The following is a 238440-nucleotide window of genomic DNA, read 5'->3' on the forward strand; positions in this document are numbered from 1 at the left end:
CTGATATTAGGTTTTGTAAATGCCACAGATTTCAATAGATCTTGTTACTGTCAAATTACTCCTCTTTATATCACACGCTAACTCAGGATTGTCTTTTATGAAGTTTCATATGTTGAAAAGAAGCTGGCATGTAAATGTTTACTGTAGGCCAGTACAAAGCGATGCAGAATGAATGTAACTGTGTACCGTTAGACTCGTTTAAACAATCCCAGATTATACAGTAATTATTTGTAATAATGATGGTGCAGTTTGGAGATATGTCATGAAGGGCAAAATTCAAAATCCATAGGCACCTTAAATGTCGTTGCACCTGAAACTCCAATGTAGTTGTTCATCGGTTCAATGTTCATCTTTGGAACACAAATGAAGATACTTATTACGAAATCTGAGAGCTTTCTGTCACTCCATAGACAGCTACGCAACTGACACTTGGATGCTTCAAAAAGTTAATAAAGAGATCGTAAAACTTAGGCTATCTATGTGAAATGAGCAGTTCAGTCCAAATTTTCTGAAGAGACTCGATCGCTTTATAGGATGAACAGATTTATTTCAGAATTTTATTTTCATACACATCAATCAACCCATGCTTGCTTGATGTTCGAGAACCAATGAGGCTCATTCGCTTGTGTTAGGCTACACAGCAGATGTACACAGGTTTGTCTCCATGTCTCGCATCGCATATCAAGCAGGTTTTGTTTAGCTTCTAATTATGTTTGCTGATATATGTTCATCATATAAAAGTAATAGTCTCTCTTTCGGAAATTTGGACTAAACTGCTCAATTCATATGGGTTTACAATTCATGAATCTCTTTATGGACTAAAGCGTCAAAATGGTAATTGTGTAGATGGTCAATAAATGGACAGAAATCTCTCAGTATATTCATTTGTGTTCTAAAGATGAAAGAAAGTCTTTGGGTAAATGAACTGTTTAAGCAGAATGCACCGGCAGCCTGTTATTTTCATTGCATCTTTTTATTTTCCATATTAAAGTGAATGGTGACCTCTCATTCTGCCTATCTCTTTTTGAGAAGAAAGTAAGTTATGCAGATGTGAAACACGAGGATTAGTAAACAGAATTGTCTTTTTATTGTTTACTATCCTTCTATCACCTCGCAGTTGTTGGATCAATTGGTTTTCATTGTCAATGTATAATAAAATAATATATATATATATATATATATATATATATATATATATATATATATATATATATATATATATATATATATATATTTAAGCCTAATCTTTGGCGTTTTGCAGCAACAGTAAACGGGCATCCCGTTCTCTCTCTCTCTGAAGTTGTGGTTATGCATAATGGAGTTTCATTAGCATATATTATGCTAATGAGGGCGATCGCGCAACGGGTGTTATCTTCAGCACCTGAGATGAGCGCGCGGACACAGGAGAGAGAGAGAGAGAGAGAGAGAGCGCGAGCAGCTGCTGCAGTCAGACGGGAATATGCGTCGATAGTGCCCATCGGTGTAAGACTGTGAGGGGAGAATCTCATTCCATTTCAAGTGATTCGCATGAGTCACGAATGGATCCTATTTTAACTCCCGGAAAGAAACTTTTTTTACTCTATTTATTATTCTTTATCTTAATATATCAAGGTAAGTAGCATGACGATGAACTGGTGTGGTCACTTATGCTCTGATATATTGATTAGCCTATTCTTTTAAAGAAAATTTTGATTTAAATTTGGAAAAAAGAAATGTAGAGCCTATTATTATTATCAAATGAACCAGCTTTTGACTTTTGATGAAAACGCTTCCTCTGGCAGTGAAGGTAGAACTATTATTGAATGGTCAATAGCTTATGCCTAATGCCTAAATTCCTTGTGTCAATGAGTAGGCTAAGAATCTAACAATCTGAATCATTTTTTAAAAAAATAAAAATATATACAATTAATATTTTTAGTATGATGCATAGTTTCCAAACGTTTAATTAAATTGTTTAATACAGACAAGTGTTACACTGACTGAAAAAAAAAGTTAAAAATCCAACTATAAACTTTGGAAAGTGCTGCACTAATGTGATCATTTGTTTCTTTTTAGCAAATCTCACGTGGGGCACTGAAAATCTGAATTTAACACAACAGCATGATTTTGAAAAGTAAGTATTACAATTTAAATGTGCCTATCCGAAAGACCTATGCATGCTGTAGGCTATTTTTAGTTTTCATTTATTATTTAGGCCTATTATTTATTGATTGATTTATTATAACGGGTAAAAACTTTTCTATTACAACCTACATCTATTTACTTGGTATTATAATAAACATTCTGCAAGTTTTGAGCATCTTGAAAATTTGATATCTCGACTCGTGACTTAACTCGCGCTAATTTTACGCATGTTTGATGAAATCAATTGAAAGGTCTTCAGGTCTGTTCTAGTTGTGAAACAGGCCGTCAAAGCTCAGTCGAAACGCCTGTGAGTCTCTGGCTTTTCTGTCGAACACAAGTGCTGATTAGCTGTGTGTAAGGGAACAAACCGCTCCTTGTTCTCTGTGTGTCCCAGCAGCAGCGAAAGCAGCAGGATAATGCTGGAGAAATGGGATCCCGCTTCCCAAACGGAGCAGGTAGGAGAGCTGAAGCGATGCATTGAGAGAGCGCACAGGAAACCTGCGCTAAATGCAGTGCCATGAGGTTAAATGCATAACATTACAGAAAACAAGGTGTTTGCAAAAGATGTGCTTTCTTGATCTATGATAAAAGCGAGGTTGTTGAACAAGCTATGAGATTAGCCTACCTGATTCAATAGGATTTATTTTCTAAACTTCAATGAGGTTTAAATGATCAAATATAAAGAAATTTAAAACGTTTTCTACACAAATTCAGCAAAAGCAATTATCCCCTGGCTCATTTTATTTTTCATTAGCTATGGCTACTGTTTTTCATACGCCTCCCATTCAATAGCAGAGGATGCGAATTATGCACGAATGATGTCTGGGTGCATAAAAAATAACTAAAGAATTAACAACAGCACGATCGAGAATTTTGAGTAGGCTATTAAAAAACATTTTCTAAACACTGCGTCATTATATTTTTTTATTATAAATGTACATGTAGCCTAACATAACATGTGTGTTTTTGTTTTTTTTTGTTTGTTTTAAAATCAAAAATCAAAAATTGCGCACAAAAATCAAATTGTGAACGAGATGGATTGCGCATCGAAAATACATTCTTTGCAGCTTTTCTTTGAAAAGAATTTGACCCCTCTTAAATTCATTGTTTAATTCGCACACAGAAAACACAACCCCTAGTGCTGGCTTTTGGAGATCTTTGGGACAAAAAGTCGTCATTTCGGAGGCAGTAAAGCGGTTTCAGGTGTCCGCTGGGCGCTCAGGATTGGTAAAGCTGGCGCGGCTGTTCCCCAGAGCCGCTATTCACTGAGACACACTGGCCCCGTTCATTATGTCAGAATACATCTCCCTTTACTCCCTCGTAAGCTACATGAAATTATTGAACTCTCAGATATCAAGTGTGATGGGGAGAAGCGGGCAGAATAGAGCTGGTTTCGGTCAGATAAGAAAATGATTTAGTTCTGAAGTGAATCGTTGATCGCTCTCATGCAGCCTACCCCTTCATGCGGTGATAATAAACTCGTATCCATGTTATGCGCAGCACATTCTTGCAGCTTCTGTACAGTCAAGCGAACAATGATTTATTATTAGGAAATTGATTGAAATTTCACATTTGCCTTGTGGCGCCCTGCGTCTTTTTTTCCTGATAAATCTAATCTTGGAGGTCTTCATAATCCGATATGAAAACAAATGAATATAGCCTAGCCTATTGCAGATCGTAGGTTTAATTAGTCAACACTGCTAGAGTTACGTAAGCTCAATATTTATTTGCTTGTAGCCTAAAAAACGGCCTTTGTAACCTCAAGCTTTAAGAGTTCCAATTCTTTCAGTCCAATAGGAGTCTTTCCAAGCCAGTGACCCACGTTTGGGGACCTGCAAAATTGTAAATAAATAATAACAAAATGTTTAAAGCATTATAGTTCACCCAAAAATTAAATTATGTTTTTTACGACTCACCCCCATGTCTCCAAGTCCCTAAGACCTTCAGAACACAGTTTAACATATTTTAGATTTCGTCCGAAAGTTGTCCCTCGTTGAAATGGTATACTATCCTTGTTCAGAAAGGAAATAAAGACATCATCAAAGTGGTCCATGTGACATCAGTGGGTTAGTTAGAATGTTTTGAAGCATCGAAAATACATTTCGATCCAAAAATAACAAAAACTACGACTTTATTCAGCATTGTATTCTCTTCCGGTTTTGTTGTCAATCCGCATCCGCACATTCCGCAGTGACGCTGCTGACGTGTTATCTGGTGCACTGGTTACAATGGAGAATAAAGTTACAATGCTGAATAAAGTTGTATTTTTTTGTCATTTTTGAACCAAAATGTATTTTCGATGCTTCAAAACATTCTAACCCACTGAAGTCACATGGACTACTTTGATGTCTTTATTTCCTTTCTGGACGAGGAGAGTATACCGTACATTTTCAAATATCTTAAACTGTGTTCTGAAGATGAACGGAGGTTCAATGCTTGGAACGACATGAGGGTGAGTCATTAATGACATCATTTTTATTTTTGGCTGAACTAACCCTTTAAAGTAAATTTTAAATATGAAATGCATTTGCAACGAAATAAATTTTACATTTTAATTTTACATTTTAATCAATTTTCAAATCAAACTTCAGCTGGTTAATATCAGCTAAATATTGAATATTTTCAATAGCTTGAAATCAAACAGTAATTGGCAAACTCTGACTATATGTAGAACTACTAGGGGTCACAGTACCCCAGTTACACAAACTGTGTGTTAATTCAATCCTTTTATTCTCCAAAGAGATCCTTAGAGAGCAACTCATCGTCAGCAGAGCAAACAGAAGCACAGAAGCCATCACCCCGCAGAGCCACCGGTAAGACCTGAACTGAATATGACTTTAGGAGAAGCACCAGTGCTCTCTTTTGTGTGTGTCATCATGGGTCTTTATGCATGTTTTCCCCCTATGAACATTGCTCTGTGTTTCATTTGTGTATGAATGAATCTGTAAGGAACTGTTTGTTGTGTGTCAATGTGGATGCACTGAAATTTGCTTGTCACAAACTTTATTTGTTTATTGCATTTAGGAATAATTTTAAACTATTATAACACAATAATTGCAGTTTGATAATTACAGTTTATGCAAGTTTGTAATCCGTAAACCAAACTGCAAACAATAAGAGTTATGCTCATCTGAAATGTGAGAAAGGGAATGCCCCCTCTTTCAGTGGACATCTGTTCAACAGGCTGTGAGTGTCATCATTACACATAAGAGCTGGATTCATCGCAATGCTTCACTGACCACTTCAGTTACCAGATCTCAAACACATGCTTAAACGCACTGGAACACACGCTATTTTAATGTGCTTTATTTGTGACGTGCAGGTGAGTGTTCATCTCCTTGTCTGAATGGGGGTTGGTGTGTCTATCCAGACTCATGTAACTGCACTTTATACCAAGCCACTGGAACACACTGCCAGACAGGTACTGCGCAAACATACAACACTTAATTTCACATCCCTTTCTTAGTTTTGACATGACAAATAATAGATAAAATGTTTCAGTCCCCAACCTAGGCTTTGAGCGAGAGATGACATGCCGCTCGTGGGGACAATACAACTATGAAACCTTTGATGGACTTTATTACTACTTCCCTGGAAAATGCAGCTACACGTTACTGAAAGACTGTGAAGACAGCACTCGGTCAAGTGTACACATACAGGTGATCTCTTATAATGTTTATAAATACTAATTTACTACAAGCGTATGTTTGTAGTTCCACTGATGTTCATAGTGGTAGAAAATATGTCCTTTACCAGATGGTGATTTGTTGCCTTTTTTCCCCCCATTTGTCAGATATTATAGCTTCAGATGTGGCTTGTTTTGGCGGACTACTGTTCTCTGCTTTGTGTCAGAGATGTGTGTGTGTGTGTGTGTGTGTATGGCTCTTGCCTGAGGAAGATATTTATTGGCATTCATAGAGAAAGTGATCTCATTATTATGGTCATTTATGCCCATTACAGTTTAATACAGTAATTATAGCCAGGGCCAACACAGAATTGGCTTTGTTCTCCCAGACTCACTGATGGGAATCCAGAGAAGGTGAGTTAACTCAGCCAGGAGTTTCTTTAGGCCATTAGCTTAAGTGCCAATATCATTTATCAATGAATTGAAAGGATGGCTGACAGTAATGCAGAACTTAAGCAGGATTGGCCCGGCTGCTCTGGATAAGTAGACTCCGCTCTTTGATGATGTAGAGGAAGCTTCTTAAGAGCTGCACACTGAACGTATTTGCAGATTCGTTATTTTAGTGGTAATGTGGCTTACTTCCGCCTAATTTTAGTGTTGGAATTCTTTTTTAATCTAAATTTAAGGTTTATTTTAGTTCATTTTTTTTAAGTCGCCATGAAATATACAGTAAGTTGAAATAGCCTTCTTTTTTTCTGTTGTGACGTATGTCCAAGGAAAACACCTTCTCGAACAAGAAAATATGAGCCCGATCTCATTAAAGTTCGTATCTATAGCACGAATGTCATTTCTCGTGCCATTTATACGGCAAAACTAGTTTTTGCGTGTATGTGGTACGCGTTTTTCGCGTGCATATGATACGCACTTTTTGGCGTATAATAAGTACAAACTCCCCACCCCCCTTCCCCCTAAACCTACCCAGGGGGTTTTCAGTGCGTAGCATATGCACGCAAAAAACATTTTTGGCATATAAATGCCACGAGAAATGACAATCGTGGTATAGATACGCACTTTCATGAGACTGTGTTGGAAAATATGTATGGTGGGACTTGATTTTGTCCATCGGGAATTGAATCGTTGGATTGTTGTGGTTTGCTATTGATGTGGTCTCATGTGAGTGACAGGATGTCCCACCCTCAGAGAAGAGTTGTTGTTGCAAGGGGTCAGGAAGTTATTTTGAATAAACATTATGGAGTATAATGTCTATTTTGAATAAACATTATTATTATTATTATTATTCATGAGGTACATGAATAATAATAATAAAGATGTGCATGGAAAATGTATTTATTATAAATGCTGCCATATTTTATAAAACATGAGATTAGTCCATTTTGATTTCATGGTGACTTTAATACGGCGAGATTCTTATATCGTGCTTCATTATTAATTATTTATTTGCAGGTGCATAATGACCCAGAATGCAGTTCTTTGCCATACTCTTGTACACGTTCAATCAGCCTCTTCCTGCCCTGGGAGGGGGAGATTAGGTTACAGAACTTCAGTGTTACTTTCAAGGGTCAAAGGTAATGAACATTCACACTCAACCACTTACTAGCCACTTAATCTCAACCTGACCTACACAATATTTCAGGGATTGAAATAATGGTTTAAATGTGTGTGTAGTATTAACTGTAGTTGAATATTCTCTATTCTAATATTCTGTAGTGTGCAGCTACCCCATCACATCCACGATGTTGAGCTGGAGCGAATCTCTGACTACATTGTAGTGACACAGTCACGGGGATTCACACTAGCCTGGCAGGGGTTCACTGGCTCCGTGTACATCAAGATGAGTCCTGAGTTTGTTGGACACACCTGTGGACTTTGTGGCAATTTCAATGCTGACACTCAGGATGACTTAATAACCAGCTATGGCAAGTTTCACTCAATTTGTTACAGACTGTGGCATTTGAATTTTAACTGTGTAATGGAAAGGGAAAACATCAACAATAGTAGATCAAGATTAGAAAGTATAGATTTTATTTGACCATAAAAAATAGTGAATTATTGGAATAGTATGCATCATGCACCATGACAGAGATTATACTGACAGTACATGTTCTTTAATACAAAAGTCCAATGAATACAGGAGAATAACAGGGAAATACAACCAAAGAACTATGAACTCAGGGAACTCAGGGTTTAAATAACAAGGAGAACTAATGAGATGATATCATTAATCAGACACACTGGGAAACAGAACCAAAACACATAGAACAGAACAGAACCCTGAAAGTACACATAAGTGCACAAAGACAACAATTCAAACAAAATAGTCTTTAATCCAAAAGTCCAACGAATACATGAGAACAGCAGGAAAATACAAACACATAACTTTTACAACAGTGCGACACCAAACAATGAACTCAGGGAATACAGGACTTATAACAAGGAGAACTAATGAGATAATAAACAGAACAGCTGAATGTAATAATTAATCGGACACGATGGGAAATGACCGGCACAGGGAAAACAGAACCAAAACACATGGAACCGAACATAACCCTGACGTTCACATTAAGCCTGTCAATACCGGTGACATACAATAATATAGTAATTAAAATTCAATCATAAACTGCTTTGCTTATGATAGTCAGATAAGTAATATTTAATGACTATTATGGTCATAAAATATGGTCATTAACATGCTATATTCCACATAAAACTATTTTAAAGTGCCTTTTTATTTGCATAACAATTTCATCACTATTATTTAGTTTTAGAGAATATTTTTACTTTTAAAAATAATTTGTCACACCACAGGATCATTTAAAATTAGTGGGTGGAAAACTACACACTTTCCCCTTACACAAACTTTAAAATCTTGATGTTGATTTTAAAAGTGCATGAACACACAATACATCACCTACTCATATGCATTTATCATTGCAGGTGTTTTCACACAGGATTTATCCATGTTTGGAAACAGCTGGGCAGAGGAGGAGCCACAGCTGGCCAGATGTCCTGTCGTTCCCTCTCTCTACTCCTCAGCGTGTGCCACGCAGGATCCTCATGTCTTATTGGTACCACACACACACACACACACACACACATTTATATACAGGTTTAAATGCATGTTACATCTTATATATTCTTGTCCCACACCAACAAAAGTCTCATAATCACATCTAGCTACACCCAAAATACACATGGTTAATAAAGAATCTGGTTCTTCACTGCAGAAAGTGGAGGAAGTTTGTGCCACCCTACTGAAGGAACCGTTCCAGTCTTGCCATGAGTTTGTCAGTCCATACTCATACATGGCCAGTTGCTCCAATGACCTCTGTCTGTAAGTACTGACATTGCCATACCTATTGGAAAGCTTTAAAGCGGCATTGCAAAGCTACTGACATTACTTTCCAAAGTGCAATCCTAAACACAACTCATGCAATTGCTGCTGAGGCACTTTATAATTGTTGCATGTGCAATTGTTTGACCTGGTGCAGGTCTGGCCCCAGTGGTGATGTGGTGTGCCAGGTGTTTACAGAGTACGCAAGAGCATGTGCCCATGCTGAACATCCGCTGCATAACTGGAGAGTACACATTCCTGTTTGCAGTAAGTTACTTGCAAATGCATAAATGTTGCTCAGATGTTTAAGTTTATTTTGTACATATTTACAAATGTACTGTAAATATTATAAAACACATATTTCAGACTGACTGAATGAGCTTTCAGATGTAAAATAGCCAATATATACACACCTTTGAATTCAAATGAATCCCATATTTATGTGCCAAGTTGCTGTATAAGTTGATGTAAGTTTATCTATGTGAACTATTGGTGTAGGAATTGTTTATTTTAAATATTGTTAACTATAAAAAAATGGAGTTGGCAAGATTTGTATCAAATGTTTGCTAATATATGTATATTTAATAGATTTTTATTCATATATTATTACTAAAAATATATTAATATATTATTCATTTGTTACAAAACATAATTTATTCCTGTGATGGCAAAGCTGAATTTTTCTTCAGTGTCACATGACCCTTCAGATATCATTCTAATATGCTGATTTGGTGCTTAAGTAACATTTCTTATTGTTATCAATATTGAAAACAGTTGTGCTGCTTAATAGTTTTGTGAAAACCATGATACATTTATCAGTATTCTTTGATGAATGGAAAACTCAAAAGAACTGCATTTATATGATATCTTTTGTGCGAAAGTAAATGTATTTAATGTAACTTTTGATCAATTTAATGCACCCTTGCTAAATAAAAGTATTAATTTCTTTGCAAAAAAATCTTCCTGAACTTTGAATGGTAGTGTAAATAAATAAGTTTAACGCTTTATTTAACATTGGTGGCAATTTATTGAAATATTTTGCGATTGGCATTTTATAAAAGCAAAAGAATGTGTTATGTGTTACTGAAATTTTACCACAGGTATGACGTGGTAAAATCACCCTAACGAACATCCTCGGGTGCTTTATTTAATCTGCAGACGTCAAATATTTCATTACTTTTATTATTATTATTATTATTTTGCCGTGAGATACATATTGTGAGAGTATCTGTTGTCCTTTGTTATAGATGTTGATTGCCCTGGCGAGCTCGTTTTCAGAGAGTGTATTACCTGCTGTCCTGTGCACTGCAAGATTGAACAAATGTGTATAGATAGCAAGCTACAGTGTTTGGATGGCTGCTACTGCCCTGATGGTAGTAACACTAAATTAACTAAAAATAAGCTTTATATACACTCACATGTATATATTTATTTTTTTATTTATGTTAATTCATGAATGTTTATTTATGAATAATTGTACTCACTCTAGATTTGATCTACGAGGATGGGGTTTGTGTTAAGGCATCAGACTGCCCATGTGAGCACCACAGCATGCTGTATCCCACCGGACATGTCATACAGGACGATTGCAACAACTGGTCAGACACTATATTATGTTATGCACTGCATACTTGTATGCCTGAAGAAATATTAATGCTTGTGTTTGTGTGGTACTAAACGTACATTATGTATCCATATTTGTTCCTGCATCTTTTTCAGCACATGTGTTAGGGGCATGTGGAACTGCACAGAGCACAACTGCCCAGGTGTTTATTTTTATATTCACTGTTGCCTCATTGTGTATTTATTTTCACCTTTTATTCATTCACTTCTTTCTAAACCACATTTTCTCAATTCACTGCTTGTGAATGTATCTTATTACCATTTAATTGTCTTGCGATTCCAGAGATTTGATTAATTTAGCCAAATATAACAGGTCTGATTCACCCTTCCTCATATAATGTTTGTGTATTAATGAATGACCTTATTCTAGAGGAAATACTTCTCTTTAATATAACCATTACAACATTTCACTTTGCTAAGCTGAATATAATATAAATTAAAAGGCTTAGCGTAAACCCTAAACTACCATCTAGTAGTTTGGCATCAGTAAGAATGAATTATTCATTTGAAAATTGAAACTTATTCTGGATGTACTAAATTTATTAATTTTGAAAGTGTGTTACGAAGGATTTTTATTTCAAATAAATACTGTTCTATTGAACTGTCTATTTATTCATTAAACCTGAAAAATGTATTGTGGTTTCCACAAAAATATGTTTTATTATTATAATATATTATATTATTACAGTTTCTTACTGTATTTGTGATCAAATAAATGCAGCCTTGGTGATGATAAGAGATTTCTTACAAAAACATTAAAAAAAATCGTATCCAACACCACGGGTTGAAACGGTGGTGTACCCTATTTTTTATTTTTCACTTATTTATTTTTAACAGGGGAGTGTTCTGTGACAGGAGATATGTTCTTCCAGACATTTGATGACCGCGTTTACACATTTCCTGCAACATGCCAGTACGTTTTAGCCAAAAGCAGAAACTCGGGCAGGTTCACCGTGACCATTCAGAATGCACCCTGTGGAGCCGTAAGTCCCTCTGCACTTTCATGCTATCCGCAGCAACACAAAGCTCAAGTAATAGCACACAAAGGAGAAAAGACTTAAGGCATGCCAGATGTAGCATGCCAAACCTTTATTCATCACGTTCCAGAACTGGTCTAGTGTTGTGATCTAAAGAGTAATCTGGTGGCTGGAACACAGCTTCAGTAGACAGGCTTAAGATTGCAGCCTCTAGATTTGTGTGATTAGTCAAGCTATTGGCATATCAGCAGTTAGAGTAGCTGTGCTTGTTAGTCTGTAAGTTAAATTAGTCGCTAGAATAGGCACAAATAATTGCACAGTCGTGTAAAGTTTCATTTTTGGGGTCGAGATGAAACAAAGTCTCAGATGAGCTTGTACCAAGATTAGACCCTGTTTAACTTTGACAGATAAAACATGAAACGATACAAAACATGAAGAGTTTCTTCCCCTCAAAGCCTTCCTTTCCTGAAGCCCAGACCTGCTGATGCTATAACTCAACACACAGAGAGCAGTCTGGTGTATGGTGTCACCGTCTGGACTCCGAACAAGCTATTCTGCTTATCGGAGCCTCTGAATGACAGAGCCAGAGACTTTGTAGTTGCTGATAGAGAGAGCGAGAGAAGAGAGAGCGAGAGATGTATTTCAGTAAAGCGACTGCTGAAAGATCCCCACATAGGCACCTGTTGGTAGCATCCATCAGTTCCTTGAATGGAGTGATTCAGAGTCCGAGTGGTTTATCTCCTGTGAACAGCTCTCAGTAACTCATTCACGAGCATAAATGCTTAATTCCTAAACAACATGATTACTGAATTAGTCAAAATTGAAAGCGATGATCCGATAGCTTTGTTTCCCTCTGCTGACATTCATCCATTGTGTTTGATGCAGTAGTTCTATAGCTGCTGATAGTATGTTTGCTTGTATGGGACGTTCTGACTCCCTGATTTAATTTTCCTTTGTTATGTCTGCAGAATCTGGATGGTGCTTGTATTCAGTCAGTCAACCTGGTGTTGGATGAGGATCCACGCACTGAGATCACAATGAGCCACAGTGGAGAGGTTTTTCTGGCCAGCCAGTTCAGGATCTCACTGCCGTATTCAGATGGTAATGTACTTCAGCTGCACTGTAATGAGATGGACATGCGTTGGCATGGAAATGTGCTGTAACACTTCAAAAAATGTACCAATAAGTGCTACTATGGGCTTTCCAAGGACAAAAGTACTTTGGCCAACCATGTACCAACATGTATTTGTCTAATATTACCATGTGATACCATGACTGTAGATGGTACTGGCTCATACTTGTATGTATTTTATGGGAATTCTGTTAAGGAACGCTTCCTTTTACAGTCCAGTTACCCATGTAAATACTATGTACTTATTTTAGTAACAACAATTACTGGCTAATAACTATCCTGAACCTACCCCTAAACCTACCCCTGTTCTATGTACTTACCTTATATTAGCCAGTACTTTCTAGGTAAGTACTGTACTGTAAAAGGAACCGGAATTAGGTGAATCTATATCTGAGATTTAATCTATTGCCTTAAATGTGTTCCTCAACTGAGTCTGGATCCAATACAGATTACATACAGACACAAATCCATCACACTGATGTGATGTCTAACCGTGATGTCCGGTTTTGTGTTGAATTTTTTTTAACATATTCTTCAAAGGAATAATTTACCCCAAAATGAAAGTTCTGTCACTATTTACTCTGTTCACCCTTGTATTGATCCAAGCCTGTATGTTTTTCTTACACCTGTGGAACACAGTAGAATATTTTTTTTTGAGACATGCCTCATACATGTGTTTTCTGTCCATACAATAGAAGTCGATGGTAACTGTTTGGTTGCCAACATTCTTGAAATGATCTTAATTTCTGTTCTGCAGAAGAAAGAAAGTAAGAAAAGAGTAAATAATGAGATTATTTTCATCTTTGGGTGAACTATACACAATAAAACAATAATAATAATAGAAAATAAAGTTCTTTTTTTAATGTCTGTCTGATGTACTGATGTCTTTCCAGATGTCTTTCAGATCGAGGAGCTGTCGTCTATGTTTGTTCAGGTGAAGGCATCGCAGGGTCTGCGGCTGCAGTATAACTGGAAGGAGTTCAGGCTGTACCTGCAGTTGGGAGAGCAGTGGAGAGATGACACTGTGGGGCTCTGCGGAACCTTTAACGGCAACATTCAGGATGACTTCCTGTGGGTTTCACTTTACTTCCTGCTTTGCTGTTGTTTTTACTCAAATTTAACTTATTCTCCAACTTTTCTTCAATTTGTGAGTGAATTTTGTTTATGCGTTACTCTAGCGCACCCTCTGGCATGATTGAAAGCACGCCATACTTGTTTGGAAATGCATGGCGTGTGTCTTCAGCGTGTGTGCCACGGCCCAGCTTACCCCAACTTGATCCTTGTGACACGCACCAGCAAGCAGGTGACGCATTCTTCTTGTTATGCATAACCTAGCGCCTTTTTAGGCTGCTTGGCTTAAATGTCTTTCTGTGCGATTTCAGCCTCTTATGCAGTTGAGAAGTGTGACGTGCTGATGCAAGAGGTGTTTTCTGCCTGTCATGAGTATGTGAGTCCGGTGGCTTTTCAGCTACAGTGTCGTGCAGACGTCTGCAAATGTGGAGCACCGTGCCTGTGCTCCATCCTCGCTCACTACGCTCGCACCTGCAGGAGACACGGTGTCATTATTGAGTTCCGCTCACACCTGCCTGAGTGTGGTGAGTCTAACACATACTTTTAATCTCTTATGCTGACAAAGGCTGCATTTATTTGATATTACAATTTAAAATATCTGTTTTCTGTTTGACTATAGTAATATGCAATATAATACAATATATTCGTAATTTGTTCCTGTGATGGCAAAGCTGAATTTTTCAGCAGTCTTCAGTGTCACATGATCCTTCAGAAATCTTTCTAATGCTGATTTCTAATGTGCTTAAGAAACTTTTCTTTTTATTATCAATGTTATAATTTTTATTGTCTTGTTGATATTATATTTTATCTTATTATTATCAACAATTGTGTTCTGCATTCAAAAGTTTTAAAATGTATTTATTTGAGTGATTTTTTTTGCAACAGTGTAACATTTTGATCAATCAATCTGTCAATTTTATGCATCCTTCCTTGATGAATTAGTTTTTTTAAATGGTAGTGTACATGAACCTCATAACCTAGCTAATCACTAGCGCATTCACATTTCCATTGTGCATGAGAATAAAATGTGTATGTGTCTGGCCTGTGTGTAACTGTTTGTGCAGCCGTCTCGTGTCCGTCTACTATGGAGTATGGAGTCTGCGTGTCTTCATGTCAACACCACTGCCAGTTTCTGTCCCTTCCACAGCCGTGTGGAGATGAGTGTGAGGAAGGTTGTGTGTGCCCCGAAGGAACATACTTCAACATGCATACACACACCTGTGTGCCACGGTAAGTTCAAATATAGTCATATGAACTACTTTATGGTGCTTTTTTTTTGGTGCTTGGCTATGAACAACATGAGTAATAATGACAGAATTTAGATTTTTTAAAGAACTATCCCTTTACAACTTTGAAAACACTGTTGTTCCATTACATTTGAGAATTAAATCATCCACATTAAACTTCATGAGAACCACGATCATCTAATTCTGTCAATCAAAACACAAAAACGCTCTCTACTCATTACCACCACCTCAACTCTACCTTTTCTTCTATACACTTCTGTTATGTAAATATTATATATATATTATTAATGTAGTAGGAGACCTAATGTCGAGGCTTGTTTACCTTTTTTTAAGTTATTGTTTTGGTCATTTTTGGATTGAACCGTGTAAAGGGAACAGGAAGTAATGGGATCAGGAAAGGACTCGGGTCGCCCAAAGCGCTACTGCGATATGATCACAAGGCTACTGCTCCGTCAAGCTTGTTTAGCTTTAACTCACTCAACTTAAAGGCATTATATGACCTCATTAAATGAATAAATTTGCAAAATTTCCTAACTCAAAAGCCCTCCTAATTTTTTTTTTACTTTTTTAAGCTTTGTGACTGTGTAAGAGTGCAGTTATTTGCAGTCCTCTTTTAAGCAGGCTGTAAAATGTCATGGGCCCAACAACCTCGGGTGTTATAACGCTTTTAGCCTCAACACCCTCACTAGGGTTCACTTCCCTTAAATGTCCCGTGTCCCACTGCCACATACTCAGCGTGTACTAGAGTTACAGCACTCACGCTGGCAGAGGCTTAGAGAAAATCAGGGGTGTGTGATAGAGGGGGACTTTTGCCTCTTTCTCTACTATAGACTCAACCGATACACTGTGGCCTGTAGTCTCTCACCTCTAACCCAGCTAATATTAGTTCAACTCTTTTAAACAGCTCTGAGATGTTTTTTTTTTTTTTTTGCTTATATCACACAGAGTGAATCCACTATGTTCATCCTCACTTATTAAGCATCCAATGTCCTGTGATTGGCTGTGTCATGTGTCACTTTTGACAATGTTAGGTTAAGACACTGTTATAGTTAACTAAATTTTTTTCCTTGCATATGATATTACATAAATTGGTTCTGAGTTGAATACTTTTTTTATATATATTGTGGTACAGGAGTGAGTGTCCATGCAGTTTTCTCGGTGCTGACTACTCTCCTGGAGATGTGATCATGACATCATCAGGTTTACAGTAAGATTGCCTTATTCACTCATATTAAACATCACCACACTGTTCATTATATCACGTTCCCTTATTACATTCCTAATAAAAAGTCTTTTTTTGTCAGGGCATGATGTTTTATCTCTGTATAAAGCCCAGTAGAATACACTCACTGCCTCACATCTGTTAAAATGTTTTTTTTTTTTTTTTAACATCAACAGAATTTGCCAAGGTGGAAAACTCATTTCCCAGAGCTCAATTATTGGTGAGTGTTGTATTTTAGCATCCTGATGTTGTGTACAAGTGTAAAACTATTTGAATGTCTGACGCATTCTACCGCAATTATAGTAAAGGTGCTCTAAGCGATTTCACATGTTTTTTAGGCCAAAACATTTTTATTTCACATACAGCAAACATCTCCTCACTATGCGCTAGCTGCCTGTCCCCTAAACACACTGTAAAAAAAACGCTGTCTATGCAGACAACCCAGGCTCCACAAATGGCAACAAAAACAAACTGCAGCAACCCGCTCCACGAAACATAACAAACTGTTCCAGCCAATAACTGACAAGAAGGCCCTGGGGGTGGGGTTTGGGGGGGTCAGTGCAGATGAGGAGGAGGGAGGGTCTATCTAGCCTCCGTTTTGTTTGAAAATACCTTAAACGTCAACCGTCAACGTCTACTTTAAACGTCCACGAATAAATTTGTTGTTTAAAATGAAAGTAAAAGAGTCAGGCAGGTTCATTGCGTTTTACTGTTAAATTGGAGTTTCTGTGTCTTTATTAAAATCAATAGCCCGAAAAAGTCAAGACTTTTCAATTTACACCTACCTTTGACTAGTAATATTTAAGATTTAAGGCCTCAGAAGATAAAAGATTTACTCTCGGATGTGAGCTATGCCTAGATGGTGCAACAGGTATTAATTTTGCACAGGACTTAAAAAACACATTTTATGTCCAGGCAGGTCTTAAGGCCATTGCACTCTGAGATTTTCATATGCATTTTTTCGTATTTCGTGATTTGGTGGCTCTGAATTGTCAAAACACCATTCAAACTCCATTCAAACTGCTTGCTACGGATGCGAAAAATGGCATTGTGCAAGCATGATTGACATAACGTGAGGTCGTATTTACTTTTTTAACGTGCGAAACTTTTGGACGTAAATTTAGGACTCAGTGTGCAAGGGCCTTTACAACCAGGTGTAACTTTACGTCCAGCTGGTACAACCGGCCCCTTGAGTTCAGTGTGCGTTGTCTTTCTCTCCTTTCTCAGATACCCTGTGCCCACCAGGACAGTTTTATGAGGACTGCGGGAACCGAGTAGACGGCCCTTCGGCCAGTAAAGGTTTAGCCTGTGAACAGACCTGTGAGTCGTATTTGCTGAACCTCACCTGCTCCACTCATGAGCCGTGCGTTCCTGGCTGTGTTTGTCCCGCAGGGTGAGTTTGTCCCAAACATCTTTGATGTTTGCATTCGTGGTATCTGTTATCGCTTACAAAAACATACTGGGGTGGACCATATTCAAAAACCAGTGGCAACTGGAGCTTTGCAATTTTACAAATAACAGTAGGCAAGAGACAAGAATCAACACGAAACTTCTAGAATTTATATTTCAAACACTGTCAGTCACATAAACTACCATTTAAAAGTTTGGAATACGTTTATTTACATCAAAGAATCCTGAAAAAAAATTATCACAGTTTCCACAAAAATATTAAGAAGCATGACTGTTTTTAGCAATAAGAAATGCATAATGTTTCTCCTACTACTAAACTACTTCTACTACTGATGCATCAAAGCAGCATATTAGAATGATTTCTGAAAAATTGTCCCAATTTATGTATTTTTGTTTTCTCTGTGACGATTGGCCCAATCATCACAGAGAAAACAAAAATACATAAATTACAAGCCTAATGTCCTATAAACAATCAAAAGGGACCCACAATGACACGTTTAGAGCCTCTTTTCAAAATCTGGATCAAAAGATGAAAGATGCAAGTACAGTGTCTTCAATGGACTCTTGCTTCAGTGTCCATTGAATCCAATGGATATATTGATAAGTGTATCATGTTGTACGAATTTGATATATGCTATATATGCTTTTGATTCAATTTTATTTGAAGGCACACCAGTTTTTTTTTTTTAAAACACGGGACTATCATGGTACTTTATTGTAAGTGATGCTGCTATTGTGCCATTCACTACTCAGCTGTTTTAGGGACTGTTTACAACTGGTCAGTTCATGGGTTTTCTCTGAACGTATGGTTTTAAATCCGCTAGCTCAAACCACTTCAATGCCTGGTCTGAGAGGCATTCCAACCAAAACTGGACAAGTGTAAATGAATCACTCTCTCTGTCCTATTGCGGTCTTTGATCTTGAAATTAGCTGTTACTTTCATTGACGTGAACACCATTAAAATATACATATAGCATGGGAATTGAAGATTGGATTTATATTCCTTTTGTGGAGACACCTTTATGTGTCAAAGTGTAAATGTAACCGTTTTAACAAATCAAATAGCTATCCTAGAGTTCTAATGTGATTGCTTTTGGTGTCACCCATTCAATGACTTGCAGTTGTATTTTAGCCAATTTAAACACTTTTACAGACACTGCACTCTTTAAAAGTACGAGTATGTTTATTCCTCATCTGTTTTGGTAGTAAATTTTTTATATGTTTAAAGGTTAGATGTTTCCGTGGTTGTGTGTGATGTGGAGGGTTTAATTGGTGAATGGCTGTGTATTTACGTGTGTGATGAGGCAGTGATCCATGGCTAAGCTTACTGGGTGGAATCGCTTGAGAAGCGTCAAGAACTACTCATTTCCATTACACATGCATACACTGGGATTTTTAGCTCTGGCTCAAATAGTGTTCTTAATTCAATTCTATTCAAATATTGATTCAAACCTCCTTTTACTGGCAGATGCAGACCGTTAACATACCAAGCCAGCGATGTAATGTAGATTTGCAGAAGTACACAAGCCCCCCAGGCTCACTTTCACGGACTGATGACATTTTGCTCTACACGCTGAGGTCTCACTCGGATGGTGTCTGCCGGAGCAGGTGATGATGTCGATACAGATCAGTTAAAGGGTCTCCACTGACTCAGTGGGAACCTTTGCTGCTGCCTACGGCAGGTGAAAAGAGTTCTTTGTAGCTCAACTTCACTTCCCCTTCTTTTTTTCCCCCCTCACGTCACGTTCTCACTAAAGGGGCCTCAGAGAGCACGACTCTTGCTCTATAGATGGATTTTTGTCATCTGATACATTTAATGCCAGTGTCTACACAAGCAAACTGAGGTTAAGTGCCATATCACAAGCTTAACTTCCTAAAACCATCCTCAGCCATAACAGCATGATACGACCTCGTCTCAGTTATCCTCTTACCAACACCATAACCAGCAACAGAGAGTCTGGGAATATGCCATGTTATGTTGTTTTTAGTTTAGTTTTGAAAGATTTTTTTATCTATGAGATTTTAAAGGGATAGTTCACCCCAAAGTGAAAATGCTGTCATCATTTACTCACCCTCCTCAAGTTGATGGGCACCATTGACTTCCATAGTAAGCATTTCAGTTTACTCATCCCAAGTCAATGGGGCCCATCAACTGTTTGGTTACTGACATTCTTTAAAATAGCTTGTGTTCAGCAGAAGAAAAAACTTCATACGTGTTTGGAGGGTGAGTCAATGATGACAGAATTGTCATTTTTGAGCGAACTATCCTTTTAAGCAGCTCACATTTGGTTATTGCAGAAAGGAGTCTTCTTAATATTTGTGTTAAAAGGATTCAACTATGAAGGTTTGAGATTCGTTTAATCTCAAAATATATAACAGTTCTCAAATTATATTATGACAGTTGTTTTTCCTGTTACAATTTTGATTAGGATAATAATATATATATTTTTAAGTTTATTATTATAGATTTTCATTTACATTTTTAGTTGGAATGAGTATAACACTTTGTTTGTTAATGCTCAGATCTCACTAATTCTGAATTACAAAGGCAATCTAATACTCTCAATACAAAGGGAAACACTCTCATGAACATTCATCAGTCGCGTAGTGAAAGGGCTGTGAGGTCACAGATGTATCTGGAGAGCAACTAGAGTCTCCACTGCACACAGAGGGGATGTGATATTTTAGATGGCTGAGTGTGTGTGTGCGTGTGATTCACATTCTTCTGACTTATTGACCTTTTAAACAGAAAACAGTTACACAAGAGCATCATGGGAAAGAAATATCATTGCTGAGATTCTGTCATGAGTCTTTAATAAATTCCTGCAACTCGATAGTTTGGCATCTGGGCTGGTGTAAATATGGCACAAAGGCCCCTTATGCCACAATGAGAAGTAGTGATGATATTATTGATAAGTCTGGAAATGACGAAATGCGTCATACAGTACGTGTGGTCTTGGTCTAACATCATTATCGTGGAGCCGCGCAGTAGCAGCAGGATGTTATATGTAAATTAGCAAAGGAATGTCCACAACAGGTGTGTCAATCATATTATATCCTGTTAACAAAGTAATTTATCATGTATTAGTCATGTATCGTGATCTATACATTTTTAGATATTTGTACTGGAAAACAGAGCAAATATTCTGTGGCTGAATTTGTTTTTGTAGTGCAAATGGAGGGCTGTATTGGACTGAACATCACCTTACACATGCAGAATTTTTGTTTGTACATACTGTTATGTGTCTCAAGTAACTGAACCATTGAATATTTGAACATATTCAGCAAATATAAGCTTAAAAAGACATGTAGAATACATTGCTGATTGTCAATCTGCTTTTATACATTTAAAAGCACCTAAAGTGACTGTAAAAGGCAGAATGTAAAGTATTTGATTGTTTGCCCTGTGGAACACTGTCATGAGTCTCTTGACACTCTTGACCTTTTCCAGGGAATTTCCAGCGGCCATACTCTTCCACACACAGACACAGTCACAGTCACATCCTGTCTTATTCAGAGAGCAATGTCTCACTACCAACAATATAAGTTGAATTTGTGTGTGTGTAAGCTGTGTTTGATATGTGAGCTAGATCGTACATGCAGGATGAATTCCTCAGTGCACCTGTTCATGCTCAGAAAATGAGTTTGCTAATTACTGAAGACAGGGTTTTCATCTTTCTGTCTATTATACATGGTCACCTCTGTCATCTGTGCTTCTTGCACCAAAGTTCTCACTTTAGTTATGTCTTTAGTTACATTAATGACGTCAACTGCTGTATAACAAACATGGCATCTAAAGACTACTTTACTATTGTTATTCCCTGGAGTTCAAGGCTTCCCTCTTACATTATGCTCTGGATCCCTTATGCTAAAACACATGCTAAAATATATATAGACTGAAATGTATTATATTTTAAAGGAAAGATATAGAATGTACTGGATGTTAGCTTAGTCGTTATTCTTAAGAGCATGATCTATTTATGTTAACAAGAAACTACACTTCTAACCAGAAGAAGCTAGTTCCAACCACAAAAGTTTAAGATGCTGTTTGCCAATGGAACTATGATTTCAGGAAACGACAAATCATTGAACTATGTTGATAGCGACAGAAGTTGGCTAATGATGCTTTGGGGAGACACACCCCAGATTGGGTACTGGCCAGTGGAACGTTTTCTGTAACTTTAAAGTTTGTTGAAGATGTTTCAGCATAGTCTTACTTTTCACTCTGTTTCTCTCTGACCATTAAGCTAAGGGTGATGCTGATACCCCTGTCTCTCATGGGAGCAGCAGGTATAGGAGTGTTTTTGTGAGCAGGGGAATTCCTGCACTAATAAGAAGGAATAATTACCCCCTCCTCCACCCCTCAAGCAAAGTGGTTAATGGCTGCGATGCTTATTTACACAGTAAACAGGTGCACAGCTGGATCAAATTACTGATAAGCTGCTTAAAGACATTCCTGTAGTCCATACTTCAAAATCAGCACTTTTTCATTTGTCAAGATGAAGAGAAAGAAAGGAAACTATAAGAAAGCCATCTTTATGTTTCTCTGCTTTTGCCGTGCTCTGCTGCAGACCTTCAGCTTGTGTGAATACAGATGCTTTCTAAACAACTGCTTTCTCTCTTAGGGTTAGGGTCAGGTTTAGGGTTTAGGGTTAAGGTCAGGGATTGATGCAGATGACCTCTACGTCGTCTTTAGTGTAAGGCATCTCACTGGGTCTGTGGTTAGGGCTCCTCACAGTGAATATGATGCCGCAGTTGAGTCTCTAAAGTGTGTTTAACTCCCTGAAGCCTTTTGATGGTCATGGTGCTCATTTCATTTCTATTCACTTTTATTTCCATGCACTTCAGGTTCCACCAAAAACTTTGACCTTGTTTGAACTGAATTATCTGCTTCAATATTGTGAGTTTTAGTTTTCATTTCATAGACAGATTTTGATGTCTGTTTAACTGATTAATGTAGTTGTTGCCAATGAGGAGATATAAATTAGTGAATGTTTCTGATATATTTCTTCTGACTTAGCCAGAACATAATAGTTGAACTAAATAATATTCAACAGTACTCAAGATATCCGACTGTGATAAGCCTTCAGTCAGTGTTTTTTCAGTAATATTCCCTTTGTTGAATTTTTGTGAGATTTGCTTGGATATTTGCTTGATAATGAGTGTGAGCATGCAGTTGTTTATGTGTTGCTTTAGTTTATGTAAAATGTATATGTACTGTGGGTATTTGTGAAACCATGCTCATAGACCAGGGTTCCTCAGATCCGGTCCTGGAGGGACCACTGCTCTGCAGAGATTAGTTCTAACCCTAATCAAACACCCCTAGACAGGCTAATCAAGGGAAATATCATCTGAGAATATCATCTTGCCTGAAATCCTTGATCTTCATTATGATGTACTGATTCTAAATGTGGCGAAATGTCTGTTTGTGTTCATAATTCTCCATGTTTTCAGAACTCAATCAGCTTTGAATCCAATTTGTATATTAGATTTGACAATCAGTGTGTTTTAATGACTTCCACCCCACCCATATTAATGAAATATGAAATGATATCCCATCACTTGTGCTCAATACAATGTATTGACAATTGACCGGCAACGTAAGGTATTCATCCCACAACTCATTTGAAAAAAAATTTTTTTTCCAGTTTTTCTGTAATTTCAGCCCTTAGAGTTTTTGTTTGAGTCGTGGTTTTATTTTCTCAAGTCTGCTTTGTACAGAGAGAGAACAGCATCACTGGTGCGTGAAGATAATTGGTGAGCAAATGGAGTGTGTGATTTGTTTAGTTATGGATCCATCTCTCTGACTCTCAATTAATGCATGCAGAACAGAAGCAGGTGATCACACATTCTTTGATGGCAGTAAGTGATCCAGCGTGCTGGCTGTGGGATAAAGAGAGCTGTTAACGCCTGTCTATCTGGGGTGTAAGTTTACTCAGTTCTAACAGACAGTGTGCTGGGAACTCTCAGAGACCCTCGGGCCAGTGGAAATGATTCACTGCAATATTACAAGATCTTTATCAGAGACAGAGTGAGAGAGAGAGAGAGAAGCTCTTTGGATCTGTGAGAATGAGAATCGGCTGTTTTTCTCATGTGACCAGTGAGATTTTTCTTTCATCCCTGCACCCATCCAAATATCCTTGTCTCAGGCCGAATCTTCAGAGTTCCTGCGTAATACTTGCATGGCTTCTGGACTCACATACACTACATGTTCTCAGATCCATTTACACATGCCCTGTTTCAGTATGTGCATCTGTGTGTTTCAGGCTCCTCAAGCATGGTGACGAGTGTTTTGAGCCACGTGAATGTCCGTGTTTGTGGAAAGGGAAAGAGTATTATCCAGGAGACAGAGTATCGTCCCCATGCCATCAGTGGTGAGATTACATTAAGTCACATTCTGTGCATTTCATTCATGTCTTTACAACATACAGCATTTTCAACTTTCATCAAAGATCATGTGGTCACTTGAATTTTGTTAAATTCATTGATTTAGGTTAAGGATGCTAGGAAAACAATTATACGTAACACAGTGTCATTTTCCAAATATGTTACAGACATAAAATGTTGTAGAAACTTTAAAAGTTAAGAGAGGAAATGTGTGTTGAAACTGTTTCTAGGATCTGAATGTGAATGTTTTGCAGTGTGTGTCAGCATGGCACGTTCCAGTGTGAGTTTCGCCCATGTCCGTCGATGTGCACTACTTATGGAGATCGACACTACCGAACGTTTGATGGGTTCCTGTTTGATTATATTGGTGCATGTAAGGTGTACTTAGTCAAGGTGAGCTTTGAGCAATATATCCAGATATCCCATACATCAAAAGACAAATTGACTGCATGTGTTTGCATACGTACTGTAGTTGAATACTAATGTGTGCTCCTGTGTGTGTGTGTGTGTGTGTGTTAGAGCTCGTTAGATGCAATGATGACTGTCACAGCCGAAAATATTGACTGCTTTGAGAGTGGCGTGATCTGCAGGAAATCTCTCCTCATCTCTGTTGGTCGTTCCTTCATTGTGCTGGATGATGACACCGGCATACCTGTAAGGGAACTCATTCAAGAGTCTCATTCACTCTCTCCATAACCCGTTATAAAACCTTACTATTGTGACACAGACATGCTAGAATTAAAAGCAATGCCTACAGTTGATGCTCTAATAATTATTCATGAGGTTTATAATATGCCCCACCCACTTTCATGTTGGTTGCAAAATATATTTTTAATGCAAGGATATAGTGGTGATGAAGTTTTGCTAGTGCTGCATCTGTAACTTATGTTTCCTGAAACATTGGTTTGGTGTGAAATGATAATGATAATCTGGTTGATAACAATCTGTGTATATGGTTCATGTGCAGAATCCATCCAGTGTGATTGACAGGCAGAGAGTATATATCTGGCAAGCAGGATACTACACCATTGTGCATCTGCTTGGGGAAGACCTCACAGTGCTGTGGGACAGAAAAACCACCGTACATATACAAGCTGGACCACGCTGGCAGGTAAAAACACACACAAAGAGATGTGTTGCTGGTGTCAACTTGTAGTTTTCAGTATAGCAAATCGTTCATTTGAAGAATTTTGATTACTGGTACCTTACAAGTTTGTAATTGTGTGTTCATGATATTTTAGGGCAAGCTTACTGGTCTTTGTGGGAACTTTGATCAGAAGACAGCGAATGAAATGAGAACACCAGAGAATATCGACTCATCAACACCACAGGAGTTTGGCAACAGCTGGACAGCAGCAGAGGCATGACAAACAGATAAACACACCAGCGCAGTCTCATCCCAAGACGTTATATAACTGACCTAACCCTACCCCAGACTTAAACCTACCCCTAAACCTACCCCGTCACCTAACTGACTTTAAAGGTAAAGCATCAGTTGTATGACGGCCCGGGATCGTCATCTAACCGACGTTTAAGGGACCCCCTAAAGAGGCGGATGTTGACGTATGGTCAAAAGACGTCCCAAGACATCAGTTAAATGACGTCTTGGGATGAGACTGTGTTAAACACACATACAACACCAGTCAAATGTTTTGAAAGATGTCTCTTATGCTTACCGAGGCTGCATTTATTGGATCAAAAAGTATAGTAAAAATAGGAATATTGTGAAATATTATTACAATTTAAAATAAGTGTTTTCTAATTGAATATTAAAATGTAGTTTATTCCTAAAGGCCAAGCTGAATTTTCAGCAGTCATTACTTCAGATCCTTCAGAAATCATTCTAATATACATGCTTGCTGAAGTGTAAATTTGATTTAAAAAAATCTTACGCAAATCCATTAGTTTAAATTATATTGTATTACTGTTTTCACAAAAAATATTAAGCAGCACAATTGTTTTTTAATATTGATTAGAAATTTCAGTGCAAATATAATAAGAAATTAACATTTTAGAAAGGTTTCTTAAGAACCAAGACTGGATTATTTTTTCCTGAAAATTCAGCTTTGCATGTCAACACAATAATAAATTACATTTTAAAATATATTCAAATAGAAAACTTTTTTTTTTTTTCAAATTGTAATAATATTTCAAAATATGACCAAATTCATAAATGCACATTGTGAGCATAAGAGAACTCTTTGATAAACAAAAAAAATCATAAGTATTCCAAATCTTTAACTTGTAGTGTATCTAAAACAGAAGTACTTTGATTTTGCCCTTCTGAATGTCTTAAATCTGGCGGTAGCTACAAATCAAACACTGTAGTATGACTGTCTGTTTGTTTGTGCATGTCCCATCAGTGTGTGAACAGTCCTGATATAAGGCACCCCTGCAATCTGAATCCTCTTCGAGAGCCCTTTGCAAAAAGACAATGTGGGATTTTGCTCAGTGAAGTGTTCCAAGTCTGCCACCCTGTGGTAAGTTGATCACCTCTGAACATTAATGCTCAAATTCACATCAAGTCGAAATGTACATGTGAGTGAGATAGGGTCTCTGTGTTTAAAGGTTTTTCATGCTCTATAGGTAGATGTCACATGGTTCTATATGAACTGCCTGGTGGACACCTGTGGCTGCAACCGTGGAGGAGACTGTGAGTGTTTCTGCACAAGTGTTGCAGCATATTCTCACCGCTGCTGCCAAAAGGGTGTCACCATTGATTGGCGCTCCCCTTCTGTCTGCCGTAAGTGATATTCCTAACAATCAGTTATTTTAATAAAAATGGTAACACTTTAGTTTAGAGTCCAATTCTCACTATTAACTAGCTGCTTATTTGCATGTATATTACTAGGATATTGGCTGTTTATTAGTACTCATAAAGCACATGATCCTACCCAATAAACTTAAAAACTACATTACTAACTATTAATAAGCATTAATTAGGAGTTTATTAAGTTGGACCCTAATAGCTAATTACTGAATAAGCTATGGTGAACACACATTCTTCTAAAATACAATGATGGTCAGAAGGAAGAAGGAACTGAGTGATGTACTGTATATATATATATACTACAGTTTTTCATGTGCTTTATTTTTGAGTTTATTTATAATGAGTAATACTATCCTCTTCCTCTTGCAGCTTATGACTGTGAATACTACAACAAAGGTACATCTGTAATATTGTGATGATTATAACATTTGTACATGTCTGACACATATATTATATTATATAAATGATATATTGTTATAATTTTTTACAATTGTGCATGTGTGTGGGAATGCACATGTTCATAGCTTTAGGTAAAGGGCCACTGAAGCTTTTGACCTACAGAGAGAGAGGAACAATGTTGGCAGCCAATAAGACAACTGGACTGGTGTTCCCAAAAAGAGAAATAACCAGTACTGATGAGATCCTGACGCTGTTCATGATGACGCCAGGCATCAGCAAAGCCAGAACACATGGTATTCATATAAAAATCCTTAAAGTCCCCATGTAGTCACTAATTTTATTCCTTAAAACTCATCTTTGATCACTAAAATTACATATTTAAATGTTTTTTTTTTACTTAAAATAGTTTGAATGTGACTCTACTCCCTTGCCTCATTAAGTATATGTGATTGTATGATTATGCAAATTAGCCCCGCCCCACTCACTCAAACCAGCTCAGAAATCCACTCAAGTTGAAAGAAACACCAGTGATTTCAACCTGTGTTTTTGAGACTGTGTTTTATTGCAGTTTTAAGGAGAAAATACTAAATGGTGGTGACTTATGAATTTGCACACGGTTTATCTTAAAGCATATTAAAAACACCACTTAGACCACAGGGGGGACTTTAAGGGAAAAATATACAGTAAAACATGCACATTTTTAGACAAAATCTGGTAACACTTTAAAATAATGGTCAGTAGTTAACAAGTAGCTATGCAGGAAGTAATAGGTAGTACTGCATTAACACCGAAGTTAATACTATTAACTAATATGGAAGCAATATTAACTAAGCATTAAGTAATAGGTAATTAGTACAAAGGTAGTTCCTTGGTAGGTATTTGATTGTTACTAAAGAAATACACTCACCGGCCACTTTATTAGGTACACCTGTCCAACTGCTCGTTAACACTTAATTTCTAAGCAGCCAATCACATGGCGGCAACTCAGTGCATTTAGGCATGTAGACATGGTCAAGACAATCTCCTGCAGTTCAAACCAAGCATCAGTATGGGGAAGAAAGGTGATTTGAGTGACTTTGAACGTGGCATGATTGTTGGTGCCAGAAGGGCTGGTCTGAGTATTTCAGAAACTGCTAATCTACTGGGATTTTCACGCACAACCATCTCTAGGGTTTACAGAGAATGGTCCGAAAAAGAAAAAACATCCAGTGAGCGGCAGTTCTGTGGGCGGAAATGCCTTGTTGATGCCAGAGGTCAGAGGAGAATGGCCAGACTGGTTCGAGCTGATAGAAGGGCAACAGTGACTCAAATAACCACCCGTTACAACCAAGGTGGGCAGAAGAGCATCTCTGAACGCACAGTACGTCGAACTTTGAGGCAGATGGGCTACAGCAGCAGAAGACCACACCGGGTGCCACTCCTTTCAGCTAAGAACAGGAAACTGAGGCTACAATTTGCACAAGCTCATCGAAATTGGACAATAGAAGATTGGAAAAACGTTGCCTGGTCTGATGAGTCTCGATTTCTGCTGCGACATTCGGATGGTAGGGTCAGAATTTGGCGTCTACAACATGAAAGCATGGATCCATCCTGCCTTGTATCAACGGTTCAGGCTGGTGGTGGTGGTGTCATGGTGTGGGGAATATTTTCTTGGCACTCTTTGGGCCCCTTGGTACCAATTGAGCATCGTTGCAACGCCACAGCCTACCTGAGTATTGTTGCTGACCATGTCCATCCCTCTATGACCACAATGTACCCAACTTCTGATGGCTACTTTCAGCAGGATAATGCGCCATGTCATAAAGCTGGAATCATCTCAGACTGGTTTCTTGAACATGACAATGAGTTCGCTGTACTCAAATGGCCTCCACAGTCACCAGATCTCAATCCAATAGAGCATCTTTGGGATGTGGTGGAACGGGAGATTCGCATCATGGATGTGCAGCCGACAAATCTGCGGCAACTGTGTGATGCCATCATGTCAATATGGACCAAACTCCCTGAGGAATGCTTCCAGCACCTTGTTGAATCTATGCCACGAAGAATTGAGGCAGTTCTGAAGGCAAAAGGGGGTCCAACCCGTTACTAGCATGGGGTACCTAATAAAGTGGCCGGTGAGTGTATATCCTCATTGAGAACTACTTGTGAACTAAGAATTAATAACCAATTAATTACTAATCACAAAAGTAACATGTCTAAAAAGTGAACAATTGTGGGGGTTTTACTCTTAACGTGGTCATAACATTTCAGAAGCACATGCCTCAAATGGGTTCTTTGTGGAAACCAGTTTATGAAGTTTATATATCCTCCCAAATACATTAGCTAGGTTGAGATTGTGACCACTACTCTTGCCAGGATGGACGCATGTTCTGTTTATTTAAAACTTAAACATAAAATAATCCTAATAAAGACAGTTTTTAAAAATAAACCTTAAATAATTATGAAGTGATGCTGACACTCTCATGATTGGATTAGTTCACTATTATGAGCTCTATTGAATGTCAGTCACATATATCTCAGACTCCAAAGACCTATAACTTTATGTTACAGTAGCTGCCTGAGGAGGACTTCTCTTTAGGACATGAATATAAACATTGATGTTCACTTGTCAAAAACAATTTGTATCTTTAATGAAGAAATTGGCAGCATTTATGTTACGATAAGCAGAAAAACCACATCTTCCAGATTACAGTGTTTGTTAGAATATTAGTGCCTCACAGAACCTGTACAGTATGTGTCAAATATAAAATTAAATTACTCGTATCATTTGTGAAAAACATGTTAACTCCTCACTAACTACTTAAGCATTACCTTGTTATCCCGCAGGAACTACTAGTGATGTGGCCCATTATTTTAAAGTGAAAAACATGTTAACTCCTAACTAACTACTAACTAACTACAAGCGTTTAACGCTTGTAGTTAGTTAGGAGTTAACATGTTTTTCACTTTAAAATAATGGGCCACATCACTAGTAGTTCCTGCAGGATAACAAGGTAACGCTTAAGTAGTTAGTGAGGAGTTAACATGTTTTTCACAAATGATACAAGTAATTTAATTTTATATTTGACACATACTGTACAGGTTCTGTGAGGCACTAATATTATAACAAACACTGTAATCTGGAAGATGTGGTTTTGCGCTTATCGTAACATAAATGCAGCCAATTTCTTCATTAAAGATGCTAATTGTTTTTGACAAGTGAACATCAATGTTTATTTTCATGTCCTAAAGAGAAGTCCTCCTCAGGCAGCTACTGTAGCCTAACATAAAGTTATAGGTCTTTGGAGTCTGAGATATACTGTATGTGACTGACATTCAATAGAGCTCACAATAGTGAACTAATCCAATCATGAGAGTGTCAGCATCACTTCATAATTATTTAAGGTTTATTTTTAAAAACTGTCTTTATTAGGATTATTTTATGTTTAAGTTTTAAATAAACAGAGAACATGCGTCCATCTTGGCAAGAGTAGTGGTCACAATCTCAACCTAGCTAATGTATTTGGGGGGATGTATAAACTTCATAAACTGGTTTCCACAAAGAACCCATTTGAGGCATGTGCTTCTGAAATGTTATGACCATGTTAAGAGTATAAAACCCCCACAATTGTTCACTTTTTAGACATGTTACTTTTGTGATTAGTAATTAATTGGTTATTATTTCTTAGTTCACAAGTAGTTCTCAATGAGGATATATTTCTTTAGTAACAATCAAATACCTACCAAGGAACTACCTTTGTACTAATTACCTATTACTTAATGCTTAGTTAATATTGCTTCCATATTAGTTAATAGTATTAACTTCGGTGTTAATGCAGTACTACCTATTACTTCCTGCATAGCTACTTGTTAACTACTGACCATTATTTTAAAGTGTTACCCAAAATCTAAAAATGTTATAACACAAACCTCCAACTTATTTTCTTAAAAAACATTCTTAAACATTTTTTTCTTTTTACATCATCTATGTATATACAGTTGATAATCTTATTAATGCTGCAGACTCATCCCTGGTGTCATTTGAGGCGGCAGACAGACCCAACTACTTCTTAAAAGCAGAGCGCAGTGGGCAGCTGAGACTGCAGAAGTGGGAAGAAACCGAGGCATTCTGGGATGCAGCTACATTTGTTCTTCATAGAGACACCTGGATTTCCGGCTTTGATTCGCTGGAGTCCTTGGCAAAGCCAGGGTTTTTTCTGCATTTCATGCTGTCCAGACTCCAGCTCATGAAATACAGTCACTCAGATCGATACCGCCAAGCTACTCTTTTCAAACTGACAGGTCAGCATGAGGCAACATATCTGCAAACTTGCTCAAAATCACAAAGAAACATTAGGCGGCCTAAAGTTTTGTTGTGATTATGAGCAAGTTTGCAGTATTTAGGCCTAGAAGTATTTAGGCCCATCACTTGCTTACCCCATTTTTTCCCAAATCATTATTTTTACCACAGGTGGCATACCTTACTATCCAATGGGTCCTCGATGTCAGTGGAGGTATGAATCATGTGTGAGTCCTTGCTTCAGGACATGCAGTGACCCGCCAGGTCTGAGCTGTGCCAGCATCCTGAAGTAAGAGCACACACATTCATGTATGCAAACACACACACATTTGATTTATGCAAATATCTAACTTGTTTAATTATATGGTAAAGTAATGTGGCTGTCATGCACCTTTCTATAGGGTTGAGGGATGCCTGCCTCAGTGTCCAAGTCACATGGTTTTAGATGAGGTCACTCACAGATGTGTCTATATGGAGGACTGTAAGCTACTATTTGTGCTTCATCTATTGCTAAATCTGGTGTAAAACAAAAACAATGTCAATAGTATTTTATTGTGATATTAAAGCTATAGCTAAGTTCAGGATTTACTTCTATAATCATTGTCAAACAAGGTAGTGACAAGTTTTTAAATGCTATTTCAACTAGCTCAAATGCTAACAACAGACCACTAGTCAGACCACTAATGATCAATGGAGTAATGTAAAAATAATGTTTAATTTTTATTTTTATACCATAGTAAATTCAAGCTCCAGTTTAGCTACCTTAACATAACACAGTTAGCTATATCAGTTTAAATTAGCTATTTTGTGCAGTTTCTAATACATATTGCATTCGTGTTTAGGCATTAAGCCTGCTGTTGTTCCTCCATTCACGCCACCCAGCACTGCCATATCATCAACATCCTCAGAACATTACACCTTGAGTGGCCTAGCGGTGTCTATGTCACTTACATCTACAACAGTGCCAGAGAGTAGCGTCACCGCTATTACACCTACAACTCTCAAGCCAAGCACTGAAATGCTTACATCTTCCCCTTTCAGACCTGAGGTGGTGGAAACCATTACCACATTAATAGCTTCCTCTTCCTCCCCAAGCCCACTGGCTTCCAGTGAGAGAACCACTAAAGCATCAAGCATCACTCACACTTCCTCAACCACATTGCACACTAGCCCAACGTTTATCTCATCATCTCTCTCTGGCACCTCTACAACAAGCAGGCCAACAGAGTCGTCAACACTACAGACGCGTACGACAACTATCTCCTTACCGCCTACTTCTAGTCCTCTTCTGTCATCTACCTCAGGCAAAGACCAGACCAGAGTAAGCACTCTACCTGTGCTTCCAGTCTCGACCAGCATGAGCTCCACTGAAGCCACTTCCCCAACTGCAAAAATGTCAACTCCCCTCACCTCTAGTATTGAGACTCCTAGAGTCTCAGAGATCCTCACATCTACTGAAAAGACCTCAATTCCCACTTTGACTTCTAGTGGCGGCACACAGTTTCCTGCTGAAACCATCAGCACGACAAAGTTCACATCACCATTGACTACGACACGTATATTAGGATCGAGTACCTCTGTCACCACAGAAAAATCTTCCTTTCCAACGACTTTAGACACTCTGAAGACCCCTGAGAGCCCTTCTGAAACTCACAAGCCTTTGGACATAACTACAATTTCCACTTCCCCTACAGATATTAAAGCATCAACAAGTCAAATTTCAGTGACATCCACAATTTCCGCTTTTCAAACACCAACTTCACCAACTCAAACAACTTCTTTTATTTCTTCAACATCAACCTCAGAGCAACCCGAAACTTCAAAAACAACACGGTCTTTCTCCACAGCTGCTCCAGCAACCCTCATCACCACAGTGTCCTCTCAAGCTCCTACATTTGTACCAAAAGAAACCACAGCAAAAACAACCTTTCAGTCGACATCTGGTATGTATACTTATCCTGATGTTCTAACAACTGATAGGACATTACAGACAGATTGGAGAATGATCCAAACCACGTCAACTCCATCAGTATTTCCAGAGACATCCCAAACCAGTGTCAGGACAACAGAGAGCCCACTTACCACCTACACGACCATGCCATTCACCTCAGCGCCTACAGAGGAAACATCAACACTGCTCACATCACCTGTGTCACCCACTGACAAGACAACTTCTAGAGTTGTTTCCACTTCTACTACATTGGGCCCTACAGTGTCTCACTGGAGTTTAGTATCCACCACTGCTCTCCTTACAGACAAAGTCACCACATCGCCAATACATCCTCCTTATTCTACGACAACTATGACCACCACACCTGCACTGCCAGCGATTTCTCCAGCTTCGCCATCTAAACTTACGACGGCAATATCAGTATCTCAAGGCCCAACAAAAACCATTGAAACAACTGTCACTTCTGAGATACCTCTACTTACATCTACTGCAGCTGAGAAGGAGATTGCTTCCACCACTCGAACATCTACAACTAGACCTTTTAGTATACATTATGTCACAGAGACAACTAGGGTTTCACATGCCACAGATAAAGCTGTGCTGTCAACTACTGCGACAACCCAGACGTCAACACAGGTCCATGAGACCTCCAGCACCCTTCCTTCCACAATGACACCTACATTCACAACCCTTGTCACACCGGGCCTGACTACACGGGTGGCTGTGGCTACCACGCGACGAGAAACACCACGAGTTGTGGCCACAACCAGCATTTCGCCTCCTACGAGCAATGAGACGACATTGACAACACTCTCTACTATTTCTACAGATAAAGTGACTACTGTTTCCACATATACAACTTCCTCTAGTATCCCTGTTGCTTCTTCTAGCACACTTACTACACACAGTCCTGACATCACTCAATACACCTCTGGATTTACAGAGTACACAACTGAATCTGGTCTGACCACAGCACTGACATCATCAACGGGAACAACTACAACTCTAATGCCAAGTGTGGCATCAGTTGTTACTCAGACTACCATTTCAAAACAGCCACCTACTTCCTCTTCTGTTTCTGAGAGTAGTTCCGTAACCAGTGGTATTCCTTCTACTGAGCGCCCTCTGGTGGATGAACTTACCACAGTCACAGCCATATCACCAGCCTCAGACACTGCCCGAGCAACTCTGAGCTCATCCGTAGTGACCAGTCTTCCCCACACCATAGAAACAGAGCACTTGATGACAAGCCAGACACATGTAGACCCAAAAACTACTGCTGTCGAGCCAAGCAGAGTATGCACTGTGAGTCCATTATAAAATGCTTTTATTTTTATATAAATTTTAAATATTGTTTGGATTTTAGATAAGAAAAGTCTGCATTTATGTGTTAAACTAAATTATCTTTGTGTGTCTGTAGTCTCCATATACAGAAGTAGTGGATGAATGTACAAAGTTTATATGCGTCAGTGGCCAGTTGCTCCTCTTCAATAAGTCTCAGAGCTGCCCTTATGATCCTACACCCCCAAACTGTGGTCTTCTTGGCTTTGCTGTACTGGTCAATGGTGATAAGTGTTGTCCACGATGGGACTGCCCATGTGAGGAACACACATATTAAACACATTGCTAGAATCATTTTCATTCTGCCATTTCTTGATGTTTTATCAAAATATATTTTAATTTTGGCATGTAGGTCGTTGTTCAGTGTTCCCAGATCTTAATCTGATCACATTCGATGGGAAAAGTGTTGCGATTTATAAAGCTGCTTTATATGTGGTGACTCAACTTCCCAATGAGACCGTCAGCATCCTAGTACAAGAGTGTTCTGGACCAGATTACACCGTAAGATATGCACAAGTGATATAAAAACTTTTAGTTCTACTCTTTATGTACTTTTTTTATTTTTGTATCGAAGTCATGATATTATTCTGTTTGTTTCCAGCTTGTGTGGAACTTTACCAATTTGTGTCTGGCAGCTTTAAACATCACTCACAAATCCAACGAAGTACTCATCAATCGTCTCCAGAGACGTGTGAGTATTCATCCGCTCGCAATTCTTGGAAAACTTGCAACCGTTTTTTTAGTGACGATGAATTATAAAAAAAAAAAATTGTGATAAAATTGTGCCTGGGAAAATTATTAACATGCCAATCTGGCATATTTACACAAACAATGGGTTGTCTTTCCAGTTGTATGTGAACTCCAGGTATGCAAAGCCACGTTTTAAGAAGTTTGGTTTTGAGATTCTGGACACAGGAAACATGTATCTAATCCGAAGTCCAGCTGGTCTGAAGATCCAGTGGTTTCACACTACAGGCATGATGGTGATTGAGATGGACAGCTATAACAACAGACTCTCCACAATGGGCTTGTGTGGTACGAACCCGTTAACAACAGATTATATGGACCTTAAAAGTTCTCATGTCATATTTTAATGACATGTTTCTCATGTTTCTCACCCTGTCCAGGTAGTTGTGATGGTAACCCTCTGAATGATCTGACTCTGTCTAACGGTACAGTTGTGCCTGAGCAAGAGGATCCGGCTGTGTTCATTGATAGCTGGCAGATTCCCAACACCACCAGCTATGTCAGCCATAGCAGACGGAGGGAGGTCAACTGCACCACGAGCGACTGCTCTCAGTGCATGAGCATGCTGAGCAACCATACCTTCACCATCTGCCATCCTTATGTACGGCACACAACATGAACATCGCAGCAATACCAAATCTGCACCCACATGTGATCGCACACTACATTTCCTAACTGGTGTTTGTGCTCAGGTCCCTCCAGCAGTGTTCTGTGAGATTTGGGTGAGAGATGTGGAGTATGTGAATAATCCTTGTGTTGCTTTGGCTGCTTATGCTGCTTCCTGTCACAAATTCAACATCTGTATGGAATGGAGGAGCTCTGATTTCTGCCGTGAGTAGTTACCAATGCTTATCAATATAGCTTTGAGAAATGGTTTCCACTGCTGTATTTGGTGTTAAAGTGCTATTTATTGGTGTTATGTGTGGGTGTGTATTTTACGGTAATGCTAGCATGTTTTTCTGTGTAGCATTCATGTGCCCAGAAAATCTGCGGTACCAAGCATGTCTGCCCACCTGCACTGCCCCATCCTGCCCAAACCAAGAGTTTGAGTTTGTCCCAGAGCAATGCACGGGCCTTTCAGAGGGCTGTGTATGCCCAGAGGGAACTCTATTGCATCGGCCCTATTCTGCCCTATGCATTCCACCCAGCAAGTGTGGTATGCTCCTTCTCTTTCTCTTCTACTGTATCTGTTTAAAGGAGTTGTTCACTTTTAAAAAAGACTTTTGCTGATAATTTACTCACCCCCATGTCATCCAAGATGTCCATGTCTTTCTTTCTTCAGTCGAAAAAAAATTAAGTTTTTTGAGGAAAACATTCCAGGATTTTTTTTTTCCATATAATGCACTTCACTGGTAACCAAACGGTTCAAGGTCCTAAAGAAAGTTTCAGTGCAAACTGCAAACTGTTCAAATGGCTTTAAATGATTCCAGAAGATGAATAAGGGTCTTATCAAGCGAAACTCTCAAACTCGTTCATCCAAATGAACGAATCTTTTTCCAAGTAAATTCGTTCACTTTATTCGTTGAATGAACCAAATGACTTGAAAAAAGATTCATTCATTTTGATGAATGGGTTCGAACAGGAGAGTGACGAACGTGCATCACAGAATAGAGCAAGGCGAGCATTTGAGCTTATAAAACTTAAACGTTGTTTTTTTTTTTTTTAATTACCCATCGTTTCGCTTGATGAGACCCTTATTCATCGTCTGGAATCATTTAAAGAACTTTGGTGCCCAGTAACCCGTTTGGTGCCCAGTAAAGTGCATTATATGGAGAAAAATCCTGGAATGTTTTCATCAAAACAATTCTTTTCAACTGAAGAAAGAATGACATGGATATCTTTGATGACATGAGGGTGAGTAAATTATCAGCAAAAGTTTTTTTTAAAAGTGAACTACTCCTTTAAGTGCATTTAATTGTTAATAATTTGTGTTATAATATTTGTTTGCAGCATGTACTGATAGTTTTGGAATCCCACGTGCACTTGGGGAGGTGTGGAAAGCTTCCCTTGATGGCTGCTGCATGTATAAGTGTGAGAACGACAGCATAGTGCCGGTGGAGTATAACTGCAGTAACATCCCTCAGCCAGTATGTTCGCGTACAGGAGAGATTACCATCAACCTTGCAGATGACAGCAGCTGCTGCCCTCACAAAGCCTGTGGTCTGTTATACAATTATTTCACATGAATTATTTCACTATAAAAGGGATGGGCAGAATTATGGTATATTCCAATGCATTCTCATCCTTTAGCGTCATATAGAACGGTATATGACAAAATGGCGCTATACTACGCACATGGCACCCGTTAACATTAATATAACACGCGCTGTGATGGGTAGGTTTAAGTGTGGGGTAGTCTCATGTTATGCTAAAGGATTTATGACGCCTTGGGTTCGCGTGTTATATTAACGATAAAGGGTGCCATGTGCGTAGTATTGCGCCGTTTTGTCATGTAGCGTTCTATGTGACGCTAAAGAATGAGAACGGGCTGTGTATTCTATATACTTTGTACATACATCCTGTTAAAATAAGACAATGCCTCGTTCATACTAGATTTCCCACAAAAAGAACATCCTAATGGGACTTCTAAAACTTTTTTGAAGTTGAATTTCCAGCCAAATAACTATCATAACACAAGATTTTCAAACTGCCCAAAACAATTTGCCATTGTACATGTTAATGTATGTAATGTATTTGTATTATTTTACTATTATTTAATAAGTTCAGATGCTTTATGAGGTTGTTTAATTCGTGCTTAATTGTTTTGTGACAGTTTGTAATCAGAGCATGTGTGAAGCAGCTCCTACGGACTGCAAATATGGGGAGAAGCTGGTGTCATATCATAGGCAGGACTCCTGCTGTCCAGAATACTTATGTGGTGAGTTTGGACATATTTTGTTGTGTATTTGGGTCTCTGTGTTCTTGTGCCTGTGTATGAGTCCTGTTTTTTTATTGTCTTTTTTTTAGAGTGCGATCCAGATCAATGTGTCTTGGACATTCCCGTTTGTCGTGAGGATCAGACATTGATCGCCACTCGCGCAGAAGGCAGCTGCTGTTTGGCACACATCTGCAGTAAGCCATCACCATTAATGTTAAAATCATGTCATTCCATTTCCACAATTCCATCGTACAATATATATTTACATTCCACTCCTTTAGAAGTCTTCCAGCCTAACATTTGACAGGCAAGTAATGTATTTAAAATTTAAAGTGATTTTTTTTAATTGTCTTTATTATTGTGTTAGTCTGTGACAAATGTTCTGAGGCAGCTCCAGTGTGTAAAGATGGAGAACTGCTGATTGTGGACACAAACAGCACAGAGCACTGCTGTCCGGTTTATCACTGCTGTGAGTACAAACACATGATTAAACATACAGACATTTACATTTGACTTTCTCTGTGGTAAATTCAGCCAACAAATGCACAAGCTCCACAAAACAAAATAAGGAATGCCTTCAAAGCGCCACATTAACTGAAACGGTGAAGTGTTATTGTAACTATGTTGTATGTTTATGTATCCAGTGTGTGAGACCTCTCAATGCTTAGACATCACATGTCCAGTTGGCATGGCAGTAGTTTCCACAAGGATTCAAGAACAGTGTTGTCCATCTCAGACATGTGGTAGGTCCACCAAATCAATAACAATGTGGTTGAGCAGTATTTGCATTAGTGTCTTTGTTCATGTATATCAGTGTGAGAGTGCATCAGTACGTGTGTTGCTTGTCAGTGTCTGTTAAAAATGTGTGTGTGTTTCTGAAAAGACTAAAGCTCCCCTCTCTCTTAGAATGTGCATGTGAGAAAATCCTTCGTCCTAAATGTTCTCTGGTGAGTCCAGAAATTAATATATCCATATAATATATCCATTACTTTATTTGTTTTTGATCAGGCTTTTGTTTGACCGTTCGTATCTGATATCAGGTGTATTGTGTTGTAGGGGGAAAGTATGCAGTTAGACAGAACGTTTCTGTCTGATCCAGAAAACCGATGTGCCTGCAAAAGATTTGCGTGTGGTGAGAGCACACTTCTGTCTAAAATACTCTGAAAATAAAATATAAATAAATAACAAAATATTTTTGTATGTGTCCTTTTCTCTGTGTAATTATAGTGAGAGAGGCAGTGTGTGTGGATGGGGAACGAGGAGTGATGCGGCCGGGACAGACACTGGTAGAGCATCGTGATCAGGGTGTGTGTTACACCACACAGTGCACACACACACTGGACTCTGCCACAGGTTTCTATGTCCTCAAAGCCTCTGGGACTAACTGCACTGCACGCTGCCAGCCTGTGAGTATTTTAAATGCACAAAGACACGCACACCAGCCAAACTCAAAATACCTCCTAACTGTGGTATGTGTTTAACAGTACCAGCTGTACATCCCTCCTAAAGACCCCAGCAGCTGCTGTGGTGTGTGTAAGAACATTTCTTGCCTGCTCCAGAGTGAAAATGGATCTGTAACTATGTACAAGGTGATGTTTTTTTTAATGTTTTTAAAATAAGTTTCTCATGCCTAATAATGCTGCATTTATTTGATCAAAAATACATACAGTAATATTACAATTTACAAGAACTTATTTTTTAAAATATATTGGTAACACTTTAAAATAATGGTCAGTAGTTAACAAGTAGCTATGCAGGAAGTAATAGGTAGTACTGCATTAACACCGAACTTAATACTATTAACTAACATGGAAGCAATATTAACTAATCATTAAGTAATAGGTAATTTAGTACAAAGGTAGTTCCTTGGTAGGTATTTGATTGTTACTAAAGAAATATATCCTCATTGAGAACTACTTGTGAACTAAGAAATAATAACCAGTTAATTACTAATCACAAAAGTAACATGTCTAAAAAGTGAACAATTGTGGGGGTTTTACTCTTAACATGGTCATAACATTTCAGAAGCATGTGCCTCAAATGGGTTCTTTGTGGAAACCAGTTTATGAAGTTTATACATCCCCCCAAATACATTAGCTAGGTTGAGATTGTGACCACTCTTGCCAGGATGGACGCATGTTCTCTGTTTATTTAAAACTTAAACATAAAATAATCCTAATAAAGACAGTTTTTAAAAATAAACCTTAAATAATTAGGAAGTGATGCTGACACTCTCATGATTGGATTAGTTCACTATAATGAGCTCTATTGAATGTCAGTCACATATATCTCAGACTCCAAAGACCTATAACTTTATGTTACAGTAGCTGTCTGAGGAGGACTTCTCTTTAGGACATGAATATGAACATTGATGTTCACTTGTCAAAAACAATTAGCATCTTTAATGAAGAAATTGGCTGCATTTGTGTTACAATAAGCGCAAAAACACATCTTCCAGATTACAGTGTTTGTTAGAATATTAGTGCCTCACAGAACCTGTACAGTATGTGTCAAATATAAAATTAAATTACTTGAATCATTTGTGAAAAACATGTTAACTCCTCAATAACTACTTAAGCGTTACCTTGTCATCCCGCAGGAACTACTAGTGATGTGGCCCATTATTTTAAAGTGAAAAACATGTTAACTCCTAACTAACTACAAGCGTTACCTTGTCATCCCGCAATGTTCACACAAGGTAACGCTTGTAGTTAGTTAGGAGTTAACATGTTTTTCACTTTAAAATAATGGGCCACATCACTAGTAGTTCCTGCGGGATGACAAGGTAACTCCTAACTAACTACAAGTGTTACCTTGTCATCCCGCAATGTTTACACAAGGTAACGCTTGTAGTTACTTAGGAGTTAACATGTTTTTCACTTTAAAATAATGGGCCACATCACTAGTAGTTCCTGCGGGATGACAAGGTAACGCTTAAGTAGTTATTGAGGAGTTAACATGTTTTTCACAAATGATACAAGTTATTTAATTTTATATTTGACACATACTGTACAGGTTCTGTGAGGCACTAATATTCTAACAAACACTGTAATCTGGTAGATGTGGTTTTGCGCTTATCGTAACATAAATGCAGCCAATTTCTTCATTAAAGATACAAATTGTTTTTGACAAGTGAACATCAATATTTATATTCATGTGCTAAAGAGAAGTCCTCCTCAGGCAGCTACTGTAACATAAAGTTATAGGTCTTTGGAGTCTGAGATATATGTGACTGACATTCAATAGAGCTCATTATAGTGAACTAATCCAATCATGAGAGTGTCAGCATCACTTCCTAATTATTTAAGATTTATTTTTAAAAACTGTCTTTATTAGGATTATTTTATGTTTAAGTTTTAAATAAACAGAGAACATGCGTCCATCCTGGCAAGAGTGGTCACAATCTCAACCTAGCTAATGTATTTGGGGGGATGTATAAACTTCATAAACTGGTTTCCACAAAGAACCCATTTGAGGCACATGCTTCTGAAATGTTATGACCATGTTAAGAGTATAAAACCCCCACAATTGTTCACTTTTTAGACATGTTACTTTTGTGATTAGTAATTAATTAGTTATTATTTCTTAGTTCACAAGTAGTTCTCAGTGAGGATATATTTCTTTAGTAACAATCAAATACCTACCAAGGAACTACCTTTGTACTAAATTACCTATTACTTAATGCTTAGTTAATATTGCTTCCATATTAGTTAATAGTATTAAGCTCGGTGTTAATGCAGTACTACCTATTACTTCCTGCATAGCTACTTGTTAACTACTGACCATTATTTTAAAGTGTTACCAATATATTTTAACATAATTGAACATCAATAATGATTACGGTAATAATAATGGAGCACCAAATCAGCATAAGAAAGATTTCTAAAGGGTCATGTGGAGTAATGGCTGTGATGTGAACGTATTCTCTGTGTTCTCCTCTCCAGCCAGGGCGCAGTTGGGTATCTGACTGTATACGCTACGACTGTACAGACACCCTGTCAGGACCTGTGCTCATCTCACACCCCTACAGCTGCCCCCCCTTCAACGAAACCGAGTGCATGAAGGTGATTTCTCTCTCTTAATAAACATGAACCCAAATAATACATGAAGTACAGCTATGACAAATACAAACACTTGTTGTAACACTTTATTTTGATGGTCCCTTTTGAACATTCTGTTAACTTTAAGTAACTTACATGTCAACTAACTCTCATTAGAGTAGTAGTTCATTGTTTGCTTAATATCTGCTAACTCTTTATTGTGACGGTCCTCCAGCATTCTACTGACCTTCCAGTATGCGCCAGAGAAACAAGTGCGCAGCCATCTTTAGAATATTGTCTTTGAACATTTGTTTTAGTGGTGGCTCTGTGTGTTCTAAGGCATCGCTCTTGAAGAGTTATTAGCTGGTGAAGTGGATTTGCTTATTGTATTGAAAGTTATCACAATCATTGTAATGTTTAAAGTAGATGTCTTAATATATGTTAGTAGACCGGGAAGATTTGAAAACGGGCAGTTCATTCATAAATACATAAGATCGCTGTGGAAACACAAACCAGAAGACAAAACACAACAAGCGCAGCGCTGAAAAGGGGCGGAGCTACATAAATAACTTTAGCAACTACATGTCAACTTCTAATCCTAACCGTTCCAGTCTACTAACAGTCTACTATTACTCTAATGAGAGTTAGTAGACATGTAGGTACAAAAATGACAACAGAAAGTGTCCCTGAAAATAAAGTGAAACCAAATATGTAAGTGACAGAGGTGAAATGTACTACACGGACTTAGAACTTATACATATACAGTGGTTACACGGCGGTTCCATACTTTGACTGACTTCTTCCATTGTGCTAAAAGATATACAACATGTCAATATGCAAAATGTGTCTAGCAAATAATGGTCCCTTTTGTTTGACCCTGGCTAAATTTTTCAGTGTTCATCTTGTCTTAGATTGGGGGCACCGTTGTGAGTTACATGGATGGGTGCTGCAAGACATGTGAGTACAGAGGTCACATTATTTCGTTCATCTCTACTCTTATTTTAACAAGAAACACGGGAAACAATTTAAAAGCTACATCTGTTTCTTTCTCAAGACATTTGCACTCAGTATGTTCCGAATGAAAACAACAGTGCCACGGCTACACTCATGTATCACCATTCATGTTCTCTATTGATATGACACAGTGCTTTTGTTCTGCACCAGCAAGGTAAAGGGCAAAATTCATAAACCTAAACATATCAGTATTAGAAAGGTGTCACTTCCGAGAATTCACTTGAACATTGTGTAGAAGCACTGACATGCACACAACAGCAAAACGTTAATTTCTTGCATCAGTGTAACGTTCTGTAACAATCTCTCCAGGCGCTGCAAACTCCCTGTTCCCCTTCTCTGTTATCCCTTTGAAACCCACAGTTAGCACAAACTGTGAACAAGGTACCTGATACTAACATCAGACCTCAAGGCTCGCCATCACCATTGTTGAATTCCAACAATGTACTCCCCCTTTTCAAACAATACAGGACCCTCAACAGATTTGAACATAACTGCTCATTGAAGGCATTTATACTTCTAGTTACTTTTCTCCCATATGTTTCTTGGAAGCAGCTAAATCTTTCCCCATTTTGCTCTGTCGGGCAGTGCATTGTTGATTGCCAACAATGTACTGTTGGTAGTGGCCAGTTAGAGAGTTTCTGTAGCTCTGCATGATTCGGAGTTCTTAGGCTGTAGCCTCTAATCATATAGTATGTGTAGTTTGTGGTAATGGGGTGTTTAGTAATGTTTTGAGTGATGTGGCAACAGCAGCAATACAAAGCACTTTTTACATACAGTTTTGCCACCTTTTTTTGCCACATTACTTAAACCATTACAGCTTCTTCTCACTACTGATCTATACTTTTTACTGGAAAATCAAGTATCGGGGCTCATTTGAATCTTTTTTTTTTTCCTTTTTTGCTTTTGAGGTGGTGGAAAAGCATTGATCTTGAGTACAAGCAAATTCATGTGATCTTAATATTTTCAGTAGATGAGTAGTTTTATAGTGATTATTTATCAGCTAAGTGGGGAAAGAATTGTATTTCCACTGTCAGGTATACAAGTTACAGTCTTGCAAAGATAAAGCCTTTAAACTTGTAGGATGTAAATTTTTATTTATTATAGAATCTACCAAAAATATTGTTTATTCTCTATAGTATACATTTTTATTGAATTGGAAAATGAATGTAATCATCCTGCTGTTAGCTGTGGTCTTGGACCAGATTAAAATAATAGCTTTATATGTACGTACCGATGCCATCTGCCATTAGAATTTATCTTAAAGGAGTCGTTCACTTTTGAAAAAAAAACATCTGCTGATAATTTACTCACCCCCATGTCATCGAAGATATCCGTGTTATTCTTTCTTCAGTCGAAAAGAAATGAAGGTTTTTGATTAAAACATTCCAGGATTTTCTCCATATAATGCACTTCACTGGTAACCAAACGGTTCAAGGTCCAAAAGACAGTTTTAGTACAAATCTTTTCCCGAGTCAATTTGTTCATTTTGATGAACGAGTTCGAACAGGAGAGTCACAAACGTGCGTCACAGAACAGAGCAAGGCGACCATTTGAGCTTATAAAACTTAAACTTTGCTATTTTTTTTAAATGAGCGATCGTTTCGCTTGATAAGACCCTTATTCACCGTCTGGAGTCGTTTAAAGCCCTTTGAACAGTTTGCAGTTTGCACTGAAAGTGTCTTTTGGACCTTGAACCGTTTGGTTGCCAGTTAAGTGCATTATATGGAGAAAAATCCTGGAATGTTTTTATCAAAACCTTCATTTCTTTTCGACTGAAGAAAGAATATTATCTTTTAATATTATCTATTTACTTTATAACCTGAGTCAAATCCGTCCAGCAATGTCGCTTGAAGTGGTATCCCAGCAGTTTTCCTGAGAAATACAGTTTTCAATAACTTTTCGCCACCCAAACTGATGGTAAGCAGTAAGCACATTATCTTAGCAGCAGGAAATCAAGCATGTAACAAACAATTAAAAGAGAATCTACCAGAAATGCATTTTTTTTTTAAATGCTTGCATAGGGAGGTTAGAAGTTATTTTTCATTAAATGAATTAGAACTTCTACACGGGATGAAAAACGTAATTTATTGACTCCTCATGCTGTAGGTAAAGAGGATGGGAAATCATGTCAGAAAGTCACGGTGAGGATGACGATTAGAAAGAATGATTGCCGTAGCAACAGACCGGTGAGTTCATTTCCGAATGTACCTCTTATAATTTGTCTCTAGTTTGGCTGTAAAAGGGCTCACATTTTGTCTGTCATGTTCACAGGTCAACATAGTGTCATGTGATGGGAAGTGTCCGTCTGCGAGTATTTATAACTACAACATCAACACGTATGCACGCTTTTGTAAGTGCTGCAGAGAGATGGGACTGCAGCGGCGTTCAGTCCAACTCTACTGCAGTGGAAACTCCACGTGGGTCAGTTACACCATACAGGAACCTACCGACTGTTCCTGTCAGTGGTCATAAACCCCAAACCATAATAACAGAAAGTGTTACTTATCATTCAACTTGAACATTAAGATCTAGTGTTGTAAAGTGTCTTTTTTTTCTCAGAATATATCATTCGTTCTATCAAAATTTCTCAAATGTTTCAGAAAATGGTATAAACTGCATGGCTGCATGTTTGAAATGTAAGTAATATGAAAGCACGCGAATCAGTAACAGTAATGATACTAGCTTTGTGCTCCTGTTCTGTATATATGGAATTCTACAACAGAGAACGCTAAAATAAAGTTTTAATATTTGTATTTAGATGCTTTTCTACAGGTAATGTTACTTAATGATCTGAATATAATGTGATTTGAAGTTATATAACAATCACATGTTTATTGAATAATTGACCTTATGCTGTATTTTGAGCACTTTATTTATTTATTACCATATAAGAACAATTGCTTCACTCAAAATACAAGATTTTTTACACATGATTTATGATTTATGAAGCACTTCAGCTGATGCAAAATACATTTTTATCTTCGTGATCTGATATGAATTATTGCGAATTCAACATCAATTAGTTTTCTACACTATGGCACATTTTAAGAACAGCTTTAGATTTTTTTTTGTGTGTGTGTGAAATACTTAGTACTGACTTTAAACTGAATATGTGAAGTTCCTGTTTTTATATCTGTGTCCACAGTATTGCAATGTTGCATCTATAAAATGCAAACGGACGGTCATAATGAATACCTCTGTATAGACTCAATGAATTATTTTATGGAGTGAGTCCTCTTTAGGCTCTTGGTTTAACATTGTACCTGCTGAAGAATTGCAACATTCATAATATGCTTAGTTTTTTGTACCATACTATATGTATATTTACATTTTCAATAAAAATCTTTAGAAAATGGGTTCATTCTTGTGGAGGAACTGCAGTGCTAGTAGGTATTTAGTCTTCTAATGCCTCTTTGCAGCCAATATTCTTTTCTGGAAGGTTATTATGGCCGTATATTTTTTTCTTGTCTACTGGCCTTCATGTGGTGGCATTTCAGCCAATCACTGTTGTCATGACATTATTTTCCAAGCTTCATCATAACCCATGGTGTGTATATATATATGACTCATTTAACTCTGTACTAGGATATTTATTAACACTTTACAACAAGGTTTTGAAACTAATTTTGTTAATGAACTAAGAATGAACAATACGTCTACAGCATTTATTAATCTGAGTTACTGTTAATTTCAGCATTTCCTAATACAATGTTAAAATCAAAATTAGTATTTGTTAACATTAATGTACTGTGAACTGACATGAACAAATAATGAACAACTGTATTTTTATTAACTAACATTAACAAAGATTAATAAATACTGTAACAATATTGTTCATTGTTAGTTCATGTTAGTTAATACATTACTGTCATTATTTATAATTTCAATGTTTGACTACTGTTGACTAATGTAAAATAACATCAGATATATCACCTGGTTTTTTTTTTAAGATTTCTCATTAAATCATCTTTTGGGGGCAAGTGACATCAGAAATCATACTGGTTACTATCAATCCGCAAATATGAAAATGTATGGAAATACAGAACAGTCAGCTGTTCGTTTGCCATAGAAATGGTTTGAACATGTCAACTAAGTCAGAAGGCTTAGAAGATTCATATTCAGTTTGATTCAATGATTCAGCATCAGAGTTTCTCAGTATAATGGACACACAATAAATTCTAGTATATCAGTCTTGAAGAATATTTTATTGAACTGCCAGATGCAACAGATAAAGCTGGCGAGCCAAACATTATTTACAAAAACGGAAGGTGAGAACCTAAAGACATAGCGTCTTAAGAGGGGAAGATCCTACTACAACTACCGCTAAGACCGGACAGTGTTAATGTCACACCGGTGGTGGTAGACCGCCTTTGATAGCCTCTGATAAAATGCAAATGGTGGATGGGATCAGAGATGCCTGCTGAATGAAGGCATAGCTCGGAGACGCAGGCAACAGACATGTCTTGACCACAAGTGTAGGTTTCTCCATGAACGCTTACTTTCTGCGGCGAGCAGCAGCACCCTTCTTGGAGCTGAATATCAGACAAAGAAAGAGCGAGTTAGTGCTGATCTTTACTGACCTGCTGGTAGACGACTGAGAAAAACACCATACAGGACAGGGCTCCAAGGTGTTTTTTTTTGTTTTTTTTTTATAAGTAGGCCTACGTACGTACGAAGCCCCTGAAGCAGGGATAGGCAAGTTTGGTCCTTGAGGGCCACTTTCCTGCAGAGTTTAGCTCCAACCCTATAATTAAGCACTTGCCTGGATGTCAGCCCGAACCCCGCCAACAACATTTTTTGGTCGGGAAGTTCGATCTGGACCATAGACAATAAAAGAAATGAACACAGCGATCCCATAGACTTTAACAGAGAAAAGTGAAGTAAATTAGAAGCACTCACTTCCTGATGGCTGAGCGTACTGCACAGGCTCAAACTGAGCTCGACGACGTAGAAGTGATGTGAGCAACCTGTCTGACAGTTTTAAGTCTTCTAGTAGCTGTGCCAAGAGGAATCTGAATCAATCGCTTCCGAATCTTGCAGAGACTAAGAGCTTGAGTAGGAGCTGTCTATGAGCAGCAGGATCAACTTTATGACTCTCTATGGGGTTCTCTCTTGACTTTATGCTTCCACTCCTAAACAATCCACAATCCATTGAGGAGTAATTATGATCGGTTCAGAATTAGTCGGACCAATCAAATTGCCAGGGCGGGCTTTATACGATGATGGACAGATGATCTGCAGTTACGTAATCATCACTTTATCAAAGAGCGCTTGGGTTGAACTGGCTTCCTTCAAAGATAACTGCAGCTGGAGAATTGAGACGTATAGATTCCCCTGTCGCGTCTGTTGTAAAAGAAATCGACAGCACATTAATTTTAAAAGACGAACCAAGAACTGCAATAAAGGCATTTGTTGATCGGAAAAAATGTGTTTGCCGTGACTGCCGTCCTTTCTACTGGACTCTGGAAAAGTTTAATTTATCAGCTGGGTCAATGGTCGTTAAGACGATGGGATGAAATGAAAGCCCTGTGGTCGTTGTGGTTTCTTCTTCGCACACTCTCACTCATGGAGGACCAAGTAAAAGAATCGACACATTATTTTACTACTACTTCCAGCTTGCGTGCAGTTGAGTTCTGTTCACAACTATGCTAGCTCAACATAGGTCTATTCAAATGAGTGCAGAGTTTTTGTTTTTTTCCTGGTTCGGTTAAGACACGCCTCAAAATCAAAGCCCTACGGAGCAGTTTCAGACTCACATTCTGACTAGAATATGAGTATGACGAAGTCAGGCTAATTAAACACACCTGAACAAGGCAATCCAGGTTTTCATGATTACTAGATATATACAGGTGGGTGAGTTTATATCAGGGCTGAAGCTAAACTCGGCAGGGCAGAGGCCCTCCAAGACCGGAGTTGTCTATGCCTAAAGGGACCTTTGCAAAAAATAAAAATATACAGATTTTAACTATCAAACTATCTCGTGCGCATGAGTTAGTTTTATAATGTGCACGCGAAAGTCTGTATTTTTTTTTTTTTTTTGCAAAGGTCCCTTTTTAGGGGCTCCGTACTATGGCATAAGTGATGAATCTGCTTTTTTCTGCTTTTTAAATACTATTGTTTTCCAGTCCAGTTCTTAGTCAGGTCCTGCAGGATGTTCCTCTCTGCTTCTCGAGTCCACACAAAATTTGACATGCACATTGAACAGAAATATTGTTCACACCATGCAGGACTTACCGCCCTTTCTCTGAGCTCTGTCAGTTTATTAAACAGGCCTGTCTTAGTCTTAAATGTTTATCACTGCAGCAGCTGATACACATCACATTTACATCACTCATTAGGCCTACCTCATGTATACCAAACACATTAATCACAGTTCAGATTTGATGGCACCAATGAAAAATAAGCCAGATCTGGAATAGCAAAGTGCTTCATAGTGCCACTTAGGCTATGCCATGTGTTGCATGTTAAGAGATAAAAGAGTGAGCTTTATTTTTCATTGTCTGTAAATCCTTTCAGAAATCAAGTACGTTTACATACACAATTATAATCAAGCTACATGACCAGTTTATGACGTTGGAAGGGGTGTGTCGATTTGAAAGGATGAAACTATAATGTATAATAGAGATAGGCCTATTAGATGGAAAGTTGGATAGATAATAGATAGATCAACAAAAACATTTAGGTGAGATACTATCCATAAATAAGTGATAGAAATGAATATTGCTCCTAATTTTTAATTCATATGTAGTTATTTGGGTTTACTGTTCACTATAAGTTTATAATTATTTTTACACTATTTTTGTATGCAAGTAATGCGTCACAGTTGTCTTTTGGTGCATGAGCACAATGCCGAGGCCAACTGAAGTTCGATTTGTGAATTCACTGGAAGACGGCGACCGACAATCACATTATCTGGGCAGTTCAACTTCACAAAAACTGGACTAGCATGATTTCGACATTTAAAAAAGATGAAAAATTGCTCTATTCCGAATCAAATGAGACTCAAATGCAAGTAAACGTACTCAGAGAAGCTTGTATGGGGAGACTGCAGAGAGAGTTTGCTGTTGACTAGGGGAGACAAGAGAAACTCTCTAGAGAAACTCACTCTCAAAGGCTTCAGTAATTCTGTCACAATGCTACAAAAATGTCCCAAATACTTACCATTCCTACCACAGCTTCAAGCCTATAGCCCTATATCAAGTTTTAGGACATGTTTTGTAAAGTCTTGCAGCCAGTATGCGTTTTATCCAATATGACTGGCAGCTTGTGTGTGACAGTGTCTTTGAGAGTTATCATGAGGTGTGAACATGATTAGATAATTCAATCAGTAATATTAGAGTAAAGTAGTCAGTCCATCCGTGCGCTTTGTGTGTGTGGTGGCAAGGAGCTACTTACTGTTTCTGCAATTCATCAATGCGGTTTCTGAGAGAGATGACCTGAAAACAACACATGAGCGTTTTTAAACCTGCCAGATCATACCTTAACCACAGGATCCTGGATTGTGACAGATGTCCTCTACCATCGAGTGCTGACAAACACACACACATCATTCTGGCTTGATGCTCAGGACTTGCTGAAGTTAAGAGCTGGCATAAAGCAGCATTGTGTGCGCATATCACTGGCATGTGTGTTCTTTCTCAGCAAGACGGTATTGAGCTTGAAAAATCACACACACACACTTACCTGAGAGAGAAAACATCTTGGAAGATCAGATGCTTAATGACACTACATACGATATTCATTTAACCATGAAGCACATCTCTACTGGACAGTATCTAGGTTGTTGGCATAGTGGTTTGATTTAGCTGGTGGTGGTAAAGTGATCGACTTGTTGTGAAGGCTCTAACCATAGACATTACATTTGACCTTTCACCTGTGGTCTGAATCGACCTTTTTTTCCCAGAAGCCACGGAGACCAGAGTCTCATGCATGCAGACCATGCTGTCACGTCCCTGTTGCTGACCAAAGCCTGATGCTTAGCTTTCTATATTTCCAGTTACTCACTATTTACTGAGCTCCTCCACTCTCTTACGCTGGGTTGTAACCTGCAGAACACCAGAACACAGCTGAGACCTGAACTACCACACACACACACACACACTCAGACCTGCTCTTACACACATTGTGACTGATATGTTCATGTTCTTTGAATGTAAAAACTAACCTATTCATGTGAATGAGTGAATGTTAATATTAAGTTACTTACATTTTAGACAGTATATTGCTAAAAAGTTACTTAAGGCGCAGTCACATTTACCATTTCACGGGCAAAAGGAGAAGAACTATTCCCCAACACAAATGAGGTTCTGCAACGGGTTTACGTTGCTGACTTGAATTCGTTGTGGTGCTGACCAACAGACAACTGATTAATTTGAAAGGTACCTATTGATAATAGACAATGGATTTTTTTTGACAGGATTTCTCCAAAATGTCAACGCATTCTCACCCCAAGGCGTCACCTTTGACCATGGCGTCATCTAACTGACGCTAAAGGAAAGCGTCAGTTAGATGACACGGTTAGGTTTAGGTCTGGGGTGGGGGTAGGGTTACACGCGATCCTAGGGCATCATCTAAGAGCGCCTAAAGCGTCAGATATTGAAGCATGGTCAAAATGCTTCCCAAGGCGTCAGTTAGGTGACGCCTTGTGGGTGAGAATGGGCTGAAAATGTTGTGCTGGTTAAGTAAGTCCAAAAGTCCAATATCTGTGTAAAGAATTTGCATGAACTCTCACACAGAAGTCACTTTCAAACCAAGCAGCTTTCTGTTGGTCATTGCGGCGAGATCAGTCACCAACCTGAATGCGTTGCGAAAATCTTTCACCTTCAAATTTCTCATTTCTCATTTCTGATCGCGTGGAACCATCATGTCTCCAAACAACTTACAGTAATGGTGTTCCATTCCTGAATGAATCAGCTTTTTTAAACGGATTGAATCGAATCGGTTGAATAAATGATTCAATGATGCACTCGTAAACCTATAGAAGGAATCACTGAAAAATTCCCTCCACTAAAGTACAGACTGATTGACTGTAATGCACTGTAACACAACCAAATTTGAGGACTAAACTGATAGTTGACCCAAAAATGAAAGTTCAGTTATTACTTATCGTGTAATGAATGGTATAGCCTACCTAAGATGGTCATCTCTTTTTGCATCCCATTCACTCGTAAAAGTAACGGTTCCAAAAGAGGTTTTTCGGAGAGATGCAAGAAGAACCATTATGGAATTCTCAAAGAACATTTCAGTGAGCAGTTCTTAAAACAACCATTTAAATAAACAAAATCTTTTAACCTTTTTCTAATGCAAAGAATGCAAATGTTTCATGGATGTATTATCATGGAACCACAGATACCAGAAAATGATTTTCATTTTTGGTTCAACTATCTCGTTAAGCTTTTAAGTGTGTCCAGGATGCAGTTGACAAAGTAGTGAATCTCCCCTAGTAAAACAAATGTAGGTCATAATAAAATATGTCAAGTAAATTTAGTTTATAGACATTGTATTGTTCAAATGGGCATTATAATGCTTCCTCACCTCATACTTCTGCCTCTTGAGTTTCTCGAGGTGCTCAAACTTCTCAGCTTCCAGCTGGTACAACCAGTCCCACAGCTCTTTAGCTTTCTCCCTGTAAACACACCATACACACCAAAACACATTTAGAATTTAGACACCAACTATGTTTCATCAGGACAATGTGTCTTTTTCAGCCTCATTGCCTGTATAGGCTTAGAGAATTTGTGCTGACTTCAGCTTGTCCTCGTTGAGATGGTCAACATTCAGAGGCTTGCGTCTGTCTGCCAGAATCTTCTTCTTCTTCTCCCTTTCAGTTTGCTTCTTGCCTCCCCTCTTCGAGTCAGCCTGTTTTTATCAGCACACAAACACAACCCATTTCACAATCATATACTGTACTCCGAGTGATGATGAACAGAATCAGAGTTGGGGCTGATAGAAAGCTCTGCACCTTCTGCAGGTAGCTGCTGTACTGAGAGCCCATGTTGGACAGGGCAGACTTCTTCTTGGCATCATCATCTGCCTTCTTCTTAGCATCAGCCTCCTCCTTCCTCAGCCTCTCTTCCTCACGTCTTGCCTGACGCTCCTTGTCCTTCTCAGCGCGGATCCTCTGCTGATCTGCCCTCTCAGCCCTACGCTTCTCCTACACACAGACAGATTTCAAATATGTCCATTATAATATCCTGATAGGATTACTCAATTCTGACTGGTCAATGCCATGCCATTGTCCAAAGCAACGCTGTATATTATTCTGCTTATCCAGGTCAGTATATTTTAGGATTAACATTTTTAATTAGCTTTATTTTTTTTATATTAGTTTTCATTTTAATCTTAGCTTAAATGTAAGTAATTTTGGTATTCTTGTTTTTTTTTCATTTTCATTAGTTTTGATTTTAGGTTTAGTCATTTTAGTAGGCTACGTTAACTTTTATTCTTGTATTAAACCAACGTTTATGGGTCTCTTTTTTTCTATTGTGGTGAAAATGGAAATGTTAATTTTGTGTTTGTCTTGTTGATAGGCTGTGTATAAAAGGCTTTGACATTTTTGGGTGCCTGCCGCTTTAAGACTCTTCTTCTATGGTTACGGTAAAGGAAGTGATGTGTGTGTTGGCTCGAGTGGGAAGAGAGAACGAGTTCAAGTTTAACAGTTGCAGTTTAGCCCTCGTACATGGGTTGATTAGTCTTTATAGTTCATCCTGAGAAATCCAGCTTCCAGTATTCCATGTATTGAGTGAATGAAGAAAAGTAAGTGACTGTTATTTTGTTGTGTTAATGTTTCTATATCGTAGATTTACCGTGTATTCACATGTGCCCAGCGAGATGAGTGAGATTTCTGTTGTTAGAACAATGTTCATGCTGTAAAATGCTGTGGGAAATAATAGCTAACTTATGTGAGCCTTCGAGTTACGTGCTAATGTTTATTTTATTGAGTTAAAGAGTTAATATCGTGCTCAGGAGACCATGTGCGATCTTTTATGTGTAGTAGCCTTGTCTGGCCAGAGGATGTCGCTATTATCTTTTCTTTAAACCCCTTTTAAAAACAGTATTATGGAAACTGGTTGGTGAAATGGGTAAAACTCTTTATTTCTTTATAAGAAATAATATTTATGTAATTGGAGATTGTTTAAAGGGGCATAGCAATGTCAATTGAGATTTATGTTTGATGAGCCAGTTGTGTATTTTGTTTGTGGATTTATTATTTATGTTGCATAATAATTTAGTACTGTTTAAACTGTTTAAACTACAGTAACTAATTGTGATTTATTTTGTTTTATCAGACTGTAATGACAATACTGGATATTGGAATGTTCTGATGAGTACGACTGGAATTTAATACAGATAAAGAAGGAAATTACATCTCCTCGTCTTTATTCCTGTGTCCTGACCGATACACCATCCTGTTTACTGGCTGAAACCCTTTATGAACTAGCCCTACTTGATTACCTCACTAACAGGCTGATTGTGTTGTACATTGTAACAGACTATTTTAAGATAATATACAGGTAAGATTCTAAAATAATTTGATCTCAAATCAATATTTAAAATTCACATAATTGTTGTTGAGTCATGTAATCAGGAAGCTTATAGACAGCGATCACTCACAATTCTTTCTTTCAGAGCAATAAGCTCCTCCTCCTCTTTCTTCCTGCACTCAAAGTGGGCATCAATCAGGCCCTGCAGCTCAACGAGATCCTTGTTTTGACGCTTCTTCTGGATGTCCTGTTTGCACCCAAGGAAATATGACCTCAAACAGGTATTTGTGCATTTAATACATAATCTGATATAACCAACAATGACATGCGCTACTTGCTTACATCAAAGTCCACCTTTTCCCCGTCAGGGATCTTTGGTGCACTTGGTCTGAAGGGAATGAAAGCAAAATTTGTTTTAGTGGCACTGGGTGTCAAATAACTTCATCAGCTCCTTAGGACAACTCAGAGCATGATGTATTACATCACAGCATTGAAATTGGCTGCTCAGCGGTAAAAGAACTATTAAGTGGACAATACTACTTACTTGAACTTGGGCTTCTCATCTGTTATGAAAAATAAAATGAAAAGGGAGAGGGATATGTAACATGGTTAGAGATGTTTTAAACAACCTCAGTCAACAATCAGTGGGAATTTTGTTAGCCATATCCATGAACATGGAGTTACTCAATTCAATTTAAATTTAAAGTTACTCTTAGTAACAACTCAGTGCTGGTTTCTGTTACCCTGAGCTTTTAAAATGATGTATGTAACTTTTAATGGTATCTTTATGAAGTTAAGTATATATAATGTTAAAAAACTGGGTTAGTTAGAAAGTTTTGAAAAACATAGTTGGTCAAAACAAATCTAGCCGAATCATTGCACAAGAAATCAGATCATGAGGTGCTTATAAGTACATGAGTATAAACAGACAGATAACTCCGGACAAGTGGACCATTCTCACTCTTCCAGGAATTAACACAACAACAACAACAACAACACACACAAAGCCTTGTGGATAAGAATCAGCTTTTTATCCTTCATTCATTTTCCCATTTCTTTTGACTAACAGCATCTAAATCTGGGTTTATTATATATCTGGTCATCATGGACTTTTGACTAGACTCTGCAAGTGGGCTGGATAAGATGTTTAAGCAATTGCAATGTATCATAACAATTTGGCTTGACCTTCACACCAAAAACACAAGCATCAAGCTACACCCAGACCAGACATTTTCCAGAAGGGAATTAAAAACTACCATCTTGTACTCCTTCCACTGGTATTGTGGCATATTCATGCGAAAAGAAGCAAAGCATAGAGCAATGTCAGCATTTCATATTCTTTCACCCTTGACTTATTGTAAGCTAGTGTCAGTTTTTCAACCGACACTACAGGCCAGCTTTCTGTGTCCCCCTATTCAGAATAAGATGTTGTAAGGTTTTGGTCCTGATTTCACTGTGCACCTTGCAGGCATTAACCCCTCCCCCATGCCTTATTTTTAATAAGAAATGACAAATACAAGAAAATGACAAACATACCTTCCTCTTCATAGGCCTCTGCATGCATCAAGCGTTGAAAGCAAGAGTAAAATAGAGAATATTAAAGTTGGTTTGTGTGCTTTTTGCTGCCCCAAGCAGGGCTGCGTGCTCAGAGGCAGTTCAGCTGAGCGGACACTCAAATTGAGGTATCAGGATACATTGAAATTAAACATGACAATTAATTAAACAGTAACTATCACAATAAATATAGAATGAATGACAGTAGGTTAACACTTTCAGTGGGACACCTCAATATGAGCAAGCTATATATATATATATAACATAAGTTAATTAACAACATTACTATTGATGATCAATTTATATTTGCATACACATTATCATAAAACATTGCTTGGTATTTCAAAGTGGACAAAAAGCATCTTAATAATGGATCAAAATAAAATCTGGCTTGACACTTTCTGCATTTTGCTTTTTAATTCAATAATTAAACTTCTTCAGTGTACTAATTCAGTGTGCCAAAGAGAGCCGTTCCCGTGTTAAGCCAGTGAAATTAGAGAGAATAAGTTAATAAAGAACATATAAGTAGCCTTTTTGTCCCTTTGAAAGTTTCATTAAACATGACCATTTATTGTGTAATTGGTATTTAAACACTCAGCATCCTATGAATATTATGAAAAACCATAGCAACTGAAACAATTGCATTTGATGCAGAATTATTAAAACACATGCAATAGAATATATTTTCCTCAAGATGCAGCCTAGATTAGCATTACGCTGGCGGCAACTCAGAGGCAGTTCTGAATGCAGAAGAGTGCAATGAGTTTTCAGTCACAATCTGATATAAGCATCGTAATTGCAGCGTAATTGGCAAGAGCAGGAGCTGGAATGTGATTTATTATCAGCTCAGGCCACCAGTGTTGGGGAAGCTACTTTGAAACTGTTGTAACCAAGCTACTCCTCATGGTTAGTTCATACAGTCAAGCTAGAGGACACTGGGGGGACAATACCACATTTAATATATAGATTTATATAGATATATATTAATAAATATGTATCCTAATTAGTGTAAGGCCATTAAACTTGAACAGACAAAATTATCACATAATTTATCCAAAAAAAAAAGTGATGAACAGCAGTATTTAGTACTGCTAAATACTGAATCTTTTATTTGAATTAGTGAATCTTTTATTGTCAATCATTTACTGAATTGGGGAATATTTACATGACGTACATATTTATAACGACTGGGACTTTATAAAGAGAGAGGACAGTTTAGGAAGATGACTTTTGACATAAAAAAGAGCAATGAAGGCTTTTTTTGATACATCGAACTAAAAATATAGTTTAGAAGTGTTGGTAATCATTTTTGCTTCCCAACACTGAAGGCCTCCTGCATCCATTCCACTCTAAAGAAGCTGCATTTTAGATGAGTGCCATGTCTGTCAGAGCTTAATCGTTCCAGCTCACTCCACATAGGTCTGCAAGTGAATTAGAATTGGAAAATATTCCTTGTTCATAAATTGGGAAATTGTCCAATCCTGAAAAAATAATTCAAATGCACCATAAGGGACTGAAATGGCATAAATCTAAGCTCTGTCAACATCTGAGATGTACACCCATATAGTGGGCCTGAACGAAGAGGAGGTACCGCCAGTAGTGGTTAAAGTTTTGTAGGGGAACTACTGAGGAACTACTGCTACGTTAATGTGAATGATTTGTAAGAAATGGGTGAGGTGTGCTGCCTGTTTTTAGTTGTTTGGGGAAAATGGGAAGGATGAATGAATATCCATGCCACATACCTTCCTCATGCACCTCTGGCTCTGGCTCTGGTTCTGGTTCTGGCTCTGGTTCTGGCTGTGTTTCTGGCTCTGGTTCTGGCTCTGGCTCTGGCTCTGGTTCTTGCTCAGGCTCAGGCTCAGGCTCAGGCTCCGGTTCAGGAGCTGCCTCTGGAGCTACCTCTACCTCTACTATCTCTTCAGCTACTGTAATAATACATGATGCAGCAAGCAACCAGGGGAAGGAAGGTTGTCAAAAGTTAATGCGTTGCAAAGGAAGGAGCATTCAGAAATGGGAGATTAAGTATTGGTTAAAGTGTGTGTGTAAGAGAAAGAGAGAGAGAAAGAGAGAGTCATGTGTGAAATGTATATCGATAAGGATGGGACTGATGGCTAAGAGGATCCAAATAGCGGGAGAACCTGTTATGAAATGATGAGACCTTGAGACACCAGGGTTCCACATGCCAAATAAAATACCCACATGAAATGCCTTTGTTTTTCCCTGTTTGCCAAAACCATTAATTCAAATATTCTAAAGTCAACTCTAACTGTCTTATGTTGGCTGGGAAAATAAACTAGAATAAATTTCACAACTTGTGCACGGACAAAATCACCTCAAAACAAAGACAAAGCATCAAAACAGCAAACTATTTGAATGACCTTTTTAACAGTTACACAATTTAGAACTTCAGGTTTCCACAATGAAGTATTCCAATCCGTTTTATGGATTCTGTCTAAAAGGTCATCAAAGGTCATGGCAACCTTCAAGCTGTGGGGGGCAACACATGCTGGTTAGCTCCCAATAGTTCCCTTTCGAAAGGGAACTTGCACTGCTTCGATTGACGCTGTATGAAATAACTATCAAATCACGGCAATCCTATTGACCTGTGACAGCCCATGACATCATCACCGTGCGAATCGGAAGTATAAAAGGGGAGCCTTGAAAACATGACATTCACATTATCGTCTGAAGGGACTGATTGGTAGGCAGGCCCCGAGGCATGTCGAAAAGACGCAGTGTCTCATTCCCTGTTCTCAGGGAACAGAGGTTACAGTTGTAACCTAGACGTTCCCTTTCGAAAGGGAACTTGCGCTGCAAGCGATTGACGCTTTGGGGAACTATATACCAAGGCCACCATGCTAAGGGGAGAGCCAGTGACAACTGTCCGAACCAGCAAATTTGAATGAAATGCCAGAACCACTCACCCTCTGGTCACACTGGACTGTCAGTGACGGCTACCCAACGGTCACAACCCAAGCTATACGATTCACAGGAAACCCTCCATAAACTTTATTTAATGAAAAGGCCTACCTGGGCCTGTTCAAGGGCCTAGCACTACAGCTTTAAATTAGAAGGGGTCCCTTCAAGGGAATGTGGCTAGGGACCCAAAGGAGCCCAGCCAATCACTATTCATGTCAATCGATGCAGTGTCTCGTTCCCTGTTCTCAGGTAACAGAGGTTACAGTCGAAACCTAGACGTTTTCCCAGCATAAACATAATTAATATGCTTTTTGTTTTAGTTTTCCTTGTGATGAGTTAAATGAAAAGGTTGACATTTGAAAGATTAGAAAAAAAAAGTTAGTTAAGCAAACCATTTTCATTTTCTGCTTTCAGTTAATTTATTTTCAGTTGACTTAGTTACTGTACAGCTTACTGCAGACAGTGTCAGGCAGTTTTAAACAAATAAGGAGAAATCGTTGAATTAGTATGTTGAAAGACTAGTTAATTTTCAAATCCATTTGGTTTGTTTTGTTGTAGTTTATTGTTGCTTATTTTACCTTCCTCTTCATATTCTTCATATGCCAGAAAAGAAAGCAGTAAAGGAATACACAAATTAAAAAATGCATTTTTTTTTTCTTTTCTGTTTTTTTGTACCATTGTATTTGTAATTGCATCATACATGAAACACATGCTGAGCCTTTTTTATGTTGTTCTGTGGGGTTAGCGCTCAGTCGGAGTTCAGTACAGAGCCACAGTAGCCAATTATTAATGACAGTTCCAGTAAATTAATCATTTGGTCTGATCTCTGATCTAGCCTGACATGAGCTTTTACCTCAGAGAACACCAGTAACATGAGCATCATTAATACTGCATTCAGCCACTGCCTGTGTTTGGCATGTCAGCCTCCAGAGATGTTTCTAAAAAAGCTCTCGGTATAGCAGTGGCAGAAGACAGTATGCTGGCATGAGATTCATGAAACAGCTGCTAGACAGCAGGTGGCACAATATCACTCATTACAAGCAAATTCAGGGCACAACTCTTGCATTGGATACATATTTAGATTTGAAATGTGTATTTTTTTTTTTTACCAATTAAATTTAAATGCTGGATAAAGCAAAGCCAAACCTGCACAGATATGTCATCAAGGCTCTATATACATAGAGTAATTTCTGACATACCAAAAAAACATTGATGCTGACTGAAAAAACAAAATACATACATATAATACGATTTTATTTTTAAACAAAAACGGAAATAGATATTAACTGGAAACATTTGTACATATATACAGAAAATAATGTACATATGCTGCATACACATATGATAGACTTCCTGTCTAGGGCATTTCCACAACAACTGCAATAATAATTTAAATTTAGAACTTACCCCCACTGAAAGAAAAGAGAGAAAGAAGAGTTATCGTTATTTTTTTCTTGACCATAGAACATGAATAATAATAATTAGCATGCTGAACAATGCAGTTTAATATTTAATGTCAAAATACTCACACGTCTTCTGTGTCGGACATGATGACAGGGAGCTTTAGACCTATATGAAGCAGACAGGGCGATTGTTTGTACCACTGTGACACTGTGAGTTATAATCGCAAACTAGACAGGTGTGAAAGGCACCTCAACATGCAAAATATTTTAGAAAGCTTGTAACATTACATGAGATCTTTTCATTGTCAACTATAAAAAAAACAAAAAACAAAACATTTATGTCTGAATGCTTAACATTTAATGTCTGTCTGATTTAAGTCTCTCAAAGAAATTATAAATGATCAAAGTAGGGCATGTTGAATCTAGCAGAATTAGAGCTTAGATCACATCTTCAACAAAATATCAACAGAGTTAAACTCTGTAAATGAAATATTTTCATTCTAAAAATGTGATGTTTAAGTTGAGGTGTAATGCCAAAAAGCATCAAATGTCATTCAGTATAAAAACAGTTAAAGAAAAATGGTGTGTGTTTTTTGAAAAAATGGTTTATGATGACACAAATGTGGCAAATGGCTATTACAAAGTAAACTTGGTTTATGAGGACACTTCCTGTAAATTTTTGTTTTTGTGTGACGTTTTGTGTGATGGTAGGGGTATGGTTAGTCTAAGGAGATAGAATATACAGTTTGTACAGTATAAAAAACATTACGCCTATGGAAGCATATCCAGATATCCTTGCCATTCTTAAAAAAATCTCTCTTTCTCTCTCTGTACTGTAATCTGGTGATTGCTAGCGTTGGTCGACACCTGTTGGTGCAGTGTGAATTGGCATTTACCCAGTATAAAACTGTTCTTGAGTCTCTCTCTCTCTCTCTCTCTCTCTCTCTCTCTGTGTGTTCTGTGACTCATATCTCCAGCACAGCTGCAGGAGCGTTTGGAGATTAACACATGATCATGTTTCCCAGCATCAGCTCTCTCTCTTTTTGACAGCGAGTCTCTGGTCCTGTCAGCCCTGCCTTATGTGGGCATAACTCTGTGCTTAAATTATTATGAGCCATTAAAGGAAAGAATGCTGGATTTTCTAGTTTGCCATGAAACAAAAAGTGAATGCAGTATCACAACAGAATGAATATAGTATACTATTATATTATGCATTGTATTAGCCTCAAAATGTCAACAATTAGTGCATTGTTCTAATACTCCCACCCTGTTTGTGCTATTAATCTGTTGACAGCTGTAAAGCCTCTATTGTCACAGTGGTGATCTACACAGGATAGGACAAAGAGGAAGCCAACGATGTGTAAATCCTAAATCGTATTGTGCTGGTTGATAATAGCCATTAGTCAGAGTGGCACACTGAGACAGAACCATCCCATCAACAGAGGTGCCCACACACATTTATGCCATCAACTGAAGTAAAATCTGCTAGCAGCATATCCATTCAGCACAGTCAAAGTTCATCATTTACAGCAATATACAACATGTGAGAGAGAAAAAAAAAATTTTTAAAGAAAAAAAAAAAGCACCATTAGCTGTGGACAGAGGGTGAGAACTTTCCACTCAGACTCGGCCAAGACATGTCTTTGAATTTCTGAAGATACCAAATCTTTAAAACTCTTACCTCAAAAAAGGCGAAGGAAGAGAGTGTCTTGATGGCGAAGACGGGCTGAAAGGTTCTGCAAACCTTGAAACTTCTTAAGTCCTTGACTTATACTGATACTTGATCTTCTAAGAAGTCTCATTGGCTGAGGAGCTAATGGGGGTGGGGGGGATCTGGACCATAAGGAGACCCACAGAATGTGCTGGATGAAAGGATGATCAGATTTGGAAAGCTGAGGCACCCAATCGCTATATCTGTCGTAGCACAAGGCAAGCAAAAATAAGCCCAAGTTAAGAAGGAGAGTATGAAATCTGGCTGTGACTAACAGAGGGATACAAAATGTCTTTGTGGATGCTTTTTGGGAGCGGGGAAACAAACTGGAAACTGATAACGTTGTTGTCCACAATGGGGCAAATTTGACCAAAGCAAGCATATACTGTCATACAGACAAACTGCCTGAAGTGAATAACTCCATTGTGCACACCAATCAGTGTACTTTGAAAGCATGTTATTAAGTGTTAACACTAATTAAATCTTGACGCATGTTAATAAGTACATTTCTTTTTAATAAGGAATAACCACTCAAAAAATTAAATAATTCTAAAAAATACTTATCAATTCTTAAAATAATACTTCAGCTGTTCAATTAACAACTAATACTTCAACTAATAACCACACTGTAACTGTTGTTTAGAAAGAAAATGTATATTTGCAAGTATTTGTCCACTGCAATTTATACATTGAATAAAATGTCCAAACAATACATTGAAAATTATTTGAATTTAAAAAAAGTTCTCAAAGTACTTCCACTCCCACTTGCAGTGACATCTGATGACTCGTTCACTGGAGCAAGGGCGGGACAGCCCGTCACTCACATGAGATCACCGCAGTGGCAAACCACAACGAACCAAAACAAAAAAAAAAAAAAACAATCAATTCCCAGTGAAAAATCAAGGTCCGTCCTTCATTTTTTTTTTTTTCAAGTTTGCAAAGATGTTTTAAAACAGTCCATGAATTTTCTTGGCAATGATTTTTCTGGGGTAGCTGCAAGGTCTTTTCACAACCCTTCCCATTACAACTCACACACTCACACAGTCGGGCACAAATTAAAGGTTAAATAAACCCTAAACCAACTTTTTTTAGTTAATGATCTGTAAGAATGGGGCTTTTTTAATGTTAAACATGGATTTGAGTGACATTTGGGTATAAAGTGTTTTAATTCTACGTAAAAACATCTTTGTGCTGCCCTCTTCAGGTTGAACGGTGCTACTGCAGTTGAATTTTCCTATTGGATGTTTGCAGGTTTCAGCTCACCACACCCTTGGTGCGAACTGCCACGCCCTCTGCAGTTTAAAAATCATCTTGTTTCGTCAATACCACTGCGAGTCAAGAGTTGGAACGATCAGGAAAGAGTTTTGTAGCATCAATTTAGCATAGCATTTATATAGTTATTTAGATTATTTTCTGTAGTTAGTTAGTAGCATAGTACAGTTAGGATAGCATCAAGTTAGCGTAGATTTATCTGTGTTTAGTACAGTGATCAGGATGGTAACGTTAACGGAATAGAGGTGGACATGGGCTTCTCCATACAGCTCGCGGCAGTGCCAAACACTGCTCCTCCTGCATGGACTCCACCACAGCGGCGCCTTGATGTGAGTAATCATGTATATTTTAATCACAATTTATGGTTAGGCTAAAGTTAATCCTCTGGAGTCGACAAACGCGCCGGCAAAGTCGGCAAAATATCAATGAATATGCAGAGCGCGGGGCTATTGACATCAACTCGACAAAACTCATCAGATGCGATCATGATGCGGGAGTTAAGACCGTAGATTGAGCCAGCGGGTGAAATTGATATGGCCGTGTGTCCACAGACAATTCACCCTTCTTCCCTTCACCTTCAAGTGAAGGTGGGGGAGAAAAATCCTTGACTTTAAATGACCGCTCTGTTGCAAAGCTACTTGCATCACTTAAAACCAGCTATGGCTCTACTAAGCCATTGTATATGCTCATATAAACACCAAAAGTTCATGGAGCACTAACCTTGTTGTTTTGAGATAAATGTCTTTTATTCGTGATGTATTGGATAAGTACTTCATTACCCACAATCCTGAACAATCCTACAATCCCACAGTGATGCATCTGATTGGTGGAAGTCATGTCACGTGTCTGAAACCCTGTGAAGGTACATGAAGACTGAAGATCGTTTAATGACATAAAGCTAAGTTCATTGCTTGCACATCTGAGACGCCCCCGTGCCATTGGATGTGCAGTTGCCTCAGCACAGCCTATGAGCGAGCCAGATGCTAATGTTTTTAGCATGTGGAGCTGCAAATGCATTTGCTTCAGTAAATCGAGGAAAAGGAGTTTCCCTGCACATTCACTAGGCTATATAAAATTCACTGGAGGAAAAAGTTCACATGGCCGTCGTCAGATTTGGAAGTCATTCAAAAGGCTCTTTTACGGTGGCTTTCAGACAACTTCAGTGAGGCGCGGTGGTTTATGGGAGGAGTAGTTCCTTTGCTTGGAAATGAAAATATGTACACAGGCTTGTACCCCTGACCTTTTTTGGGATTTTCTCTTCGTTTTTTCACTCGAAATGATATGTTGTATGCTTATGGGTTCAGCCGTAGCTGGTTATCCTCAGACATGCTCTAATACTCTTTATATGGATATGGATTTTACAAAATGTCAATGGGAGAAATGAATGGGAAATTTACTTCCGGCACCAACGCTCTCTCGGGCTGTGGGCGGGACTGTGATGCTCTATTGCAGTACACAAGATTCAGGGGGCTGAGTCGGATCCAGATCTGAGGGGTGGAGTTGGGTAGGTTTTTGGGGTGGGTTTAGGGATCAGGGGGTGGAGCTGGGTAGGTTCAGGTATATGTACTGTAAGGTGGGAGGAGTTGATCCAACTCCTCCTCGTGAATTTCATGTTCTACAGTGAGAACCATCTTCATTTTTTCAGCATTTTTCAAATATTGCCAGTGGTGGAGGTAGGCTCTAACCAGGGGTTTAGTTGCCCTTTAAGGGCAATTTAGCATCTCCAATGCACCTATACGGCATGTTTTTGAATTATGGGGGAAACCGTAGCACCCGGAGGAAACCCAAGCGCAGGCACAAGGAGAACATGCAAACTCCACTCAGAAAGGACTCCTGGCTCAGCCGCCCATGACTCGAACCAGGGACCTTCTTGCTGTGACATGCTACCCTGCTTCCCAGAGAGCCAGATATATGTCACAAGAGACTATTGAAACTGTTACATGTCAATTTTAAATGTGAATCTGCACCCATGCCACAACCAAAATCTATCAGCAAACCAGAAACATATTACCTCTGCATACATGTAGCACAGTAATTCCATGCCTTCAATTATGCATGCAAAGATAGCAAAATGAGAAAGACTTTTGATAACACATCCACTGGGCCTGTCATATGTTTCAGGTGAAGTGGAAAGCCCCTGCTGGTTACATCTCACTGGCTGTCAGAGCGAAGATTGAATTTGGGGCGATGAGTTTTATTTTTGGCATGGAAAGGGGGTAGGTCACCATGTCCTGTTGCTCTGTTCTACTAATCTTACCCCACCACACTCGCACAGAGTTGGACCCAGCAGACGCACACTTAATTGTACAGCAATACTTGCACAGGTAAAAACAAGGTGTCTGTGATCTGTGGTTGTCTTGCGCATGGCTCTGTGAGAGACGTTAGGCCTCTGCTCATTGTGCCGGCACTAGTGTCAAAGTGCCTGATTTAAAACAATTGCAAGCTGCTTTTGTCATTTAAGATCTTTGTTTGGCATATATAATATGGCTGGCCAGTGTGCACCTTGGATTTGTATTTCACAGTACTTATTAACTGATATTAATTTCCTATCTGTCTATTCATATCTTTTGCAGATCAGCATCATCTCTCTCTTCTGACCTCACTGTAAGTCTCATGAATGCTTATAGCGTGATCATCCAACCTGAAGTATTTAATTAAAAAAATAATACAGCAATTGTATGTGTTGCAATAGACAATAGTGAACAGTGCAACGATTTAGCTAGCATGAAGTCTTTCAATTGTTAATAGTACAGAGGTGTTATGCTAAAAGAACCTAAATCAAACAGGCATATCTCAGGTCTTTAGCACTCAGACATCTCACACGTCTAAGGAAAAGGAGGGAGATGTAGATCACTGAGGTTAAAATGTTTGCCAACCAGATACATTGTAATACAAGATTAAAAAGTGTTAATGTAATTAGCTCTGTACTGTTGTGTGAGAATTGAGGCTGGGGCCATGTTTATCTTTTTGTGGTTCCAGGATGTGCAGTCTTTCAGTGGGCAAAAATAAAATGTAGAGCAGCTCAAGATCACATTTCAGGGATAGTACTGTCACGCAGGCACTAGAATACACACAGATACTAAATTAACCCAGATACAGAGGGAGTCACAGACTGTATGTACATGCAAGTACATTACAATATTGACCAGACTTGTGGGATATTCTGTATAGTGGTGAATTTGAATTGAATAAATTCTGTCATATGTAGGGGTCATGTATGCTTATTAACCTACTAACAGAGAACAAATGAAGAGTTCAGATGCAAAAGCCTCTAAGTGACATTTGAAATTTTCTTCTAGAATGATCATTTTTAACCAACTCGTATATTTAAGTTCAGTAATTTCACTTAAATGGCAATGAAGATTACCTATGAATTGTCCTTTAAGGGAAATTACTGAACTTAAATATACGAGCTTGATAAAAATGATCATTCTAGAAGAAAATTTCAAATGTCACTTAGAGGCTTTTGCATCTGAACTCTTCAAATATACTTCCCTAAAAAAACAAACAAACATGTTCATGGTAAACAAAATCACAGTATTTTGACACATCTGTGAACTGCAGGATGTCTTAATGTGAACATGGAAAGACATTCTACAACTTACTATATTCTATCTGAAGAGGACATATTTTCAACAGTATGGATGAACAAAGAGACACAACACTTACCTGAAAATTGCCGAGTTTTATTTATGACAAATACACCTTACACTCCACAGATATTTGGTTGATTGGTTTACATGTGTTGACTGAGTAAGGCTATACTTAACAGAATATCACTCACTTATATGGAGACAATATTCTAATCATGAGAGAGGAAAGAAAACGAATTGATAGAAGGACATTGAGAGTAAGAATGCACAGAATGAAAACGCTATTTAAACTATAAATTTCAGCTATAAATCATTCCACCTTGTGACAAAATGTATATATATATATATATGAGAATTTACTTTCTGTAAATTACTTTTGTTTTCACAAAAATCCTAAGAGGTGAGGAAGAGGTGTTGAATCCTATTCCTTAAGGTCTACCTGCAGAGTTTAGCTCTTTAATTAAACACACCTGAACCAGCTAAGCAAAGTTTTCAGGATCATTATAAACTTTTAGGCAGGAAGCTGTGTTGGAACTTGGAACTAAATTTGTGGCTCTCCAGGAGCAGGATTGAACTCCTCTGATTTAAAGTTTGACACATTAATGTGATGTTATTGTAGTTAAATAACCACACTGAAACTGTCAATTGTGATTAAAACAGCATCCTTGTTTCTAAATATGTAACTTGTTACAATAATTTCGGTCACTTTTAATTTTCTTCATCAGTAAAATCATTTAAGTGATAGCTCTGGCACCACTTCATTTTACTTAAAATGTAAGGCAGCAATTAAAATGTTTCAAATTTAGTGGGTGTAATTTTTTTTTTTAAACAGTGCAATAACTGAAGGACGGTGATCACATCAGCATCCTGTCTTCAGACGTATTTGTGTCCAGCAGCCAGCTAAAGAGAGATAGAGAGAGGTCAGTCTTTTTGCATTAACCACATCAATATAAATAAAATCCATATATATATATATATATATATATATATACAGTGTTGTGCAAGTTACTTCCAAACTATAATACATTAGGTATTACTTGTTACTGTTATTTAAAAGTAATTCATTACCTTACAATATTACTGTCTCTGAATTGTAATGCATTACATTACTCATGTATTACTTTTTAGTTACTTTCACCAAAATAACTAAGTAGTACTTAACTTTTGGGCTGTAACGATATGCAATATGAAACCGAAATCGCGATTTGCCACACGACTCAGATCCACGAACCTACAGAATCGCGACACACCTCTTCCAACTCCCAGCGTTATTCTCCTTACCGTCCAGATCCAATGCTGCCTTATCTTAAAATTAGGCTATTAGTATTATTTGAAGTTAACATTATAAAATACGTAGACCTACACCACAAAACTAGTTGAGGATAAATTATTTAAAATTGGGGAAGTCCAGCATTATGGACATGACATTTGCAGTCAAAACTTGAAATAAAAATTCTCAGAAAATACATGTATTGAAACGTATATAGGCTACTTCCTTAAAGGACTCCAGACATTAGACAAATATCAGTCTATGTTTTATTTTTAATATTAGAGAAAAGACACACATTCATGCGTGACAAAAAAATAGGAGGTAAAATATATATTTTGTAATTCTGTTAATTACACTGTGCAAATCGGATGAGGAAGGGTTGGCTCTCCAGTCTCCATAGAACTTAAAATATTCATTTTATTTTAGTTTTCGTGTTCGCATTTATGAGGAAAAAATAATGTTACAGACGCGACCGCTCTGAGCTGGCACTAAAAGACTGCTTTAAAACTTTCACATAATCTGTTGCCTTTAAGAAGTAAAAGCAGACAATACACTGTAATACAACTGTAATACAAGCCTCACTGAACATGTAACGAGTAAAATATTACTGAAAATTGATTAGTAATGCCTTACACTACTGCGTTACAGCAAAAAGTAATATGTTACTGTAATGTATTACTTTTGTAATGCGTTGCTCCCAACACTGTATATATATAATTTACGAGTGAAAAGTAACCCTCAAGTAAAAATTTAATTTCAAATTAGCTTCTGGGTTTGGACATATGATAGGCCTTAAATACTGTTATTTATGTTATCTACACATAAAAATAAATAAATAAATAAAATGTGTTGGGCTTACTTTGGAACAATTTTCACTCAGAAATTGAAAATGGAATCCAGACATTTGAATTCTTTCAGCATGTATTAAGCATGACGGTGGAGTGAAATTCACAGTTAATATTAATAAAAATAGAGATTAAATCCAAAGTTAGAATTCAGTATGAATTGTTGAGTTTGAGTTTTTTTTTTTTTTTTAAATACTAGTATTTGTGGCTTGTTTTCAATGCAGGTGTTGAAATGCTGATGGCTTTAAGTTATGGTAGTCAGTCTAGTCTGCTTCCACAGCAGTACCCTCCCCCTCTACTGCCAAAACCAGGGCGAGACAATGCCCGTCTGCAGAAACTCCTGAAGAAAAGTGGCAAAAAGAAAGTCAGCTCATCCTCTCAGACACCTATCCCATTCCGGTCAAACCTGTCACCAGTAAATGAGGCCAGCCCTGACCTTGAGCACAGTGACCACTCCACGCCTCCAAGGACTCCAGAAACCCCTCTCTTTAGCAGGACCCTCGAGTCTCGATATTCCTCCAGCAGCCCTTTCTGCCATCACTCCCCCTCCCCACACTTTTACCCCACCAACAGCTCACACTACCGTTCCACGCCGACACTGTCACCACAGTCTTATTCTTACCCTGCCAGATCACTGGAGCACCAGATAGCACCTCTATACACATGCTCATCAATCCTTTTTGACGATGACTCCGAGCAGGCCACAGACGAAGACCCAGATTCATCTTTTGAGATAGCCTTCAGTCAAACACTTCAGTCCAGTTCCTCAAGAGTAAGGAGGACACATGGCACATTCGGCAAACAACAGACCTATCAAGCCTCAGTGCAAATACAACCCCCCCTCTTGGCACCGGTTCAACCTCCCGCTCCATATATGACATCATCCAGTGCACCGGGTTCCCAGACACAGCCATCAATCTCTCAGGTTCCAGTGAGCCAATCCAATGTGGAAGGATATAAAAACGTTGCACCTGCACTCATTACTCACACACCTCTCACAAATAGTCACGTCATGGAAACAGCTGGGTCACAAGTCAAGACTTCCACAATGGAGAAAAATGCTTTTCCACAAACAACGATTTATACTCCAAAAACATCATTTTATAAGATATCAAAGCCCCCTATTGAAGAGTCCTGGGCTTGTGGTTCTGCTTTGCAGGGAGAAGCACCATCTATTGCAAAATATCCAGTGATAGATGTCAAACAAAATTCAGGGACAAGGTATGAATTTCAAACGCCAACTTGTCAGATGAATTCACATGTAAGCTCAGTAAGACCTGTTTTTGAAGCTTCTGCAGAGAATCAACCCTTGTTTGCATTCAACTCGGCATTATCTTCCAAAATGGAGGCAAGAGTCTCCACAGAAAACCATCAGGGACCCATGTCTCAAAATCAATGGCTCCAACCTCCCTCACTGATTAGTGTAAAAGCAGCTGATCATGACGATGGCCTTAAAAAAATGGCTGTGGATAAACTAACAAATTCCATTCCAAATGGTGTTGTGTTTGCCACAGGACTCAAATCATTAATTTCTCATGCCTATTCTGAGGAATGCTTGACACCAAAAATTTCTAAATGTGAAGTTTCCTTATCTAAGACCCCTACCGATACTAGTAAGTCAAGTTCTAGAGCATGTGAGGTGCTTACATCGACAGTTATACAGGAGTATCCAATGAATAAAACTGAAACTTCAGAAACCTGTATAATGACACCAGCCAAGTCTGTTCCAACAGATGCACGTCAGGAAACATCCATGTCTACCACTTCCCGTAACTACCAAACACCCAGTACTCCAGTATATTGGTCACCAAGACCACCAGCACGGTTTGTGGGCCACCAGAAGCCACTGAAAAATGATATTAACGTCTCAAAACGAAAATCAACATACTATGGTTTGACACCTGCTGAATATATTGCTTATGGTGGAATCAAGATGAATTCATATGGTGATCAATCTGTGTATAAGCCTGAAGTACCAGAAGATATTAAAAACATGACATATGAGAACTGTATGTCCAAAACTCCAACCAAGACATCTCAAGAAAGGCTTAGCATTATATCTGATTTCAATGGAGAGAAATCCTTGGCAGATTTAGAGGCTTTAAAAACTTCAGTGGCTGCACTGCCCTTGCAAATCGCGATGACAAACCAAGCAAGTACTACGGTACTAGAAACTGGCAAAACTGAAATCGAAACCATCAATAATCCCACTTTGGAAATAGCAGATCCAAGTATAAAGAAGCGAGAGACAATCCCTGGAGTACAACCAAGGCCTCTATCTTTAAATCCTGAAGATGCAATGTACCATGGGCTTCAAATTACACCTTTAAGATCAATTGTAAACCCCACTGCTGTAGCAGAGGCACCTAGACAACTAAATTCAGGATCTACAGACATCCCCACACCTCCTTTTGCAGCAGAGGGGAAAAAAATGCCAACTTACCCTTTTCCCCAGGGCCAATTAAATATTCAGAACTCAAATATAACCGGATTGTTAACAAAAAATGTATTGTCAGTTCAAAATATCCCACTGCAAACAGTGCAGTCAGAGACTGCACACAGATTTATATATCCAACAGAAAGTTTTAATTCTGCATCAGATAAAATGATGCAGTCACACGTTTCTGCAAATCAAGAGCAGAAAACCTTGCCATGTTTACCCAAAAGTTCTTTAGGAACTGTCTGCGATTCTTCTACTACCATCATTACAGGCACTCAACACCACAATATCATAAACACCAACAATGAAGGTTTCACTGTAAATAAAATCACAACAAACTCAACCAATATCACAGACTCTGGAGTGCCATCTACACACACCACAAGTTACATTAAAGTCCCTCCAGATATTAAATGTGCAGCCCTCTTAAAGCCAGAGGAAACTAAATCTGCTCAATCAAGGTTAGGTTCATCTATCTTTACAGACTCATCGAAGACAGAAATAACCAGACATGAAGACTCAGATAAGTCTTGTGCAGCCAACCCTGTAGTTTTTCCCAAATTAGATATATTTAATCGTCCAAGGCTCCCTAAAACAGATATATTTAATACTAAAAGTCCCTCTAAAAGTGAGCCATCTCAACTTGAAAACACATTTAAATCAGATGCATCTAATGCGGTAGTTCACTCCAAATCAGGAGCAAATAAAAGTGAAGTTTTATTAAACCCAAAATCAACACCTCCCTCCTTTAAATCCAAAGACAATATGATCCAAAACACAGAAGAAACCAAAGGTCTGCAGATGCAGAAACATGACAACAATGTGAAATCTATTCCAAGCTCTCCAAACAAAAGAAATACATCATCCAAAATCCCCTCAGATGAACAGGTATTTTCACCAGCACCTTACTCTGAGGCTCTAGTCACGAAGTTGGCAAAGGACAAATCTTCTAAACAAGATGACAGCAATGAAGACTTATTACCCATCAGTAGTGTTACAAAATACCCATTGATATATTTGGAATCAGACTTACAGGTCTCCAATAAAACCAACACTGATTCCAAAGCTGCATTTAAAGTTAAAATTGAATCTAAATCAAACGATTCAACAACATTACAAAGAAATTCAATCAAACCATCAAATAGCATACCCCAGGACACCAAATTGAATATGGATAGCGTGCAGTACAAATCCGTAAAATCTGACACTCAAAAGGCTTTACCGTGTTCAACTGTCAAGACTTTTTGCAAAGCTCCAAGTGCAGAAAATAGTCTTGCTGCCATGCTTCTCAAGGCCGCCAAATCTCTACCACTCTCTTCATCTGAGGAAAGCTGTGCTAAATCCCAGACAGAAGCCAAAGCATCGAATATGGATGTAAAGGCACAGCATATAACTGCTCAGGACTCAAAAACTGATCCCATCACAGTTAAAGTGCTAAAGTCTGATACCTCAATACCTCAAAAGTGTTTAAAGGATTCATTAGCTGTAGCCACTGAAGATGGCAAGTTTAGCAAAGCGACTCCCTCTGAACCAACACAAGATGATCAGAAGAGACTAAATGAACCTAAGAGTGCTCAAAAACCCAAAGGCCTGAAGGCCAAAGTCAGTGGCTGGACAAAGCTGAAAAAGCACATGGTTGTTGAACCTGAAGCCCCCAGTTTTCCAGAGCCTGATGCAGCGCAAAATGCTCAGAAAGCAGATATGAAAATAAGTGGTAAAGGCAGGTCTGCAAGGGACAAAGAACAGTCATCGGGTGGACAGGATGTGGTCAAAAAGAAAGATGAACCAAAGGTAACAAAAATGTGGGATGCTGTACTTTTTCATATGTTTGCCACAAAGGAGAACATAATGAAGCAGATACATAGCAACAAAACCGAGGAAGAGCGGAAAAACATGGAGAAGGACGGCCAGTTGGTCCCATCCTTCGTCAACCGTCTGCCGATCCTTCTCTACAGCCCGCGCTTCGATGCCCGGAAACTGAAAGAGGCAGCTGCGAAACCTCTCAACAAAATAGCTACAGCCTTTGAAAGAGGGCTGCTGAATCGCAAACAGAAAGGTGAAGAGCCAAAAGACTTTAACAGAACAGCCAAAGGATTTGGTACATCTACAGAAATAATGGAAGATGTTTGATTGAATTTCAAATGTACAGTGTAAAGTTGATTTCAACTACAGAATTAACCAATTATGTAGTATTTTAGTGCTGTAAATGTAATTTCCGTTTTCTTCATGAAATCAACGACGAGACAAACAAACTATACGCTGTACTCTGCTCTGAGCAGTGCAGTAAGGGGCTGGTCAGCAGAAATTGAGGCCTAGTCATTCCTGCAGAGAGACAGCGACTGATAGGTGCAGCTGTTCGGGATGTGGCGAGTGAAAACGTAATGATGAGAATGATCAAAAAAGGAAAGTGGCTCAGAGAGCAATGTGGATGGATCCTGGGTTTAAGTTTGCTCACGTCAGCCAAGCTGGGTGTTGCGAGCAGACGTGTTTGGAATGGAGAGTTTCAGAACGTGACGTTATGAGCGGTGTCAAGAGCCCTGCTCAGAATGAGATATGACATGATGGCAGTGCTGTTCATTTCAAAAAGGTCAGCGGGAAATCAGAAAGGTATAGCTAGAACATGAAGGAAAGACTTAATGTAAATCTTAATATGTTGATCATGAAATAAGACCCTAAAAACTAGTTTCAGATGTGCTCATTTTTACTTCTCTTTTAAGTTAAAACCATTTGAGTTTTGGATGTTTTCTTACTGACACATTTCTAGTGAAATGTTGCAAGTAATTTCATGGATTCATTTGTATGGATTCACTTATGGATCATTTGTAGTTCAGTATCACAAATAATCATTAGACTGATAGGTGAGACAGCAGGCATGTGACATTTACTGAATACTACCCAGAGCTCCAAGAAAGAAGACACTTTATAAGATGATAATTTTGGCAGCCCTTGTACTTCAGGGATCTTTGTTGCAAAAGGAGAGACCTGGCTAAATATTTCCTGAATAAACACTACAAATGGAACCATCACATATATTGATTTATTGTAGCGAGAAACTTCTATAATACTATAACAATATACTATACACTATAACAATTAATCATCATACACACACTACTGTGTACACCCAGAAGGTACAGTATTTTAATATTAGTGTGTTTGTTTCTGTAGATTACCAGCGGTATACAACCAAGCTATTGTACAGCACATTATCATACTTTAGTTACTCTAGTAAAGCATGAATTATGTCTGTGTAGAAATAAACATGCTGAATTTTTATTTTGTTATATTGAATAAAAAAATTGAATAAAGAGATTACATTTCTTACTTGATCCTTAGTTTGTGTCATCAATGAAGACCTTCTCGTACTTCCCATGGCCACTCACAACAAATTTGTATCTTTTTCCAGATGATCCCTGAAAAAGTAAAGATCAAATTACAACCTTTAAACTTATAAAACCAAGTGAAGGGGACTTAAGTACTACAACATCTAAAATAATATCAAATGATAATTATAAGAACTGATGCTGATTGTTGTTTATGGGTTGTTTTTGAACAATTAACCTAACCTTAACCTAACAGCAGTTTAGAAGAAGGTTTCTGACTGTTGATCATGGTTTAGTGCCACAAGGAGTTTTGATGTACCTTTGGGCATGGTTTATCCTGTGACATGTTGTCTCTCAGATTCTCCCACATGGATTTTATGTTACGCACCTCACCAGCCTTAACATCCTGACACTAACACACACAAAGAAAGATAATGAATGCCATAGTTAGGATTAATGTTTTTGTTTTGTTTTGTTTTTTTACCTTGGTTCAGGCCTAAACCACTAGATGGCGTCATTGAACAACAGGATATTCAGGGATCACATTACCTGTCATAGCATGAACTTTTACCATAAAAAAATCTTTTATATTTTCTATAGATTATATCCAGAAAACACATATACACAGCAGCAATCCAAAACCAAAGTGTCAAAAAAACAAACAAAGCAGGAAATTCCTGTCATCTTCTAAAACTCTTCCACAATAGTTTATTGCCATTGGACTTTAACCCAGTGGACCCCATTGAGATTTTGAAAGAGTGAAAAACCACCTAAATCCAACCACTCATGGAGAAAAAGGGCGATAAGAATTGTTTACCTTATTGAAAGAGATGAGAAGAACAGCAGACACAAGACAAAGTGGAAAGAGAACTAAAGTTGAAGAAAAGGAACATAGAGGATACAAAAGATTCAGAAGGAAATGAACTATTAGGATTCAGAATAAGAAACTATGCGGTTAACATTCAGAGACCCGTGTAAACTTACAGCTGCTTTGGAGGAGGGGCTCTTGGTGTTGACGTCAGAGTTTCCTTTCACCCATTGGTTAATAAGATCAGTCACGCCCACATTTATTCCCTCTGTATCCTGAAACAGAGTAACATGTCATCTTTTATTCTTTCATTTACCCACTCACAGACTTTTTAGTGTCAAACCTACAATGGCCGAGAGAGCTCGATGTGCTGCAACTGAAGGAAACACATGGAATTATGCAGTAGGTTTCTATATTACCATCACTTTTTTATTTTTGCATACTGGCACTTCTCACTCTCATAGTGTTGTTCTAAACCTGTATGACAGTCTTTTGTGGTACATAAATATAAAAATATATTTCCAGATAATGACAGTCAGAGGAATCTAAAACAACATCCTTAGTGACTTTCATTGTATGGGGAGAAAGAAAGAAATAAATAAAGAAAGAAAGAAATGACCATATGAACCTTAGAGGACACAGCCCTGGCTGAATTCTGATTCCAGGCTTCCCCCGCCTCAAACAGGGTCTTCCGAGCAGATATAGGCTCTGGTGATGTTGGGACATCCACTAGCTTGACTACGTTCCCCTCTTTATAGGACTCCTGCACACGCACAAAAACAAACACTATGACGGGAAATATTACATATCTAATTCACAGCAGAGACTATGTGATAAAACAAAAGCATAGTAACACCTGGATCCACTATACACACACTTCCTGACAGTTAGATGGCAGGAAAACAGAGGATGGGCTACGAACACAATAGTTTGAGTCAGTATGACTAATAGAAGAGGTGCCTGGGCATGCAGGGTGTCTGAATGCACCCCAGCAGTGAGATCAGAGAGGTAAACATCAGTGCTGGATTACGTAAGCACTGGGTGTGGGAAAAAGAGCTGCATGTTTAAAGAAATGAATGTAAAAGCAGCAGAATAGCTGTGCAGGTATGTTGTTTACAGGAATATGCAAAAAGCCTAACTGTGATATTGACATTATACAAGCACATGAGAAGGTAATTCACCTCAATGGCATGGTTGTACTGCTCCAATCTGCCATCTAACTTTGAGATGATCGTGGGAGGCTGTGTCTTCTTTATGCTGTTCCTGTTTTCACAAATACATGAAATATTACCTAAAGCACCACTGTTTTCCAAGAAACAAAAGCTCTCAGAACAAGCACTGACATGAAGAGGACCATGACTCATGAAGTAGTGAAAAATAGCCTACAAACAAAAGCACTGTAAGAATAGTGTTTATACTTCATACCAAGATAAAAAAAAAAAAAAAATATGTAGAAAAGAATGGCCGGGCTTTTGAGATGCATGTAAAAAAAAAAAAAAAAAATGACTGAAAAATCCTTCATCATTTCCTGTTTAGTGAATAAGAGAAAGATGCATAGAGAGAAACGTGTCATGTCATGTCTGCCTGAAAGGCGAACCATGTTTCAAACAGCTGTTCATTCATGAATTAATCACTCGAGTGTCATGTTTAGATAAAACAGACAAACCCATGATGAACCCATGATGTCATACCACCGCACAGAAAAACAATCCTGCCCCTGTTTTTTGTTACAGTCCTACAATAAATCACTCGTATCCATTGATCTCAATCTGTATGTGTGTTTCTGAAGTTTGAAGTCTACTTACTTTTTTTTAATGGAGCGGTTTAGAGACTCAGTCCTCTCAGTAATCTGTAGATTAAACAGTAAAGCAACATTTATTTGTAAATGGATTCATAAAAATGTGTGAATTATTACAGTTCTAAGCTTGAAAACATTTATGGCAATATTATGTGCAATGTTTCCAGGCAAAAGGGGAAAAGTGAGCAGCAGTGCAACTTAATTGGGTAACAGATAATGGTTGCAAAAAGTAAAGTCATACTCTGTCAAGATTTTGAGCCAATACTGAAAAGCAGTTTAACCGATTGATGTTGTAAGCAGATTGATTTCATAATTTCATTGCTGGATTCTTTGTATCTGGCTTTGTTGACCCTGTAAATCCCTGTAGTTGGTTGCACTTTCTTTCTTCCAAAAAAAGGTTCAAGTTTGCCCAACAGTATAGGATACATTCGTTCACAACATGTCTTCCTGCCACCCATTTCCTGTGTTTTTAAAATGTCATCAGCTTATGTGCCTGTCTCTTTAAGAACTGATCAGTTGCCTTTAAAATAAGACATGGATATATTTAGGGCACTGACGTCATCATAAATGTTTATACATCCAAAAAAAAAAAAAGTTCACAAAATGCTAAACTTTATCAGGATTTTTTTTTTTTCAGAATGTAAAAGTGCAAAGCAATTATAACCACAGCTTTATAAAGCAAGGAGCACAGAACTAGAAGATAAACACACAGTCTAAGGTGCAATTCGATACTATCATGCACATGCACATAGTAAGCAACTCACCGAGCTTGTACCTTCTGATTGCCACTCCTCACCCACAGCCTAAAACCAGCAAGCAAGACAGCACACACACACACAAAGCACCTCAGCAATGTAAAGCAGATGCTTCATGTTCTGTCATCTTTATCCCTCAACCCACACCATTGCAATGAAAATATCAGAACCACAAACAGCACATGGAAGATGTCAGAGTCGCAAAAAAAGCACATGGAAGATACCAGATATAATTACAAAGTGAAAAAAAAAAAACACTGAGCACAATGCACAAACACATGTTTGTATCAGGCAGAGGACCTACCATTACCAAACCATTATCTGTTATTCATAAAGGGGATTTGAACCATTTCTGTACTGCAGACAACACTAAATTTTATAACAAACCAATAAATCAATTTTTGTTTTCCTTTTAGAAACATGTTTTCTTCATCAAGGTATTTCCTCATAAAAGTTCCCTATAAGTTTTTCAGGTTTATTATCATTTGAGACATTTGTCCCCATATGACACAAACAAGATCACCCAGTCTCTGCAGTGTGTCCAATATTGTTCCTAGATGGCCACATTTCTTCAGACTTTAGCTCCAACTAACTGACTAGAAGATTCTAATAATCTCTTTCAAATAAAGTTCACTTGATGGCCATATTTGCATCATATTTTTAGGCATGCAAGAATAACAAAAACTGCTGGCAAAACTTACATTTAAATAAAATATTTCAAATCAGAAAAAAAATAAAAAAAAATAAATAAAAATAAAAAATTGGACACACACTGTCCCATAAATTTTGCTTCTCATGCTCAAATATAGCATTTAAAACCTATATTTCCAGTTGGTCCAGCCATAATGCGCATGTGCAGTTTTGTTCTGTTCCTCTTCTGTCCAACCAACCACAAGGTGAGGAAAACACATTTACCCACAAAGATAACTTCTCTGGTTGTAATATGAAGCAGATGTGCAAAAAGTCTCAGAGCTTCTTTTATTTAGGCTGAAACTTTATATATTATTATAGGTAAAAGATTGCACATGCACACAGAAACATTTAGGAGTGCATGAACTTATTTTCAGCCACTGGCCCATTCATTTTACAAATAAAATATGCTACTGAAAGCTTTGTTATCTTTTTCAGCAAAGAGGTGATAATGTCACTGTTTTGAAGTAATTAAACTCACAGCTATAGAGCTGCTGGACAGACTCAATTCGCATGCACATCTTTCTCATATTCATTTAAATAAATGTAATCTTTCCACGCTACTTTATTTCACAGATATTCTAACAGATATTAAAATAACTAACGAGGACTACTGTTATTTTTATCTATTCATTCAAATTTTGTGGTGCAAATGTAATGACCTGATCATTATCAGTCTTTTTGTTATTTTGTTTATTTCTGAAATATATGTGGGTTATTGTATGTTGTTTCATAAAGGTTTGATGCAAGAAGATTTATCATTTAATTACCCTGTGCTGTTCAGATGTGCCTGGTAATTTAACAGTTGTGTTTTCTTTAAAAATGTTTTAAGGATGGTTCATTACATAAGAGAAGCTCATTAATCAATCTGTTAATATTAGCGATTTAGTGATTTGAAAAGGTTATTGAACTATGTGAAATCCCGCGAGAGAGGAGAACGAGAAAAGACGGGAAGTTGAAAAAACCTGATGGCGCACGAGGGCTAGTCTGCTAAACAGAGAGTTTAGTGCATTATAGGCTTTGAGTGGACTAAATGCTTTACGTTGGACTATAATTTGTTTACCGCACATCACGCTCTCGGGAGAGGGGTTTGTGCCTGTGAAACTGTGACCCACTACAGAAGATGTGTGTTTTGCACTGTCGAGTGAGTTTGGAACTGTTTGCCTCTCCGATTAAATTAGCTCGGGTTTTTGCAAGATTAGGCTTGTTTGAGATGCGCCTCGCCTCGCCTGCAATGTAGTCGAGAGTAGGCGGCTGCAGTGAGGGGAGGAGTGAAAAAAGCGCAATAAAGCCGGACAGATCTCGGTTCTCGCAGTGACTAGGCTTGTTTGAGATGAGCAAATTCTGCGCAGAATCGATCACCGGTGATCAGCGCGAGATGCATGCCGGTTAGAAATGTGTCCGAGAACGGTCCGCCTGGCTCTGATGTCATGCCGACGTATGTCAAAAAACTCTCGCGAGCGCAAGACGGAAGGGTCGGATTCTGCAGTCGAGCGCAGTTGCTCTCCACCGACTGCGCTGATCAAAAGCATGATGGGAAACGACTTGCTGACGACACAGCTTAATGCTCATTGGTTTAAACAACAGTGATGAAGGTAAATTCCATATTCATTAAGCTAAATTCTCCAAATCAAGGCCAGGTTTTATTTATTTATTTATTTTTTAAGTTGAAACTGATATATAGGCTATTGTGAATCTCTTAAACGGGTTAAAAATAAGAAAGCTATAGTCAGTAACTCAAATATAGTAGGCCTACTCTAAAATGTTCAAGTGAAAAATAGCTCTCATTTTATGGATGATGAAGTTTGTAAGTCTGTCTATTTAAGCTAAGCTTATTTTGATTTATTTATTTATTTTATTATTAATTTTATTCTGATGTTTATTTATTTGTCGCTGTATAATAGGCCTATTTGTTTCACGAATTGTGGTGCTTGTAGGTAGGCTATGTTTGTAACTTGCATTCTAATAAAAAAGTAAAATAAATAAAAATAAAAGAACAACAGATGAATTGTTCTCTTTTAAAATGTTTGATTTTAAAACTGATATCATGTTTTATGTGTATACATATGGGTTAATAAACTCTCTGACAGTGCCATATGGGTTATATTTCATTTTTGTTAAAACAATAGGCTATAAAAACACGTCTGTATTAAAGAAAAAAAAATATTGATAAACCATATTTGGAATGTAATTAAATAACAAGTACTTTGGGTGTCTTGTTCATTATATTTATTTTTATATAAAAGCAACAGAACTTAAATCACATCCAGTTTATTAGCAACACGTGCACGAGCGTGAATCCCGTTAATCCCGCGATATCCGCCTTTGATCTCACAGGTGTCTGATTCACTGCGAGAACCGAGAACTGTCCGGCTTGATTGCGCTTTTTTCACTCCTCCCCTCACTGCAGCCGCCTACTCTCGACTACATTGCAGGCGAGGCGAGGCGCATCTCAAACAAGCCTAATTAGACACCTGTGAGATCAAAGGCGGATATCGCGGGATTAACGGGATTCACGCTCGTGCACGTGTTGCAATAAAACTGGATGTGATTTAAGTTCTATTGCTTTTATATAAAAATAAATATAATGAACAAGACACCCAAAGTACTTGTTATTTAATTACATTCCAAATATGTGTTTATCAATCTTTTTTTTTCTTTAATACAGACGTGTTTTTATATAGCCTATTGTTTTAACAAAAATGAAATATAACCCATATGGCACTGTTCGAGAGTTTATTCACCCATATGTAGCCTATACACATAAAACATGATATCAGTTTTAAAATCAAAAATTTTAAAAGAGAACAATTCATCTGTTGTTCTTTTATTTTTATTTTTATTTATTTTACTTTTTTATTAGAATGCAAGTTACAAACATAGCCTACCTACAAGCACCACAATTCGTGAAACAAATAGGCCTATTATACAGTGACACATAAATAAACATCAGAATAAAATTAATAGGCCTAATAAAATAAATAAATAAATCAAAATAAGCTTAGCTTAAATAGACAGACTTACAAACTTCATCATCTAGATAAAATGAGAGCTATTTTTCACTTGAACATTTTAGAGTAGGCCTAGTATAGGCCTATTTGAGTTACTGACTATAGCATTCTTATTTTTAACCCGTTTAAGAGATCCACAATATATATCAGTTTCAATTTGAAAATAAATAAATAAATAAATAAAATATGGCCTTGATTTGGAGAATTTAGCTTAATGAATATGGAATTTACCTTCATCACTGTTGTTTTAAACCAATGAGCATTAAGCTGTGTCGTCAGCAAGTCGTTTCCCATCATGCTTTTGATCAGCGCAGTCGGTGGAGAGCAACTGCGCGCGACTGCAGAATCCGACCCTTCCGCCTTGCGCTCGCGAGAGTTTTTTGACATACGTCGGCATGACATCAGAGCCAGGCGGACCGTTCTCGGACACATTTCTAACCGGCATGCATCTCGCGCTGATCACCGGTGATCGATTCTGCGCAGAATTTGCTCATCTCAAACAAGCCTATTGTGACATCGTCGTGGAAAGGACCGCAGACACATCGTTCGATTGCTGAATGAGGGGAGACTACATCGGGAAGAGTTTCGCTGGCTGATGCAAGTGACTGGAGACCGTTTGATTATGAGCGCTGGACGGACGAAGTTTAACCCTCGCACTGCCGCCGCAGACGCTGTCGCTTGAGGAGAGAGAAAGTTCCAGACTCGGTGGGATCTGTCTTTCACTTTACTCGAGGAGGTATTGTTGTTGTTTTTTCCACTTTATGAGCTCCAACGTTAAGCGCGCCAACGATTAATGCAGGCCTGCTAAAAGAACAGAACTAAACGAGTGCACTCAGGTTATCAGAGACTATTGACTTTATTACTTGGGGTTTTTTCCTTATTCACTTTGTGTTTTATTTTCATATATGCTCTTTGCTGTTCAACTGTTAGTGAGTTTCCCATAATACAAAAAGAGGAAATTGAGTTATGGTGTTCTTGTTGTTTTTTCCTTCACCAGCCATTGTATTTGTGTAGCTCAGTGTTTTCTGAGGTAATATTCTGAAGAACATTCGTTCAGATACCCATTGATAAGCAAATAGTGAGAATCATATTGTGCCTAGACAGGTTTTTTTTTTTACAATGAGATGTCCCTTTCACCATTTTACTAAGCTTTAGGTTTAAGAGGGTTTAATACTTAATACGTGGTTGTATAACATACTTGCTCCATCACGAGCCTATGGTGAAAAGGGTTACACAAACATCAATGACAGCTTTACCTCGACCTTGCTTGCAAGTGATCATAAGCAGGATAATCACATCTGGTGTGCATTAAAGTCAAAGAACTTTTACAAACAAACAACAACTTGGTTTCCCTGGTTACACCAGAACTCCTTTACTGGGTGTCCTCTATCACTTTTTAATGGACACCCTGCAGCCAATCAGAATCGAGTATTCACTCAGACCATGGTATAATGTGATTTAAATAATGATGCCAGGTCATCAGCAATTAAAAACGGTGTTAATGTAAATTTAAATACTGTTTAACAAGCATGTGTGTTTATATAAGTAACAAATCTTTAATTATAATGTCATTTTGAGGAGTGAGGTGTCTGATGGTGATGATGTCATACCATGTAGGATGGGCTCCTGGGGCTGAGAGGACTGAAAGGCTCCTCTGGATCTCCGCTGGATATACTCAACCTCTTTAACTTCTCCATCACATCCCTCCTCTTCCTCTCTCTCTCCTCCTCTCTCATCCTCCTCTGCACCTCCTCATGAGTCTGATCCTCTGTTTCTCTGTGCTGCTGGTTCTCTTCACTGTTATTCACAAACACTTCCTCCGATACACTAAACACAAGAAGATTGAAAAGGGGAAATGAAAAAAGTATTCTACCTACAATGCATTTATTTTTGTTTTTACCTCTCTGGACCGCTGAGAGCTGTTGAATCGACAGTGTCCATGTTACTCTCTATCTTTACTTCGCTGAGTAAGATTAAAAGCAGTGTACTCAGGAAGGACATTAGTTCTGGGGAAGTTGTGAAACTTGTGATTGTATCATGTCATTTCTCAACACAGATTGCTGCCCAATCATTGGCACACTGTTTTCAAACTGTTCTCCTGCACAGCTATGTCTCCATACAGCATGTAAGTTGATTTTTCATAACAATGACGAGTGAGATCAGCAGTCACAAATTGCTTTAAAATTGTAATTTACAGGATTAGATGAACAAGCTCGTCCCAAAATGTCATTTAGCACTCAGTTTAAAAATTATTAAAGTTCAAATTGCTCTAAAATTGTGATTGACAGAATCAGATGAACAAGCTCGTCCCAAAATGTCATTTAGAGCTCAGTTTAAAATGATTAAAGTTCAAGTTGCCCTAGATATTTGTTTCCATCCTGGAAACTTTAGCTTTAAAAGCTGAAGAAGTGCTCCATAACAAGAATGACCTCTGAGGAGAATGAGGCTCTGAAAATAATGGCATGAATGAAAATAATTTTACAAACTGAGCTGTATTGTTGTGAAGTTTGTGCCTGTCTACGCCTGTACCTGTCCTTTATTCTCCTCCCCTCTTGTCCATTTGTGCTGTACTGTCTCCCATTCTGTTGGAGGAGGACTGTGGAGGTGTAGGATATCTTCATCTCTACCTTTTTGTCTCTCTATGAAAAAGAAAAAAGAATAAGAAGTTTGTATGTTCGCTACATGAAGCGCTTACAGCAAGCACCTTTGAAAGACTGATTTTGATGCATGACTGAGTTAAGGTTAAATGTCTTCTTAAATATTGTACCTTCTCATCCATATTACAGCTCTGATTTTGTTTCTTCCGTAAAGATGATTCATGACCTTTCATCCTTCTCGGATCCTCCTCCTCGGCACACCACCGTCTGATCTCTCCCTCCTCCCTCTCTGCTGCCTTAATATTAGCCATTCTTTCCTGCTCTCTGCCACCACAGTCTTCATCATTACCATCCTCATCCAGGTTTTGCTGATTTGAAAAGGGGGGTCGAGTCTGTATAAACGGGGTGCTGTCAAACACGTTTAAATCACGCTGTTTACCATGTTGAGCAGAGCTGGAACAGAGCTGTAGTTTTGAGGGATGAGAGCCGTTGAGATGTGTTTTTACAGCTTTATGTTCCATTTGTTCCTCTTTGCGCCTGCTCAGAAGTGTCCAATCACTGAATCCTTCGTCCTCTTCCAACGAGGATGGAGGAGAGTTTGAAACCACATCATTCTGACTCCTAACAAACAGTGAAACACTTTCAGAATTGCCTCTCACTAAGTTACCAATACAAGAACTAGTCTACTTACAACAGTTGAGTCTGTTATAGAATAGAATATAGAACAGAATAGAATAGAATTGAATAAAAGACTCTGCAATTGAATCAGAAGAACAGGTGTGGTCTTGTCACATATACACATACAAACTGACAAACAGATTAACACAACACAATGACTAAGACAGAGAAAGTTGGCTTGAGCCACAATCTGGGGGTTGGGATTCCATGGAAACAAAACAAATCCACACAACACAGTTTCTTTTAAGTATTTGATGAAAACTGGAGTATGGTTTTAGGTTTTTGAAACTAACTGGTTGTCCAGAGAAGCCTCAGTAGAGGTACTGGCTCTTGCACGCCGTCGTCGTTCTCTCTCGATTTCTTCTGCATCCTCCAGACTGCGCTGCACAGTGATCCTATATACACAAAACCAATGGAACAAATAATGACAAATGAATAATAATAAGTACACAGTCACAATTACTATGTTTTTAAAACATAATTACTAAAAATTATGATAACTAAATCAAGAAAGCTACATTTGTGTTATAAACAGAAGTTGATATACATCTTCAGAACAAGTGCATCATTTTTACTATGACAATGATAGGGGTCATCTGACAGAGGGTATGGTCAGAGTTGGACAGGAAGTAAGTTAAACATGGACAGGAAGTGCAGGGTTCACACTGACAGGAAATGGCTCACTGGCTTCCTTTATGGGGGCTGACATTACAGGAACTAAACAAAACAATGGGAACAACACCTTTTACTAAATATTTACAATAATTGTGCAGAGGTGTGTGATTGCCAGGCAGTTTTCCAACAATCACCCATTAAATCACAAGTTTTCCTGAAGTCTCTCCTGCTAATACACGACACAACTCTGGGAACTGATGCACTGATTGATAATACTGTCTTCAACCTGTCCTAAATAAGCAACCAAGGTGTTCTCATTGCAACTGTATTTATTTTAACTCTATTTATCTACTGAGCTTATCAAACAAACATTATGTCCTTCTCCAAGTGAAAAGTAGTTACTGTAAGTAAATCCTAATTCCATGATCATATTGTTATGAAGAAGAAAAACACATGCATCTCTATACTATTATAGTTAAAAACAGAGTAGTTAGTCAAACTGTTCAACTACTCACATTCTGCTTACAAATTTTAATGAAAACATAGCATATTGAGAGAGTAAATGAACATAGTAGGGTATTAAAGCAGATATAGCCTAAACCTATACATCAATAATAACTGCACTATTTCCTTTGTTTAATAAACCTAACCCAGTGTGAGTGGTTGGGTGGTAAAACGGCTCAAATTTTCCGGCACAGTTTAGGATCTCCAGGTCCTAAGGGCAGAGTGGGTGGGGGCCGCTCTGTATCCAGCAGATTTAGAGAAGGGGGTTATCTGATGATGTCACCACTCTCAGGAAAATTCCAGTAATAAAAGAAGCTATTGAAGCCTGTCATTGACAGTCCATAATGATGTCATGAATTGACTCACCATGTGCCGTGTGAACAGCAGCCACATAGGACAGTGTTGGGACAGATTTTACTTTAACTACAGACACCTCCTCAAGGACAGACACGTTATCATTTCATGACATCACTCAAAACTATATAACAACACAATAATCTACCCTCAAAACACCTGGGAAGCCCAGATGATTTGGGTCTCACTGCATCTGCATCCATGAACTCTTTGACTATAATATTTGTATGAAATACAGAGACATCGCAAAACAACTGACAATAATTTTAACCCTTCCCCCTCAACACACTGAAGAACTGATAAATAGCAGAAGAACTCATGCTCTGTTTCCCCCTCTTGACCCCACTGTCCTGCCTGATTAACTGTCCTATTGACAGTCTGATGTTAGCCAGCACTTTTAGATAAACAGATCATTTACTATCAGCATAAGAGTTTAAAAGTTTAGCTTATAAAAGTCAAGATCATAAAACAGGATTGAATGAACTGCAGCATACTTCATTTAGAGGCAAAAAAAATAAATAAAAATAAAAAATAACCTAGTGTGACTCTGCAGATCAAAGTCTACACCTCTGACCAAATGGCTGGACACACACACACACACACACACACACACACACAAATGAAGAACATCTTACCTCTTGAGGTTATCTAATCCCTTTTTGCTGGAATGTCTTCGCAGGATTGAGTTGGACATGTTTCTCTTTAACTGACTGAATACAATATCTGACTGGTTTTCTGATTCTCGCTCCTTTCCTGTGAGTCCCCTAAAGGGTGTGAATGTGCTCCCCCTCTTTCACTGAGCAGGATTTAGTCAATCTCTCTCTCTCTCTCTCTCTCTCTCTCTCTCTCTCTCTCTCTCTCTCTCTCTCTCTCTCTGTTCCACTCACTCCCTTCCTCTGTCTCTCTCCATGTGTTTTTCATTCAGAGCTTTAAAACTCTCTCCTGTCTTTTCCAGTTCTCTCTTCCAATCAGCAGAAAGCTAACCAGTCATGTGATGATCCCCTGAGAGAGTAAAATGATACCACTCACTCACCAAGACACACACACGCACGCACGCACGCACACACACACACACACACACACACACGCAATAGCATTGCAGGGCCACTAACAGTGCTGTCAGACACTGTTCATAAGCATTTTATCCATATTGTTTACCTGCCTAAAGATAATAAACAGAGAGGCTTGAGTACCGAAGTGGAGATAAGCACATAAGTCTCAACTATAATTGCAAACTAAACCGCCTAACTATAATATAATTATTTCATTATAATGAAAATAATTTTAATAACCACTGAACATGAGTCAAAATAATGTATATATTTTAGAGAGCATGATGTGAAGATATCATCAGATTATGCCAGACTAGCCTATATACATCACACTTCAGCAGTATCATGGGTGGACACTAACAGTTTTTTTTTTAACATTGATAGTTTAATAGTTACTTCAGTTACTATGGATTCAGTATGTTTATGTCAGACATGATGCTGTATAATATATATATATATATAAGGACTTTGGTAATACTCAAAAACTGACCATTCTGACCATTAGAATTCAACAACTGACTAAGTAACTAATATATAAGACTAAAACCAATGTCTTAAAAATAATGTTTTTATTAGTGAGAAGACTTGCTTGCAAAAAGACTTGCTTGTGAAAATTAGATAAACAAAGAGGTATTTTGTTGATATTAAAACTGCTGCATCTAAGGAAAAAAATGTATACCACAACAAAGTTGATTAAATAAATGGTTAGGGAAAATATTCCACATAGAGCAATTATTTTTACTGTAGTAAAACATTTCAGCCAATTTATTTTAAAAGTGCTGTTCAAAGTTGTAAAATCCACAACATTCAAACCACCCTGATCATATAAATTCACTGTAAATGATTTCTGTTGTTTTCACAGGATTATACTGTTTTTCTTAACAGTTTAATATGTACAGTAACACTACATTACACTAGATTTTGTTGTTTTCACAGTATTTTTTCGTTTTTTCACAGTTGACAGAACACTGAAAAAAACGTGGAGTAGGATTTACTTGAAAAAAGCTAGGCAACTTTTTCCACTCATAAAATGCTAGTAAATTTACAAAGATTTGCCAAGTAAAAACCTAAACATATTTATCAGTAGCTTTAATTAGAAATCTTAAGTTAAAATTTACTTAAAATACGGAATTAAGTACTTTAATTTAGTTAAATGAAAGTAACAAAGAATATAAGTAACTTGGCTAGTAAAAGGTTGATTAATATCAATTTAGTTGTAATTTCCTTTGCATTACATTTCACTCAAAAAACTTTATTAAATTATACCTGTCATTTATAGTGTGTGTTTTAGTTAGCCTATCTAAGTAATTTATACATCATCATGTCAGATTTTAAGCATGATGTGAATGCAAAGACCTCACTTGGTAGACAATACACAATGACGGTAACATTTGATGGATCGTTTTTGTGTTTGAATGTGTCATTTTGAGCAGAAAATTTCCTCAAAATGTCACAAAATGGCAAGTTACTAATCCTGACAACAAAAGCAATGATAAAACAGTGTAAATACTGCTGGAAACCAGTGAAAAATGAACCTCATTAATTATTCAAGGTACAGTGCATGATGGGAAGTTCACCAGTATCAGAAAAGTTGAGTTCATATTTATGTTTTCATTTCTACTCGCTTGAACTAAGTACTGATATGGAATTTACTTATTTTTTTTTTTAATTCTTGCCTAAACTAACTTTTTCTTGTAAATTACATTGGGTTTTTTTCAGTAGTATTTACCTTACCAAAAAATATTTTTTTTCAGTGAATGTTACTATAGAATTTCAATGCATTCTGGGAAATTATCAGTTACTGTTAAATAGGCTACAGCAGTGCAAATTCACAGCGAAAAACACCACACACAGTTCCACGGGTAAAATTGCTAGCCTATTGTGTTATTCTTACATAAAAAAAAATAATAATAATAAAAATATGTAGCACTGGGTGACCATTAACAGTCTTAATTCAGTAGGGTGTGCATGAGAGCACATTTGAATTTTGAAAGAGTTTGTAGTGTCCTATTATAGATATTCTACTATAAGATGTGTACAATTGCCTATGATACTCTTCAATGTAGCCTATTTTGGGACATGTTACTGTAAATTTAAATACCTTTGTACGAAATGACCACGAAAAATAACCAAGCTGCCATTTTATGAAGAACTCCATATCAGTTCTAAACCCTAACCAGGCAATTCTTATAAATTTATTTTGTTCTAATGTTCTAATCTGCTTAACACGATTCTAAACATAACCCAGCCAGTATGAACACATTCAAAATGAAATAGCCTATGTAACATAACAGGCGATATAGCCCCTAAACAAAATGATTTACGCACTAAATCCAGGATAACCTCTGGCACAATTTTCATATTTTTAAACTCTCAATTTACATCCTGAAGCTCACAGCAATTGACTGCTGACCGTGTTTTTCGCATGATATTTACATAAAGTCGAGAACCCAACCTTTTGACGCTCTCAACGCTTTCTCTGGTCCACTGTCAATCCCAAAATTTACTGCACGAGTGGGAAGTTCAACTTCCATAGAAATTCATTTAAAACGCTCGCTTCGCGCCAGTGGACACACTGTATGTGTGTATAGTTATGTAAAGGGATAGGCTACTCCACTTTATTTGGAAAGAGGCTCATTTTACAACTCCGCCAGAGTTAAACAATTGAGTTTCACCGTTTTCAAATGCATTCAGCCGATTTTCTGATATTTAGAAGAAACCAGTAACCAGACAGTTTCTGGTCTCGACTGAGACTGTTTAACTCTGGGGGAGTTGTAAAATGAGCTTATTTCCAAAAAAAAAGTGGAGTATCCCTTTAAGCTGTAAACAAATAGTGAAAGGCTTGCTCTATGAAAGCAAATAGGCCTGGGTATAATGAGATTACATTATTCTACTCACCCCTTAACCATTGGACATTAAAATTACATTTACAAGTGTAATCTTCAACAATGTACTTTCAACAGAATATTATTAATAATAATTATAATTCATTACATTTATATAGCACTTTTTCTGGGTACTGAAAGCGCTTTACATGGAAGGAGGAATCTCATTAACCACCACCAAACTGTGCATCAGAATGGGGAAAATAATGCCTTGTTGATGTCAGAGGTCAGACTAGTTAAAATTCAAACTGATAGAAAGTAAACCTCATAACAACCAAGGTCAGCAGAAGAGCATCTCTGAACACACAACACTTCGAACATTGAAGCTGTTGCAGCAGCAGAAGATCATACTGGGTACCACTTCTAAAAGACAAGAACAGGAAACTGAGGCTACAATTCGCATGGGCTCACCAAAATTGGGCAATAAAAAATGCACTAACAGGGCAAAAACTGAGCATAAATTTGCTGTAAACAACATGAAAACATGGATCCACCCCGCTTTGTATCAACTGATGGTGGTAATGAAATGGTGTGGTGATGAAATTTTATTGGCACACTTTGAGCCCCATGCCATTAGTACCCATGGGGTATAGTTTAAATGCCACAGCTACCTAAGTATTGTTGCTGACCATAACCATCCCTTTATGACCACAGTGCACATCTTCTGATGGCGACTTCCTGCAGGATAACACACCATGTCACAAAGTTCAAATCATCTCAAAGTGGATTTTTGAACATGACAATGAGTTCACTAAATGGCATTCACATTCACCAGTTCTCAATCCAATAGAGCATCTTTTGAAATTGCAAAAGGGCAAAGTCAGATTATTTATTTATTTATTATCAATTTAAAGCCTCAGCTACAACACCAACAATCACATACATCAAAACCATGCTTCATATATTACTCTTACTAGCTATAACATCACTTCACACGATAGAGAACATTACCGCTTTTTATCTTTCATAACACTGAAGACCTCAAGAATAAAGACAACCTAACCCAGGGGTGCCTTATTTTTCAAGTGAACCTGAAGACCTAGATTGGTTACTTCAGGTGTGTTTGATTAGAGTTGGAGATAAACTAGGACAGTTGATCGACACGAGCAGGGTTGGGTACCCCTGACCTAACCGAACAGATCATTGAATAGAAATTTTAGAAAAACAAATTTAGGCCTCAGTCTCAAACATCTTCTTCCTGCCATCCATACCAGTCTTATCCTCAATGTTCTTACGCCAGTCTCCCACCGCCTCTTCCTGTAGCAGCAGAAAAAGCACAACGTTTCAGTACAAGCCTTCTCATTTAAATCACTTTTTTCATCATTATTAGCATATAGATTTTTCTTCTTCTTTGTCATTCATTGACAAAGTGTAAATTATGCCCACATTTTATTGCACACGTTTCTGTTAAAAGGCTAGTAGTGTGTTCTCACCTCCTCCTTGACCTCTTTCTTGACCTGTTTGAGGTTGGCTCTCAGGTCCATGGACACTTTGTGTTTGGAGCCCAGCAGGGCCTGAAGCATGGCATCAGCAGACATTCGCACTCTCTTCAGAGCAGGTTTCTTGAATTTACCGTTCAGGTCCTGAACCTTCATCTTCAGATCCTCAATCTCAAGTGATCAGGAAAAAAGTTTAAGTTTTAGAAGTTACATAAGTTAAATACATTTCTATAAGTAGAACAGAACAATCAAGAAGTACCTCCTTGTTTGACTTGGCCACTTTGGTCTCCATATCGTATCTTTGTTCATCAATGGCATCTATCTGCTGGTGCAACTTCCTACACAGTTCCTTTACACACAGACACATGCCAATTTTTGCCACAAATTTTCACACATAGCTTATTCATATTTGCACATCAATATCTGTAAATGAATAAGATGGTGTGCTTTTCAGGTCAATTCACATGCACTTGCATTAGCATAAACCCAATGGGCAGAACCGATTTCACCAAGTACACAATTAACTTATCAGGATCAACAAAGATATTGAACATTCCAATCAACCAATCAAATTTTACAACCAGGGTTGGGTGTTTTACATGAGTGTTATTTATCAATCAATTTACTCTGATTTTAGGGAACATTTCTGGGTGGGGTTAAGATTAAGTGTAGGGATTAAATGCTTAAGATAACATTTTCGGACATGAACGTTGTTCCAGAATCAACAATACATGATGTCCCAGGAAAGGGTCTAACTCAATAGACGCTTTGTCAGTTTTTGCCAAATCAGTGTGTTACTCCTGTTGGCGTCTGTCGCCGTTGGTCGGTGCAACATCCGCCTTTTTAGGGTACCCTTAAACGTCGGTTAGTTGACGATTCCGGGCCGTCATACAACTGACGCTTTACCTTTAACATCAGTTAGGTGACGGGGTAGGTTTAGGGGTAGGTTTAGGTCTAGGGTAGTGTTAGGATCCGATAACGTCATCTAACCGACGTTTAAGGGTACCCTAAAAAGGCGGATATTGACGTATGGTCAAAAGACGTCCCAAGACGTCAGTTATATTGGGATGAGATTGTGTTAGCTTGTTCAATTGGCGCTTGTTGGATTGTGTAAAGTCTGAGAAGTAGCGTACTGTAATCTGGTCATTGTTAACGTTGGTCGACACCTGTTGGTGCAGTGTGAATTGGCATTTAGACTGTATAAAACTGTTCTTAAGTTCTGTTCTTTCGCTGTCTCTGTCTCTCTCTCTCTGTACCTGTAGATCCTGCATGCTTCCAGGCAGTGAAGGAGTAGGACAGTTCTCTTCCATGTATCGCTGTTTTTCTTGCTCCTTCTCAGCTGCCTCATCCTCCAAAAGCCCATGAGCGATCTGAAGCAACAAGCTCTGGAGAAGAAAGACGAGAAGAGGCATAGACTGTAATTAAAAGAGATTCACTGACAGTTCAAAAAGCCCAGATCTCATGAAGAAAGAGATGGCCTTACCTTCAGATGGTTCTTACGGCTGGATGTCATCTTTTTCCTATCAGAAACAAATGTTTACAATTTCAGAGAGCACAGAACAGTACATCATTCAGCGACTGCGATGCAATGATTATAACCAAGTGATGTAAAAGCATTGTGCTTTTGATGATACAGTAATATAATATTATTTAGGCATGTATACAAGTCTGTATAGTAAATACAAAAAAGAGCTGATTGGAGCTTGGCACTAAATGTATTTTATGAGTTCAGTGATCGAGGACGATGAGTTAGATCATGATGTCGTAACTCAATACATACTCGGACATCTTGCCGGTCTCTTTGTGGCGCTGCCTTTGAAAGTGAAGATGCCTGTTGGTTGCAGGAGGTGGTGTTGCAGCCTTCAATCTAATGGAAACAATTTATATTCAGTCACTGGCCCTGCAGCAGGTCTAAATTTGGCTTGGGATAATGTGAGAGACGGATGATGTACATGGGTGTGTGTCAAAACCCAAAGAAGTGTTTGATGTTTAAGGGTTTGAATTTGAGAAGCAGTTGTCTTGTGCTCTTATTGTTTTAGTGTTCCTTTGTTGGAAGTAGGGGGTCTGCACCCAATTCAGAAGACGAGACAGCTGACAGACAAATTGCTGCCTCTTGAAGAATCTCCACAGCTTCAACCCCTAACAGCTGAAACCCTGCACAACTGTAAAAATACTCAGCTAGTCTGAAGAACTATTTTAGTTCTATACCTTTCCTGCCAAAAAAAGATATTGGATTGGACATGGACTGAATTGGGACCGTTTTCTAAAATGAGTAGCTCCATACTAATTTCATCATGTGTTTGAAGGTAATATGTCAACTGTGGTGATACAATCTTAAAATGAAGGTTCCAAAAGGGGTTTAAGAAGAACCAAGAACCATTTTTAGTTCTGCAAAACCTTTTAGTTATTAAAAGAATTTTTGGTAACACTTTCCCACGCGTATAATGAATTAAAGCCATATTTATAAGTAAGTATTACTATTAAATAAATATATTTATAAAGTCTCATTAAGACCTAGCAGTTTTATAGTTTAGTTTAGGTGTCTTACATTTATATTATTTGTCCACTGTAAAAAAAATATCGTTGGTTTAATTTAAAAAATGAAGTAACCTGGTTGCCTTAAAATTTTAAGTTGATTGAACTGGAAAAATTGAGTTAATACAATGAAGGAGATTGATTTAATCACCAGAAACTCAAAATAATAAGTTATCTCAAGTAAATAAATTATTTAAGTTGATTTGACAAAAGAAAAAATGTTGTGATAACAAATCTTGAAAATATTTTTTTTACAATGTAATTACATAAGTCATGCATTTGCTTTTTCAATGTGCATGCTCATAATATACACTTCTGTATATAAATGATTTATAAATGATCAAATATAAAATAGTTCCAGATACACTTGTTTTGCTGTTCCAATTACATGTAGTTATCAATTATTTATTTTATGTCTTTTATTAGAGGTCATGAATGGTCATTTTGATAATTTAACATCTATTTCTCCTCAGCCATATGCATTGCTTTAAGCAATTTGATATATCACCCCCCCCCCCCCCTTATTTTACAAATCCAAATAAACTTAAATGTTTAATTAGCACATCTTCATGATTTCTTAACATTTGCTTTAATAAAATTGCTTCCTATGTTTTCACTTTACTTAAAGTCATCAATGATGTGTTTAAAACTGTATTATCACTCACAATAAGTATAAGAACACAACACAGCTATTAATAATAATATTAACTTATTTGACAGAAATAAATTACTAAAAGTCATTGTAACTATAATATAATAACATTATAGCAATGCAGGTTACATCTTCATTTATATACATTCATGGAACCATATAACTGGCTAATTAATATTTATAAATCAGTGTATAATGGATTATGAGCATGCACATTGAAAAACCAAATACATGACACAAGTAATTATAAAAAATAATATAAATGTAACTATAACTGTTCTTGTAATGCAGAATAGGTCTTAATGTTATGATACTCAATTAAGTGTGAATGGAGCTTTAATTCATTGTAATTCATGGCTTCATAGAAAGTCTTGGTCTATGACCAACACTTTCATGGTCTCACAAAAGTGCAATGAACAGTGAACAGTGTTTTTTGTGTAATGGAAAGGTTCCATGAATGTTATGGTAATAAAGACCTTTATTTTTTAAAAGTGCATGCTTTAAATGTATAAATAATGCTGATAAACTAAGACAGGAAATATACAACTTTCTGCATGTGCTTAATGATATAAATCAGAGCTTATAAACTGAACATTTTTGAGCATTTGAAAAAACAAGGCATTTAAAATTTAAAACTGACAAAAACTGATAAAGAACACATCAAATTCATAAACTCTACATGAAACAAAAACAGCACAATATGATTTTAGGCATATTTTTGAGCTTATTGATCTGATTTCTTGGCTGTGTGTCAGCTCAGCACGAGTGAGATGTTTTGAAGGTCTTTGGCATGCTCAAATATTAGAGCGCAAACCATAGAAATTGACAGAATAATAGACTCACCTTACAGTGTGCAGCAGAACCTTCAAATGAAATTAGAGGAAAAGAGTGTCAGCTAGTTGAGTTTATATAGGCTTTCCATACAGCTTCTCCATTCTCTTTAAGGAAACAAATCTTTCCTTAAGCCAATGGGACTCTGTCCTCCCTTCCCCCCCAATAAACACCCCCCCCCCACACACACACACACACACACACACACACACAATTGTTTTCTATAATTATATCATGTGGATGTTCTATTGAGTTCTATTGTTTTTACATTGAGCTAATGATGCTTTCTACCCTCTTACATAATTTACCTTCTTATTATTTTTAATCAAAAATCATTTTGTATGTAATGGTCTCCACAAGGTGATTTCCGTTTTATCTGTCCTTTGGGGACATTTCTGGTCCCAACAATGTATGTATGATTATAACCTGCTCTAGTACAAACACACAGCTTTACATGTCCCACCCTGCAACAAGCAGAAATAAAACACTTTCACTTAGGCCTTTATTGTGTGTAAATGAGAGAAATTAAGAATGAGATTGATTCCTTGCTATCAATTTTGTCACTGAAATCTTTGGATTTCTCACCTGTTGTGCTAGCAACAGAGTTCAACAGGTGGCAACTCTAATTGTATTGCACAGGAATATCGCTCAGCACATTCTGCATATAAACCTCACAAGTGTTCTGTAATTGTCATTATACCTAAACTTTTATTCAACACTTGGCATGTTGGTATGTTGGAAACGATTTTATTGTTTAAGTGGCCTAATAGTGGCCATTACTATTAATAGATTTATGTAAGTTTCTGCAAAGTTTCACGGTTCAAGTAAAAATTTGTAAAATAGTCAGAAGCCAGCTTTATTATCAGGTCAACATCACAGAACAAACAGATTAAAACAGAAAGAAGAAAAAAAAATCGATTTGATTTAAAAAATCGAGTTGGTAGGTCAAATCATTCATATTTTTTAAAAATCGAATTTTTAGATTTTTTTCTCCCCCTCTTCAGTAGGCTATATTATTTTTTTTAAAAAATCTAGCATTTTGCGATTAAAGTCGAAATGTTTCGAGATTAAAGTTGAAAAATTTCAAGATTAAAGTCGAAACGTTTCGAGAAAAAGTCGAAACATTTCGAGAATAATGTCAAAACATTAATGGATTAAATAGTCTTCCATAGAAGTGCATTCATAACAGTGCGCCACAGCAGTGGAGACGTGTTCTCTGGAGTGACGAATCATGCTTCTCTGTCTGGCGATCTCATGGACGAGTCTGAGTTTGGCGATTGCCAGGAGAATGGTACTTGCCTGACTGCATTGTGACAAGTGTAAAGTTTTGTGGAGGGGGGATTATGGTGTGGGGTTGTTTTTCAGGGGTTGAGTTTGGCCCCTTAGGTCCAGTGAAAGGAACTCCTAATCCTTCAGCATACCAAGACATTTTGGACAATGTCATGCTCCCAACTTTGTGGGAACAGTTTATGGTTCCTTTCGGTTGGTGTCACTTTGGTGACTTTGGGTGTTCCTGTTTATCCAGGAACCCTGCATCTTTCCTTCTTGTTATAACTCATTATTTGCCATTGTAAAGTATTGTACAAAACATCCTTGAAAAGTACCTCTTATCGCACAACGTTGCCTTGAGGCTTGCTGGACAAACAGATCGTCAGATCACAAATTCATTCACAGTGATATCGTCGGAGTAAACATATGATAGACCTAAGTGATATATTAATGTTGTTTAACTATAATCCATTTTGATTAAGTATTGATATACAATTGAGATAATTTAATCTGTCTGTAAAACGTGATATATGCAATTAATTATAATCCTTGTGGTTAATTGTCGAGGTACACATGAATGCAGATGCAACATACCCCTTCTCAGGAGATTTAATAAAATGTACAGTTGATCTGGTCCAAACCTGTATGAATATTAATTATCAATTATTGAATACAATTGTATACAAATTCCCCAAAAACGTCTGGAGATACTCTACACTGGTTCTTGATCTCTGCCCGTCGTGTCCTGGTTTTCCCGTTCCTGCCTCACCCTCTGGATTTGTGTGTTTATTTGGATTGCCTGCCAGTGTATGACCTTTGCCCTGATTCTAATTTTAATTTACTTTAATAAACTGCATTTGGATCCTTAACCTTCATGTCTTGGAGCGGTTCATAACACTCTGAGTTTAAACATTATTATTATCATGAGATTGACTCCAGACTGGTCTGACTTGCTTTTCTAACTGGTCAGACTTACTTTCCCAAAAAATCCCATTGACTTGCATTATCTAAGCAAAGAAGGCCATAATACTTAATTCTGTCCACCATAGAGGGGTGACATGACAAGTCTTTTCTACTCTCTTTTCTACTGTTTACATCAGTTTAAATTGCATCAGTTTAGTTTACATCTATCCGGCTGCACCATATGCAAGTACTTTATTATTATGAACTTTTCTGTGTGAATTTTTGACTTTGTACTTGTGTTTTTTTTAATCAGTTATTCTCTAAAAATCTTCCTTAAAGGTGCAGTGTGATTTAAAGCGGCATCTAGCGGTTTTGTTGTGAGTTGCAATTCAACCCTCCCTTTCGAAGAAGTGGTGGCTAAAACATGACAAACATATCGTTGTCTGAGACAGCAGAGAATAGCCAGAGTAAGCCAGGAGTTTGTAACATTGTCACTGTTTCTGTACCACAGTCCATTATACCACATCATGGATAAAGTTTAAGCCATAGTCAGGTAAGTATCATGGGTCTTAATATATAATATGATAATAGTAATCAGCTGATCGTCCTATAATAGAGCGAGGGAGAAGAACCACATGAAACTACATATTTTTTTCTAATAGGGTAGTAAAAATTTCACTGGCTAAATATGAGCTGTTACTGGTTAGGCTACTCAACATTTTTGACTTTAACAATTTAAGTTAAGATGCACATTTTTAATAAGGTTGGTTTTACATTGATTTATCACATGGGAACGTGTTTCCATGCTTTTTCTTTTCTTGCATAGCCTATTGTATATACATGGTTTATTATTCATGTTGCCTATGTATTATACAGTTTTTTTGTGTATTCTATTCATTGATATTAATCTTTTTTATATTACTAGCTTTTCCCCCGTAAGTGCATGGAAGTGTACTGTATGTATTAAAATTGGTGTAAAATATGTAATAAACAATTCTTATTTTTTATTTGGTTCAGTTATAATAGAAGTTAATGGTAACCATAGTGACAACATGAAAAAAAAAACAGTTCCTGGAGGCACCCTGAACAGTTCCACACAGTTCCTAATATAAGAGTTCCTCAGGAAACCTGTGTGGTCAGAACACTATTTATTTGGTTTTGAGTGGTTGGTGAAACCATTTGTTTTTGTGAGCAGATCTCAAAGCCTAGGCTGCCTATAAGACGCTTTTTTTTTTTTTTTGACGGCTTGCTTATGGGGTGGGCAGCAAGTGGATTGTTAGGAAAGATTAGATGAATGTGATTGTGATGAATGTGAGTCAATGGGATGATGATTGGGCCTTTTTTGGGCTTTTTAAACTGGTGATGCAACCTTTAAGAGGAATGAATAGATAAGAAGAATGAAGGGAATGTAATGTGAGGGATGATTAAATCAGATGACGGAATTAATTTTCTCATTTTTATTTGTTAGGGTGAGTTCATGTATCATTCATTTAGTACATGGCATTCTGAATACTATGATTAACTTAATTACTGCTTCTTGGATGTTTATATCGCAAAAGCACTTATTTGAGAGCAAAATTGCAACAACGTCAACAAAGTCCATCAGAAGTCAACTCCAAAAGGAATAGCTGCCTGTTTAAGCCTCGGATTCAAACATCTTCTTCCTGCCACCCATACCAGCCTTATCCTCGATGTTCTTACGCCAGTCTCCCACTGCCTCCTTATCCTAAAGTAATTCACATAAGAATGTCAAGATTAAAAAATGATATTTGACATGTATTAGTTTCTTGACTGTCATAGTGTGTTCTCACCTCCTCCTTGACCTCTTTCTTGACCTGTTTGAGGTTGGCTCTCAGGTCCATGGACACTTTGTGTTTGGAGCCCAGCAGGGCCTGAAGCATGGCATCAGCAGACATTCGCACTTTCTTCAGAGCAGGTTTCTTGAATTTACCGATCAGGTCCTGAACCTTTATCTTCAGATCCTCAATCTACAAAAACGCACAGTGTCACTTGATAATAGTCAAACAATCAAAACGGATAGAGGAATGAAAGAAAATAATCAGTGGATTAAAAACCTCTTTGTCACTTTTGGCCACTTTTAAAGACATGTCATATCTCTCCTCGTCCACCACATCAATCTGCTGATGAAGCTGTTTGCACAGATCCTGACCACATTGGGGAAACAACAGATTTAACAACAGAGTAAAAAACTGTCATAATAATAAACAAAGTTAAAAGATGTGCAAATATACCTGTAATTCCTGTGTAGAGCTCGGCAGAGACAGACGAGGACATTTCTCCTCCATATAGTGAATTCTGTCCTCCTCTATCTGCTTTTTCTCAGCCTCCAGCAAGTCCTTGGCTATAGCCAGGATCAAACTCTAGAACAAACAGTGAACAAATGATACATGCAACCAAACACACAACTGTTTAGTAAATATAAACTGAACAGACCCAAATTTACCTTGAGATTATGCCGACGGCTTGAGGTCATCTTTTTTCTGTTAGGATTTTAGGGGAGAAAAGAAAAATATTTAAACACTTTAGGTTTAGAACTGTATGTATTTAGTGATTTATTTCCAGTCGAAGATGTGTTTGCAGACTTACTCAGACATGATGGCAGTCTTGTTTTGGTCTTCTGTTAGGAAATATGGAGAACAGGGTGCAATTGTAAGAGTGATTTTCAAAGCATTGTTTAATGTTCAACACATTGAGCAAATGACAACCCCATTCAATTCCCTTTCAGTCGCTCACATTCGACATAACATCAACGTTACAACATATTTGGGATCGCCTTGAGAGACCAATCTACTTCGAGAGTATTTAAAACGAGCCAATGCATATTGGCATGCAATAATAGCATCAGCTGCTCTCCTTGCAGCGCGAGCATATAACGAGCAGTAGGTGCGTTGCATAGCCTATAAGGTGTGTTTGACCTCATGCCGCTCTGCGTAGACCGATCGGCGGCTGAGTTGAAACAGTGCATGCCGGTTAGAAATTCCGACTTAATGCAGCGTCGAAGCCACATGACTGTGGCGTATGCCATCAAAGTACTGCAAGAGAGTAGCTGGAGAACTCAGCCAGCGCAGCTTCTCAAGAGCAAGGGGATAATCCGTCAGCTGGAAGTTGAAGCCTCGCAGGAGCCGCCATTGCAGCAGAACTTCACCTGCTGTTAGCATTCCATTGACTCCCATTCATTTTGGCGTCACTTTGACAGTGAATAACTTTACATCTGAGGCGTCCAAAGACTTAATTTGTCCATTGTTTATTTCGAAAGAAACACGACAATGTATAAAATGCTCCATTACTTTGTATCTTACGTTCCGTCCCCGTAGAAGCCGTTTTTGTAAAAATAGGCTAAAGATTGTGTCATAACAGGACTTTCTGTCGCACAATAGGGACATTACCGTTTAGACAGGAGGAGAAGCTCGCAGGCAATCTTTTACTGTCTATGAGACAATTGGGGGGACATGGAGGCACAAAGTCAAGGTAGAAGCCCATAAATAAAGCGTCCATAAAAGCAACGGGACAACATATTTCAACAACGTTTTTGAGGAATTAGGTGTGTCATGATTCTGCCATCATCTCCTTGATTTTTTCTAGTCTTGTGGCATGCCACATAAAACATGGGTCAGTCATGATCCTGCAGGATCATGACAGACCCATGTTTTATGTGTAAGCACATGGCCATTTGTTTGGGCTGTGTGCTTGCGTTGTCTTGTCAGCTAGCCCCGGCCCCTTGTTGGACCATAGTTTTCACCTGTTCCTGATCAGTTTGCTCCCTGTTTAATCCCCTCATGTCTTCTGTCCTGTGTCGGAACATTGTCAAACATTGTGAGTATTTGGTCTGAAACCTGTTTTATGAGAATTGTGAATTTGTTTCCTGTCAAATCAGAGTCTTAGTTTGTCTTAGTTGTACTCTCCACCAGTCCTGTTTTGCCCCCTCGTGGGTTTTGTTTTCTGTTTTTGTCATTAATAAATCCCTATTTTGAGTTACTTGCTGTCTGCAATTGGGTTTATCCTTCAACCTCATGACAAGGTGATTCAGATTTGTCTTGGTACAGCTACTAGAAGATTTTCAACTGTCAGTTTGAGCCTGTGCGTTCGCTTAGAAATCAGACAGGCTTCAGTCTTCTCCGTTAAAATCAATGAGGTCGCTGTGTCCATTTCTTTTACTGTCTGCTCAAGAGCAGCTGCACAAACTCTGACGTCACAGCCTGTTCCACGATTCACCGGATTCACCGCATGACAACGATCACGTGCTTTTGTTTATTCTTACACCTTTAGTACCACTAAAGCTCACAAATCAGTTTTTTACAACAGTAAATAGTCTTTTCATATAGTCACGATGTTATATTGCGTCATGTTTATCAAAATAAAACTGATTAAACCACTTGATGCAGGCTTATTTTGAACTTTATTCTTGTTCAAACAGATGCTGGATGAAGCAGTAAAGTATTGAATGAAAATGTGTCTGAACGGGAGACATCCCGTTGCCACGGTTGCTGACCATTGCTGTACGGCTGAACACGTCTCGGCTCCTCAGCATAAAACGATATGCGACCCATACGTTTGCTGCTCGTTATATGTTTGTGCTGCAAGCAGAGCAGCTGATGGGATTATCGCATGCCAATATGCATTGGCTCGTTTTAATACTGTCGAAGTAGATTGGTCTCTCAAGGCGATCCCAATTACTGTATTTCGTCACGTCGACGTTACGTCTCCTATTCCCTCCTTCAGGGAACAAGGGTTACAATAGTAACCCAGACGTTTTACATCCCACCCTTTGGTGAGGGTCAAAACACTCTAGTCTAGACAGTATATGTTACTTAGATTTATGCCTACATGAAAGGCTGGTTTAAAGTCAAATATACATTTCATCTCAAAGCATTAAATTGTGCAGCACTAAAATAAACGAAAGCTCAGTTAACAGTCTTGCTCTCTAATCTCTTCTCTGCTGCGTTCATCACATACACCCCTTCTTAAGTTACAGCCACTGAGTAATTGCTATCAACAGTCATCACTTTTAACAGCTATAAACAAGTCACACCCCTGCACACTCAATTACACTCTCATTCATAACACAGAGAACATCCCACTGATCACATTAAAGAAGATTGAGTGGCTGTTTTGTCTGTTTTATTCAATCATGTATAAATTATTTACAACAAAAACCGACAAAAAAAGCTTATGAACTGACCATAATAGGCCTACAACAGCTGTTTGTGGGTATATGTAGCCTGTATGTTTACCTCGATCCTGAACTTGCCCATAGTAATGTTAAGAAGTGTTTTATGTTTTAGCATAATTTGCGTAAAAATGTGAAATAAAATAAATCTGGGTTGACAGGACTATTCAATCTATCACCCAGTACTAGCATTTAGTTGCATGCAACATAAATGTGAGTGTAGCAGAAAGCTGATCTCTTGTGTGTAAAATGATCCAAAGTTTTCATCAGTCCATCATACACAGGCAGCCTCGTTCTCCCTTTCTTTCTCTCGCTCATGCTCTCTCTTAATTTCAGTAACAGTATTCAATATCCAGTATTTAATGTCATATAATGTCTCTTTCTCACTATTCCTATAACCAATATGTCCAGATTTCCTGATGATCTATAACTGGACTGTAGCTGCTGTGATGAGCAAAGTAATGGATTAACTGAGACCTCAGATTTCAGGGTTATTGAAATGTTAGCACATAGTGTTCCCTCAGCTCTGCCATGTTACACGTATTATGTTATCTTTATTATATCTAGATATTTTTCTAGATTTCAGAACTCCTCCATTTAAGTAAGATTTGATGGTTTGAAACATTTAAACAAATGAAATACCCTGCACTCATTAATGACCCATTAACATATCCGTGAGAAAGGCACCTAACCCCAGGTTCCACCAAGAGGATTATGCCTCACTTTGGATACAAATGTCTGATAAAAAACAAAACGTTCTGCTTGAAACAAAAACATGCAAGAGGATGCTTGAGCTGATCAATGAAAATAAATATTCTGAAAAATACTGGCTGAATACAAGAAAGGAAGAAAAACTTATTTTACAAATGACTGGACATAATCATTAGCTTTGAATCCCATCCTACACTTACCAATAAAGGTTTACTTCAGTGGTTCCATATGGTATTTTTTAGAACTGTTTACTGAATCTCAATAGAATCACTGCAAATCCCTTTTAGAACTTTTACTCAATTCTCACAAAACACATTTATAAAGTCCTAAAATATGGATATATACACATACATGCAAATATATATAGATAGCAAAATGTCTTGTTTTGTAAAAAATTATAAAGTCATCATAAATCGCATCCAAAAACTGTTCAGCATGTGTAACAGGTCAGAAACATCTCACCTTTAAGAAAGTCTGGGTAACGGGACAGATGAGGAAATGCGGGTGGCCTCTGTGCTGAAAGAGGGTTTTGATAACATTCTGTGATGGCTCAGCAAAACCCTTTAACTCTTTATAGAATTACAGTTCAGTGCAGACCAATGAAACTTCATGCTGCTGAAAGCCAATAATACCCCTCCCAGCCTCACACATACTGCTGGTCAGAATTATTTGCCCCTTGGTATATAGGATCAAATATGGCTGTAAAAAATAAATTTGCATTGCTTACCGTTTTGATATATATATATATATATATTTTAAATGCAAAACTCTAACCTTTTATTGAACTAAAATAATTGAAAGTGGGGAAAAATTACATTATGAAATAAATGTGTTTCTCCAAAACACATTGGGAACAATTATTTGCATCCTCTTATTAATTAAGTTTTAAATACAAATTTTGCAACTGCCTTTTGCCAAGATAACAGTTCTGAGTCTTCTTCTATAATGCCTGATGACTTCTGAGAACATCTGATGAGAGATCAGAGACATTCCTCCATACAGAATCTCTCCAGATCCTTCAGATTCCTACATCCATGTTAGCGCTTCTTCTCTTCAGTTCATTTATCAGGTCGGGACTGGGACGGCCATTGCAGATGCTTGGGTTTGTGCTCATTGACACATTTTTGTTTTGATGTTTGTTTTTGGATCACTGTCCTGTTGGAAGATCCAAAGATTTCTAGCACAGGCTGTCTGGTTTTGATTTTTTTCTCTTTTTATATTAGATTGAATCAATGATGCAATGTATCTAAACAAGATGTCCAGGACCTCTGGCAGAAAATTAGAAAATTGTGATAACAAATCATGAAAATATTTTTTACAGTGTATTTATAGATTTTGTATATAGACCCACTCTGTCTAAACTGCAAGTACACTGAACAAAAAAAAGTTGTAGGATTCACTCTGACATTGCTAGTGAATTTCACAAACAATTACAAAGAAACATTCTGAAGTACACTGAAATAATATTTTCTTGTGAAACAAATTATAATAATATTTTTTACAACTAATAATTTTTTTTTTACAGTGTTCTGTTGTCATGCAGGTCCACATGCTACTATTCTGCTCCCTCCATCTATAAGCAATTTATTTTAGACACCACTGCAGTACAGCAATTGCATAAAATTGACGACATATGCCAAAAATATACTAGTCATCCTCAGGAGAAACTGTATCTGTCCAGCCTGACTGACCTTTCATTTAGTAGACAGTTTCCGTTGGATAGAAACTTTGTGTCCCTACGGACTTCTAATTCCAAGGCAGGGAGGAAGAGACTGGCTGTCATCAACATACGCCTGTGTACATATATACGTTTATGAGTGTGGTGTGTTTGATGCTAGCTGTGTCTCTAAGAATTATCACAATTTTAGACCCCAGTTGGTGCTGCCCAGTCCAACCCAACAGCAGAAACAGTTCTGACATAGTTATGGCATTACACAGATACAGACACAAGATGATGATGCCGACACAAAGTTCTAATAAGGTAGCAAATAATCCAAGGTAAGCAAATGAGAAGTGTAAACACAGCAACTTAAATAGCAGACAAACAAGGGTAAATATAATTACACATAGCCTAGTTGAACTAGAAGAACTAATCATACCAGTATTCATGAGAACAAAAGGGAAGCGGGGAAAATCAAAGAAACACAAACTAGAGAATACAAATTAAAAGTCCATGAAAACACTAACTGAACATAATGACATGACGTCAAACCAAATGTACCCATTCACACTTCCACATTAACTCTTTTTTAACCCCATATGACGTCTTGGGATGAGACCGGGTTGCTATAGTGCACAGAGTAACAGTGTGTAGTGTCTTGCTTTGTTTAGTGAATGAAAACCAAGTTTGTTAGCCTATGGATTTGCACAGCAAGTTATAATTGCATAAATTATGTTGAGATTAATGTTTTAAAGGTAAAAAAAAAAAGTAAAAAAAAAAAAATGAAAATATATTTTTTTTATGAAGTTTATTCAAATTCATTTCCTTCTCTGTGAACTAAGCAGTAGTATGTTCCTGCACAACCAGAGGCTGAAGCTTTAGGTCCCTAGTTCTATCTATTGGCGCTTTTCCACTGCTGGTACAGCTCGGTATGGCTCAGTGCGGGTCGACTCGGCACAGTTTGACTCGCTTCGCTTTTCCACTGCGTGATATGCCTCGGCTCAACACGGCTCGGTTCACTTACTCGGTTCTCTTTCTTTCTTTTTTTCTTCAAGCAAGTAATTTTAAAACAGGTGCAACAGCAGTGGCTGACTGACTGTTACTATTTAAATCTAGCGGGTTTGATGTCTCGCAAATATAATGACGCTGGTAGCGACGATTCTGTCCGACCAATCAGTGATCTGCACTGTGTTCACGTCACATTTTAGTATCGTAACGGTGCGTTTGGAACCTCAACAGAGGTGGTACCAATTAAAGCGAGCCATACAGTACCGCACCATGCAGTGGAAAAGCGCTACAAGTAATCCGTGTCTCAAACTGAGCGTGACAACAGTCTGACAGTTGAAAATCTTCTTGTAGCTGTGCCAAGCCAAATCTGAATCACCTAATTCCTCAAAAACGTTGTTGAAATATGTTGTCTCGTTGCTTTTATGGACACTTTATTTATGGGCTTCTACCTTGACTTTGTGCCTCCATGTCCCCCCAATTGTCTCATAGACAGTAAAAGATTGCCTGCGAGCTTCTCCTCCTGTCTAAACGGTAATGTCCCTATTGTGCGACAGAAAGTCCTGTGGTTATGACGCAATCCTTAGCCTATTACAAAAACGGCTTCTACGGGGCCATAACATAAGATACAAAGTAATGGAGCATTTAATACATTGTTGTGTTTCTTTAGAAATAAATAATGGACAAATTAATTATTTGGACGCCTCAGATGTAAAGTTATTCGCTGTCAAAGTGACGCCAAAATGAATGGGAGTCAATGGGATGCTAACAGCAGGTGAAGTTCTACTACAATGGCGGCTCACGTGAGGCTTCAACTTCCGGCTGATGGATTATCCCCTTGCTCAGACCCAGCCCAAATCAACCCAAATCGGCACATGACTCCTCACTCTCAATAGAGCATTACAGTCCCGCCCACAGCCGGTGCCGGAAGTAAAAATTCAATATAATTTCTCCACTGACATTTGAGACATAAGCCATAAAAACGTAACCATACATGGTAGACTTCTGCAATTATGCTCATAGAAACGCCAAAAGTTCATGGGGCACTAACCTTGTTTTAAGATAAATGCCTTTTATTCACGATGTATTGGATAAGTACTTCATTACCCACAATCCTGAACAATCCCACAATCCCACAGTGTTGCATCTGATTGGTGGAAGTCGTGTCACGTGTCTGAAACCCCGCGAGACTGAAGATCGTGTAATGACGTAGGGCTAAGTTCATTGGTCGCATGTCTGAGACGCCCCCGCGGCATTGGATGTGCAGTTGCTGCAGCACAGCCTATGAGCGAGCCAGATGCTAATGTTTTAGCATGTGGAGCTGCAAATGCGTTTGCTTCAGTAAACCGAGAAAAATTAGTTTCCCTGCACATTCACTATAGAAAATTCACTGGAGGAAAAAGTTCACATGGCCGTCGTCAGATTTGGAAGTCACTAAAAAGGCTCTTTTACGGTGGCTTCAATCAATTTTAGTGAGGCGGGGTGGTTTAGGGGAGGAGTAGTTCCTTTGCTCGGAAATGAAAATATGAATACAGGCTTGTACCCTCAACTTTTTTTGGGGGGATTTTCTCTTCGTTTTTTCACTCGAAATGATATGTTGTAGCCTATGCTTAGCTGTAGCTCAGCTGGTTATCCTCAGACATGCTCTAATACTCTTTAGATATGGATTTTATAAAATGTCAATGGGAGAACTGAATAGGAAATTTACTTCCGGCATCAACGCTCTCTCGGGCTGTGGGCGGGACTGTTGCTGCGTTCAGTCCTCCTGGGAAGTTCGTAGGTAGGCTACAAGGTGGGAAGTCCTGTTTACAACGTGAGGTGCGTTCAAGTCAGTTTCGTCGGAGCAAAATGGCGGTGTACCTTCTTTTAATGAATTACACGAAAATACTTAACTCTGCTAATAAAAAAATGAAGAACAAGGAATGCGCATCATCAGGTGTGTTTTCTTTTTATGTTTTTATTAGCTTATGAAGCCATATGTAAACTGTATCATTAGGTATAATTTTTATATTATAATGATATCATATTTTGTGCAGAGAGCTTGCTTTATAAATGAAAAAGCCTTACAATGTCAATGAGTAAACATTGAAATTCAATTTAAATTTACCGTCAACAGACGTTGAATGAACGTTTCTCACTGTACACGCCCCCAACTACAGATCGGGGCTTAAAGAAAATCCCGAGCTCCCCACTGGTATTTACGACATTGTGGTGGCGTTCAAGTGCGTTCAACTCGTAATTACGATCTAACGAGATGACTTGAACGCAGCATGTGATGCTCGCCGGCTGCGGTTTGAAAGTGCAAAAATAGTGATATGTCTCTTTAACCATAGGACAGAGGGAGGGCGGTGCGCATAAGGAAGCTCGTCGTCGTCAGTTACGTTACTGGAAAACATCCTGGACTTTCTCTTGTGACAGTAGCACAAATGTGTAATCCTGCGTTGGGTAAACTAAACGACAGATTGTGTTTCACAGCGTCTACATAGGCTACATGGAGTAGCTAGCCACACGAAAGAAAAAACAAACAAAAAACCGAGTCGGAACCACGAAAACAGCTGTCGTTAAAATTCAACTATTAGTGTTGAACATTGAAAAGCAATGTTGAAGGAGTCTCTGCGTACAAATGCGTGCTCTGCTTCTCTTAGTGTTGTTTTGCACCCTTGCTCTGCAATGGGATCGTGTCAGCTGCCAGAAATCTGTTTACCGCTTTGCTCTTGGGAATGTCTGGAGTTCAGACAGACCTTCAGGAGTTACACTGAACCGCAATGGAGACGAGGTGAGCTGGACAAAAATCTCTTCAATATACGATCATAGACCATTACAGCTAAATCAAACCACTAAGAGTTAACGTTACACCCCTTTAATTAAGTATTCGGATGTGCAGTAACTTAAGTGCAATCAATGGTATCACTCTCCATTTATCATAATTAAACTCTGCATTATGTATGTGTCCTTTCTAACTATTGGCAATTTGCTATGAATCCTGCATTTTTGTCTTTGTTGCAGTGTGATGTTGTGATGAACCTGTCTGCCAGTCAAAGATGTGAGTTTGTGAAGAATACCCCGGACTGTGCTTCTGATGAAGGGTTCATCAAATACCCTTGGGTCACCTTTTGTCTGTTCCCATCTAATCTGCTGCCCCTAGTCATCACTCTATATGTAAGTACATTTAGCTCAGTTACCAAACTTAGTTTCTTTTGAAACTGTTCACACAACAGAGAATGTTGTGTAAGTTAATCATTATCTATCAATCGATTGTAATTTGATGTTATATATTGGTCAACTTTCCCTCATTCTCTCTTTTCTTCCTGTCAGGTAATCTGGCTGTTTGTTTTGTTCCTCGTTCTCGGGCTGATTGCATCAGACTTGTGAGTTTTGTATTTGAGAAAATACTGGGGATCACTGCTGCCCCTGCCCTTAAGGGACTTACTTTCTTCTGTGAAAGATATTTTGAAGAATGTTGCCATTAACTTTCAGTGTGTGGACAAAATAAACTCTGAGGCTTATGTTCCACTTCCACATATTCCCAACATTCTTCTCTGCTTGGTACAGTCATAATCATTGAATTGCAATAATTGAGCCTGACTGAATTAAGCATAAGTTAAGTGCTGGTTGTGTGTGCGCGTGGCATGGGTGTAATCTTTACTTATAGAGTGAATATGATTTGGCATGTTTATTACATTGCATTCTATTTGTGTTGTGCCTTCAATTTGATAATTAGGGCTGTCAGAATTGATACAAATTAGCAATAGATTAAAACTTATAAATAATAATTGTAACACTTTGGAAACATTTCTATTTATGTGATCACATGGCACTAACAATCAAGTCTTTGGCCATGACCTGGGTTTTACTTCCCTATTTATTCATGTGACAGAGGTAACGTTTTTCATTTATCTTTAGAATTTTGATTTGAATCTTTATTTTGTAAAAATTCTGCTTTTTGAGGGTCATAAAGTCAGTTAATTCATAATTTGGTTGCAAAATTCATTTACAATGATTACAATCTATAAAGAACAGAATATTTTATTCAAATGTGTATAGCTTATAATGTGTATTTTGATTTATATATATATATATATATATATATATATATTTTTTTTTTTCAGTTTCTGCCCAAATCTTTCAGCCATTTCCTCCTCACTGAGACTGACTCATAATGTGGCCGTATCCTTTAAATGTTTGAAACATGGCAAACATTAATGCTCAGATCAGCTGTTCCTTGTAATTTGTCCTCATTTTGTAGAGGTTGAGGAGGTTAATTACTCCTGTGAACTTCTGCTTTGTCCTTATCAACCACAGCAGTTATAAACTCCTGAGTCCTGGAATGAAGAGAATATCACAACACGCTAAGCAACTAGTATATAAAAACAATGAGTCTGTTTGTAGGTCATATGCCCCTCAGTGTTAGCCAAGGCCGTGTCATTCTTGGTAGTGTTTGTTTAGAGTCTAATACTGTTTATTCTTGACGTCTGTGCATGATTGAGAAGAGTATGTTGTGCTGTTTGAGTGATTAAAGTGTGTGCATGACTGAAAGGGGTGTGTATTGGTCAAGTAGTGTGTGACGGAGTGGAATCCCAAGTGATCTGTTTGTGTTTTGGTTACTGGAAATGGTCCAAAATGATGCTGTGATTTTCTGTGTTGGCATATTTTCTTTTTATTTTATCATTTTCCATGACTGAATGGGACAGGGAGTAACATTCCTGGCACTTGGAAATGGTGCTCCAGATGTGTTCAGTGCCATGGCTGCTTTTTCTCACCCTCAGACTGCTGGTCTTGCTGTTGGAGCTTTGTTTGGTGAGAGATCAGCACTTTTTAACCTGCACCTTTAAACATGCAAAAATCCTTACAGACACATTTCACTCTATTAGTTAGGACACTGCATAGAATTCCATTGATTTTGTATCGTGTTCAATATTTTATCACCTTATCCTACCCCTAAACACAACCCTCACAGAAACATGTAAAAAACTAGATTTAAATAAAAACATGATTTGGCTAGTTTATAACCCTTTTTAACTAGTGAGGACTAGTAAAATATCGTCACTAGTCAGTTGTCATAGTATTTCACTATATAAGTGAGGACATTTGGCCCTCACATAGTTGCTGCTCCAGTAATTACAAACTTGACATTTAATTGTGTGAACAGGTCCATTAACCATAAAAAACACGAAGTTCTCTGTAGTATTGTTATAACTATGGTGCTTTTCAGTATATAGTATTCAGTATGTGTTCATGTATTTAATGTTGATTCATTTACATGTTCAATACAATGAATATACACCATTTGTTGTACTTGATGAATTGGGATTCCCCCCCTACTTTATTATGACATACTGTATTTTTTCTTCTTCTAGGGGCAGGAATCTTTGTTACAACAGTGGTAGCTGGGAGCATTGCTCTGATTAAACCTTTCACTGTGGCATCCCGTCCATTCCTTCGCGATGTCATTTTCTACATGGCGGCTGTATTTTGGACCTTCAGCATCCTATACAAAGGCCACATTTCCATGGGAGAAGCCGTGGGTCTGATCACCATTATTCATTTACCCAAAATTGACACATTTATGTAGTAGAATATATGGTTACCAGTTCAAATGTTAATATTTCAAATTTTTGGAAGAAATATATGACTATGTGTCTAACATTTGTCTCTTTTGCCACTTTTTTCCTCTTATCTGCAGGTTATCTGGGGTTGTATATTGCATATGTTTTGACTGTGATTGTGAGTGCATATGTTTACAATCGTCAGAAGCATCAACTAAATGAATCGGCACAGAGCTCAGGCAGAGAACACGGTGAGGAGACATTCCAGTTTTTGGCAGCACTGAGCGCTATTATTCCAAAAACACATCACACACATTTTACCCTCTTAAAGTCTCATTACAATTTCTCAATTGGGAGCATCGATTATTTGTTATTATCTGGTTTTAAGTTAAATAAATGTTAAAATGTGTTGTAATGTCATGTAACTATTGTTTTTTGGTTTTCAAAATATGAGCAACTAAGCTGTCTGATGTTGAATAATAATTTTATTTTGCACTATTTACACATTCATACAAAGCTCTGTCAGAACTTTTATCTAAATAAAGTGTTATTGTAGTTTATGAAATAAAATACATGATGTTTGACTAATAACAGTGTTAGTGAGCAGAGATTAATGATTGCTGTTTTTGACTTGTAGAAGAGATTCTCCCGTCTGATTCATTTAGAGAAACTCAGAGTGGCAACATACAAGCAGACGGTGGGTCACTTCCTCTCAACTTAAAACTATGTTGGCTAACTTAATAGCTGGAGTTTCCATGGGTTACGTAGGTGTGTGGTTGTTTTAAACTCCACAAACTTTCATAAATATGTTTTGCAAGTGTGTGTTCCCATCTGCTTAGTTAAAGGGATAGTTCACCCCAAAATGAAAATTCTTTTAGTAAATACTCGCTCTCATGTTATTCCAACCTCGCAAGACTTTCGTATATCTTCGGAACACAGATTAAGATATTTTTGATTAATTCTGAGAGCTGTCTCACTCCTCCATAGGCTTCTGAGGGATTGAAACTTGCCGGCCCAGAAAAGTTTCAATCCCTTTCAAGTGTCAATCCCTTAAGCCTATGGAGGAGTGAGACAGCTCTCAGAATTAATCAAAAGTATCTTAATTTGTGTTCCAAGATGAGTAAAAGTATTACGGGGTTGGAACAACATGAGAGTGAGTAATTACTGACAGAATTTTTATTTTGGTGTGAACCACCCCTTTAACAGTGAAAGATATGTTTGCATCTTTGAGGAAGTTCTGTATGGTGTGAAAGTGTTGCTTTCCGCCCAGACATTACATGTTATGGCTTGACTGGCTTTGAAATGCCACTCTTCATCGTGTTTCTTTCATAATTCAGAATGTGCATGTGTGTGTGATTCTTACATGTATGTTTCAGATGGAGAAGAGTATGAGCCTTTGCTGCCTTACAATCAATCTACTGCTCAGATCTTCCTGAATGCTATTAACCCAGTGGACAGCCGGACCTGGAGGGGACGGCACTGGAGTTCCAGAGTCCTCAAAGTGATCAAGGTGAAAATGTGAATGTTTCATGATCACTTCCTGGTTTTAAATGAGTGAATGTTCCTCTAGTAACCTCTTTTTTTAAATTGTCCAATTGGTGCATGGTGGGAACTTTATATACATGCAAATGTTATTTTAAAGTCACAATGAAATCATAGAATATTCTCTGAATATTTTCATAGAATATTGCAATAAGTCCCCTTCCTCTTGCAATGACATCTCTTTGATGAGGCGTAAGATGGGACAATCTGTCTCATATGGGATAACAGCAATAGCAAACCAGAACCATCTAATTAATTCCTGATGGCCAAAATGCACAAGTCCCGCACTACATTTTATTCTTGTTCAAGAAGCCGTTTTACTTTCCTTTTCATGCCAACTTTAAGGTGAAGTTCCTTTTTTCCTGTCTTTCGGACTGTGTTAGGTGCCTGTAGAAGTGCTGTTATTGTTGACCGTTCCTGTGGTGGACACAGATAAGGAGGATCACAACTGGAAACGGCCTCTTAACTGTCTGCAAATAATCACTGGGCCTCTGGTGTGTGTGCTCATATTCCAGTCTGGAAAGTGTGAGTCGGCTTGTTTTTTTGTTTTGTTTTTAACCATAAGAAAAAAACTGTGTAACAGCAGTCTTTTATGTTATGTGCGCATATAAGGTACTGTTATGTCACCCCTATATGCAGTCATTAGAACGGCCAGAGGAACTGAAATTCCTCTTGTATGCAAAAAGATAAATGCTGTTAATGCAGATATTGTGTAATCACTTCACGTTCTGTAACGTGCATATGATTAAAAGAGACATTCATTCTTTTTCATTCAAGATGGCTTATACCTCATTGAAGGAGAATTTCCTGTCTGGTTGCTTACAGTCTGCATTGGAGTCTTCCTCTCAGCCGTCGTCTTCTTCACTACCACAAATGATCATCCTCCTAGTTATCACTTTGTATGAATCTTTAGTTCTGTCTGCTTTTTATTATGGTTGAAATATGCTGCCAATATAAAGCTTCATAGCTCACATGCATATTTGCAGTAATGTACTCTACTGTTCAAAGGTTTTAAACTTAACAAATAGTATTCATTTATTTGATCAAAAATACAATAAAAATAATTTACATGAACTGTTTTAATATATTGAAATATTTCAAATGTAATTGAATAATGATGATCATTTAATAATAATAATTCTTAAATGTAATTTAAAATGATATTTCCTGTAAAGGCAAAGCTGAATTTTCTATGTGTATGTGTAGCTCTATTCATTGCTAGGTTTTGTGGTCAGTGCTCTGTGGATCAGCTCTGTGGCGGCTGAGATTGTCAGTGTGCTGCATCTGCTGGGGATTGTTCTCAGACTCAGCAACACTGTACTGGGACTCACCTTGTTAGCCTGGGGCAACAGCATCGGAGGTACATACCCATTCACAACATAAATTCACACGTGGCACATTGTCTTCCTATTATTTTTTGCTCATAGCCAGTTGTAGGACCCGAAGTGAAAGTAAAAAAGATTTTGCAACTACAAGATAGTATTGTTTAAATATTTTGTTGGCACTGTTAAGTACTAATGGTAATTTATGTGTTAGTTTTTTTTTTACAGATAACTTTTAATACTTTAAAGGATCACCAGTAGGACATTATACAGTGTAATGTAATTACATCTGTTAGACCAGATAATATGTTTGTGTTTTCACAGATTGCTTTGCAGACATTACTATAGCCCGTAAGGGATACCCACGGATGGCTATCTCAGCCTGTTTTGGTGGCATTATCTTTAGTATCCTTTTGCAAAAAGTTTTCCTTTTTGTGTATGTGGTTAAACTATATCAATAGTTGACCGAATTGTAAATATCCAGAGTGTGTTTTGTATGCCTTTAACATTGCATAAAGATATGCTGTTTGGTGTAGGTCTGGGCTGCCTGCTGCAAATGTTTCAGAATAATAACGTTGTGATGGTATGCCTCACACTCTATACACAATGCATGTCTGGATGCTATCTGCTGTACAATCTTCTGGCGTTTACTTGAGAATGTGTTGCAAGCTTTTAATCAGCTGAATATTAGTTTAACTGAGTAATGGAGTTTGATCTGTGTTCTGTTGTATGTTTAGCTGGAACCAGAGGGGGTGCTGTGCTGGGTTCTCTCAGGAGCGCTGGGTCTGTCTCTGGTGCTCTCCTTCATACTGGTTCCTCTTCAGTGTTTCCACCTGAACAGAGCCTATGGCATTTTTCTATTGATCTTCTACATTGTCTTCCTCATCGTCGCCCTCCTCACCGAATTTAGAATTATCCAATTTTGACATCGGGAGAAACATTAACCGGATGGATGCAAATATCTTAAGAGTTTCATAGAAATATATTTAAGAATATATTTTTTTTGTAAATGCACATGTGTTTGAAGATCATGAGCCACTAATTACTGTACAGTTAAATTGTTTTCAATCAACTATAATGTTGAATCATGAGATTAAAATGTATTTTATTAAACAGATCATTTGCAAATTTATGTGATGTAGGGTTGTCTCTTTTTCTTAAGCAAATACTTACAAAAATTAAAGGGATAGTTCACCCAAAAATGAAAATTCTGTCAGTAATTGCTCACCCTCTTGTTGTTCCAACCCCGTGAGATATTTGTTCATCTTCGGATTATTTTTAATGATTTCTTTAATAACTTTTCTGGGCCGGCAAGTTTCAATCCCTTAGAAGCCTATGGAGTGATCCAGCTCTCAGATTTAGTCAAAAATATCTTAATTTGTGTTCCGAAGATGAACGAAAGTCTCACAGGATTGGAATGACATGAGAGTGAGTAATTACTGACAGAATTTTCATTTTTCGTTGAACCATCATGATTCCAAAACCATAGTAAATATAGTTAAACCAAACCACTGTAACCACAAATTCACAATTTTTACACAAATATAGAGTACAACTAATTTTTATTTTCTATAGCTTAAAATATGTATGTATGTATATTGGCCTGTTTGTTTGAAGTAAAACTGGTTATACAATCCACCAAAAAAAAAAACCATGATGAACTGAGACGAGAAATGTGTACTTAATTATGTAGTTGTACTCTTAAAATATATCGCTTGAATGTCATGTCTACGTGACCGACGTCTCCTGAATGGGTGTCATCTGTGGGTGTCGTTGTTGAAGTAGCTGTAGTAATCGCTCCAGACCATGATGTGGCAGTGTCGCTCCAGCGCTCTTACTGAGCCTGAGCCTGAGCGCAGAGCCGTCCGAAGCTGTTTTTAAGTAGGCTGAGGTTACCTAGCAGAGAAATTCAATCCCTGTTTACCTGTAACATACAGACAGGTAGAAATTAGGCCAACCTCAAGACTTGACCCGTTAGGGTTATTATTTGATACACATATTACATTTTCTTTGGTTGGCACGAGCGATGTCAGGCAGTTGCGGGCGGAATCCTCCTCCTTTCCCTGAAAATGAAGATCAGGAGGGTGAATTAGACGCTCGAGTGCTGGACAGCGACGAGTACGATGATGAAGGCGAGGACATATTCACCGGCGCGAGAGTGAGACACCTGTTTCTCAATGAATAACATTTTTTTTTTCATCATCTGGTGAATTCATATGTGGGAATATTTAAGTGTCATTTGACAGAAGCTAGCTGATAGCGTATTCAATGTATGCAGCGCTTAATAATGCAGCTCAACAGACGCACGAACTGTAATTATGTCACGGTTATCAGCTGTTATTGTGACAATGTGTTCATCTCTTTGCAGAGTAAACCGATCACACCGACATCAGCTCCTGATGAGGGCGATATCTTCAGTGAGGAGGGCTCTTACATCAGGACCGATGTCCATCACGCAACTAATGGCCTTCACTCTGATGAAGAGCTGGATCTGTTCACTGGTATTTCTCACCACTCCATTGCTGCTCCATTACTCCAAAACGAGCAATACATATTTAATGACATGTAATTTTGCATGCAGGCTCGATGGCAACTGAACTGCTTTCTGGAGTCTATCTTAAAATAGCATGACAGTGAAACGCCGATTATGTAAAGATGCTTAATCTGAGGAGTAAAACAAATACTGAGAATTTTTAATTAAGGTAAAGTACAGTTACAATGCAAAAAAACAAAAAAAAAAAAAACAAAGAAAACATCACTTAAAACTATTACCGGTAAGTACCTACTACCTAGCCTAAATAGTTTGGAGAAAGTACGAACGTACTACCCACAATTAATTTGTACGCAAGATTTAAAACCAAACCTAAAACTTTAATAGCCCTGTCAAAAATCACTTGATCTAACTACGTAAGAAACTAGGATTGAGCCGATGTTAAACTGAAATCAAAACCCTGAAATCTGTTATCTGAATATTTACAGCTAACATTATCAGATGTTAGCTGTACATTTTTTGACTTTTGAATATAGTGATTTTAGTGGTTATTATAAAAAAAAATTTAAGAGCTGAACGTATGTCTGAAAGGGATAGATTATGTGTGCATGATTCTTGACTGGCTTGTTAGTCACATTAGGATAATATACTGTATATTTAAATCACTGAGGAAAGCTTTAGGTTACAATGACATGCATTTACATGAAATTGTAATAGAGTAAAAAGTATTTTTTTTTCTTCTTGTAAGTATAACTGAATAAACATTCAAGTACTTAGATTTAACAGAACGCAAGTAAATTACAGATTCCTCAAAATACAACCATACTAAAATATAGTGAAGTACCATTACTTAAATACATTACACCACTGTGCTTTATCTTTTCTATTTGTTCAAACTCCAGAGGCCACTGTCGAACTGACACTCACCAACACCACAAGTCAAGGCAGGAGAGAGATTATTGGCCCGACTGCATCGGCTTGCAACACCTCACATGTCCCTAATTCCATACTCAAATCCAGCATTGTCACCAAGAACATGGAGGAGGTACTGAAACAAGACCCGTCATGTGCCTTCATTTGCATTAATGTATTATTTATGTATGTATTCTCATTTCTAACTGAATGCTGATGGACTTTTAACAGTTGGAGGAGGAAGAGAGTGGAGACCAGTTTGAGCTGAACATCTCAGTCACAAACCCTGAGAAAATTGGTATCTTATCCACCTTATTTTTCAATGCAGAAGTAAGCGATTTTCAGTGAATGTGCAAGACTTCTGATTCATCATCCACTTTAGGTAAACAACTAGAAGAATATCTTATGGTACATTTAAATAGCATGATAACAAATAGCAGTTTGCAACATCAAGCAGCATAATGGACTATTTTTGTACAGCTAAAAGAAAACAGCTATAAACAAATAATAATTATAAAACAGAAGACACCAGAAGCCTTACACATTCAAGTTACAAATGTTAGTGCCTACGCTTGCGTAAAAGAATGCTCTCTAGTTCTGGCTGATGTCTTCAGAGCTTCTCAACCAGTTGCCCAGTAGGGGGCCTCAGCAAACTTCCAAAGGAGTGTTTTAAAAAAAGTTTTTTTATTTATTACATTTTAGAATTATTTGTATTGAAATATTTGAACTTAATTAAAATGCTAAATATGTTGTTTATAGAACATACAGTTCTTCTGAATAATTTCAGACACTTCTGAAATAAAAACATTAATTATAAATAACAATTTACCTATTGACACTCATAGAAAACAAGCAGGATTGTCATTATTACCGCAGTAGTACCTGGAAATATCTTAGCCTCGATGGGTGGGCCTTAAAATATTTCCTTGGACAATGTGGAGTGAAAAGGTCACGAACCACTGGTCGAACCTCTTGTTCTGAATGTTCAGTTGAGAGCTATAGTGACTGTGTGTGTTTTTTTTTTTACATCATTGTGTTGCAGGAGATGGCATGAATGCCTACATGTCTTACAAAGTTTCAACTCAGGTTCATAAAAACTTTTCCTTATTACTATTTTTTTTTTTGGATTGCTCAAGCTTTATATATCAGCATATTTCCTTTTCTCTATGCTTCTCTGTCTTTCTCCAGACTACACTGCCTATGTTCCACAATAAGACGTTCACAGTGCGTCGACGTTTCAGTGATTTCCTGGGACTTTATGAGAAGATGTCAGCCAAACATTCCTTGCTGGGCTGCATCATCCCACCTCCACCTCAGAAGAGCGTTGTGGGTAAAGAAGCTCTCATGGTCACTCTGGCTCTGCCTAGTGCAAGGGTTGGCAACGTCGGTCCGGACTCCGGAGTTTAGCTCCAATCCTAACAAAACACACCTGAACAAGCTAATCAATTTCTTCAGGATTACTAGTGGTGCGTTCACTTCATGTGCTATGGTAATTATGGTAAATACCAAAAGCCGACGTGGAAAATGCACATGGACACCCCCTCATGTGGTATGTACCATTGGGCAACTCGTAGAATGTTTTGATGGACGAGTTGCCGAGATGAGATAAACTTTGACCTTTTCAAAATGGCGGAGAGCACCGCGAGAGTCGTGAATGGTAAAAATAAATATATGATCTAGAAAATATACAACATGTTATTTACCTTTTGAGTTATGATAAATCATTTTCTTGCTATTGCAGATGACTTAAGCAATCTAAAATAGTTTTATCTAAATAACATGTTTGGATCTCCATCTTTTTACCACATTACGACAACAAAAGCACTTGAACGCAACACACTGGTAAATACCAGTTCACAAGTGGAAAATATCCTATTTTCCATAGCACGTGAACGCACCATAGGGCTACGGGCGACGGGCGAGTTTTTTTCAAGGTTGGAGCTAAACTCTGTAGAACAGTGGCTCTCCGGGACTGACGTTGCCGTTGCCTACCCCTGGTTTAGTGGAGTTGCAAAGGCCTGGATTCCTGAGAATGTTCACTCTGAGCTGTCTGTTCGCAGCAGTCTGGTGTGATTTTCTGACTGAGCGTGTGGTTTGTTGTTGTCACAGGGATGACTAAAGTGAAGGTAGGGAAGGAGGATTCGTCCTCAGCAGAGTTTGTGGAAAAGAGACGAGCAGCGCTGGAGAGGTGAACGCATGCTTAATAATACATACACAAAAAAAAAAGAGGTCAACCAATTCATAGGTTTCAGTCACATGACTGCTGCACGGGCCTGTCAGTTTTTCCATCTGTTTCAAGCCACAAATATTTAGATCACCTCTCAAAAGTAGAATGAGATGGTCTGTGAACAAACTGCAGTATTTCAACCAAGCGGGACAAAAAACAGTGATTTTAAAAGATCAAATTCAGTATACACCTTAATGATGATGCATACTATACGCAGGCAATCAGATGCCATTTCAATGTCATATTAAGTGCTTTCGTTATAATGGTTTCTAATGTAAACTTAACACGCAATAGGCCTCCGGAAGGCCTTTTGCCCTCCTGGTGGGTGTGACATCACGTGAAAACAGTAAACTGCATCTTTCAATGCATTTAGATGCATTGAATATGTTTAGAAAACCTCTTAGTCTTTCCCTAGTGTGATGGGGCATTCTAGAGTCCGAATGTAGGAAATCCAAAGTGCTTTTTTGTGCAGCCAAAAATACAAATATTTGTCCTATAACAACCAGGAAAAGAGAAAGACTTTTACACTAAAAAGTCAATGTTTGAATATGCAAATATGAGCTGCCATTTATCATCAGTGATCCTTTCTCAAAGGTATCTGGTAGCCAAGTACACATCAAATTGAGGATAAAGATTTGAAAGATTGTTAATCATGGCAATATATTTAGACACATTAAACCTTGGAGTAAGGAGTTTCCTTTTTATTTTTCCAGTGTTACTTTACTGCACTGTACACACACACAAAATATAGCATTCAATGTTCCATCAGCAAAACACTACGTTTATTGACCTCTATCATAAAATGTTTCACGTTTGTTTTATTTTTACTGGTTACATTTACTTACTGTGTGTTTATATTTTCTGTAGGTATCTACAGCGAGTAGTGGCCCATCCATCTCTGCTGCAGGACCCAGATGTTCGAGAATTTTTAGAGAGAGACGAGGTCACCACCTTTATCATATTTTTAGACACATTGTACAGTATTTTTTGTGGTGGCACATTTTAGATTTAAACTTGTGTGTGTGTATGTGTGTGTGTGTTTTAGTTGCCCAGGGCAGTAAATACTCAGACTTTGAGTGGACCTGGCCTGCTAAAGATGATAAACAGAGCGTCGGATGCAGTGAATAAGATGACCATAAAAATGAACGAATCAGATAATGTAAGATGAGCTCCGTTTGTGCACTTCTAAAGCATATATTTTCCCAGGACGTTGCATTTGGCTAGTGATTGACACGTCTGCGTGTGTGTCAGTGGTTTGAGAGCAAGCTGCAGGAGGTGGAGAATGAGGAGCAGCTGCTGAGGAGGCTGCATGCTGCTGTTGACTCATTAGTAAACCACAGGAAAGGTGAGAGTAAAAACTACACTGCGAAGCCAATCTTCCAGGTTCATGCCGTCACACAGCATCTTAGTGTCTTTCTCCTCTCGTAGAGTTGTGTAGTAACACAGCGGTGTTCAGTAAGAGTGTGGCCATGCTGGGCAGTGTGGAGGAGAACTCTGCATTGTCTCGTGCGCTGTCACAGCTGGCGGAAGTAGAGGATAAGATGGAGCAGCTGCATCAGCAACAGGCCTTCAGCGATTTCTTCATCCTCGCCGAGCTCCTGGCCGACTACGTCAGACTCCTGGGGGCCGTGAGGGTTAGAGAGCACAACCACATAACCCAAAACCAGCAGTCAGAACCAACCACATAAGAAATATGATGTTGTTTACTGTGTTCTTTGCTGCCTTCAGTGCTGTTTTGAGCAGAGGATGAAAGTATGGCAGCGTCTGCAGGAAGCTCAGAGCACACTTCAGAAGAAACGAGAGGCTGAGGCCAAACTGCTCTGGGCAAACAAACCTGAGAAACTGCAGCAGGCTAAAGATGACATAAATGAGGTTAAACCTTATCAGTGAATGCTTCATGTACAACACTCCACATGTACAGTTCGTAAGACTTCCGTTTAGCAGAGCTGGTCACCAATTTGCTGTTCATGTTAAGCTGTTTTCTTTGTTTCTGTGCAGTGGGAGTCTAAAGTCAGTCAGTATGAGAGAGATTTAGAAAGAGTCACCTGTACTGTGCGCAAAGAAGTGCTCAGATTTGAGGTAAGATGTGTTGCAAAACAAACATAATGGCATATTAGTTGAATATTTCCAAGAGAAATAGAAAGAGGACACCAGAGAAACAGCAGAGTAAAATACTTGTTAAAGTCTTGCTAAAAGGGATAGTCCACCCAAAAATGAAAATGCAGTCATTTACGTATATGACATCATGTTTTTCAAACCTTTTTTTTTTTTAAATTTTCTTTTTGCTGTTGAATGAATATATATATATATATATATATATATATATATATATACTGTATATATATATATATATATATATATATACAGTGTATATAGAGCACTGTGCACTGGAGAACAATTATTTGATACACTGCCAATTTTGCACGTTTTCACACTTACAAAGCATGTAGAAGTCTGTATTTTTATCCTAGGTACTCTTCAACTGTGAGTGATGGAATCTAAAACAAAAATCCAGAAAATCACATTGTATGATTTTTAAGTAATTCATTTGGATTTACTGATGTAACGAGACAATAAGTTACTTTAGTTTTTTAGTCATATTTAGCGAATTAGTCTATTTTAACTACCTTAGACACCAGTGTTTATATCCCAAAAAATTTAATCCCAGTTGTAACAGAAATAATGTAACTGTGTGGTTGAAAAGACTGTTTATGAAGCTGTTTCATACCTATACAAGACAACTGCTCTCTCTGGCTCAGCAGCAGCGCCAACACAGATTTGTTCCGCTGTGATCGTACTTGTCAAAAGTTTTACATAGCCAAATAATGATAATTTGTGCAAATCTAGTGTACAGCACAAAATTGAAAATATAATATTTTCTTTTCTGTCACAGAAAGAGAAAGCCAGAGACTTCAAACAGCACATAGTGAAATACCTGGCGTCCCTTCTTCACACACAGCATCGGGTAAGTGAGTGTGTGTTTTACATACAGCATCATTGAATAGTCTTTCATGAATTGTTATTTATCTTAAACCAGCTGGTGAAGTGTTGGGAGGCCTTCCTGCCTGAGGCCAAAGCCATCGCCTGATCCGAGCCTTACCTCACACGCTCCTGAACTTTGACCTTGAAAACAGACAATCAACATTTCCCTTCTGATTTACTTTACTCTCTGTGTATCAAATAACATGTACATCTTAATGGCTGTCCATCAAAAGGTTAATGCCTAGATTGTGACGGTAAACCCATGCAGTGACCCGTGCCACTGTTGACAATTGAATGTTGAGGTTAAAGGTTAAAGGTCAGAGCGGCATTTAAAAAAGAGCAAGCTTAATGGGGTGCAGCAAAAATAGTTTTTTATGTGTGCATGTGTGTTTAGTGTTATCCTTAATGTTTTTAATGGTGCTTAGCATGTGAAGTGTTCTAGTAGAGACATTAAACCGCTTTTAAGATTGCTGAGTCTCATTTTCTGTGTGTCATGGAAGTGCACAGAGGTGAGACTGAACATTTGGAGTTTGTAATCCATTCCAGATAGTAAAGAAAAACACTTGAGATGTTCCCAGGGTCACTCAACCCAGCCTGATGTTGCACCAAGAAGTTAAGAATATGATAAAGACAAAAGAATGAATGAACCCCACTACAGAAAGGGAAAATGGTTGGTGTCTTTTGAACGAAGTTTCATAATTTGTGTTGTGAGTTTTTACTGACTTTTTTTATGTTCTCAAACAATGCACTGATCTGGACTGGTCCAGATAAAGGTCTACTTATAGGTGGACAAACATTCCTATTAAAAAATCTATATGAACTTGTCAAAACGTACATTAATTGCAAAATGGTGTAATTCATTTTGGGGTGAATGTGTAAAAACATTTGCAGTGTGGATGCTTTCAGTCTTGTACATTTACACACTTCTGGTGTGTTCATGATATCGCACTACCTGGAGAAACCAGGGGCCTTGTTTATAAAACACACTTGATCAGATTTAATCCTAAATTCCATAAATTTCATCCTAGGTCCTAAGTGTGAAATCGGGATTTATACAATATGCATATGCGTAGCTGATGTGCTTGTTCACAAGAACATTTTGCGCATACAGACGTTTTATAAATCATTCATGGGAACATTTCGGAAATATGTTCACATTTAGGACCATTCTATGCATGTCTTTATAAATTAGGCCCCAAGTCTTCAAATAACATAGATATTGAGGGGACCCCCATATTCAAAACAGAGGTATATTTGTTTTTTACACCAGTAGTCAACTTTGGATTATATTATTGGTAGAAATCTTTTTTATTTTTCTTCTCCATTTTGACTATTAACAAGATGTTAATGACCTATTACATGCATTTAAAACCGTTGTCCTGTCAAACATTATTTGTCTATTTGATGAAAATAAAAAGGATTTAAAAAAAAATGTTATCTGTTTCAGTTAAGTACATCTCAAAGCATCACAATTTCATCAACTAGTCAATACAGCATATGTTCTATATTGAGATGTGCACTGACACATTGAAACTTGAGACAATCTTTAAAAACAAACAAAATATTGATTTTAAAAGATTTGAGACAGTAGAACAATTTGGACAGATTGCTATTAACATTTAATAGTGATGATTTGTTTTATTCTTACTGGGAGTGTTTGTCTATCTATCAATAACTTGTTTTAAGTATGATACACCTGGAAATATGTATGAAAACATTTATGATAACGGAGAATTAACATTTTATTTGCATTCATAGAGTCAGGCGATCATTATGTTAAAGCTAGGGTATACGATTTCAAAGATTGTTCATTGTCAGTATCCTCGTTTAGATGCTGTTTATGGTTATATAGTATAATCCTAACAATATAAATAGAAAAAAGAACGAAAAAAATCCATTCACTCTATTGGCTGTAAAGCCACATTAAAGTTGACCAATGGAAGCTTTGCGAGCGCAAAGCTACATTGGTCAACTGCTCTCATCCAATCACCAGCTACACTTGAAACTCCGCCTGGAGCTCGCGTCTCCACCCCGACCGCGCCCAACCACGCCCGACCGCGCCCCCCTTCTGCGTCATGAGAATCGCGCACGTTAGCAGGTGACCGCACATGGTAGCTAAGTAGCACATCAGACAGCAATGGATAACAACGAAAAATACACCAGCAAGCGTCCCCTGCTTGCCCCTACAAGAAAGTTAGGACGGAAGAGAAAGTCGTTTGAGGAAAAAGCAGAGACGAAAAGAAAATGTGAAGAACGCCGAAAGTTGAGTAGGATAAATATAGGGTTCACCATTGACCGATGGAGGAAACTTCAGCGAGATCTGGGACTGAAGACCGACGCTGACACGGCTGACTTTTTGTTGAGCAGGTAAACATTTATTTGTACTCTTATATGGTGTGACGTGTTACATAAATAGCTTTTTATCAGTCTGAAAACTTGCTAATGCTGCCGGTCGGCATTGGAATGTTAGCTGTTTAGCATCACCTGTATCACGGTTCAAAGTAAATATATTTCTTGAAGTGCTTGAATATATTGCAGTATATGCCTAGCGGGTTTCTGTTCGAGCCGATCGGAATTTCAAAAAGATGCGCTGTATGCTGCTATAACAATTACTCAAAACCTTAGCAATACTATTGATATCATACTTATGGTGGTGGGTAGTGTAGAACATTTCATGTGTTGCTAATCTTGCGTTGGCGTGATCTCAAACGTGTCATTCCGATGATGACAACTTGATTGAGTGACGTTGTTCAATTCGTTTCCCTGTGGGAGGGATCAGGTAGCAGAGGGGAGGGGGGTGTGTGTGGAGAGGCGGGATGAGTTTTTCAAAACTTCCCCTGTTTCAGGCTCTCTCGACCGATTTTCAACATCGTATACTACAGCTTTAAAAGACAAAAAAAAAAAAAAATACACACCAGATTAAAACAAATTCCTTCAATACGGCTCTTTTGAGCTTAACCTGAGAGCACTGTTCTTCATATCAGAATGCTGTTATTATTAAATGTTCTCATCAAAACTGCTTTATGGCTGTAAATCAGGAGATAATCACGTTAAAAAAAGGAGTGAAAAATTCCATGAGTGCATTATAAGGCCTCAATATGCATCCAGTAGTCTTTAATTTCCCCACCTGAATCTTTAGGCTAATGCATCAAGTACACTAGACTCATAGGTACACTAGAACTAATGGATCAGGGGGACAACCACAGTCCTTGTGTTTCAGAGAGAACACACCTCTCGGGGAGCTTCAGTCTAGTCCACTTTTTCAGATCCTCCTCGTGACACTTGTGCACAATCTCTCATTACAACAAAAGCCCAGAGAAAATGACACCCAGTCACTATTGTAAAGTTACAGAGTCGTGCGCTAAGCATTGTTTCGTTGATGCTATTGACGCCATCACAACTCTTGGTTCCCCATTTGCTCTTGAAACAACTGAAGTTCCAAGAAATAAAATATCACCAAGTCTTCCCCAAATAAAATAAATTGTGTGGCCAAAGTTAAAGTCTTTTCAGTTGGCTTAGAGTTTCAGTTGCTGCTGTGTCCTCATAGGTCCTCTTCACTGTCCCACAGTTCCTCTTTGCGGAGGAGCTGATATGATTGTCAGGAGTCGCTCTCATTTACGACTGAACTATAGGTAGCCGTCGGCTCTTTTTGACGGCATAGCACTAGAAACAGCAGTAGTACCAGCAGGAAGAGTAGACATCCACACACAGCCAGCCCGATGATGACCTCTGCACACACGTATGAGAAAGAACTATCAAATATAACAATATAAACAGATTTTTTTAATAACTATAGATTCACATCTTTACTCTATAGTCCATATATTAATATGTATTATTGCATTTACCAGTGTCTTTGGCTTCTTTCTTTATCTGACAGTCTTTATTCCAGTCTTGTGGTATAACTTCAAGTGTGAGGTTCACAAAGTCCTGTAGGGGGCAGCGCTGGGAACAGCCCGGTAAAGACACTGCGTACGGCTCGGGCACAGTGCTGTCATTGCGATAAAACATCTCCACTGAAAACGACCTGAACAGAGACAAGCAACGGAATGTTTGGGTTGATCCAAGATGTTTTCTAGAAATATGAATTTAGGAAAAACACAAGACAGCATGTTACCCGTTATCGTCCTGGTGAAGTTCAATTAGATGACACGAGGCATAAGGCGGCTGCAGGCCATTAAAGACATTCAGGGCTTCCTGGAGAGCTACAACTGTTGTGTCATGCTAGTGAGAAAAGAGTTGCATGAGAGAACATTACATGAACTGCTTTCTCTAAACAGAACACTTCTTTTTTATAGAAAACTATTGACTGAAAAAGGGAAGTCTAGGAGTCTGTTCTGCTGATGTTGATGTGAACGTGACACATGACTTACAGCTGAGTACATCACCATCTTCACTTTTTGTTTAGAGTCTGGAACTGCAGCGGTTGAGAGATTCTTAATGATCTGATCTAACAGCAGGCCTGCGAATAAGAGCATAAGCAAAGCGTCACACGATCACAGTACTGCACATTTCCAGCCTGAATGTGGAGCGGTCCGTTGTTTCTTTACATTGACTAGGGGTGTCACGATTCTCCAAATCCTCGATTCGATTAAGTTATCGATTCTAAGGTCACGATTCGATTCGATTCTCGATTTAAAAAAAAAATGTAAAGCGCAGATTGCTATGCAATTTTTAGACTACACATTTATGCATTATGCAATATAAATTTGTTCACAATGTACACTACACCATTGCCAAATTTAAAATATAACAAAAACAAGTAACATAACTTAATAGTATAACATTTAAAGCCCCTGAAATGACTAGAAAAAAAGTTGAGTTAATTTTGATGAACGAGATTGGACAATAGAGTCAGTAAAACGATCCGAACTTTCCATCACGGACGCGACATGGGGCGTGGCAGTATCGACGATACCATTTTTTATTTCGATTTCGATACCACTGAATTAATTTCGATCGATTTCGATTTAATATCGAAATCGTGACACCCCTAACATTGACGTCTGCCTGCACTGTTCAGGTAGCGGCCTTTCCCTTCAATTCCTACAACACTGATTTGCATATGTGTGCATAAAGTGTCAGACTGTGCATCTATGAAAATGGTCTGCCAAGAATCCTCAACAGTCTTCTTATTCCTTTGATTGGCACAACAAACTTCGAAATGTCCACAAAAAAAGAGAAAAACTACTCTGCCTCTCTCTTGAATTTAAATTTTATGAAGGTGGTGATGGCACAGTGGATAAGACACATGCCTTTGGTGTGAGAGACCCGGTTCGAATCCACTGTGAGACACCAATGTGTCCCTGAGCAAGACACTTAACCCCTAGTTGCTCCAGAGGCGTGCGACCTCTGATGTATAGCAATTGAAAGTCGCTTTGGATAAAAGCGTCAGCTAAAATGAATAAATGTAAATGTATTATTGTTTTTATTTGTTTATTTTTAAATTAAAATTTAATAATAAAAAAAAATAAAGAATAAAATGCTCTGCTCAGAAATAAGCTCTCACCTCCTTGAAGTCTGCACTTCTCCTTTCTCTTATAGACTCCAAACAAAATCTGAAAACCAAAGTTCTTCAGCACCTTCAGCGTTTCCATCACATCTGGCGTCACCCAGGAAGGAGGTGACTTCCCATGTTTTGCCTGGGGAGGGAGAATCACAGAATTCATGATCTTGATTTAATCGATTCTGAGCATCTATAGATTACTCTGGAATAAAATGATGAAACAGTAACTCGGCTTATGGTAAAAAGGCCATCGTTGCAAGACATTTACCACAAAGTGTACAGAAGATGCACTCAACATCAAGAAAGAGTCCATATACGCTAGGAAACCGTTTTACCCACAAGCCATCAGACTTGTGAATGACCCTCACCCAGTAAGCCTCTCTCTCACTCTTCACAGTGACAGTCTACTTATCTTGACTACTTAACTCTGCTCACATGGCAACAAAGAACTTAACTGGACTCTAAGGCATTGTAGAGAGAAATATTCACTTTTCCAGCAGAGTTGGTTCCAGAAGTATTTTTCCCATTCACTTTTCCCAAAAGGATTTTAGGAAAGTCTTTGTTAAAGTGTTATAAGCCATTAACCAAACCAACCAGCTAAGCAGTGAATCACAACATCACTAATTTTAATTTGAAGCAAAAAAGTATTTGAAAAACAGACAGAAAGACAAAAGGTACAAGACTGTTAAATAAATCTAATTCAAAAGATTAAACTACTGAATTAAAGATGTTGATTATGTATATAGAAACAATTTATATTTAAATTTGTTGCAAAATATAATAATTTGTTGGTTGATAATAAACTACATTAGTTGTATACGCCCTGTCTTTAATATATCATTCATTCACATATAGACAATACTTAGCAGGAAAGATTGGCTGGCAGAGTCTCTTAATACTAGATGAAGTCATAGATGAAGTGAATAATGTGCTAGGTGAAACTCACCTCACAGAACAACGTGTCATAAACACTCCAAATAGACGCAATTGAGGCTGTCTCCAGTCCTGTTTTATTTCTCACCATTTCTATAAATGCCTGCAAAAAAACCCACAATGACATAACCATGATTGTAGAAACCATTGGTTTACATTGCATTTACATTTACACTGAAAGACATGGAACATACTAAAATTGTAAGGCCCGCAAACAAACATGAAAAAAAAATATGGAGCAAGATTTGAAATGGAATAGACATCCTTCTGTCTTCAAGAGACAATGGTTTAGAATATGTCTAAAACAGTAAATATTTACATTGGGTCCAACATGAAGCCGCATACACTTACACACTATGTACTCAACTATTTACTTTCGTTTTATATTTGTTTATTTTATTATTAAATTGTGTGTTGAAACAGTATATCTTCTAAAACGGTGTAAAGGATGTTATTCATTTTCAGTGAAAGCCACTTAAAAAGTAAAACGCAAATAAATATTAATGAGCCAAACTGAACCTCCTCTGGGAATCACCATTTAAAAACAATTCAGAAAACGCCAGGATACCTTTTGTGAAACAATATATCATAATTGCTGTAAAAACATTACTTTAAATTACATAGATGCTATTATAAATGGGTTTTTGCAAGGTGGACTCACCTTGTAAGTGTCAGTCATGTTGATAAAAATGTCCGATTTTTCAGTCTCGTTCATGAGCTGTGTGTAACGTGGACAGTCTTCTAGCGGGAATGAGAGCAGCTGGAAAGACAACGACAACAGCAAAAAAAAAAAAAAAGAAAAAAAAAGAAAACGCAAACTTTGTAAGCAGGTTATGTGGCCATGTAAATAGATTTCAAACATCCAGAGACATTTACTGATACTGTTGAAGTGCAAATATGAACTCAACACTAAAGAGAGTTCAGGCCAAGTTTCAGTTTGCTGCAAAATTGTGAAAAAAAAAAGTGGGAACAGAGCATCAGTGTGAGGTCTTACCTTCTCTTCATTCGCCGGGACAGTGTGAACAGGTATTGGCTGCCATTTCAAATCTGGATTAAACACCTCAGAACCGTTAGGTGGGAACAGGCCAGCCAGGTTAGCTTCTGCACTCATCAGAGTCCGGTCAACATCTGTACTTCTGATGAATATCTGCAGCACAAAGATGGCATATGCTATTTAAATGCACAAGTCTGGCAGCTTCGTGTATCCGTTTACTAACATGCTTAGACAGAAATGTAAAAGACAGTGACCTCATGGCGGTCATAGTCCTCACTCAGGAATCCTCTGTAGCGTTTCTTTAAAAACTGGCCTAGTTCATAGTGCTGCTTCATTCCCTCCTGGAAAATCGAAAAGATTGAGTTACAGTAATAAAAATACAAAAGGATGATGAAATAACACTCAGTTTGGTGCCTATTACAAAAATGTACACAAACTGGACTGTAGTTTTCTATAAAAAGGGTTTTAATTATGTACGGTGCGGGTCACCCCAGTCAATGTATTTTAGCATGTTGAAATGACGTGACAATAAATTGAAAATGTGTCCATCGAGGACACAACCTCTCACCACAATCTCAGCGGTAAAAAAAAAAAAGCTGAAATAATGCAGGCTGACAACAGAACATACACCATTGATTATGAGGGGATGGAGAAAATGAATGGACTATTTACTTTTGGAACCTGACGGTTGCACTCTATAAACATAATATAGGACAGCCTCTAGCACGTTACTGCACAACCAAATGCTCCAGAAGTAGCAGGTAACTCATTAATAATAAAGTATAATAAAGACAATAAAGTATGTGTGAGTGTGTCTGCATACCTGAGAGAGCTGTCCAAAACCCTGGGGCCAGTCACTCTCCTTGTAGGGATCAGTTGGATAGGCCTTGATTGGAGATCTGTCGCCATGACGATAGAGCTGACAGAGAGGAAGTCAAAACACTTGACTGAGTATTGGAGATTTATGTGTGCGTGTTCAGAAAGACAAACAACACTGTGCAACTGCAGTTAGCAGTTGCAAATCCTGCTTGTCATGTGCTCATACTGACACCCGGATATGAGCCACAAAGTAGTATATAAACATTCTAATTGGATAAGCAGATTCAGTCTATCTCTTTATCTTTGTCTCTGCCTTTCACAGAAATCAGCCGTGATCTTCTCTCATTTACACTTAAAGTCTATAAAGTGGATTTACCTGTATCGCTTTCCAAACAGAAATTGGGTTTTCTAAGAATGCTTCATAGCAGTGTTACACAACACAACCACACTTAAAAAGACACAAGCCTCTGGTTAAAACCATAGGGTTAAAACACACTCATTTGCAGTGACTCCAAAGTCATAATTAACCATAAACCACTTATTTTGTGAAATGAGTACAGAAACAGACAAAAAGAAGGAAAACAATAAACTCAAATCTGATACAATAATAAGAACAACACAAGGACAAGGATTTGTATACACAAATAGAAGAAAAACACAGAATCAAAAATATGGTATTTTTATCATGTGTACAATTTGGAAGGATGAAAATAGAGGGTTGAATTTAAAAAGAAATAGTGTAAGACAATGGGTATTAAACACATTTTTTTTTATTAATGTAAATTTTACATCCAAAATAATAAAGTCAGCAAGATAATCAAGAAATAAATCACACGTGTCATATTACAAAATAATATCTTTGACAATAGAGGAGAGGTTTACTTCTGCAGGACTAAAAACGAAGGCACTTTTACAATCAGCCCAGAATTTACTCTTTATACTGCAATCAAAAAATAAATCGATAAAAGCTGTTTCTTCTAAACAAGGTGGATTTTAAGATATAAGTCGATAACTTATATAAAGGGATTATATTGCTTTAAGAAGACATGAGAACTGGGAAGTCATGGAGCTTCATAAATTAGAATATGACCAGAATCAAAAGGTAAAATTAAATTAATAGACAACATGTCTAATCATGTGATGAAGCCAGAGATTGAGCTCATAGACAGTCGAGAACAAGCAGAGCTAAAACCAGTCGATAGCAAATATTGGTTAGCCTAAATGTCAGCAGATATTGCGATTCACGTCGTTGCTTCTGGATACAGTATCAAACTAGTAGACTGATAACGACAGAAAAGACCAGTATCGACCAATATACCGTAATCATTGCAAAGCTTTCATCAACAACGTGGGGGAAAATGACAATCTCATATTCACACAGAAGACACATATTTGTTATACATAAAAATATGACACACACCAGCTTATCAAACCAGCTGCACTAACGTTACTCGGTACACTCTGGCAGTAATCTGGATAAATGCATTAGGTTATACTCACCACAGTAACAAACTTAAGCGTTCTCTCTCCATTGGAAAAACTTAAAGCAAAGACAAACACGACGATCAGAAAACAGGAATCCATACTTGCGAAAGAGCAGCAGAGGTAGAGTTCAGCAGTTCTGAACGATCTGGCACACAAGACGAACTGCAAGCTTTTCCGGGTAAAGGAGCGCTCCCATTGGCCAACTGCAGCTTTAAAAACACGTAAGGTGATTGGCAGTCTTGGAACAGAGAGGGACTCTTGGGACCAAACAATAGTTGTGTTTTGATAAGATAACCGGCGTAAACTTCTTCTGTGGGTCTTTTTCAATCGGACATTTAAGACCATTCTCAATTATGGTGTATTTGAACGTGTGAACTAATTGATTTCGCCCTCAACCTGCTATTATAATGAAAGGGGCTGTGAATTAATACGGCTATAGCATTTGTTGGCCATTGTTTTCTCCTATATTTGTATTTGCACATAGATATTTTTAAATATCATGTTTATAACCGTAGGTATACCAAGTAAGTAAATATGAAGTTGTCATTTAGAAAATGGTGTAATCTTTACCGATTTACGGTCAGTGACAGCTCAAAGTGGTTTGAGCATGAACGATGTTTTCGGTAATTGACTGTGAATGATCTGTGCTCCATTGGCTTTGTCTGTACGTTTTTTTTTTGGCAGGAACACAGCAACAAATCTAAAGTACATGCGACCCTATTTTCGGAAATAAAGAAGAATATTCCTCGCTACATATTTATAAATACGAAAATAAAATTCGGGGACGATTTAGGCAACTTACGGTCTCCAACGTATTTGTTTTATTTGATAGCTACGATTTCAAGGAGTATAATCGGATAAAAATATGAAGAAAAGGTAGGCCAAATCTGAGACCCCGAGTGGTTGTCTTAAATATATTTTAAATAAAAAAAACACTCATAATTGAAACACTGTGCTAACTGAGAATCAATGCATCACCTGTAAACTGTAGCTTGCTAACTGCTAAACGTGAAAGCTGTTAGCTTATTTCCTCATTTAAAAACAAACATTGTAAATTAACGTTATGATGTTCACTTGTTAATCCTTAATTCTATGACCATGAAATTAATTTAATGAGCGATACTCCGTTTACAGCCCTTATATATCCCCTATCTATTCTTAATAGCTGAAGATAACAGCTCAAGGCAAATATAGTTAAGCCTGTCAGATGGATGATATTTCAAGTTATGGCTTTTACAATTCTTTAATGATTTATAAAGATTATTCTTTAACATTTTTTATTTTTTTTGCTGTTTGCCAAAATATGTTATATGTTAGCTACCTCATGTTACTAGTTGTATTTTGAATTAATTTGTATATTCAGTTTTCTTTTTAATTTTAGTTAGGCAAGTTTTTGTCATTTTAGTAGTTTTAAATGCTCATATAGTCTGTTATTTTATGTTACCTTTTATGTATTTTCTATTTTGTATTTTTTTTTGTAAAATTACAGTTAACATTTATTTGTTTTAGGAAAAAAATATATGTTTTAGTTAACTATTATAGCCGTTTTCTACCCAGAGTTCTAATTCTTCTACAGTCTTTTTACTGTATAATAAAAGTTTATATTTTTCTGCTTAAGTTATTCAAATGAATCATTCTGTCATTGGATGTGTATTTGTGACCTAGGTCTTGACTGACTTTTTTTTAGGTGATGATAAAAAGACCTATTTTGCCTATCCGTGTGACACAACCAGGATACACCATCATTTGGCTTTGTAGTGTTGATTTGATAATCGATACACATGAAAATGTTCGGTTACACCTTGTAATCACCTTTGACACTTGTGCTGATTGTGCAGAGATGTTAGAGGTGGTGTGTGGTGAGGTACAATGCTGGAAGATTTGACATCACACACATTTAATAACTCATTACTCGAATGAAATAAAAGAATATTAATATTAGCCTATTTGAAATCAAATTGTGATCCTCTAAGATATTCATGAAATTTCTCATTTTTTCTACCCCAGAATAATGGTGTGGTAGTAGCAGTGGTGGTCCAGTGTGTGTGGGCCTTTGGACAGCTCTGGGTGTGGTGTGAGCGTGTGTGTGGAGATGAAGGTGGGACAGAAGAACTCGGTGTGTATCCTGTCTAGTCGAGAGCGAGGAGCACGAGGTCTTGCCTCACACAGGATCCTACAGCTGCTTGTAGAGGAGAAGACACAGCGCATGAAATGGCAAAGCCAGGTAACTGATGCACAGAACTTTTTAGACTTCATCTGTGGACTGTAGACTGTCATCTGGGAAATGCCTGCTCATTACAATGTGTCAGAAGCAATAAACTGCCTGCTTATCTCTAGTAGTGTCTATATCACAGAAATGAACTATTTTCATTTGTTGTGTCAACTGTGGATCTTTTATTTGATATTTTTAATTCCAAATAAATAGCTTTATAGTCTTGTAAGGTTTTTCTTTCATAATTTTTTGTATATATATATACAGTATATATATATATATATATATATATATATATATATATATATATTCACACCAAGAACGATAACTATACCAATAAATGTATTAGCATCCACACCAAGGCATGATAACGTTCTGTTTATTTTAATCTTGCAGTGCAGTTGTGTCGTTTGCCTACTTTAAATGCTCAAGCTCTTTAAATTCGGTGGATTCTGATTGGCTGTCTGTTTTTAACTTTCATCAGCTGAAAAAAATCTTTATAAAACTGATTCCATTTCCATATATAGGATTCCTAATTCCATTTATAGGAGTCTTTATTATTACAGTTGTAGTGCGTACTTACCTATTCTCATAGAAATAATTATTAAAAATGTTATAGTTATAGCTATAATAGTTATTGTTTTGGTGTGAATGGGCCTTAATATTGTGGTTTGGATGTGACTAAAGTGAAATCACTTATCATTTGAATTTCTTTCGGTTGTCACAGAAAGTGGAGTTACCAGACAGCCCCCGCTCGACCTTTCTTCTGGCCTTCAGTCCAGATAGGTAATAAACCCTCTGACTACTCCTTCATAGTCCACGGTAGTACTGATCTGTTAAATAAATAGACTACTGACATAAAAACTGACTGATTGATCAGATCTTAGAGCACTCAGGCTCTTCATCAGCAAGATAATTAGAGAGGAATTTTTGTTATTTTTCTCTTCATAGGTCTTTAATGGCCTCCACCCATGTGAACCACAACATCTACATCACAGAAGTTAAGACGGGAAGGTGTGTTCACTCTCTGGTGGGCCACCGCCGGACACCCTGGTGCTTGACCTTTCACCCTAGCATACCTGGCCTTATTGCTTCTGGCTGCCTGGATGGAGAGGTCCGAATCTGGGACCTGCATGTGAGTCTTTACTTTACCTATACTGAACGATTGTTTTGTCAACTTTTAAGTACATTTGTCACTCAATTTTGCTCAAATGTTAAAGTATCACGTGATTTTGTTTCAGGGAGGTAGTGAGAGCTGGCTCACAGAGAGTAACTCGGCGATCGCATCGCTAGCATTTCATCCCACGGCTCAGCTGTTGCTCATTGCCAGCAACAACGAGGTGCATCTATGGGACTGGAGTCGGAAGGAGCCCTTCACTGTGGTGAAGACAGCTAGTGAGACAGAGAGAGTCAGGTTTGATGCACATTGTAAATGTTATTAATTTGAAGAGAGAGTTCACCTAGAAATTAAAATTCTGTCATCAATAACTCACCCCCATTTTTGTTCTAAGCCCATAAGACTTTCGTTAATTTTCAAAACGCTAATGAAAATATTTTTAATTAAACATGGGAGGTTTCTGTCCCTAATTTTATTCTCATATAAACATCAAAGACCGCCTGAGGTGAAAATCAAGTTTTAAATGTTGTTTATGTCTATATGGTGTTTTTTAATAGGTTTAAAGTGCCCCAATTATGCTATTTTAAAGTTTACTTATTTTGTTTTGGAGAAAACTGAACATGCATCAAAGGTCAAAAATACTCTTTCAAATGACTTGTTGGATGAATCAGTCTCTCTAAATCCCTCCTTTCCATGAGATACTCTGCTCTGATTGGCCAGATAGTCTGTAGTGATTAGTCCACCGCTTACAGGGCCTGTCGTAAGCTAACAGCCATTACCATAACTGTATTTTAGCTCCGGAGGCTTCCTCTGTCCTTAGCGGTTGTACACACTGTAAAGACAGTAACAATGACGTTGATTTTACCATATCAATGTGAGCGCAATTCCGACGATGAAACATTGGAAGAACTTATTTAACCCGAACCTTAATCGCAAAGACGACTTGATCATGACGTTTCTCAGTGAAACGCTGTTCAGTTTGAGGTACAGATGTTAATTCCTCATTATCAGAATTAACAAGTGTATGTACTGTGTGTGTGTGTTTGTGTTGCACGTTTGAACTATTAACTGTATCAATAACAGTGCATATGTGAGCCGAGCACTAACGTGAATGACTGATTTACATTAAAGTTTGCAGAACAAATCTTGTCCCACCCTTTATCTTTACTCAAAGTAGTGAGAGTGACAGACAATCTGCATTGATAGACATAGTTTTAGGTAATAGTGGCCTAGTGTTGTCAAAAAACTCGGTACTTCGGTACCAAGTCGGTACTAAAAACGCGATGTCTGAAACGTGCACAGTTGCGTCCTCTTCATAACGCTGATATGGCTCTCTCTCTCTGAATCCACTTGTTGAAACGAAAGGAGGAAAGAGCCACATATGGAAATATTTTGGATTAGGCTAATGTCACGTTGCCATAAGAGGCCGATTACATGCAAATTCGCAATTTCAAATATAGGCGTGATTCAAGCGCGCTCCTAATAAAAACTCGTTGGCGTTGCATAGCAACGACAGACGCCGCGTGAGAGCAAGCGCTTTGGAAAGAATAAGCACGCGCAAAAATATAATTAAAAAACACGCGCGACATGTGAACGGCCTCTAAAGTGCTTTCGGGGTAGTTTTACGAGTACATGAGCACAGTAGTATCCACCCGACACCAGAGTACTATGGTATTAGTATTGTCATTTAATGTCAATGCCAGTTCTAGGCGTATTCTTGCCTTTATAACTCAGCAGGTTTAAAAAGCCTTTTTAAAATTAAATATGAATGCAGTTTTAGATTAATAAAAGGACAGTCAAGTCAAATAAAACATGTTTTATGGTAATGCTACAAAGATACCATTCATAAACATTACTTAGTTATCAACACATTGAGTGAACAATATATTTTTACAACATTAATTAATGTTTGAAAATGTTATTTATTACAAACACCTGATTGTTCATGTTTGTTCACTTAATTCATTGTGCATTAAATAAATAATGGATTAAAACTTTACAAACAACTTTAAAAATGTGTTAGTGTATACTATTGTTTATTTTAGGTCATTTTATCTAATCTTTTTCTAAAGTGTTTATAATACAAATGTACAGTTTCCATACTTGTAACCGTGATAAACACTTAAATATATGTAAATTTAAACTAAGCTTTGGTACCGAAATTGGTACCGAGAACCGTGAATTTTAACTGGTATCGGTACCGAATACTGAAATTTTGGTACCGTGACAACACTACAGTGGCCCATAACTGACTAGCAGAAGTATTTCAGTAAGACAGTAATAACGTGAGTTAACCGTGTAAGGGGTTTTACAGTCATAGACCCAGAACCAGATATGATGAATGAAGGCCCGGAGTCAGAATTATAATAAATTAAAGAAAATATTTATTGAAGATAGTTTGTAGTTTCATCAGCAGAAGTCAGCTTCAAGATTCACACGAAAGTTTGTAGGCCGCCCCGCTTACAGTTACAAAGATCACAGCTATTATACCATTCTCCAAGGACTAAACAACGTCCTTGCTTCTGGTTGCAGTTTCTGATTTGCTTAGAAATAGATAACAAAGTCATTTTCCACACATATACAGATAAACGGAAGCATATCTCCATAGATTATGCAGCTGACACTCAGACCCTGAAGTTTAGGCACGTCATGACCTTCCAGGTTGCAGATTTGGGTTACTGGGCGCCAACATGTCGAAAAAAAAAACAAGTCAGTCAATCTCCCATAATGCCAGTGGTTCCTTAACCTGTAACCAAGAAGACTAACACACTCACTAACATGCAGCTTTTCAAAGGTTAAATTTGGCCAGGCTCTAACTATAAACACAGGAAAGTCCTCTCAAAACATCAAGATAATGCGTTCTTTCACTCAAGAAGAGACTGGAAAAGTAAGGCTTTAACAAAGAAATTGTCCCTTAAACTATTGCCTTCAATGACCCCTATATGTTTTAACACATTAAAGACCTATAGACCATTTTGCAAGATGTAAACAACACTGGTCCAGAAACACTTTCTGTTTCAGTTCGTAACTGTTTTCTTTATTTCACATGTAAAGAAAACATCTTAAAGATGTTGTTTAACTTTTTGATTCAGTTTTACATGTTCAGTTGGTTGTATTTTATCCCAGCTTTTATGTAGTGTTATACTGAAACAGGAAGTGCTTCTGGACCAGTGTTGTTTACATCTTGCAAAATGGTCTATATCAAACACAAAACTGGTCCCTATTTCATGTCTGGAAGTCGGGCTAAATGAGCAAGCACTGTTACTGCATTCAGATATCAAATACAGACATTAGAGAATACATGAAAAGAACATTTCAGTAATTACACTGGTAACTTCTATAACAAAGTAAAATCTCCAGAGAAGTAATTCAACTCATTGATATTTAGAAGGAAAAATAATAACTAATACCTTGATTATAATCACTCATTTGATTGAAGCAGCTGTGGATTCCAATCCACCCCTCAGCCGGTTAGCCGGAGATCACAATATAAAACACAAAACTACAAATTTTGAACTCCGATAGCATATATAAACATCAATAATTAATCTTGACATGTAGAGAGCAATACATAAAACGCATTACCATTCTGATAATCAACTTGTAGACGTGTATTACTCTCACTTTTCCTTTTTCTTCTTCTGAAACAGTTTCTGGTTCAAACATATATGGCTGAATTAAACCACTATTTCCACTTGCCATTGGGCAGTGTTTACTACAGTAAACTTGACAGAGTGAATAAGCTATTCTGAGCTGGTGTGGGCTCGCTTGCATATTCATGGATACTAAATGATGCAAGGGTTTATAGTTACATTCAAGCTATTTTAATGAGGATTTTTTTTCACTGTAAAAATCATTCAGTGAATGAATCAAAATTGAATCACTCATTCAATTTAAAATGTCATTTTGTTTATCAAAGATGAATTTTAAGAGATAATATTCACTACAGGGGGACTTTAATCACCACACATACATAGAGTACATCAAAAAACAAACGAGGCTCATCAAGCAAGCACATTTGAGCTTTCGTTTACCATATGATGCACCGTATGTATTTGTTTAGGTCAATGTTTTGTTTTATATATATAAAGAAGCCTAAATTAAATCTGTTTATCTTATAAAGCGATCAGATCTTTTTAGGAGAATTGAAAATAAAAGCTTGATTCATATAGATTACTTTTAAAATCTCTTTAAGAACTTTTTAAAGTGACATTAATTTGGTGGAATTGGATTTCATTAAAAATATTGTCATTTGTTTTTCAAAGTCAGCGTTTCAAACGACAGGAGGGTGAGTACGTAATGACAGAATTTTCAGGTGAACCATCGCTTTAATGTCTAACATTTAGGCACATCAGAGATTACATCTGATGTCAGTGCATCTGATGCTTTTGTGAACATTCTCTGTGTTTTTTGCAGGTTGGTGAGATTTGATCCATTGGGTCACTATCTTCTAACTGCCATTGTAAACCCTTCAAACCATCAGGTGATGCTTTTTGCTGGAAATGTTGTTGTTTTGACATAAGATCCTATGAATATTTCTATTCTTATTTATTTATTTATTTTACTGTAAATGTGCTTGTATTTGTGCATTGCAGAATGATGATGATCCTGAGATTCCAATGGACAGTGTGGAGATGCCTCATCTCCGTCAGCGCTCCTTCCTGCAGTCCCAGCCTGTAAGACGCACACCAATCTTGCACAATTTCTTGCACATCCTCACTTCCCGCAACTCGGTCCCTCAGGCTGGAGGCAATCCTGTTGCTTCCGCTGACGAGGCCTCTGATTCGTCTGGGCATTACGCTGTTTTGAGGGATCGTTCCCGGCTGCCATACCACGGTTGCGTTCAGCCACTCGGAGTTGTGTGTTTCTGTAGCCGTTGCTCATCAACTAGGGTTCCATCTCCGCCTGACGAGGACTCTTCAGACTCCGCCTCCCTGGAGGGACAATCACACGCATCCACCTTTTCTTCTGCACGCACAGAGCCGCGGATACCACGATTTCCTGCCGAATCTCGTGCTGCAAATCGGCCCTCAGCATTTAGCTGTGTGTATGGTGGTGGCAGCAATGTACGGAACCATTCTTCTAGCTCTGGGAGGAGGAGAGTGGCTGGAATGGCACCTATCCCACCTTTCCGGCAGCATCCACCAGGCAGGGAAGGTGGAGGCCGTTTCCCTGGGGCAGAATGGACAAGCAGTGTGCTTAATGGACGAGGTAGTAGTTTGACTCCACCCAGAACCAGTGCTTCTTCCGTCAGCCCGCATTCTGTCCTTCGACAGCAAGGCACTTCCAGCCAATCACCTGTTTACACCTCTGCTAGTGATGGATGGGGCTTTCCTCATAGCAGTGGCAGCTCATCAGGGACTAGTTCTAGCAGGCATCACCCACCACAGGAAGAGGGGCACAGCAGCCCTTCTTCCATTCGCAACGTTCTTCAGTGTAACCTTAACCGCTATTTCATGGATTATGAGCAAATGCAGGACCTAGTGCAGCCACTAGAGGGCAGCAGGCCGGACCATCAGACTCAGGAAATGCTGAATAACAACATTGACCCAGAGCAACCGGGCCCATCTCATTATCAGCCACTTCACGGCAGCGAAAACCGCTCCCACAGTCACATGAATCGCTGTAGAGTCTGTCACAACCTCTTCACCTATAATCGGGGTACTCAGCGCTGGGAGAGAACCGGCCAGCCGACATCTGCTGAGAGAAACGCAGCTTGGCAACCTACTAGTCCTGCCTTTCAAAGCGTAGCCCCAGTCTCACATTCTGATCATCACCTACTTGAACGTGCACCAATAGAGCCCAGTCCAGACACCCCAGAGCCTCACGTACCCTTTTTCCGCAGCACAGCTACCGGTCAGCACGAGGATCAGGACGTCGGGCTGGTCTTCAACCAGGAAACTGGCCAGCTAGAGCGTGTTTACCGGCCATCTGCCACCTCTCGTTCAGAAAACGTATCACAAGAAGCCTTAAACCAGGAAATGCCTGAAGACCCACAAGATGATGATTACCTACGCAGGTAAGGCAGTAGACTAGTTTGAATGGGTCAAATCAAACTTTCATTGATTCTTTGATATGGAAAGGTCTCAATGTACCATGAAATCATACTGTTTCTCATTTTCCATTGCCAGTTAAAAACTGAAAAAAATGACTGCAAAGATGTTTAGAAACGTTGTCCGACCAATCACAGTAATTATTAGGATTTTCTTTTTCTGCTTTCCCATTTAGGTCAGTGGTTCAGACTTTTACTTGCCAGTGTTTTCACTGACCCCACTATAGTTTTTTTTTTTTATGTGTGATATATATATATATATATATACTGTTACTTTTTTACTGTTACTTTTGAACACTAGTGTGTATATATATATATATATATATACACACACACACACACACACACACACACACACTAGTGTTCAAAAGTAACAGTAAAGAAATGTACAATTTGGCAAAAGATTTCTATTTAAAATAAATGCTGTGTTGTCAAAGAATAGTGAAGAAATATTAATATCACAGAAGTATTAAGCAGCATAACTTTTCAACATTGGTAATATTAAGAAATATTGTATGCATAAACAGCAAAAAAATATAATGATTAAATATGTTCATCAAATTGCTCATTGCTGTGTGGAGAGGCTGTTGGCAGTGCAAAACTGTATTGGACCCGACAGCAAACCCAAAGTCTTTGTGTGAGTGCAGAAAAGCACTGTTACTCATTTAACATGTGAAGGGACTGACACAGCAGTTGTAAGTGGTTTGCATGTGAAATGAGCAACAGCTCTGTGTGAGGTGCTCTGGTGATAACACCTGGCTGCGAGTTTTCTATCATGTCAAATTTCATTTTCATCTCCCTTATTCTTCAATAATAGCCTCTGAACAAAGACGCTATTATATAGTGACAAGATCACAAAGCAGTCCGCACTGCAATGCGCCATATAAACTGTTATTAGAGTAAAATGATCAGGCACCTTGTTTGGCCTTCAAGGAAAAATGTCTAACATGTAAATCAGCTTGATCTGACCTTGTGTCCATCTGTGTGCACTCTATTAGCCCTCACAGCGCTGGACACAATATTAATGAGGTGATTAATGATCTGCAAATCAGCACACTTAGTTCCAGACAGCATAGATGAATAAACTTTGAAGGGATAGTTCACCCGCAAATTCTGTCATCATTTACTCACCCTCAAGTTGATCCAAACCTGTTCGAGCTCCTTTCTTATTTTTAATACAAAAAAGATATTTTGAAGAATGTTGGTTACCAGACTGGTTCAACTTGACGGTGAGTAGAGGATGACAACATTTTCCTTTTTGGGTGAACTATCCCTTTAAGAGTTGAAGTGAAGTGAAACATTTTCTATTTGCATTTGCTACCTAAATTATAAAGGACGGCTTTGCATAGAGACAGGCCAGTGCATTTGATTGTTATTGTTTTTCTATTTGACTGTATATGAATTTCACAAGAGGTTGTTGTGTTCACCAAGCATGTCATAGGTGAAATGCTTGGCAGACTTCTGAGATGGAGTTCATTTGGAGCCTCCACATGCCAGTCAGAATTTTACTCTGAACTGCTCTGAGGCCCCTATAACAAATGAAAGTATCTGCAAGACACTGACAGTAACTATAAGTGAGAGAAACATATTTGTTGTATTGACATGGCTTATATACTGGATCTACACAAGCTGCATGCATCTGCCATTTGAGATTTGTGAACGTTATTTTTGCACAAGGCTCTTGAAGTACTGAAAGTTGAATTACTTTTCGAAAAGTGCTTTCAATTAACTAAGGCTATGTGTCTACCATTCAAATGTTTAGGTATTTTTAAAAGAAGTATCTTAAATACAGTAGAAACAGCAAGGTTGTGACTTATAATGACAATCTTAAATGTTTCCTATTTGAATATATATATTTTTTTAAAATACAATTTATTTCTGTGATTTCAGCAGTCATTCCCCAAGTCTTTTGTGTCTCATGATCTTTCAGAAATCACCAAGAAACATTTCTTAACACATTTATTAATGGTTGTGCTGCATAATCATTTTGTGAGACATTTTTTGATTGATTGTTAAAAAGAACAGCATTTATTTAAAATAGAAATATTTGTAATATTTAAATGTCTTGACTATCACTTTTGATTAATTTAATGCATCGTCATTGCATTCATGTAAAAAAAAAAAAAAGTACTAACGCCAAACATTTTGAATGTTTGTGCATGTGCTTAGCTTGCCCAACACGATCATATTGTGTTCTTATATTCAGATTATTTTTTCAATAAAAATTAATGGGGCTTTTGGGCAGTTTTGGGCTGTCAATCTTTTCATCATGGCTTCTGTAGAAAGAGTTAGTTACTACTCTTCAATTTCTGTAGAAAGAGTTAGTTGCTACTCTTCATACTTTTATTTCATAGTACAGTTGATGATGATATTTTGTGCTTTACTAGTTTTTACACTCAAAAACTGTGTATTGTGTTAAGCCCTCTAAAACTGGTCCTGAATTTTTATTTGGTTATGATGATGAACTATGGGTCAGACTGCTGATGCTGCATTGTGACTAGACACCGCCATTAAGGTAAACAATGACTCACAGACTAGTAGTCAACTCCTTTTCTGGACTGTCACATTCGACTATTCATAATGAGTATTAATGCAAACCCTTGGTCACCGGCACACTTGTCTCACCAAGTGTCCTTTTGAGAAGTGAGTTCTGAAGTTAAGTTAACGGTCCACTTTAAGTTGAAATTTATCTTTTTGGCACTTTTGAAAGGAATCTGACCTAAAATGTGGGACAATTTTTGCTGATTTTGCCCCTCAAGGTTTCCTGCAATGTCCGTTACAGTCCATTAGGGGGAAGTAGCTCATCACACTGTGCAAATGTGGTGGTAACTTTGCACATATAGCCTATCTTCAACACTTAGTGGCCAATGGGCCTTTATTCTGATTATGTACTTGCACTCTAACTAACACACCGACCTGCTCTTGTCATGTTGCTGAACAGCCTGTCCCATGTGCATGGGGGTTTTATGATTCGGTTGAAGCTGTGCAACGAAAAACAATATCACACTTCACTTATGCAGGAGAGCAAAATAATAATAATACTGTCCTCCCATGAGTCCCACTTTGAGCTTTGAGCATGGTGCAAAGTATCAGAACGAATTCTCATCACTACCTGCTATAGTGTCGTACATTAAACAAGAGCAATTTGTTCACTGTAAAATAAATAAATTATTCTCATTATAATTATCAAATTGTTATTATTAAATTATAGCATTATTATGTAAGTAACAGTTTCCTCTTTGCAATAGCATAGACAGAGTAAAATGCTGATATTTAAACCTATACAGTAGAGACATAACTGTAGTACCAAGTAATGCTACAAATGTTGTACTTGACAGGGTTATTGTAGGCAAAACAATAAAAAAAATAATACCCTCAGCATAAAAAAACCCAGCAAAATTTGGAAAAATGTTGTGTTTTTAAAGAGGCTTCATCTCTGTTAAAATGCAGATCTTGATCTTTAAGAGTCAAAGGGAGCAAACAAAGCAAACTGCGTGAAAAGGAGTCAGAATCGATTTGTTCTGTTTTTGCTGCGAGTCAAAGGGCAGAAGATGGCATTCTAATGAAGAGTCGAGCACACCCACACCAAAAACATTCATGTGCACACATCACACTGACTCATGCTGAATAAAAATGCCCCGCTCGATACACAACTTTCCGTCCAGCTTTGTGCCCTGCCAGTCGGAGGCAGCATGTTTTCGTCCTCGGGACACGGTCTCCTCTCTTAATTCCCTTCAGCGAACTCTTAATTGTATGAGGAATAGTACAAACTCAAACGTAAAAAATGCCCCAATTTATTGGGTTATTAACTGATTCCTAGCCTAGCCTGGCAGAGCGCACATCATTACTTACACATTACATTATATTCATTTAGCCTTCGCATAACAGTTGGTAATGAGCTTACTAATGTCCTTGTGCAGTTTAATGAGATTTTTAATGATTGTGATGGCGCTTGGTGGGGAGGTTACTGTTGAAACCGAGTAGTGGAAATTGGACGAAAATGTGTCGTCTTTGTCCGATGTCTCGAGAGATTTTTTATATGAACAGGAAACGAAGGTCTTCACAATTTGCAAACATACATAGATATATAATTCTGTTTTGTAGGAGGCTGCTGGAGTCATCCATGATGTCTCTTTCCAGATATGACGTCTCTGGATCACGAGACCATCCCATCTACCCTGACCCGGCCAGGTGATTCAATGTGTGTGTGTGTGTGTGTTTGTGTGTTGTGTAACCTGCTTTTCGTGGTCATGCCGGTTGACCGGTGAGATCTGGGTAATGAGGAATTGTGTGTCACACTGCCGGACAGTGTGACATTTCAGACCTGCCAGCACCCCAATGTCCCCCTAATTCAAACATGCACACACAGAGCCTGTCGGCATCCTCTGACTCTGTGAGCGAGGCTCATAATAAAGTGAATTCATGGCTAGTGAGTCATTGTTGAGCTCTGGGGTATCAGCTGTGGTCTGGGATCAAGACAGATTGTTAGTACGGACTCCCACTGGCAGGTTTGTACAAACACATGGGCTGATGCACACCTCTAACCTGTGAATTACCACAACAGACTCATTTCCCCCAGAGCAGAATGTACCTGGTGTTAGAAGGATAGTCCGACTCCAACACATTCAAAACCACAAATAATTGGCGCTATATGACACTGTTGTTTCCCGGATCTCTCCCTCTGTCTCCCTGTATATTGGTCTAAAAGACATGCTGATGAACAGTGTGTGCGCGCGTTGGTGTGTTTAGGCTCTTTCAGACAGAATGCGACTGTTTTGGCTGATTCTCAGTTCTTTTGGATCTCTATAAAAATCTGCCATGTTCCTGTGATTGTGTGTGTGTGTGTGTGTTGAATATTCAGTTTTGTTTGCTTCATAATTATAGTAATTGCCTTTATGACTGGTGAAGATGTTACCATTTTCTGTTACTCTGGTGTTTATTGGGAGTTTAGCTCTGTTTGTCTTAGTACAGTTCATCTGTTCCAAGCTGCTGGTAGATTTCCTTGCTCAACTAGTCCAAGACGCAAAGAAACTCCAGATGCTCTTCCTGCACAAAAGACTACGCTTTAAGGGCTTCATTTAGCAAGTCGTCCTGACAAAATGTTATCTAATGTCTCTACAGCTGAATTAAATGCAGAATAGATGCAGATTTCTTATCAGCAATTCAAAAGATGCATAAAACATTTGATTGGTTTGTCCATCCATACTGATGTCTTATGAAAGTAATTTAAATGCCTCTGATTGACCATTACATGATTGTATACAATGAACAGTCTAGTCTGTGATTGGTTTTGAACCATTGCAGAAAAACCCCTGTTGAAATTTGAAACCTTTGGCAAAATGTGCATTAAACGTATACACACACACACAAAACATTATTAAGTGACAGCTAAAGTTTATAAGTTTAAGATGCTGAAGTATCGGTTTCTGTATTGGTAGATTATTAAAATTAATTAGATACTGATAACAAATAAAAATATTGCTATCTCCCAATCAGTGTTGGGTAAGTTACTCTAAAAAAGTAAGTAATTACTAGTTACTAATTACCTCTTCAACAGTGTAATTAGATCTCTAAAAAGTATTTAATTACTTTTAATTACTAATTACTTTCAAAATCCCATATTAATCTCAACCAGCGGAATTATACAAGGATAGACATGAATCTGTTTGAACTCTTCCAAATAAATACTATAAAATTGCTTGAATTATCCTTAAACTCACCAAGGTGGAGAAGGTTACATTATAAAAATATACTTTTTAACATCAGACAATACATTTGGATGTTTGATCTCATGACATTTCACACTTTTTTCATACATATTTTACAATAATTCATACGAATTTGTACGAGTGTGGTCGTACAATTTAGACACCTCATAAAATGCATACGAATCGCTGTGAGATCGGATTGATCTATACGCAGTATTTACCTCAATTACATCAGAAGTAACTGTAATTAAATTACAGATAAATGAAGAGTAATCCCTTACTTTACATTTTGAAGGGAAAAGTAATTAAATTACAGTAACTAATTACTTAGTAATTAGCTACACCCAACACTGCTCCCAATGCAAGTATTTATTTGATTATATATATATATATATATATATATATATATATATGTACTGTTTGATATGTTATCTATCTAGTGAATATCTAACATCATTTTGGTTTCTATCTGTGTTGTGTGTGTAGGTTGTCCCCTGCAGCTTATTATGCACAACGTATGATCCAGTATTTGTCTCGGCGTGACAGCATTCGGCAGCGCTCTCTCCGTTCCCCCAGCAGACCCCGACCCCTGTCGTCTAATTCCAACAGCCTCTCGCCTGGCCCCGCCCCCAGTGTGGAGAGCAACGAAGTTGATTTTGAGGAGTTTGAGTAAGTAAACAGTCACACAGACACACAAAGCCTGTGACAATTAATTGTTCCTCGGTTGTTATCTGCTCTCATCCGCTTATAAAAATCTCTATGTATTTATTTTCCTGTATTGTTGCTAGGCAACACAAAAAATACACAGGGCTGGCTCTGAATTCCAGAATGTTAGCACTTGGGCTTTTCAACCGACTTATTGAGCTTGCCAACAATTTGTGTGCTAGGTTGCCTGTGGCGTCTCTTCTTATAGCGTTTGGCATTAGCATTGGCCTTGGCTTGAAATGCACTTTACTACGTCCAATCGGAATCAGTGAATGTACTGCTTTGAGCTTACTGCTCTTTTCCTCAACTGCCGGACTACTGTGAAATTATGTTTTTAGTTTAGAAGTCAGAAGAATTTTTCTTCTCACCCATTATGGTTTCTGTTCAAGTCAAATGATATGCATTGTGGTTTTCAAAATAGATAAGAGTGTTTCAAAGCAGGAATACTAAGAATTGTGTCTTCCAAACCACCCAGTGATCAAGCCAAAGGTGATAATGACAAGCAAAAACTCCCCACTATGTTTAAGTAGATGAGGATTAAACCTTGTGAGTCAAGCTGGGGAAGCCCCCTTCATCTGACTTCCATATATTTAAACAAATGCACTACTGTCCAAATGTTTGGTGTCAATAAGATTTTTTTTTTTTTTTTGTCATGTATATGGAAGTATTTTTTTCTGCATTTATTTGGTCAAAGGTATAGATAAAATGGCAATATGTGAAAAATGATTGTAATTTCAGTTTGAATATAAAAGAAAACACCAATGTGTTGCAATGTAATGCAATGCAATGATGGCAAACTATTTATTTTCATCAATTTTAATGCTTCCTTGCCGAGTAAAAGGTCTATTTTCTTTCCCAAAAATAGTCTTACTACCCCCAAATTTTCGATTTGTAATGTAAACACAAAGCATACATAAATTATAATTTTAACGTATGTTATCCAGCCACATAGTATTAATGACATTCATTTGTTAAATATAATGAAGTTCTAATGAAATATTTTGGAATATTTTGTTAGTAATCCATTGTTTTTCCCACAAGCAAATAATGAAATTCAGTTTCCTATTCAATCTCATTACCAGCCATTTAAAAACGTGAGCATTACTCTCTTTATCTAGAGACTCATATTTTTAATATGAAAATGCTCTTTTAATTTGTTTGCAAAATGCATTTTTGGAAGCAGCCAGCTAGTCTGTGCTCAGGGCTTTAGTCATCTGTCCTTTTATGGAACCATTAATTCTCCAAAAATGTCTCTCTTTCCCTCTTCCCAACCCATCCACTAGTGGAATATCAGTGCTTCTCACCACTCCAAACCACGCAGCTTTTCTCTCCCTCTCTTACTCTCTTTTTTCTTCTTTTTTTGGCACGGATTAGATGCCCTCCTCTGAGCTGATGAATAATTCCACCCGCTGGCTGGAGAGTTCAGCGTTCAGCGCTGCAGTCTGGGACCACAGATCCATATTCATCTGAATATTTATGAAACCCATCAGTCTTTCAGTTAGCCTTCATATTAATATGTATTTTTTTTTTTTATAAACTTTTACTTTCAGTTCTTTATCAATCATTTCCACTCTTACCTTTAAAACATACTGGTGTTCTCATTTAGCTAAAAATATTGCAGAGATGCTTAAAGGGTTAGTTAAATGAAATAGTTAAAAATGAAATTTCTGTCATTAATTACTCACCCCCATGTCGTTCCAAACCCTTCATTCATCTTCGGAACACAAATTTAGATATTTTTGATGAAATCCGATAGGTCAGAGCTCAGAAAGGTAGTAATTCGGACCTTGAAAGGTTCTTAAATTTGAAGTTAACCAAGCTGTGGGAACCCTGTATTAAGCAAGTTATGATTGATTCAGTGATGATTATTATTGTTGCTGACCAAGTGTGTGTGTGTGTCTATACAGGGATAATGGAAGCAGACATAGGGCTCCTCGTAACGCACGCATGTCTGCCCCCTCTCTCGGTCGCTTTGTGCCCAGGTAGGAACACTTTTAGCCTGTTTATGCCAAATGCACCAGAAACACATTCTAACTCTGTTCCAAAACTTAGTGAGCTGCCTACTGCCTACACAGGCACCTTCCATCTGAGAGTGTGTTGTGTGCTACACAAATAGCACTGCACTTTGATTTTAAAACTACAGTAGTCATGTGAGAGAAATTACACAATACTTAAATAATAATATACAGTAAATAGGCATTATACACTACCATTCAAATGTTTGGGGCTCAGTAAGGTTTCATAAAGTTCATGAAAGAAGTGTTTTATGATAACTAAGGCTGAAAAATGGATATATTGTTTTACTGAGTTTGTCAGAGCATTGTGGGTTTGTCTTCTCAGTGAAATGAAATGAAATGCTGATGAATGTCTTATACAGACTCAAAACTATCAAATCTTGGCTTCACATATTCAGTCATTCTCGCTCACACTGCCTCTGTTTCACTCCATCTCTCCCAGGCGGTTCCTTTTGCCGGAGTTTTTGCCGTATGCTGGAATCTTCCATGAACGAGGACAGCCAGGCCTGGCAACACACTCATCCGTCAATAGGGTCCTCGCAGGTACGTTTGCCCTCTAAAGCTTCTGTTTTCTAATATTAGATGGGATGGTACTCACTGAAGGCTTTGTCAGGGATGGAACTTCCCAAAAATGTTTGAATAATGTCATGTGTCAGGTCAATGACGAGTGCTAATTCGCCCACTCACCCTGCTATTTTGGCTATGAGGGCTCTCAGCTGGGCTCTTTAACAGTAGTTGTATTAGCTTAGACTTTTCTGCATTAAAAGGGTAGTTCAACCGAAAATAAAATATTCTGTCATCTGTTCACTTTCATATCGCCCCAAATATGTATAATTAGCACAACGAGCTTCAGATGCCATATAATACTTAAAGGTGCTCTAAGCAATGTCGGTGACATGACGTCTTGTTGACGTTTAAAGTATTTTCAAACAAAACGGAGGCTAGATAGACCCTCCCTCTTCCTCATCTGCACTGACCCCCCCCCCCCCCCCAAACCCCACCCCCAGGGCCTTCTTGTTAGTTATTGGCTGGAACAGTTTGTTATGTTTAGTGGAGCGGGTTGCCGCAGTTTGTTTTTGTTGCCATTTGTGGAGCCTGGGTTGTCTGCATAGATCGTGTTTTTTTGTGTGTTTAGGGGACAGGCAGCTTGCGCATAGTGAGGAGATTTTTTTCTATATGTAACAAAAAATGTTTGGGCCTAAAAAACATGTGACATCGCTTAGAGCACCTTTAACTACTTTTTGGGGGAGTGTTTACACTTTTTTTGCTTGCGAGCTTGTCGTTTGGAAATGAGTAAGCTACTAAACTACTTCAGATGAACCAATTGTCATTTTCAAGTAAACTATGCCTTTTAGTATTAGCCATATATAGCTGCAGTGACATCAACAATGTGTTAGCTACAGAAATATTGTTCCAACTACTGTTTTATTCTTTTTTTTTTTTTTTTTTTTTTTTTTTACCAAACAAAATCTTTCAGAACTAACACACATCCTGGATTCTTCACTTGATTGCAAATATCTATGGTTTTTTATTTCTCAAAATAAGTCCTATGTTTTTGCCTTACCTCTTACACCAAACCTACAGTCAACACACTCCAAGGCAACTTTCTAAACACCCTTTGTCTTGAAATATACATCTAGATACACCTGTATGCCCTCATCACAGGGTTATTTAAAAATATTTCTTGAAGCCAGCTACCAGCTGCATCGGATGTGCCGCTGAACATCTTGCATACACAAGTCAACAACTTCCAGAAGTGCGGAAGAACCAAACAGATGTTGTGAATGCATAGTAAATTACTAGACAGAAAAAAATTGGAAACCACAAGCACAGTTCCCTTTCGAACGGTCACTTCGTATTGCGTGCTGCAGCAACTGCACATCCAATGGCGTGGGCGTGTGACCAATGAGACCACTCTACGTCATTACACGTCAGAGCCCGTCAAGGGGGGTGGCCTCAGCCTATGTTAGTCCCTAAATTCACCATTATAGCGGATTTTGCTCCTTCAGCGACAAACTACACGTCTCTGACGGCTTATCCTATGAGCGAGCCAGGCGCTCTGTGGGCTAATTGTGCAGCTGGAAATGTGTTTTACATAAAGGTTTCAGCAAATCAGGAAAAAGGAGTTTTCCCACTGCGTATAGCTACGCAATACTTCGTTCTCTAACTCAGGGAACTGAGGTTACACGAGTAACCAAGTAGTTCTTATTTTCAACATTACAAATTTTTTATCAGCCTTCGTTTGAGTGCTTATGAGGGCGGATGTCCCATACTTCACAGATCCCACTCCCCACATATCCTGTACCAATTCAAAACAATGCAAATATCCACAGAACTGTTTCTCACTTTTGCATACCAGCATTCTGTCTCCCACACAGAGAGGCATCTTCAGCCCACACTAATTGCAGTGTGTCATACGAGGTTCAGAAATGCCCCTCTCCAAACCCTCTTCAGCTCACACAGAAAAGAGCATCATGACTTCACTTTACAAATCGTCCTCTCCTCTCCTCTCCTCTCCTCTCCTCTCCTTGCATGTTCATGTCAATTTTGGAACAGTTATTACTTGTCGTCTGACAGATTTTTCTGTGGCAAGATGAATAATGTGCATAAATTAACCCTCAATTATTGTTAAAACAGTGCTTATCTAGTTTTTACTAATTGTTAAGTGCACTGGTAATGAATTAATCATATTGAATTTCTTAGTTTTTAAATAGAGAATTACTTTACCTAGCATCCAATAATCACTTTAGGGATTCAAGTTCTGTAATGGGGTTGTTTTCTTTGTGGACTCCTATTATATTCTGTTGCTAAGGGTAGTTGCATTGCCATGAGGTATGATGATAAGATGAGATGGGAGGACTGTTACTGTTAACTCCTGGGCAAATATCCAAACTGATGGCAATTACCTGCAGACATTCTCCCTCCTTCAAGCATTCTCCTTTTCTAACTGCTCTTAGACAACTTTATACAAGCCCCACAGCACAGAGCGCACACACACACACATACACACACATGCACATTTAGACACAAATTTTCACATACCCAAGATTTCTCTCTCACTCTTTCTGCTATTGCTGTGTATTTATTTTTCTACCCTGAGATCAGGGCTCTTCAATTACTTTGCTTTGAGAGCCAGATTATCCAAATGGAAAATTTAGGGAAAAGGACTTTGAAAAACAATTTTTTTTATGTCTAGTCATGTTATTATCAAAAACAAAACTAAACCCTAATATGTATATTTGTGTGTGTGTATGTATGTGTGTATATATATATATATATATATATATATATATATATAAAATAATCTAAAGGATTATTAGGAACACCATACTAATATTGCGTTTGACCCCGTTTCACCTTCAGAACTGCCTTAATTCTATGTGGCATTGAGTCAACCAGGTGCTGAAAGCATTTTTTAGAAATGTTGGCCCGTATTGATAGGATACCATCTTGCAGTTAATGGAGATTTGTGGGATGCAAATACAGGGCACAAAGTTCCCATTCCACCACATCCAAAAGATGCTCTATTGGGTTGAGATCTGGTGACTCTGGGGGCCATTTTAGGACAGTGAACTCATTGTCATGTTCAAGAAACCAAGTTGAAATGATTCGAGCTTTGTGACATGGTACATTATCCTGCTGGAAGTAGCCATCCGAGGATTGGTACATGGTGGCCATAAAGGGATGGATGTGGTCAGAAACAATGCTCAGGTAGGCCGTAGCATTTAAATGATGCCCAATTGGCACTAAGGGGCTTAAAGTGTGCAAAGAAAACATCCCCCACACCATTACACCACCACCAGCAGCCTGCACAGTGGTAACAAGGCATGATGGATCCATGTTCTCATTCTGTTTACGCCAAATCTTGACTCTATCATCTGAATATAGAGAATGAACAGAAATCGAGACTCATCAGACCAGGCAACATTTTTCCAGTCTTCCACTGTCCAATTTTTGTGAGCTCTTGCAAATTGTAGCCTCTTTTTCCTATTTGTATTGGAGATGAGTGGTACCCGATGGGGTCTTCTGCTGTTGTAGTCCATCCGCCTCAAGGTGGTGCGTGTTGTGGCATTACAAATGCTTTGCTGCATACCTCGGTTGTAACGAGTGGTTATTTCAGTCTAAGTTGCTCTTCTATGAGCTTGAATCAGTCGGCCCATTCTCCTCTGACCTCTTGCATCAACGAGGCATTTTCGCCCACATGACTTCTGCATACTGGATGTTTTTTTCCCTTTTCACACCATTCTTTGTAAACCCTAGAAATGGTTGTGCGTAAAAATCCCAGTAACTGAGCAGATTTGAAATGTGAAATACTCAGACCAGCCCGTCTGGCACCAACAACCATGCCACTCTCAAAATTGCCAAACATAGGATGTATGCAGGTTCTTTGGTGTTTCTTTTTACGAGCGCTATACTCAACATGAACAAATAAACTACAACAATGTAATGCTCAATGTCAAAAGTAAGACTGGAGTGAGACTTAATCAAATATGTGTGCTTGGGGAGTAGCTGTGCTATGGCTATAGGATATGCTCCAAATATGGCCTGGTAATTGTTGGCCACTGAATGTTTTTGATTTTATCACAGCTGACGCATGAGTTGTATTTACTCTCAAGTGTCAGGCAGCTCTGTCTTATTTAAATCAACCAAAAGGGCAAACAAAGGGCCCACAGGGCTACTTGGTTGACCGGTTCTTCAGTTCTTTCTCGTCTGCCTACTAGAGAGTATACTTGTTTTTATTGAAAATGTTATATTTTTAATGGTCACTCGATGGATGCGTAGCTTCATATGAATTACATTAAAACTATATTTCTCATAGAAACCAGAAAAAGAAAATAAATATTTTTACCCAGAGGTTTAGTTTACCCAAAAATGTGGTCATAATTTTCTCGCCCTTATTTTAATGTGATTAAAATTCTAAATTAAATCTCTTCATAATATAAAGCGATTGTCTCTTCAGAAAATTTAGACTAAACCAATCAATTCATATATATTTATGAATTCTTTATGAACTTTTTGAAGCGTCAAAGTGGCAATTGGATCTTGCGCACTGTTTTCTGTCAGCCTTACTTTCAAAAACGAACAAACCACACTCTCAATTAACAAACAAAAAATTTATCTAGTGATGAAATGTTTTTCTGTGTTGAGACAAATCTTGTGCGATGTCCCAAACTGCCTGGATAATTGCACAACATGTGCCGTGGTCCGTTAATGACACGTCCGATTCGGAAACTAATGACTCTTTTGAACCGATTCACTTTAATGAATGGTTAAAACAACTGATCTGTCCAACACTGAACTCAAGAGACATAAATCGGAAACACTTTACAATAAGATTCCATTTATTAAAGTCTAGTTAACTACATTAGTTAACATTCTGTTAATATTAGTTTCTATGTGGATTTACTCCATGACCAAACCACCCCACTCATTCTAGAATGATTCATTCTTTCCAATTTGAGCTATTCAAATCAAATTGTTGGTGAAATTGTTTTTTTAGTACAGAAAAATAAAATATCGCAATCTAATTTTTTACCAATATTGTGTGGCCCTAATTCTCACTAGGGTTTTCGGTAACACTTTACAATAAGGTTCATTAGTTAACTACATTAGTTAAAGGACAACTCCGGCGCAAAATGAACCTTTGGTCTAATTACACATTGTTACCTAGTCAACCGTTATCTGAGATTTGTTTTCATGATTGCCGAATGTAAATAGTTTTATCTCTAAAAACAGTTTAGCCTATAACGCTAGTTCAATGCTAGTATATAGGGCATGAGAACTTTGTCAGTGTCCACACAGTTTAATAAGAAGATATTTTATACACACAGTAAATTTCGCGAATACAGGAAGAAGCCATCTTTGAAAAATAGTCTCTACCAGTCGATCTACGAACGCCGATCCAAGTGCGCTGAACTGTGCAGAATCTCATATGATCCGTTGTTTCCAGAAGAAACACAAACACAAACCGTTTACTTGTCTTCAATATGTACACGTAGCCTACTGTTCGCGCTCACCTTATCACCTTCTCACCGGCGCACTTGGATCGGCGTTCGTAGATCGACTTGTAGAGACTATTTTTCCAAGATGGCTTCTTCCTGAATTCGCGAAATTTACTGTGTGTATAAAACATCTGCTTATTAAACTTTGTGGACACTGACAAAGTTCTCAATGCTTCAGTTTGAATGTAGGGACTCTTTTTATGCTGTTGTGTTAGTGTGGGGCTATTTTGAGCCTTTTTAGTGGTAATAACAAGCAATTTTTATTTGTCATTACTCTATGCCCCATATACTAGCATTATACTAGCGTTATAGGCTAAACTGTTTTTAGAGATAAAACTATTTACATTCGGCAATCATGAAAACAAATCTCAGATAACGGTTGACTAGGTAACAATGTGTAATTAGACCAAAGGTTCATTTTGCGCCGGAGTTGTCCTTTAACATTAACATAGAATGAACAATACTTCTTCAGCATTTATTAATCTTTGTTAATGTTAATTTCAACATTTACTAATACTTTTTAAAAATCTTGTTAACATTAGTTAAAGCACTGTGAACTAACATGAACAACAATGAACAGCTAGATTTGTATTAACTAATGTTAACAAAGAATAACAAATACAGTAACAAATGGTTAGTTCATGTTAGTTAATACATTAACTAATGTTTAATAAATGAACCTTATTGTAAAGTGTTACCAGGTTTTCTATATAGAGATATCGGTATCAGCCATAACAGCAATATTAATATCAGTTATCGGCCACAATTTTCACATCGGTTTCACACTACAAATATCAATTGAGTTATGAAAACTTCCCTTTGAATTTACTTTTTCATTTGTCCATTTGCAGATTCTTGCAGTTGTTGTTTTAATCATAAATTGTTAACTAAAGTAAACAAAAAAAATATTTCTGGGTGAACTATTTTTATTTTTTTTTATTTTTTTTACTTGGTCTTTAAGGGGTCTTTAAAAAAATCTTAAATTTACTTTCATAAAAGTTGCAGAAATCCTGAAAATCTGAAGGAATCAGATGCCTTTATTAAATATAATCATTGTCAAAGTCTGATTGTATGTTTTACATAATTTAATCAGTGGTAATTTAAGCAATGACGTTGAGAAATATAGGGTATGTGCGTAGTGTATGTGTGTGTTCTATTAAATATTGTTTAACTACAGATAGGAAGTATGACAAAGCCAAAGCTGGAGGGCCTTAGGATAGAGTGTGTAATGAATGAAGGGGTAGTGATGGAGAACAGTGACCCTCTCTAATTCAGCCCGGCTCTAATCCATTCAGTCCTGCTCCACCCAGTGCTGCAGGCCTGACGGATTCCTCAGGCTCTTGTTGTCAGAGAGAAACACAGTTTATATGGACTTTTCAGAGCATGAAAAACAGACCCGATTATCTTTAATGGAATGGTCTCTCTCTCTCTCTTCTGCTCTGTCCGGTCAGTGCTAAGGAGGGTGGTGAGTATACATGAGGCATATGACTGATTTCTGCTGCATGGCCAGTTTATTAATTTATGTTTTGGTGTGTGAAGTAAATTTCAACCATTTTGAAAAGCACTGATATAATTTTTTTTTTCATGAAGAAACACTTTTCTTGGTAGTCGTCCTAAATTTAGTTATTGTGTGGGACACTTATGATGACCTCATTTAGCATACGCACAACATGCCATACAAAGACTCCCTTGGGTAATCGTTCCTTGAAACACTCAGTCGAGCCACTCTTAAAACACAGCTGAGTCTATGAAGAGGTCAGGTGAGGTCTCTCTCTTCCTCCCATTTTCTCTTTTTAGTTGCCTTTGTCTTTCTGGGCAGCTCCAGGTAGTGACCTAGCATCAGTTCCCATCAGCTGCTCTTTATTCTTTAACATTGGGAACAGACTCAGAGGTCACATATCCCATCCATATCCTATCCTAACTATGTCTTGCTATATGTATTAGAGGATTCTGAAATGCTGTTGAGAAAGTGTTTTTTGCCCTTATATGCATTTTTAGCTGTTAGACCGTTTCAGCTAAGAGAGGTGTGTACCTTTCCATACCCATTCAAACGAATTTGCCACAGTTTAACTCCATTTGAAGTGAATGCTTCCTGAGCTAAATATCAAGTGTCTCAGAAAAGGTTTTGAAAACTAATGCAAAGGAAGTATCTTAGTTTTTTCTTTTTAATAAATTTGCAAAATTATCACATCTGTTTTTGCTTTATCATTATGGTATATGAAGTGTAGATTGATGTGAAAAAAAGTCATTTAAAGTAGTTTAACATAAGGCATCAACGTTTGAATACTTTTGCAAGGCACTACACATGACAGAAATTAATGGGCCTCATTCATCAAACCTTTGTAAATAGTTGTGAATTCTCACATAAAACAGACCTTCCCGAAAACTCTCATCCGGATTCACAAGCGCTTTGTAAACATCCAATTGCATAGTTAAAATGTGTGTGTGTGTTAATAAATTTCAAAAATTAATAAATAGGGCGTGCGTGCACGCTCATTCATAATTAGCGTAATATCCGCTTATGAATTACAACTACGTAAATAACGTGGCCAGGAAAGCTGTGGAATCTTCTTGACTCCCTTCTCAGGTTTGGCTTCAGGATATTGCATAAATGCTAATTGGCCATATGCCTACTAGTCCAGGTGATATTTGAAAATGATGGGATTTTTTCATAATAGCATGAAACTCGGTAGGCCTATATTTTGTGGCCCTGAACATTTTCAGAAATGGAGCTATCGCAAAAATGGGTGGCCATTTTATTTTCCGCCATAACTAAATGATATATTTTGTATTACTGTATATCTCCTGAACCAAACATGATAACACAGAGAATGCATGCAATGTCTACCCCTATGTTTGGGTGGTCAAGTATTACAATATCACATACAACATAAACTGTTCAGGTGAATACTTAATGGTGAATTCAATGATGTTGTGAGAAGGATTACAATGAAATCGCAGTATTTGAGAATATCATCTAAAGCTGGCACCACACTTAATGATTTTTTAAATCTTATAATATTTTCGAAAATGAGAAAGACAAACAAACATGACGATAAAAAATCATAGATTGATTCATTTTGTTCCTCTAGTGATGTGACCAGGAAAGCACACCACACACTAACATATTCCATTCACAGACAAGGCCACTTATCCTCAATGCTCTCCAGCCGTTCACACACATGACAACCGTGCTCTGGTGGCTTGAGAACGTAAACCCCGAAATAGACAAAATATGCCTTTCTCATCTCTGCGTTATCTTCAAAAATGTGAATCTGTGAAAATTGTGACGACATGAACATGAACGTTACGTGTTAAGTCATAGGCATGCACGTTTGAATGCACTCCAGCCATTCATACACCCTCAATGCACTCAAGTCGTTCATACACACAACAACGGTGCCCTGGTGGCCCGATAATGCAAACCCCAAAATAGATTTCAAAGTGCAAGCTCTAGAAAACGAGTTTTGAAAAAAAAAAAAAAAAACTGTGTTAACTTCAGAAACGTGAAACTGTGAAAATGGTGACGGCATGCGCATGTGTTCGGTCAACAGGCAGGCACGTTTGAATAAGTATGTGTGTAAGCGCATAGTATTTCTTCATTAAGTGCAGCACCTCAAAAGAACAGAATACTAAGGAGGACATTGTTGGACAAGCACTTAAGGTGGCACCAAAATATCTCCAACAGACTGGGGTTTGATGTACCCAAGCGATTGGAGACCACTGTGGTCAACTCCTCCACAAGCAAGCCAGTCCAGCCTTCAACTCTTTAGTTGTGGCTGAAAGAAAGGCTGCTGGGGGCATTGCAAATGCAAATGCAAAAAAACAAACAAACAAAAAAGCCTTCTTAAAGTGCACAGCTCTGTCACTGTGGAGGAGACTATGAAGGAGACAGAAGAATTGGTTCAACTACAACAAAACAATTAAACAAACATTTTACTGAAATAGAAGAATTTTTATTTTAGTAAAAAGTAAATCTTTGTTTTTGGCACATTCTTTTTAAGCTTTGTTGCTATGGTCATATTGAATATTGTACTCTTTAAAGTCACTGTATTGTCAAAATTAATGAACAAAATGATGAGGTTTTTAAACTCTACACAACATGCATGCAACAGACACAGACTATTCACTTTAACAGTTTATGATGTTGTGTATTTGGACTGTGTTAGCTTGGACTCATTCAATTTTACATGTGAAAATGCTTTTAACCCTTTGACTCTTATCTGTAACACTCTCTTGACACCACCGAGTTTGCGTTAAAATTGCCATTGACACCTTTATGGCATACAAATCTTTACAGACAGCAATGGGTTCGAGTCGCAAAGAAATCAGTATCTCCTCAGAGCAATGCCACGTGGCCAAGAAAAGCTCACTCCAAAAACGCACACACACAAACAGATGGTGACAGGACAAAGAAAAAGTTTCTCTCTCGAAATCCTCAAATGAGATTGGCCGTTCACCCCAATAGAGGTGTAAACTTTGGTTTCCTCAAAAGGATGGAACGCCAGTTCCTCCTTGTCTTCAGTCCTTTTCACCTTCGAGATCTTCTCTTCAGTCCGTTAGTTTAGATTTTCTTTTGTTTCCTGTTTCGTATTCTACTTTGTTAATTTCCACAGACTAGTAACATGAATTTAGCCTGAATTTTTTTTTTTCTTTGACTAACTTCATTTTGCCGCTCCTCCGCACACCGGAAGAACCACAGAGAGCGTGCAACGCACAGAAGGAACGATCAGTCACGCAGCCTGTTCAGCAACATAAGACAACCATATGCATGTATTTGTTTTATCGAGCTTTAATGCATTTATTATTCGATATCTTTGTGTCTCTCAGTCTTAAGGTTCCTGTCTCTGGGATTTTGCCATTCTGTTGACCACTTCCTTTATCTTTCACTTTCATTTTTTTATGCATGTTTATTACAACTGTCATTAAGTGTCATTCGCTCAGTTATGACATTTTTAATGCAAATATGAAATTGTTTGAGATGTCTTTGTTATGACACCTTGACAAACCAATACATCATAAGACAACACAACCTGTCATAAATATAACATAGCAGATTAATTATCAAACTTAAGAAACCACCTAGTTTCACTGGTTAACATTACATTAAACTGTCAGGTGGTTGGTTTTGACATTGGCTGTCATGAAGCCAATATAAGTTTTTAATGACAAATTCAATTAGTACCACTGTAGTTGAGGTCACGAAAAATATTCATGACACAATTATAATGCCCTCATTGCAGCTAATGTCAAAACCAACCACATGACAGTTTAACTTAATTTTATGTCAAGGTGTCATGACAAAGACATCTTAAACAATGTCATATTTGCCTTCAAAATGTCATTATTGAGCGAAAGACACTTAATGACAGTTTTCATAAACATGCACAAACCTTACTTCATATGGAAGACATATGTCATGTCATGGTTATGAAGGTGTCATGTCAGTCTTATGCACACCCCTTCAAGTAAAGTGTTACCAAAATCTCTCCAGATGACATAGCGTTATGACATACTGGGCTGCTGAACTGTATCCAGACATCATTGCAGTGCTCATGCCAGCTGGAATTGTTACTAGTTAACGGTTGTAACAGCTTTCCTGCTCTGTGTGAAAAGGAGCAGACCTGACCTCCTCGGTGCTAACTGCCTGTGCCTGTGAGTGCTGAAATTGTAATTGGTCTTGAGCAGAAGTTTAATCAGCCAGCAGGGCGGGAAAAACTGATCCTGCCAAGACTTGTTAAACTCTGAACAGCCAGCAGCCATATCACCCTGAGTCTGATTAGTACCTGAATGGGAGACCTCCTGAGAAAAACAGGTATCTGCTGGAAGAGGTGTTCGTGAGGCCAGCAGGGGGTGCTCACCCTGTGGTCTGTGTGGGTCGTAATGCCCCAGTGTAGTGACCAGGACAGTACACTGTCAAAAAGCACCGTCCATCGGATGGGATGTTAAACTGAGGTCCTGACTCTCTGTGGTCATTAAAAATCCCATCAGTTCACCCCCAAATTTGCCCCTTGGGCTCTGTCCATCATGGCATCCTAATCATATACTGATTGGCTTGTGCTGTGCGTCTGGCGCAATATGTCTGCCGTAGCATCATCCAGATAGATGCTGCCCATTGGTGGTGGTTGAGGAGATTCCCCCTACCATGTAAAGCACTTTGAGTACCCAAAAAAGTGCTATATAAATGTAACAAATTATTAATTATTGTAAACCAAACTCTCTAGTTGAATCTTATAGCCTTAAGAGAATTTGACATTTTTTTTTTTTTTAATAATCACATTGGGAAATAAATGTTTTTCTCCAAAACACATTGGCCACAATTATTGGCACCCCTCTGTTTTTTTTTGTTATGAGTAAAATATCTCTGTAGTATGTTGCCATTAATATTTGCATTGTTTTAGCACACTAGGGTGACTAGGAGCATGACATTGTCTAGCTATGACATTGTTTCACAGTATAAACATGAGGAAACATGAAGGCCAAATTCCATTAATCATCCATCAAAATGAGTAAAACCAAATAATATAGTTCCGATGTGCAACAAAAGATTGTTGAGCTTCACAAAATATAAAGTGGCTGTAAGTTCCTATTTCCACCATTGTCCTATTTCAACCAACTAAAGATGTTACGAATCTGCCTGGAAGAGGACGTGTCTATATCGTCCTAATGCACGGCGAGGAGGAAAGTTTGAGTGGCCAAAGACTGTCCAAGGATCACAGATGAAGAATTGCAGAGATTAGTTGATTCTTTGGGTCAGAAAGCCTCAATAAAACTCAAACACATGTTGTTTGGGAGGGTTTCAAGAAAAATCTGCCTTTCTCATCCAAAATCAAACTCCAGCATATTCAGTTGTCAGACACGACTGGAACTTCAAAAGTGTCCAGATTCTATGGTCAGATGAAACTTAAAAAATAGTTTTTTGGCAGTAAACCCACCAGATGGGTTTGGTGCAAACAGGGATAAAACTTACCGCATGTCCACGGTTAAATATACCGCTGGATCTTTAATGTTGTGGGCCTATTTTCCTGCCGAAGGTCCTGGACATCTTGTTCAGATACATGGCATAATGGATTCTAGCAAATACTAACAGATAAAACACAATCAAAAGCTCTGCTGGAAATCTTGTAATGTGCCATGCTTGGATCATCCATCAGGACATAAAACAAACATCAAACCCAAAATCTGTCACTGAGCACAAAATGAAGCTTCTGCCATGACCATCCCTGATGAGTGTGCTGAGCTGGAGAGAAGAAGCACCAACATGGATGTGGGAATCTGAAGGATCTGGAGAGATTCTGATTCTCTGATCTCTCGTCAGGTGTTCTCCAAACTCATCAGGCATTATAGAAGAAGACTCAGAGCTGTTATCTTGGCAAAAGGAGGCTACGAAAAGTATTTAATCAATTATGCACAATGTGTTTTGGAGAAAAGCTTTTATTTCGTAATGTTATTTACCCTCACTTTCAATTCTTTGGTGAATTTTTTTGAATGGAATATCAAAAGTATAAACTATACAGATTTTTTTTTTTTTACAGCCATCTTAGATCATATATACTGCTGCCTATGTCTACCTTATAAAATTCTCCTCAAGCACTCGGCTCCCCCAAAAGGGGGGACATTTTCAGGGCAATTTGTTGTGCGTCTATGAAGAAAACGATGGCCGTGTAAAAGGTTTAGCTCATAACTGCACTGTGACAGATGATAAATACTTAATCCCTCATCCTCGTCCTAGTGCTTTTTTTTGTTGTTGTTGATAAAATGGTCACGTTAGTGTAGTTAGTTCTTGTAAACTCTGTTTGTTCCTCATCTGTTCCACGCCACTCCTCTAAACTGTCTATAAAACCATGTTACAGTAAAATGATTAATTATCTCTTTTGTTTTCTAAAGAGGACTTTGTTACTAACTAATGTGTTTTACATGCCTGTCATATTAATTTCTTTTTAGAGCAGTTTCTTTTGTGATTTGTCCTGTTGTTGACCTGCACTTTTGATTGTAACGATTTTGAGGATTTGGTTTTAAATCTACACGCTCATCTCAGTTCTTTATATCAGTCTTTCCTTATTTCCCTTTCCCCTTCAAATCCTATACATTTATCTCTGTTGATACGGTTAAAACTTACAATACTAAGCAAAGTTTTGGGGTAAATAAGAAATGTTGCTTGAGTAAAAGTACCAGTCAATCATTGAGTGCACTTTTCTGTAGCTAGTAGAATCTAGCTCAGAAATGTAAGGAAGTTTATTTAAATGTTGGAGGATGATTTTTTTATAGGCGGTTATGAAGTTCTGTTTTGGTAAACACAGCAAACACTTGAAGCAAAACTAGAAAAAATTGTTCAGAAAATTGAAATAGTTTTGCAAGGTGGGGCCACGGGTTGATACATTCCCGGGATCCCTTTCCTTCATCCATTGTTTCGTCCATGGTTTCGTCTCTTATCTAAATCTGACCATGGAGTTGACTTTGGCAGAAAGCTGAAGTTGATTACTAATAGGCTGTCCCAGTCAGTGGCACCTGCACAATCCAATCACGTTTGAGAGGGAAACAACAAATTGAGGGTTTCTGAGATTTTTATTTTTCCTTTTTTATTTATTTATTTTTATTAGAAGTAATGGGTATTCATGGTTATGGATCGAAATGTAGTGGAGTAAAGAGAACAATATTTGCCTCTCAAGTGTACTGGAGTAAAGTCATGAGTACCCCCAAACAATTATACTCGAGTAAAGTACAGATCCCTCAAAATTGTACTTAAAAGTACTGTACAAAAGTAAATGTACTCCGGCAACTCTGGCAGCATGTGACACTGAAGTAATGGTTGCTGAAAATTCAGCTTGCCATCAGAATAAATGACATGTTGAAATGTTAAATAGAAACTTGTTATTTTACATTTTAATAATGTTTCACAGTATTATTGTTTTGAAAGAGAAGAGAAAAGTATTTCAAATGATTGCCGACACAAAACGTTTGAATGGTAGTGTAAATTTTATGCCTTTTTATTTGCACTCATTTTTGTTTTCCTATACGTAGCGCTCTTAGATGTGTTGTGTTGTATTTCAGGTTAGGTTTAGTGTAAAGTCCATATCATTCTGTTTCCCAAAGGGTCTTTTATAGTGAGGGAAGCTCTCCAGCTCATTAGACCATGGCTGTTAGAGCAGCTTCTGAAAGCCCTGTCTGATTTTGCACCTCAGCTTACTGCACCTGGGTGTCTGTGGGCCGTAATGGGCAGACAGCAGAGTGCAGGGGGAAACTGCGTAATAGATATTTATGTCTGCATTACGTCTCCTTGAGTTCAGGTCATAACAGGCAAATCTAATATGTTAGTCAGACCCAGGATCGACCCTCTACTCGGAAATGGACCTCTAAGTGTACTGCTTGGCCAAAGCCTTCCCTCTTCCCTTCTGTAATTATGGTGACAAGGCTGAGCGCTGGAGAGGACAGCCTGACATTTTATTGTTTACCTCAAAGAAGTTTTGTTGCAGGTAGAAACCGGTATTAAATTCAGTGGCGAGTGTGTTGTCTTATTTGCTAAGTGCCCGGAGTGTAATATGGTTTATTTAACCATTGATGCACTCTTAGCGGAAGAAGTTGTTGCAGATATATGAGATTCCTGAGGCAAAGCTTAACTGCTATTGTCTAGATCAGATGTAGAATCATACAGAATCCTGTTAAGCAACCTTGAGCTCGGAAAGGCGCTATATGGGCTAAATAAAACAACTTTTTTAAAACAACGATTTATTAAATATCGCTTGTATGTTAAACTTTCGCCTGTTTTTTGCCTATTATTTTTTTAATCTGCTGACCTCTAACCTAACAAGAATATGCACTGTTGGTTTGATCAGTATGAGTAGGGCCCATGTTATTAATTTTCCTGTTCTGCTTGACTGTTCAAGACTTGGGTTTGCATACTGAGATGCCACGTAAACCACAACTAAACACAACAGTGTCTTTAGTTGAATGCTGTTAGATTATCCTTGTTCTTGTAATCTGCTGTTGTGGTTAGATATACAGTACACTACAGTTCAAAGGTTTGGGGTTGGTAAGCTTTATTAATATCTTTATTATTATTTTATTTATTATTAATAAAGTCTCTTTTCTGCATTTTATTAGTACAACAGTAATAGTGTGGAATGTTATTACTATTTAAAATGTTCTATTTTATAAACCATGATATATTTAGAAACCAAACATTTGAACAGTAGTGTAAGGAATTTGCATAATCAACCTATTTACATGGAAATATTGACTGACTGAGAATTTTTTTAATTGCTGTATGAGTAATATATGACTGAATGTTTGTTTTTTGCGTGTGTTTTTTTTTAAGGTGCTGTAATTGGGGATGGTCAATCTGCAGTAGCCAGCAACATCGCTAACACAACTTATCGCCTGCAATGGTGGGACTTCACCAAATTCGACTTGCCCGAGATCAGTAATGGTGAGTGTTTGAAGGGATGTATCATAGCCATTAATGATAAACAGATGCATTATCAGAGATTGTGGGGGAATCAATACATTGGCACATCGCCGTAAATCGCGCTGATTAAATCTGACAATCGCTTATCTCAATCTCAATCGCAAAACCATGCAAATTATACTTTGTTCTCAAATTGTTAAAGTTAACAATGTCAGCATGTCATGGTAGTGATGTCATGGTACCAAAATTCCAGCAGTCGGTACCGATACCATTAAAATGTTATGGTTCTGTGTACCAATTTCGGTACCACAGCAAAATCAGTTTGAAAAAAAAAATCAATTCAATTCAATGACTATTATTTATCGTGGTAAATTTATGAAAGCATTAAAGGCTACATGCTGTTTAAACAAAAATATTGATGATATTGAGAAATATTGCTTATAAAAAAATCATGTTAAAAATAAGCAACCTTATATGCACACATTATTATTCTTAGTAGTAGTATTTTTAATTAATGGAGACATAGTTAAATCTATTGTAAAGTAGCCTAATATAATTATTTCTGTCAATTTCTTCAAGTTAAACCAAACTTTTATGTTGACGGGTTGCCGTGAAGACCTTTGAGTTTCTGTGCGTGTATAATGCAGGGCTGCCAACTCTCACGCATTGAGCCAATTCTCACGCCACACCCCAGATTTCTCACGCCTAAGTGTTAAGCCTGTTGGTAAAATGCCTGAAAGATGAGTTTATCTATGGATCCACCAGTTGAGCCACTCGTGATCGACAAGTTTTACCACAAATTAGTTAAAATATCCTCTAATCTAGAGCGAGCGTGCTTGCGAGACAGATGTTGAGCTCCTAAGGGCGCGGATGCAAAGCCAGGACTGGAGCCAAAGCACATTCCTCTCTGCACTCTGTGTACACTCAAGTGTTCTGTTATCACTCCGCTTCTGTCCACTACGGGTTTTCCAGTCTTACTCACAGGAAAAAATCGATTTTAAAAGATATTATCTTTTAAAGATATTATATTTTAAAAGATAAGATCTTATATTTTATTTTTTATATATATATATATATATGAAAAACTGCTCCGTGTTCAATCGATTTTAAAAGTTAATCTTATGTTTTATTTTTTTATATATCCCAAACGTCTGAATTTATAATACTATACGCAATGGCTTGGAAAGTATTCTACACACAAGCAAGTGCACCCAGGTAAAAAGAACAATTTTTCAAATTCTACGAACATTTTGCCAACAGTTAATAATAATAAATATTATTATTATTATTATATATATGCCCACACGCACAACGGCAGAGAGCTAAGCGAGCGAAAGACCTTGAATGTCTTTCACAGCAGCATTCACCTCCAGCATCCTCACACACAATAGCCTACTAGCCGAGACTCTTCTTTATGTGTACAGATGTGACGTAATGAGGCAATCCACCAGTACCACTGGAATTAAAAACATTATTACAAACTTACCGCTTTCAATCGAGCTAAGGCAAGCAGAGAGTTTTGAACACTGGCTGGTTATGTATTTTCTCAAATATGCATTTTGGATATTTTTTTAACCCCAAAAAAGCTACAGACTGCAGCTTTAATTTTCTTTATTTCACACAAAAAACATTTGAGCAATTATATACAGTTTTGTATTTAAACATTTTTAATCAAAAAAAAATTGATTCCCTGAAATATAATCTGATTGAATTGTGAAACCCTGTTTACAGTGGTGTATTTTGTGGGATTTTCCAGAAAGGCACGTGTTTTTTCTGAGATTTCTTTTTTGCCATGTGCCCATCCACCTGAACAGAAACACAAAATGCTTAAATTACCCACAGCGTTGAAGAAATGGTAGTGAGGGGAAAGGCTGTTCGTGATAGAGTAGCTGTAGAGAAAGGTAATAGTGAGCACTCCACTGAGCACTAGAAGTGCTGCTGATGGAGGGCAGATGCCATGGACTGGAGAGGAAATTGGTCACATATTAGAGTTATTTTCTTCCCCGCCTCTCTCTTTCTTTCTCTGTCACGATAAGCATTACTGGAAGCTCTTGGCGATTACCCAGGGCTAATTACAAGATTGTAGAGTGATTCTTGTTATCTGGGCTTGATCTCACACCTGGCAGCACTTAGGCAGTAACATCTGTTCAGCCTGTCAGAATCTTCAAGATCTCAGAAAATGAAGGTTAGCATCCCTCAGGGCATGTACTCATAGCCAGATATACACAAGAAAATAAGTGTTATGAATGCTGTGTTTGTTGCGGTATGAAGGTAAAAAATAAAAAATAAAAATCAAAGTCAATACCTTATAAGATTCAGTTTGACCTTCAGTTATCTCTTAACCCAGAGGTGCCAGACTTGCTGAGAATCTGTTGATGGATGAGGATGGAGAGTTTTATTTGTTTGTTTTATTTAAAAAAAATACTCAGATCTCCCAAAGACAGGGCAATAAAAACTAATATGGTTTTAGCAGCATTGTTGTCATAGGCTATAGTACTGTGTTGTAAAATAAAACATAGAAATTAGGCAGAACAGCGCAATGCATATGCTGACGTGCTTCCCAGTGTCAGTCACATCCAATTCAATCAGATGGACAATAAATGAAGAGTTCAGATGCAAAAGCCTCTAAATGCCATTTGAAATTTTCTTCTTTAATGATGATTTTTGATCAAACTTGTATATTTAAGTTCAGTAATTTCACTTAAATAACAATTAATAGGTAATTATCATTGCCATTTAAGTGAAATCACTGAACTTAAACATACAAGCTTGATAAAAATCATCATTAAAGAAGAAAATTTCAAATGGCATTTAGAGGCTTTTGCATCTGAACTCTTCAAATATTGTGTTAGGTTTTAGGGATGCTCCGATACCATATTTTTCAGAACCGATCCGAACCGATAGCAAAAAATCTGAGTATCGACCGATAGCGATCCGATACCTACAGTTTTTTTTAATCAAGTAGAATTTCTATGATAACTCTGATAATCACTCTTGTGTGTGTTAAACACAATCTACTTAATACAGACAACTTCATTATAAAGATAAACAACAAATCCAAAAAATATATGATCATAATCAATGACGAAAATGCTATTATTAACTAGATTAGGATAATACACATTGCTCTTTGTCTTGTTGTAAAATACATTCATGAAAAACAAGATAACAAAAATCAAAAAGATAAATTATTTTTTAGATATAGCCAAGGCTACTATAAAATTGAGACAACATGTTTAAAATGTATAGCCCATCTGTTTAATGAGACAGCAACATATGATAGGACAGAACAAGAAAGGCTATTAATAATCTGTTATTGCGTCACTGCATTATGATATGAAAGGCTCCAATACAGCGCGGCACACTGCGCTTATGTGCATCCCGAGCGCAGAATGATGTTACAGCGTGCAGCGTGTCAAGTCCGCATTGAAAACTTCAAAGCACAAAGGAAATACATATTGATGGACAGTGTATTATACAGTATCTATCTATGCAATCGTTTATTGAGACTTTTCTTTTAACCATTTTAAATGTCAGTGACTGTGCACGTGAAGAACAATGATAGACTAGTGTTCTGAATCTACTCTTGGGTTGTGATCTAACCGACAGTGTCCGACACCCAGTAGAGAGTAACATGATTAAGTTACAGCAATAAAGTCCAGCAAGATAAAGTTGCTTTATGCGAAACTATCTTCTGAGACTTAGACCTTTATCTACAGATCAAGTATAATACTATTAACATTGAATCATCTTGAAGATAGTTGGAGAATGACTGACAGCTGCTTTTTACGTGATCTTGAATTTTATTGACCTAAATATTAATTTCTTTCTCGCATAATGGCTTCAGAACACTTATAATAGAGTGCACGAAAACTTTATGGTACTTTAGAATGTTTCTGTACATTTTGTGGGGCTTAACAAGAACACATAATAGTATATGCACAATATCGGATTTGGATCGGCCTCGTCTGATTGATACCCGATCCGGCAAAAATTGCAATATTGGAGCCGATACCGATCCTGAGTATCGGATTGGCGCATCCCTATTAGGTTTTTGTTAAAGGTATTCAAACACTCTGAAATGTTTTGGAAATCCCCTTGGACACTGCTTGGATTGCAGAATCCCCGGTAGAGCTGGATCATGTCAGCTGAGCAGAAAACTGACCCCCTGGTCCCTTCTTCAATTCCCAGCAGGCTGCTTTTGCTGCTCTACAGAGGCCTGAGTGCATTCTTCTGTTCTCCCAGAGTACACATTCCCTCTGGTACATTAGTGCTGTCTAATTACAAATACAAGAAGTCCAATAAATACAAGATGTCAAATAAACTGTTATTGATTCTGGAGCCCATTAGAAGTTCGTGTATTTGCAGTTAAACAGCTCATGCTCAATATGTGGAAGCTCATTGTTCTAGAAAACACTTAAGATTGAAAAATTTCCATTAGACACGCTCTTGCCATGGTTTTTAATTAAGTATGACTGGGCTTTTGAGAACATTTTTCTTCGGTGGCCTATATGATTCTTTCCTCTATAATTATTTTAATGCAATCTGATTTAATTGTTAGAAAAGCACTTAATTTTCTTACTTGTACTTGCTTATGTGCTCTGGCTTAAATATTACAAATCAGTGTGATTAAGCAATTAAGAACTTGTTTTCGATCCAAAAATTGTAGAAGTACACATCTGTTAGAAATGCAGTGCACTTGTTAAAATAGCTTGTCAAATAGGTTGTCAGACTTCAGGCTATAATCATTAGTGTAAATGGGACATATTTCTGATTTTTAGGCCATATATGAGAAGTAATAATTTGCTCTGTAGATTATTGATGCTATGCAGCTCAAATGTTGGCAGTAATAGAAGTTGATTTGAATCTAAGAGACTTTTTCTCTTGTGTCCTTGTGATGACAGGAATTTAATTGCATTGTTCCTTATTAAAAGTAATTGTTCCTTTTGTTTGCAATGGTTAAAGGAGCATTTCACCCATTTCAATATTAATCTTATTGAAGGTGCTTTCATTTTGTATTTGTTCATTTTACTATTAAAATGTTTAAATGTTCGCCGGTTCCCGCCTCCTCCTTCCCACAACAACAAACCCAGTTTACATGGGCAAACTCATTAGTGAATTACTCCTCGTTTGTATTTATTTCTATATGGTGAATTACTGCATGATACCTGGATGTTCAGTCACCAGGGTTCCAGACTGCGACCAAATTGGTCGCATATGCGACTATTTTTTGAGAATGTGCGAGTTCAAATTTTATGTGGTCGCATATGTGCGAGTGGATGCTCGCGCGACAGATCGCCGTTGTATCAGCTGCTGTAGTCTGTAACTTATGTTCAAAATGAGTGAGTAGGCTACATAATGAATTCATTTTCCAAACCGTGTTTTTTACTTGAATCACTACGGTACGCCAATAATACGTTTTTATATTCAGACTATTTTATTCCGGGGTCAAGCACAGGTGACTCCTCCGTTGTGGGAGGGCCCCCCAAATCAAATTCTGCTTAGGGCCCCCAAAATCCTCGGGCTGGCTCTGACAGGCACCTCCAAGGGGCGATAATGACATTTCTCAGCTGCAGGAGACATGACGGGTGAATTACTGGCCTGCTCATTGACTGATATCTCTGAGCAGTCAACCTACTCAGTAGCCCTGGGCACCTACCAGCCGGCCATCTCTCCACTCTCCGCTGAGAAGACAGCAGTTTCCCCAAGAGATGCCTAGAGACTCTGGAACAAAACAAATTTCTGCCCAATTTTACTAAGCCATCTTTAGACTCATTTGAGACTAGAAGGGTGAAGACATCTATTGGGGTAATACAGTCTGATCTCTGGCAAAAACATCTGAGCATGGTGGGCCTTCAGCTGAGCAAGCTAATTATCTAACTTGAGCTTGAATTCACCTTATTAACTACCCCTTCCTCAAAAGCCTTTCTGGTCAACTCAGCCAAAGAGCAGAAGGATTAATGAGCTGAAATGTTTCCATGCTCTCTGATGCATCTACTTCACGGTAATGTATGGCTTCAAGAAGCTGAAATTAACCGAGCATCTGAAGTTTAGACTGTGGAAGTGCTCTACATCAAAGTTAGCCATTATTTTAATATGAGAAGAGTGTGACTGGCTGCACAGAAGCTCTGGCAATGATAGAAAGCACAAAATGTACGTCTTTATCTGCAGGTTTGATAAGAAGTACACAAAACAAGTAAACCACTTATCGTCAGTAATATAATACAAACTATAGGGGTAGCAAAGGGGTATTCTATAAGCTAACATCTGTTGTAAAATGTGTGGATGTTTTTTCGCTCCAGTTTAGGGGATGCGCAAAGAGCGATCTCTCACAGATGACCTTTCTTTCTTCATCTTGGTGCAGTCTGCCATTTGAGGTTTAAACCAGCTCTGGTGTCAGTTGGTATTGTTTACTGTAGTTCAACGGTGGAGATGCAGTTGTGGTGGTGGTGAAAAAAATGGCAAATATAATGATATTTAGATAAAACCACAACAGTCCATTGTTGTGATTAATCCAGAACAGCAAGACACATGCTTTAGGCTGTGTGTCCACCAAAGTGTTTTTATCCAGCTGAAAACGCTAGATGCTCTCTTGAAAACGCCTAGCTGTGGGAGCTTGAGAGTGTTTTGGCAGCGCAGCGTTTTTTCCATTGAGACGTTTAGTTGCTATGATACAGAATATCCGCAGCACCGTTTACTTGTAACTGATTTCGCAGATAATTTGTTTCATACTAAAAACTAATATTTTTCATCCACGTTGTTCGGTTAGCTCTGCTGGTTGATGTCGTTGTACAGAAAGAATGTTGTGACAGTTGGTCGTGTGGTATTATGTTGTACTGCTCCTTCATACTCCCGTACATGACTTATTGTGTGGAAGTATGGGGGAATACTTACAAAACAAATACACACCCAATCTTCATCTTACAAAAAAGGGCTATTCGAATCATACATAAAACTGCATACCGAGAACCAACAAACCCATTGTTCATTAAACTCAAAATATTAAAGTTCAAAGATTTGATTGATTATAAAATTATTCAAATTGTTTTTAGAGCTCACAACAATCAATTACCTAGAAATATCCAAGAGCTTTTCCAATTACGAGAAAACACATATAATTTTAGAGGAATATCAATGTTTAGTAGACCGCAGATTCGCACAAACACTAAGTTGCACTGTGTACCAACCCAGGGTGTTATACTGTGGAACAGTAGCAACAATGATTTAAAATTATGTAAAAACCTATTGCAACTGAAATATATGTTTAAAAAAAGAATCCTTGATGGATATGAGCTGGAATAGTGATTTTCTTTTTTTCAACCTTAGGTAAAGTAAACCTTAGATAAGTTAGTTTAGTTAAAATATTATTGAAGTGGGGATAGGACAAGAAAAGTTATTCTAACTTCTTCCTACCCCCTTTGAACATGATTGTTGTTTGGACCATCTGTAGATGATCTTTTTTTTTTTTTTTTCTTGATGTTGATGATTAACTATTTATTTTTTTACTTTTATTCAGTTTTTGCTGTTGTGTTTGTTTTTTTTTGTTTTTTTTAACATGTTCAATAAAGAGAGAATTCAATTAGCCCCGCCCCACCTCCACTGTGATTGGACGGCTGGGTAAAATGTGACAGTGATAAGCGCTGCGTTTTACCCAAAGTTGAACATTTTTCAACTCTCGACGACCATTAAAAAACGTGGCGCTCCCATTGAAAACAAATGAAAACATACGCCATTCGCGTGGAAAAACGCTTTGGTGGACACACAGCCTTAGTTTCATGAGGTCAGATCCAAGACTAAAGCTGTCTTTGTATCTCTCTGTTTATAAATATTAAAGGGGTCATCGGATGCAAAATTCAGGTTTATATGGTGTTTTCATATAAATGTGTGACTGTCTTTTACTGTGTGTGGATGTCGGGATGTGGTTACAAATACAGCCACTTGATGTAGGAAAGCTGCCATGGCTTATTGTCAGAGGGTTGGTTGTATAGACCCTTTTACAGTTGGTAAACATGGTGACGTTTTTTTGTGGGCGGAGCTTAGGTGGAGGCAGAAAGATCTATCTGGCCGCATTCACTAACGCTAGTTAGCAAGGATTGTTAGCTTGTTTTTTAACAATGACTGGAGAAAATCCGATATTATCTTAATGATTAAGGTCACTCAGTGTCCAGGACCGCGATTGTTATTTCCAAAAGTTATTTTTAACGGACAGAACCAGATTGGCCGACCGTAGCCGCCTACACGCTCACTCAATGCATGGACGATCTGACAGGATTAACGTACGTTACCTCGGTTGAGTGGCTACACTTACAGAGAAACCGATCGTAAAGAGAAACTGAGGGCATATAAATCTTTAGATGCCTATATGGTCCTGTACAAGACTTGTGTGTACGATCCGCAGTTCTGCCGAGCCAGCGCCGAGACCACGACAATGTAAAGAGTGACATTACCGTGCGATTTTAATGATGTGAATATTTTCTAGAAATAAAAGTTCCAGATACAGCATATTCATTTTTCATTAATTCTTGCACCAAACAACACAACAAGATGACATTTAATAATAATAACAATTATTAAAGCTCCTTATTATGTAGCCGAATCTGTGATGTTTTGCATTGGCCGCCTGCAGTTTTCACTTTGTTTTGCCTCCAGCTAGCGCCGTGACGTAACTGTGACGTCGGCGCAAAAGGTGTCTATACTGTTACCCTAAGTTGTTGCGTCAATTTGTTTTCTAATAGGCCCAGGAAGAGATGGAATGACTTGAGTACCACTCAGGAGATCATTAACGTCAAGTGAATTTATTAAGGACAGCTGTCTCTGCACACGTGCGAAACAAATCCTCAAAAATACTTAAAATAGACGGTAAAAAACATAAATAAAAGTGAGTAAAAAGGGTTAGGAGGTAAAAAGCATGGAGTTTTACACAACCATTGAGGAATTTTAATCAAAGTGTGTTAGAAACTTTATTTGAAGACCCCAAAGAATCATACCAACTTGTGGAAAATGGGTGTCCAATGACTCCTTTTACTAGCTAGATTGTCACAGTTTTTTAGTTACCAGCTGAGACACTGAACAAATCCAGCTCATAAAGCTTCTGAGAGCTCTGGGAGCTCATATTGAAAAAACATTTTCTGTACTTTATCCTTCCAAAGTCAATAATGCCAGGAATCTGCTGTGGAGCATAAATCAGTGTAACTAAATATAAGCCATGACAACTGATTCATTATTTTAGCACCACTCAGCTCATTAATGCGTAATTAAGAACGAGATAGTCTCAGAATTTGTTGGTGACTTCAGCAGAGAGCAAACATCGACATTACAATGCCCCCTTATTCTTTTCCTCTAGCAGCTATTCTCCTGTCCTCTAGTCTAGTTTGTTACAGTGAAGATGAAATCTTCAGCCTTGTGTACTTTCTGTTCTATATAAAGACAAAGTTTGTTCTATAAAAAGGTTTAAGCCCTATGTTGTTCCAGTTCCTGAAATCAATATTTATGATTTGCCTTCACTGATTTGCCTTCACTGAAATCACTGGATTTCTAAGGGCTATAAGGGATTTTGCTGTGATAGCAGCACACACTATAGTTTTATTTTAATTAGGAGAGCTATGAATCAAATCAAATTAAATGCTTCGCTCTAGTTATTTTTCAACACAAAGTCCTTTCTCATTACAGCAAATCAGGTATAGCAAGTCATCATTCTGTGAATATATATATATATATATATACAGTGTATATATATATATATATATATATATACAGTGAGGAAAATAAGTGTTTGAACAGCCTGATATTTTGCAAGTTCTCCCACTTAGAAAGCATGGAGGGGTCTGAAATTGTCATCACATGTGCATATCCACTGTGAGAGACATAATCTAAAAAAAAAAATCAAATAAGTAAAAATGAAAAAAGGCAGTAAAAAAGGGAGCGCCAGTCGTCCCGCTAGCAGGACGTGACTGATGATTAAACCTATTTTTCTCAAAATTCAATTTCTGAAAGTAATAGCGTTCAGCCAACTTCAGATAACCATAACTTTTGTTACAGACAAACGATAAAAGAAATAAAAACAGATTTGGAAAGGGCTTGAACCCAGCTTTAATTGCTCTCAAAACCTGTAATATGTTAAATTTCACCATGTGGTGGGTTTTCCCAAATCACATCACACATAGTTAAAAAATCATATATTGTGATTTCTGGAATTTTTTTTAGATTATGCCTCTCACAGTGTACATGCACCTACGATGACAATTTCAGACACCTCCATGATTTCTAATTGGGAGAAGTTGCAAAATAGCTGGGTGTTCAAATATATATATATATATATTATTTTGTCATGATGAGGTCTTTTCAGTCATATCTCCATATTTTCTTCACGTGATAAGTGAAATCTGACTTTTGGCAGCTTGTGCTGTATGCAGAGCTGACACTTTCAGTTTATCATTTTAGCATCCATTGTTCAACTGAACTAAATGTTTTTTATTTCTATAAAAAAGTGGGACCGGTGCCGCGGTGACCAAGTAATGTAATCGGTGTACTGCTGAACACCGTTTAACACTGCTAACACTGACTAGCGCAGTAGCCCTTCCTTCCCCCTCTATTTTAATTTATTTTTATGTGTGTGCCGATTTGCTGTCATGCAGTTCTTGTAAATACAATCTCGTTGGGTTTTAGTGTAACAAGAGGATTTTAGTGACTTACAAAAAAGTAAAAGAAAGTAAAGTCCCATATGAAATTCAGACTGTCACGGCTGGACTGATTGTAGAGTTAAGGTGCGTTTTATGTTTCTGTAAATTCTCAGAAGCTGAAGGAGCTCCTTTAGTGAGATAATATTAGATACTGTACATACACAATACCAGACCCATTGATGCAAAAATGCAACATGAGTCTATAAATATTCATAATTCTGATAAATGATGAAGACGATTTTATGTAAAATACCTCAAACTGTTTAGTATGCCCACGGCTGCAAAGGAAATGAAATGGGTTGCATCTACGTTATACAGGGCCTGTAGTGTGAAATACTTGCAGTAGATGCTTCATTAAATATTGCCGCAATAACATGTCTACATTTAATGGGGAAAAAAACAGCACAACATACTGTCTCATCTCTGGTAGCCAATTTCTAGTGGTGACCTAGAGAAAAACAACATTGCTCTCCACAATCCAGAAGAAAATGGGAAATGCTGGCTGGTAATTTGAGATGAACCACTGAATGGATGTTATTGATGTGTAGTACAAGCCTCCATAATGCATCATTTGGCAATTCATGCATATCGTTTGTTGTCTTAAGTCCCATTCACACCAACACAAATGAAGAAAATTTGACCAGACCGGATAAATTAAAATGCAGATTTACTCTCTGGCTATAGATGACACTTTAAAAAAGCAAATATAACCTAGTTATTCTGATTCAATGATCCGTAACTTTTCTGTCACCCGGTTTTCACAGAGAAGAATTTCAGGTTCAGATTTTTGTATTCATTATGGTGTTTATGAAATAACACCAAATACTAGAGTACAGTGACAAAAGAGCTAGTTCCAGATTCTACCTCTGCTATTCGCTGTTGCTTACAAAAATACTCCATTTGTGAGTGCCACCAAGTCACCAAGTAATTTTCATGCAAGTTAATTTGATTCATTAGGGTCTAAATGAAAAGTTTGTAATTTACTTTAATAAAAAATTTACATTAGTATTGTAAGAAAACACAAATTTTACCTGGTCAAAAACAGCTCTGTTTTCAGCACGCCGTTTCAGTGCATATGCCTTTAAATGATAATGAGCTTCAGTCACTCCGCCCCTCTGTTCTGCGGGCGTTTTGACACAACACACATGGAGTGTTGCCGTGACAACTGTTGAGGGTATATTTTGGAGACAGAATGGCAGCGGCAGTCTCTGAGGACACATCTGAGCAACCATATCTATTTGAACCAGAGTCGGACCCAGAACAAGATGACAGTTTCTGAATGGTTGATTAACATAATTTCACTTTGATTTATCTTTGTGTACTGGCAGGGTGATGTTAAAGTAACTTAGTGAGATGTACAAACACGATGTGTTTACTGATGTATATGTACTCAGTTTGTAATAACACAATGACCATAACGCGTTGTTCATTATAAACGTGGGATTATGAAGTATATTGAAAACATTGTACATAGAAAACATGCCGTAATGTACCCTGAATGTAAACCTTAGCGATTTGCAAAGATTAATATAAAGGTTAATAAAATTTTACCCCCACTTCTTCTGGAGGTGCAGCAGGGACATGAATAGTTCCTTGAAAAAGTTCATGTACCATTATATGACCCTTTTAAAACCAGCTTGTATGTAAAAATTTGAGCAACCTCTGCACTCTTGGGATTAACCTCAAACATAAAATCTGTCAACTTTATTATTTCTTTGTTTCTTCTTCAGTTATACTTCAGTTTCTCTTATACTTTTTTTCTAGTGTTCAGGTGCAGTGATCGTAATTGACACTTGAACTGACAACTGTTTGTGGTGTTGTGTTGTTTATGAGAAGATGGAAGAGGGATGTGTTTTTATGAATGTTTGTGTACTCACTATTTGTTGACCTTGAAACTAGAATATTCTGGATGTTTGTTTTTCTATTGATGTGTTAATCCACTGCTTCTTTGAATCTGTTACTTATCCCTGTCTCAAATGTTTGCTCATTTAGTCTGTGACAAGAGAGACAGACATATCAGACAGATTTCCCAAGCTCCTATGCAGAAGTTATGACCAGGAAATCCCTATCACTTTTGTCTGTCAACTGCTTGATGACTTTGTACTGTAGTTTCAGACAGAGTGGTTTTGCAGATGACAGAGAATGTACAGTCTGGGTACATTGGCTAGGTCGATGGAATGGATCCAGTATAAATATGCCTGTAAAAGCATGATTTATTTCAGTTGTCCAGATGCTCTCTGTCCATAGCAGCTGGAGTCCTGAGCGCTTCGTTTATCATTCAGTGTCAGCCGCAAACCCAATCTAAATCCTAAAGAACATTTGTACACCCTTGTGTCCACAAAAATAGATGATTAAACGGACTTTATCTCATATGGGAATGGTCTGTGCTTTCCTCGTAGTGTCACCGGAATAGCTGTTACTTTACTTCGGCAAATGTATTCCTCGGATCCAGTAGGGAGCTCTGTCTGCTGAAGCAGTGAGCCACTTATCCATCTTGTGGACCTTATACATCTAAATACACTTATCCATCTTGTGGATCCAGCAGTGTGGACAGACTCTCACCATTACACAACCTGCCCTTCTGACCCTCTCCTAGTATAAGACAAGAGTTGTAATTTCATTTAGCTTTCATCATAGCGAGAGGCATATGAGATTGTACTTGATTTCTTTTATGTGCTTTAAACATGAATGGAAACAAAACTATCCAGCTCTCGATTTGAATTTAAGTCTTTAAAGCTACACTGTGTGATTTTTACCCCCATCTAGCTGTGAAAAGTTATATGACCATCCAGTGAATGTTAGTTTCTGTTCCTCTCAATGCCGATTTCATTTTAACTCCTACAGTGGCCAATGTAGTCCAAGATTAACATGGCTTCCAGTTCGACCTCGTCCATGAGTGTTAACTCAAACGTAAACGCGAAAGGCGAAGCTTGAATTAACGGGTATGTCCCTCTTTGGCCTATGTAGTTTCACACCGACATTAGAACCCCTTACCCGTATGTATTTTCAATGGCCTATAATACACTCACGAGAATACTTTATTACTTGAACGAAGTAAATATAGATTATGAGCACATAAATTTTTGAAAGAACTAAGTGTTTTTAGCTAAGAATAAACTAAAAGAGTTACACAGTGTAGCTTTAAGGGCAATGTTGTCTTTTTTTAAGTGTCTCCCTGAGCCAGTTTTCTACACTATTTGTTCTGCTGTATGTAAGGATTTATTATTTATTTATTATTATTTTGTATGTGTGTATTTTATCATGAACCGATTTCCCTCTTCCTGTCTCCCTGCTCCTTTTGGCCTGCATTGTATGAGTGGGCTTAAGTGATCATGATGTGTGTGTTAGTGTGTGTGTGTGTGTGTGTGTGTGTGTTCCTGCCCGACAGCAGCCTCATAACTGCAATAAATTACTGCTCTGTTTAATTAACACACTCGCGCTTAAATCTTCTCTCCTGTCCTCTCAGACTCTCTTGACCTTACTCAGTGAACACATGCACACAGACACACACACAGTGGGTGATTAAAACATCCATCTTTCTAAATGGGCATAATGACTCTTTCACCTGCCAAAACTCACCTGCTCTTGTTTATCCATGTTTTCCAGTGTCACCCGCTGCACGCACACTCACTCTCCTGGGAAATGACAAACACTTCAATCACACGCTCACATTCTAAAATACAAATAGCCCTAATTACACCTCCCACACACAAGCACCTGATGCTTTATTCAGAGACCTCTGCTCAATGACATCCGTTGATGTATGAGACCAGAGCAGCGCGTTATTGTTCCAGTAATGCTTGGAATACGTTTGCTTCATCTGAACAATTGTTTTGAATCAACTGTCTGTTTTTTAATATCTCTGTGTTTACACAGAGTTTGTTTTTCGAATTATACTACCATTCTGTGTGTTGAGAGATAGCTTCATCGGGATGCAAATTGCCATGGAAACAGTAAAGGATTATACTATGTGTATAACAGAAAATGAAAACAGAAATCAAATTTAATTTTGGAGTTGACATGTGGTTCCCAGAGAAGGAAAACAAAATCGCTGCCTCCTCGGCAGAATAGTAGTCCTAGAAGCAGTGTGTGTGTGTGTGTGTGTGTGTGTGTGTGTGTGTGTGTGTGTGTGTGTGTGTGTGTGGAATGGAGAAATAAGAAGGGTACATGCAGATGTCTCTCTCTCTTCTGCCACTATGCCTTTCTTATTCATGAGTGTGGGCTGTCTGTACGTTGCTAAATCACTTTTATTGGGGCTCAACTTATAGTAGTACTGCAGTTTCTGCTAATTTAGCAAAAAGATTTTTACACAAAGTGCTGCTTTTTTTTGTTTGTTTGTTTGTTTGTTTTTTCATAGACCACTCCAAGCTAAATTAAGTAATGTACTGTATGAGATGATTTGGACTATTTGGACTAATATATGAGATGATTTGGATGCATGATACTTTGGTGATTAAATTGGTATTGGGTTATAAGTGTGATGTATTAGAGCTAATAAGTTAATATTCTAATGATAATGGGATTGCACATTATTTCTAGTTGGCCTACCTATTATTAAACAAAAATAGATTAGAGTAACCATCTGCTTGTTGCTCTTTTGCAGGTCAGCAGACGTGATTTTGTGGGACAGTGGGGGGCACGTATGAGAGTGATAATAGATTTATCTAAATATTGATTTATGTTAGATAAATTCTATTTTTAGAATATTTTTTGGATGATAATATGCTTGAAATTGGCAATAAGCTTTATAACGTATTCATCGTGACTGGCTTTGTATGACGGGCACTCAATTTGTGCAGGTTCGAGTGATATAACACGGAACACATTCATTCTACTGAATTGATTTTATTGAATATAAATGTCCTTAAGCAGTGACTAGGCTATGCTACTGTTTCAGAGTATACAAAGATTATGTGCATTTTTACAGGTTCATCTTAAACCTGTCGGCTGTTTTTCAGGATTTGGCAGCTTCAAGCAGAGCAATTCTCATCCAGTATATGTCAATAGAAATCCTGGCAGTTGTAACTGTTGCTTATCTTTATCATTTTTGCTGAGGTCCAAACTGGCTAGGTTCCTTTGCTCCAACATCAAGCCTCCGCAAATAGGTTTTTAAACCCTAATATTCATATTATTATTGACATTTTTGTTGTGGTATCGTAATTTTTTGGGGAAAAAAACTAAAATAATATAGATTAAATTGAAATGCTGGATGCTGCTTATGACTTATGACAGGATGCAGGATGAAGCCAATTTTGCGACTATGAAATGGTCCTCCTAAAATAGAAGACATATTTACATGTTATTCTGCTTTTAGGTTTCCCATTTAACTTTATTACAAGTAATAAAGTTAAATGGGGATACTAAAAGCAATATTTTTTTTAAAAAATTATTGTTTTCTATAGTTGTGTCTATTTTGAAATTAAAGCATTTTTCCACTCCCTCTGTCTTCTGAAGCATGTAGAAATTTAGAGTTTTAGTTTTCAGTCTTTAGATTAATATCTAAAATTGGACAAATATTCGCTATCATTACCAGACACATTTTCCATATCAATCCACACCTAATTTCAACTCTTGTGTCTGATTTTCTTTTTAGCTTCTGTTAACGTGTTGGTGCCCAACTGTAAGATCTACAATGATGCGAGCTGTGACATCTCAGCAGACGGGCAGCTGCTAGCTGTATTCATTCCCAGCAGTCAGAGGGGTTTCCCTGATGAGGGCATTTTGGCTGTGTACTCCCTCGCCCCGCACAACCTGGGAGAGATGCTCTACTCCAAGAGATTTGGTGAGTAACCCTGAGACATAAACTGCTTGACTTGACAAGGGCTGTTGGTTTGTGTAATCCTGACTTGCCTCCCTGTGGTTATCAGTGTTGGGCATATTACTTTAAAAAAGTAATTAGTTATTACTAGTTACTAGTTACTTCTCACAAATAGTAACTGAGTTAGTAACTGAATTAAATCATTATAAAAGTAACTAATTACCAGGGAAAGTAACTATTGCATTACTTAAAAAAAAAATAATTTAAAATAGGCCTATATGTCAAATAACTTGGATGCACCCAATATTAAATATGTTGGACACGTAAATGGACACTATGGAATAAATTATTAGTATAAAACTTTGGACACTAATCTACACTATCGTAATGTTGCTGTGGGACGATGTGAGAGAGACACCTATAAAATTCAATATATTATTTTAAATATTATCATTACTATAGCAGAACAATAAAACATAATTTTAGGTTTAGAAGTTTTAATATTTAACATTGCACAGACCACAACTGGTCAACAAAAAAAGTTTAAAAATAAAGTATGCTTAATTGTACCAAAAATAAATAAATAATAATAAAAAAATATACATACACTCTTTGTAGTGAAAATTAAAATGATAAACAGTTTAACAAGGAGTGCCCCAGAACCCGAATTCCCAGAACGTTCCCTGCAGGTTATTTTTTAGATTTTATTTGTTTAATTAATTAAAACATTGCAGATGAAACCAATAGGCTACGGAGATTATTCTAATGCTGAAATTTGTAATTTATTTATAAACAAACTATATAATGCTCGGACACACTCGCGCAGTCGAGTGCGCTCTCGGACACACTGTATCTCGCGCATTGTCGAGCGTGCTCGTGGCTTTCGCTTCAGGTGTGTCCAGTCCGGCGCCTCATAAACACACACGCACAACACCAGAGAAAAAACATTGCAGGTCCTATGATGGAGAACCTACTCAGATGGAAACCGCTTCAGTGAGCTCAATTAGGCTGTAGTAACGCCGCTTTTTATTGTCATAAACAGTAATTCGTAACTCATTACTGAGAAAGGTAACATTATATTACAAAATAACCAGATATTTATAATGCCGTTATTCCCATCACTGGTGGTTATTAGGGTTTAATACACTGATTGAGCCATCAGAACAGACAGCAGTGATGGAGCTCTTTTAGATGCAGCTTTAATTAGATAGTCCCCATTTAAATGCGAAATGAAGGCGGGATGGGACCAGGCTGCTAATGGAAACCAATGATGAGGAGGTATGAGTCCTGCTTGTTTTAGATTAAGCTGATTTGAAAATCTGTTCTCCCTCTCTCTGCGGCTTGATCATCCCATCGGCTGTACAGGTCTCAAAGAACTATCATTGATCCTATCCAGTAACAGTGAAATAATGAAAGCAATCAACCAGGAAGCCTCAATACTAAACCACTCGTTTTCATTTGCTCACATCGCCAGCACTCTTTGGCTCTCTAGCTCATGCACATGCCAAGCAAGACTGATTTCTACAGTTAAAATGGCTACAAAATTCAATTACGTTTTAAGATGAGAAATTATATCAGCTATAATTACAGTCTGAGCAGGTCTAGGTGTGAACATTTCTAATTTCATGCTTTAAAAGTCTGAATGCTCTGGTTATAACATTTACAGCAATTAATAATGTGCAAAATGAATGTATTAGTATAGTTTCAAAATGCATTTCCTGGATTTTCATAATTTTAGTTTAGTTTTTACATCAGGCTTACTGCTATGATTTTTAAGTGTACTTAGTAATTGTTATAGTTTAAATACTGCTCACCCAGCTCACCCAGTTTTATTTGTTTATTGTATTGTTGGTTTAGCACAAAAAATGTAAGACCAAATACAACCCTGCAACCCATTCTTGTCGAATTTATTACTTAACATAATTCAATGTGCTAATTTGTGCAATTGTTTAGCTTAGACTGTAGTCTTAAGTCGATGTTTCTGTATTAGATTGTCTCTGTTTGTCTTGATACAGCTGTGAATATCTACACTGTGTGTTTGTCATAGGTCCAAATGCCATCTCTGTCAGTTTGTCTCCGATGGGTCGTTACGTGATGGTGGCTCTGGCATCTCGTCGCATCCTGCTGCATCAGATCACCGATCACATGGTGGCGCAGGTCTTCAGACTGCAGCAGCCCCACGGAGGAGAGACGTCCATGAGGGTACGTCACATCTGACCTCACGTCTTCTTTAGAGACTGCCACTGCTCTCAATACTCATTGAAATAAAAAGCAAAGAAAACTACTATTTGCTTTAAAACAAATTGCCTTCCTATGTAGGTTGTGCACTTTTCTGTCAGTCTATTCAGTGTAATAAAATAATAAAGGCAAAAGCAGGAAGACAACACCACAAAATGATAATATGACAATATACAGTATCAGTCAAGAAACATATTGACACGTATTCAGGCAAATTGCATTTCATCAATAAAATTCGACAAAATGAAGACATGACTGGGAACTTTTAAGAAACTGTTTAAGATGCTTTTTAAATGTGCAATAAGTGGGACATTCTCTAATGTTTGCTGGGAGGCTTGTGTCTGTGTGTATTATTGTTTCTTTTTCAGTTAAACTAAAAATTTTTACTATCCATTTTGGTGGAGAGTCCAGATGGGCCACAAAACCCATTTACTTTTTTACATTAGTCAAATTAGTTATTCTTTTCACGACATTTGATTTTTGTGAAGCTTGGATATTATTGGTGGACTGCCGCTGCCCTATGTAGATCAGCTCTCTGTGCTCTCTATAGCAGAGGGGGGAGCCTGGCGTTTAGAAAAGCCTTTGAGTAGGAACCTGACATAGATACGCTCTCTTAGAAATAGAGAGGGAGAGAGAAGTGGGAAAACTGTGTATTTGTGTGGAGCGAAGGGCATAAATGGAAATATCTACATGGTTGACTTTTGTTTTTGTAAGCTGTGCTCATGGCAGGATTCTGAACGTGGATTAATTTGAGAGCGATGGAGCAGGAGAGCTTCATTTTTATCCTTGTTCAGTCTCTAAACATACAACACCAAATCTCTCAGCAGAGTTTGGAAAGCCGTTCAGTGAGCGCTTGTTGGTTTTCATGGGTGTTTTGGTGTTATTTCACCAGCACTCCCCACTTGCCTAGCTTTGTGTTTCATGCTGAGCCTAATTTGTATGATAAATCTGAAGGCTCCTCTTAATTAGGCTTACATTAATGCCTTTGTGTTTATCAGAAACGGTGATGCATTAAAATAAGTTAGTACCCTTGTTATTGCTGCTAGAGCTGTGTTTAAAATATAACCCATATATTAATTCAGTCTCTCTTAATGACACTCAGGGACTCTTTCTCAGCTCTAATGCTTATTGTATATCACTACCAAAGGTAATTTAATGAAATGGACAATGCAATAGTGTTATGTTATGTCTTATATGTGATAATGAGGAGTCTTTGAACTCCACAGGTCTCCTGACTGTCAGCCTTTCACACATCTCTGTGTGATATATTTTTTCCAGGTCTCCTTTCATTAAAGCTGCAGTCCATAGATTTTTTTGGGTTAAAAAATATCCAAAATACATTATTGAGAAAATACATAACCAGCCAGTGTTCAGTGCTATCTGCTTGCCTTAGCTCGATTCAAAGTGGTAAGCTTGTAATAATGTTTCTAATTCCAGTGGTACTGGTAAATTTCCGCGGGAGATTTTAGCATGTCTTTGCGTCATTACCTCACATCTCTACACATAAAGGAGTCTCGGCTAGTATAAGCTGTATTGCTAGTGAGGATGTTGGAGGTGGAGATTTATAGACTTGTGTCAAAGCATTTGATATAATTAAACTTTTAATTAATTTGATGGCAGATCCAGAAAGGTTCAAACGACAATCACCAGTGACAACAGATTCACCCGCTGTAAAATGCAGAAGACTTCGTTCGGACTTCGGAGTGGCTACAGAAAAAAAGAGACTGCAACCGACCCATGCGAAAACAAGGATACGTATCGGAAGGACATTACATGTAGTCACGCAATGCTGACGTTGTTAACATTAACAATTTGAGAACAAAGTATAATTTGCATGGTTTTGCTTGACATGATAACTTATAAGCGATTATTAGATTTAATCAGCGCGATTTACTGAAATGTCAGAGCCAGAACAAAAGTGGAAGTTTCTTACTAGATGACACATTTTCCGGTTAAAATTCTTATGTTGGTCATACTTCCAAAAATAATAATCTGTTATTCTGAATGTCAGTATCCACACCGGCGTGGGGATTGACAGCCTCACACTCTCCTCAAACATTGTGTTCATCTGCGCTGTGCTGTGTTGAGGGTGTTGAAGCACAGCTCACGTAAAGTTGATAATTCCGCGAATGACTGCAATTGCAGATTTCGAACAGAGATGGCGACAAACACCAGACTGCAGCTTTAAATTTTCTCTCTGCATTGAATGTGAGACTGAAATGAGACTTGTCTGTATTCTGTAAGTTTCTTGTACTGCTTATGGAGGCCTTAAACATCACCATAGAAGCTGCATGAACCAAAACCATTTGAACTGTCAGATTAAGTTAAAGTAGGAGCTCAGGTTCTGTGTATGCTGTTGAACAATCTAAAATTCAAGATTTTGTGAGAAAGAAAAGAAAAAAAAACACCTTTTTAAGTGTAGGTCACAATAAGAACACAAGGCAGAAAAAAATAACACAAGGCCTCTTAGGGCTTCTGTACACTGTTACATGTAGTAAAGTGTACAACTGATTTATTTTTAAGAAATTCAAATATATCTATATTTAATGAATGTTTGAATGAATGTATTGAATGATACTATGTGAATGTAAAACACCAGCACCGTAAAAACGACAACAGGCTTCTGCTATGAATCACGGGGGAAAACGTGGACTGGTGCAAAATACATATTAACCACTACATACATTTGCCATAGCAACGTCCTCACAGTGTGCCTCATTTCAGCTGTAACTATAGAAACAGCACATTTAATACATTTAACCTTTTTTGGTTGTTTGTTTATAGAGACGTTTCTCATTCACAGTATGTTTATTCATTAGTTTTCATCATTTTATATTATGTGATTTGATTGTCTTTGTTTATTAGAGTAGGCATTTTTGTTTGTTTATTTGACTACTCATATGGTAGTTAATGAATGAATTTAATATATCAGCATTGTTAATGTGTCTGCTTATTACCAGCATTAATTATACACTGGAGTGCGGAGAGAAAGAAAATGAACAAAGGTTAGCCCAAGGCTCTGTCTCCAGCTTTGAACAACTTTTTGTACATATTAATTTTTTTTTTTATGTAGTAATCAATTTCATAGAATAGTAACGTTACTGGTCATGCCATTTACAGTACCTGCCAATGTTCTCTAGTAGTGCTTACATGTGATTACATATTAGATTTTTTAGATTGAAAACTTGCAGTTAGTTGTTTTATGAGCAGTGTAATATTTAACTTAATATTTAAGCTTATAATGCTGTTTATATGCCCATGTGGTCTTTCTTCCTTTAAAGTATTAGTTCTCTTCAAAATGAAAATTCTGTCATCGTTTACTCACCCTCAAGTTGTTTAAAACCTGTATGAATGTCTTTCTTTTGCTGAACTCAGGAAGATATTTTGAAGAATGTCGGTAACCAAACAGTCGATGTGCCCCATTGACTTCCATTGTATTTTTTTTTCCTACTATGGAAGTTAATGGGGTACATCAACTTTTTGGTTACCGACATTCTTCAAAATATCTTCCTGTGTTCAGCAGAAGAAAGACATTCATACAGGTTTGAAACAATTTGAGGGTGAGTAAATGATGACATAATTTTCATTTTGAAGTGAACTATTTCTTTAAATACACTGTTTGAACAGTGTACTTTGTGGCTTTTATCCTTGTCCTGAATTTTCTCCGTCTAGGGTAAAGTGAGAGAGAAAGAGTTTGTCTGTTGATCACTCATCTGCAGATGAATGAGACCGCTTTCTCTTTCCCTGGCAGACATGAACTTGTCCTATTTTTGTCCTTTTTTCTAGAGCCAGTGGAGTGTAAGTAGTATGCCAAGGCTGACAGACAGGGACAGGGGAATGGATCGGAAGAAAAGAGAAAGAGTACTTTGGAGAAGGAGATTTGACTTTTCACAGTTTAGCCTCTCCTCAGTTATGCTAGCAGTGCTTGTCATATCTGACACAGACTGCAGTCTACAGCGGAGAGGATAATGGGAGGTTCTGGTGACTGATAGAATGAGTGAAAGTACTAAGAGGGCTGTGGGACTGGTTAAACAGGTGTGTTCTTGTATGTTTTTCAGAGGGTGTTTGATGTGGTGTATCCAATGGCCCCAGACCAGCGGAGACATGTCAGTATAAATTCTGCACGTTGGCTGCCAGAACCGGGGCTTGGGCTTGCTTATGGAACCAACAAAGGAGATCTGGTCATCTGCAGACCTGTGTGAGTCTCCTATCCATCCCTTCATAGTTCACTCAGCCCTCTTTGCGAGTCATAAATCACTTTTTCTTTCCTTTTTCGTTGCATTAAAGAATAAAAGTGCTGTTGTAAGAATTGTTTTTTTCTTTTTTTTAACTCTGCTGGACTCAAGATAATTGCTTGTCAAATATAATCAGCACTTTACTCATCTGCATGTGGGTCATCAACAAATGAGAAATGATCCGTAATGTTAACCATGATAAAACAGATTGCAATGGCATATATGGTGTGCGTATAATAATGTTTGGCTGTTCTGAAATGTCTTTCCACTGCTTTGCCCATCTGTTTTTGTTTTCTGGGTGAGAACTGCACTGTTTAATGTTTATGTAAATGAATGTCATACATCTCAAATACCTTCTTGGTTTTGTCAGTTTTTCAGCAGTTTTAAAAGAAGCTTTCCTACAAGCGTTTGGTGTCTGTTAACGAAACAGACACTAATTAATTCACTTCAAGGATAATTTCCCTCCACTGTATTTGGTTGTATAATTTGCTTGGCTGTGAATGTTTCTTTTCTGCAAGTTTGTCATAATTATCCTCAAGGTTACTGTGGATACAAAAAGCCCACATTGCCACACAAACATTGTTTCTCTAATGTAATCATGCTCTCACTTCATTAATGCAAACAGTTTTGCTAATTAGAGAAAGCAGAAAATGCACCATACACAAACTCAGGGCACAAACTTACTGTATTTATAGATTATGTACTCAGTGTCCAGTGTTCAGAGACAGATAATATTGTTTGGCTTTGACACCAAAAAGCCCAATCGCTTTAGTTGTGACTTTAGTCATGAATGATCTCTCTTAGTGTTATTAGACAGTCATTAATGGACTACCACATAGGCCTAAAACAATTGTTGATTAATCATCTGATCGCGGTTATTTGGTCTAATTGCAATTATGAGAGAAATTCAGTAACTGTGTATTTTAAATTTAAATCACTTTTTGCCATTTAAATAACTGATATTTAAGCGTGTAAAGAAATGTCATTAAATGTGATCTGTCAAGTCTTTTTTTCCTGTGTGTAGAGAGAAGCAGGGGAGTCAGTTTTCGGCACCATAAAGAACCGTTTATTTACTCTACCCAAAAATGATCATTTTATTTACACACCTTTATGCAATCCCAGATACCTTTGACTTTCTTTCTTTCTTCTGTTTAACACAAACTGAGATTTTTAAAGAAATAAAAAAATTCCTGTGAGTAATGCAAATGGATCGGTCTCTCAAAGTTGATTCTTCAAAAACCACACAAAACGAACACGGCAGTAACCCATAAAATTCATACAATCTTTTTTTTTTTAAATGGTTGTATGGATTTTTAAATGAGAAACTAAAACTGCCATAGATGGCTAGTTCTGACTGCAAGTCCAAATCCGATTATTTGTGAATTCGGTTGGAATCTGATCTAAAATTATTGACGTCCACACTGAATCGCAACAGTTCAGATCTGATTTGTGTGTCAATGCAGCTCTTTGGTTTTGCGGAATATCTGCATTGGTTTCTATGGCAATGACGTTGCGTTGACAGGTATACGTCAAAAACAACAACCGCAACATGGATGGGGTTTGCAATGAATACAGATGTTCTTATTTACAGCATGATGATGTGAGGGCTACTACTAGGCAGAAGCAGAAACATAGGAGGCTGGTATATGTGGCTTTATTCCATGCTGTTGTCTCTAACAGTTTTAATACTTGTATCCGTTACATATATAAAACATATCGTCATTTTCTGCTCATCCGGCACTTTGCAACAACACACCCTTGTTTCTGCAGAGATTTTCAGCTTGTTTCCTTTAAAGATGTCTGACGTTTACGTTTTATGTAGCGTGAGGCAGTAACATAAACCGCGCGAAATGCGATCAGAGGTGTCAGATTGAAACGAATTTCCAGAAATGCCATTTGAATATGATTTCAAACCACATACGAATGTAGCTTGAAACGGATTTGTAAATTTTGTACTACATGTGATTTGGACTTACAGTCTCAATCAATCAATCAATCAACTTTTATTTATAAAGCACAATAAAAACAACAGTAGTTGAACATTGTGCTGTACAGCAGAATAAATATCTTCAAAAAACCCAAGACTGACCGCAAAGCTAATGAGAAAAAGGGGTGTTTACATCGAAACCACCAATTTGACCATTCCACATTAAAATCAGTCTGAACGTAGCCTTAATGATTGAGTCGCTGAATCATTTATTTGATTTGTTCAAAATGGCTGAGTGAAAGTAAAGTAACTGTTCCCATTCAATTAGTTCACTCAGTTCAACGCATGACTATGTTATATCGCTCTCTTGCACCATTTGCTAAAGAGACACTTTTATTCACTCCTGAAAGGCCAATTGTGCATGACAACATTTATATCCGGATTTATATGCTGTGGGTTACCCGCCCACAGCATATGAATGCAGTTACATGCACTATTTCCCTTTGTTCTTCAGCTCCTCATTGTGCTGCTAGAACACCATCGCGCCGCATTTTTATGAGAAGAAAAGCCCACGTGGTGGTTCTTGTTGAAACTAAGGCAGAAAAGAGAATGTTTTAGCACAAGTTTAGCTTTGCTAACGAAGGGCTAATAAACTTTTCTCAAACAAAATGTCCAAAAACGCCATATTGAAGGAAAAGGCATAAAAGAGAACATAAGGTCTCGCCCCATATGTCATATGGGTGTTTATTGTATACTCAAGAGCACTGTCTAGTGTGTTTGGAATTGTCCACCCTTGGCTGGATCTCTCCAACCCCAATGCATACAGTATGTGCACTGCCGGCAGATCTATCATTCCACACTTGAGCGGTACACACTTGAGCATGTGCTCGGCGGGGCAGCAGCCACACACGGTCCACTCCTGTTTTCAGGTGCTGATCCAGATGCTGTGATCGCCGTTTTTGGAGGCAATAGAGAGTTGGGACAATCGTGTTGACTGTTGAGGCCGAAGAGTGTTGATGTATTGTTCACGACAAGGTTACCGCGGCTGCTCTTATGACACTTTTCCACTGCATGATACGGTACTGCACGGCTCGCTTCGGCTTGCTTTAAATGGTACCACCTCAGTTGAGGTTCCAAGCGTACCGTACCAATACTAAAATGTGATGTGAACAAATTGCAGATCACTGATTGGTCTGACAGAATCAGTCACTACCAGCATTGTTGTATTTGCGAGACATCATACCTGCTAGATTTAAATAGCCAGTAACAGCCACCGCTGTAGCACCTGTTTTAAAACTACTTGCTTGAATAAAAAAGAAAGAAAATTATTACCCCGTAGCATTGGTAGGTTTAGGATTAGTTGTGGGAGAGGAGGTAGGATTAGGGGCAGGGTTGGGATTAGGCAATTAGGTACTGACTTCAACGAGGGGGGTAATAATTTTAGCAGGGGGTCGAAATTAGGCACAGACCCTGCCCTAATCAACCCAAATCGGCATGTGACTCCATACTTATCCCCTGAAAAGGTAAAGTAAAGGATTACTGTTCATTTTTAGGTAATTTAATTACAGTTACTTATAATGTACTTGTGTTACATACTGTAAATTAGTTCAACAGTTCTGCATAAACCAATATTGAATTTAAGTGGCAGTTTTACCAAATGGAAATATTCCAATTACTTCACATTTTTGAAACAGGTAGACAAGAACATTGTGGTATAATGTAAGAAGCTATGTAGAAAACATATTGGCCGCTGTCAGTAACACATCGACAAACACTTTTGAGTGATCCATGTTCGTCGTCAGATAATGCTACATCAACCCCTGTTAAGCAGTCAAAAGAGAAATTTGTTTTTGTTGAAAAACATATGACCGCATACAGTATGCATGAAATATGTTTGGAAATTTGGAAAAATGGACATTTTTTAATTTACAGATTGATTTTCCCAGAGTAATTATATGTTTTGTTTTTCAGATATTTGTCAGAGGAATTCTGACTGTTATTTAGAAATAAGTTAATTTTGTTGAAAGCACATGACTACATTATTATGGTAGGCTTCTCGTTGCTTTGAAAGCGGGTTCAGTTTTAAGTATGTTGTCAATAAAGGAAAATGTGTGTTCAGTAACACAATGCCTCTCATTGATTTCAACACAATGCCTCTCATTGAAACAATCAAAATGCACTTGGACCGCTAACCTCACAGTTGGGCTCTGCGCCAACGTTTGCAAAAGTACTCTTGAAGACTAGGGAAAGTGCAGTATGTCACATGTTCTGCCCTCTGCATCCTCGATATTGACTTGCATCGGTGGACTTGCTCAATGCATATTGCCACAGTCCACCCGGGGCACAGAAAATATTCTGAAGTCTCTTTCGAGGTGAAGTTTTATTTGATATGGCGCAAACCTGCGGTCTCCACTGGACTGGCATTTGCGCTCTCGAATACTGGCACAAATCTGGGATTGTTTTCGGGCCTGTCACTGAGTTTTGTGGCTTCTTGTTGGTCAGCAAAGACATGGAATGTGACACCATAAGGACACCGTGGTGTATTTCTCTATGTAGGGACCTTCTGTCCCAGCCAGGAGGCAGATACAATATGTAGCTACAATACAGTGCACTTGCATTAATCAATTTAATGTCTCACGCATGGTTGCCTTTCAAAGTATGCTCCTTGGTTGCGTGGGTGGAAAGATGCCTTCGGCACATGTGCACTATCTATTTTTCAAGTGCCCGTTCTCCACCCGTTTTTTGGGTCATTACAAAATATAATGGTGCCATCATGACCTGATTATGAATCCTTGAATCTAAGGCTGCCCTGTTGTTGGTACTGGCATCAGCAAAGCGCATTGGTTTCACCAGCTTTTTGTTGTGTTTTCCAACTCCCCACTCCCTTAAAAAGGGGGTATGTGGAGATGCTTGTCCCTTGCGTTTAGTTCAGCGACTTTACGGGGTGTCAATGTATGTTATATAGAGTGACTGACTGAATAGTAACGATGAGTTATACATGTAACCACTGTTCCCAGAAGGAGGAAAGTGAAAGTGAGGTACAGAACCTCTGAGCCCCTCACAGTTGGAGGCTCTGTGAAGAGCTGGACTGGCTGGTAACCCCGCCCACATGGTCATGTGTCATTGACCTTTCAGGCGTGAATAAAGTTGTCTATAGCAAATGGCACAAGAGCGCAATATCCCATAGTCATGTGTTGTACCTTGATTCCCTCCTTCTGGGAACAGTAGTTATATGCATTGATATGCTCAGCGTTTTTGAATGAATGGCTTTATTTAAAAACACAGATTCATTCAGAAACAAAACACTGTTGCTCAGAGAAACGCTACAATTCTGCTTTTTTAGAACCATTTTCATTGGTAAATAAAGCGTAAATAAATAGTGACAATGTTTTTTTTTTCTTACTGTATGTGATTTAATATGAACTTTTTGTTAATTGAACTGTTGTATAAAATCAATCACATTTCCAATCGTTCTGATATTATTAAAAACAGAACTCTTGCTTGTGTGATATTGCTAAATTATCATAGATAAAAAAACAAGAACTCATACAGAAGCATTTATTTCCCCACACAGCTTGAAATTTCCAACTTTGACTGGAGGGCAGTATAAATGTTAAAATCACATGATAAGGATTGATAAAAACCAAGTGCAAATGCCGCTGAATAGGATTTAATATGTCATCGCAAAGATGGTTCTAGAAACTAATCATTTGTTGTGTTCATTAATGAATTGTATTTTTGACTACTATTTTGAAAAGTGTTGTGTTCTGATGTACTGTGTGTGAGAACAGAAGTAAATGAGTAAACAAGATTGATGAAGTTCGCTACTCTTGTCTCTTGTGCTTCATTGTTTTATTACTCCTGACAGATACCACAAATTGGCATTGAGGATTAGATATTTTTTCGCTATAGTTGGTCTAAAAAAATGCTGTTTGTTTCTAGTTAGTTATTCCTATGGAAGATGAGCTGTTGAACTGTTACTGTCCAGTGTTGTTATTAACCGGTGAGAATATTTCCTCACTTTCACATCCCTATTACCAGGGATGCCTGACTGAACGAAAGACAGAGAGCTGTACTGCCTCCCTGCCTCAGGGACAATGGATTTTCTACTCATTGCCTAACACAGGTGCAGAGTATAAGGATGCAGATATACATTGAAAGCCTACTTCGTGCCAAAAGCTACATAGTAGCTAAACGCCACACCTTCTGTAGACGTTGTCAGGCACCTAACGAGAGAGTTATGCAGTACATTGCTGATTTGCAAGAGCTGCTTGTCCAGTACTGACAAAAATGATTCACAATCAGTTAGTAGAATGTGCTTATTCCACTAATATGTGAGAGAAGACTTTTACTAGAATCTGATCTTACACTGAACAGAGCTTTTATGATAGCAAGCCAGATTGAATCTGCTGCTGATCAGGCTAACTCCATTTCATATTCCCACCAAGTTAACCCCCCCGTACAAGCGGTGCCTTAGACAGACAACAGTCACAAGCACCTCTTAATTCTGCTTAGATGGGCAAGTGGAAGGCATGCTTTCTCTGTGGATTGGAGGCTCACTTTATCTAATGCTGTGAACTGCCCGACTGCAACTGCAACATGCAGAAAGTGTAAAAAGATTGGACATTATGCTAAACTGTGCCGATCAGCGCAATTAAACACATGCGAGGGCTTGAAATTTAATTACCAGAATTACTGTACTGTACACCGAATATTCAGCAAGTATTACAAGCACAGTGACCACTATATGTCTACTTTTGACTTGTGTGGTGAATTTGGTGGTTGACAGTGGGTCTTGCATATCTACCCTGGATGTTTGTCAGCATGACCATTCCATTCTTCATTGTGGACAAAGGGACACCTCTCATGGGGAGGGACCACATGCAGTGCATGTGAGGATTGAAAACAATCAAGTCCTTCCTCCTAATGCCCTTCTTGTGCCTGCTTCTCCTCTGCCAGTCTTTCAGTGTACTTTAGTTTAGATGTGTTAAAATTGTGCTAAATCTTTCGGTTGTGCTAAAAGTTTATTCACCGCGTAAAGCTGGATGAAAGGGTCACACTTGTGTGCCAAAAACTTTACCATCTGTGTCAGAAGAATTGAATCACCTGCAAGCAGCTAAGGTGATGGAAAGCATTGATGATTCTGCAGGGGTTTCACCAATTGTTGTTACCTGGAAAAAGTCAGAGCCACACTTTCTCAGGTCAGCCCGGAAGGCATTGAACAAACTGGCCTTTGCATCACGTACGTTGTCTACTGCTGAGCGTAAATATGCCATGGTGGAAAAGGAAGCACTAGCATGTGTGGGCTGTTGAGAGGTTACTTTTTAGATTTAATTTAGGTTTTTATTCACAAATAAACAATCTCACTAGGCGCGTTTCCACTGTTTGGCCAAAAGCGGGAGTGCTAGTGCGTGCCAAGGCTAGTCGAGTTTCCACTGTCACTTCCGGGGGCTTGATCAGGCCTCGTCAGGGTTTCCTCGAGGCCAATGGCCAGGGTTTTCTGGCCAGTCAAATACCTTGGTTCAAAGCAGACCAGCTCGGGCTATAGGAGTGGTTATGAACAGAGGCGGAGTTTACCTGAGCCGGGAGACGTAAGCTAACATCAGCATTAAAGACTTAAAATAATTTACCCTTTAAAACTCACTTTCATGTTTGAGTGCCTTCTGTTTGTGATCCGATGTAAATTCTGATCACTGTATAAGGTAGAAATATTTCAACACGACGCAAAAGACTATGCACGCCAACCATTATGGGAAATACTTGAAGTATTCACTTGAAGATATCAGTCAAATCATAAAAGCGATCATAATCATGTTTTTATTTTATCGTCTCTTTAAACTGAACTATCATAAAATAGAGCAACTTTTTTTTCGGGAGCTTCCTCTGTTTCTCTGACTTAAAATATAACTGTAGCCTACTGGGAAAGAGTGCTAAAGCTTATCAGGTCATATTTTTGGTGGCATATTTGTAGAAATTATCATTCTTTCTAAATGTGATGTAAATATGTCCTGAAGCTACCAAATAAACAGAAACAGATGCAACTGAATAAGTAAGTCTGTCCTCTTTATTTTTTCGAAATAGATCTAACGGTAAGCTACTTTATTTCTGTGTGACTAATGTGCAATTTTTACACAAATTAATTATGATCAATTTATCACTTTTTATTGTAAACCTGTGGTAAAACATCGATTTTTGGGTTTGAAATATTAAAGTAAACAACAAAAATGCCAGCAAAAGGTCGCTTTTATCATGTTTGTTTTGCGATCACAATGTTTCCAGTGATTTCTTTCTGAGTAGTTTTCTGATAAAACTTCCATTTGTTGATAAAATGATGGGTTTGTGTGACATTGTTCCAGAGAGGCGTGTTACGGGCGTGTTTTAGTGAAGCGCTGTGGAGCTTCTGCCCGACAAAACACACTTCTGGAAATGCAGTGTGTTTGGGGCTCGGTGCTACAGGCTCAGGGCTTTTAGCCCGGCACGACTCGTTTAAAGCCGTGGCCCGACAATGGAAACATGGCTACTGGTTCTTGCGGAAGCTCAAACTGCCGATGTTCTGTCACTTTGTGGTCACTGAAAAAAGCAATAAGTAAAATTTACTTGATTTTTCTTTGGCAAGTTTTTGCACAATTTTATTTTTAAATAAATTTCACACGCATATTTTTAAGTAAACTTCACATAAATTATTAAGAATTAAGTAAACTCTTGCTTATTTAAGTTAAGTCAACGTAAATGATGAAAATAAGTAATTTTAACTTGGTTAGTAAAAGATTGAGTAATACCTACCTATTTTGTTGAAATGTCCTCTTCTTCCATACATTTCATTGAACAGTATGTTATAAGGGAATAAAACCACACTTCTAATGTATCATCATATCATTCACATAAGTAATTATGTGTTACTGAAGTTACACATCATGTGAACGCAAAGACCTCAACACTTGGTAGACAATACAGAATGACGGTAACATTTGGTGGATCATTTTTGTGTTTGAATGTGTCATTTTAAGTAGAAAATTAACTCAAAATGTCACAAAATTGCAATTTACTAACCCTAACAACAAAAGCAATGATAAAACAGTGTAAATACAGCTGGAAAACAGTGAAAAATCAACCTCACTAATTATTCAAAAGCCCAGTGCATGATTGGGAACACCAGTATCAGAAAAGTCATTGTACTTAATTTTGTAAAGGTGATATTTACTTTTTCATTTCTACACACTTTAATAGGGGTTATGCCGAGCGCCCAGCGTTCGAACCGGAAAACGGGTGCAAGCATTTCCGGTTTGCAGTGGTTAGATGATCTCTAGGTAACTTACTGGATTAGTTAAACTCAAAATGAACATTTTCTGATAATTTACTCACCCCAATGCCATCCAAGATGTTCATGTCTTTCTTTCTTCAGTGGAAAAGAAATGTAATGTTTTTGAGGAAAACGTTTAAGGATTTTTCTCCACATAATGGACTTCAAGCAACATGTTGAAGTCCAAATCAATGCAGTTTAAAAGGGTTTTGAAGAGCTTCAAAGGGCTGTGCATGCTCCCAGCTGAGGAATAGGGTCTTATATAGCGAAACGATCGTCCATATCCTACAAAAATAAACATTTATACTTTTTGTAACCACAATTGTTCGTCTTGTGCTGGTCTGCGACGCGCCAGGTATTACGTCATCACGTTGGAAAAGTCACGAAATAAATATATATATAAAATCTCAAATTTTAAATTAAAACAAAGATGTCGGACGATTTTGAAGTTGGGTGAGAAAATGTTTCGCTCTTTCCTGCCCTTTTGAACCGGAGTACACAGACAGATCACTTAGATAGATGACGTGACGCGTGACGTTTCCACCGTGATGCCATAATGCCTGGCGCGTTCATTTGGACTGCATTCAACATGTTGCACATGAAGTGGAGAAAAATCCTGAAATATTTTCCTCAAAAAAAGTAATTTCTTTTCCATTGAAGAAAGAAAGACATGAAAATCTCGGATTGCATTGGGGTGAGTAAATTATCAGGAAATGTTCATTTTGAGGTGATCTAATCCTTTAATTTTCACCTTTTTATAATACAATTCTTATTTCTATTTTAAATAAAATGTCACGAACTCTGTAGTATCAGAAACGAGAACATCCGAACAGCAGTTTTTGTTGTGTGCCGATCTGTTCTGTGTCGGGGGAAATTAACTATGGGTTAAGAAGACACCACTGTCTTGCATAGCTTCATAATCATGAATAAATGAGGCGTAAAACTTAAACCCTTTGTCTAACCGAGTATTTAGGACTCTGGATTGGCAAGACTGATGTACATCTGAAATGGATAGAATGGGTAGCTCCTGTACACCGACTATAAATGTCGCCATTACTACGCTGTGTTTACCTCAGTAGCTGACGACCGGAAGTAGTTATACCCGTTTTGTAGAACCCGGAAGAATGTTGCGCATAACCCCTATTGAGTACTAATATTGAATTTACTTTTGTTTTTATCAGTGTGGTTTATTCTTGATTTTGTGACAGAGCTCGAATGAAACTTCGAGTGTTTCGAGTGGTTTCGAGTGTGCTCGAGCCGTGCGCTCTTGACCGGATACCTTTTTTCATGTTCTGAGCATGGCGTTTGGATCCGGGCCCTCATGTATTTTGGTTCCGTTTCTGTGTCGGGGGACATTCATGCTCTAGTTTTGTCTCTTGTGTGAGCACACTGGTTGTGTGTTTGATCACTCACCATGGACTCTTGTGTTTTTTTGAGGGCTTAGTTTACTGTATGTTTCCTTTGTCCAGGCGCTCATGTCGTGTCTGTGTAGCACGCTGTTCGTGTTTTCATCAGCTGCGTGCTTGTGTGTTATGTTTTATGTTTTGTGAGTGTTCTCATGGGGTGCATTTTCTTGCCTTTTTTTGTTTGAGCACATGGCTTGTGACTGTGTTCGTTTGTCATGTGCGCATGTTTTTGTTTTATTTGGTGAGAGCACATGGCTTGTCATGTTTGTTTCTTTGTACCATGTGCTCTCCTTTTTATTGTCTGAACCCTTCTGGCACTTCAAGCAAGCATGATTGAGCTTCCATTTACAATAACTGATGTGTGTTGATGAATGTTTATATGTGAATAAAAGTCTAAATTAAAGGAAATTTGGACTAAAGCACTCAATTTATATGGATTAGTTTCTCTTTATGAACATTTTGAAGCATCAAAGTGGTAGTTACTGTAAGTGTCAATGGAGGGACAGAAATCTCATTAAAAATCAGATTCTCTCTGATTTAACTTGTGTTCCGAAGATGAACTAAAGTTTTACAGGTTTGGAATGACATGAGGGTGAGTAAATTATGAAATAATTTTATCTTTTGGTTGAACTAACCCTTCAAGGACAACTTTGTCCTCCGAGACTCGCAGCTGTTGCAAGTGCACTTGCAGCTCTTCAATTTGTGCTGGTCTCCGTAGCCTACAAAGGACATCAGGGAAAGGTGAGAACTAAACAACGTCTTCATGATCTCAGTTGGTGGCCAGGAATGGATTCTCAGGTTCAGGATGCTGTCCGTTTCTGCCACGTGTGTCAGCTCAATGACCAAACTGTCAAGTCACATCCTGCTCCTCTCCAGCTGGTGTTGCTGCCAATTGGACCATGGCAAAAAGTGGCTCTGGATATTGTCGTGCCATTTGATACTGCTGCATCCTACTGCAGGTTTGCTATAACATTAACTGATTATGAGGTCTCCTTCACTCACACTGTCAATACTGATTCTGTGGTTTGGTTTCGGTCGTCAGTCTTCAGCCGCCATGGAAATCCATTGAGTATAGTTACTGATAATGGTGTTTATTTTATGTCTGCTGCTTTCTATGCTTTTCTGGAAAGAAAGAATATTCATTACACCTGGCAGCTAATGGTGCTGCAGAGAGGTTTAACCCTGTGCTCAAATACACTGTCCAAATGACCATTTGCAACATCAGCCATGGAAACTTCAGATCCTCTATGGCTCGTACTCCTTGTTTCCAGGAGGGGGGTAAAAGTAAGGGTATGGAAGCCCTTGCATGTTCCTAAGGGGACACGGAAGGTTTACTGATCATCTCACAGTTCCCAAAAGCTTTTAGGTGGGTACTGTGTTTTTAGTGATGGAAAGAAATGGATTGCTTCCCATCTCACTGCATATCCATGCACATCAACAGAGTTGAGAACACTGCTCACTTCACACACTCTCATACCACTATACCTAAATATAAGGTATAGTGGTATGAGAGTGAAGCCCAGTCAATACAGAAGCCCAGTTGGTTAAAAGACTATGTTACTTAGATCTGCGGAAGATCGAAGATTGGTATATCTGAAATTTGTTCATAAGTGAATTGTATTTTTGACTACTATTTTGAAAAGTGTTCTGACGTAACGTGTGTGACAACAGAAGTAAATGAGTAAACGAGATGGATGAAGTTTGCTTTTCCTGTCTCATGTGCTTAATTTTTTTTATAACTCCTGAAAGATACCACACCATTTCACCTATTCCAGAAGTAGTCAAATGAGCAACAGACAAACTGAGAATTTGTATGTTGCTCATTTGACCAGAGCTTCTGAGTCAATAGCCATTTTCAAGAAACTGCTGAAGACGTATCTTTTTCGGCAGCACTTGATTCAGTAGTACTAACACTTTCTCTTCTCTTCTTTAAAAAAAAAAAAAAAAAAAAAAACCTGCACTAAAGTTAAACTGAGAGGGGTTAAACCACTTACCTGTCCTATTGTTAGTTTTACTGCTTCTATTGTTCTCATTTGTAATTCGCTTTGGATAAAAGCGTCTGCTAAATGAATAAATGTAAAATGTAAATGAGAATTAATTTTTATATAAAGATTTTATGATATTGAAAAGTGATGCATGAGCAGCTAATTTTTTTATCTTTTCAGATCCCGTCTCCTAATAAACCGCAGCGCAAACAACAACCTGCAATGTCTCATTGCAAAATGAGCTTAAGCATCTGGAAATGCTCAATATATAGGACGAGAATTCTAGATAGCATTTACTACACAGGGCACAGCAGAAAGGCAGCAGCACTCAAAAAGACACTTGTGATGTTTGTGTTGATATGCATGATCAAATGAACATTTTAAATAGTGTACTTGCTGCATTAGTATCGTATTACTACCATAGTACCGGTATACCGTGCAACACTAGAGCTTACATTGCATGTCACAATGTGCTGCCATTCAGGCTAACCGTTGACCTTTGATTCCAATTTTTGTTGAAATAAGAGAGATTTCTGTCCATCCAGTGACATGCAACTACCACTTTGATGCTTCAAAAAGTTCACAAAGAGAAACTACTCCATATAGTAATGGTTTAAAGTTCTCATAATCATATGGGCATGTTAAATTTTGTTGTTTCCACGTAAAATGTAAAAATAAATAAATAAATTTAATACAGTAAAAGTAAAAATGTATTAGGCTTATACTGTGCCTTGGGGAAAAACAGACAATTTGTTAATCACAAATATTTGTTTGACACTGGTCAACACAAAATTAAAGATAGTGACTACTCCCACGTACGTGTTTCCATCAGAATATTAGGTAAATAAATTCAGAACAATAATAGATATTTTTTTGTTTGTATAGTTGTTATCATTTCTGTTTTCCCAGTCTATTTTTTTTACAACAAGGCTTTATGTTGCAGTCAAGCCATTTCATAATTACCATAATTATTAGATGATAACCTGGAACATTCTACTTGGAGATGTTCAGGTCCTCTGACTCAGAATTATGCGTTTCTATGGCAACGCTATTAACACGGAAATAAATCTGAGTAATGTGTATACAAAACCGCCATACGACAAATAACAGATGTTATTTGTTTTTCAAGTACCTTACTAATAAACACAGTTTTAGCAGGACTTTGTTTTGTTCTTTCCATGTATGCTTTCATTATTATTATATTAATAATATTTAATTATAGGAATTGTTAAATATTGTGAAATAACTGCTTACAAGTTTATTTTACTTAAAGTTAAGTTAAACTTGCTGCCATTTCTGAGTTTCCACATGATGTTGCTGCACCCAGGTGACACAAGTTGGAGTTTACAAATTGTAATTACAAGTTCTAAGAACATGGGAATGCATTTTACTTGTTGGAATCTCATAATTACAGTAACTCTGACATAGCATGAAGCACAGTCATTCATGTCATCCTTCAAATCCATGTTGCGTTTCCCATCTCTGTCCTGGGTTGTAATTAATAAATAAGTGTCATAGTCATTTTGGTGGCATTTCTTTCCAGAGCTCCGCTGACTGATCTTCAGTTAGCCATTGGCTTTTCGGTAACACTTTATTTTGATGATTCCCTTTGAACATTCTGTTGACTATGTGACTTTGCAACTACGTGAACTAACTCGCATTAGAGTATTAATTCACTGTTTGCTAAATATCTGCTAACTCTTTATTGTGATGGTCCTCCAACAGACGTTCTACTAACTATACGTAACTTTGCAAGTACATGTCAACTTATTCAAACGTTATAACCCTACAAGTTTAATAATACTTTAATAACACTCTAATAAGGGTTAGTAAACGTGTAGGTGCAATGCTTAGTCAGAATGTGTTAAAGGGACCATCAAAATAAAGTGCCTGAGCAGCTTCCGCAAGCATGCTGTAAACAGTATGACACCAGTGCCTTAAAAGCATATTTTTTTTTCTCTCTCTCAAATGTGCTTTTTTTTTTTTTTTTTTTTTTTTTTTTTTTTTGGCTATTATCACCCACAACCTCTGGCTTAAGTTGTAGAGTGCCCAAGGTCAGGTTTTTAGAAAGCTAGAGATCATAAACATCAGAACTGTCTGAAGTTTTTTGTCTTGTACATAATTCACACATTCACAAATGTATTCACACTTGATATGATTTTATTTTAGAAGGATGGACAAAATTAAGAGACTGTCACTGTACAGTGTGTGTGTAGCAGACAGACAGTCAAAGACTCAGAAGATTAATATAATTTCAACAAAAAATTTAATAATCCCACACAGACAAGATAGTCCATAAGGGCCAGAGAAACACGTTTCGCTGGCTAAATATGAGCTGTTACTGTGGCTGAGCTGGTTAAAGTGTAAAGCCTTGTTTAAACTTGACGCCTCCGCCTGAGCCCAAAGGTGTGCCTGGAAAAAATGACGTGATTGTAACAGCGCGCGTGTCTCCGCATCCCCTAGACACCAATTACTACACACAATAGGCTTGTGATTTTCTCTGATTTTGAAAACTTATCGCGATCGACTTAAAATGCTTCCAAGATTGCTTGTCGTCCGCGATCGACGGGTTGGTGATTCCTGTAACATAGTTTTACAGTCAATGACAAGAGTAAGAAACAGCTGTCTCATGAACGTTACCAGTACATTTATCTCCACATAGCAAACCCATAACACAGCGAGGGAGAAGAGCTAAGTTAAAATAAACAATCCAAATACATATTTTCAAAAGTCACTACTCACAGCAGTGTTGTAGTACTCGAGATTCGGACTCGTCTCGGACTCGGTCTCGAGGCCATATTTTAATGGTCTTGGTCTTGTCATTGACTCGTACTCGAACATTTTTTTTTAGGACTCGGAATTATTCCCGAGTCCACTTGAGTTCAATTAAAAATATATTTCATGATTATTAATGTATGTTAATAAAATATTTCTTTAAATTGATTGACACGCCCAGTGATTGGTGATTTTCTAGTGCGCAACTGCGCATGACAAATTGTAATAAAATTACTTTTAACACCACCTACTATGTGGCCTTTTTACCCTAAACTGATCATATTTTTTAAACTCTAAGTAAATTCAGTAAAAAAAAAAAAAAAAAAAAAAGGATTTCTCTAAGTAAATAAAAGTAAATTAGGTAATCAACCCTCACTGGTCTCGGTCTCGACTCGGACTCGACCGTCTCTGGTCTCGGACTCAACTCGGACTCGACTCTATATGGACTCGGTCTTGACTCGGACTCGACTCTCTCTGGTCTCGGTGTCGACTCAGACTCGAGTGAAGTGGTCTCGACTACAACACTGACTCACAGTGTTCATGGCTAGCTTCTAGCTTTCTGCTGCTTCTCTTTGAAGGTAGTGATGAAATGCGCTCTGTAGCGCTGTTTTTTCGCTGTCAGCTACGTTAGAAACGTGACGTCACAATGTCGACCTTCATAGAAGGGAGTGTCTGCAGTTATGTAGATATAAATGTCTCATTCTAAGGTAATAAAAACATTACGGATTATTAAGTGAGTTCTTTATACACCACTGAAACCATAGTTATGGATGTCATATTGCATTTTTGTTAATAGATACTGAACATTTGTACACACTGCACCTTTAATATAGTCTGTTTGTTTGTCCCATCCCCTGTACATTTATTTAACAGACGTTCATAATATGTCTTCACCTTTCTCTGAAAGCAGATGGATCACACACAGCTTTGTCATTCATCTCTGTCATTACCCATAAAGCTCTTTACACTACAGCTTTTGCTGGACATCGGAGGGAGAGGGATCGATCTGACTGAAACTGGTAATTAGCCTCCAGTGGTTCCAGATATCAGCCTACTCTCATGCTGGGGAACAGCCACTTATTAGGATGTGTTGAAACAAGATCAATTGTAAAGTGCGGAAATATTGACTTGATAGTTTAAGAATGCCATGAGCAGGCCTTCATAACTTGTCTCCTATCCATTAAGGAGCATCAGCTCAAAACTGGTTTCCTTTAGTTAGTCTCCCTTAGAGAAATGAGAAAGAAACAAAAAGACAGAGAGAATAGTAGAAGGGATAAGGGGGGTAAGAAAGAGATATGGACAGGCCCACTGGGAGGCAACATCTCCGGAAACTATTGGTTTGAGACAGGTGCACGGTATGGTTGGATAAAGTGGATGTCAGCCTCGGCAACTACGGGACTCTCTGTGCTATGCTAATGAGCTGCAAAGATACATTGTGGGAGTCCGTGTGGAGTATAGCGAGTTTCTTTGAGCTAGGCAAATGAGCAGTCAACGAACTACAGCTCTGACATAGCCGAGAAAAAGAGATTTCTCCTTCTGTCTGCTGTTGTTTAAGCTCAGCTCTTTGTTCTCATGCTGTGTTTGCTGAAGTTTTTGTCTGTATTTAAAACCGACAAAGAAAAATGTTTTTTTTTTTTTTGTTTTTTTTTTTTACTATTTTTTTTTTTTAGCTTTATTTCTGAGGGAATTGTTGTTTTTTTACTCTTTACCTTGATTCGTTGGATGTTTGTCTAATTTTCTTTTTGATATTTGTTTATTTATTTTCTATTAATCAATTAATTAAGAATTAATATGTTATATCTATATCAATACAATTGTGGCAACCGATTACTAGCAATAATTTCGATTAAATTTAACAAATTAGAATTGAGTAGTAATTAATCATTAATACCTTAACAGTTAACCATTTAAAATGAGTAAAATTTACACCAAAAAAAAATGTTTTAAACAAAAATATCTGGATAACAGACAGATGTCAAGGAAGAAGTCTTTAAATCAGGCTTATTGAATTAGCATCTCAAGGTTCTGAGTTGCACTGTTATGCTGATGAAATCAGGTAACCAGCTGAATCAACATGCTTTGTTTCAGAGTGTCTCCACCTCTATGTAACCCCTCCCCCTTGAAAGGTATATGAACACAAGGTATTTTTGGCTTAGGTCAGACTTGGGTAAGATTTTTTGGATGAAGCAGACTTGAGAATACAACAACAAAAAAGAACCCTGCTTAAAAGATACACCCGAGTCTCCTGGTCTTTGCTTTTTTTTTCTTTTTCTCTCCTGGTCTTTGCCTGGTCTAACACTTTAGAAGAAAAAAGTTGACAACATGAGTTATAACAGCCAGTTAAACAAATAGAAAAGGTGATCTTATGTTTAACATAATCACCATTTCACAATCATTTGACCTGAATCACTGAACTCATATAGAGCCTTTCTTGGGAGTTAGTTTTACTTTATTAATTATAGCAGCACTGTCTGTAATCCAAATAAATTCTAAAAATTGTCTCTTAAAATGGCACAGTTTCTTTTTTTAATTATGCAGACATCAAGATTCAGCCTGTGAAGGTTATAAATAAAATGTATTATTATTATAACTCAGGTACAGCAGCCAAACAAAACTTAAAGTTAATGACTTAAGGGTCAATATCTGTTATTCAGATATTTTTGTTTAATTTTTTTTGATTGTGTACATTTTACTCATTTTAAATGGTTAACTTTTATGGAAATATGTGTATTAATTATTACTCAATTCTATCGTGTTCAATCTAATTAATAATATTGCTTGTAATCTGTTGCCACAATTTTATTGTTTAGATATAGCGTATTCATTTTTACAGTGTAACGCATTGTCCCCCGTTCTTCTTACTTGCTTTATTTAATCTCCACTACCAGTGGATTTCACCTTAGAATTAAAAACTGTTCAATAATTTGTTTAAACTTAAAGAAAGGTCAATATTTTTTTTTCTCTATATGCAACATTTTCCATGTGCCTTACCTGGACTTCTTACTCTCTCTTTCTTTGTATGTCTGTCTATGTGGCCATGGAAATATACTGTGCAGTGATGCACATTCAGATGGCAACGGCACTTCTGAACACTCTGAGAGAATGTTCACCATCAATAACGGTGGAGGGGTTGGAACAAGCAGCAGCAGGGGTGGAGACAGGGTAGGGTGAGTATAAACTATTATCATTTAATAGTATACATTTAAATATAAAAAAAAAAACATTTAATTTTTTTTTTGTTGGTTTGGCAAATGTTATAGATTTCATCCATTCTGTTGTGATATGGTATTATTGTGTGACAGGTTTCACCTCCCTTCGTTCAGAATGATTGCAGAGTAGCTCTCCAATCGCTGTCCAAGGTCCGGGCAATAGCAGCGTGTCACTCAGTGGATGTGCATGATAGCAGAGCACAGCTGTGAGGCATGGCTGCTGCTAATTAGACCTTCTCACAGCAGCCATGAATCCAGCATGTTTTGCTGACACTTTTTTAGTAAAAAGCCTTAGTGAGGTGTGTTGACTGCTGATTCCATGTTGTTGGTTTTCATTATCTGACACGTTGGTGCCACACTTCTCCACAGTGGATTAATGAGACATCTTAGTCCACTCTACAGCAACGGTGCTTCACTCAAATTTGTGATGGAGTTTCCGATCTCCTCTCAAAACATAACCATGGCCATTATATTGCCAGTTCAGATTCAGAGAGGAAGTACACAACAGCATATGACTGTGGGCATCACATGATTAGGAATACATGATCATCATAATAATGGTCTACAACTGCCATTATCTGTCTGTCTATATAGTTCATACTTAATCCTTTTCAAAACTAGGCTTGATCTTGGAAACTTTGCTTTTTTTGCTAAAAATTGTATTTATTGTTTAATTCTAGTAATTCGTTTCTTTTTAATTCTACTTCCTTTCACTGTAAAATTTGAATTATCAATTGAATTAGTATTTTAAAGATAATTCAGCTTTGTATGCCTCATGACCCTGTCTACAAGTTTAGTGTTTGTTGTGAGTTGCATTTCAAGGGTCATCCAGTATTGTAAATTGTGTACTCAACCTTGTGTTGTTCCAAACCAGTATGAATTTCAGAAGAAGATATTTAAAAAATATCATCATCAAAGTCAGTATGGTTCAGTATTGTTTTGGACCCCACTGAGTTTCATTGTATGGACAAAAACAGTTGGAACATTCTTCAAATGATCTTCCTTATGTTCCACAGAAGAAAAAAGTCATACTGTCAGGTTCAGAACAACATAAGGGTGGGTTAATGATGATAATACTTTTTTTTTTTTTTTTGTCAGTGAACTAACCTTTTAACTGTCTGTAATATTTGGGGGAGGCATTGTTTGGTTTGTTAGCATTGTGCACATAATGTTTTCTCCTGTAGATGAATCACTTTTCTTGTATTATTCTCATTTGTAAGTAGCTTCTCTCAGCAATGTATTTTATCAACTTCTCATTTGTAAGTTGATAAAATGCATTGTAGCATGTCCTGACTTAAACTTCTATGAAAGAAAACAACCTTGAGCTTTACCTAGCAAAGAGTTATACAGACACATATCCTGCTCTATCTGAAGCTCCTTCGGCCCTGTGCAGAATTGAACAGTCTGTCATATCAGATCAAATCAGAACCACCTTAAGACCTTGCGATGTGTCTTATTTGTAGGAACAGCAGGACTGATTGGCGCTCACACAGAGAGATGGGCCTGATGAATGCGATTGGTCTGCAGCCCCGACAACCCGCGCCCACTGTTGCATCACAGGGGACGCAGACGCAGACTTTGCGGCTACAGAACGCAGAGACACAAACAGATCATGACCTTCCGGATGAACCTCAGCAGCCCAGCACTTCTCAGGAGTCACAGGTTACTGATGGTAAGAAATCATTACTGACCTCAGGTGAGGTTTGTCTTTGAGATGAAAAGACAAATCAATCCTTGGTTAGTTTTCTATCTCTCCGCTCTAACATATTGGCTTCTTCTCTCAGCAAAAATATTCTCTATCCACAAAACATTATTTTTTCTCACCAATTTGAATAAATTCAATCTGACTGCAGATTCTAGTACTCAACCTTCTATGTACCTCTCAAACTTACTGTATCTGTCTACATGTGCAGCTCATGTATTCTCTACATACAAAAGAGCAGCATTTAGTGTCAGCGCCACCACAGCAACAAGAAGCTGTCAGAGAACGTGGCCAGAACTTTCATTACCTCCAAGACTTTTTTCATTACCTCAAACTCATTGTTCTTCCCTCCTTTATTTTGAATGTTAAATGTCTCAGTGTCAGTGTTGTTATTAACTAAAATAACAGTGTTTGTTAATTAAAATAAAGCAAAATTAAAATAAAATATAAATATTATGTGGAAAAACAAAAAAAAATTGTTGCCTTCGTGACTTACTGAAATAAAAATAGATGAAACACACACATATACACATAGAAATTAATGAAAATGTCAAAAGCATGTAATAAAATTACTGAAACCTGAACTTAAATTAAACCGGCGGACATTGAAAATCTGAAAATAAATGCAAAATATGAATAAATGCTATAATACTAGATAAATTGTCCTAAAATAGCACTGCTGCATGATCAATGCTTTATAACCCCCATCATGTTTATTGCTGTGGTGCAAATATCAATCCAAATACCAATCAATTTGGATCTTGTTGTCTGATTTACTTGCCAGTTATTTTTCTATTTAACCGAGCATCATTAATTGGAATCGAGCTCAGTCGGATCAATTGTTTTTGAATTTGAATATGGATTAATGGGCTTCATAGCTCTTGTTTGGTTTTGTGTTATCTGTAATTCTGTGGCCTTTAGTGAGAAGCCTGAGAGGTGAAGAGAGAAGATTGGGTGCTGAATTTTCTCTTTATGCTAATGGTAATTACAAGGGACAGGAGAGGCCACTACACCTGGGAAGTTAATGTGTGTGTAGTATTGCTCTCATGTTTAATGGCGGTTAGCTTCAGAGAGAGCTTTTATCACAGAAAACACTACATTGCATCTCTCTTTCCTGGTACCAGCCATTTTCTACTCTGCCAGCCTCCAGTACCCATCAGCCCACTTTAGCTCTCTGCTCTTATTACTCTTATTCCGCATGTGTCGCTTTTAGCAACAGATGAATAAGCATGTCTCGATGAAGCTTAACTATTTTCAGGTCCCAGATATAAATTGCAGAAATAAGCAGAGACAGATTTAACCCAGCTGACACTTGTATTTTTAGATCATTGGGCTGTTTGAATGTGTTTTATTTATAAACATGGTTAGCAGTCAGAGCCGCTGCTGGAATGATATGTCTGATATATTGCCTGGTGGGAGCTCAACTTCAGAAGAGTCAGATCATATTTTGTGCAATATTAAGCAGCACATAATTAATCATTTACTTCTTTCCATATCTATAGATTGTAGTTGTAAATCTGACCATCTGTCTGAAGTTTTATTTATTTATCATTTGTACAGCTAACATAAGATTTACTTGGCTTTGAAATGCATAAGATGAGGCTCAGTTTGTAGAGTTTTGTACAGTAGGCTACAGACAATTGACCCTTCGCAGGGAGTTTGAACAATCTGACCAATCATAATTCGTTGAATCCAACTTTTTTATCTGACAATCAGTCAGTCAGGAGAGTTAATGTTAGTAGATTAACGTTGGAGGAACGTTATGCTCATTTATGTTTATTTGATGCTATAAATTAACTAGAAGGAAGAGATGATCGGTTCACGGGCAGCTTTAGCTAAGGCGCGATAGCGATCTGTCGGACACATTAAAGAGCCGCAAGACGGTATTTAATATTTAAATTTCTTTTTAAAAAAATTTTTTTAAAAAAAGTTAAAGCTGAGACTTTGTTTCATACCAAAAGTAACTTGCTCTGTCTTGTCTGTCAGTGTGTTGTCAGAGTACTCTCTGCTCCGTGATGTATTTTAAACTGTGTGAGAACATGGTGGGGCTTGAGAGTGGCCATAACAACAGGAACTAAAGGGGGCGGGTCTTTGCAAACGGTCAATTGACCCTTCATAAAGACACACCCCCCTTAGTTAACATTGCTGCATCTGACAAGCCATGGCGCTGTCGCGCCACTTCACATTCTCACATAGGGAAAAATACATCGCGGAGCAGAGAGGACTCTCGCAACGCGCCAACAGACAAGACAGAGCAAGTTACTTTTGGTATGAAACAAAGTCTCAGCTTTCAAATTTTGACATTTTTAAGAAAATATAAATACTGTTTAGTGGCTCTTTAATGTGTCTAACAGATCGCTGTAGTACCTCAGTTTAAACTGTGAACTTCCAACTAGCACAAAATAAATATAAATTAACATCAGAAGGTATGTTGTTTCAACCGCGGAAAGACATCAATACAGACCATTTTTTCAAGTTGAAGTCCACCAATGTCAATTTGTAAAAGATAAAATAATTGTTAATATTATTCTCTCCTTTCTGGTTGATTTGTCGGACAAAATGGTGGATGATTGGTCAGATCGCCTGTCAGTCAAACTCACCTTTCACGAAATTGTGCAAAGAAAGCACAGACGCTCAGACAACTGAGCGTTGTTTCTGACCATGTCCATCCCTTTATGGCCACCATGTACCCATCCTCTGATGGCTACTTCCAGCAGGATAATGCACCATGTCACAAAGCTCGAATCATCTCAAACTGATATCTTGAACATGAAAACGAGTTGACTAAATGGCCTCCACAGTCACCAGATTTTAATCCAATAGAGCACCTTTGGGATGTGGTGGAACCATGGGTGTAGAATATGCACTTTAATAAAACTTTTGAAATTTGTCCCCCTCACTTTTTTCGGGCAAGTGTGTACACATAAAAGTTCTGGTGAATTAAATTACATTTAAAGAGACAAGAAAGTCTGTGCATGTCCTGACGTTTTATTCTTATCCAAAACGAGGCTAGTGAACATTATGGAAGGCTAAACACTCTCATGTAATGTACAGTATTTTTCATTCACACTCGAAGTCGGAGAGCGCTCTTGTGCAGAAAGTCGAAAATGGACTGGTAGAACGTAGAAGTAATAACTTATGATGTTCCAGTAGACCAAGGCATCTAACTATCACTGTAGCTGAATAAAAAGCAGAAATGTTTTGACTGATGAAATACAATAAACACACGATGTTTTGTGATGTTTATGTTTTCTGTTTTTAAAGCCATATCGGGTATTTTTTTAACAATGATAAGAATAATGCATTGCTAATTGACAAAGCCTTTATTACAGTATGGAAACTATAAAATATATTTTCTGCCTTATACTGACATAAAAATTCAAATTCTAAGTCTTATTCATTAAATTGTCATAAGGATAATATATCGAAAACAAATGAGTGATTATTGTGTCATCAGCAGTGTATTTGATTTCTTAGCCTATTAGAAGCAGGAGATAAAAATAAAACCTGTCAATTAGACAAAGGTTAGAAAAAAAACTGATAATACACATATATGCCCCCCTCACTTCTGAAACTATAGCTACGCCCCTGGGTGGAATGGTAAATTCGCATCATGGGTGTGCACCCAACAAATCTGCTGCAGTTGCGTGATGCTGTCATGTCAATATGAACCAAAATCTCTGAGGAATGTTTCCAGCATCTTGTTGAATCTGTGCCATGATTAAGAATATTAAGCCAGTTCTGAATGCAAAAGCGGGTCCAACCCGTACTAGCAAGGTGTACCTAATAAAGTACTTGTTATGAGTGTTTCTGAAATTCACGGTTATCAAGCACAGGTATAAACTTTGTGAATTTTTAAAGCTGTGTTAGAAAAAAAAAAAAGAATTATGATGACAAACAGGGAGATTTTTCTTTTCTTTTTTAAGCTTATGTTTAGCCCAGGAACGTACATAGATTACAACTTGCATACAGGTTTGCAGTTTTGAAGTTTATTAACTCGTGCTTGAAGGTTGTAGTGGGAAGAGTTTTAAATGACAATTTTAATTCAGTTGGATAAAGGGATTAAAAGAGGGAAGGGAAAAGGACTGCTAGGGATGAGCTATCAGGACACCAAGCACATGCGGCCCTTGCTGGCACTGCCTGAAGCGTCCTTTAAATTAATTGGCTCTGGCTTTAGCAAGAGTCAAATGAATGTACAGTACTTCTACTGAAACTTGAGTATTAAAAATAGAATACAAACGGAAGAACGAACGCCCCTTTCTTGTTCGATTTTAAAGCTGAACTCTGTTAGTTTTAAAACAGTGCATGAATAGAAATAATAATTAATAGAACAGGATGGAGTCCATGAAGTCCCAGAGTACATGTACCTGTACAGACTGAAGCTGTGTGAAGTTTGGTGGTTTTAGCAAATCTCTCAAAGCATTGAACTGAAGGTATAAAACTTCTCTCTCTCTCTCTGAGACTATTCAAAAGCTCTGTTTTCACACTTTCGAACAGCGTATGTCCTTTGTTTAGTCTTGTGTATCCAGACTTTTGACTAAAATAGTCGAATATAGTGGTAGAGTTCTGCTTTTTAACTTGCTTACAAAAATAACTTTCAAAGATTTGGTGTCAGTAACCTGGAAAATTTGGAAAAGCCAAAGTCAATACTTCATCCTCAATAGATCAACTGTATCAGCTTGTTCCTTGTAAACACGACTTGGTTACCGTACAAACTGATTGAAACGAACTTGTGTGGCCTTACTTCTGAACTTCATTTTAGACCAGGTTAGAGCTTGCTAGATAGAGAAAATGTAGTTTAAAGTTCAGTTTAGTGGATGGAATATCAGTGAATGGACTGTGGTCAGAGGCCTGATGGTCTTGTGTCCTATTTCTAATCTTGTGATTAAATGTAAACACTTATCTTTTTACTGAAATTGATTTGCATCTAACCTGCCAATGATACATAGTAGCAGTTTTCATGGCTGTGTTTATTTGTTTTGTGGCGTATGACTGAGGTCAGATGTACTGCATCTTCGCCTGCAGCAACTGTATGTTTTGTCTCTCGGAGGTACAACAGATGCCAAGAACTTGATGACTCAAAGTTTTAGGGTAGAGAAGTTCACATATGAGTGTCTCACCTCAAGGAAAGCCATCTTCCCACACATTCAGTACACACTCCCTGCAGTGAGATCTGTGGGCGAGGGTTAAGTGTGGTAGCGTTTTTAACTGCAGTCAGTGAATAAGTTTAGGGTTAGAATTAGCATCCTCTGTGTACATTTTATGTAATGAATATGAGGAAACAGCATGTTGTATTTACTTTAAAAAAAAAAAGATGCACAGACGTTTTCTCTCTCCATCCCTCCCCCAGTCTATTCTCTATCTCTTTCTGTGTTGAATGTTGTACGGAATGTAAAATGTAATCCTCGGGTTGTTTATTTTTTTCAAATCTTTGTTTGAAATGTGCTTTTTTTGGAATGAACCACCTTACATTAGCATTCAGTTCATTTAGAAGGATGTCTAGTTCATATTTTGTGAATATTTATTTGTACTATAGAGATGTGATCCTTTTGATTGAGATTGAGAGTTTACTGACTAATCATAGATTGAGTTCACTGACTAATGACAGATCATGCTCCACCTGAACTTGAATTTTCTGCACCTGTCCTTTTGTTCTGATAGGCTGAAGCTCTTGTTATCTTTGGTGTCTTCAATCATCATAAAAAAGTATAGCGGCTTGCAGAGTGAAAATAAGTGACAAGGCAATGACAGCTTAAATGGATTTTTTTTTTATACACTACCGTTCAAAAGTCTGGAGTCTGTGGGAGTTTTTAATGTAAAGTATCTTACGCTCACAAAAGCTTAATTTAATTGATTAAAAAAATTTCTATTTCAATTTATTTTCAATGTAATTTATTCCTTAATGGAAAAGATGGATTTTCAGAAGCTATTACTTCAGTCTTTAGTGTCAAATTATCCTTCAGAAATCATAATATGCAGATGTTTAAAAAATACATTATAATATGATGATGATGCTCAAGAAACCGTTCTTATTATCAATTTTTGAAGCAGTTGTGCTGCTTAATATTTATATGACGCAACATAATGTCTTTCACTTTTAATGAGGTTAATGTGTCTTGGTGTGCTTAATAAAAGTATATTAAAAATTGGATTTAATTGGAATGGTAATGTATTTATGGACCTCTTATTATATTCTACACAGAGCTTTATTTATTACAATAGATTTAGCGGAGGACACAGAGTGAACTGTGTAAACATAACGGTTATTATAGTTGTTAACATTAACTTTCTCATCTCATTTGCAAAAAAAACAAAACATTTTTTTTAAAAATTCAGTATTCCTAAAAATAGCGTTAAATGTTAACAAAAATATATGTTTGTATTTAATCTCATGTCTTTGTTTCTGACCTTTAATGATCCAATTTAACCCTACGATTAAGGAAAATTAATATTAGGTAAACACCTCATTTGTTTAATATTTTTGTTTTTATGTTGAATGTTAAAATTTCTTCTCCTGTGTCTTGTTCATCTGCAATCCAGAATGGCAGCACAGTTGAAAGGTTTGTTTGAGCTGTGCCCTCTGCCAGAAATGGGCAGTATTTTAATCCCATGTTGGCTATTTGAAATATGTATTTAATTACTTTTGAGTATTTTGTAATTTGTATTTTTCTTAACAAAAATAAATTCAATGTAATTTGTAATTAAATATTTAGAGAGTCTGTAATTTGTATTTTAAATTCTTAAAATACTTATTTAAATATATAATTTTATTTCACATTAACTTCCAATCCATAGGTGTATAGGTGTGTGAAATTCTTCTTTCAGACGAATACAATCGGAGTTATATAAAAAATGTCCTGGCTCTGCCAAGCTTTATAATGGCAGTGAATGGCCACTTAAGTTTTGAAGTCCATCAAAGCACATCTATCCATCATAAAAGTGCATCTATACATCATAAAAGTGTTCCACATGGCTCTGGCGGGTTAATAAAGGCCTTCTGAAGTGAAGCAATGCATTCGTGTAAGAAAAATATCCATATTTAAAACTATCGGTTAAAATAGCTAGCTCTAGCTTTCGGCAGACGGCCGTACGCATCGATTTACGACGAAAGAGTAACACTTGACCCGACGCATGATGTAATGACGAACGCGGAAGCACGTTCGGATAGAGCAAAAGAAAACACCAGACGCGAATTAGAAGTCTAAAACGACAATTTGACGGAGGAACTTGAGTTTGTTGCCCAGCCCTGTTTGTTAATGCTTACGCGACTTGTGTGGGCCGCCTGCCGGAAGCTAGTTATTTTAGTCGGTAAAGTTTTAACTGGTGCGTCAAACTAACAATTACTGTGTGTACCTCTAAATCATTGTTTTGTTTTGCATTAAAACAAGTGAAATCATTTTTAACAATACAATTTTTTTACATTTATGTAGCACTGTTTTTGGTACTCAAAGCCCTTAATATACGTAGAAGGGTAGAATCTCCTCAACCCCCAGCAAAGTGCAGCATCCACCTGGATGATGTGACGGCAGCCATATTGAGCCAGAAATATTTGTTTCCACTTAATTTAGGTATGCAAACTTTTCTCTGATTTTTAGTGTGATATAGAGCCTATTTTTGGGTTTCGTCCTCTCGGATTATTTTAAGAAAGATTCAGTCTTATGCCCCTGACAAACAACACAATTTTAGCCCTGATTGTCCGCTCGTCAACAGTTAGGGGAGATAGCTGACAAAAAGCCAAATTTAGAGGCAAATCGGTTGTCAACTTGTCGTTCACGTAAGAGATGATCGCTATGTTTGAATTATCAAAGACGTAATCTGAGAGAACCACCATTGTGTTGCCGATGCCCGAGAGATATTTAGCAGGTTAAAGTCCGGTGGTAAATGTGTTTTGACTGGAACTGATATCAACGACGACAGACAGTTGTGTAGTGTGAAAAAAACAGCAATTCTGAAAGTTTATGAACGGCGATAGGATTATCCTACTAAATGAAAAGTGTTCAGTTTTTGTGAAGCCATGGTTTTGTTTTAAGTGTTCAGGTTTTGATTTGGCATTAAAAACTTTCTTACCGCCAAACATCTCATCATTCTTCAGTGGTCAGAGCTTAGACAGACAGACAGTAACCTCATTATCTCACTTCATGACGCTTAGACACCTTAACTCTCCTTTACAGAGGAATCAGCTTCAGCTGTCATAGGCAGAATACCAGCCAAAGGTCATGAGAGTTGTCATAATCTCCCCCTTCCTTTCGCTGTGTCCTTTAACCCTTTTCTTAAACACACACAATATGCATTCATCACTATAGGAAACAGCTCATTTCCATGTGTTTGAATAGCTAGTGTTGTTGATATCTTATCCAGTGACTCACCTTTAAGGGGATTTACTGTACAGTCTGTCACAACATTCACATGAAGCACTGTGGTCGCAGAAGAGAAAATCCTCACATTTCCATTCTGACATTGGTGGGCTTTTTGTCTGACACTGAAAGCTTGTTTGTGTGAGGATTGAGTAGTATAAGTGCTGTTCATGTTGCAAACTGGCCAACAGGACAGCTGCATTTGAGAATGTGCCATTACTTCTTAAAGACAGGGATGCTTCTTTCTTTCTCTAATCTCTTACTCATTCAACACACACACACACACACACACACACACACACACACACACACACACACACAATTTTGGAGGCATAACAGATGTTATGTATTAGATAAATAATTAATATATAGCTGAAAGACTCTCTTCACTCAACAGCTAAATGTATTCCTTATAGAAGCCTGTGGGTGCAGTCAATGCTGAGAGATTACTTTTTTCATTGTTCAGTCAGCACAAACCCCATGAGGAGATGCTTTAATTCTCTCACGTGGCCTGATAATGGTTTGTTCATTAGCTGTGTATGAACAAAAATGCTGATGTGATAATAATGCTGCACATTGGTACTGGTATGAACAAACCCTAATGGCACCGTTGCCATTGGCTTCGTCACAGATATGCATTCAGGGCTTTGAAAGAAATGTGAGTCTCCTGAATGATGTCATTGTGAGTGCTTGGGTCAGATATATTAATGTTCTTTCACTTTAAAGGAATTTTCAGACACTATTAAAATAAAAATATTATTAATATGTGTAAAAGTTCTCACAGTAAGAAAGAAATCTGTCTAAAAACAGATATTGCCCTGGCAGAAAATTAACTACCATTTCAGTTAAGTTTACTGACATTTCCTTCAGCTATCATACACAACTCAATGAAACATAACTAAAAATAAGGATAAAACTCTTGTGAAAAATCCATGCGGAAAATATCAATTCATATCAACAGTACATTGGTCTTATAGTGTATCTGAAAAATATTTGCTTTGTATTAAATTGACACTGAATCTTTTTCTACCCACCACTAGAGTAATGTTAGAAACCTGAAGCCAAATATACCATTATATAGAATACAATAGTCCTGACTAATCTTATGATATCTTTAGAAGGCATACTAGCATTCAAAAGTTTTGGGTCTGAAAGATATTTTAATGTTTTTGAAAGAAGTGTCTTATACTCACCAATGCTGAATTTATTTGATCTAAAATGCTGTAAAAAAAAAAAAACGGTAATATTGTGAAATATTTTTACAAATTAAAATAACCTTTCTATCTTAATATATTTTAAAATGACCAAGCAGCCATTTGTCCATGCTTCAGTTTTCATTTTTGTCAGCATTCTTTGATGAACACAAAGTTTTCTGAATATATATATATATATATATATATATATAGAAATCTTTTTGAAACATTATAAATATGTTTACTGTAATTCTTTGTATCAATTTAATGCATCCTTCATTAAAGGATAAATATAGTATTAAAAATAGTATATCTGAATAACAATAGTATATCTTTAAAAAAGAAAAAGCCTAAACCCAAACTTTTGAACTTTTGTATAGATTAAAAGTATGATAATATCAAATTTGTTTAATTAAACGTTATTTATGTGATTTGATATACTTTTATAATGGAAATGTGTTTTGCTTTCTATTTTGCATTTTGTGCTCCGCGTGTGTTGTGGCAAACAAGGACAGACTGGCATTAGTGGCCTTTGTCACCGGTGATCCAAGAAAATTTGGTTGTGTTGGGGCCAGATGGCAGAGGTGATGCTAGGCAGGTTTTGTATTTTGGGAGAGCTGTTGTCCAGGGAGGGATAATCTGACATAGGGCGTGGGTCTGCACAATGTGACGCATTTTACAGGCAGCACAAGGAGTATTCATATTGGTAATTAGTGACCCTGAACCATGAGTGCAGGTTGGCAAAAGAGAGACTATTCAATCATAGATCAGTGTGCCAGCTGAGATAAGCTTAAACACCAGACGGTATTTGTCATAAGTCCATTAATGGTTAAACAGCTTTAAAGGACTGAGTTACTAATTATGAAATATTTTTTGTTATTTCTGTTACTTTAACAGGGAATGTCATTTTTACAGATATTTTAACTTACTCGATTAACTCATTTTCGCTTACTTTATTTCCTGTAGGTGTATTGCTGCAGGAATCAGAAAAAAATTATTTGACAATTCCTCTCCGTTATTCTTGACTGTTTTGTTGTGTGCTTCTATTTGTCAAATTTCTATTAATCAAATCATTCATCTGATAATAACATTTGGATTGATTATGGATTTTCAGTCAGATGGGAAAATGTAAAACATAAAAAAAAAACAGTAATAAAATATGTAAACTATTGTAGTGGCACTTCATTCAGTGTGAGAATAAAGAACCAACACAAAAGCAAACATTTGCAATCATTCAGAGGTTTAAGAAAGCACAGTACAATATTAGTTTAGTCATAGTACCACTCTCCCTGAAAAAATGGGAATTCAAAAAGCATTCATATATTTTCTCTCATTTTGCCACTAACCTGTGCAAGTTTTTATCATCTGATTGTTGGTTTGTTTTTATTCATTTTATTCATTTGTATTATTATTTTTTTTTTTGAAAATCAAATCAATCAAATGGGGAGTTTCAAAAGCAACCTATACAGTTCTGAAATGATCATTCTTAATCATCCACAGACTATCTGGATTTAGAGACTCTCCCAGAGGATTCTGGGTCTGAGGTGGTACCAGAGACGCCCCCCCACAGTCGACCTCAGGAAGATGAAGGGTCAGATCTCACTGAACCCAGCACAGGTAACAAACATACTTCACACAGATAAACACCATAACTATGTGATACTGATTTCGGTCCTAGAACTGTTATCAACCAGCCAGAATTTGATTTAGGGCCAACTTGGACAACATTTAAATCATCATACAGTAATGTTGTTTTCTGACTTTAGGGATGGTTTATGGTTAGGACATTTAAAACCAAAGCCATCCTAGTTAATACAATTGTTTTTACCTTGGGAACTAACATGTTGGGGTGCTTTCACTCTGATTGTTCAATAGAATTGAGTAATTTCATTATTTGAAAGCAATTTTAACTCTGGTCCGCACTTGTTCAGGATGTAAAATAACATGCACGTGTATATTAGCTGATGACAACATCATTCATTACATCATTAGTAAATCATCAAACCAGTGATGATTTACGTTGGATACAAGCAAGAGTGAGCGTGCAGTGTAATCGTATAGAGTAAGAGCAATCAGAGTGGTAAATGAATGGCTTGCAATCAGATGTCTCCTCAAAAGAGCAGCAGAACACAACGTACATTTATTTTACTGCACAAAATATCACCAATTACATAAAAAACAACATCTCAACCCACATTGTTCTTTCTATCATGCTTGCTGTGAACACTTGCCGCAAGATGAACCCAAATCCACTGAGGTTCGATAGGATCTATAAAAAACCAGACCAGTCCCACTCAGTTTCAGACCGCAGCAAACGTGCCCAGTGTGAAAGCCCCCTTAGATTGTACATTAGTACACTCTTGCACAGCACAAGTCTCTTGTGGAGAACACAGTCCACTCACAATTCAGAAAACGAATGCAAGAATTGTAACTACTGTATCAGGTCAGAAATTAAACCATGAAGAAGGAAACCAAAGCTTGAAGGGATTGTTGATGCTGATGCAAACATCTGAAACACACTCATACTAACTATACTTGACCACAGTGCCTAAACATTAGAGGAGGATCATCAAAGAATTGAGTTTGCAGACATAGTTGCGTGAATAATTCAGAGTCGATTGTGGCGCTTTAATTGCACTGCACCTTCCTGCTAAATTAGGTCCATACAACATGTGTCCAGGCTGTAAACCTGTTCTGTGACAGCTGTTTGAAAGACATTTTATGTGTGTAAATGTCCACCGACACTGGCAAGACATAAATCTTCCACTAACACCAAACATTTCACTGTCAACACACTCCTTCGCAAATCGCAACTCTTCGTGTTTTGTAAGCTGTCAATTTCACTTTTTCTCCAAAAGGCCCATCCAGCGTTATTACTGTACTTTGTTCCTCCCTAATAAAGTTTATTGATCCCTGAAAGCAAGTTGGACACTGGAATTTCTTGAAGAACTCAATAGTTCTCCTTCACTCTCTCTCTCTCAGGTCAGGCAGAGTATGTTTCTCGTATCCGAAGGCTAATGGCTGAGGGAGGCATGACTGCGGTTGTCCAGCGTGAGCAGAGCACCACAATGGCGTCCATGGGCAGCTTTGGCAACAACATCATTGTCAGCCACCATATCCACCGTGGCTCCCAGACTGGTGCGGACACGCGAAGCCGTACTCTTTTGAGCCCTATCCCAGGTCCCTCCTCTAGTGAGTCTTTGGCTGGAGCCGCAGGTTCGTACTCCTGCGTCCTCACCAACGCACTGGGGCTTCATACCGACACAGCTCTGGGCACCTCAACAGACATAGACCTAACACCCCTCGTAGAACAAGAGAGACTTCACACATCCCTCCTGTCACAGGAGTTTTCACCTCTCTTCTCAACTGCTGTAAACACAAATGGACCTTCTGCTTCCATGGAAACAGACGGTGTCTTGGAGGGAGAGGAGCTCCAAGACTTTGTGCCCCTCTCTCCATCTTTACTCTCATCCTCACCATCTCTTTCTCCAGTGAATAACAGTAACTACAGCAACAGTGATAATAGTTACCACGGAGAAGAGTATGGGCGGTGAAAGAGGCGGAGTTCAGAGACAAGTCATAATTTGAAAACAACGAGAAAAGAGAAAGCAACTCAACAGGAACGTCAGAATATATTTGCAGTCGGTGTTTTTCCTTTGGCATCAGCGTTTATATTATGCATCTGCTCTGACACAATTTAGTGAATAACGAAAGCTAGAGAAACGGTTGTAGTTTCCTGATCAGCTGAAACTCAGCAATGTATTCAGGCTGTATTCAGTCAGCCTTGCTGAAGGTTCCAGTGGTGGTCTCTGTCTGCCTGTTGTCCATCATGAAGTGCGCACATATATAGCCACGCACAGAATAAGGTGTGTGTGTGTGTGTGTGTGTTTATGTGAATGCCAGAGAGATGGAGCATTACTTTGCAGGAAGTCTTGAGTCTGCAGAGCAATATCAGTTCAACTGAACATTTTTTTTCTTCTACTTCTTTCAAATGTAACATTTCAGATGCCATTGAAATCTGCTGACTGAACCAGAAAAGTATAAAGTCTCGTATAGTCTGGTATTTTAAGTTACAAAAACTTGTCACACTTTGAACAATTTAGTTATGTTACTGTTGGTTAGTTTAGAACTGGGTGTAAAGTCACTTCTGCAGAAGGTAGGCCCATTTTTTGAAGGTAATTGTTACATTTTAGTTCAGATTTTTATATTTAAAAAAAATTAAAAAGGCCACACCTTGTTTTTCCTGGTTTTTTAAACTTTTGGAAAGAAGATAAGAAAGAGCTGCCTAAACAAATATTGTATTTTGTAGAGTTAATTCTGTGGCATTAATGTGTAGTTTAAAAAAAATCCGCCATTTACTTACATCCTCATGTTTATATTTCTAGAATTGAGAAGATTCCAGGTTTGGAACAACATGAGGGTGAGTAAGGGATGACAAAATTTTCATTTTAACCTTTTAAGATCTGTAGCCCCATAAAATCATCATCTTCATCAATCTTCCATGTGGCCAAGTCAGTCTTCTTTCCACCCATCGTTACCACTGAAACCTTAACTATCTTGCTTTGCCCTAAATAAAAAAAACAGAAAGTTGGCTTCTTGAAAGGGTTTGCCCTTCCCTGTTTACAGTAAAATGGTTCATGACACAATGTGATAAACCTCACACTCAGAAACTCAACAGGGAAGCAAGTTTGACAAGCATGTCTATCTGAGAGACACTATCCCAGTTCTGTCAGCTACTGTAGATTTTCAAAGCCTATTGAAAATTAAGCAGACACATGACATGTGTTGGTCTGCAGACAGCAGACGCATGCGTGTTGGTCTTACGCGCCTGTGTGTGTGTGCATGCATATGTGTGTTCAGAGAGCTTGTCCATTGAACCTCAAAGTGTGCCCCTGGCTCTGCTGTAACGCCTTTTGAATTTCAGAATTTGAAGCATATTTTGACTTCAGCTTGTTCACAAACCACTAAATCACCACCAAATCATCATGTCGGATGTGTTTAAGTGTACTTTATATTGATATGTGACCTTAGGGAGTGTCTTTATGCTGGCTAGTGGTCTGGTACACAGTGCTACCGTACTGCATAGGGAAGGCGCATGTTGGGATGAATGTTTATGTGAGATTTTTCTTGTTCGCTGGCTAATGCATTATGTTCCGCATTAGTATGGAGAGGCTCTCTCTGCTTCTTTTGGCAAACCACTTTATCCTGAAAATGAATGTCTGGCAGTGTCTCCTGAATTAACCTGCTGCTTTGGTAAACAGTGTAACCTCTGCTTTAGAGCTCAGCTCACTGCCCTCCTACAGTAAAAAAACAAACAAACAACAACAATAAAACATGTTGTGCTTTTTCTGCACATGATGTATAACACATTGTATAATTACAGGAGCAGCTTTTCTGAGGGATTATGTACTTTACATTAAAAGTGACTAATTTGTCTTTTTTGTTTGTTTTTCTGTTTGCGTTTTAGAAAACTGTTATTAAATGTTTGTCTTTTTAAAGAATTGAGGTAAAACATTGATCTGCATACTGAGAAACAATAACATGGTAATGTTTGTTTGTGTGTTGATAGCGATAAAGACAAAAATGCTAATTTTGTAATGTTTTTATTTTATTATTATGGGCCTTTTTGTTGCAGATGATCGGGATGAGAGATGTCACGCTCCTACTGTTTTGGCTGATCTTTTGCTGCACCTATTGATTCTTTAAACTAAAGTCTAAAGGTCCAGATGTTATTAGATTCAATGTAGTTCATTTATTATATAACCGTTTTCATTCATACACTTAACTTCACATTAGCCTTATTAGGATTATGCCTCTCACTTAAGTAGATTCTTTTCGGATGATTCCAGAACTGTGAATGAGACTAAGCAGTGATAGTGTTCACTGTGCTCTCATAGAGAGGTTAACACTGGCTCTGAGAGACCATTTGAATAAAAAGGCCTGTAAAATGATTTGTCAGTTAATATTAAGATTCTCAAATCTGCAGTTCAGACATTTGCCATAGGGTTCTGAAGGTACAATGATGTAATCTAAGATTGTAAATTGTTAATCTTCTCACTGAAAATGAGAGATGTGAATAGAAATGAGATGTGTGAGAGCTGCATTTCAAGGAAGGAACATTAGGAAGAGTGTTATGGTCCTCTATTGCCTTTTTCAGTCCTTATATACTGATTAAATTGGATCTCAAGGGAAGCTTTAAAAAATTGTCTGTTTTCTGAGCAGCAGCCCTGTAATGGGGACCTCAAGATGACCTAACTGTTAGAAAACATCAGTTTCATGGTATAAAAAAAACACACACCCAGAAACACTTCATCATGCTGACAGTTGAGACGATGTGTTCCTGCTGTTGGTATTGCGCAATAAAACCCCCGCACAGACAACGTTTGCAGTACCCAAACATTACGAGAATTACAATGGTCTCTTGACTGTGGGGAAAACGAGTCTGTGAGCAAACTGGCTGGTTGGCTCGCTAGCTAACTTAACACCCCTAGGCGCTTAAGGAGATTCTCACTTCCGAAAAGGTTTGAGCACATTTTCGATTCGCCGTAGATTTTTGTAAAAATGACAAAATTTGAATTCTACACAGTTGATTTCTCGCATCAAATGTTCTCAGAAGTAAATTTAGTGATGAAATAGCATACGTAATTGTAGAAAAAACGAATTACTGTACTGACCTGCCTCTCCTTCCTCGAATGCCAAATTGAATGCTGGGATATTTCTGCCGTCAGGTTCACACAAGTTACCAACCGATGCATCCTCGGTAAAATGGGCGTATCAAGAACACATCTGGGATTTTTAGCCATTCTTGCCAAAATGCAAACTTGTGTATTGGGACAGTACTTGGGCCACAAAAGATGACGTTTCACAAGAACACAGATTGAGAAAGGCCCCATGTTGTCGTCGTCATCTTCTTTCCAATTTTACGGCGGTTAGCATCCAGCTTTTTGCTGCATATTACCATCCCCCTCTGCTCTGGAGTCTGGATCAGATAATAGATTACAATACATCTATTCTCTTTCCTTTCCTACACTTACATAATACTCAGTCCCTCAAATAAACACTCACACACAAAACAAACTTTATCGATTAAATGCTTTTGAAAACTCCTGCTTCCTTTAAAAAGGACATCAATATTCTACTCTATGTCCCATTTACTGCGTTTAATAACAAGCCAGCCATATAACAACATCTTGTGCTTTTGGGCTCCAACTAAACCTGTGTGGTGGCTATTGCTGATGTAGCCTACAGTAGATTCAAGACAGCTGAGGGCTCATTAACAGAAGGAAGTGAGTTGCCTTTCTGCTGCACCCCAATTCGCATACTTTCTGTCCTAAATAGTATTCGAAAATATAATTAGTACGTCCCAAATTGTAGTATGTTGAAATGAGTATTCCAAAGAGACCCGGATGGTCTACTATATCCGGTCAGAATCCGAAGTGCAGATCGATCAGAGATCGATGCACATTCTGACGGCTAATATTGCCCACAACCCATCGCGCTTTGGACAAGGATTCGGTTAGAACTACAAACACGAGTGAAAAGTGTTTGCGGTTGTGTAGAGAGGTTTATGCCGCATTCCAGGCAACCTGTAACCCGTGTTTTTCCAACCTAATACCCGTGAAAGTGCACTGTAACGGCAGTCAAACCCGTGACTTCCCACCTGTGAACTCGTACTAGATCGATGTACTCCCAGTTACGAACTCTGACGCAACATAGCCCACGAAACCATAAAAAACAATGGCAGCCCCTGGGGATGCAGTGTTGCTGCAGGTGGTACACGGTGAGAATACACTTCAGGACAATATAATGTTAACTAGTTTTCAGTCCATTGAGTGCAAGGATAAATTAATACCAACATTTACTCATTAGTTTCCCTGAAATAAACAAGGAGTAAGCACCTTTGGTGACAGAAATTATTACAATTGCGCATAAGACCCGTAAGGTCCGCCATGCTGGTTTGTTTACATATATAGCTCCCACAATTCCTTGCGCTCAGGCAGTTTGGCGTGATTGGCCTGGGAATGGTACAAAAGTCTTGTCGTGGTTTGAAGAACGTGCTCAAAAACCTGCCTGGAACGCAGCATTAGATAAAGGGATTTGAGTAATTAATTATCAGTATCTAATTGACAAAAATATATTTGTTCAGTGTTGACTACATTAATATATTGCATCTGCAGAACCATTCTGAACTTTTGTACGTTTAGCCATTAACTTCTAAATGCATCATATTCAAATTGCAAACACATGAGGAGAGTCTCCGCATGAAAGACCCACGACTGGCAGAGGAGCGTGCGACAACATTTCTCTCCGAAACGGTAAGAAATAAAATTAGATTCAATGGAGGATTTTAACTTTGACGAGATGATTGACAAGTCAGTTGAGTTTACGGTGACAGGATGCACGCGACTGAGCTGTCTGTTAAAGATGACGAAAGTATGTCCCAAAGCTTGCCTACTCTTTTGCTTCACACTCAAAAGTATGTAGTTTTTCTTCACAAAAAGAATACATACTTTTAGGGCGTAGTAGGCGAATTGGGACTCAGCGATACTGTACAGGTCAAGGTGGGTTGTATGAGGCAATTACCCTCTGCTGGTAGATGCTGTGGCGAAAAGCATTACATCGATAACTTTTTACAAGCAGCTCTGTGTTCAGACAAAATTTTTATATATTTGTTAATTGCTGCATTTATAAGGAAATGTAGGCTATTATATTTGTGTATTTTTATTAATTGTATGTGTAGATAGACAGAAATTTTAAAAAATAAAATAATATTTTTATTCAGCAAGATGCATTAAATTGATCAAACGTGACAGTAAAAACAATGTTACAAAATATTTTTGTTTCAAATAAATGCTGTTCTGAACTTTCTATTCATCAAAGAATTCTGAAAAATCTAACACGGTTTCTAGCAAATTAGCCTAGAATGAATTCTGAACGATCAGAGACGTTGTAAAGATGGTGAAAATTTATGACATCACTGGGGATAAATTACATTGCAAATAAAACTGATTATTTCCCAATTACTTTTTTTACTGTATTTTGATCAAAACTTTGGTGAGCAGAAGAGACTTCAAAAACAAAATTCCAGTCTCTCTCTAGCTATATAGCTAAGCAATTGCCTTTGAAATAGCTTTTTGATATGTGTTTTTTTGATAGGTTGCTTTTTTCAGATATTATAGTCCTCCTTGATACAAACACTTTGCTCCTCTAATCAGTGTCATCCTGACAAATATCAAGAGTTTTAATGCAGGACTGAGAAATCCATTCCTGCCATGTGAAATGACACCAATTCCTGTTCCCTCAGCCCAGACTAAGCTATGACAGATCGTTCCTGAGGGACTGGAAGCCACCACAGCATTCACTGTTTATTTTGAGAAAGCGATTATACACTTTTCCCTATGGCTCTGAGAAATTCCACCTGTCCGGTAGGAAATGTGTTCGCCATTAGCCCGGTGTCTTATTTTCAGCTGACTCTCTGCTTTTTTGTGAGTCTCTCCTGTCTCATATCAGTATTGATGTTGTAAATGTTTAAAGAGGGCTGGGATTGCTGGAATTCATATCACACTGCATGTTAACCTGTGAGGTTGACAACAGCGGGGCTGATCAGAGTCCTCCCTAATAAAGCTGATCTCAGTAGTTTTGAGTAAAACAAAGCTCTAATACTGATATGATTACATGCCCTGCTGAGCATTATTATCACCTATACTAACTCTGCTGTTGCATAAAGTGCTCCACACAGAGGATCTCAGAGAGCTCATCGCAGCGTAAGTGGGCACTGCATGTCTCTCTCTCTCTCTCTCTCTGTGTGTGTGGTGGCATTTTTCTGAGCGCTCAAGTGCACACATGCACAGATAGGCTTTGTGAGAGGAGATTTAATGATGGGTGTTTTCTGAGAGAGAAAGACTGTTATGCAAAGCCCCTCTTAATTGTATAATGTGGCAGATAAACAGAGTGGGCTGAGGTTAATGGGGATGACTACAGCAAAACATGCTGCTAATGATCCGGCCCATTTACTATTGCTAAAAACCCCGTGGCACAGTGTGCAGCCATGTACTGTATGCAATTATAAAGCTATCACCTGTTTCTCTAACAGATATGGCATGTTGTACATTTATTTGTTTTTCCCTGAAATGCTGTTTGTGTGGACATTTTTTTCTAAAGCGATCATTTTCCTGTGCCTCTCTGCTGCTGTCAGTTATAATTTGCTGTACATCCCTGGCTAATAAAGCCACTGAGATTGTACAGGAAATATCCACACAGCATTTGCTCATACATTATGGTGTATTGATGCATTTTGTTCAAAATTGCCTGTATTACATAACAGGATAAATTGGTGTGCGTCTGTGTGCCAGTGATTACTACCGATATGAGTAAAATAGAAATATAATAATAAGTGAGAGGTGCCTTTAATATAAAGCAGTGCTTAGGTTGTTTGAAATGCATAAATACCTTTTTTTTTCTGAAAAGAATAAACTAAAAATCGTATATAGATATATAGCCAACTTTCCATGCGCCTTTAACAGAGTTACTGTGAGATAGAAAACCACTAAATGAGCAAACCTCAGAATTTTGTTATTAAAACGGAATAGTTTAGGAAAAAGTCCTGATGTAGTATGGTTTAAAATGCATGCAACAGTCAATAAATCCTGAATGGTGTTTATGAGGGTGTTGTTTGAGTGTTAGTTTAAAAAAAAAGGTTTAGGAACATATCCAATAATCATAATAGATCTTAATAGCATGTGGCATATTTATGCAAAGTACTTTGCTCTCTGGAATACTTGATTCTGATTGGTCAGCCGTGGCATTCTGGGGTCATATTTTGATAACATGATCACTTAATTGTTGAGGCCTAATTGACTGTTTCCCCAGAAACTCATTTGCTACACTGCTCTGCTAATTTCACGGCTCTCGTATGATTTCGGAGTGTCTAATTTTGCATAATACAATAGTTTGAACTAAACTGAATTCTTCACGTCCATTTATTTAGTATCACAAAATTACCTATTTTACAGTGATGTTCTAAAAGGGATAGTTTACCCAAAAAGTGAAAATTATGTCATTTACTTTCACATGTCTTTTTCTAAACCTGTATGACTTTCTGTCTTCTGTGGAACAAAAACATATTTTGAGAAATGTGTCCTTGCTCAATAATTTTGTGAAAATTGTTTTTATTGTTAGTGGAAGTCAGTGGTCACTAAAACGTTTTGGTGAGAGGTGGAAAAAGTACACAACTTCCCTACTTGAGTGAAAGTACAGAAACAACTGGTCAAATATTACTCCGTTACAAGTAAAAGTTGTGAATTCCAATTTGTATTATTGTTGTATGTAATACTTACAGTGGCTAATGAAATAATATCAAAGTCAGTTAGAATCATCAAATGTAACAATTTATTATGTCAGGTAAATGTATTATTCCAATTTCATAATCAGTTGAAGATAATCAATATAAAACATAAAATGCTCTAAGAGAAGATTAACCTGACATTAGGAAATATGGAAAGCTGAGAGATCAGCTGCCTCTTAGAGTTCACAGTGGAAATTTACCTTGAACACTGTACCAGACTTACTCTAGCGTAGAAGTTGACCATTTGCTAACAGTGAGAATTTGCATTCATGATTTTACACCTTTTGGGGATAGGACCGTGTCTAGAGACCACCTTCCTCAGTGTGCCAGTTATCCCTAAGCTCTTCAAAACCTTATTACCTTTTGTTTTACTTATTTGGAAATGAGAAATTTCAAATAATACCAAACATGTATAAAACTGATAATTATTCACATTAAAACCTTATAGATTATTGTGTGAGTTTGTTTGGGTAATCTCTGCATGGGGGATGAGGGGAAGAAGTGTGTGTGTAAGATAATTCAAATGTTAATTTGCATTAAGTTCCTTTGTCCACTTGAGGAGTGGTGGTTCCATAAAATTTGTATAACTAAACAAACAAACACAAATACTAGCTTTAGTAAAACTGTGAACCATAATAAAAGACACCATAATAGGCTCTTGCAAATTAATTTGAAATTATTAAGAGAGAAGACCTTTTCAAAGAAATCAGACAGGGAAGTGTGAAATATTATTATAATATTATGTTATTATTGTATGTACCCTCTAAAGAGGCCCATGTTTGTGTTGCCTATGAGCTCTGAAGAACCGTATTTGCATAGGGTTCTCTGAGCGGTAATGGTTCCAGCAAGGACAATTTGTCATCCAAAGCACCTTTTTTAAGAGTACATTTGCATAATTATATTTTCTCCTACGGTGTACTGGAATGTGTTATATGCTCAACTGAAGAGTATGAAAGGGGTCACAATTTCAGCTTTATGGCTTTTAAAAACAATTTTGGTTGCCTTTTTTGCTGCCAGGAAGTGATCACTATATAAAGCAGTTGAAAGGATGTTTTGCATGTCCTTCTTAGTCACTTAATGTGTTCTTGTTTATCGGAAAACGGATGCTCATCATTGCATTACAGTAGTTTAACTTTCCATAGATATAACTGCTTTGTTTTTTGATTAGTTTAATTATTTCTCTCTCTCTCTCTCTCTCTCTCTCTCTCTCTCACACACACACACACACACACACACACACACACACACACACACACTCACACATTCTTTTCTCTCACACATCAAATTACTTGCTCTGGTACCTCTCTGTCTTTTGGTGGTGAATAATGATCCTAATACAAACATGCACCTCTTAAACCGAGAGAACACACTGCACTTAGAGCCCCTGAGAGTGTTGTATAATAACGTAAATGGGTGGAAATATAAAAAGTGGAAGGAGAGAATATAAGCAGAAGAGGGTGAGATAGAAGTCTCTGGCTGTATGTGATGCTGATCTTTCTCTATATTCAAATGAGAACACAAGTGTGTGCATGCATGAATTCATGTTATGTTCATATTCTAGAAGCAGGAAGGACAGCTCGTTCTCATAGTATGCAAACTGCAGCAAGATCCATGGCAAAACTAATTGGAGGAAGCTAATTGTCTGGAAGTGTTTTCCTAATATCTTCACAGACTCATACCATTTGTACGTATATGAAAAGGTTTTAGTTTTACTAATTTGACTCTCTAGCTATTAGGTTAGGATTAAGGGTCCTCCCCTGTAGTCCTGTGGGTGTGTAGTCTGTAAGTGATCTGAGTTTTTTTCATTCATTAATTTTCATTTTTTCATCTCTCTTTCCCAAGTAAAGAGATATAACGGGGCATAAACGGTTCTTCTCTCACTTCAAAGATTATCAATTAATCTGATTTAGTCCAATGAGACTATGGAGAGAGAGAAAGAGAGAGGATGGCCCAATCAGCGGATGGCAGGCGGGTGCGATTTTGAAAATTGGTCAAAAACGTTGGTGCGGATGGATGGCGGACGGATTATGAGTTTTATGATGCGGTTGCGGATGAAATAATAGCCCATCTGCGCATCTCTAGTCGGTACCACTCTCCTGCATGTCCATCCCCAGAAGATGCCTGCTCTCCCTCCGATGCAGCAATTGATATCTGGTCCTTCGGCGGAGCCCCGAAGGAAACAACTGGGACCACACGAGATGGCCCAGCGCGCTCCTCCAGGGGCTCCAAAGGCAGCAGTGCAGAGGAGTGGGAAGCCCGTTAGGGATCTTTCACCCAGCGGGTCATTCGTCACTGTAGCCCTCAGACCACCAATGGGATTAGCCGAAGTAGCCTTTTTCTGGAGTGAACCAGAAGAAGAACTACAAAAGAAGGGTTCGCAGTCTCAGTCTCAGCACCGCGACGGTCATGTTCCCACAGTGAGAACATGACTCGTTCAAGAACGCTGCCTCAGCGTGCGCGAGGCCCAAGCATGAGCGTCAGCAATCATGACCATCAAATGGAGGCAGAAATTTACCACATCCAGAAACACATGGCTGAAACGTCATCCTGAAGAGGACGTGATCTTCACCCGTGTTGCTCCTTCCACAGAAAAATGCTCTCTTATTGTGCTGAAGCAAAGAGGGATGAACGTGGCAACTCGGGAAAACTGCAAGCCCGATGTGTGCACTCAACCAAATACCAACTGTGACCACAGCTCTTTGAAAAAAAGCAGATCCCGTGAAGGAGCTGGCACCTGGGAGATCGTGAAGATCACTGAAGTGCCGTCACACCAACACAGAGAGGTCTCGAGGAAACACTAGACTCGTTGAGCATGAAGATAATCACAATCTTAAAGCTCATCCACTCAGAGGACACAACCGGTTGGCTCCGAAGCAAAAAGCTTATGTGTGCGTTCGCTTCCGATTTATACCCGCACTGGCAGCTAGGGCGAAGAATGCAAGTCCTGCATGCCGATGTTCATCGGCTCGTTTTAGTTCACTCAAAGGCAATTGGTCTCCCTAGCATGATCCCAATTCGCTGGAAACTCCTCCAAAGAGACTAAAAGAGAAACGAAACGAGTCACTAGACTAAAAAATGCGATGATCAGCACTAGGATCATCACATTTTTTATAGTGACCGTTTTAGTTTACAGTTTTGCTTTAGGTCAACCACATAAAGTTAATTTACAAGGTTACTTTATAGAGATTTTATAACATTGATAAATATCAGAAAAATCCAGAAAAAGAAACTGAGGGAAAAAGCTATTTGCTTTGTCAGCTATTGCAAAGCAGTTTTATTGGTGAACTGTATCAATGTTTTATTGAGGCAGATACATCCCCGGGTCTGAAGCTCCAATAATTCAGAACATACACGAGAAACACACCATATACAATGAATTCAGTGCCAAACTCAACTGGGTGCTCATGTAATCTAGATTCAGTAACACCAGTTTCAGCAGTTCTAAAGTTAACAAAGCAGAACTGAACTGATACAGGCTGAACTCGGCAGCAGTGCTACAGTATATCTCATTTCAGAGCAGTGGGTGAGCAAGTGAAGTGAAATGGAATTTGTTATGTATGTCTGTGATGTTTGAGCTTAATGAGCCTGTCATTTGACTTGTTAGAGAACTTATGGACGTCTAATCCTGACTGGAACTGGTTTCTCATGGCACACAGCAGCTTGAGTCAGTTGCTTTTCATTATAGTCTTTGTCTACCCATATTTTTGTTGTTGTTTCCAATGGGGACATTTCACTAAACAGCCTATGAAACAAACTAAAGGATAGGACAAAATAAAGAGTTGTTAAATAACTAAAATGTCTCAGCAGTTGACCTATTAGGTTTGGTAAAGTTCTTGTTGTTTTAAAGCATTGGTACTTTGATATTTGTAATAATTATTCTTAAGTTTAGTTTGATATTTGCAATTATTCTTAAGTTTGGTAATGTTGGTCTCTCTCTCTCCCTCTCCCCTCTCCTGCTGTACTCAGATCATCAAACTCAGTATTCATAACGAACTAATGAGAGACCAGAGCGTATTACTGTTACTATACACACAGTGAGTTAGTTGAGACATCTCGTCATGTCCACACAGCATTGCTGGTCTGCCTCACCTCATTAACGGCTCTCTCAGATCTCGTTCCTACCCTGTGGTCTGTTTGCATGAGAGAATATTCCCTTCTGATATTATAGACTTCACAGTAAAACAGCGTACGCTTCTGCAATGCCTTCTTTATGGCCTTGACTAATGAATCAAATGTAATTAAATTCAAGTGAAATTAAAGTTAACTTCATTAAACACAAGAACAAGCTGTGTAGACCGAGGTACAATCTCAGGGATTTATTGGCTTAATCTGTTAGTTCTGCTGAAAAGAAACCAGCTAAAAGCAGCCTATGCTGGTTTGCTGTTCTTAGCTGGTCTCCCAGCATGGTCTGTTATCTGGTTTTAGAGGTCTCTTGGGCACATTTCAGGTGGTCAAGTTGAGAGACTATTGTAGCTGTCCACCAGCTTGAAGGCTGAAGACCTGTTTAAACCAGCTTAAGCCAGCTAAGCTGGTTCTAGATTTATTTCCCCCTGCAGGGTGTATTTTAAATAAATAGCTCACATTTTAATCTTTTAATTACTTTAATCCCATTTAATTATTTAAGTAATTTTTTTTAAACATCTAACAGTTTTTATGATTTTTATCTCCTGGCTTATACTATTAGGGACAATTTCATTTACAACTCTTATTAGACATGTAGGTAAGTGGTCTATACTTATTCTTGCACGATTTCAATTTAAATGAAATAAATAACATACAATTGCATAAAATGGTATTTTCATATTCTTTACAAATTATATTTTCAATTATGATATTTGTGTTTTTACATAGCTACACGTGTAGGAGCTAGGCATTCATGCACATGTGAGTTTGAGATCACAGGAATGTAAATGTAAAATTGTCATTCTCTATCCTGAATCTTTCACTTTCGTTTTATTCCCATGCCTCTCTCTCCTCTCGTCACTCCTTCCATCTCTCTATCTCAAAGCCAGTAGAGCATGCAGACTTCATTCTTTCACCTGTGTGTGTGTGTGTGTGTGTGTGTGTGTGTGTGTGTGTGTGTGTGTGTGTGTGTGAATTGACTTGATTGACCAAGGATTGACTTAATCAGGCCAGCAGTTTTTAAAGAGGTCCCAAATCTCTCCACATGCCCCTAGAGCACATATTCCCCAGTTTACAGAGTGCTTGCATCAACACACACGTGCAGTCAACCATTAACTATGAACTGCACAAGCATCTCTTACAGTGCCACATTGCTTACAAGGATTTCATTGTCCCTTGTAAAGCACACTTCTTTTCCCACAATATCGTGATACTGTAATTACAATCACTGGCCTCATTCATGTTCAATGTTCAATTTATGTATTAAGCACATATTAATACAACAACAGTTGACCACAGTGCATGGGACAAATCAAAATAATCATAAAATCACATTCAAATTCTATATAATTACAAGTCACAGTCACAGATAGAAAACACAAAATCAATGAGGCAAAAATAAAAACCTGTTATAACAAGCACAACGCTCATGTATGATTGCTGGACAAATGCTAGTAGAAAAATATGATTTGAAATGTCGGTTAAACTCTCTAGGAGTGGAAAACTGCCGGGTGTAATGAGGTAACCCATTCCACAGCCTAGAAGCAGTGGCTGCAAAGAAGTGGTTTCCTTTCATTTTCCAGTTGGTCTGTGGGTCCACTAAGAGGTATTGACTCAGAGCTTAGTGTTCTCTTTGGTTTCTTCACCCGGATCAGATCAGCTATATCAGCTTTAAAAACAAATAAGAGTATCTTGAAATCAATTCCATTCATAAAAATATCCTTCAGAATTCTTGCACAGTCCTTTTAATGCACTAATGCTAACATAGTGTTGTTTGGTGTTTAATGGCTGCGTCATCTGTTCATTCAGTATTACCAGTTAGACACGGTTGCATATGATTTCATAGTATGGTATCAACATAGAAGTTGCAACATTAAAAAGACAGTGATTGAAATC

General features: G+C 37.8%; 10 protein-coding genes across 21 annotated transcripts; 5 read left to right on the forward strand and 5 right to left on the reverse strand.

Moving 5' to 3' along the window:
* The first annotated feature begins 1411 nt into the window (after positions 1 to 1411).
* On the forward strand, positions 1412 to 46946 carry otog (otogelin). The gene is made up of 57 exons (XM_039688616.2): positions 1412 to 1611; positions 2056 to 2113; positions 2519 to 2579; positions 4865 to 4937; positions 5447 to 5545; positions 5626 to 5783; positions 7214 to 7335; positions 7478 to 7686; positions 8705 to 8835; positions 8995 to 9101; positions 9259 to 9368; positions 10349 to 10474; positions 10591 to 10699; positions 10821 to 10867; positions 11562 to 11707; positions 12670 to 12802; positions 13727 to 13904; positions 14012 to 14136; positions 14216 to 14428; positions 14969 to 15134; positions 16284 to 16358; positions 16550 to 16593; positions 17601 to 17766; positions 24050 to 24157; positions 24425 to 24563; positions 24690 to 24824; positions 25138 to 25281; positions 25412 to 25531; positions 26534 to 26650; positions 26757 to 26913; positions 27310 to 27336; positions 27465 to 27632; positions 31342 to 31620; positions 31790 to 31907; positions 32020 to 32099; positions 32461 to 34874; positions 34990 to 35167; positions 35263 to 35411; positions 35512 to 35601; positions 35759 to 35945; positions 36038 to 36258; positions 36350 to 36488; positions 36625 to 36813; positions 37608 to 37817; positions 38431 to 38535; positions 38625 to 38729; positions 38903 to 39004; positions 39180 to 39278; positions 39442 to 39482; positions 39592 to 39667; positions 39763 to 39941; positions 40020 to 40124; positions 42480 to 42599; positions 43487 to 43532; positions 43899 to 43970; positions 45696 to 45775; positions 45861 to 46946. Exons 1-57 carry the CDS (start codon positions 1539 to 1541, stop codon positions 46059 to 46061), a joined length of 9429 nt encoding a protein of 3142 aa, XP_039544550.2. The 5' UTR covers positions 1412 to 1538; the 3' UTR covers positions 46062 to 46946.
* An 829-nt stretch (positions 46947 to 47775) lies between these two features.
* On the reverse strand, positions 47776 to 60223 carry tnnt3b (troponin T type 3b (skeletal, fast)). The gene is made up of 11 exons (XM_089129448.1): positions 60124 to 60223; positions 58369 to 58548; positions 56609 to 56626; positions 55617 to 55635; positions 55415 to 55460; positions 55203 to 55319; positions 53551 to 53742; positions 53335 to 53447; positions 53124 to 53214; positions 51594 to 51634; positions 47776 to 48121 (listed from the first exon to the last, which is right to left on the reverse strand). Exons 1-11 carry the CDS (start codon positions 60221 to 60223, stop codon positions 48085 to 48087), a joined length of 954 nt encoding a protein of 317 aa, XP_088985574.1. The 3' UTR covers positions 47776 to 48084.
* Positions 55251 to 75408, forward strand: LOC120491021 (uncharacterized). Of its 6 annotated transcripts, none has more exons than XM_089129442.1 (5): positions 55251 to 55353; positions 66053 to 66147; positions 66505 to 66535; positions 68357 to 68444; positions 69864 to 75408. In XM_089129442.1, exon 5 carries the CDS (start codon positions 69872 to 69874, stop codon positions 74207 to 74209), a length of 4338 nt encoding a protein of 1445 aa, XP_088985568.1. In that variant the 5' UTR covers positions 55251 to 55353; positions 66053 to 66147; positions 66505 to 66535; positions 68357 to 68444; positions 69864 to 69871; the 3' UTR covers positions 74210 to 75408. The 6 variants fall into 6 exon arrangements, with proteins under 6 accessions (XP_088985568.1, XP_088985565.1, XP_088985567.1 ...); XM_089129439.1 differs by having other exon boundaries at positions 55265 to 55353; positions 66053 to 66255; XM_089129441.1 differs by lacking the exon at positions 55251 to 55353 and adding an exon at positions 61494 to 64260 and having other exon boundaries at positions 66053 to 66255.
* On the reverse strand, positions 67602 to 88081 carry lsp1b (lymphocyte specific protein 1 b). 6 transcript variants are annotated; one of them, XM_089129447.1, is made up of 14 exons: positions 87848 to 88080; positions 86033 to 86134; positions 85232 to 85682; positions 84994 to 85103; positions 84365 to 84427; positions 84075 to 84291; positions 78773 to 78811; positions 78016 to 78059; positions 77392 to 77473; positions 76839 to 76973; positions 76387 to 76485; positions 75722 to 75814; positions 75396 to 75492; positions 67602 to 68424 (listed from the first exon to the last, which is right to left on the reverse strand). In XM_089129447.1, the coding sequence occupies exons 1-13, from the start codon at positions 87904 to 87906 to the stop codon at positions 75412 to 75414; spliced, it is 1575 nt and encodes a 524-aa protein (XP_088985573.1). In that variant the 5' UTR covers positions 87907 to 88080; the 3' UTR covers positions 67602 to 68424; positions 75396 to 75411. The 6 variants fall into 6 exon arrangements, with proteins under 6 accessions (XP_088985573.1, XP_039544507.2, XP_039544506.2 ...); XM_039688573.2 differs by lacking the exon at positions 84365 to 84427 and having other exon boundaries at positions 75405 to 75492; positions 87848 to 88079; XM_039688572.2 differs by lacking the exon at positions 84365 to 84427 and having other exon boundaries at positions 87848 to 88079.
* A 3929-nt stretch (positions 88082 to 92010) lies between these two features.
* Positions 92011 to 96728, reverse strand: tnni2b.1 (troponin I type 2b (skeletal, fast), tandem duplicate 1). Its single transcript, XM_039688575.2, has 7 exons — positions 96619 to 96728; positions 94369 to 94455; positions 94072 to 94108; positions 93845 to 93973; positions 92848 to 92937; positions 92583 to 92759; positions 92011 to 92406 (listed from the first exon to the last, which is right to left on the reverse strand). Exons 2-7 carry the CDS (start codon positions 94374 to 94376, stop codon positions 92320 to 92322), a joined length of 528 nt encoding a protein of 175 aa, XP_039544509.2. The 5' UTR covers positions 94377 to 94455; positions 96619 to 96728; the 3' UTR covers positions 92011 to 92319.
* Positions 96729 to 100228: 3500 nt separating this feature from the next.
* Positions 100229 to 101464, reverse strand: tnni2b.2 (troponin I type 2b (skeletal, fast), tandem duplicate 2). The gene is made up of 6 exons (XM_039688609.2): positions 101386 to 101464; positions 101243 to 101279; positions 101031 to 101159; positions 100854 to 100943; positions 100590 to 100766; positions 100229 to 100504 (listed from the first exon to the last, which is right to left on the reverse strand). Exons 1-6 carry the CDS (start codon positions 101391 to 101393, stop codon positions 100415 to 100417), a joined length of 531 nt encoding a protein of 176 aa, XP_039544543.1. The 5' UTR covers positions 101394 to 101464; the 3' UTR covers positions 100229 to 100414.
* An 8234-nt stretch (positions 101465 to 109698) lies between these two features.
* slc8b1 (solute carrier family 8 member B1) lies at positions 109699 to 116884 on the forward strand. Its single transcript, XM_039688599.2, has 15 exons — positions 109699 to 110118; positions 110349 to 110501; positions 110658 to 110710; positions 111452 to 111509; positions 112034 to 112139; positions 112700 to 112867; positions 113026 to 113139; positions 113526 to 113585; positions 114265 to 114398; positions 114814 to 114955; positions 115208 to 115329; positions 115637 to 115790; positions 116077 to 116157; positions 116271 to 116335; positions 116490 to 116884. The coding sequence occupies exons 1-15, from the start codon at positions 109966 to 109968 to the stop codon at positions 116676 to 116678; spliced, it is 1752 nt and encodes a 583-aa protein (XP_039544533.2). The 5' UTR covers positions 109699 to 109965; the 3' UTR covers positions 116679 to 116884.
* A 707-nt stretch (positions 116885 to 117591) lies between these two features.
* On the forward strand, positions 117592 to 124833 carry snx1b (sorting nexin 1b). Its single transcript, XM_039688530.2, has 15 exons — positions 117592 to 117910; positions 118121 to 118253; positions 119146 to 119288; positions 119387 to 119453; positions 120198 to 120241; positions 120344 to 120485; positions 121265 to 121343; positions 122250 to 122325; positions 122428 to 122541; positions 122634 to 122727; positions 122811 to 123016; positions 123111 to 123254; positions 123381 to 123461; positions 124276 to 124347; positions 124420 to 124833. The coding sequence occupies exons 1-15, from the start codon at positions 117779 to 117781 to the stop codon at positions 124468 to 124470; spliced, it is 1578 nt and encodes a 525-aa protein (XP_039544464.2). The 5' UTR covers positions 117592 to 117778; the 3' UTR covers positions 124471 to 124833.
* Positions 124834 to 127439: 2606 nt separating this feature from the next.
* On the reverse strand, positions 127440 to 134277 carry acp2 (acid phosphatase 2, lysosomal). Its single transcript, XM_039688531.2, has 11 exons — positions 134117 to 134277; positions 132621 to 132716; positions 132052 to 132138; positions 131798 to 131950; positions 131465 to 131563; positions 130817 to 130906; positions 129874 to 130006; positions 128738 to 128826; positions 128482 to 128588; positions 128213 to 128391; positions 127440 to 128093 (listed from the first exon to the last, which is right to left on the reverse strand). The coding sequence occupies exons 1-11, from the start codon at positions 134198 to 134200 to the stop codon at positions 127963 to 127965; spliced, it is 1248 nt and encodes a 415-aa protein (XP_039544465.2). The 5' UTR covers positions 134201 to 134277; the 3' UTR covers positions 127440 to 127962.
* A 399-nt stretch (positions 134278 to 134676) lies between these two features.
* On the forward strand, positions 134677 to 227203 carry ambra1a (autophagy and beclin 1 regulator 1a). Of its 2 annotated transcripts, XM_089129449.1 has the most exons (19): positions 134711 to 134977; positions 136109 to 136325; positions 137041 to 137099; positions 137265 to 137448; positions 137555 to 137727; positions 141847 to 141913; positions 142026 to 143449; positions 147587 to 147673; positions 149677 to 149859; positions 151803 to 151877; positions 152353 to 152453; positions 168228 to 168338; positions 184590 to 184778; positions 186802 to 186956; positions 191051 to 191190; positions 209677 to 209787; positions 211293 to 211501; positions 222579 to 222695; positions 224061 to 227202. In XM_089129449.1, exons 2-19 carry the CDS (start codon positions 136194 to 136196, stop codon positions 224630 to 224632), a joined length of 4089 nt encoding a protein of 1362 aa, XP_088985575.1. In that variant the 5' UTR covers positions 134711 to 134977; positions 136109 to 136193; the 3' UTR covers positions 224633 to 227202. The 2 variants fall into 2 exon arrangements, with proteins under 2 accessions (XP_088985576.1, XP_088985575.1); XM_089129450.1 differs by lacking the exon at positions 147587 to 147673 and having other exon boundaries at positions 134677 to 134977; positions 224061 to 227203.
* The last annotated feature ends 11237 nt before the right edge of the window (positions 227204 to 238440 follow it).

The sequence above is a fragment of the Pimephales promelas genome, chromosome 1, assembly GCF_988280905.1.
Source record: "Pimephales promelas chromosome 1, fPimPro1.hap1.1, whole genome shotgun sequence".
In the NCBI taxonomy this organism is placed as follows: Eukaryota; Metazoa; Chordata; class Actinopteri; order Cypriniformes; family Leuciscidae; genus Pimephales; species Pimephales promelas.

Bases quoted from the DNA above. Each gene is read 5' to 3' on its own strand.
- otog (XM_039688616.2), top strand. From the start codon at position 1,539: ATGGATCCTATTTTAACTCCCGGAAAGAAACTTTTTTTACTCTATTTA. The intron at 12,803-13,726 runs GTAATGTACTTC...ATGTCTTTCCAG, and splicing joins CTCACTGCCGTATTCAGATG to ATGTCTTTCAGATCGAGGAG. The intron at 35,946-36,037 runs GTACGAACCCGT...CACCCTGTCCAG, and splicing joins CTCCACAATGGGCTTGTGTG to GTAGTTGTGATGGTAACCCT.
- tnnt3b (XM_089129448.1), bottom strand. From the start codon at position 60,223: ATGGTACAAAAAAACAGAAAAGAAAAAAAAAATGCATTTTTTAATTTG. The intron at 53,215-53,334 runs GTCAGCACAAAT...GTGTGTTTACAG, and splicing joins CTCAACGAGGACAAGCTGAA to GGAGAAAGCTAAAGAGCTGT. The intron at 48,122-51,593 runs GTGAGTAACTGG...TCTGATATTCAG, and splicing joins GTGGAGGAGCTCAGTAAATA to CTCCAAGAAGGGTGCTGCTG.
- LOC120491021 (XM_089129442.1), top strand. From the start codon at position 69,872: ATGCTGATGGCTTTAAGTTATGGTAGTCAGTCTAGTCTGCTTCCACAG.
- lsp1b (XM_089129447.1), bottom strand. From the start codon at position 87,906: ATGTCCAACTCAATCCTGCGAAGACATTCCAGCAAAAAGGGATTAGAT. The intron at 85,683-86,032 runs GTTAGTTTCAAA...ACTGTTTGTTAG, and splicing joins GAGGCTTCTCTGGACAACCA to GAGTCAGAATGATGTGGTTT. The intron at 77,474-78,015 runs GTAAGTAGACTT...TTGTGAAAACAG, and splicing joins AACCGCTCCATTAAAAAAAA to GAACAGCATAAAGAAGACAC.
- tnni2b.1 (XM_039688575.2), bottom strand. The intron at 93,974-94,071 runs GTAAGGCCATCT...TTTCTTCTCCAG, and splicing joins GCCGTAAGAACCATCTGAAG to AGCTTGTTGCTTCAGATCGC. The intron at 92,407-92,582 runs GTGAGAACACAC...CTGCTGCTACAG, and splicing joins AGAAAGAGGTCAAGGAGGAG to GAAGAGGCGGTGGGAGACTG.
- tnni2b.2 (XM_039688609.2), bottom strand. The intron at 101,160-101,242 runs GTAAATTTGGGT...TGTTTGTTCTAG, and splicing joins GCCGTCGGCATAATCTCAAG to AGTTTGATCCTGGCTATAGC. The intron at 100,767-100,853 runs GTTTTTAATCCA...GCGTTTTTGTAG, and splicing joins TGGCCAAAAGTGACAAAGAG to ATTGAGGATCTGAAGATAAA.
- slc8b1 (XM_039688599.2), top strand. From the start codon at position 109,966: ATGCGTGCTCTGCTTCTCTTAGTGTTGTTTTGCACCCTTGCTCTGCAA. The intron at 115,330-115,636 runs GTATGAATCTTT...GTGTATGTGTAG, and splicing joins ATCCTCCTAGTTATCACTTT to CTCTATTCATTGCTAGGTTT. The intron at 116,158-116,270 runs GTATCCTTTTGC...CATTGCATAAAG, and splicing joins TTTTGGTGGCATTATCTTTA to ATATGCTGTTTGGTGTAGGT.
- snx1b (XM_039688530.2), top strand. From the start codon at position 117,779: ATGTCAGGCAGTTGCGGGCGGAATCCTCCTCCTTTCCCTGAAAATGAA. The intron at 122,542-122,633 runs GTAAGATGAGCT...CGTGTGTGTCAG, and splicing joins AAATGAACGAATCAGATAAT to TGGTTTGAGAGCAAGCTGCA. The intron at 122,728-122,810 runs GTGAGAGTAAAA...CTCCTCTCGTAG, and splicing joins ATTAGTAAACCACAGGAAAG to AGTTGTGTAGTAACACAGCG.
- acp2 (XM_039688531.2), bottom strand. From the start codon at position 134,200: ATGGATTCCTGTTTTCTGATCGTCGTGTTTGTCTTTGCTTTAAGTTTT. The intron at 132,717-134,116 runs GTGAGTATAACC...CCTCTCTGTCAG, and splicing joins CGCTTAAGTTTGTTACTGTG to CTCTATCGTCATGGCGACAG. The intron at 131,951-132,051 runs GTCACTGTCTTT...TTTGTGCTGCAG, and splicing joins AGGACTATGACCGCCATGAG to ATATTCATCAGAAGTACAGA.
- ambra1a (XM_089129449.1), top strand. From the start codon at position 136,194: ATGAAGGTGGGACAGAAGAACTCGGTGTGTATCCTGTCTAGTCGAGAG. The intron at 137,100-137,264 runs GTAATAAACCCT...TTCTCTTCATAG, and splicing joins CTGGCCTTCAGTCCAGATAG to GTCTTTAATGGCCTCCACCC. The intron at 222,696-224,060 runs GTAACAAACATA...TCTCTCTCTCAG, and splicing joins TCTCACTGAACCCAGCACAG to GTCAGGCAGAGTATGTTTCT.